This window comes from Bos mutus, chromosome 19 (assembly GCF_027580195.1).
Source record: "Bos mutus isolate GX-2022 chromosome 19, NWIPB_WYAK_1.1, whole genome shotgun sequence".
Taxonomy (NCBI): Eukaryota; Metazoa; Chordata; class Mammalia; order Artiodactyla; family Bovidae; genus Bos; species Bos mutus.
The window spans coordinates 32,685,296-32,973,653 of NC_091635.1; the positions used below are offsets into that span (position 1 = coordinate 32,685,296).

Below are 288,358 nucleotides of genomic sequence, written 5' to 3' on the forward strand. Positions count from 1 at the left end.
ACATATTGCTGAAGCCTGGCTTGGAGAATTTTGAGCATTACTTTACGAGCGTGTGAGATGAGTGCAATTGTGCGGTAGTTTGAGCATTCTTTGGCATTGCCTTTCTTTGGGATTGGAATGAAAACTGACCTTTCCCATCCCTTAGCCACTGCTGAGTTTTCCAAATTTGCTGCCATATTGAGTGCAGCACTTTCACAGCATCATCTTTCAGGATTTGGAATAGCTCAACTGGAATTCCATCACCTCCATTAGCTTTGTTTGTAGTGATGCTTTCTAAGGTCCACTTGACTTCACATTCCAGGATGTCTGGCTCTAGGTCAGTGATCACACCATCATGATTATTTGGGTTGTGAAGATCTTTTTTGTACAGTTCTTCTGTGTATTCTTGCCATCTCTTCTTAATATCTTCTGCTTCTGTTAGGTCCATACCATTTCTGTCCTTTATTGAACCCATCTTTGTATGAAATGTTCCCTTGGTATCTCTGATTTTCTTGAAGAGATCTCTAGTCTTTCTCATTCTGTTGTTTTCCTCTATTTCTTTGTATTGATCGCTGAAGAAGGCTTTCTTATCTCTTCTTGCTATTCTTTGGAACTCTGCATTCAGATGTTTATATCTTTCCTTTTCTCCTTTGCTTTTCGCTTCTCTTCTTTTCACAGCTATTTGTAAGGCCTCCCCAGACAGCCATTTTGCTTTTCTGCATTTCTTTTCCATGGGGGGATGGTCTTGATCCCTGTCTCCTGTACAATGTCACAAACCTCCGTCCATAGTTCATCAGGCACTCTATCTATCAGATCTAGGCCCTTAAATCTACTTCTCACTTCCACTGTATAATCATAAGGGATTTGATTTAGGTCATACCTGAATGGTCTAGTGGTTTTCCCTACTTTCTTCAATTTAAGTCTGAATTTGGCAATAAGGAGTTCATGGTCTAAGCCACAGTCAGCTCCTGGTCTTGTTTTGGCTGACTGTATAGAGCTTCTCCATCTTTGGCTGCAAAGAATATAATCAATCTGATTTAGGTGTTGACCATCTGGTGATGTCCATGTATAGAGTCTTCTCTTGTGTTGTTGGAAGAGGGTGTTTGTTATGACCAGTGCATTTTCTTGGCAAAACTCTATTAGTCTTTGCCCTGCTTCATTCCATATTCCAAGGCCAAATTTGCCTGTTAGTCCAGGTGTTTCTTGACTTCCTACTTTTGCATTCCAGTCGCCTATAATGAAAAGGACATCTTTTTTGGGTGTTAGTTCTAAAAGGTCTTGTAGGTCTTCATAGAACTGTTCAACTTCAGCTTCTTCAGCGTTACTGATTGGGGCATAGACTTGGATTACTGTGATATTGAATGGTTTGCCTTGGAAATGAACAGAGATCATTCTGTCGTTTTTGAGATTGCATCCAAGTACTGCATTTTGGACTCTTTTGTTCTTTGACTGTGTGGATCACAATAAACTGTGGAAAACTATGAAAGAGATGGGAATACCAGACCACCTGATCTGCCTCTTGAGAAATTTGTATGCAGGTCAGGAAGCAACAGTTAGAACTGGACATGGAACAATAGACTGGTTCCAAATAGGAAAAGGCGTACGTCAAGGCTGTATATTGTTACCCTGCTTATTTAACTTATATGCAGAGTACATCATGAGAAACGTCAGACTGGAAGAAACACAAGCTGGAATCAAGATTGCCGGGAGAAATATCAATAACCTCAGATATGCAGATGACACCACCCTTATGGCAGAAAGTGAAGAGGAACTCAAAAGCCTCTTGATGAAAGTGAAAGAGGAGAGTGAAAAAGTTGGCTTAAAGCTCAACATTCAGAAAACGAAGATCATGGCATCCGGTCCCATCACTTCATGGGAAATAGATGGGGAAACAGTGGAAACAGTGTCAGACTTTATTTTTCTGGGCTCCAAAATCACTGCAGATGGTGACTGCAGCCATGAAATTAAAAGACTGATTTGCCTAGGAGCTGTAGCACGGTTTGTCCAAGACCCGAGAGCTGTGACACGCTGAGGGCTTTAATGTCCGTTGCTCCAAATCTTTGTTGTGACAAGACAGAGAACCGAGGAACATACACTCGTGTGACATCTATGCTGCCGTGACTCGGATTTAACCTGGCTGAAACAACCTCTGCATGGAAGAGGCCAAGCACAGCAGGAGCCCAACTGAGAGAAGCTCCCGCGCTAGAAGCGGAAGGCGAAGAAACCCAGTGCATGGGAAGGCCCATCGTACTGGAAACCGGGACAGCGATAAACGAACTCAGCAGAAAGCTCACACAGCCCAGTCTCAGATTCCCGAAGACCTCTGGTTAAGGTAAGAGGTCCTCGCTTCTAAACCGTGCTACAGCTCTTAGGCAAATCAGTGTTACAGCTCTATTTTATTTAGAAGATAGAAGATAGCAGGAGAATGAGAGAGAGAGAGAGAGAGAAAAGAGTGCATGCACGTGGGAGAGAGAGTCCGTGAGAAAGCGCTTTGGCTCATCCTTTTATATGTTTTTTTCCTCCACCTGGGCCTGCCCTATGCAAATTGGGCTTAGCCAGGAGTGCTGTTTGTTCTGCCTGAAGTCTTCACTCTGGTCCTCGGACCTTCCTTGTCTTTTAGCCACCGCCATTTTGGACTCCTTTTCCCTATTCTACCTACCTAACAGTTTATACATGAGAATGAAGCAAATAAGTAAACATCTAGGCGGAGATGAAACCTGTGTGATCTGGATTTTGATCCAGGGCAATGGCAACACTGTTAAAGTGGCTTCTGACCTAGAGGCCTTCCAGCATTTAGGAAAAGTGTATGGAGCTCAGGTCAGGAAGCCCAGCGACCCTTTGTGGGTGGCTCCTCCCCTGCCCCCTTGCAAATTACTAATGACACTTCTACTGATGTGTGCTCTTCTTTTTCCTAGTGTTTGAGAGGTCTGAGGAGGAAATGCCTATCTCTGCTGAGGGTGGAGCAGAAGGAAGGGGGGAATCAGACATGGTTATATGGAAGAAGTGACATCTGAGCCATTCTGTAAGATAAGTGGAATTTTCCAGGTGGAAAAAGGAAGTAAGATCAGTCAGACAGAAAGGCGAGGAGTGTTTGGGAACGTTACATATCTTTTTGAGCTAGGATGGGAGGTGAGGCTGGAGACCTGAGGCAGGGTGTTTCCAGGTATCTTGTAGTCTCAGGAGAGGCCTTAGGGAAGCCCAAGGACAGTCTGGAAGGCTTTGGAGGAGCCCAACAGCTGGAGAGACTCCAAATCCTGCCTGATGCCTCGGGGCTTTTTCTTTTCTTTTCTTCGTTTTTAAAAATTTTGGGGCTGCTCTGGGTCACAGCTCTTTGTTGCTGAGTATGGCTATCATAGTATGGGCTATCCCAAGTTGCAGTTTTTGCAAGAGGGGGCTACTCTCTAGTTGCATTGTGTGGGCTTCTCATTGAGGTGGCTTCTCCTGTTGCAGAACCAACGCTCTAAGGCTCCAGGGCTCAGTCATTGCCGGGTACTGGCTTAGCTGCATGTGGGAACTTGGTTCCTGGACCAGAGAACCAGAGAACGAACCCAGGTCCCTTGCAATGGCAAGTGAAAGTGAAAGTCACTCAGTCGTGTCTGACACTCATTCGTGTCCATGAAATGGGGACTATACAGTCCATGGAATTCTCCAGGCAAGAATACTGGAGTGGGTAGCGTTTCCCTTCTCCAGGGGATCTTCCCAATCCAGGGTTTGAACTCAGGTCTCCCACTTTGCAGGCAGATTCTATATCAGTTGAACCACCAGGGAAGCCCCTGCATTGGCAAGTGGATTCCTAACCACTGGACCACCAGAGTTCTCAGGCCTTGTTTTTAATTATCCTTAGAGCTTCCTATTGAGGCAGCCTGCACCAGCCCCTATCTGTGGTGGCCTACTGCTCACAGTCCTAGCATTGTCCCCTTTGAGCTTCCTGAAGTTTCTAGTTTGTGGAGGACCCAGAGACCCATAAGTAGGAATCCAGGGAGGCAGGAGGCCTTTGAAGAGAATAAGATAAAGCTCCAAAGCCTGTGAGTTTGAGTGCAGTGCAGGCTGTCTTGAAATGTTTATCAGATACTGTGCTTACTCCGTGGAAGCACCTATTTGCAGAGAAAGGTCTTTTATGGGCATTAAGTGCTTACACAAGCTTGAGATGTGGTCTTGTCTTCAAGAGGTTTACTGTTTACTGGAAAACCAAACTAACCCAAGATAAATATTAGTGAATAATAAAGGACTAAACCGGTGCCTGGCACAGAGTAGGTGTTCAGCAGGTTTGTCAATTAAATGAATGAACGTATCAATGACCAAAAGTCAAGGTACAGAGGGCAGGTGCCCGAGGAACTCTAGAGAAAGAAAAGCCGTTTGGGTGTCTCCGAAGAGAGAGACCACAGGCTCCTGGCTTTTCTAAGCATACCAAGTGCCCGATGCGGACCGTGGGGCCAGGATGTCTCCGGAGGATGCGCCCTCGACCTCCCTGGGGTCCCAATCTTGCCTTGCGTACCCGCAAGGCGATCCTCGCGTGCTGAGCCGCAGCGGCAGAGAGGAGCGGCGGTTTCCCACTTCCCGCCCTGCGGTGGAGGGTCCGCAGAAAGGCCGGAGGGGAGGGAGCGCCAGTTCACGGCCCGCCCCGTTGCGTCCCACCCACCGCGTCCCCTCCCCTCCGGCCCCGGGAAAAGCGGCCGCGGGCGCCGCCGCTCGCTGTGGGGTGGGAGGACGCTGCTGAGACAGAGCGCGGCGGCGGGCAGACGAGATGCGAGCGCGGCGGCTCTGGGCAGCGGTGCTGGTGGTGGGGGCGCTGGCGGGCGTCGGCGTCGGAGGTGAGTGGGGCTCCCGCGCGGTGGGGACCCAGGTCTCGGGTGAGCCGCGCCGCGCGTCCTGCCGCGGCCGAGTGTACAGAGCAGACGTTGAGCGGGGAAGTCGGTCGGGTGGGTCCTGCGCCCCTGCGCTCAGAGTGCGCGGGGCCAGGCTGGAGCCGTCGGAGCTGGGAGCTGGGGACCTTCCGGGCTCCACTGCGGCCAGGGCGAGCCACTATCTAGGGGCTTGTCCACCGGGACACCCAACTAACTCTTAAGCCGAGTTAGGCGGCTGTCCCGGGCGATCTCCACGTGAGCGGCGCGGTGGGCGCATCTCTGAGCCCGGAGTTCAGTCCCGGCTGCGCGCCTCGCAGGTGGTCCCGGCCGTGCGAAGGCAGAGTGGCTTCCGGAGCCCGGGCGAGCTTCCCGGTGCTGTTCCCTTGCGTTTGCAGAGGGATGCGGTTGTCCCTTCTCAAATGAGAGCGTGTGCGCGCAGACTTACCGGTTACTCGTCATTTCTCTTTCTCTTTGTGTACACTTTATCCCAAGTTTTTGTGTGTTTAGTTTTTACTTGGAGGCTCCCCGCGGGAGCGATTAGGAGGAGGACGAGAGCTCTACCTCCTACCGTGTCCTAGGGTGGGGGCAGTAGCCTCCGCTTCCGGGACAAACCCAGCATCCGAACAGTCTCCACTGTGGGCCAACAGCCTCGCCAGGGGTCCCCGGAGCTGGCTTGGCTCCCTGGCTTTGTCTCTTTTGCTGCCGCACACGCACTATCAGCTGCCAGGGCAGTTGGCATTCGACCTCATTGGTGCTGGGAGGGGCACAGCCCAGGTTGCTGCCCGTGGTCTTTCTGGTACCCGGGTGACCCTCCCAGGGAGAACTCTGTCTCTTGGTCCACTGCGGCGTTTCTCTGCAGAGGACGCACAAGTGTGCATATACCTACTTTCAGTGCAAAGAATAGTACCTCCCAGCCGTAGGGTTACCAGCTAATTTTTCAGCAGAAACTCTGCAGACCAGAAGGAAGTGGCACAATATGTTTCAAGTGATGAGAGGGGAAAATCTGCAAACAAGAATATTCTACCAGCAAGGCTGTCATTCAGATTCAATGGAAAATCAAAAGCTTTACAGACAAGCAAAAGCTAAAAGAATTCAGTACTACCAAGCCAGCTTTGGGCTTCTCTGATAGCTCAGTTGGTAAAGAATCCATCTGCAATGCAGGAGACCCTGGTTCGATTCCTGGGTCAGGAATGGACAGGCTACCCACTCCCAATTTTCTTGGGCTTCCCTTGTGGCTCAGCTGGTAAAGAATCTGCCTGCAATGTGGGAGACCTGGTTTCCATCCCTGGGTTGGGAAGGTCCCCTGGAGAAGGGAGAGGCTACCCACTCCAGTATTCTGGCCTGGAGAATTCCATGGACTGTATAGTCCATGAGGTCGCAAAGAATCGGACAGGACTGAGTGACTTTCAATTTCACATTTTCATGGTAAGACAATTTAGATCCTACAGAAGGTTAAGATTTATTGCTAAATGCGTCAGGAAATACTGGATGACTTCCTTTAAGACTCCTGTATGTATAACAGATTGTCCAGGATAGGGCAACAGTATCTTAAAAAAAACAACACTTTATTGAGGTAGGATCCACATTTTAAAAGCTGTATATATTTAATGTATATGACTTGAATTTTGAGATAAGTATAGACTCATGAGATCATCACCACAATTTATGATCCACAACTTGATGAAGGAGTTACAGATAATACATAGGGGTCTGTTTAAGTTATTGCTGCAGAAGCTTCCCATGTAGTAGATGCTCAAACAAGTCAACTGATATCTTTAGCCTGCAGTGAGTGGCCTGATGACTATGGCCCAGAATTATGAATCTCCAGCATTCCACCCTGGGAGAGGTTAGAGCCTTGGTTCAGATGCTGTCTGAATGGAGACGTCTGGAGGCAACTTGGCGTTCTCCTGCAGCAATGCCTGCTTCCGTGAACTTAAAACATTTTTTACCTTCTTTTCACGTCTACAGTTTTCTGAATTTCTGAATGATTTCTGAATCTAATCATTATGTATTTTTACAGTTTCAGAAGTAAGATAATATGAGATAGAGTCTAGCATGGTGCTTGGCTCAGCTGGTGAAGATGAAGAGTGCATTTGTTATTTTGCTGTCTCTCTCTCCACCCCTCGCTTTTAGTATACTTTTTGTTGATCTGGTTTACACAGTTGTAATGATCTGTATAGGATTCTACTGCGCTGACATACCTAAGTTTACATTAATTATTCTCTTGGGGATCTGTTCACAGGTTCATAACTGATTGGAGTGATTCCAGAGTGGTGATGGGCTATGCTGAGCTAGCTAACCCCAGAGAACCATTGAGAGGCAGGGTAGAGTCATATTTAAGAGTATGGGCTCGGGACTTCCCTGGTGGTCCAGTGGCTGACTTTGGGTTCCCATCGCAAAGGGCACAGGTTTGATCCCTGGTTGGGGAACTAGATCCCACATGCTGCAGTTAAGAATTCACTTGCCGCCACTAAAGATCCTGCATGCCTCAAGTAAGACCCAGTGCAGCCAAATAAATAAATTAAATTTTCGGTTATATTTCACACCCTCCTTACTCGAGTGTTTATGACTGGGTTGCAGGGATCATCAGATCCCTGGGAGGCAGATACAGGATGAAAGTAGGAGAGCTCTGTTGGAACACAGTGTCGAAGGGACACAGACTAGATGGGGATGTCACAGAAAGGCTGTCCCAGGGTGGGAGAGTCTGGTAAGGGGAGAAGAGACGTGGTTTGGTGGTAGATTTGAGTTTTGAAATTCATGTGCAAAGATGATCTTTTTAACTTCACTCAAGAAATATTGGGTTTTGTGGCTTCCCCAAATATGGGCCTTTATTCTAACCTAAGACCTACTGAATAACAGGTTTGTTTTCTAATTTGATTAGCTCTGAGCTGAGGTGCTGATTTCTCCTCCTGAATTTATAATCTAAAACTCTCCAGCTGAAAGGAACTCTCAGAGCCTGGAGAGACATAGTAGGGGGATTTTTGGCTGGGGAAAGGGACAGCTGTGGTTTGAATGTGTGCGTGCTAAGTCACTTCAGTCATGTCTGACTCTTTGCAACTCTATGGACTGTAGCCCATCAGGCTCCTCTGGTCTGTGGAATTCTCCAGGTAAGAATACTGGAGTGGGTTGCCTTGCCCTCCCCCAGGGGATCTTCTTGACCCATGGATCAAACCTGCATCTCTTGAGCCTCCTACATTGGCAGGTGAGTTCTTTACCATTAGTACCACTTGGGGGGTCCAGCTATGGTTTAAAGCCAATCAAATGTGGGTTTAATTCTTTTTTTTTTTTTTTAACATTTTATTTGTATTGGCGTATGAGGCCTGGTGTGCTGCGATTCATGGGGTCGAAAAGAGTCGGACACGACTGAGCGAATGATCTGATCTGATAGCTGCTTAACAATGTTGTGATAGTTTCAAATGGACAGCAAAGGGACTCAAATGTATACATGTATCCATTCTCCCCCAAACTCCCCTCTCATCCAGGCTGCCACTAGATGTGGGTGTAATTCTTAATTTTTCCTCATTATCTGTTTTACCTTGGACAAGTGACTTAATCTCTTACGTCCTCTGTTTCCTCCTCTATAGAGTGGAGGAATTAGTACTTCTACAATTGTACCGATTAAATGAAATAAAGGCACAAAATAAGTTTTCAATAAATGTTAACCACTCCTGTCATTATTTTTCTTGTCCATGGTAACTACAGTGTTTTGGAGGTTAGACTGTTAGTGCTTCATCCATGCATACAATTCAAGTTCCTAGAATGAGACCCACGCTTCTGTGATAGGGGTGTGCATAAGTGCTAAGTCACTTTGATCGTGTCCGACTCTTTGTGACCCTATGGACTATAGGCTGCCAAGCTCCTCTGTCCATGGGATTCTCCAGGCAAAAATACTGAAATGCATTGCTATGCCCTCCTCCAGGGACTCTTCCTTATTTCAACCCATTCTGCATTGGTATATCTTAGCTGCTCTGACCCAGCAAGAGCTCACAGAAGAGCCCAAGGGGGAGTGAGGGGTCTCACCCCATACATTTGCTTTATCCACAAGAAAACTTTAAGTCCTGTCCCTGGGAAAAGAGGAAAGTAAAATACATTCACAGGATTTGAGAAGAAGGATCCGCCTACTTTGTTCAGTCCTCTATGTGCAGTGGTACATAGGTACAAAATACGTACCTATGGAAAGGCGTCTTGAGATATGCCTCACCTTACGATATCCAATATTTGAATATCTGCATTCATTCATAGACGATCCTCAAATACTCCCTCTGGGCATTCTGGAGGATATTAGAATACAGTCGAGACCATGAGTTCTTTGGGCACTTGGACCCCAACACTCTTGTGCCATTTAGACCTCTCCTCTGAAGGTCCTGGAAACTCAGGGGATCATCTGTGAAGTGTCTGCCTTTGTCCTTGTCTTCTGGGGGAATATGCATGGGAGGGCAACTTTCTCCTTTCCACCTTGTGAAATTGGTGGAAATTTCACAGTTTGTGAAATTGTGAAACTCACTCCAAAATTGTGAGTGTGAGTGGCAGAGGTCTCCTGGGGACAGCATAAATGAGACAAGGAGGCAGGGTGAGGAGGGGGAGTTAGGATATGACTCTGGACTTTCCTAGTAGAAATTCCTCCTCTGCAACTCCCCACCCAGCTCAAGATCTCTGGTTATCATTCCCTCCCAGACCCAAGACTCCTTCTGTCCTTTTTGGCAGAAATAGCCAGAAAGCATGCCTGCAGGAACCACAACTCATGAATCAGCAGATAGACAATTAACTGAGGGAATGACTGAGCAGCTTCGGGGATCGACTGCTTAGTTTGACCCATCCCCCTCTGCTGCCCACAGAGCTGGCCTGCTGCTTCACTCCTGACCCCTGGCCCTTTCTGAGTGGAGTGGTTATCGTGGCTGATGAAGCTCAGGTCACGAGTGGAAAAGCAAGTGGAAGCAGAGGAATGAGGCTGCCTGTCCTTCTTGGGAGTAAACTGCTGGTGTTTTTCAAATGGGAGACTCTGCAGCAAAGAATTGATAAAATCTGCCTTTCTCTCCATGCACAGTATCACCAGGAACACTTTTTTTTTTTTAAGTTAAGTTTATTGAAGTATAATTTATGTACAGTGAAGTGCGTTCTTTGTAGGTGTTCAGTTCTGTGCGTTTTGACAAACACACAGTCAAGTGGGCTTTCCGAGCGGCTCAGTGGTAAAGAACCTGTCTGTCAATGCCGGAGACTCAGGAGACCCTGGTTCGATCCCTGGGTCCAGAAGATCCCCTGAAGTAGGAAATGGCAACCCATTCCAGTATTCTTGGCTGGGAAGTCCCAGGGCAGAGGAGCCTGGCAGGTTACACTGCACGTGTTGCAAAGAGTCTGACACAACTGAGTGACTGATGAGCGCACCAGAGTGGTAGGGGAGTGTGGTGTCTCCTTCTAGGACTCCTACAGGTTGAGAACAGACCACACTCTCCCCTAGGAGTTTCCTGAGGACTGTGGGAATGGGCTGGACCGAGTTTCTTCTGGAGTTTCCCTTGAGCTTTGGGATTCCAAGAGGTTACCAGGTTTTGACACTGAAGGTGCTCGTTTGTATAGAGCCTGGCATGCTCTGGAGAACCTACATTTAAATGAATGCAAATATAGAGACTGAGGCAGAACAGAGGATATGTAAAAATAGCTTTATATATATATATAGTTTTTTTTTTTTTTTTTAAGCTTATAAAAGTAATTCAACTTTTGTGGGGGGAAAAAAAAGTCAGTGGAATTCCCTGTCCATCCAGTGGTTAGGACTCAGGGCTTTCATGGCGGTGGTCCAGGTTTAATCCCTTGTCAGAGAACTAAGATCCTGCAAACCTCGCTCCATGACCAAAAAATAAATTACAAAAAAGTCAAGCAGTGCAAATATAGAATAATGTAAAAGTACAAGTGCCTTGTAGTCTTGTCCTTAAAGATAACCACTTAAAAATTTTTTTTGAATTATAGTTTTTATTTTTTAAATTATGAAATTATGATAACATATTTACAGGAGACTTGGAAAATAGAACAAGGTTACATATAGTTCCACTGTATAATGCACTTATTTTTAAGTAGATAAATTAAGATTTTTAGTTGGAGTTTCATATCAAACTCTCAAAAATTAATAGAATGAATAAACAGAAGTAGACCTGAAAAGCACTATGAAGCAATTCAACATAATTAAGATTTATACAGACAGAAAAAAAAAAAAATTCTGTAAAGCAATTATCCTTCAATTAAAAAATAAATAAATTTTAAAAATTAAAAAAAGATTTATAAAATTTTCACACAACAGTGGGGTACAAATTCTAGTCAAGTTCCCATAGACCAGAAACCAGGAGACACTGAAACATATCCAGAGACATAAGATCAGGTACAAACATTTCAGGTCTAAAAGTATTGAAATCATGCAGAGTCTGTTCTTTTATTATTGTGGAATTATGTTAGAGATCAATATCGAGATATTTGAAGATAGCCAACATATTTTCAAGTGCAGTGTGACATTTACCAAGAGAGATCCTTGACTTAGCTATTGAAAGCTTCAATAAAGTTAGAAGACTAAAGAGACACAGAGGGTGATTGCAGAGAAGAAAGCATTTAAATGAGAAATTAATATCAAAGATACTTTAAAAATCCCATGTATTTGGAAATTAAATGTCCACTTTTAAATGATGGGTGTAAGATAACCACTGTTGGCAGTTACTCCAGAATTCTTTCCTATGTATATGGAAATTTTATTTCCATAAATAAATTTTTAAGGAAATATTTTCCCATGTATATTTCCACTGTATATAATTATTTATCTTTATTGTTGTTTCTCAAGCAGAATCATTCACAGTTGCATCATTGTCACTTAATAATATACCATGGGCATCTTTTTATATCAGTTTATGGCTTTCTATTACTGTTTATTCCAAGAGCTGTCAGTCTAGCCCAAAGGCATATTATTATATGGATATATCTGAATTTTCTTAACCAAGTCCCTGTAGGTAGTCATTGGGATCACCCCCAATTATCTTTTACTACAGATAAAGCTGCAGGGGACATCCTTGTTCATTATTATGCACCTTTGTTCAAATGTCTCTAAGGCTGAATTTCTTAAACTAAAATTCCTGAGTCAAAGGACACGAATATTTTAAATTCAAATTTTTATAGCTTTTCCAAATTGTCCTCAAAATGGTGGGACCGATTTGCCTTCCTACCAAGACAGGCTCGCAGCAAGGGCTGGTGCCACCAGATATAGCAGATATGACCACAAGATATGAGCTGGAGGAAGGAAAGTAATGAAACTGAACAGTCAAATGCCAAGTGAAGTGAAGTGAAAGTCATTCAGTCGTGTCCTACTCTTTGTGTCCCCATGGACTATACAGTTCATGGAATTTTCCAGGCTAGAATACTGGAGTGGGTAGCCTTTCCCTTCTCCGGGGATCTTCCCGACCCAGGGATCGAACCCACATCTCCTGCATTGCAGGCAGATTCTTTACCAGCTGAGCCACCAGAGAAGCTAAGGAGGTCACCAAAAGGGCACTGCTTGGCTGGGCCTCAAACAGAGCTTGGTACAGGCTTGCCTCTTCTATATTGAGTGAGTCAGATAGGAGGTGGGTCTTGTGCTGATAAAATTTTCCAGAACTTGAAATGCAGCATTTGAATGAAATGTTAGTTAGTTAGGACATTAGGAAGAAATAGACATGTGTATAAAATTAGAGGGATCTTGGGCCCTGGGATGCTAGGCTTCCTAGAGGATTAGCCTACTGATATTTTCTGCCTGGAAGATATACGTTCAGGGCTGGCTGCACTGTGAAAATCACTAATTTAGTCCTGTTTGTTTTATGGAGAAGCAGAAAGGGAGGTCCTGAGAGGCAAAGTGACTTGCTCAAGATCATACAGCTAGCTTTGTGGCATTGGAGGAGTCTAGCCCTGAGGGCTCCTGTCTCCCAGCCAGTGATTCTTCACTGTATCCTGTAGAGACCAAGGGCCCTCTCTCATCTGCCCCTGAGGTGGGTGGGGAATGTGTGGGGATGGGCATTCCTAGTGCAGGAAGTGATTGGCATGAAGGTAAGGAGGAAGGAAACCAACATTTACTGAGGAGCCACTAATTTTTTTTTTCTATTTTTAAAATTGGAGTATATTTGCTTTACATTGTTGAGTTAGTTTCTGCTATATGACAAAGTGAATCAGCTATATGTATACATATATTCCTTTCCTCTTGAGCCTCCCTCCCAACCCATCCCGTCCCTTTAGGTCATCACAGAGTGCTGAGCTGAGCTCCTTGTGCCATACAGTGGCTTCCCACTGGCTATCCAATTTACACATGGTAGTGTGGGTCGGGGAGATCCCCTGGAGATGGAAATGCCAACCCGCTCAAGTACTCTTGCCTGGAGAATCCCATGTACAGAGGAGCCTGGTGGGCTACAGTCCATGGGATCGCAAAAGAGCTGGACACGACTTAACAACTGAACAACAACAGCTAAGTGTGTATATATCAATGCTACTCTCAATTCATCCTCCCGCTTCCCTGCTGTGTCCACAAGTCTTTTCTCTATGTCTGTGCCTGAGCATCCACTATAGATGGTTCATGTTATCTCATTGAATTGTAACGACTCTGTGGGGGGAAAGGAAGCAGTTGTTGAGGGTCACAGTGCTTGGCTGATGTGGTTGGGTTAGACCTGTTAAACACAAGGGAGCAATGATAAATTCTTGAACAGGAATGTGACAGAGACTCAGAGTCACAGGACCTGAGAGCACCAGAGAGATGAGGGGATGTGCTTGAGGTCACACAGCCGGTGGAGTGGTTAAAGGTCTCCTGCCTGTTGTCTGCATGCTTCTCTCACCACATCCACTGTTACACAATAATAACCTTCATTATTTTTGAAATTGGGGCTTAGTTGCTTTACAGTGTTGTGTTTCTGCTGTACAGCAAAGTGAATCAGCTGTACATATACATGTATCTTCTCTTTGTCCCACACACACACAAAATGTTCATTGTTTTCTCCTCCTGCCCTCAGGGTGTTAGTGTTCCAGGGGTCAGGTGTTAATTTTGGATGGCAATTACATGGAAGACAGGACTCTGTCCTTTTTCTGCGGTGTTCAGCGCATGGCTACCTAATTACACCAGTTGGAGATGATAAGCAGACATGATCTGGCTTCACTTATAAGGACGGGGACTACTGGCTGAAGAAGGGTCAGTGAAGGGCATGGCCAGTGGTCAACATGTTTGAACTTTGTCCAAAGGGATCCACTTGCTCATGGCAAAATCTTTCCTGTTTTTGGGTCTTGCCCCTCATACCATTGGGTCAGCAAATCCTCAGAGTACATCTAGGGTCTAACCACACCATGAACACCACTACCATCCAAATCCAATCCCCTGCCCTCTAATGCCTGGATTACTATTTTAAAATTTTATTTATTTATTTAATTTTGGTTGTGCTGGGCCTTTGCTGCTGCAAGCAGGCTTTCTCTAGTTGCAGCCCGCGGGGGCTACTCTTTGTCGAGATGCATGGCCTTCTCACGGTGGTGGCTTCTCTTGTAGCGGAGCAAAGGCTCTAGGCACATGGGCTCAGTAGTTGTGGCAGTGGGCTTAGTCGTCCTGGGGTACGTGGGGTCTTCCTGCATCAGGGATTGAACCTGTGTCCCCAGCATTGGCAGGTGGGTTCTTAACCACTGGAGCACGAGGTAAGTCCTGATGCCTGAATTATTGTCATGCTTCCTAACTGGTCTCTTTCTGGTCTTGCTCCCCTACTGTCTCCCCTCTTTTCAGTGGCCAGGATGATCTTTTCCTGCTCATCTCGGCTCACAGTCCGCCAGCGGCTTCCCACCACATGGAGGATGATGGCCACACTCCGTAGCGTGGCTACAGCTTCCCAGTATTATGGTTCCTGACTGCATTTCCAGGCACCTCTCCACCTAGCTCCTCTTCCCTCTCTCTCCCTACTGTTTCTTAAAGAGGCTGAGGTCCATCTAGCTGTTGCAGGTTTTTTCTGGAGTACTTGTCCTCTAGATCTTCCTATGATTCACTCCTTCGTGATTTTGAAATATCACTCAGAGAGGCCTTTCTTGACTTTTGGAAAAGAATTATTTATCTATTTAGCTGCATCCGGTCTGAGTTGCAGCACTCAGAATCCTCGTTGCATCATGCGGGACTTTTCCTTGTAGTGCTCTGGCTTAGTTTGTCCTGTAGCATGTAGGATCTTAGTTTCCAGATCAAGGATTGAACCTGAGTCTCCTGCATTGCCAGGTGGATTCTTAACCACTGGACCATCAGGGAAGTCCCTTGACCACTTGACATCCTCCCCTCACTGATGCTTCATCCTGCTCTATTTTCTTTTTTAAGAATAAATTTATGTACTTTCAATTGAAGGATAATTGCTTTACAATATTGTGCCTGCCTTTGCCACACATCATCATGAGTCAGCCCTAGTCTATTTTCTTAATGCATTTGAGTACTTTTCGCTTGTGTGTGTTTTGGTTTTCTGTTGAGCATGTTTGATTTTCTAAGCTCCACGAGAGTAGGGCGGTTGTTTAGTTCATCAGCGTGTCTCCGGTGCTTAGCATTGTGCTGGACACAGGTACTCAATGAGTTTTTGTCAGGTAAATGAGTGGGTGAATAAATGGCAACGTCATTGATACATCTTAGTAGAAAAGTATATAAGTCAAGTGACCACTTTTCTGTTATCCATAGGTGGATTAACCATTGCAAAATGTTCAGTCTAGGCTGGCTTTTCTCAATCATGCAAAGTATTTCAGGTCAGTGTTCCTCAAAATCATGTCATATACGCTACAGAAATGCAAACCTATTTTACGTTAGCTTCTTCGGGCTGCTGTAACTGGGTGACTTAAAACAACAGAAGTTTATTCTCTAGAGGCTAGAAATCCGAAATCAGGGTGTCAACAGGGCCATGCTCCCTCTGAGACACTGGGATGGACTCTTTCCTGGTATCTTCCTAGCTTTTGGTGGTAGCTGGCAATGCTTGGTGTTCCTTGTCTTCCAGCTATATCACTCCAACCTCTGCCTCTGTCTTCACAGGCTGGTATTCTCTCTATGTTTTCACCTGATGTTTTCTTATTATAAGGACATCAGTCATATTGGATTAGTGTCCACCTTCATGAGCTCATTTTGATTACATATGCAAAGACCCTATTTCTAAATAAGGTCATAGGCATAGGTCCTGGGAATTAGGACTTCAATATGTCTTTTGTGAGGATGCAATTCAACCTATAACACATTTTAATATTGGTTAAGACAAATTGTACACAAATATCTTCAGATGTTAAGTACCATATTTAATTGTCTCTGATACACTTTAAAAAAAAAATGGGAAAATCTCTGAAATCAGGATGCTTTCTGTATGGTTGGGCTTCCCAAGTGGCTCAGTGGTAAAGAATCTGTCTGCCAGTGCAGGAGATGCTGGTTTGATGCCTGGGTCAGAAAGATCCCCTAGAGTAGGAAATGGCAACCCACTCTAGTACTCTTGCCTGGGAAATCCCAAGGACAAAGAAGCCTGGTGGGCTACAGTCCATGGGATAGCAAAGAGTTGGACTTGACTGATCCACTAAGCATGCACACACGCACCTGTACGGCAATCTGGACTCCCTACTGCTTTGGGTGATGCTTACTGGAGCTTTCTGTTCAGAGCACTGTGTTACCTTGAACTCTACCTTCCTGTCTTCTTCCCCTTCCTTGGCTCACTGAGCTGCTGTTACATGTAACAAAAGAACCAAAATAAAGTAAACTTTCTTAACAACGTGCTCCAGAGAAACAACTTATTGCATGCACTGTGCAGTTAGGATATGTTTTGTTCTTGGATGACTCACTCAGCCAGGTGACTGCAATGGAAGGTCAGGCACCTCCTGAGTCACCCAGTGTCCCTGTGAACCTGTTTAGGAAATCACCAGTCAAAGGTCACTGGCAGGGCCGGAACGCTTCCCTGGCAGACAGTAGGAGAGACATCTGTAGTGTTAGCAGTGTGGATCATCCTTTCTTCCCACTGAACACTCCTCCCTTTGAGCCCTCTCAGAGGGCTCACGAGGGTGGCCTGTTCCTGAATGCTGACATCCTGTCTCATTGGACAACATATCCCTGAAATAGCTCTCATTGACGCATTAATAACTTCCACTGGTTCCAACTCCCTTCCTTGTTCCTCTTTTTTTCCCTCTATTTTTCCCACTCTTTGTCTCTCTTCTGGTTCTGTGAATTGATCTGATGTGTCAAACCACAGCCTTCTACTTCTACTTTCCAGGCAACATTCTTGGCTAATCTCATCTATCTTTTCTAATTGGCGTTCTTTTCTTGACCATCCCTTCTAGACTGGATTTTTGATCACCTGCCTTCTACTGCTTGGGACTCAGGATAAAAACATCAACAACAAAAACAATAGCGTCAGATAGATAACCAACGAGAACCTGCTGCATAGCACAGGGAACTCTGCTCAGTGTTATGTGGCAGCCTGGATGGGAGGAGAGTTTGGGGGAGAATGGATACATGCGTATGTATGACGGAATTCCTTTGCTATCCACCTGAAACTATCACAACATTATTAATCGGCTATACACCAACACAAAATAAACAAAGAAATGGCAACCATAGCAGCAACAGCCTCTATAGGGTGCTTCTGTTTTTGCCAGCTGCTGTGCTCAGAGTGTGACAGGGGTTGTTTCACTTATAACTACCCTGGGAGGAATGGGACCAACCTGACCTTGTTGCCTTGCTCTAGCTAAGCTGTCTGAAGAAATGGGTGGTGGGAGTTGTTAATTCATTTCAGGGACAAAGTTCTAATGAAGGTCCCTCATTCTTCAGCAAGGGCTGAACCTGGCCCTCTGAGACTGAGTAAGAAAAGAGGCCTTATGAATGACTGGAAACAGGCCTAAACTCCTTCCACATGTTTGCAGGGGAGGGGTGGCCTCAAAGCAGCAGCTCACTGAATCAGCACAGTCAGGCGCAGGACTTCTGATGAGTCAGTTGCTTTCAGCCACTGCGTTCCAGGGAACCTGCCCTTGGTGGCAGGTCTTGGTGGGGGGCATTCTGGGGAGAAGGGGGAATCATTGCTCTCATGAAATCAACCTGTGATTCATTACACAGAGGATGGGTAAGGGGAACTGGGTAACCATGACTCCCCAGGCATAACTTCCTAAGGAACTACCCCTGGCAGCTCATCTCATTCTCTGGGGTCAGGGACCGCCCGTTCACTGGGAGGGGCCTGCTGTTGTTTATTTCACATCTGGTAAGGCGTTCTTTTGTGGCAACAAGTCAAGGATTCATGGGAAATGCTAATTTGGGAATGAATGGAGGGCTAAATGGATAGACCGGGAAAAGTTTTCAAAAAATAATTTGACGGCATGCACAACTCCCTTGGTTGGTCCTCTTCTCTCTTCTATCTTGTCCCTCATCTCCCTACTGGAAATCCGTGGTACTTATGTCCAGAATTACTCCCCTGGATGCTGGTTCTCATGAAAACTTCAAAAAGGGATGCCTAAAATAATGCAGGCTATGTTTTTCTCAGAACTCTTCCAATAAGGCAGTAAGGAGTTCACATCTGGCTGAGAAGAGAGCTAAGAGAAGGCCAGGCAGCCTTGGCAGGGAGAGGTCTCCTGGATGCATTGTGGGTTCTGAACACTCTGTCATTCTGACTCTGGCAGCTCTGGGAAGACTGGCTGCTTTTCTCCCATTAGAGGCAGTACATGGCTGAGGGCTGTCCCAACTCAGAGATGGCCTTGATGCCTTAGGGCCAGACCTGGAACTACTGCTGTAATTTCCACCTTGCAGCCTTTGTATCACACACTTAGGCTGTAGTCAGTCAGAGGCTGGAGTCATAGAGGTTACTCATGAGCTTACAGTGGCATGTGACTTGCAGAATTTTCGAGTTGAGAAAGGCCTTTGAAGTTAGACAGACCCAGGGCTCTGAGGAAACGTGGGGCTTCCAGGAGGCGCTTCAAAGATTCCACATATAATCTAGTGTTTTTCAGAGAACAATGAAAATTTCAATTGTCCAAGGCACTGTATCAACCCATTTGTGTGTTTTGTATCAGAATTCTAGGCATAATTTGGAGAAATGAGCTCAGTTGCTTAAAAAACAAAACAAAACTGACCTAGTCCAGTACTTGGCAATTTGCTCTGTTTGTATGTGTGTGCGCTCAGTCATGTCCGACTCTTTGTGACCCCATGGACTGTAGCCCGCCAGGCTCTGTCCACGTGATTCTCCAAGCAAGGATACTGGAGTGGGTTGCCATTTCCTACTCCACGAGATCTACCTGGCCCAGGGATGAAACCCACTTTTCCTGCGTCTCCTGCATTGGCAGGTGGATTCTTTTACCAGTGAGACACCTACGAAGCCCCATTAAATGACTCATCCAAGACTATATTATTAGTGGGTGACTCAGAACCACAATGTACTGATTGTATGTGTACTGCTTCTGTTAGGTCACTCTGTCCCGAGCTGGATACTGTTGCAGTGTAATTTTTAGAGTTAAAAGTATGATTCGCGTGCAACTATAAAATGAAGTGAAAGTGAAAGCTGCTCAGTTGTATCTGATTCTTTGTGACCCCATGGACTGTAGCCCACCAGGTTCCTCTCTCCATGGAATTCTCCAAACAAGAATACCGGAGTGGGTTACCCCTTCTCCAGGGGATCTTCCTGACCAGGGATAGAATCCAGGTCTCCCACATTGCAGGCAGATTTTTTTACTATCTGAGCCACAGGGAAGTCCAATAAAATGAACACCTGTCAAAGATTTCTTTCAACTTAATGAGAGAACCAGTAAGATGTTGACTAGTTTAAAAGAGAATTCAAGAAAGGGAGTTACAGTCAGTCAGTCAATGGAATGCTGAAATCAGTTGCCCAATAGATTCAAGATTGGTTAATGTTCAACAAAGCAATAAACCTTAACCTCTGGTGGTTATCTTTGCTACTAGACAGAAGTCATTTGCATTGCTGTTGGATAAGAATCATATACATCATTCTCTTCAAGAATTATATCCATTGTTGTTTATTTTCTACAGGCCAACCTCTACTCTTATAGGACTATAAGATATCCTAATCAATAGAGGTCAAACAAAGATACACACCCCTGAAATTATATAACCCCTTAGCATGGTGAGGCTACTGGTCAACCCCTTGCATTACCTTGAAAAGTCACCCAGTACTCCCTTTGCCTAGTTCCACATTTTGGATAATTTCTTTTAACAATATCGTGTATATGTGTGTACGTGTATACGTGCACATTTTCTGTCCCCCCTGCCCCCCAGATGTTGAAAGGGAGTTCAGTCATAGTATTATAAAGTGACCTGAGATACCCAGCTCTGTAAGAAGTTCAAGGGACACTGGGGAAACATCCCAATGATGAGGATAATTTCCCCTCAAATATATTTGCTGGTCTTACCAACTAAGGACAAGGGACCAATTCAGAAAATTGGATAAAGGAATTGTCAGGATAATTGAGTCATATCAGGAAGGGGTCTGGGCTTCCCAGATGGCGCTAGTGGTAAAGAACCCACTTGCCAATGCAGGAGACATAAGAGATTTGGGTTTGATCCCTGGGTCAGGAATCAGGAGGGCATGGCAACCCACTCCAGTATTCTTGCCTGGAGAATCCCATGGACATAGGAGCCTGGAGGGCTACAGTCCATGGGGTCACACAGAGTCAGACATGACTGAAGCGATTTAGCACGCATGCACAGGAAGGAAGTCTCCCTCATTCTATTCTTTGCACAATTGTTCCTTGGGATCTGCAGGGGATTTATTCCAGGCTCCCTTGACCACCAAAATCTGAGGATGCTTAAATCCCTTATAAAAATAGTTTAGTGTTGGCGTATAACACACATACTCTTGTATTCTATAAATCATCCTACGTTCCTTACAATGTGAATGCTATGTAAATAATTGTAAATCCAATGTAGATAAATAGTTGCTGCCACATGGCAAATTCAAGTTTTGCTTGTTGGCACTTTCTGGAATTTTTTTTTTCTGTATATATTTTGACCCTTGGTTGTTTAAATCTGTGGATGTGGAACCCATGGATGTGGGGGGTTGACTGTACTGGAAAAGGCCTTCCTGGGAGCCCTGGAGGAAGAGAAGGTTTACCTGACTGAGGCCAGGAAGGCTAAGCTGTGGGGAACACGGAGGATGGTGAATGTCTGTGGTTTACTTCCTGGCTGGACTTCTTATGGAATGCTTTTCATCCCTCTGGTTGTCTCTGTTCCTCCCTCAACTTTTTCTGCAGCCTTTGACAGTTTGAAGACTGTTCACAGTCTTCAATTGAACTGAGGTAATTTGAAACCAGTTCTCAGAATTCTGATATAATCAGACTTGAGGGGTCTTTACCCTTCCATGTTATTGGAATTCAGTAGCGATTTATTGCAGAGAAGGCAATGGCACCCCACTCCAGTACTCTTGCCTGGAAAATCCCATGGATGGAGAAGCCTGGTGAGCTGCAGTCCATGGGGTCGCTGAGAGTCAGACATGACTGAGCGACTTCACTTTCACTTTTCACTTTCATGCATTGGAGAAGGAAATGGCAACCCACTCCAGTATTCTTGCCTGGAGAATCCCAGGGCCGGGGGAGCCTGGTGGGCTGCCGTCTCTGGGGTCGCACAGAGTTGGACATGACTGAAGCGACTTAGTTGCAGTAGCAGCAGCGGCAGCGATTTATTGAGCATCTACGGCTTTCTAGACACTGCAAATGTAGTGACAAAAAGTCAAGGTCTCTATGATTAAAATCAGAGATTTCTTCAAAAAAGGAATGTTAGGTTCTCTTCTGGTGTTCCAGAAAGTTTCGACCCAGCTCTTCTACTTTCTATGTCAATAGTCCTGAGCAAGGAGATTTAACCTTAACAGTGTCATTTTGAATGACATTTTTTAGTGTACCCAATGCTTCTCCTTTACTTCAGTGAATTCCTTGTGCAAATCCTGTGAGATAGATGTTAGCAGCTTCGTGGAGGTTCACCAGGTTGACTGAGGTCATGACATGTCTAGTTAGCAAAGCATTCAGAATTCAAATACAGGCTTTCTAATTCCAAAATTCCATGTTCTTCCAGCTTATATCAGTCAACTTTTTCTAGTATTTCTTTAGTTCTCCCTAAAGCATTCTATGCTTGCCTCCCAAGATATATGTATTGGGAAGCTTGAGAAGATTTCAGAAGATTTGCTTTCCCCTCATGGTCCAGTTGGACACTGCCGTGGCTGTCACCCCCTACCCCCATATTTAGGCTGTGTGTTAATATTAGTTCATCCAGGCTCTGAATTCCCTGTGTAGTGGCTATGAATAAATCATTAAAGTAATTACCATGGCTCTGGACCTCAGATTTTTATTTGTACAATGTAGGTGTTAAATCAGTTGTTAAAGCCTTTATTAAATCTAATTTTGTGTGTGTGTGTGTGTGTTAATATTTATTTATTTGGCTGCATCCAGTCTTAACTGTGGCACCATGAGATCTTTTGTTGTGGTGTGCTGGCTTCCCTCTAGTTGCGGTATGCAGGCTCTAGAGGGCTTGGGCTCAGTAGTTGTGGTGTGTGGGCTTAGTTGCCCTGTGGCATATGAGATCTTAGTTCCCTTACCAGGGATCAAACCCATTACCCTCTGCATTGGAAGGTAGATTCTTAACCACTGAACCACCAGGGAAGTCCCAATGAAAGCCTTTCCATCAGTTATGATCTGACACTTGCTCTATCACTTGCCATCACTGTAGCGTCATCAGTTAAGAGCAGTGATGAGTTTCTTTTGACTTTCCTCATTCTCCTTCTTTTTCCCCAAACTATGTTGGGTAAGTGTCTATGGGCTGGTGAAGGTGTATTTGTGTGCATCTGAGAGCTGTAAACTTGGGCATTTGGGAAAGGTGGGCAAGGCTAAGGCAGGCCAGTTACTGTGTCAAGCGAAATTGGATGCTAAAACCTCTGTCTTTCTGTTGCAGGGCCCAACATCTGTGCCACACGAGGTGTGAGCTCCTGCCAGCAATGTCTGGCTGTGAGTCCCACATGTGCCTGGTGCTCAGATGAGGTAAGGAGCAGATATCTGACTTTATTTCTTTCTCAGACTTAGCTGCCTTTGTGTAGAAACAGACCCTTGGGGCTATCTCCTCCTTCCTAAGTATAAGAGCCCTTGTCCCTTCTGAGCAACACTAGGGAGAAGCCTTCCCATGGATGGATGTTGAAGGGAGCTGTCATGCGCTATCGCTGGGAATGCCGTTCAGAGTGTCTTGCATGGCCCTGGCCTTAGGCAAGTAGGCTGGACCTCTTGGCCTCCCCTGTGGCCGTTTTACCACTTTGCTTGTTTTTGTTGGGGTGTAACACCCCTGGGAGGCCGGGCCTCAGGTCACAAAAAGGGAGGCACAAGGGGGTTATAGGTACAGAGTGGATGCTGGCTTATGAACATTCCAGAATTTTTAAAAGGCAAATGACAGATGGATCTTGCGCTTGCATGTGGGGTTGTTTAGTCAGGGCCTTTTCTCTCCCTTTCTTGTCTGACAATTGGGCCCCGTGGCTTTACTGTCTCCTCTCTCTTTCTCTCCTTCCTTCCTTCTCTTGGGAAGGTGTTCATGAGGGAAGGAGCTGAGCCAATTTGGTGAGGCCGGGAGGGTGACAGGAAAGGGTTAGCTGTGTCTAGGCAGTGGATTTGTTGTGTCTGGGGCCCTGGGGAATGAGTGTGTCTGAGGGGATGGCTGTGTTTGTGGCTAGGATGGGAATTTGGAGCTGGCAAGGCTGGGCGTGTGTGTGGCTGGAGAGGGTCCAGTGATTACAGAGTGTGAGGCTGAGTCATGGGCCTCCTCCCCGGCAGGTGGTTACCTGAACTCCTGGCCTGGGTGGGTGTCAGCCGCCTGAGGTGCCCTCTGTCAGGACAGCCTGTCCCCGCGCTCTGTGGCTCTGTGAAGTGCTCTGAACCGAGCCCTGGTTCTCTTTGTCTGGCTCCTCTCCCCCATCTGCTGAGTTTCCTAAAAAGGCAACCTCCCTGGCAGGCTGGTGAGGGGAGGGGGAGCGGGAGCTGCGAGGCCGTGTTTATCAACGAGAGGGAGGCCGGGATGGCCGAGGCCAGCCCAACGCAATGCCTTGGCCTCTGTGCAGTTCAGCACGAGAACGGCTTCCAGAGGCAGCTGCCCAACATCTGGGCCACACTGACTTCATTTAGCAAATGAAACGTTCCCTGAGGCCAGGAGTTGGGGGTGGGACGTTGAGTGAGTCCTTCCCCTCCACCCCTGAGGGTTCTCCACCCCTCTGGGCTGAACTGGCTCCTCAAGTGTGATGTGGCCTCTCCCTTCTCATTTGCCATATCCTCCTTCCCTTGATCATCATCATATTATTAAGCTTCTTTTACAAGGAAATTGGAATTATGCGGCTAAGTCCTCGAAGAAGGGAGAGCCGGATGGGAAGGGTGCTGAATTGGAGGGTGTTTAGCTGGCTGGAGCAGAAGGGTAGTCAGGGGAGAAGCCCTAGGATCCTCAAAGGATGCTCCTCCCTCTGCCTTCCCCCCTTTGCAACCCAAAGCAAGACAAAAGGGAGAAACTGTGGTTCAGAGGAATCTGGGGGAAAAGAAAACCATTCTTGGAATGTCTGTCACCTCTCTTGATTGGCATAGGGACAAACCAGGTAATAGATACGGTGAGCTCCCACGAGACAAAGCCCTTAGGTTATGTGACCAGATTTTAGAGAAAAATGTAGAATATTTAATGATGGCCATGGTGAATTTTGTCCAATCTGAGGTGGGAGGAGGAAAGAAAGAGGGGAAGAAAGGTAGAGGATAGGATCAAAGCTTAATGCAAAGCCTAGGGATGGGGGTGTGGAATTAAAGAGAAGAGGTGTCTGTGTGTGTGAGTGCATGCGTGCCCAGTCATGTCTGATTCTTTGTGATCCTATGGACTGTAGCCTGCCAGGCTTCTCTGTCCATGGGATTTTCCAGGCAAGGATACTGGAGTGGGTTGCCATTTCTTATTCCAGGTGATCTTCCCGACCCAGGGATCGAACCTGTGTCTCTTGTGTCTCCTGCATTGGCAGGTGGATTCTTTTCCACTGTTCCTCTTGGGGTGTATTTCTGGGACCAAAGAAATCTGATGAGAGGAGGTAGATGGTCCAAAAAGATATTTTCTGGGAGGATGGAATTTAAACAGGAAAGCGTTTGTTTGTTTGTTTTGAGTGACAAAGTCAGATTTATCGCTCCGGATTGAATCAATGGAGACAGGGCCTAGGGAGTGGAAGGCGGAGACAGGAAGTTGGTGAAGCACCCTTTTGTCCTTCATCAGCATCCTGGGAAAGCTGGGGGTGGGGTGTGGTGTGGAGGCCAAGGGCTTAGTGAATGACTACAACTATCTCTCGAGGAGGGAGGCAGGGAGGCGGGATAGCAGAGGAGGCCAGCATGGGGCAACGTTTGTCAACCAGGGAGAATGGAATCCCGGCCTGTAACTTGAACATGACTGCCATCTTTATTTTTTTCCCTGAGGGCTTCCCCTGCACTGACCAAGTGTAACTGCTGAAAGTGTCTTGGCTGTTGATTTTAAAAACCAAAATGAACCATCTGGGCCATTTTGCCTGTGATTTGTTGAATAATCGACCCTGGAAAACCTTCGGCTTCTGCTTCTCCTACCTTGGCTGTTACAGGCAGGGTTGGCAGTGCCTGCAAAAACAACTGGTTGGGCTGAGCTTTCCCTGGTCCTGCCGGACAGCAGCTCTGGGTGTGGATAGCAAGAACTTGGCTGGGTCTTAGGAAAACATAGCCAACGTGGATGAGTGCAGACTTTTCGGTCCATCTGCATAGGGTGTGTTCTTGGGGGGGCTGGATGCTGATATGGGTCGGGGTGGTGTGCTGTCTCTGGACTGTGAATCTAGCAGAGAAGTTGGCCTCACACTGAGATTCAGCTTGTGGTCTTGGCCTCGGTGGCATCACGTAGGGAATTAGAACCTTCCAAACTTGCCTGCTGGTAAGAATCACCTTGGGTGCTTGTTAAATATAAGGATGTCCAGGGTGGACCCTGAACCTGTTGCATTAGAATGGGTTGTTATTGAATATCAATAACAATAAACTAAAATGCTTTCCTTTTCCGCTCCTTCTTTCTGTTCTCCCCACAGCTCTCTCTGTATGTTCAATTTCTTGTCCTCATCAGATGTCAATCAAGAGAACAATTCATTATTGTTAGTTATTGTTAATTTATTTGGAGGCATTTGTTAGCTCTCTCAGAGAAGGCAATGGCACCCCACTCCAGTACTCTTGCCTGGAAAATCTCATGGACGGAGGAGCCTGGTAGGCTGCAGTCCATGAGGTTGCTAAGAGTTGGACATGACTGAGCGACTTCACTTTGACTTTTCACTTTCATGGATTGGAGAAGGAAATGGCAACCCACTCAGTATTCTTGCCTGGAGAATCCCAGGGACGGGGGAGCCTGGTGGGCTGCCGTCTATGGGGCTGCACAGAGTCGGAGATGACTGAAGCGACTTAGCAGCAGCAGCAGCAGTTAGCTCTCTGGGAGAGGGGAAAGTCACATGATATATTGTTCCTTGCCCTCCAAGAAAAAAGTATGCAGTAATAGTAGTAGTGGGGATTTTCCTGGTGGTCTAGTGGCTAAGATAACACGCTCCCAATGCAGGGGGCCCGGGTTTGATCCTTGGTCAGGAAACTAGATCCCACATGCTGCAACTGTAGATCTCACATGACGCAAAGAAGTTTGGAGATCCCATTTGCTGCAACTCTGACCCCACACAGCCAAATCAATAAATATTAAAAAAAATAGTGGTTAAAATGGCAACAGTAGAAAAGAGTTACCTATTTGAATTTATTGTTTCTGTGTGTTAGTTGTACCCAACTCTGTGGACTGATGCTGAAGCTGAAGCTCCAACATTTTGGCCACCTGATGGGAAGAACTGATTTATTGGAAAAGACCCTGATGCTGGGAAAAATTGAAGTCAGGGAGAGAAGGGGACAACAGAGGATGACATGGTTGGATGGTATCACCGACTCGATGGACATGAGTTTGAGCAAGCTCCGGGAGTTGGTGATGGACAGGGAAGCCAGATGTGCTGCAGTCCATGGGGTCACAAAGAATCGGACATGACTGAGTGACTGAACTGAACTGAACTGTGCAAACCTATGGACTGTAGCCTGCTAGGCTCTTCAGTCCAAGGGATTCTCCAGGCAAGAATACTGAAGTCGGTTGCCGTGCCCTCCTCTAGGGTATCTTCCTGACCCATGGATTGAACCCAAGTCTCTTCCGTCTCCTGCATTGGCAGGCCGGTTCTTTACCACTAGCACCACCTGGAAAGCCCTTGTTTATATCCGATCAAAAGGACTTGAGTATATAGTACTTACATTGAGATTTTTACATCTTGAAAGTGTTTCCTGTTCACAGTTTTATTTTATCCCCTGACCAGCCCTGTGAAATAAGTAGAATAATGACAGCTATTCGCACTGTGCTTCCCCAGTTTCTAAAATGGGATTAATGGAGAATGGGACTAACAGCATGTGTCATTCTCCCAGGAGAGGGTGGGAATTCAGCTCATACAGAACGTGGGCTGGAGCCTCCCACCTCTGTGCTCCAACCCTTTCCCTGGGTCTGGGTTATTTTTGCCCTTTTTGTGTAACATCTGGTTTCACTAGGCACTGGAACTTGACCACTTCTCTCTGCCTCCTTCCAGCTTTCTCTCTGAGTCACCTGCACACATTCCTTCTACCTGCTCAGCCTGGGTTTTTAGGACAGGGAATGGAGCCCAACTGTGTTGAGGTCACTGCCTTGGTATGCTTCTGGCACAGCAAGCTCTCAGGGAGAGGGTGGCCAAGGAGCAGCCCTGTTAGGTTCCTGACCTCTGCTGTCAGCGACCACGGAGGGAGGGGAGGAGACAGTTTTTGTTTCTTAGTGTTTAGATTTCTAAGGAAATTCATAACAAACCAAAAGCACTGTCAGCAAGGCTTAGTACTTCAAACTTTCCTCTACTAAACACTGCCTTGTTAGAAAATGGGGGTCAGGAAAGCCCCTCCAAAACATTCTCTCCCTTTACCATGCAGCTTGAAGATACCCGATAGCCTTGCTCTTCTCGTCGTTTCCTGGGCTCTCCCTTCCCCCTCTCTCTTTCAGCATCTGTCTTACTCCTGGAAAGGATCAGCAACAGGGCATCTTGGTCCATCCAGTCATTGCCTTTTTTGGAAGGTTTTCTGCCTGGGGCTTTGTGGGCAGCTGGAATCAGAGGTACAGTAGGGAGTTTTGTGAGCAAGAAAGAGACTGCTTCCTGAGAGAGAAGGGTTGGGAGAGACAGGCAGGAGCAGGAAGAATTAGAACACAAAAACACTAAATGCTCATGAGTTCTCCTCTCTGCCATTCTGTCCCCGGCTGAGCTAGGGGAGTAGGGCAGGACTTTCATCTCTCTGAGACTTGGAGGAGCTGTGATGTCCTGTTAGGATCTTAACCAGGAAGGTTAAGTCTCGTGCGCTGTTTCCCATTGCTGATGCCGTTGCTCTTACCTGTGAAACTGAGTAAGAAGGAAGCTCTTTCCGTGTTTTGCCTGGGCTAGGTTGGTGCATGTGCCCTTTGTCTTAGTCTGTTCAGGCTGCTGTAACAAAAATGCCATAGCCACAGTGGCTTAACAATGAACATTTATTTCTGACTATTTTGGAGGCTAGAAAGTCTAAGATTGAGGTATCAGCAAATTCAGCATCTCCTCACTATGTCCTCAAATGGCAAAAGGGGACAGGGAACTCTTTTTTTTTTTCCTTCAATTTTTGGCCTTACCTCTCAGCATGTGAGATCTTAGTTTCCTGAACAGGGATCAAACCTGCATCCCCCTGCTTTGGAAGGTGGAGTCTTAACCACTGGACTGCCTGGGAAGTCCTCCAGGGAGCACTCTGGGGCCTCTTTTATAAGGGCACAATACCTTTCATGAGGGCTCGCCCTCATGATCTATCATCTCCCAAGCCCCCACCTCCTAATACCATCATGTTGGTGGTAAGAGTTTAGTGTATGAATTCTGGGGGGATGCAGAAATTCAGTCTATAGGACTGTTGGTGTTGTTCATGGTCCCATCCATGCGGGGAAGCCCTTCTGCCTATTAGAGGAAGGCTGGGCGGGAGAGTTCAGTTCAGTTCAGTTGCTCAGTCATGTCTGACTCTTTGTGACCCCATGAACTGCAGCACACCAGGCCTCCCTGTCCATCACCAACTCCCAGAGTTTACCCAAACTCATGTCCATTGAGTTGATGATGTGATCCGACCATCTCATCCTCTGTCGTCCCCTTCTCCTCCTGCCCCCAATCCCTCCCAGCATCAGGGTCTTTTCAAATGAGTCAGCTCTCCGCATCAGGTGGCCAAAGTCTTGGAGTTTCAGCTTCAACATCAGTCCTTCCAATGAACACCCAGGACTGATTTCCTTTAGGATGGACTGGTTGGATCTCCTTGCAGTCCAAGGGACTATCAAGAGTCTTCTCCAACATCACAGTTCAGAAGCATCAATTCTTCAGCGCTCAGCTTTCTTTATAGTCCAATTCTCACATCCACACATGGAAAAACCAAAGCCTTGACCAGATGGACCTTTGTGGACAAAGTAATGTCTCTGTTTTTTAATATGTTGTCTAGGTTGGTCATAACTTTCCTTCCAAGGACTAAGCATCTTTTAATCTCATGGCTATAGTCACCATCTGCAGTGATTTTGGAGCCCCCCCAAAATAAAGTCAGCCACTGTTTCCACTGTTTCCCCATCTATTTGCCATGAAGTGATGGGACCAGATGCCATGATCTTAGTTTTCTGAATGTTGAGCTTTAAGCCAACTTTTTCACTCTCCTCTTTCACTTTCATCAAGAGGCATTTTAATTCTTCTTCACTTTCTGCCATAAGGGTGGTGTCATCTGCATATCTGAGGTTATTGATATTTCTCCCTGAAATCTTGATTCCAGCTTGTACTTCCTCCAACCCAGCATTTCTCATGATGACTCTGCATATAAGTTAAATAAGCAGGGTGACAATATACAGCCTTGACGTACTCCTTTTCCTATTTGGAACCAGTCTGTTGTTCCATGTCCAGTTCTGACTGTTGCTTCCTGACCTGCATATAGATTTCTCAAGAGGCAGGTCAGGGGGTCTGGTATTCCCATCTCTTTCAGAATTTTCCAGTTTGTTGTGATCCACGCAGTCAAAGGCTTTGGCATAATCAATAAAGCAGAAATAGATGTTTTTCTGGAACTCTCTTGCTTTTTTGATGATCCAGCAGATGTTGGCAATTTGATCTCTGGTTCCTCTGCCTTTTCTAAAACCAGCTTGAACATCTGGAAGTTCAAGGTTCACGTGTTACTGAAGCCTGGCTTGGAGAATTTTGAGCATTATTTTACTATCATGTGAGATGAGTGCAATTGTGCAGTAGTTGGAGCATTCTTTGGCATTGCCTTTCTTTGGGATTGGAATGAAAACTGACCTTTTCCTGTCCCTTGGACACTGCTGAGTTTTCCAAATTTGCTGGCATATTGAGTGCAGCACTTTCACAGCATCATCTTTCAAGATTTGAAATAGCTCCACTGGAATTCCATCACCTCCACTAGCTTTGTTTGTAGTGATGCTTCCTAAGGCCCACTTGACTTCACATTCCAGGATGTCTGGCTCTAGGTGAGTGATCACACCATCGTGAATATCTGTGTTGTGAAGATCTTTTTTGTACAGTTATTCTGTGTATTCTTGCCACATCTTCTTAATATCTTCTGCTTCTGTTAGGTCCCTACCATTTCTGCCCTTTATTGAGCTCATGTTGGCATGAAGTGTTCCCTTGGTATCTCTAATTATCTGGAAGAGATCTCTAGTCTTTCCCATTCTGTTGTTTTCCTCTATTTCTTTGCATTGATCGCTGCGGAAGGCTTTCTTATCTCTCCTTGCTATTCTTTGGAACTCTTCATTCACATGGGTATATCTTTCCTTTTCACCTTTGCTTTTCACTTCTCTTCTTTTCACAGCTATTTGTAAGGCCTCCTCAGGCAGGAGAGGGGGAAGGACTTCAAGCATCAGGAGAGGTTTTAGGCTACAGATTCAGGATTTTCTGAATATGGATGGCTCCTTGTGGTTCAGTCTCTCTCCTGGAAACATGGCTTCCAGTCCCCTGAAGGGCCGGGAAGACAGGATGTTACCTATCCATCCCATACCTCCCGTATCCCCATCTAGCATTCTGTTCCCTAATCGCAGCATTCTCAAGTGTGGCTCTTCCCAGAACACTCTCTTCCACAGTCCTGATTCTCTGCCTTGATTCCCACTCTGCATGGGATGTAATACAACTTACCATTTTATCAGGTTAATCACACTCAGGCCATCTAATCAGCATCTCACCTCTGCCCCTTCTGAGCTCTGCAACTCTGGGAAAATTACCTATTTTCTCCAAACCTTTGATTTCTTACTTGTTAAGATTGGGTTCCTCAGTTGTAAAACCTCCAAGCCTCAGGTTTGTAATTTGTAAAAAAGCAATAGTTCCAGCATTTAGAACTGTAATCAGAAGGACTGCAATATTCCACGTTCAGCGCTTCTTCCAGTGCCTGACACGCAGTGTGTATGTGTGTGCTAGTCATTTAATCATGTCCGACTCTTTGCGACCCCATGGACTGTAGCCTGGCTGTCCATGGGATTCTCCAGGCAAGAATCCTGGAGTGGGTCGCCATTTCCTTCTCCAGGGGATCTTCCTGTCCCAGGGATTAAACCCAGGTCTCCCGCATTGCTGGCAGATTCTTTACTGTCTGTGCCACTAGGAAAGTTACAGGTCAAAGAGTTTGTGTTGTGTGGTTGTCACTTTCAAATGCACAGTGAAGACCGTTGAAAAGCAAGGCCACTGTTTCTTCTGCAGAGACCACGGTCTGGCTCAGAGGACGTCCCTCCACTCATGAGTGTGCACCCAGCCCCGGACAGCCTCGGGACAAGGGCCTCAGCCCTAGAGGTGGAGGCTGAGGGTGAGCTTGGTGGTGTCTTGGTTCCGTGTGAAAGAAATCAGGTTTCACTCATTTTAAGAGGTTAATGACATGCAGTATGTACTCCGTAAATGTTAACACGAGTTGTTCTGGAATGTCGGTAGGGTTATTCAGCTGCCTTCTGAAAGTGGCTGTGAGACGGGGTGGCTGGGGGTGTGGGGGATTGTTGGACTGAAGGCCTAGATGTTGTGAAATAGGTCTCAGGAGAGGTCTTCTAGCTTTCCAGGCAGTCCCCCCACAAGGCTGGCAAGAAGCCCTCGTGGGCTTGTGTCCACACAGTGCTGGCTAGGTTTGCTGAATGTCAGAGGAGGAAGAGACTGAAAGCATCATGTCATCTAAGCCCTCTGACAAGGGTGAATGGGAGAGGAAACTGAGGCTCAGTGGAGTGAAATGACTTATCTGAGGTCACATGGCTGGTTAGTGGCAGACCTAGGATCAAACCCATTTACTGATTTCTAGTGTCTGTTCTGACACAGCGTGTCCCCCTGTTCAGTGCTTGGGTGGAAACATACACAAAAGCTCCAGAGGGTGGTGGGGCACATTCCAGGGTGTTTGGAAGGGTGCTCAGCCTGCCCTTTGGCCAGCATGAGGGAGGAAGCTGAAAGTGATAGAACAGGCTCTGGTTAGTGGCCTGACATCATGGGATTTTCCCAAGCTTGTGAAGTGTGCTGCTGCTGCTGCTAAGTCGCTTCAGTCGTGTCCGACTCTGTGCGACCCCATAGACGGCAGCCCAGCAGGCTCCCCCGTCCCTGGGATTCTCCAGGCAAGAACACTGGAGTGGGTTGCCATTCCCTTCTCCAATGCATGAAAGTGAAAAGTGAAAGTGAAGTCGCTCAGTTGTGTCCGACTCGTCGAGACCCCATGGACTGCGGCCTACCAGGCTTTTCCGTCCATGGGATTTTCCAGGCACGAGTACTGGAGTGGGGTGCCATTGCCTTCTCCCTTGTGAAGTTTATTCATAGTTAACTTATCCAGGAACTGTTTATAGAACGTCTTACAATAATAGCTAACACTTATCGCGCACTTACCCTATGGCAGGCGCCGTACCCTGTGTTTTACAGGTACTGCCTTATATTGTCCTGTAGAACACCCTTGTGAATACGACGAAGCAAGGCCTGGAGAGTTTAGGTTACTTGCCCTGGTAACTAGCTAGTAAGAGGCAATGCTGAGCTGTGGTCTCAGCCCATCTGTGCTCTTAGCTCCTACGCTCTGTTCTGTCCCTGTATCCTCCCCTATCACCTGGGTGGCCAGCCTCAGATTGGATGCTGGAAATAGAGGGGAAAGGAGATACACATAATCCCTGCTCTCGTGGGTCTCACACCCCAGCAGTGTCTTAACACAGCGGCTTCCAAACTGTTTGGACCCTGACTCACAGAAAGTACATCGTCTTCCTTCCTTTCTTTTTTATTGGAGTATAATTGCTTTACAATGTTGTGCTAGTTTTTGCTGCACAACGAAGTGAATCAGTTATATATATACATATATCCCTTCTCTCTTGGCCTACCCTCCCACCCACCCCTCACTGCAGAGTGCTGAGTTGAGCTTCCTGTGCTTTATGGGTTCCTACTAGCTGTCTGTTTTACACATGGTAGTGTATATGTCAATCCTACTCTCCCAATTTGTCCCACCCTCTGCTCCCCAACTGTGTCAGCGTGTCTGTTCTCTATGTTTGCATCTCTATTCCTGCCCTGGAAATTGGTTCATCTGGACCATCTTTCTAGATTCTACATATATGCATTGATATATGATATTTGTTTTTCTCTTACTTCACTCTGTGTGACAGGCTCTAGGTCCATCCATATCCCTACAAATGACCCAATTTTGTTTCTTTTTATGTCTGAGTAATATTCCACAGTATATGTATACCATATTTATTATACAATTTATACCCCACTTCCCAATATATAAACCTTTCACAAAATAATATTTACTTTTGCTACTTATATACTTTGATACTTTCTATTCTGTTATGTTGTTATTGTTTAGTTGCTGAGTTGTTTCTGACTCTTTTGGGACACAGTGGACTGTAGCCCACCAGGCTCCTCTATCCATGGGATTCCCCAGCAAGAATGCTGGAGTGGGTCACTGTTTCATTCTCCAGGGGATCTTCCTGACCCAGTGATCAAACTCCTGTATTGCAGGCAGATTCTTTACCACTGAGCCACCTGGGAAGCCATTCTATTATGTTGTATTTTACTTAATTAATGGGTGGTTGAAACCTACTATGTTGATTTTTCCAACCCACAGGTAGGTTACATTTTACAGTTTGAAAAACTGCCCAGTAGGCATCTTATTGTACTGCCCGTCTTCTTATCTGCCAATCCAAGAACAGACACTCACCTAACCTTTCTGATGCCTCAATTTCCCCATTCTGTACAACAGGCCTAGGTACTGTCTTAGGAAGGACCACACACGTTCATTGATGTTGGTTTAGCTCCAAAGTGCTGGGTAAGCTCTAGGCGGTCGGGAGGCGGCAGAGGCTGCAGGAAGCAGACAGCCACCATTGGTCTGATCACTGACCTGCCCCTGGACCTCTGTCTTACAGGCGCTGCCTCCAGGCTCGCCCCGCTGTAACCTGAAGGAGAACCTGCTGAAGGATAACTGCCACCCAGAGTCCATCGAGTTCCCTATCAGCGAGGCCAGAATCCTGGAGGCCAGGCCCCTCAGTGACAAGGGCACTGGAGACAGCTCCCAGATTACCCAAGTCAGTCCCCAGAGGATTGCCCTCCGCCTACGGCCAGGTAGGGAGCCTGTGGACGTGGCTCATGAGGAAATTGTGGTGGGAAGAGAAGGATGTCGGGGGAGGTGTGAGCAGGAGAATGGAAGAAAATGGAAGGCTTGGGGACCTGGAGTCCGAAGATTGGAGTTTGAATCTTGACTCTTCCATAGATTAGCTATTTGACCTTGGGAAAGTTAGTTAACCCTGCTAACATTGTGATGTTTAGTTGCTAGGTTGTGTCCCACTCTTTGTGACCCCACGTAGCCCACCAGGCTCCTGTGTCCATGGGATTTTCCAGGCAAGAGTACTGGAGTGGATTGCCATAAAAATGCCTGTTTCTTGTTTTCCTCAATGTCTGTTTTATCCAGTACATAGCTTTCTCTTGGGGCTCAAATGATATATAAGATGAGGAAGCAGTTTATAAGCCCCCTTTCCATGTGAGATTGAGGCAAGGCCATGGATAGGGGCAGAGAAAATAGGGGCAGGAGACCTTCAGAGGGGTAAGGATTAGGCTAAGAGACAGGCTGTTCGAAGCACTGATATTGACTTTCCAATTAAATCAAGAATTTAAGAAAGAGCGTTTCATGTGCAAGGCATGTGTTCGGTACTGTGCGATTCAGAGAAGAGTGGAACATAGTTCCTCCCTTTACAGAGTCTGGAGTGTAGTAACTGCCAACACTTCTGTGATCCTGGGTGGTAAACCCTTGGCACCCAGGGATTAGACAGATGGGGATTTAGAGACAGTGAAGACTTTTAGGATGGAAAAGAAGAGGTTAAAAATAGGAGAGTTAAAAGATTGAAAGAGTAATAGGATCGCAAGGGGAGAGGAAGAGGAACCAGGGCTTTCAAGTTTGGTTTGCTCGAGAAGTTACTTCAGGGAATTCCCTGGTGGTCCAGTGGTTAGGACTTGTTACTTCTATTGTGGTGGCCTGGGTTTAGTCCCTGGTCAGGGAACTAAGATCCCATAAGCCACATGGCACAGCAAAAAAAAAAAAAAAAAATTTGCTTCATCCTAAATATGTCCAAAGGCTTCCCTGATAGCTCAGCTAGTAAGGAATCCACCTGCAATGCAGGAGACTCCGGTTCCATTCCTGGGTCAGGAAGATCCCCTGGAGAAGGGATAGGCTACCCACTCCAGTATTCATGGGCTTCCCTGGTGGCTTAGATGGTAAAGAATCTGCCTGTGGGAGACCTGGGTTTGATTTCTGGGTTGGGAAGATCCCCTGGAGGAGGACACGGCAACCCACTCCAGTATTCTTGCCTGGAGAATCCCATGGGCAGAGGATCCTGGCAGGCTACAGTCCACGGGGTGGCAAAGAGTCGGACACCACTGAGTGGCTAAGCACAGCACAGCCCAGAAAATATGTCCAAATCTGCTTAAGTCTTAGAGGAAGAAGAGGAGAAGACTTAATGTCCTTCTGCCTTACAGATGATTCGAAGATTTTCTCCGTCCAAGTTCGGCAGGTGGAAGATTACCCTGTGGACATCTACTACTTAATGGACTTGTCTTACTCCATGAAGGATGATCTGCGGAACATCCAGAACCTGGGTACCAAGCTGGCCTCCCAGATGCGTAAGCTCACCAGTAACCTGCGGATTGGCTTCGGGGCCTTTGTGGACAAGCCCGTGTCACCATACATGTATATTTCTCCACCAGAGGCTATCAGAAACCCTTGCTATGAGTAAGTCTCTCCTGTAGAAGCCAGGATAGCATCTCTTCCCATTGCCCCAGATATGCCCAAGTCCTGCTTCTTATTTCTACCTCCAGGTTGGCTTTGTTGGCTGCCTTCTGGCCAAATTGTTTCTCCTCTTTACCAAGGTCTCCCTGTCTGGCAAGCGGGCCAACCCACTTACTGTGTTAATAGATAATAATAAACCAAAATTGTTAATAATAAACAAAGCTATTTGGAGACCTAGAAAGGAAATTCATTAGCTTCCTGGTCTAGGTCACAAATAAATAGTAGACCAGAGAGAATAAAAGAGAAATGAGACCAAATGTAGAGAGAGAACTTTATGGATAAGTAAATAGAGGAATTATGATTTCAGAATGATCGATTCCATTGTTATTGTCCTCCTTATCTAGAAGATGGGCCCTACAGAGTTAAAATGCAAGGAATTAAGTCCTAGAGGAATATAAAAGAGTGGAAGTGATATTTATTGAACCATCTAGCATAAATAGATGTGTCCCTACTTTGAGACTTTGGCTTACAACTAAATGGTTTATTTATTTAATTGGTGGTGAGACTATGCAAGTTCATGGACTATAATTTAAAATAATGGTTATCAAGTCTGTCAGGGTACGGCTTTACTTTTTAGATTTGAGAGTTATGTGGGTTGTAAGTTTACCCAGTAAGGATCCCAGGAAAAAAAAAAACTGTGTCCTGTTTGACACAGATCTATCAATTTATTGATAGCTCAGAGACATAAAGTTATTGATAAACTTTTGCTTATTGTTATGTTAATGTTACTTTAGAGAAGTGTTGAGTATAAGATGTTAGCAATAGCAACCAAAGCCTCACTCTGATCTGAGAACCTTCCCCATGTTAACTCACTTAAACCTTACAAGTAAAAGATGCTTGCTCCTTGGAAGAAAAGCTATGACAAACCTAGACAGTGTATAAAAAAGCAGAGACATTACTTTGCCATCAAAGGTCCGTATAGTCAAAAAAATCTGTATAATCAAAGCTATGATTTTCCAGTACTCATGTATGGATGTGAGAGTTGGTCCATAAAGAAGGCTGAGTGCTTAAGAATTGATGCTTTCAAACTGTGGTGTTGGAGAAGACTTTTGAGTCCTTTGGACTGCAAGGAGATCAAACCTGTCAATCCTAAAGGAAATCAGTCCTGAATATTCATTGGAAGGACTGATGCTGAAGCTCCAATACTTTGGTACCTGATGCGAAGAGCTGACTTATTGGAAAAGACCATGATGCTGGGAAAGATTGAAGGCAGGAGAAGGGGACAGCAGGGGATTTGATGGTTGGATGGCATCACTGACTCAATGGGTATGAGTTTGAGCAAGCTCTGGGAGTTGGTGGTAGACAGGGAAGCCTGGTGTGCTGCAGTCCATGGGGTTGCAAAGAGCTGGACACAACTGAGCAACTGAACAACAAGGCTTCACATCAACTCTTACTAGCTCTCATGTCCCCATTTTTTTTATAGGTTAGGTATAGAGAAGCTTGCCTAGGGTTCCATGACTAGTAAGTCAAGGAACTGGGATTTGAATCAAGACAGTCTGGTTCCACAGTTCACTCTCTTATCCTTTGAGCTAGCTGGAGGTTAATTCAATGTGATGCCTAGGTAATTTGAAGGGTTTAGTGTCTAAACTCTCTGGATAATTCTAGCTTCATAGAACTGGACTGGATATACCACTTTCCACATCTCTCTCCTTCTTTTCCCTCCAACTCCCCAGGCAGTCTTTTCTTCACCCCTATCCCTGGCTACACCACATGGCATGTGGGATCCCTTAGTTCCCTGACCAGGGATCGAACCTGCATTCCCTGTATTGGAAGCACTGGACTGCCAGGGAAGTCCCCCTCTCTGCAATCTTTTCTGTCAGATGTATGTTTAAATCATCTCCTTCCCTCCCTAGTATGAAGGCTACCTGTTTGCCCATGTTTGGCTACAAACATGTGCTGACACTAACTGACCAGGTGACCCGCTTCAATGAGGAGGTGAAGAAGCAGAGTGTGTCACGGAACCGAGATGCCCCAGAGGGTGGTTTTGATGCCATCATTCAGGCTACCGTCTGTGATGTGAGTTTGGAGGGTGTGGAGTGCCAGGTGTGGTTGATGCAGATCAAAATGGGGAGGAAGTAGTTCAACGGTGGGGATTTCTGGGTGAAATACAAGATAGGAACTAAGCAGAGCTTTGTACAGTATGAGCAACATGTTGCTGCTGATAAACAACCTCCGCTTGTATTTGCTCCCTGGCCAGAGCTGATATTTTTCTTATGGGACCCAGATGCTTACTGGGGAGAGCATCTCCCCACCTTCTCTGGAAGTATATCCAAGTCCAGGCTGGGTTCACTTAACCTCAGCAAAGTGGGCAGATGTTCAGGCAAGATTTCTTCTAGCCCAGCCCAGCTCTGCAGATGCAGGTGGGTTTCTGGATGGGCCATGTGATTCTCATCGAAGAAGTTCTATTTGGAGATGAAGTAGGTGTCTTTCAGCTGCTTAAACTAGTGAGCTCTGAGACTGTTTTTCTAAGAGAACAGAAACTGCTGAGTTGGAAAGCTCCAGCTTGTATTCCGAGGACTGGGACTGAGGCCATCCTCCAGCCCATGTCTAGCCCTTCAGATTGGGAACTCCTTGGGTCTTTGTTTTGTACCAGTGACGTAGCTAAAGTTGCTGTCGTTCACCTTTTTTTTTTTTTTTTTTTAAACAGGAGAAGATTGGCTGGAGGAATGATGCCTCCCACTTGCTGGTGTTTACCACTGATGCCAAGACCCATATAGCGCTGGATGGAAGGCTGGCAGGCATCGTCCAGCCCAATGATGGGCAGTGTCATGTGGGCAGTGACAACCATTATTCTGCCTCCACCACCATGGTGAGATTCTTTTTTCCACTTACGGTTCCTATTCACTATGGCCAGGACTGCCCTAACTCAGGCAGAGTCTTTGTGTGAATATGAAAATGACAGGCCTTCCTCTGGGCAGGATACAGGGCTCTTTGCAGCCTGTCTTCATCCAGGGTACAACCCGCACAACCATTAGAGATGGTCCTGGCTGGGGTCAGTGTTACTGCTCCCCTCACTGCCTCCAGCACCAGCTGCAGCATCATGGCATCCAGAATGCCCCAGAGGACTCTTACATGTTCAGCTGGAAAGCAGGGCCATCCTGTCATTGTGTACAAATTAGCCCCTTCTTGGAGCATCATGCTCTCTGTGGTTATTGGAAGAAGACAGAGGAAGAAGAGACCAAGACTGGCCAACCATGGCGAGCCGGTCCTGTGAGGAAAGGATAAAGGGCTCAGAGTCATTTAGCTGGAATACAAGGGCTAAAGGATAGTTTAGCTGATACATGAGAAGACTTTTTAAAGTTAAAAACTAAAAAAATTGTATTATTATTTTTTAATATGGAAAACCCTTAAGGATATTTTATTTATTTGGCTGCATTGGGTCTTAGTTGCAGCACTTAGATCTTCGATTTTCATTGCGGCATATGAACTCTTAGTTGCAGCATGTGGGATCTTAGTTCCCTGAGCGGGGATTGAACTCGGGGCCCCTACATGGAGAGCCTGGAGTCTTAGCCACTGAACCACCAGGGAAGTCCCCAAAAGACTTTTTTTTTTAATTATTTTTTTTTGAGGTAACGTTGGTTTATAACATTATATGTTTCACGGTGTACATCAGTATCTTTCTACTGCATACACTACACCATGCTCACCACCCCAAATTTAGTTTCCATCTGTCACCATACAATTGATCCTCTACGCATTTCATCCTCCTCCACCCCTTCCCCTCTGGTAACCACTACTCTGTATGAAGAGACTTCTTAGAAGTTGTTTTCTATGTCCACAGAAGGTAAAACAAAGGAAAGGAGTTTACATGGAAACAGGAGAAATTGCAGTAAACCATAAAGGAAATGTACAGACCTGCAGAATACTGATACTCTGAGTATATAGGGGGAGATGTGAACTCTTCATTTCTTAAAGACAACATAGCAACTACTCCATCTAGGTGGCTTAAATGTACACCTGTGTGAAGGCAGGAACCTGAGTTTCACAATCTCATGAGCTCCCTGAAAGGTCTAGGATTCCAGAGATATGTTGTCAGCACTGCCTTTTTGGCTTGAGATTTTGGTATCAGCCATATGCAGCTTGAGCACTACCAAGCAAGGGGTGAGTCTATAATGACTGACACCTAGTCTATGCAGGGCCTTGGGGTTTCCCCAGTGTCTCAGCAGTAAAGAACCCACCTGCAATGCAGGAGACGCAGGAGATGTGGGTTCGATCCCTGGATTGGGAAGATCCCTTGGAGGAGAGTATGGCAACCCACTCCAGTATTCTTGCCTGGAGAATTCCATGGATGGAGGAGCCTGGTGGGCTACAGTCCATGGGGTAGCAAAGAATTAGACACAACTGAAGCGACTGAACACATACACACTAGGCATGCCCTTACTGGGGTTGGAGAATGTTAACATGACTATATAATGTCCTGCTCTTAAAGAGTTTTTGGTTTAGTCAAGAAGATATGGTACCAATAACAGAAGGTGCATGATTAATGCTAACTAGGTGAAACATTTGATAAAGGCTTTAGGTATTCAAAAGAAGAAAGCTCATCGTGAATTGGGGTGGTCAAGGAAGGCCTCCTGGAAAAGGTGAGACCTGAGCTGGATCCTAAGGAAGGAGGATTAACAAAAAGAAGTCCACTTCAGGTGGGAGAAAGACAGGGTTCCAGATCAGTGGTGAGTGAAAGGGGAAGAGAGGCTGCATGATGACTGGAAAGGAAGGTTGAGATCACATGGCAGAGTACTGTGAGCACCAAGCCAAGGCATTTGTTAGGAGCCACAAAATAGGAGTAAGCTTCAAAATGACGAGGCCTGGCAGTACCTGGTCCAGGAAGCTGCTCCTTGGTGTGGATGCTTCAAATCTGAGTAGGAAGAAAGAGGTGTTTAGTTTTGATACTGCAAGCCTGTATCTCTTCATCTATCCCGAGTTCACGCCTGAGTTTGTGTTTGCTTCTTATTGTCATGGGGTGAAAAAGTTAAAGCCCCACCACTGTCTGGGCCATGGCCAAAATCAACCAAGTCCTAAGGTTTAGAATCCAGGGATGTATGTGAACAGATTCTTACTTAACTAATCTCCACATTGTCCCTTTTTACAGGATTATCCTTCCTTGGGGCTGATGACTGAGAAGCTATCCCAGAAAAACATCAATTTGATCTTTGCAGTGACTGAAAGTGTAGTCAATCTCTACCAGGTGACCATACCTCCGGGGCTTCCTGGAGTGGGAGTGGGGTCTGTGATGGGTGGACCTATCTCAGGGAACCAACCCAGACTGCCTTTGGCCATGGTCCCCAATCAGCAAAGACCTGGGAGCCAATGATTACTTTTGGTGAACCTCTCTCCTCCAACCTTGAACCTAGCAGGATGGGTGTATTGACGTTTGCAGTGGTGGAGGGGAGTAATTTAGTGGGAAGAGGGGTGTGAGAGGTTCTCTGTAATTTTTCTCAGGGCTGAAAAACTGCTAGATATATTCCTGGCAGTGATAAGTAAAATATCCCATTCCTCCCTCAATTTTCATTTCAAGACCCTCCATCTATTTGGGGAGGGCTTTTGGAGACCACCACCTTTATCAGTCATCCGTAGACATCTTTGTCTTCTTTTCTAGAACTATAGTGAGCTCATCCCAGGGACCACAGTGGGGGTTCTGTCTACTGATTCCAGCAATGTTCTCCAGCTCATTGTGGATGCTTATGGGGTAAGCGCCTTACACTGGGAATGGACCTGCTAAGCGTCCACTGCACTTGGCGTTACCCAGGAGGCCTCAGATTTGGGAGTCCTGGCAGCTAGTCCACTATGCAGCCTTGACTGCCTTCTTATTCTTCCAGAGGCTAGGTGATAGGCAGCACTGGGAGGAATGCAGCCTTCTGCAACAGAAATGGCTCAGGAGGGGATGGAGGGAGCCATAGGAACAACAGGGGAACCGCTTAGAGAAGGTGAAATGGAAAGAGACAATGGGGATGATGTTAAGGAGCAGGACCCTGAAACTGGGAGTGGGTACAGACTGAGGGAGAGCTGGGCTCCAACAACAGAGGAAAGAGGGAGCTGAATTATGGTGAATGTGAGGCTGATGAAAAATTAGGTAGAAAGTGGTACTACCCAAGGCGACCAGTATCAGCACTCCTTTCTTGCAAGTCTGTGAGGTCTGCAGGAGGGCACAGCTGGTTTAGATTTTACCCAGACTCACCTAGACACAAGTGGAGAAAGAGCGAGAGCAGGTCTTGGGCTGGAAGGTTAGTAGGATACAGGCTCCTAGGGATGCTGTGGCAGCTGGCAGGCGGACCTCAGCATTTAGTGGGACAGGTGAGTCCAGGACCACCTGGTGGTTTTTGCTTGGGATGTAATTGGCCCCTACTTGTGTCCTCTCAGCCCGTTTTCTTGCCTTCTTTTGCCCTTTCTTGCTCAGAAAATCCGCTCTAAAGTAGAGCTGGAAGTGCGTGACCTCCCCGAAGAGCTGTCCTTATCCTTCAACGCCACATGTCTCAACAACGAAGTCATCCCAGGCCTGAAGTCTTGCGTTGGACTCAAGATTGGAGACACGGTGAGGTGGGCTGGACAGGGGCTGACGCTGCAGCTCTCACCTTGGCCTGTGCTCCGGAACCTCTGTGGGCACCCACCCCTTCCTTCCCTGTACTTTCTTCCTGAACGTCCTTACAAGTCAGATGGAACGGAGCTGCCAGCCTTTGCCTCCAAGACTTCTGTTACCTAAACTTTCTCCGTTAAGTAACTTCCCCATCAGGATTTTTTAAAAACTTGCATTTAGGTGACTGTTTATGCACAGCCGATTGCAGATAATATTTCTTGCCTTCAGCCCCTTACCGGTCTCCATCCTCCTCTAAAGTAATGCCTTTCTTTGCTTCACAACGTAACTGGAAATGTCATCTGTAAATATTTATTGAGCCCTGACTTCGTGCCAGGCATTGTCCTAGCTGCTGAAGATTTGGCAGCAAACAGAACAGGTGAAAATACCCAGCATGGAATTTCAGAATGCAAACGTTCATTCTGCCTCCTCAGTTCCTCTGCGGCTTTCCTTCCCTAGTTGTTCTCCTCGGCTTCTGCCTTGGGGGAGAGGGATGGTGAAAGGGGTGGGAAGAAAAGAGGGGCTTATCTATAGTTATGTCGTCCATGTCTGTATCATTTAATGTCTATACCCATCCCTCTTTCTGTCTATACTCTAGGCACGGGTGCACACACCCTAGTAAGAAACGTTGGCCTGAAACATGTTTGATTGCACAAGTGATGAAATGTCATATGGAAATTGAACAGGGACCTCCCTGGTGGTCTAGTGGTTATCACTCTGTGCTTCCTCTGCAGGGCTCACGGTTTCGATCCCTGGTTGGGGAATTAAGATCTTGCATGCTGCAAGGCGGGACCAAAATAAATAAATAAATAAAAATAAACTATAAAGAAATTGAACAGTAGGCCTTGAGCCTGCGGTTGTCGCTACATGACACTGTATGGGTTAGAGTTACCATTGTTGTTGTTTAGTCGCTGTCATGTCTGATTCTTTTGTGACCCCATTGACTGACTGTAGCCCCACCAGACTCCTCTGTCCATGGGATTTTCCAGGCAAGAATACTGAAGTGGGTTGTCATTTCCTTCTCCAGGGGATCTTCTCCACCCAGGGACTGAACCCATGTCTCTTGCATCTCCTATATTGGCAGGCAGATTCTTTACCACTGAGCCACCCGGGAAGCCCCAGGGTTACCATACAATGCCACAAAATAGTGCTTTGTGTACCTTGATATTATGTAATCAGCTAGCTTAGTTGGCCAAGGCAGAGTGTTTATAAGATCATAGGTTCTGCTCTACTTGAACTGGTTTATTTATTTTTTTTATAAAAAACTATCTCGTGATTATAAGTCATGTCTATGCCCAGCCAGCAGGTCACATTGGCACAATGTGCCTGGCACATTGTCCCCAGGCTCTTGCTTTGGCTTTGCAGACCCTGGTAGTGGCAAAGCTGAGGAACTTTGGCGTGCGGGGGACAGGACACCCAGTTTGAGCATTCCTGGGCAGGGCAGGGAACAGCTTCTTTCCCTCCAGGGCTGGAGTGTCAACAGGGTCCCCTGTGTCTGAACACGATCTTACTTTCCATCCAGGTAAGCTTCAGCATTGAGGCCAAAGTGCGTGGCTGTCCCCAGAAGAAGGAGAAGTCCTTCACCATCAAGCCTGTGGGCTTCAAAGACAGCCTCACCGTGCAGGTTACTTTCGACTGTGACTGTGCCTGCCAGGCCGAGGCTGAGCCTTTTAGCCACCGCTGCAACAATGGCAATGGGACCTTTGAGTGTGGGGTATGCCGCTGTGGGCCCGGCTGGCTGGGGTCCCAGTGTGAGTGCTCAGAAGAGGACTACCGCCCCTCGCAGCAGGACGAGTGCAGCCCCCGGGAGGGCCAGCCCATCTGTAGCCAGCGGGGCGAGTGTCTCTGTGGCCAGTGCGTCTGCCACAGCAGTGACTTTGGCAAGATCACGGGCAAGTACTGTGAATGTGATGACTTCTCCTGTGTCCGCTACAAGGGGGAGATGTGCTCAGGTGAGTGAAATTGCACATGCCTTCCATCCTGGTACCCACACACACTCACGCATCTGCAGCCTCTGGAAATGGATGCAGGCTAGGGCTTGAGGTGGGCACAGGGTGGCTCAGGGGCAGAGGGAGCCGATGGTGTTCCACTCCAAGGGCAGAAAACAGAAGCGAGGTTCTCTTTAATTCCCCTCAGCTCCCTCTGTCCTCTCTCGAGGGACACAAGGAAGGAAATAAGTGTCTGCTTTCAGGGGGCTTCTCTCTTAAAAGAGGGTGGGAAAGAGTGGGGAAAATTGAAAGTGAAGATAGTTTTTTTCTTTTCTCTCATTTGCCCTTCAGCTCACATTTTAAGTCACTGGTTTCCAATCTTTTTGAGGATATGAATCAACCCCTTTTTTTAATTAAAAAAGTTTTTTTTTTTTTTTTTGCCACACCATGAGGTATCTTAGTTTAGTTCTTCGACTAGGGGTTGCAACTTGACCCCCTCCCCCACATTGGAAGAGTGGAGTCTTAACCACTGGACCACCAGGGAAGTCCTCCAACCCTTTTTTACTTAAAAAAAAAACAACCCACTGACTAATGCTAATTAAAATTTTAGTATACATAGGTTTGGAAACTACACAATGTCAGAATATGTAGTGAAGTTAGTAATGATTATTTTACATGAATTTATATTTTTATCACACAACATGTGGAAAACAAGTAGTGTCTTTGCAAGATATTGGAGCACATTTAATGAGCCAGTACACTTAGGAGAGTGACTGAAAAATAGTAAGCTCTTAGTAAGTGTTGGTACTATTTTATTATCACTGTTGGTATATTATTACTTTTTGTACTCTTCATCTCTACAGTCCAAAATGGTGGCTATTTAAATTTAAATGAATCAAGTTTAATTAAAGCTTAGGTACAAAGTTTAAATCAAATGAAATTAAAAAAGTTAGTTTCTGTGTTCCTCAGGCCTCTGTGGCTAGTTGCCCCCATATTGCACAGCACAGATGTTTTTGGGGGTTGCTGCCACAGACAGTCCCAGACTGCAGGCTGGGGATTATGAGTTTGAATCCTCCTACCTGCAGGATACTGAGTTGTTGTCTACCTCATTACAAAATTCAGTAAAATCTTGAGGCCCATGATAATCTCAAGCTGCTTTCTCCTTACCCCAAAGCCCACTCCTGGGGTACTTCCCCAGCTAGAAGTCCAACTAAGTTAACCTAATCCTTATCTCCAGACACACTGACAACACTCCCAGAGGCAGTTAGGCAGTCTGAGTTGTTCTTGAGCACTAGGGATACATTTTTGCTGGGCTGTAGTCACTGTGGCTTAATCCCCATTGTGAGAGATAGACTGAAGATATCTACAGTTTGGTTGGGACCAGTTTGCAGTTGTATTGTGTGGCCAATCGAACAGAGATTATCATTGGCTTCTGGGGTGATCAAACCTATGACCCAGATTGGCTTCACTTGCCCTGGGGTTCTAACCAGCAGAGCTAATCTACCCAGGTGTTCACTTTAACATTGGCCTTTAGGAAAGCTTGATGAGAAAGGTAAACGTGTGTCATTCTAAAGCATACCCAAGTAATATAAAAATGGCCTCTATCTATTACCTATAACATTGTTTACTCAAGTCAACAAAATTTGAGAGACTGGAGAAAAATGATATCAGAGAAAGGGAATACTGTTCCTAGAATGTTAAAATCTTCAATTTGCGGTAATATTTTATAGCATTTGAGACTGATCAAATTAAATATCTTCTTATAACAAAAAATTGATATGAGAGAGATTAGGGGAAAGAGAGATCAGATATGCACAGACACACAGACACACCCAGCAATTTGAATTCAGGAGTGAGGCAGGAGTTTCGGTTCCTTCTCACATCCGGGATCTAATGCCTGATGATCTGAGGTGGAGCTGATGGGTTAATAATAGAAATAAAGGGCAGAATAAATGGAATGCTCTTGAATCATCCCCAAACCATCCCCCCCAACCCCATTCCATGGAAAAATTGTCTTCTGTGAAACACATCCCTGGTGCCAAAACAGTTGGGGACTGTTGCCTTCTAATATTTAATAGTATTTATGTCGTATTCAGGGCTTCCCTGGTGGCTCAGACAGTAAAGAATCCACCTGCAAGGTGGGAGACCTGGGTTCAGTCTCTGGGTTGGGAAGATCCCCTGGAAGAGGGCATGGCAACCCACTCCAGTATTCTTGCCTGGAGAATCCCATGGACAGAGGAGCCTGGTGGGCTACAGTCCACCGGGTTGCAAAGAGTTGGACACTACTGAGCGACTAAGCACACACACGTCATATTCAAGGCACCAAAGGGAATGGTTAAGTTTGACGTGGGAGACACATGAGGAGAAGGTTGGGACTGAGGGAAAAAAAGTTCCCCCCAGGAGAGGCTTACACATAGACCACGACGGCACCAGGGTAGGAGGAAGGCCCGCTGCTACTCTATGGGCTGATTGTTCCTGGTCTGATGTGGGGCATGTGGGAGGGATCCCAGCCAGAGTGTGTTTCCTTTGGCTGCCCGCCCCACTGAAGCCGCAGAACAAAGGCCCCGGGTCAGCAGCCCTTATTCCTGCCTCCCAGCCGCGCAGGAACAGCTCGTCCCCATTGAGCTCCAGCCCCTCACACGAGGGAAGCCCAGGCAGCCGCTGCAGCTCTGAGGCCTCCCTCTCCCTTCCTGCCACCGTGTTGGGTGCCCGCCGACCTCAGGTCTGGACCCTCTGGTGCCGTTATCACATCCTCCAGGGACACATGCTCGCTGAACACCTGCTCTATGCCAGGCCCTCAGTCCATATGGGTACAAAGGGGTCATATGTGGTTCCTGACCTGGCGGGGCTTATAGCCCAGCTCATCCTTGTCCCTCCCTGCCTAGAGCTGCTGGCCTGGTCTGTTCTTCGCTCAAGCAGGGGCTCGGGAGCGCAATGACTTGTCCATGGTCCCAGCCCCTGGCTGTCCCTGTCCCCTCCTCCCCACTGGAGGCATGGTCTTTGTGGTTGCATGGTATCAGCACCCCTCAAATGTCAGGGCGTGCATCCTTGTCCTCAAGGGATTCTTCCCTTGTCACATCAAGGTTTTTTTTCAGAAGCTTTCCTCAAGAAGAATACATTATTGATATATAATCCTAAAGAATGTAGAGGGAAAAAAACTTTGTCCTTTCCTCCTCCTTGAGAATTCCAGATCCCTGTCTCCTTGGGGACCCCCGGACTTCTTATCAACCTGCCTAGGAATTGGCCCTCTCACATGAATGCTGATCAGGCGCCCATGTGAGCCAGGTTCTGTGCTGTGTGCCATAGTGTTGTGGGATAGAGAGGCAAGAATAAGGGACTTCCTTGGTGGTTCAGTTGTTAAGATTCCAAACTCCCAATGCAGGGCGGCCCGGGTTCTATCCCTGGTCAGGGAACTAGATCTCGCATGCCGCAACTAAGAGTCTTCATGCCGCAGCTATGACCTGGCACAGCCAAAAAAAGAAAAAGAGAGAGAGAAGCATGAATAAGACAGTTTTGTCATAAACTTACCCAAGGAGAATTCACAGCACAAGGCAGAACCTGCCAGATCCCAGAAGTGAAGTGTCCTCAGTGAGTGTTATAGAGAGACTCACTGTGGACAGGGGAGCCCTGGGGGGGCTTCATGGAGGAGGTGGGAAGTCAGAGAAAGGGCTGGCCCATAGAGGAGGGCAGCGGAATGATGTGTCAGCCCAGAAGGTCAAACTGTATGGGGGAGTGGCTGCCTGACCTCTGACCTGAGACCCCTGCTCCTCCCTTTCCTTCCCCTCCCCCACACCTCCCGGGCCACCTTCTTCTCTCCCTCCCTCCTCTTTCTCACGTTTTTTCTTCGTTTCCCACCCTCCTCCCCTGACTTTCCCGTGAACCCCTTTTGCTGGAGGGACGCCAGTCCTGTGACATTACCGCACTTTGGTTTCCTTTTAAAGCTTGACCCTGCCGGGGCCTTGGAGCCAGCCTGCTGGCGCTGGCCTGCCACTATCCACTTCCAGCCTCACTCCCCGGCTGGCCTGCGGGCCGTCTTCTCAAAGATCACTTTGTTTAGCCTCACAAAGGAAACACTATGAGACAAGGGTTTCTGAGGAGACTGAAGCCTCTGAGTGCTGCCAGGCCTCTGTGGGGTCCGCTTTTCCTTATCCAGGAGGCACGGTCAAAAGCTGGGTGTAGTGGACACTGTGGGGGTCCCACTCTGCTGGCTGGCCCACCCATCCCCCTGCCGCTGGTAGGGCTGCTGGGAATACCTCACAATTGTGCCTTCTCTGGAGAATTATTTTCAGCTGACAAGAGCTGGATGGCCCTCAGACCTTGGCTAATGACTGGTGGACAAGGGGTTACACAGGCCAGTCCCTTTGCCTCAAGGTTGCTGTGGTGCCGGTCGTGCCCATCAGCCTGCTGTGGGATCAAGCTGAGGGGAGTTGTCAGGCTGAGACCCCATTCCTGCCAGCTCTGTTTTGATGTGGACCATTTTTAAAGTCTTTATTGACTTTGTTACAATATTGCTTTTTGGCTTTTTGGCCAGGAGCATGTGGGATCTTAGCTCCCCAAACAGGGATTGAACCCACTCTCCTGCTTTGGAAGGCGATATCTTAACCACTGGACCGCCAGGGAAGTCCGCCTGTGAGCATTTGACTCCTGCCCTGTCCTGGCTTCTCTCCTTCCCTTCTGCGTCCCCAAGAAGTCGCTGGCACAAGAATTCTCACCACAAGTCATGCTTATAGGGAACCCAACCTCAAAATGCAGTCTGTCTTCTTTCTTCATCCTTCTACCAGCCCAGTATTTCTACTCTCTGGATCAGGGGTCCCTGATCTTCGGGATATAAGGCCTGATGATCTCAGGTGAAGCAGATGTAATAATATTAGAAATAAAGTGCAGAATAAATGTACCAGGCTTGGATCATCACGAAACCATCCTTCTACCCCAGCCTGTGGAAAAATTGTCTTCCACGAAAACATGATGTCTTCTACTTTTGACCATGGTGCCAAAAAGACTGGGGACAGCTACTCTAGATGTATTAGGTTGGCTGAAAGTTCATTTGGGTTTTTACCATAAGATGATATGGAAAAACCCCAACGAGCTGTTTGGCCAACCGAATATTTGGCAGCTGGGGTAATTGAGGTTATGTTTCCCATCCTTCTTGGGAAACAGACACACACAGTGAAGGTGTGTCTGAGCCTTGAATGCCAGTGTGGTTCCTAGAGGATTATTGCTGGTATCGCTCATCCTTTAGTGGGTGATACCAGCCAGAGGGACCTATAGTGGCCAAGAGATATTAATCAGACCCACTGGGTCACTGGGTAGCAGGGGCTGTGCCAGCTCATTGCTACTTGAGCCTGGCTGTGTACCATCCTCTGCTCCACCATCTTGGGGCCCGTCTGCTCACACAATGGCTTGGTTTTCAGATCAATTCATGTTACTTCCCCTTTGCTCCCTGCCTTTCCTCTGATTAACAATCAGATTTTTATTATTCATCCACTTCTTCCTGATTCAGAGTCCTGGAGAATGAGTCACCTTTCTGAAGGATTTAGGAGCCAAGTTTTAAAGCCTTGGTAAATGAATATTAGGGGAATATAGTGTTGAGAGTTAATGCCTGCATTTAAGCAGTCTAACTCCTACCCTCACCTCATCTTTGTCTCCTGTTCCTATACTCAGGTAGGGAAGCAAATAAGTCTTTCCTAATAAGGCTGGTGGCTCTTTGCAAACTATGATAATACAACGAAGGGCTTGTGTTGGTGAAGGTTTATGTGTATTTTCTAGGAATTTTTAGAGGAGGTAAGATCTATGATAGTAGAGATCTTGCCTGTCTTTTTCACCGTTGAGTCCCCAGTGCTCAAGATGTGGTATGAGCTCAGTAAATATTTGTTGAATGAATAGATAAATAAGAAATTGCATTAGTTGTACACCTACTGTGTATCAGATTTTATACTAATCACTATTGATGGAAAAATGAATGTAATATGTGCTCCCCATCAGGGAGCTCACAATCCAGAAAGAAACAGATAAGCAAGCAAATGGGTGAACATCAGGGTTGAAATAAAGGTATCTATAAGTACTGGGAGAGTACATGGGCTGACAGTTGATTTGGCTTGGAGAGGTCGGAAAAAAGTTACAGAGGGGAAGGAACATTTGAGTTGGGCTTTAAAGGATGAGTAGGAGTTTGGTAGTGGTCTCAGGATGAAAGGGCATCTAAGCAGAGGGAACAGCAGGCAGAGAAGCGTGAGGCTATGAGAACAGTGTAGAAGATGGTGAATGGCTCAGTGTGGAGGCAAGAGTGTGGTGATGTGAAGAGGGTGATGAGGGGTAAAGCCCCGAATACCGTCCTGGAGTGGGGGCCTCACTGACTGGTCTACCCCCTGGGCTGTGTGTTTTCAGGCCATGGCCAGTGCAGCTGTGGGGACTGCCTGTGTGACTCCGACTGGACCGGCTACTACTGCAACTGTACCACACGCACGGACACCTGCATGTCCAGCAACGGCTTGCTGTGCAGCGGACGGGGCAAGTGCGAGTGCGGCAGCTGTGTCTGCATCCAGCCGGGCTCCTATGGGGACACCTGTGAGAAGTGTCCCACCTGCCCTGACGCCTGCACCTTTAAGAAGTGAGTGGGCAGAGACGTGAGCTGGAGAGAGTTGGGTGTCTGGGATGGGGGAGAGGGTCCCCCACACTGAGCAGGTTCTGTCTCTTACTCACCAGAGCTTTAGAGAGAGAGGAGTCTGTTCCAGCAAAGGACCAGCTTTCATCTTTCCATTGCAAACTTGAGGGAAAGCTGGAGATAGAGCCAGGGTGAAGGGGACAGAGTGGTACCAGCTGGACTGCAGTTGGAGAAACCTCTTTTAGGCGGGATCCTGAATCCCTGAGTCGGGAGGAAGGCTAAACCAGATAACTCCTGGGGAATGTTCCAGTGCTGAGGTTCTGATTTTGTGAAGGATGTGGGGCTGGAATTATGAAGGCTACTGTGTGAAACAGGAGACATTCACCACTACAAACATCATTCATCTGGGGGCAGAGGAAGCCCCATCAACCGAAGTCCATGGCCCCACTGTTTCTCTTACTACTTTAGCCTGGCTGGACTCATGGGTGTGCAACCCGCACATTTGTACAGCACCCTGTGCTTAGAAGGGCCTCACATTTTGTTTAATGCTTTGCTACCACTGTTTTGAAATTCTTCCTAATTTAAAGAAAAGTTATTTATTTATTTGTGGCCGCACTGTGTCTTCGTTGCTGCGCAAGGGCTTTCTCTACTTGTGGTGAGCAGGGGCTACTCCTTAGTTGCGGCATGTGGGCTTTTCATTGCCGTGTCTTCTCTTGTTGCAGAGCTCAGGCTCTAGGGTGCACGGGCTTCAGCAGTTGCAGCAGGCGGGCTCAGTAGTTGTGGCGCAAGGACTTAGCTGCCTTGTGTTATGTGGGATCTTCCTGGACCGAGGATCGAGCCTGTGTCCCCTGCATTGTCAGCAGACTCCCAACCACTGGACCACCAGGGAAGCCCCCTACTAATTTTTGAATAAGGAACTGACATTTTTGTTTTGCGCCAGGCCCCCAAATTATGAGACCGGTTCTGACTTTAGGGCCCTCAGAAGTGGCATAGGGTTTGCCCTCCTGTCACAGGAGGGACATAAAGAAGTTTAATAAAGTTCCTGGAGGCCTCTGCCTACCTAGCCTTACCTATCAGTTAGGAGGGCAGTCCCATCCCTGAACTCCAGATGTGACTTTCTGGGTCCCCCAGGGTTGTCTTAACAAATGTTTTTATTTCTGTGTCTGTTTTCTGGGGGTGGGGCAGCTTTCTGGGCGTATGGCAGCAGAGCCAGACTGTAGCACACTTAGGGTTCTTCCTTCCCTGCCTTCACCCCTGTGTCCCCTCTCTTTTAGGGAGTGTGTGGAATGTAAGAAGTTTAACCGGGGAGCCCTCAACGAGGAAAATACCTGCAACCGTTATTGTCGTGATGAGATTGAGCCTGTGAAGGAACTTAGTAAGTTCAGCAAGCCATAGAGTTATGCACACCCATGTTCTGGGTTTTTCCAGTTTAACCCATAGAAACTATCCAACTCTCATCTGTAAAACGGAAGAGTAATTCCTACCTCAAAGGTATACTGTGCAGGCCTGATGCACAGTAGGTCCTTCCTAAAAGCTAGCTTCCCTGAGAGTCTTTCTGCATGTCTGCTAATGTGTTCAGCAGTCCCCTCCCCTTTTACTTCCTAGAGCCCATGGGCTCAGCAAAATCCTGCAAAGAACTTTTAAAATATGTGAAAATCTGGCAACCCTAGCTTTACTACCCCAAGGAAAGAAAGATGATGTATCCCATTTTACAGGTGAAGAAACTGAGGCACAGAGTGAAGAAGTAGTTGCCCATGATAATCTTAGTTTAGTAGGCCAGTCAGCATTTACTAAGGGGTTTCCAGGTGGCTCAGTGGTGAAGAATCTGCCTGCCAATGCAGAAGATGCAAGAGACATGGATTCGAGTCCTGGGTTGGGAAGATCCTCTGGAATAAAGAGGAAATGGCAACTCACTCCAGGATTCTTGCCTGGAAAATTCCATGGACAGAGGAGTCTGGTGGGCTTTAGTCCATGGGGCTACAAAGAGTGGGACACGACTAAACGACTGAACAGACAAGTTTACCTCAATGTTAAGCAAGGTCCAGCGTACAGGTCTGCAGATACAGAGGGAAACCTTCACCTTTATGGATTTGGAGCCAAAATTATTAGCCTGAAGCCCTTTTGGCTCTTGGGAGCCCTTCCTGGCATAAGACAGAAACACAGTGAGGAACAAACTTGCCTGCAGTTATTCTGGTTTCTGCTTCATCTTGATTTAAAAGGAGTTGCTCTTTGCTGCTGTTGCATATCTGATGTAGTTATCTAGGTCAATTAGACATTGGGTGATGCTGAGAGATAGCGATCTCACATGAAGGAAGGAAACACATGTTCAGTGGGAGCCACAGGAAGACACAGCTAGCCAGCCAGCTTCAGGGTGGGGGTGCTTTGGGAAAGAGTCAGATCTCTAGATCCTTTGGCTAATGTCTGAAGTGGGTCTGGAGTAATAGTGATTTGGGAATTGAATTTGAAGAGGCAGTTTTTCCTCTGGAGGAGACCAGGCTTGCTATGATTAGCTTAGATGGAAGAGGCTGCTGATAGGAGAGATTTTTATCTAGACTAGATGAGTATCACAAGTTAGTCGATAAATACTCCCATCCTCCACCATGATAATCATAAAAATAAATGCTTTTTTGTATGGAATTGTATAACTTATACAAATGACAAAAGTATCTTTTTGTGCACATTATCTTATTCTTCTCCCAATAACCTAATAAAGTAGAACGTAGTACTATTGTTAACTTCATTTTTGAGGATAAGAAAATTGAATCTCAAGAAAGTTCTCACTTTCACAAAGCAAGTTGGTGGTGAGTTAAGGTTGGAACTAAATCCTGAAATCCTTACTCTTTGCATTGTCCTGTAATACCACTGGTTTACTGAAGGCTCTGTAGGATGTGCTCTGAGACTCATGTCCTAGTCCTGCTCCATCACTTATTTGCTGTGTGACCTTGGTACACTCGCTTCATCTCATCATGTGTCAGATTTATCCATTTGCTAAAGCTGGTGGAGGGCATAGCAAAGCTGGTGGAGGGCATAGCGCAGTTGGTGGAGGGTAACCCATAATATCACAGTCAGAATAACAGGTTTTAGAATTGGAAGGGATGAAGCCAACAAGACATGATGAGAGTCAGAGAAAGAGAGATGGCTCTGGGGAGGAGCACCAGATAGAAAGCAGAAATAGAAGAAATCCACTCTAGTACTCTTGCCTGGAAAATCCCATGGACGGTGGAGCCTGGTAGGCTGCAGTCCATGGGGTCGCTAAGAGTCGGACACGACTGAGAGACTTCCCTTTCACTTTTCACTTTCACGCATTGGAGAAGGAAATGGCAACCCACTCCAGTGTTCTCGCCTGGAGAATCCCAGGGATGGCGGAGCCTGGTGGGCTGCCGTCTATGGGGTCGTACAGAGTTGGACACGACTGAAGCGACTTAGCAGCAGCAGCAGCAGCAAGGATTGAGTAAACAAACTATTGGGAATCATTGAGCAAACAGAGAAAGGAAAGAGAGGAAAGGGAACACCACTGTGTGTTAGGTGGTTTATGCGGTTTGATTCTCAACCATCCTTGTGAGTGAAGGTATCTTTTCTGCTATAGAAGAAGAAAGAGATTCGATGCAGTCAGGTAACTTACCCAAGATCACACAGCTGGGAGGTGATAGAGCCAGGCTTTGAATCAGACTGTAATACTGTGATGTCATATTCCTTCCAGAGGAAGGAATAAGAACCAAAAAGTACTTTGTGAGGGACAAAGTACTAATACAGCAGTGAGAGTCATCTAGAAGCAATTGCCAGGCACGACAGCCATCTCTGAGCATATTGCCTAATGTCAGACATAGGGTTTCCTGTCACATGCTTTCCCAGAAGTCTCAAGACTGGATTTGGGGGTGGCTCCATCTTTCAGGAATTGACCTATTTTTCATTCTCCCATCTTTCCTCCTCTCCCAGAGGACACTGGCAAGGATGCTGTGAATTGTACCTACAAGAATGAGGATGACTGTGTTGTCAGATTCCAGTACTATGAAGACTCCAGTGGAAAGTCCATTTTGTATGTGGTGGAAGAGCCAGGTGAGTGAACCCTGAGGGTCCCGACCCTTCCCCAAGGGAGAGTGATACCAATATTAGACAGTTAGTTCCATCCATCACTCCTCTTAAAAAGAACATCCAGGTGAAACCTGATCTTACAAGGGATAGATCAGGGCTTGTCATCTGAGTGTGGGGTATATAAATAAAGACATTAGCAAGAAAATGACCTGCTAATTGAGGAGACAGAAGAATAAGAAGGTGGGTAAGGAGAGGAAGAGGGTAGGTGTGGAGCTCATCAAGGAACAGATGATAGCCTGGTGTTTTTTGAGGTGACGTTGTAAGGAAGAAGTAAGGAATTTAAATTCTAGCACTTTTCAGCACAGGGCATCTGCTCTACTAAGAGTTAAATGGTTTCCAGGAACAACCTGCTTGCTGCTTCAGAGGAAGGCCTGAGGTTTGAGGTCTTCACCTTACCAGCTTTGCCATGTGATGTGGTGAAGGATTTGAGGCTGCCTCCAACACTGAAAAGTTAATGCTTGCTCTCCGGACCCTCTGGAGGCAGGAGGGCCCATTGTATCATACACACACCCACCACAGGTTTGTCACCATCCAGCGCAGTAGATTTGCTTGTTTCCCCTTATTTTCTATATCTCCTTTCTTTCCCTTAAACAACAGATGAAGGTACGAATCATTAGACTTTTTTTTTTTTTTCCCACCACACCACTCAGCATGTGTGATCTTAATTCCCTGACCAGGGATCGAACTTGCACCCCCTGCATTGGAAGGCGGAGTCTTAACCACTGGACTGCTGGAGAAGTCCCAATCATTAGACAATATTTTTGAGTATTTATTATACATCAGGCATGGGCTAGGTGCTGGGGATGTAATAGTAAATAAAGCAGGTGTGGTATTCACAGGCCATGGATAAGAGAGGCATGTAAAACAGTCATGACACTGCAGGGGATAAGGGCTATGGTATGGTGGGCATGGGGGATGGGAGGGGTGGGCCAGAACTTTCTGGAATGAAGGAACAATCTCTGAAGGCAGAGGCTAAATCAGTTGGTCACTTGACATTCTTTACAGCTGTAGGAGTTTCTTCAAATCATTCTTTAGACCAGGGGCCAGTGAACTGTTTCTATAAAGGGCCAGATGTTAAATATTTTAGGGTTTGTGAACCAGATGGTCTCTGCGGTGACTACTCAACTCTGACACAGCAGCAAGAAGGCAGCCGTAGACTGTATGCAAATGAAGGCATCTGAGTGTGTTTACCAAAACAGGTGGCCAGCCGCATTTGGCTCACTGGGCTGTTTGCTGGTCCCTGCTTGAGGGCAGTGGTTCTTGAACTTTTGTATGTTCCCTTGTTAAAAAATCCAGAGTTCTGAACCCTGTCTTACTTCTACAAGCCAATGCCTCTCTGCTCCTTGTTAGTGCTCCTGGTAATTGCAATATATTCCCCGATGTTTTAGACATACCACTTCCCAGATGAGCCATTTCAGACCTCCAGCATCCATTCTGATGATTAGATTTGGTACACATCTTTGATTTTCTGAGCAGTTGTGCTTCCCCACCACCCCTGCTTTTTTTAAAGTTTTTTTTTGGTGTGGACCATTTTGAAAGTCTTGATTGAATTTGCTACAATATTACTTCTGTTTTATGTTTTGTTTTTTTAGCTACAAGGCATGTGGGATCTTGGCTCCCCGACCAGGCATCGAACTTGTATCCCCCTGCATTGGGTCGCTGTGCTTCCCTTTAGACCAGCTAAGTTGTTATATTGCTTCTTTAGGGAATTCCCTGGTGGTCCAGTGGTTAAAACTCTGTGCTTCCACTTCCAGGGGCCCAGGTTCAGTCCCTGGTTGGGAAATTAAGATCCCACAAACCACAAAGAAAAAAATTGCTTCTTTAATCTCCTATCTTCTTCAGGTGACTATGAACACAGGAATTATGTCTGTCTTATCTATTGTTATAATATCTCTATACCTGGCTCAGTTATTTACAGAGAAGATACTTCATACGCAGTTTTTGAATGAATGCATAGGATGGATTATGCCCAGGAGACAGGCAGACTCAAATACATCTTAATATCTGTTGGGAGAATTTTGGCTGCTTAAAGACAGGAGCGGTTCAAAGTGGGAAAAGGGCTGCATCTATGTCACTGGGGGTGCTGTCCTCCCCATGGGTAGAGGAGAGCATGGGGTCCCCATTTGTGATATTGTTTATCAGTCTCTCCAGGCTCTCATCCTTTTTAAGGGAGAAGACAAAGGGTATCACCTTAGTTTTATTTTGTGACTCAAGGGAACACTGATATGGGGAAGTGGAGAGGAAAGAATCTGGGTATGTACTGGGTTGGCCAAAAAATTCATTCAGGATTTCCCATAGGATGGTATGGAAAAATCCAAATGAACTTTTTGGCCAACCCACTACCTCTGGGGAAGCAGACGTAGGTTAGTTTCAGCATGTCTTTCTCGTACTTTCTCATCCACCTGTGTTAACGGGTTAAATGGATTTTTCCACACCCACCCTATCTGTACTTGTGTCCCTTCTCATCTCAAAAATGTAGTGTGCTCTTGCTTTGGGGTTTAACATTACCTCATCTCTTTGTTTGGAGAAGGCAATGGCACCCCACTCCAGTACTCTTGCCTGGAAAATCCCATGGACGGAGGAGCCTGGTAGGCTGCAGTCCATGGGGTCTCGAAGAGTCGGACACGACTGAGCGACTTCACTTTTACTTTTCACTTTTATGCATTGGAGAAGGAAATGGCAACCCACTCCAGTGTTCTTGCCTGGAGAATCCCAGGGACAGGGGAGCCTGGTGGGCTGCCGTCTATGGGGTTGCAGAGAGTCGGACACGACTGAAGCGACTTAGCAGCAGCAGCAGCATCTCTTTGTTATAACAATCTGGCTGGTGCTCCTCCTGTAGCACTCACAAAAATCATTTGACCTGGTATTCTGAGACTGAAAACTATTGCCTGGAGTCCTGGGAAACAAAGATGATGATAACTGGGATGGTGACACATTACTGGTTAACAGAGTGGAGGGTAACTTTTTAGGCTTACTGCCAGTATAGCCCTTCTTTCACATTCAGAGACAGGTCTCGAGACCTACATTTCTTGGCTTGTTGCCTTGAATTTCAAGTTCTGCCTCTCCTCTCACCCTGGGCTCCAATCATTTTCAGGGGCTCTGGTTTTGAGTAAGAGGTAGCATCTGGGGCCTGCAGTCTAGGAGGAGATTATTCTCATTTGCTTCCCTAACTCTTGCCCTTGCAGATGTTCTCTTTGAAGGGCTGAGCCACTATGGGGCCCTGAAGAGGGAACCACTAAAGAGTTGACATTAGCCAAGTGGTCAGGGAATGATCTCCTTTGAGCTGGGCCCTCATTGCTTCCAGATAGGGTTGTCTGATAAAATATAGTATGTCTGCCACTGGACATTTAGGTTGTTCCCATGTCCTGTCTATTGAAAATAGTGCTTCAGTGAGCACTGGGGGACATGTGTCCATTTGAATTACAGTTTTCTCAGGGAGAAGATATGGTACATATGTACAATGGAATATTACTCAGCCACAGAAAGGAATGAAATTGGGTCATTTGTAGGGATATGGATGGACCTAGAGTCTGTCATATAGAGTGAAGAAAGTCAGAAAGAGAAAAACAAATATTGTATATGAACACATGTATGTAGAATCTAGAAAAGTGGTCCAGATGAACCTATTTCCAGGACAGGAATAGAGACTCAGAGACTGGACATGTGGACATGAGGGGGAAGGGGAGGGTGAGACGAATTGGGAGACTAGGATTGACATATTAATATATACATGACTAGGCGTAAAATGGATAGCTAGTAGGAAGCTGCTGTGTAGCACAGGGAGCTCAGCTTGGTGCTCTGAGATGACCTGAGGGTTGAGATGTGGGTTGTGTGGAAGGGAGAGCCAAGAGGGAAGGGATATATGTATACATATAGTTGGTTTCACTTTGTTGTACAGCAGAAACTAACACAACTTTGTAATTATACTTCAATAAAAAAGTACAATATGTCCTATGCAAGATGTGGTACATACTTAAAAAGTTATTTTTTATCGGAAATTCTAATTTAACTGGACTTCCTGTACTTTTGTCAATTCTGCTAACCCTCCCCAGTCGTCCCTGACTTTAGGTCATCATCCATCATGGGTCATCATCACTGTGGCTGGGGAGGCACTTCAGAGACCACCTGGTCTTGTATCTATTTCCAGGAAACCTGCCGTCCACCCCTTTTAGGACAGATAGTTAACAGGTTTAATTTTTCCCCTGAAGATCTGGCTTTCTACCTGTCCTGACCATATTGACATGTAAAGTTGAAGCGATTCCACTTTGAGGTTTGAGGGTCAGCCCTACCTCAGTCTTCCAGAGAATTCATAACTGCTTTTCCCAGAAGAACTGGGACCCTTCATCCCTGGGAACTCAGACATTGGGATCTCATAGCCTCTTTCCAGACATTCCTTTAATTATAGACAGGTTGTAATTTGGTGGGATAGGAAATAGCCAGCTTGGGTTGTGGTGGTGGTTGTTTTTGGGTCATGTGTGGTGAGCATAGTGTGTATGTTTAGAGAAGAAGGTGGGAGACAGTGTGGAAAGTAGGTGTGACATCTCTTTAGACCCATCAATACTCAGATATGCAAACACCTAATTATATAACACCCGAGAAGTTACTGGAGTGAGGTCACTCATCAGACGTCTGTGGTTTATGGGAACGGAGCTGTTCAGAGCATACTCAACTTGGCCCTCAGAGGGCTGATGTCGCACCTCTGATTATGTTGGTTGTTGACTGGGGTTGAACAGGAAGTTGGTTCTCAACAGGGTGAGGATTTTAGATGACTAAATATTTTGGGAAGAAACCCAAAATATTGTCTTGGTTGGCAGACCTCCTAGTTTCAAAGTATGTTAAAAAGGTCATCAGGTTCCCAGCCCATGGGGGTTGTAATATCCGAACTAGGGTAACTAACTCAGATACCCAGCTCAAACTCAAGGAGGAGCTGGGTAAATAAATTAGGGAAAACAGCCTCGGATAACAGGGATACCAGTAATAACAGTAGCTGATATTTATTGAGCTCTGACTTTGTGCTAGGCACTGTTCTGAGTTCCTTAAATATATTTAATTATTCCTTTTTTAAGATTAAACAAATTTTTGTTTTATTTATGTATTTTGGCTACACTGGACGGGTCTTCACTGCTGTGCACGGGCTTTCTCCAGCTGCGGCGAGTGGGGGCTGCTCTCCAGTTGCAGTGTTTGGGCTTCTCACTGTGGTGGCTTCTTGCTGAGCACAGGCTCTGGGCGTGCAGGCCCAGTAGTTGTGGTGCGTGCACTTTTTAGTTGCCCACGCGTGTGGAATCTTCTTGGACTTGAGATCAAACTCGTGTTGCCTGCATTGGCAAGTGTATTCTTATCCACTGTACCACCAGAGAAGTCCTTAATTATTCCTTAACTATTACTCATAATACATTTTTGAAATCAGGGCTATTACTGTTGGAGATGGAGAAATGGAAAACAGACAGCCAGAAAGGTGAAATCATTTATCAAAGGTCACATAGCCAGGATTTACTCCCAGGCAGTCTGGCTCCAGAGTCCACAGGGGCACAGACTCAGTGACAAGTCACACTTCGCCTCTGTTTAGTGCAGAAAAGAAAGAGTGGTGAGGAGTCTGGCAAGCTAAAACAAGTGTGTTCTGACTGAAAGGGGCAGCTATTCCTCAGCCCTAGCTGTTTGAAACCCTATAAAAGACTAAGTTCAGTGTTTCTGGATCTTTTGACTTTTTTTTTTTTCCTGAAGAGAAGAATCATCTGAAATTTTAGGGGGAGAGTCTCCTCGATTAATGTTGCCAGCAATATCAAACGTTTTCTTTATTTGGCTGCGCCAGGTCTTCACTGCAACCTGTGGGATCTTTAGTTGTGGCTTGCAAACTCCTAGTTGCAGCATATGGGATCTAGTTCCCTGGTTGGGAATCGAACCTGGGCTTCAGCATTGGGAGCCTGGAGCCTTAACCACCACTGAACCACCAGGAAACTCCCCAATCAAATTTTTAATGAACATTTGTGTGAACTCTCACCAAGTAGGCTAGACTCTGCTTGTGAATGACCAGCTAATGACCTTTGATTTAAACCACTCAGGACAGATGACTGCTGCTCTAAGGATTTTAACCCCCTCCTTTTAAAAATTAATAGGCTTATTTTGTAAGTTCTGTTTCCTTTGGAGAATGCTCCAGTACTATATTCTTTTGTTGAGAAGATCTTATTTGTAACCAATTCAAATGATTCCTGCTCCATTCCCAACCACCCTGCTCTGTGCTCTCTCCTGATAGAGTGTCCCAAGGGCCCTGACATCCTGGTGGTCTTGCTATCCGTGATGGGGGCCATTCTGCTCATCGGCCTTGCGACTCTGCTCATCTGGAAGCTCCTCATCACCATCCATGACCGGAAGGAGTTTGCTAAATTTGAAGAAGAGAGAGCCAGAGCCAAATGGGACACTGTAAGAGGCCGGGCTGGGCATTTTCTTAAGTTGTTGGTTCAAGAGTCTGAAGTGGAAGTAGTAGATGCTTATTTAGGGAAGGCCAGGTTCAGCCGGCATCATAGTTTCCCAATTAGCCTTTTTCTGGAAGTTGGGAGATGGACTAACTCTCCTATTGTCATTATGCTCCCTGGAAACCATCTGATTCTTTCTCTATGACATCAGTGAGTACCAGCTGAGCACAGATAGGGCTCAGCTCTGCCCTGGAAGCAGGGAAAAGAAAACTTACTCTTGGAGTAAGATAAGACAGACTTGAGAACCCTACATTGAGGACATATAGGAGTCTACTATATACTGATGAAGTCAAAAGCATTAAACATAAACAGAAACAAATGATAACAACCAACATTTGCTGAAGATTTACCATGTACCAGGAACTGTCCTAAATGCTTTTTGTGTGTTAACTTATTTCCTTCCTGTAACAGCCCTATGTGATAGATAACATTATTATTCCCATTTTATAGATAAAGAAACTGAATACAGAGAAATTTAGCAGCTTCCTTGATTATGGGAGGGAACTAGGTTATGATAGAAATTACTTTTTGTATCAGCCTCTTAAAAGAATGCTCCCTGCAGTTTACCCTGATTGAATTTAACCAAACAAGCTTTTAATTGAGAAATTTCTATATACTTAAGCTTACTCTCCTTTGGCTCATGGTCCACATTTTAACTTTTTCCTGGATTTCCAAGTGAATGACTTCACTGAATATCCGAGGTTAGATTGAAAGTTTGTTCCCATCTGATGGTGACCTCAGGCCTTTGAACTCAAGGATTCCAAGAAGTTGAGATGTTTCTGTTCAGACAGTGTAGAAATCCTGACTCTCTGAGGCACATGAGAATGTGTTGTGTTTCTTGAGGCTACCTACCACTAAGGACTATCAGACCTAGTGGGATTTGTCGCTTTTAGAAAATAGTTTGGGAAACCTAGTGAGGGTCTCTTTCCTGATAATGTGACAGTTTGTGGGCAAGGCTTTAGGGATAAGATGAGAACAGATTAAGAATCATTTGAGCAAAAGTGGTCCTCTGTATTCTGACCATCACCTGCTACACCTATTTCTCTGCCTGCGCCCCCTATCACAGTAACAACAAAGAAAATAAGGCAGGCAAAAGGGAGAAAGAGAGTTCAGAAGAGGAGGAGGAAACAGATATTGGCTAAAAGCTAATCTTGAAGGGCTTTGGGATCCCCAAGAGTGATGGGCTGAATTAACCCCTCAGGAATGGTGGAAGGATGGCATGCCATTTTCTCTCTCCTCTTATTTCCTACCCATTCCCTCTGTAAGAGCAAATGTATGAGTATTACAAGCATCACACTGTTCATCGATAGTATGTCAGAGAAGAGTGTTGTGGGTAAACTTCTCAGATAACAAGTAAACCCCCAGGATAGGCAAGAATTGAGGAATTTGCTGTAAGACACTTTTCTGTTCTCTCTGCAGGCCAACAACCCACTGTATAAAGAGGCTACATCCACCTTCACCAACATCACCTACAGGGGCACTTAACGAGCAGTCATCCCAGGATCGCTCTCGGACTGTCCCAGGATTGTGGACGTCTCTGCTCTTATGTTTACAGGGGGCAATACCTGTGGGGCGGGATTGAGGGCTTGGAGTGGGGTGGGTTGGAAGATTGTGGGTCTGTGTGTGTGTGTGATACGTGTGGGGGAGTGTATAATTTAAAACCTGTGTCCCAGATGAGCGAAGCTCCTCAGTCTTTGTCCTCAGAAGGCCTCCTTCCTTCAGGGAGTTTTCCTGCTTAACCTGAGGGTGACCTACATCGCTGAGCAGGTGTTCTTTATTACCTCAGTGGGAAGCCAACTTTCCTTCTCAGGACAGTCTCTTGAAGAGGAGGGCAGGGCCGAGGACTCTCGTTCCAGAGACAGGGACCTTGGTTTACCCTGTATTTCTGGTTCTCAGGCCTGACTCTGAGCAGCTCTGGTGGGAGCTGCTGGGTCTTGAGGCCTTGTTGTGTCACTCGAGCCTCCGTCTCCTGTCCCTTCCCTCAGGCTGAGGGAGACGTTAGGGGAAAGCTGGACCATCAGGCCTGCCTGTCTTTGCTGTCACCTCAACCCAGCAGAGTTCTCTACTAAGGGGAGTCCTTGCTGTCTAGTCTTTGATCTATTGGGAGAAAGGCTGGTGGTGGGGGGCAGGGACATGCATAACCTGGGGTTAAAGTGCCCAGGCTCCCCCATTCATGATCATAACCCTTCTGATTTGCCTTATTGGCAGCTCTACCCTAGAGGTTCCTTTAGAAGTTGTGTGTCACCCTTAGCCAGCATCACTTCTTTGGCTCCCATCCCATCTTTTCACTGCTTATAGACATTTGCTATGTACTAGGAGGGGCTTCCCAGGTGGCCCAGTGGGTAAGGGATCCACCTGCAATGCAGGAGATGCAGAAGGCATGGGTTCAATCCCTGGGTCAGGAAGATCCCTTGGAGGTGGGTATGGCAATCCACTCCAGGATTCTTGCCTCAAGAATCCCATGGACAGAGAAGTCTGGCATCCTACAGTTCATGGGGTCATGGAGTCAGACACAACTGAAGTGACCAAGCATGTACGCTCGCACACATACTGGGAATTTCCCTCATGACCAAAGGCTTTTCCTTCCAGGGAGAGTGCTATGGTTAGAGTCAGAGGTCTGGCCCCACCCTTCAGGCCTTCTGTCCCATGTTCAAGGCACCTCCACACACCCAATTTTGTGCTTCTGTGTGCTATACCCACCCATGGGGCTGACTGCATGTATCTACCTCTTGGGTGTCTTGTGAAGGAATCATTCCCATGGGACTGAGTCTGCTGGGCACACGTGCCAGAGTGGAAGGATGGGCCAGGTGTATCGGCACATGTGCGCCATCCTCCTCTGGGCTGGGCAACCTCATTTGAACTCAGTCTTTAATTTGAGAGGCCACAAGTGGAGTTTTGTTTTTCTCATTGAGACACCTGAAATCAGGACGAGGCTTGCTGAATCTAAAGGAGCAAAAATATAAACACACTTGCATTATATTTGTAATTTTATTTGATGATGAGGAAGAAAATGATGAAAAGCCATATCAACTTGAGCTGGGTGCAGACACTCCCACTTGGCATCATTCATAAGAAGTCGCTACCCCGTTGCTGGGTCTGAAAGGGCTCTCTCATTCTGGGAGCCTGCAGGGTTAGACACATGGATATGCTGGACCTCTCCCAAGGAGGAGGAGGAAAATGGGCTGTGCTTTTTTTTTTCCCCTAGCAAAAGAAGTTGGAGAAGGCAATGGCACCCCACTCCAGTACTTTTGCCTGGAAAATCCCAAGGACGGAGGAGCCTGGTAGGCTGCAGTCCATGGGGTCGCTAAGAGTCGGACACGACTGAGTGACTTCACTTTCACTTTTCACTTTCACGCATTGGAGAAGGAAATGGCAACCCACTCCAGTGTTCTTGCCTTAAGAATCCCAGGGACGGGGGAGCCTGGTGGGCTGCTGTCTATGGGGTCGCACAGAGTCGGACACGACTGAAGTGACTTAGCAGCAGCAGCAGCAAAAGCAGTTGCTCCATCGGTGTTTACATTTGTTCCACATTAACCACCACCACCATTCCCTGAGAAAAAGGGAAGGGCCTATAAAAACAGGGGTCTGATGATCAGAAAATCTAGGTCCTGACCTCAGTGTTGCAGCTAAGGAGCTTTAACCTTAATTAAGGCAAGTCTTCTCCCTGGGGCTCAGTTTTCTAGTTTGAAAAATGATGGATTTGGCCTAGCCAATCTAGGAGGTCTCTGTCAGTATCCACATTCCATAATGCTGGGACTTACTGTGGCATCAAATAGGCAGTCAAGATTCTGTGGGATGTTGATACTGTTTGTTTTTTCATTTGGGAGATCTGGCTCTGGCAAGAGCAGGTGGCATCCCATATCACCTTTCTCAACGAAAAAAGCCTCATTCTACCTTCTCTGAGAACACCCTTTTCCAACTTTTGTTAGCAGTTACATCTCCTGATACAGCACTTAAAACTCCACTTAGTTATTATTTCTTTTTTCACTTTGCACATGGTTTAATCCATGTATTGGGGAAGAGGAATCCATAAGAAACTAGCTGAAATGTGTGTTCTGTATCCATTCCTAAGAATGGGGCAGATATCTGAGCCCCGTGTCACTCATGGATTACTCCTTCCCGTAGGAAATGGTAATGTTGTAGAGGGATAAATGGGAAGAGACGATTATAAATCCAGGAAGTTTAGAATCTAATTCTAACTGTTGGCTCCTGAGAAATGACTCCATTGACGTGGCAGTCATTTTCTTTAAATAAGATGGTTTATATGAAGAAACGGTACCAAAGGAGGAGAAAACTGTATTCTAAGGAGGAAAAAATTAGTAGGAATCTTTCTGAGCTTCTGGAATAAGGCTTACAGGCTTTGAAGATCAGTACATTTGTATGTGGGGAGAAACCATAGCTGTGTTCATGAGCTAGCAAACAGCAGTCAGTTTTGACGTCAGGGGGAAATAGGGTGACACAGAATCGGACACGACTGAAGCGACTTAGCAGCAAGAGCAGCAGGGTGAACCCCTAAATAGTATTTTAGTATCAGAAAACACAGCCCAAAGAAGTTATTTGTTCTGAGCTCTTTTGGAGATATTTTACGTTCAATCTCAGGGTCTGTGGACAAAAATGGGAAACTTTGAACATTGCTGACAAGTTGTCACCTAAGGAGTCAAGTTCTTTACCTCTCAGATATTCCTAGACCATCCATGATTTCAAGATATTTCTCTTTGTTAAGTATTCCTGGTTGACCTAAATGCCTTCCTGACTTTCTAACCACCTCCTCTGTCTGAGTTGTGCAACAGTGAATTAAATGTGCTTTCCAAAAAGAATTGGCCTAAGGCTCCTCAGCGCTTCCTGTGCTGTTATTTCTGTTTCCTTTGGGTGAATAAAGTGACATTGCCTCACAAATGATTATTTTAGAGCAAACATGTTTCCAAATGTAACAGAATGACGATGACTCCAGGAACTGAAGTTAGTTTCCGAATCTAGAGCTTTTGTTTAGATGTGAATCACATTTTCAAAATGAGTAGGTTTTTACTGGTCTAAGAGAGTTTTTTGGTTTTGGGGTTTTTTTGGGGGGATTTTTTTTTTTAATTGGGGATTTCTTAGAACCTTGTATAACTTCAACAGAAGGGACTGTCAATTTAGGTTTTGTTTGCTGGAGGCATAAATTAGTAAAGTAAAGGCTTAATGGCAAATTATTTACAGGACCATGTAAATGCCCAGCTTTAAGACAATGGATCTCAAAGTGTCAGCCCTAGGACCAGAGGAGGTAATCCCTGTGGTGATTCTGTTGCATGGTCAAGTTTGAGAACTACTGTTTTAAGGAATCACATACTTACCTTTTCTGGCTTAGAAAGAAATTTACAATAAGTCAGCTCTGCTGCTAAAAGATTAAGAACATACCTTGGCTGATAGATTAAGAAAACCAAGTATGTACTCACAGAAAACGAAAGTCTACTTTCAGTCCATTTTCCAAGTTAAATAGTCACAGGCTTGTTCACTCACAGCCACAAATTCCCATGAAAAACTAAAAGAAGTAATAGATCAGAATCTCAGAGGGAAAAACAGCTAACAGAATACTTGGCAGGCATCAAAGAAAACCTTTCGTGTACCAAGCTGAAACAAGAAGATACTCTTACATATACCTATGGCTGATCATGTTGATGTATGGCATAAACAAACACAGTATTGTAAAGTAATTATCCCTCAATTAAAAATAAGTAAAAATAGAATACTCTTACAGCATTTGTTTATAGGCGACAGGATCAAAATCTTAAATATTAATATTATCATACTCTAGGATGTCAGAATAAGACTTTAGAACTTGTAACTTTATTTTTCGCTATTTAAAATTTACTGAGCACTGAGAGTGTGGCATTGAAATACTTTACAGAACACTTATAATCCTTGCCTTTGAGTTTTACATTCCTTACTTGAAAAAAAAAGCACAATGCAGTACATGACATCATTAAAAGATTATGTGAACTCAGACTGAGTCCTTTTATGGTGAAATTTTGTAAGATTCACTGTGTTTTATTTATGTCATGCTAACTGATGACTAAGTATCTGGGTGAAAATGGAGGACTTGATGTGAAAATGAACTGGGTAGCAATATGTCAAATCATATCTATAAGCCTTGACCTCTATAGCCTGAATTATTTGATAATAGCCATCTAATGACCACTGGGACCAATCACAAGCAGATTGTCTTGGAATTACGATACCCTCATTTTTCACAATGATGTAAGGAAACAATAATATATGTTTGCAGTAAGCCATTTAATACTTGAAACTAATTTCTCTTTGGTTTTGTAATGTATATCTGGATATATGTTTCCCTAATTTGTTTTAGTTTGACTAATGCGCACAAGGAGGCAGTTTTAAATGTTTTCATTGGGGTTGACCATATTGTTAAATAAAATTTTAAAAATCCACTACTGTGGGTATCCAAGAATGGATTGTATGTGAAAGGAAAATTATAGATCAGGAACATGATGGTGTTCCTTGCAGTTCCTAATGTCATAGTGATGTCTCCAGCCTCTTACATAGAGAAAATATTTTTTGTTAGCTCTATATTTTCTGACAATACATTAAGGAATGAAGAATATAAATATTGGGTTGACCAATATGTTCATTCAGCTTTTCCCATAACATCTTATGGAAAAGTCCAAACAAAATTTTTAGCCAACCCAATGTCTAGAGAGCAACATTTAGGAGATTTAAGAGCCCTTAGGCAAAACCACCATTGTAAATTATTCTCTAGGAGTATCCCTGAAAAGAACTTTGAAAGGAAAAAGTTTTACAATTCACTGTGTTTTACCCAATATATCAGTTGGATTTTCTTGTGACTCACTCCATTGGCATGATTCTTTAGAGAGGTCAGAGTGATGCCTGTATAAAAATCATTTGTTGGCTGATGGAAATACTTTGTTAAGTAATAGGAAAAATGTTGACGGATATATGCTAGACTTTACTTTTCCTGACCCTTGTAATCATCCATTGTGACAGAGATTGCTACTTGTGCCCGTTATCTGTTATCACCATTCTCACATTGTATTAGGATTCTTAATTTTTAGTCAGACACATGGTTGCTCACAAAAAATACAGCTGGGTGTGCAATGGTCATCTCTTTGGCAGTGAGATGTTAATGAAGGGGGTACACACAACTTTCAGCAAGTGCTGTTTAAGGGAGGGAGCGTGCCTTTCTTCTCTTCCTTCTTCCTGCAGGCTGATACGTAGAGATGATAGCAAGACTCTAACCAGACATCATGGATCAAGATGTGACCTAGGGATTATATTAGTTATCTGTTGTTGCATAACAAATGACCACACGATTTTAGCAGTGTAAAACAACAAACATTACGTTAAAGTTCTGTGTTCAGGAATTTAAGAATGGCTTAGCTGGGTGGTTCTTGCTCAGAGTCTCTCTTGAGGTTGTAGTCAAGCTGTTGGCCAGAGCTACAGTCAACTGAAGACTCAAAGGGGCTGCAGGATCCATTTCCAAGATGGCTTATTCACACGGCTGTTGGCAAGAGGCATCGGTTCCATACTGGCTATTAACAATAGGACATTTCCATAGGACTGCTTGAGGGTTCACAAGACATGCCATCTGGCTTCTTCGCAAGTGAGTAATCCAAGAGAAAGCATGGAGAAAGCTGCAGTGTCTTTTATTACCCTCTCTTTGTAAATGTCACATAATCACTTCTGCCGTACTCTTCATTATAAATAGCTTACTAAATCTAGCCCACGTCCAAGTGGAGGGAAGTAGATGCCACTTCTTTATTTACTTATTTGGCTGCATTGGGTCTTAGTTGCAGTATGTGGCATCCTTGCTGTGTGATGTGGGATCTTCTGTTGTACGTGAACTCCAGGTGGTGCTGGTGGTAAAGAACCTGCCCGCTAGTGCTGGAGACATCCCTGGGTTGGGAAGGCTTGATCCCTGGGTTGGGAAGATCCCTGGAAGAGGGCATGGCAGCCCACTGCAGTATTCTTGCCTGGAGAATCCCCATGGACAGAGGAGCCTGGTGGGCTACAGTCCATAGGGTCACAAAGAGTCAGACATGACTGAAGTGACTTAGCACATGCAACTCTGTAGTTGCAGGGGCAAGCTTAGTTGCTTTGTGGCATGTGAATTTAGCTTCCCGAAGTCCCTAGATGCCACTTCTTGAACAGAAGAGTACTGTGGTAGACAAAACCATTGCCTATGACCACTCCCACCCCCCAGCCAAAAATATCCTTATCTTAATCTCCAGAACCAGTGAATATGCTACTTTTCATGTGATAAATTTTTAAGGTTCTGGCAGGTGGGTGCAGAGACCTACTTGTCTTGTATGTAAGTTCCCTTGCTTATTAAACTTTCCATCTACCAAGGTGGAATGGTCTGCCTCTTTCTTTGGTCTCTCCCTACTCTTCATGTAAGACAGCTGGTTTCAGATTTCACCTGGGACACTCTCAAGGTTGCAAACTAACAAGCATCAGCTCAAGTCCAGAGTCTTAGCCTTTAAATACCTCTAGGGGCAGATAGGCTTCTTGGGTGAATTCCTTATATACTTGAGTACAATACTTCTCAGTCTGAAGTCCTGTGAACTAAAGAAAAAAGCTATATGCTTCCTTCATACAACAACCAATGTAAAATGGTGGGACAGGTGGGATAACTGCTACAGTCACTCCTGTTCCAACAGGCAGAAAGAGGAGATGCACAGATGTTCATAGCAATTCTGAAATTCATTCAGGTACAGGTCTGCAGACCCACCTTCAAGGCCTCAGAACAATTCTCCATGGCTCGATGTTTTACCCTCTAGGCTGTCAGTTGTTATCGTTCAGTTGCTCAGTCATGTCCGACTCTCTGCAACCCCATGAACTGCAGCTCACAGGCTTCCCTGTCCTTCACTATCTCCTGGCATTTGCTCAAACTCATGTTCATTGAGTCGATGGTACCATCCAACCATCTCATCCTCTGTTTCCCCCTTCTCCTTCTGCCCTCAATCTTTCCCAGCATCATGGTCTTTTTCAATGAGTTGACTCCTTGAATCAGGTGGTCAAAGCACTGGAGCTTTAGTTTCAGCATCAGCCCTTCCAATGAATATTCAGGGTTGATTTCCTTTTGGATTAACTGGTTTGATCTCCTTGCTGTCCAAGGGACTCTCAAGAGTCTTCTCCAGCACCATAGTTCAAAAGCATCGATTCTTGGGTACTCAGCCTTCTTTATGGTGCAACTCTCACATCCATACATTACTGGAAAAACCATAGCTTTGACTATATATATGAACCTTTGTCAGCAAAGTAATCTCTGCTTTTTAATATGCTGTCTAGGTTGGTCATAGCTTTTCTTCCAAGGAGCAAGTGTCTTTTAATTTTTGGCTGCAGTCACCATCCACAGTGATTTTTGTCTTGCTTAGTCAACTATTATTCAGGGATTTTCTGTTACTGGCAAAGGAATCTAATCCTAATATATACTTGGTGCTATTTGAAGTCTATGAAACTGACTAATACAGTATCTAACTAGCTCATCAATAGATTCAATGCTAAAAAACCTACAAGTGTTCAAGATTTTTAAAATAGTCACAGTCTGTTGATCAGCATACAGATTGAAGCCATTGCAATTCTTACAAATCAGAAATTGAATCTTTATGAATAAGTGGAAAATGGGATGAGTCATTAACACAGATGACTGTAAACAATGTGGGTGGTGGGGAAGTAGGGAATGCAGAGTTTACAAAAATAAAAAAACATGGTCTCAGCACTCAGATTACATAGAGACTATTTAGAGAGATAAACTGTATATACTTTAAAAGTACTAAAGAATAATATTCCATTGTATGTGTATATATATATATATATATATATCACATCATTATCCATTCCTCTGCTGATGGACATTTAGGTTGCTTCCATGTCCTGGCTATTGTAACTAGCGCTACAATGGACACTGGGGTGCGTGCGTCTTTTGAAATTATAGTGTTCTCTGGGTGTATGCCCAAGAGTGGGACTGCTGGGACTTATGGCAGTTTGAACCATAAAATGGAACAAAATTATGCCATTTGCAGAGATGTGGATGGACCTAGCGATTGTCAGAGCAAAGTAAGTCAGAAAAACAAATATATATTAATGCATACATGTGGAAATGAGAAAAATGGTACAGATGAACCTATCTACAAGGCAGAAATAGAGACACAGACGCAGAGGGAAAAAACATATGGACACCAAGGGGGAAAAGGGAGGGTGGGATGAATTGGGAGGTTGGAATTGACATATATACACCACTATTTATAAAACAGATAACCAATGAGAAGATACTTTACAGCACAGGCAACTCTACTCAATGCTCTTGTGGTGACCTAAATGGGACGAAAATCCAAAAAAGTGGGGATACATGTATAGGTACTGTTGACTCATTTTGTTGTACAGCAGAAAATAACACAACACTGTAAAGAAACTATACTCCAGTAAATTTTTAAAAAAAAAAGTACTAAAGAACGCCTATAGAGCAGAGTTTAAGACATAAATGAGCATAGCAGTATCACTGAAGAAATTAATTATGGTAACATACTGACTACTACATACATTTTTGAATTATCATGATCCTGGGAAAACTGAGGCTTAGACAGCATGGGTAATTTGCCCCACTGCATACAGTAAATAAGTAAGACTTGAATTTGAACAGATGTGTCTCTAAAGCCCTTGATGTTCACCACATGTAAGTAATGGAAAGCTCAGGTTGGATCAATGTGAACAATTTTACCTACATGTTTGTAAAGAAAGATACTTTAAATCGTGGGTTTTTTGGGTTTTTAAAAACACTCTTTGCTTGAAGGCATTTACAACTAGAGTTTAACAAAACTTAAAAATGATTAATTTCATCCAATTGGATTTACACAACGTTTTAGGGACTACCTGAGGAAAGCCAGGAACAGAGGACTAACGCTGCTTGCGTCAATTCTTTCACCAATTATCATCTGCAGCCTGCATAAAAAGTTGATTTTCGTAGAAAAACAAAGTATCTCTTCCAAAAGCAGGGTTAGTCCTTTGAAGGGCAGGCTGGAACAAACTTCAGTAAGGTTGTGGGACAATGGCTTCGAGCCACTGTCCACTAATAAGTACTAGAAGCAAAGTTGGATGGAACATTTTAGCAGAAAGGGAGGGCCGGAGGTATTCAAAGGATGGATAGAAGATAACATTGAAATGGGACCAGATGGGGTGGGACAGCATACCAGAAAATGAACGGAACTGCCAGAAGAACAGAGAGCGTGCAGGATGGAGGGAGAAATCCAGGCTCTTGGTGTGCAGAGATGAGCCCCGCCACTCTTGTCCAGGCCGCCGAGCCCTGTCCGGGTGAGGTCACAGGCCCTTATGAAGGTCACAGGCCCTTGTGAGGTGGGGCAGATGGGTGTGGCCGTAGCGCTGTCCTGTCCGCGCTAAGGCGGCGGCGATCAGCCGCTCCCTGGAGCCCCGGAGCCCCTGAGCCCCTGCAAAGTGGCGGCGGCAGTGGCAGCCAAGGTAGCCTGGGTCCCGCGATTGCTCAGCGCGGGCGGCTCAGTGGGCGGAGCATCGAGCGCTGTCAGGTGACCCAGGGGCGGGGCCTCGCTGCAAGGGGCCTCGGGAAGGGAGGCGGAGCTAGAGCGTCGTGCTGAGCTAGGGCTGCGGGGTGGAGGGGTCTGTGTGCGGATGGGCAGACAGCTGAGGGGACGAGGGACAGATTGGGGAGCCATAGTGGGTGATGGTGGGACCTTCAGGTGACAGAGGTGGGAGAGAAGACCTGCTGAGGCGATGGGAAGGAAGGGCCTCTGAGGCTGAGGGAGAGAAGAGTATCACGTGGTGTGAGGGACAAAGTAGAACAGTTCCAGAGTTGGGCGAAAGTTCCAGAAAGGGCAGTGAGGGACGAGCCGGACAGTCAAGGTGCAGAGTGAGAGATGACTGGGCCGGAGCCGGCGGCCCCTCAGCAATGGTGGTGGTTCTGGAAGGGTGGCAGTCACTGTGCTGGGGGACTTTAATGCTTCTTCTCAGACGGTTGGGCCTCCGTTGGAGCACTTGTTTCCGTCTTGCGGGATGATTTTCTTGTCTACTTGTTTGCTTACTTTATCCCTGCTGCTAAGTTGCTTCAGTCGTGTCCGACTCTGTGCGATCCCATAGACGGCAGCTTAGAGAAGTAAACTAGAGCAGGGCCTGTTAGAATCCTCTACAGCGCTGCGTTCTGCGTGAAGTGGATTTTCACTTAATGTTTGTTATAAACAAAGGCAGCTAGTGGGGGAGGTGTTGATACAAGTTTCATGTTAGTAGCAGTAGATGCAGTGACGTGGTTGTAAGATTGTAGTTAATGGACGTCTGCCGTCAACAAAACGGAGAGTGAGCAAGTGAGTGAGGCGTCTCGTGAGGGGTGGTGTGAAAGGAAAGAGTGGAAGGTGCTATAGGAGGGGTTGACACCCTTAGAAGCAGCCAGTTACTCTGTGAAGATGGTGATAATTCACCAAGGGAGAAGGTGCAACGGTGGAAGCGCAATGTCAACCTAAAGGCACGAAACAAAATTAAGCCTTGTTTTGGACTTTCGGAGTCAGAATCTCTTTGTTTTCTGCCTCAGCTCTGCTTCTTGGTTTACTGAGAAGCAATGGAATTTTGTAAAACTATCCTGGACTTTGGTTTCCCGGGTGGCTCAGTGGCAAAGAACCTGCCTGGTGATGCAAGAAATGCGGGTTTGATATCTGGGTGGGCAAGAGCCCCTGGCTCACAAATGAGTTGGACACCACGTAGTGGCTAAATAATAACACAATATTCATGAACTTGCGAGTCAGAGATCTGAAGTTTGCTAGTATGTATTTTCTTCTGTACTTTGTGTGGGCAAATCAGTCTCTCTCTGTGTTAGTTTCATCATGTGTAATGAATAATTAAGGGGTTAGACTGGAAAGGTTTGTTCATTCTAGCAGTGTTATGGATTCTGTGATTTCGTGTAACATTACCTGCCCCCAAGCCCTTAATCATATGTGTTCCCCCCCAATTCCATTAAAATATTTATTTAATTGACAATATTTTACAGAAATAAGAGCAGTTTTTCTTTAATACAGATAGGTATATTTATCTATTCATATATTTATATTTCTCTTTTTACTAAATTGAAGCATATCAAATTGTTTTCCCTAAAACTGTAGTGCAAAAAGGAATGGTAGGAAAGAAATAAATACTGAAATATGTTCATCATTAAGTTATAACCAAGGGCCTTCTGAATCTCAGCAAGGTATATGGTTTGGAGAAAGAACATGCGATTTGGAGCCAGGAGACCTGGCCTGCACTGTCTACTTGCTTTGTGTCATAGGCATATTTCTCAATAACTCTGAATCTCAGTTCTCCACCTTGAAAACAGGAATGGTATTAATTAGTGTTTTGATTTTCTTAGGACGCATACCCAGCAGTGGAATTGCTGGATTGTGTTATATTTTTATGTGGGGAACTTCATATTGTTTTCCATAGTGGCTGTACCAATTTACAATCCCAGGAACAGTGTACTTGGCTACCCTTTTCTCCACATGCTCACCAACATTTGTTATTTGTAAACTTTGGTGATAGTCATTCTGACAGGTATGAGGTGTCTGGGCTATACTCACTTCTTCCACTCTCCTAAATGACTATTTTATAATAATGCCACTCTCTGCAGACCTCCAGCTCACCATCTCATCTTCATTCTCTGTTGATTACTTTGCTTCCTGTTTCACTAAGAAGACCAAAACAATCAGATGATTTCCACAAGCTCCCATTACCAGATCTACTCACCTATTCTACATGCAGTTATGCTCAATTACTCTAAGTTGTCTTGTATTATTATGAATAGTTCTTAGCTAAGGCCAAATCCTCCCTTATGTCCTAAATCCTGTTTCTTTTCTTCTACTTGAAGATATTGTTCCAGTAATTCCCCCCTCCTATATGATCAGTTTTTGCTTCTCTTCTAGGTTAGTTCTATCAGCATATGGACATACCGTTGTTTTTCCCCATCTTAAAAGCTCATAGCTGTGCTTACCCCTCAGCTGCTACCTCATTTCTCTTTCCCTTTATAGAATAACTCCTAGAGTTTTCTCTTGTTTCTGTCCCCCATTCTCTCTTCAACTCACTCCAAGGATATTATTTCCTTATCATAACACCCAGATGGCTCTTCTTAGGGTAGTTGGTGTCCTCTATGTTACAGGATCTAGTGAATCATTCAGTACTCATCTTACTTGACTTAGTGGCAACATTTGTCACAGCTGAGTACTCATTCTTCTTTTGGACTACTTTTTTTCACTTGGCTTTCAGGAACCCAAGACCCACTGGATTTTCTTGTAGAATCCAGAGTGATCCTTTCAGAAAGGACTTTAGGTCATGTTATTTCTCTGGTCAAAATTCTCCTATGGCTTCCTATCTTCTCAGAGTACAGGCCAAAGTTCCTGCTATAATCCAGGAGCCCTTCATGATCTGCCTCCCTTCCTTCACCACTCTGATCCCCTCTCTCCCCCCTTTCTTTCCCCTTTGCAGTATTTCAGCCTCATGGGTCTTCCTCTCATTTCAGAACATTCAAACTCCTTCTGGCTTTGGAGCCTTTGTACTTACTTTTTTCTCTGACTGAAACGCACTTCCCTAAGTTATGCATTGGCTCCCCACTTTAACTCCTTCAGGTGTGTACTCTTTAAGTCTCCTGCTCAGTAAGGTCTTCCTTGGCTATCACATCTGCTCTTGGCATCTCTTCCCCAAAACTGCATTTAATATTCCTCTCACTGTTTTACATTTTCCCCCTTAGTACTTGTCACAGATATTATGCTATATATTTTATTGTTTCTCTCCCTGGTTAGAATGTAAGCTCCGTGAGGGCAGTTTTTGTTTTTCTGTTTTGTTCACTGCTGTATCCCCAGAGCCTGGAAGAAAGCCGTGCACATAGAAAGTGTGCAATGTATGTGTGCTGAATTTATGGACGGAGGGATGGAATGGATTGGAGAAAAGGGATACAACTTTTTAAATTTTTCTTGGTTTGCCCTTGCAAGTTCACATATCTGTCATAAGATTCAAAGAGTTGAGAAACAATTGTGTTGTCACAGTTATGGGGAAGAGACTTCCTGTGCTAACTTTTCTCTTAGCTTGGAGAGAGTTATGTGGTATCCAGTTTATACAGCAGATTGAGACCTGCTAACGTTTTGATAATGTGATCAATATGAAACAGTTCTTCCTTTCAAAGTTTATTTGTCATGCTTACTCTGCTTAATTAAGTACTTTGATGACCTAAGAGTTCTTGGTATGTAAGCTCAGAAGGGACTGAATTCCTTCCTTGCTCCCTCTCTCCCTTCCTACCTCCCTCCTTCTCTCCCTCCCTTCTTTCACCTTTCTTTCCTCCTTCCTCCCCTCCCTCTCTTCTTCTCTGCTTCTCTCCTTCCCTCCCTTCTTTCCTACCACCCTTTTTTCTTTCCTTCTTTTGCAATGCCTTTATAGCACTGTTCTTGGTTCTGTGAGAAATAATTCAAAGAATGATGAGATACCAGCCCATTCCTTAGAAATTTAGACTTTAATTGGTGTAAGAGTAATACATATGATAATTAAATAAAAATACAAGGCAAATGATTAATGCAACTTGAATAATGAAGACAATAAGAATACTGAAGACAGTAAGTGCTATGCTAAGAAGTTTAAAGGTGAAGATTGAACTGGTTAGAGAAGTTTTAGAAGAGGTTACGTAGAGTGGTTTGCTGGGGAGACCTATAAAACCTCTAATGTCTTCTGAGATGCATATCTTTAATGTGATTTCATTTTATTTTTAACACGTTTTGAACTCCAGGAATTTTGGACATACCACATTCAATAGTAATTATAATTACATATTATAGAAATATTTTAAAATACTGTCTGCTGCTGCTGCTAAGTCACTTCAGTCGTGTCCGACTCTGTGCGACCCCATAGATGGCAACCCACTAGGCTCCTCTGTCCCTGGGATTCTTCAGGCAAGAACACTGGAGTGGGTTGCCATTTCCTTCTCCAACGCATGAAAGTGAAAAGTAAAAGGGAAGTCACTCAGTCATGCCTGACCCTCAGCAACCCCGTGGACTGCAGCCTACCAGGCTCCTCTGTCCATGGGATTTTCTAGGCAAGAGTACTGGAGTGGGTTGCCATTGCCTTCTCCGAAAATACTGTCTAATACTGAATATTAATACTTCAGTTAAACTTTACAATATGAAAAAGACACTAATAATTGCAACTAACAATGTAATGTATCTAGCAATGTAATAAACCATGACTCAGATATGAGTACTGGGTTGGTGGCTCAGACAGTATAGAACCTGCCTGCAATGCAAGAGACCTGGGCTCGAACCCTGGGTCGGAAAGATCCCCTGGATAAGCGAATGGCTACCCACTCAAGTATTCTTGTCCGCAGAATTCCATGGACAGAGGAGCCTGGCGGGTTACAGTTCATGGGGTCACAAAGAGTCGGGCATGACTGAGCTACTAACACACTTGGATCAGATATGATTAAAATATATTGTGAAAAATTTGGAAAATTTCTAAAGTTGGTTATCACATTTACATAGTGTGGAACTGGATAAAACATTTTTTGTTTGCAATAGTATTGTTTTGAGAGTCAGGGTTGTGTGATGCTGAAGACCTCAGGCTGTTAGGCTGTCTGAATTCAAAATCTGATACTACTATTTGTTGGCTGTGGAATCTTGGACAATTTGATCTAAGTTTTTATTTTCCTCATCTGTAAAATAGAGATAATGGTAATTTTTTGAAAGGTAATCATGAGGAATAAGTGAAATAATGCAGGTTGAAGTGTTTATCATAATGTTTAATAGACAGTAAATATTAAATAATGTTAGCAATTACTACCTATGTTAATTCTACTTAACTGGGTTTATTTGAATAAATAAATATTATTGAACTTTCTGCTTTTCATGCCATTCAAATTTGGATTTCTCTACTTGATGAAAGTGAAAGAGGAGACTGAAAAATTTGGCTTAAAGCTCAACATTCAGAAAATTAAGATCATGGAATCTGGTCCCATCACTTAATGGGAAATAGATGGGGAAACAGTGGAAACAGTGTCAGACTTTATTTTGGGGGCTCCAAAATCACTGTAGATGGTGATTGCAGCCATGAAATTAAAAGACACTTACTCCTTGGAAGAAAAGTCATGCCCAACCTAGATAGCATATTCAAAAGCAGAGACATTACTGTCAACAAAGGTCCGTCTAGTCAAGGCTATGGTTTTTCCTGTGGTCATGTATGGATGTGAGAGTTGGACTGTGAAGACAGCTGAGCGCCGAAGAATTGATGCTTTTGAACTGTGGTGTTGGAGAAGACTCTTGAGAGTCCCTTGGACTGCAAGGAGATCCAACCGGTCCATTCTAAAGGAGATCAGTCCTGGGTGTTCATTGGAAGGACTGATGCTAAAGCTGAAACTCCAATACTTTGGCCACCTGATGCGAAGAGTTGACTCATTAGAAAAGACCCTGAGGCTGGGAGGGATGGAGGGCAGGAGGAGAATGGGACGACAGAGGATGAGATGGCTGGATGGCATCACCGACTCGATGGACATGAGTTTGAGTGAACTCTGGGAGTTGGTGATGGACAGGGAGGCCTGGCGTGCTGCAGTTCATGGGGTCGCAAAGAGTCGGACACGACTGAGCGACTGAACTGAACTGAGCTCCTCCTTATACCACAAAGTTAAGGAATTGGATGATCTCCTGTGATTTATGATATATTAACTGCTTTTTCTAGCTTTTGTATATGTATCTGAGTTAGGAAATGTCTATTAGGTTTTGTGCTATAAGTGAGTATTACATTGGAATAATAGCTTCAGGTAGTTTAATTACTTACATCTCCTAAACAAGGATATGATTTTTTATTTTTCTTTTTTTGGCAGGAAATCATTTTGTGCTGTTGTTCATTCATACTTGTTCATCAAGTTCTTTGAATCTTCAAGGGCAGAATTTACCTCTAAACAGAAAGATGGAAACTAAAGGTCATTTATTTTGCCAGGTATTTTCCAAAACGGTTTGTAAAGATTCCTTCCTTTTCTTCCTTAAAAATTTGTTTAAATTACTTCGCATCTATAATCAGTAAGCAGATTCATAGCAACATAGTCATATGATCTTGCTTAAAAACTGAGGTGACTTTTGAACTGTTTTAGTGGAAATATATTGAACTCTTATCGCAGCAACCCATGTAGTATCAAGAGATCTGAAATGTATGATAAAACTAATTTGGTGGGGGGGAAGGGACAGACACAATTTTTCTGGAGACCAAAGGATTTAAACCTATGTGAGAGATTGTAAACAATGTAATTAATAACATGGCAGTCTAACCAAAAGCTAAAAGATAATTTAAAACATGGGGCTTTGCTGGTGGCTCAGTGGTAAAGAGTCTGCCTGCCAAAGCAGGAGATGCAGATTTGACCCCCCAGTGGGGGAGATCCCCTGGAGCAGGAAATTGCAACCCACTCCAGTATTCCTGCCTGGAAGATTCCACAGACAGAGGAGCCTGGTGGGCTACAGTCCACGGAGTCGCAAAAGAGTGAAATGTGACTTAGGCACTAAACAACAACAACAATTTAAAAGATACCAAGTGTCTCTAGTCTTCTTATCTGTGATTCAGGGGATATTCTAATCTATTGGCCAGTATCATGTCAATAAAAAACCAAATCTGGACTTATTATTGAGAGACTTTGTTCAAAGGGATTATTATAAGGGAGGAAAGAGACTACGAAATAGAAGGAGGGGGGACTAACTGAAATAGGGACCACAAGATCTGCAAGCATCCCACGGACTAGGCAAAAATTTTCCTTTTTAAGTTTTATTTTATTATTTAAAAATTTTATTGTGTATTGGAGTATAGTTGATTGATGTTCTATTCGTTTCAGGTGTACAACAAAGTGATTAAAAGAATGTTCTTTTATTGAGAGTGTGAACAAGGCTAGGTGCTAGAGGTAAAGAATCCACCTGCCAATGCAGGAGAATCAGGTTTGATCCCTCGTTTGGGAAGGGGATCCCTGGAGAAGGAAATTGCAGCCTTCTCCAGTATTCTTGCCTGGAAAATTACATGGACAGAGGAACCTGGCAGGCTACAGTCCATGGAGTCACAAACAGTTTGACACTACTGAGTGAGCACAAAGAAGGCTAGGAAGAATTGGTTATGGGGAAATGGGATGATAGAGTAGCATGATCAGATAAAGAGATCAGAGAAAGAGGCCAGCCTGTTCTCTAGAGGGGCTGCCTGCTCACTGGCTCAGGGTGGTGGTGGTGGTGTTCATTCTCTCAGTTGTATCCAACTCTTTGCAACCCCATGGACTGCAGCATGCCAGGCTTCCCTGTCCTTCACCATCTCCCAGAGTTTGTTCAGACTCATGTCCATTGAGTCGGTGATGCCATCCAACCATCTCATCCTCCGTCGAGATGCTTCAGGGTGAGGGTAGGCCAAAATTCAGGGGCTTGGAGGAAGGAGAGAAGCTTAACCAAACTTTGCTTAGTAAGTGTTTTGTCCTGATAAATTTTTGGGGATAAGACAGTTCAGCTAATCATTTATGAGGCAAAGAAAGGAAAATTTGAAGATGTTTGGCCTTGTCATAGGTAAATGAGGGGTAAATGAGGGGTATGTGGTAAGTCTTATCTAAATCATTTGAGGAAGGGTGGTTCTTTGCAGCCAGCTCTTATCCAGAACACAAAGGAGTGAGGGAATTCTTTTAAACTTCACTGTTTCTTCAGAAGCACAAGGCTCAGGTGAAATGTAACATTGTCAATTGAGAGTCTTAATCTTTTAAATTTATTGTCTTAGTGCATGTACCTATACAGTAATCCAAAATATAATTTCAGAACTTCTTGCTAATTACTGAAGGGTGGATATGTCTAGACTTTCAGGCTCAGATGGTAAAGAATCTGCCTGTAATGTGGGAGACATTACATTCAATCTTTGAGTAGGGAAGATCCCCTGGAGAAGGAAATGGCAACCCACTCCAGTATTCTTGCCTGGAGAATTCCATGGACAGAGGAGCCTGGTGGGCTACAGGACACTCCGTGTGGTTGAAAAGAGTCAGACACAACTGAGCGACTAACATTTCACTTTGGCTAATTACTGATACATGTAATATATACATTGTTGATGGTTCCCTTATAAACTGATTTTGAAGATAAATTTTTAAATATTAAAAATTAACAATATCAAAATATCATACCAGTTTATTTCTTTAAGCTATATAGTTTGTATTTTACAAGTGGTTCACCTTTAACAGTAAAGTTTTAGAGATTCTTTTCTTCCTCTGTTAAAGTTTCTACTCACTATCTCTTTCTGTACATCTGAACTTTGATAACAGATTTTTGTTCCCCTCCATCTTAAAATTTTTTTTAAATTAATTTCTGGCTATGCTGGGTCCTCATTGCTGCATGAGGGCTTCCCCTAGCTGTGGCGAGCAGGGGCTACTCTCCAGTTGTGGTGTGCAGGTTTCTCGTTACGGTGCTTCTGTTGTGGAGCATGCGCTCTAGGCGCTCAGGCTCAGTGGTTGTAGCACATGGGCTCTAGAGTGTGGAGGCTTCAGTAGTTGTGGCACACAGGTTTAGTTGCCCTGTGGCATATGGTATCTTCCCAGACCAGGGATTGAAACCATGTCCCCTATACAGGCAGGCAGAACCCATATCCCCACACTGAACCACCAGGGAAGTGCTAGAATTGATTCTTGGTGTTGTACATTCTATGGGATTGGACAAATGTGTGATGACATGTAGCCACTATTAAAATGTTATATAGGATATTAGTAGTTTCACTGCCTTAAAATCCTCTGTGCTTTGCCTATTTATCTCTTCTCCCCCAACCTACTCCCACTAGCAACCACTGATCTTTTCATTGTCCCCAAAGTTTTGCCTTTTCCAGAATGTCATATAGTTGGAATCATACAGTATGTAGCTTTTACAGATTGGCTGCTTTCACTTAGAAGTATACATTTAAGATTCCGCCATGTCTTTTCATGGCTTGCTAGCTCATTTCTTTTTAGCACTGAATAGTATTCCATGATCTGAATGTACCACAGTTTATCTATCCTTTGATGTACTGAAGAACATCTTAGTTCCTTTTACAAGTTTTGGCCATTATGCACAAAGCTATAAATGTCTATGTTCAGGTTTTTGTGTGGATATACGTTTTCAACTCCTCAGGGTAAATATGGAAAAGTACAATTGCTGAATTCTATGGTAAGAGTATGTTTAGTTTTGTAAGACACTGTCAAATTGTCTTTCAAAATAGCTATGCCATTTTACATTCCCACCAGCAATGAATGGGAGTTCCTCTTGCTTCACATTCTTGTCATCACTTGGTATTGTCTATGTTTTTGATTTTGGCCATTCTAATAGGTGTGCAGTGGTATCTTGATGTTTCAATTTGTGATTCCCTAATGACATGATGTTGAACATCTTTTCATTTGCTTGTTTGCCATCTGTATATCTTCTTTGGTGAGGTGTCTGTTAAGATCTTTTGCCTATTTTTTAATTGAGTTGTTCTTTTTGTTGTTGAGCTTTTAGAGTTCTTTGTATAGTTTTCAATATACAAAATAAACATATTTTGAATACAGTCGCTTATCAGATATGTCTTTTGCAAATATTTTCTCCCAGCCTATGGCTTGTCCTTTCATCCTCTTGACAGTGTCTTTTGCAAAGCAGAAGTTTTAATTAATGAAGTTAAGTTTAATGGTGCCATAAGAACTAGATTCAGTGATTGTTAGATATATTCATGAATGCTGCACATTTGTAGCTGCATACTGCACTAAGGAAAGTTGGAGTCATTTAGAATATATACCTAATCCAAATTAATGCATTAAGTAACTCTTTTCAACAAAATTCTTTTTGGTAGCACCATTTTGGAGAGAGTATTGATCTAGAGTGAATGATTTGACTCAGAATGTCATATTTAATTTATGTATGCAAAGAGAACATGGCTGACAGTGCCTTTTGATTGCTCTCCAGGGGGAAGAAAATACTGATTCATCAGATGATGACTGTAATTCTGTTGCAGCTGACTTATTATCAAGAGATATTGACAGCAAAAAGTACATCAAGTTTTCTAAAACAACAGAGAAGAGAATTTCACCTGAAATTAGGGGTTTGAGCCCAGAACACACAAAAAAGTAAGTTGAACTGTGAACTTACTTAATTGAATTATACTTTTGCCAGTTTAAGAGAACCAAAAATGTAACTCATGTGTTCTTGTAATGTACTAAGTATAGAGGATCATGCATATTGCTGACCATTTTTTTAGGAGCATGGTTTTAATTCCTAATTAACTTCTCATATTTTTCTCACTTCTCTCACAGCCATGTGGAGGCCTATAAGCTATCATAGTTTTCCAGTAATGAGACCATTATCCATATATCTGTTTTTTTTTTTTTTTACAAAATTGTAATTTATTTAAATATATGGTGTGGTGATTTAATGTATGTATACATTGTGAAATGACTACCCCCATTGAATTAGTTAACACATTCATCACCTCACATATTTACATCATCATCATCATAATTATTATTTTGGTGAGAACAGAAGTTCTGATCTCAGCAAATTTTAGTTATATAGTACAGGATTACTAACTAGTCACCTTGTGACTTTTTTAAAAAAATAATGTATAAGTGACATAGCATTTGTCTTTCTGTTTGACTTATTTCACTTTGCATAATGCCATCAAGGTCCATCCATGTAATTTCCTTCTTTCTCATGGATAAATGGTATTCCATTGTTTATATTTACCACATCTTCTTTATTTGGAGAAGGAAATGGCAATCCACTCCAGTACTCTTGCCTGGAGAATTTCAAGGACAGAGGAGCCTGGAGGGCTACAGTCCATGGGATCTCAAAGAGTCGTACATGACTGTGCACTAACTTTCACTTTCACTTTTCTTTAACTATTAATCTGTTGACAGACACTTATATAATTTTCATATCTTAGCTATTGTGGATAATACTGCAGTGAACATGGGAATGCATATATCTCTTTGAGATCTTGTTTTCATTTCTTTTGGATATATACCCAGAAATACAATTGTTAGATCATTTTATAGTTCTGTGTTTAATTTTTTAAAAATTTTATTTATTATTTATTTCTGTCTGTACTGGATCTTTGTTGGTGCATGGGCTTTTCTCTAGTTGCAGTGTGTGGGTTTCTATTTAGAATGGCTTTTCTTGTTGTGGAACATGCATTCTAGAGTATGTAGGCTTCAGTAGTTGCAGCACGTGGGCTCAGTGGTTGTGGTTCCCTGGCTCTAGAGCACAGGCTTAATAGTTGTGGCACACGAACTTAATTGCTCTGTGGCATGTGGGATCTTCCTGACCCAGGAATCAAACCCCTGTCTCAATCATTGGCAGGCAGATTCTTTACTGCTGAGCCACCAGGGAAGCTCTGTGTTTAAATTTTTTTAAGGAACCTCTCCTTATTGTTTTCTATAGTGACTGTACCAACTAATATTTCCACCAACAGTGTACAAGGTTCTCATTTATCCACATCCTTGCCAACTCTAGTTATCTCCTGTAATGACCATTCTAACAGGTATGAGGTGATACCTCACAGTGATTTTGATGTTAATGTCCCTGATGATGAGTGATGTTGAGCACCTTTTCATGTATTTGTTGGTCATAGGTATGTCTTCTTTGGAGAAATATCTATTCACGTCTTTGCCCATTTTTAATTGGGTCATTTCTTCATTTGCTTTTGGGTTATATGAGTTGCTTATGTATTTTGAACATTAACTCATCAGATATATGGTTTGCAAATATTTTCTCTCATTCCCTAGGTTACCTTTTCATTTTGCTAATATTTTCCTTTGCTGAGGAGAAACTTTTTAGTTTGATATAGTCCCACTTGTTTATTTTGCTTCTGTTGCTTTTGTTTTTGGTATCAATTAAAAAATCATTGCTAAGACTGATGTCAAAGACATTTATTTTCTTCTAGGAGTTACACAGTTTCTTTACCAAGATTGTTTTAGCTTTTTGAAGTCTTCTGTAGTTCCATACAGATTTTAGGATTGTTTATTTCTGTGAAAAGTGGCATTGGAATTTGGATGAGAATTGCTTCGAATTCATAGTTCACTTTAGATAGTAATGACATTTTAACAATACTAGGCAACCCACTCCAGTACTCTTGCCTGGAAAATCCCATGGACGGAGGAGCCTGATAGGCTGCAGTCCATGGGGTCAGTAAGAATTGGACACGACTGAGCGACTTCACTTTCACTTTTCACTCTCATGCATTGGAGAAGGAAATGGCAACCCACTCCAGTGTTCTTGCCTGGAGAATCCCAGGGACAACAGAGCCTGGTGGGCTGCCGTCCGTGGGGTCTCACAGAGTCGGGCACAACTGAAGTGACTTAGCAGCAGCAGCAGTACTTCCAAACCATGAACACAGAATATCTTGCTATTATTTGTAATCTTCTTCAACGTCTTTCATCAGTGTTTATAGTTTTCAGTGTACAGATCTTTCACCTCCTTGGTTAAATTTATTCCTAAATGTTTTATTCCTTTTGATTATGTAAATAGGGTTGTTTTCTCAATTTCTCTTTCTGATACTTCATTGTTAGTGGATAGAAGTGCAATTGATTTTGTATATTAATTTTATATTTTACAACTTTTTGAATTTGTGTGTTGGTTATAGAAGTTTTATTTTTGGTGTAGTCTTTAAGGTTTTTCTGTGTATAAAATCATGCTGTCTGAAAACACAATTTAACTTCCTTTTCTGATTTGAATATCTTTATTTTTCTAGCCTAATTCCTCTGGCTAGGACTTCCAGTTAAATAAAAGTGGTGAGACAGGGCACCCTTGTCTTGTTTCTGATCTTAGAGCAAAAGCTTTCAACTTTTCACTTGCAGTATCACAGTGTGATGTTAGCTCTGGGCTTGTCATATATGGCTTGATTATGTTGAGGTACATTCCTTCTAAACCTATTTTGTTGAAGTTTTTATCATAAATGAATATTGAGTTTTGTCAAATTTCTGGATTGAGATGATCATGTAATTATTATCCTTCATTTTATTAATGTGATTGTGTTAGGAAAAGCCTAAGTTCTCCTGTTTATCTCTTTTACTTTCAGGCTACCACACTTCTGACACCAGATGTGTGGATTTTCCCCCACACCAAGAAATTCTGTGATACCAGCTGGGTATCCTACATTTTAACTCAATTCTGATGCTATCTACCTGTAGATAGTGCCAGATCCCACAGGTTAAGGGTTCAGAGCCATGAGACTGCCCCACCCCCATTTCATCTTATAGTCTGAAGTGGTAGGTCCTCAGGTTACTTCTGTCTGACTTGGCTATAAATCAGAGGTCCCTATGACCCCTCTTCAGGTTTGATTAATTTCTAGAACAGCTCAGAAAGCTCAGGGAAACACTTAACTTACATTTACCAGTTTATTAAAAAAACGCAATAGAAGATACAGATGAATAGCCAGATAGAGAGATACATTGGGAGAGGTCTGGGAGGGTCTCATGAAGGAGCTCTGTCCTCATGGAGTTGGAGTGTATCGTCTTCCCAGTATGTGGATATGTTCAAGAACCTATAAAGCTCTCCAGAGAGGGTAGAGGACTGTAAATGGAGTTAATAATTGATCATGCCTACATGGGGGGAGGCCTCTAAAAAACTCCCAATAGTATGGAGTTCAGAGATCTTTCAGGTTGATGAACACATCCACATACCAGGAAGGGTAATGCACCCTAACTCCATGGGAACTTAATTTCCTGCACCTATGATCCTTCATGACCTTATCTTATATATCTCTTCATCTGGCTATTCATCTGTATCATTGTTCATGTCCTTTAATAAACTGGTAAGCATACGTAACTATTCTGAGTTCTTGAGTTCCTCAAGCAAAATAATGAAACCTAAGGAATGGCTTGTGAGAACCTCTGATTTATAGCCAGTTGGTCAGGAGCACAGATGAAAAACGGGCCTGCAGTTGATATCTGAGGTAGGGTGGGGCAGTCTTGTGGAACTGAGCCCTTACCCTGTGGAATCCGAAAGTATTTCCAGGTACTTAGTGTCAGGATTGAGTTAACTTATAGGACACTATCTGGTGTCACAGAGAATTGCTTGGTGGGGGCAAACCCCACACACATTTGGGGTCAGATGTGAGTGTAATGGTAGTGTGAGAATAAAGGAGAAACAGAAGATTGATTTTTCCCTACATAGTTGTGTATCACATTTATTGATTTTCCTATCTTGAACCATCCTTGTGTCCTGGGAATAAATCCCATTGATCATGGTGTCTCATCTTTTTAATGTACAGTTGAATGTGGTTTACAGATACTTTGTTGAGAGTTTTTGCATCTGTGTTCATTAGGAATATTAGCCTGATATTCTTTTCTTGTAGTGTCCTTGTCTGGCTTTGATATTGGTAATGCATGCTCCATTGCTTCAGTTGTGTCCTACTCTTTGCGACCCTATGAACTGTAGCCTGACAGGCTCCTCTGTCCATGGGATTTTCCAAGAAAGAATACTGGAGTGGGTTGTCATGCCTTTCTCCAGGGAATCTTTCCTGACTTAGGGATCGAATCCATGTCTCCAGCTTCTCCTGCATTGCAGACGGATTCTTTACTGCTGAGCCACTGGGGAAGCCCATTGGTAATGCTGTCTTCATAAAATGAGTTTGAAAGTATTCCCTCCTCTTCAGTTTTTGGAAAGAGTTTGAGAAGAATTGGCATTAATTCTTTAAATCTTTAGTAGAATGCACGAGGAATGCTAACTGATTCTGGACTTTGTTGAAACGTTTTTGATTACTGATTTAATATCTTTACTAATAATTGGTCTGTTCAGATTTTGTACTTCTTCATAATTCAATCTTGGTAGGCTGTATTATTTTAGGAATTTATCTATTCTTCTAGATTATCTAATTTATTGATATATAATTGTTCATAGTAGTTTCTTATGATCTTTACTATTTCTCTGTTATCAGTAGTAATACCTCCTTTTAAATTTCTTATTTCACTTATTTGAGTTTATCTCTCAGCACCCCCAACCCCATTTTGTTTTTTATGTCACAGTTTACATCTTTTTATATTATATATCTATGAGCAAATTGTTGTGGTTATAGTTATTATTAATACTTTTGTCTTTTAACATTTATATTAAAATTGTATGTGATTTACCTCCACCATTACAATAGAGGTACACCATTATACACTGCGGATTTCCCAGGTGGCTCAGTGGTAAAGAATCCACTTGCCAGTGTAGGAGATGCAGGAGACCTGGGTTCAGTCCCTGGGTTGGGAAGATTCCCTGGAGGAGGAAATGGCAACCCACCCCAGTATTCTTGCCTGGAGCATCCCATGGACAGAAAAGTCTGGTGGTCTACAGTCCATAGGGTTGCAAAGAGTCAGACGTGAATGAGTGACTGAAAGAAGTCAGAAAGTGAAGTCACTCAGTCGAGTCCAACTCTTTGTGACCCCATGGACTGTAGCCCACCAGGCTCCTCCACCCATGGGATTTTCCAGGCAAGAGTACTGGAGTGGGTTGCCATTTCCTCTCCAGGGGATCTTCCCGACCCAGGGATCGAACCCAGGTCTCCTGCACTGTAGGCAGACACATTACCGTGTGAGCCACCAGGGAAGATGAGTGACTGAGTATATTACAATATTAGAGCATTCTGAATTTGACTATATATATATATTTACCTTTACCAGTAAAATTTATGTTTTCATATGTTTTCATGGTACTAATTAGCATACTTTCTTATTAGCTTGTAGAACTCCCTTCAACATTTCTTATAAGGTCAGTCTAGTGGTGATGAACTCCTTCAGCTTCTGTTTGCCTATAAAATTCCTTATTTCTCCTTCAGTTCTGAATACAGCTTTATGGGGTAGAGTATTCTTGTTTTTTTTTTTTTTTCTTTCAGCACTTTGAATATATCATCTCTCTCCCTCCTGGCCTGCAAGATTCTTGCTGACAAATTTGCTGATAATTACGTGGGAGTTCCCACTATTCCACTGAGTTAGAGGGAAAAGATGAGACAGTCATTTCTAGGGCACCACAATAAGGGGCTTCCCAGGTGCTGCTAGTGGTACAGAATTTACCTGCCAATACAGGAGACCTAAGAGATGCGGGTTCAGTCTCTGGGTTAGCATGGTCCCCTGGAGGAGGGCATGGCAACCCACTCCAGTATTCTTGCCTGGAGAATCCCCTGGACAGAAAAGCCTGGTGGGTTACAGTCCATAGGGTCGCAAAGAGTCAGATGTGACTGAGGCAATCTAGCATGCGTGCGCAGCACACCGCAATAAAGCTTGTTACCTAGGAAGAAATGGAACATAGGAGTGTTTCTTTCCTTTCTTTCATTAGTATTGTTTAAAATGGTTAATACCTGGGGAGACACAATGCACCTAAGGAGTGCAATATGAAACAAATGTTTTTAGTTATTTGTTATTTATATCAAATCATTCCTAGTCCCTAAAATATTTGAGTTATCTTGTAATTAAAAGAACACAGTTATACTTTAAAAATGATAAAACATAAAAGGTGATGTAATGAGGTAGGAGTCATAATTATTCTAGAAATATGAAAATCAGTTTCAGTAAGGATATATGGAAGGGGACAGGGGATATAAAGCAGCAGTATGCTGTAGGTTGTGATTAATTCATGTGTCATGAAATCAATTTAAGAGGTAGCTACTAGTAATTTTCTAAAAAGAAATTACAATAGAATTGAAGACATTATAGTGCTTTTCATATAATAAGCATAAATATTCTTTTGTGAAATTGTTTCATTTCTCTCTCTCTTTGTATATAGGTGCTATGTTAAGTCACTTCAGTCATGTCCGACTCTGTGTGACCCCATAGACGGCAGCCCACCAGACTCCCCCGTCCCGGGGATTCTCCAGGCAAGAACACTGGAGTGGGTTGCCATTTCCTTCTCCAATGCATGAAAGTGAAAAGTGAAAGTAAAGTCTCTCAGTCGTGTCCAACTCTTAGTGACCCCATGGACTGCAGCCTATCAGGCTCCTCCGTCCATGGAATTTTCCAAGCAAGAGTACTGGAGTGGGGTGCCATTGCCTTCTCCATTGTATATGGGTGTTACATCTCAATAGAAAATGTATTTTATACTCTGGGACATAGTAAGAGTAAAGTCATTGCTTTGTGAGGGGAGGACTGTTGAGGGGACTGACCACAGGGCATCTTCAGTGGGGATAAGAGCAAGGTAAGAGGGCTCTCAGGGTAGAAGTTTAAGGATTGGATTTAAAGGGGTATAATGTCAAAAGAGGGCTTCCCTGGTGGCTCAGATGGTAAAGCGTCTGTCTGCAATGCTGGAGACCAGGGTTCGATCCCTGGGTCGGGAAGATCCCCTGGAGAAGGGGATGTCAAAAGGGGGCTTCCCACCTGGTGCAGTGTAAAGAATCTGCCTGCCAATGCAGGAGATTCAGGAGACATCAGTTTGATCCCTGGGTCTGGAAGATCCTTTGGAGGAGGAAATGGCAACCCACTGAAGTATTCTTGCCTGGAAAATTGCTTGGACAGAGGAGCCTGATGGGCTGTAGTCCATGGGATCACAAAGAGTCGGACACAATTGGGCAACTGAGCTTGCTCTCAACATCAAAAGATCAAGGTACCTACTAAGAAAAGGGAGTAGGCTGCATGAGAAAAATTTCCCTTATTTCACAGTTTTGCTTAGTGCTAAGTTTATCTAAAGATGTTGTAGACTCAATCCAGTCATTTTTCTATGCATCACCTAAGCAGCCCTTGCATAGCAGATTACTCTAAAAAGAAGGAATCCTTTCTGCTAAAGAGTTTTTAGTTTTACATACAAGGAAGAATAAGGTGTTACTTCTAAAGTACTAGATTACAGCTCAGTTGGTATGAGTTCTGGATAGAAACAAACCAATGAGGTAATGCCATAGTGATTCTCAATTTATTCTCTGTGTTAGAATCTAGTATCTTTTAATAAAAAACCTAGTATCTTTAAAAAATTCCAAATATCAGCTCAGTCTCCAAAATAATTACATCACAATTTTGGGGGATTGGACGCAGGCATCAGAATTTTTTGAAGCTCTCAAGTGATTCCATTGTGCAGACAAGTTTGGGATCTAGTTTATCTCAGAATCATTCTTAGTCTACAAGATCCCAGAGCACAAAATAATTTTAGGATTGTCTTTGAAATGTAGATCTTCTTTGCATTACTTAAAGCAAAGTATGAAATTTCCAAAAGCTCTTCTTTTTCAAATTCATTTCAGGGTTATTTTATTGATCTCACTATTATATAGTTTATGGAGTATATATTTGTGTTACAAAAGTTCTTGACAGTTCAATAAGAAGAGGAGGGAAAGAGGCATAAACAGAGAAAACCAAGAAATAAGAAAGCAGAGTAATTGCTAAAAAGTAGTTAGAATCTAGCTTGGACTTTAAAGTACCATTTCTTATTGAAAGGAACCATTTCTTTGAAGAAATGTGTGATAGCAGGTCTGGGAAGGGAAGTGTACAGATGAGCTTGCAGCATCTTGTCTTCCAGAAATGAGGAAACTAACAAAGACTGCTAGCAGAGATGGATCAAGAGCCCACTTGAAAAGGCTCTCACCCCTTCCCAACCCACATTAGAAAATTAAAGCATCAATAAGGATAAAATTGCAGGGAATGAAAGTGAATTTAATATATTTAAATTAGTGTGTTCACAATGATATAAAAATCATTTTGTCATTGTTGAAGGTTCAGTTCAGTTCAGTTCAGTCATTCAGTCGTGTCTGACTCTTTTCGACCCCATGGACTGCACCATGCCAGGCCTCCCTGTCCATCACCAACTCCCGGAGTTTACCCAAACTCATGTCCATTGAGTCGATGATGCCATCCAACCATCTCATCCACTGTTGTCCCCTTCTCCTCCTGCCTTCAGTCTTTCCCAGCATCAGGGTCTTTTCAAATGAGTCAGTTTTTCTCATCAGGTGGCCAGGGTATTGGAGTTTCATCTTCAGCATCAGTCCTTCCAGTGAACACTCAGGACTGATCTTATTTAGGTTGGATCTCCTTGCAGTCCAAGGGACTCTCAAGAGTCTTCTCCAACACCATAGTTCAAAAGCATCAGTTCTTCGGCCCTCAGCTTTCTTTATAGTTCAACTCTCACATCCATACATGACTACTGGAAAAACTATAGCCTTAACTAGACGGACCTTTGTTGACAAAGTAATGTCTCTGGTTTTTAATCTTGAAGGTTACAGGTGAGCAAAGTCACTGTTATGGAAAGTGATAAATAAGGGAAAAGCAATGAATGATCTTGCCTTTCTGAACTGTACTAAAGGGTAAGCAAATAGTATGTGAGAGAAAGTTTGTGTTTATGGAAATATTTTAGCTAATGAGTGAAGAAGGAATGATATTAGATTTAGAATGTAACCATTTGCAGTCCCTGATGATTTACTGCAGATAGTTATTAATAAGTAGCTGCTAATATCACAAATAGAGAGTCACTTGGACATTATATGCTTCCTGATGGGAAAATACCATCACTTATATAACCCCTTCCAACTACCCTCTAAAAAAGTAGAATGTTAATCACATCAGGTCTTTAAACTCCTACAATCTTGGCAATAAAATCAGCAAAATCTAGACTATGAAAAATCTATAAGACAAAAGGCAATAATGATGATAATGATAATAAAAGACATGGGGGAAGAACCAATAGGTGGAAAAAGATCTAAAAGACAAATAAGCCAACTGTGATGTGGGGACCTTATTGAATCCCAATGTAAAGTGTTAAAAAATTTTGACACTTATGAGAAAATTGGAGATTTGAATACAGATTCAGGTGTATTTGATGCTATTAAGACATTATTGGGGATTTTTGGTTTCATAACTGTGTTTTAAATATGTTTTTAAAAGAAAAAACACCTGGAAGAAATGCATATAAAAATCCTATGGATGAAACAATATGATACTGGAATTTGTTTTAAAGTAATAAGAAATGAGAGCAGGGGATAAGACTATAGATGAAATAAGATTGTTCATTATTGAAGCTGGGTAATGGGTCATTACTGAAACCTGGGAAGATCATCACATTATTCTGTCTACTTTTGTCTGTGTTTGAAAATTTCCATAAGTAAATGACAAAAGAAGAAGAATCAAGAAAAAAATCAATTCAGGAATTACTCCAATTTTCTGTGCAATTTAGGTATGAAACATCAATATTCCTACTCGGAGAAGAAAAATCGTCTAATTTTTTAGGAGAAAAAAAAGGCAGGAGGAAGAAGAGTTTACAAGTACAATTGCATACTAAAAGAACTGAGGTAAATAAAGATTTGCAAATATTTTTGTTTTGCTTTCAAGTATTTTCTTTAGCCCTCAAATATTGCATTACATTTTAGTCCAAGTATTGAAATGTCATAATCTTAAATATTTCTTATTCTTCCAGCTCCTTTACCCTATTCCTCCTGCACCTTCCCCTCTTTCTTCTCTTCCTCCCTTAAAAATATCAATAGAACATGAAGCCTTTTGAGAAGAATATTAATTTTTCCCCTTCTTTATCCATCAGACCAGTATTTTTAATTATTATGCTCTCTGTTAACGTTTCTGCTGTTGTAGCAATGACTCTGGCATTCCTTGGCATTTGGCAGCATACATTCAATCTTGGCCTTCATGTTGCTCTTCATATGGCCTTCTCCCCTGTGTCTATAGTTCAAACTTTTCTCTTATAAGTACATCATTGTATATTTCATCTTGAGGTCTTTAACTTGAGATTACACTGTAAGACAATTTCTGCAGATAAGGTCACATTCACATTTTCCAGGGATTAGGATATAGACATCTCTTGGTGGGGTTATGTGACTTACTACATTCACTGTATGATATATTTAAGGATATATTCCTTTGTTTCGATATTTGTTTGCTTCCTGAGGCTGAGAAAATTTGGAAAACTCAGCAGTGGCCACAGGAATTTGGTGATGGAGAGGGAGGCCTGGCATGCTGTGGTCCATGGGGTCTCGAAGAGTCGGACACAACTGAACGACTGAACTGAATGAACTGAGGATGAGAACATATGTCTTCAACTCTGGAAAATTTGAATCCATTATCTTTAGACTATTTTTCCCCCTCCAATCTCCTTATTTGTTCTTCTGTAACTTCTATTAGATATATGTTAGACCTTATCATTTTGTTTTCTGTGTTTTTTAACATTGCTTCATATTTTTGATCTTTTTCTATTTTGTTCTGAGTAATTTCTCCCATCTACTTTGTTTACTTTTCTTTGTAATCTGCAATTTAACCTATCTATTGAAATTTTAATGTCTATACATTTTACTTTTTGAAGTTTTATTTAGTTCTTAAAATTTGCCTTATATTATTTGCTTATGTCCCATAATTATTTCAGGATTGATATTTGGTAAATCTGGATATGAGGTCATTGGGGGATTGAAATCTTCTGTTTGTTGTTTTGTTTGATTCTCACTCATTAACTCATATTCCTGTCAGTCTTGTATGGTTTGAGAGTCCTCTCTGGATCCTGCATGGTCTTTAAAAGTCAGTGCTCTAGTGAATTCCTTGGAGGTCCAGTGGTTAGTAATTGGGCTTACACTGCAGTAGGCCTGAGATTCCAATTCTGATTGGGGAATTAAGATCCTGTAACCTGACCAGCACAGCCAAAAAAAAAAAGTCAAGGCTCTAGGTTCCTTCCATAGAGCCATGTGAAATTGAAGACACCTAGAATTCAGTTCTTATTTTCTAAAGTGACATTTTTCTATCTACCTAAGCTGTTTACCATTTTTGATCTAGTTTATACATGCAGTGTTATTTTTATCAATGTTTATGGTAGTTTTCTTAACCATAAGAATAATTTAAAGCAAACTTACCTGTATTATTTAAATAACTGTGTTGATTCTTCACATTACTTTACTTATATAGTCAAAACTTGTATATGTAGCCTAGAGATTGATAGTCTTGTCTTCACTATACCATAGATTTGCCATCTTTTGTAAAATACATTACGATAAATTGACACAGTATTAATTATGAGATGATGTTGCATACTTAAGAAAAATGTGGCTTTGCCAAAGAATATGATGTATTTTATTAATTAAAGTTTATTTAAATAGTTTACTTAAAATTTTAGATTTTAAGATTAAATAGTTTATTTAAAATTTTAGTATTATAAGCTGTAATTTAATTACAAGAGGTAATTTTATATTAGAAGTATAGTTAAGTGAGGAGCTTAGGTATGATTAATTATCTTTTAAGGGGTTTATTGTTCAAGAATGCCAGTTTACCAATGTGATCTGAGACACAGATATTCTTGCATTTGGCTCTAGGTTGCTCCTTTGTCTGTGAAGGAGAAGACGACTAGAAAAGAAAGCTCTTTATGCAAGTTGCCAAGTCAGTGCAGCATTCACAAGACTTTGTCACCTCTTGATAGATCTTCCTCAGTTATTCGGTATTTAAATCATTGTATTCTTTTTAAATGTTGGATTCAGATTTGGGATTTTTCTACAACATTCATTTCTCCCTTCTACAGAAAGTATGCCAAATGGTTTGTGCTAACCAAGACTGCTCTTAGGAAGGATGGTGTGGCACTAAGAGCCCTGCATGTGGAATTAAAAGACTTAGAGTTGAGTCCTGATCAACTTCACATGCTGGTTTAAACTCTTATAGAATTCACTTTGTATTTCTGGGCCTCAGTTTCTACATCTGTGTAAGAATCTTGTACTAGATAGACTCTTAACATTTTTTACAACACCAACATCCTGTGATTTCCATGTTATGGAATCAGATGAATCATCTTTTTAAGATGTTTTTATCAACAGGTTATGGGATCTGAGATTCTTTGACTGTTTAAAGATATTCTTATATATCTTATAATGTTGTTGTTGTTAAATCATGTCTGACTCTTTTGTGGCCCCATGGACTGTAGCCCACCAATCTCCTCTGTCCTTGGAATTTCCTAGGGAAGAATACTGGATTGGTTTGCCATTTCCTTCTCCAGGAGATCTTCCCCACCCAGGGATTGAACTTGCATCTCCTGTGTCACCTGCATTACAGGCAGATTCTTTACCTGCTGAGCCACCCGGGAAATCTTATAATAACTTTCTATAAATTTTGCTGTAAGTTGAATTCAGTTCAGTTCAGTCGCTCAGTCGTGTCCGACTCTTTGCGACCCCGTGAATCGCAGCACGCCAGGCCTCCCTGTCCATCACCAACTCCCGGAGTTCACTCAGACTTACATCCATCAAGTCAGTGATGCCATCCAGCCATCTCATTCTCTGTTGTCCCCTTCTCCTCCTGCCCCCAATCCCTCCCAGCATCAGAGTCTTTTCCAATGAGTCAGCTCTTCACATGAGGTGGCCAAAGTACTGGAGTTTGGGAATAGGAAAAAGTGGACCACAGCCAAGAGATATTATATATTGACTAGGGTAAATCTGCTCCATAGAGATATACCTAAAAGAAATAAGTGAGAATTCTAGGGTGAAGAATATGTAATAACTGATAATCTCTCGGACAGTTTTTAAAGAAAGGTTTCTATGGAGTGTAAGAGACTGGAGAATTTCAGGCTAAATTTTAATGGCAAAATATTACATATCGCAAAGTGACATAAATGTTTTGTGGGGTTTTTGTTTTATTGCTTTTTGATATGGCTGTTTCTTTGACAGGAAAGATGAAAAACCTTCTAACCTTTACCAGACACTATATGATGAAGTACCTGAAGGACGCTTTTACTCAGAAGAATTAAGTGGTAATAATAGGTTTCAGAATTTTTTGAATAAATTTCCTGATTATATGTTCTGTGTTCTCAAAGAGACAATCTAGGTTTTTTCTTTCCAATTTTGATGGCTTTCTAAAGGGATGGGTTTTTTTGCTTGATAGTTTTTTTTTTTTTTTTTTTCAGTATTTTGAGTATATCATCACATTCTCTCCTGGTCTGAAAAGTTTCTGTTGAAAAATTTGCCAATGGCCTTATGGGATTCTCTTGTCTCTTTTCTCTCCTTGCTTTCAAAGTTCTTTCTTTGTTCTTGACTTTTGACAATTTAATTATAAAATGTCTTTGTGTAACCTTATTTGGGTTCAAACTTTTTTGGGATCCTTTAGGCCTCTTGGATTTGATGTCCATTTATCTTCCTAAGTTTGGGATGTTTTCAGCCATTGTTGTTTTAAATATATTTTCTGTTTCTTTCTTTTTGTCTTCTCTTCCTGGAATTCCTGTAATGCAGATATTGTTTCTTCTGATTGTGTCCTATAAGTCCTATAGTATCTCTTTGCTCTTTTTTCCTTTTTTTGCCTGGGTAATTTTAAATGTTCTTTCTTTTAGATTCTTTCTTCTATGTGGTTCAGTTTGTTTTTAAAGCTATTTAATTTTCCCATTCAATTGGCTGTATTTTTCAGTTCTAGGATTTCTTTTTCTTTTCTTTTTTTTTTTTAATATTTTCTGTTTCTTTGTTGAGCTTCTTGTTTTTTGGCTGACACTTAATAGATTTCCATTTCTTTAGGGCCAGTTATTGAAACTTTATTAGTTTTCTTTGGTAGTGTCACGTTTATGTAATTTTTCATTATCTTTGATTCCTTATGTGGCATCTACATTTGAGTAAGTGACCTCCTTTTCCAGATATTACTGGTTTGCTTTAGCAGAGACAGTTTTTCACCAGTCAGCTTAGTTTCTGTTTAGTTTCTGCCAGATGTGTTAACTGGCAATGTCCTTGGGAAGGTGGGTCTTGCTATCAGAGTCTATTTTGGGGCTAGGCCACTGCTCATGTTCTAAGATTGGGGAGGGGATGCACTGGTTGAGAACAGCTGGCTAGAACTTCTGGTTCGTCCCCTAAATGAAGCTATAGGAAAGGTTCTGTGTTGCCTGGGTTCTCTGGTCATTCAGGACTGGGTACTATACTCAGTAGTAGGCAGGGCTATGAATTAACTTCTGAGTTTTGCAGGGCGGTAGAACTAGTCCTAAAGGAATGCACTGCTTATTGTTTGGAAATCCGAATCAGGCTATACTCAGTACTATACTATACTCAGTAGTAGGTACTATACTATACTATACTCAGTAGTAGGCAGGGCTATGAATTAACTTCTGAGTTTTGCAGGGCAATAGAACTGGTCCTAAAGGAATGCACTGCTTATTGTTTGGAAATCCGAATCAGGCTAGACAGCACTGAGTTTCCTAGTTAGATGCCCCAGTTTTGCTCCGTAGACAGGGAAAACCCTGGGCTGGGCTATCTGTTCAACTGTTACTGTAAAGAGGGCTATAGGATGGGTTATACAGCTCCCCGTGTGCTCTGGTTAAGTCCCCTGGTTAGGCAGGTTAAAGGCTGTGTTCAGCAGTGTGTTGTGACTATGAATTAGGTTCCTTGCTGAGCAAGGTACCATACAGACCCTAAGACCTGCAAGGTTTGTTTGGGTATCAAGTTGGGCAGATATATGCACCAAGTTCCCTGGTCTACTGATCTACCATCCTGTCTGCAGACAGGTAGGGCCAGCAGTGGGGTTCTCCACTCAAGTGCCATTGTAATTGGAGTTGCAAAATGGTGTATACAGATTCTCAGGAGTTATGGTTAGGTTTCTTGGTCAAATTGGACTGGAGGCTTTATTCAGTTTTCGATGGGGCTATAAATTATTTTCCTCCCTGGTTGGGACTGAAGGATAGGTCCCCAGGGCTGGCAAAGCTCTTCATTTGGGAATCAAATCAGACAGATCTCTGCACCAAACTCCCTGGACAGACAAGGCCACCATCTTAGCTTTGCAGATGCAGAGTTGCTGGTTGGGTTTTCTGATCAAATGCCAATGTAATAGAGACTTCAGGGTGGGCTACTGAGATTCCCAGGAGCTCTGTTTAGGATTCTTAGTTAATAGGATTGGAGTTTATATTCAATAGAACAGGCTCCAAGGCTGATAAGACTCTTGTTTGGGGAGTTAATCAGGTAGATCTGTGTACCCTGGCCAGATGCAGTTGCTGGCTTGTTTCTGCAAGCAGACAGACCCACTAGCCAGGCTATCTGCTCAAGTACTGCTGGACCAAGTCATTTCCCAGGTGTTCAGGCCAGGCTTCCTGGTCAGGCGGGGCCAGAAGCTCCATTCAGCAGTGCAGTGGGCTGTGAATTACTTCCTCTATCTGGGTAAGCAGGAGAACCAGCTCCAAGGCTGGAAAGGCTTTTTGTTTGTGGTCTTGACTCAAGCAGACCTGTGCCCCAAGTTCCCTGGCTAAAGTAGGGCACTGACTTTTTCTGTGGATGATCAGTTCTGCTTGCTGGACTCTACATTCGAGGATTGCTGGGTTGCATAGCTTCCTGGGTGTTTTGGCCAGGCTTTCTGGTCAGGCAGAACCAAGAGCTACAACTTAGCATTGAATGGAGATGTGAATTAGCTCCCTTGTCTAGATGGAGTATTAGAACTGACCCCAAGTAGCTTTCCAGGTATTCTGGTCAGTCTTTCTTGAGAGGCAGGGCCACCTATCTTTAATGTCTTTAAAGACATCTTTGGTGTCCAAGTGGTTGATTAATGTAATACTAATACAATACTTTTTAAAACTAATTATTTTACTTCAATTTCTCTCACCAACCCTGATGTCCACAATTTGATCATTGTTATAATGTTGAAACCTCAGACTTTAATGTCTTGTTCTCTGTTCACAGTCTCTTATACTTGCAGTTGTTTTTATTTTACAATTTTATTTCATAGACTACCTCATTTGGTGCCCCTGTGAATATATGATTTCCAACCTGAGCTGCCTTTAGCACCAGTTGGTATTCCCTTTTGTTTTGATCAGATCCCTCTCCTGTTTCTTCCTGTACTTATTTCACATCTTCATTGCTCTCTTCAAATCCTATCACCTAGTCTTTCAATTCTTAAGAGATGACATTGCTTTTTCATAGAGAGTTAATAAAGACTGTTTGGCAGAATCTTCCTGAACTCCTTGACTATAAACAAAATCCATAGCCTTCTGTATTGTCTCATTGAGAAAGAGTCGCTTTCACAAGACCAATCCTTTCACTTCTCTTTTTTTCAATTTTATTTTCTTCTGCTTCCTTAGAGATGATGCTCTGTCAGCTTTATACTCTTTCAGAGAAGCTTATTGAAAGAGCTGTTTTCATTAATTACTGTTTACTTCCTGTTATTGTTCAGTCGCCCAGTTGTGTCTGACTCTTTGCAACCCCATGGACTGCAGCACGCCAGGCCTCCCTGTCCTTCACCATCTCCCGAAGTTTGCCCAAGTTCATGTCCATGGCATTGGTTATTACTTCATCCAGGCTGAAGTAATGGAACTGGATGCCATAATGTTAGTTTTTTTAATATTTAGTTTTAAACCAACTCTTTCTCTCTCCTCCTTCACCCTCATCAAGAGGCTCTTTAGTTCCTCTTCGTTTTCTGCCATTGAGTGGTATTGTCTGCATATCTGAAGTTGTTGATGTTTCTCCTGCCTATCTTGATTACAGCTTGTAACTCATCCAGCCCGGCATTTCTCATGATGTACTTAGTGAAAGTGAAGTCGCTCAGTTGTGTCCGACTCTTAGTGACCCCATGGACTATAGCCCACCAGGCCCTCCATCCATGGGATTTTCCAGGCAAGAGTACTGAGAGTGGGGTGCCATTGCCTTCTCTGTTAACAGCAGCTAGGCATATTATATTTACTTGGAGCTGGTATACTTGGTGACAGCCTTAGTCCCCTCGGACACGGCGTGCTTGGCCAGCTCCCCAGGTAGCATCAAGCGCATGGCGGTCTGGATCTCCCTGGATGTGATAGTCGAGTGCTTGTTGTAATACACCAGGCACGATGCCTCGCCAGCGATGTGCTCGAAAATGTCGTTGACGAAGGAGTCCGTGATTCCCATGGCCTTGGACGAGATGCCGATGTCTGGATGGACTTGCTTCAGCACCTTGTACACATACACGGAGTAGCTCTCCTTGCGGCTGCTCTTGCGCTTCTTGCCGTCCTTCTTCTGGGCCTTGGTCACAGCTTTTTTAGAGCCCTTTTTAGGGGCAGGAGCAGACTTAGCCGGTTCAGGCGTGTCTATAATGACAACACCCAACAACACAAAGATCTTGAAATGCCTATGATGTATTTAGCTTATAGTTAAATAAACAGCAGACAGCCCTGTCATAGTCCTTTCTCAGTTTGGAACCAGTTTGTTGTTCCATGTCCATTTCTGACTGTTGCTTCTTGACCTGCATACAGATTTATCAGGAGACAGATAAGATGGTCTGGTATTCCCATCTCTTTAAGAGCTTTCCACAGTTTGTTATGATCCACATAATCAAAGGCTTTAGCACCGTCAGTGACCAGAGGTAGATATTTTTCTGAAATTCCCTTGCTTTCTCTATGATGCAGCGAATGTTGGCAATTTGCTGTCTGGTTCGTCTGCCTTTTCTAAACTCAGCTTGGACATCTGAAAGTTCTTGGTTCACGTAATGCTGAAGCCTAGCATGCAAGATTTTAAGCATGATGTTACTAACCCAGGAGATGAGTGCAAATGTCCAAAGGTTTGAACATTCTTTAGTACTGCTTTAGTATTTACTTCCTGCTGCTGCTGCTGCTAAGTTGCTTCAGTCGTGTCCGACTCTGTGCGACCCCGTAGACGGCAGCCCACCAGGCTCTGCCGTCCCCGGGATTCTCCAGGCGAGAAGACTGGAGTGAGTTGCCATTTCCTTCTCCGATGCATGAAAGTGAAAAGTGAAAGTGAAGTCTCTCAGTCGTGTCCAACTCTTAGTGACCCCATGGACTGCAGCCTACCAGGCTCCTCCGCCTGTGAGATTTTCTAGGCAAGAGTACTGGAGTGGGTTGCCATTACTTCACTGAAATCTGGTTTCCACCTCAAATACTTTAGTGAAACTTCTATTAGTAAAGTCATTAGTGTCTTTTTAAAAGTCTTTTTCTGGTATTTATGACTGTTATCTGTTGCCTCTTTTTCTGAAAACAAGGTGAATTCAACCCAATTTAGTTCAGTAGACATTTTTTGAGAATCTGTTCTGAAGTAGATTCTGGGACTTGAAGAATGAAAAATCTTGCCCTCTATTAGCTGTTTAACTGAAGGATACTGACATGCAAGTAGTCAGAATAGCAAGAGCTTTGACTGATACACACACAAGTTATAAGGCAGCAGAGAAAGGTTTAACATGCCCAGGAAAAGTTGTGGAAGCCTTTGCTTATGTGAGCCTTGCATGAGTTTTCTGGTAGTTTCTGAGAATTCTTTAGAAACTCATAGGTTTAGAGGTCACTGGCTCCAGACATACCTAATTAAGAAATAAGACTGATGTTAAAGCAAAGAGTTGAAACACAAAGATTTGCTCCTCTGTTTTCTTTAGTGACTGTCCCCCACCTGCCCCTTAGCCCCGACCCCGAAGAGGATGGGGAGAATAAATGATTATTCCCTTGAATTAATTAACTGTTTTGTTATGTGTATTCAGCACTTCAGAAAGCCTGTAAAATTTTTAGTAAAATTCGAGGTGGTAAGATTTATGTGAATGATCTGCCAATGATCCATCGCGTCTTGAAGATCTCTATAAGTGACACAGAAATGCGAAAGGCACTGAAGACTATTGATATTGATGGTAAGTTTTTGGGTTTTCATTATTAGTTTAGGGGTGTACAGTCATGGACATAAGTTATATGTTGTTTTTGGTTCAGTCACTCAGTCATGTCCAACTCTTTGCAACCCCATGGACTGCAGCACACCAGGCTTCCCTGTCTTTCACCATATCCCCAAGTTTGCTCAAACTCATGTCCATTGAGTCAGTGGTGCCATCCAACCATCTTGTCCTCTGTCATCCCCTTCTCCTTCTGCCTTCAATCTTTCCCAGCCTTAGGGTCTTTTCTAATGAGCCAGCTCTTCATATCAGGTGGCCAAAGTATTGGAGCTTCAGCATCAGTCCTTCAAGGAATATTCAGGACTGATTTCCTTTAGGATTGACTAGTTTGATCTCTTTGTAGTCCAAGGGACTCTCAAGAGTCTTCTCCAGCACCGCAATTCAAAGGCATAAATTCTTCAGCATTCAGCCTTCTTCTCAACTCTCACATCCATGCATGACTATTGGAAAAACCATAGCTTTGACTATATAGGCCTTTGTCAGCAATGTAATGTCTCTGCTTTTTAATACACTGTCTAGGTTTGCCATGGTCAGATTAATTACAAATGATAGAAAAGCTAAACTTTAAAATGTTATTAAAAACATCTGTGCACATTTACAATAATGATATTAAAAAATTGGGCCTCAGATACACATGACTGGATTGATTGATTGCTAGGTTGGGTTATGACATGCTGTCATCAACATTTGATCTTTTTAGACTTTTAATTTTTGCTAATTGCCTTAGTATGAAATGGCATGGGATAGGGAAAGTTTCTTAAGGCAAAAAATGTTTGAGATTAATATATTTGATATATTTAATTATATTAAAATTTGTTCCCTGGGTTGGGAAGATCCCCTGGAGTAGGACATGGCAACTCACTCCAATATTCTTGCTTGGAGAATCCCATGGACAGAGCAGCCTGGTAGGCTACAGTCCATTGGGTTGCAAAGAGTTGGATATGACTGAAGCAACTTAGCATGCATATTTAAAAGGATACCTGAAAGTGAAAAGACAGGTTACAAACTTGGGGATATTTGCAATTCACACAATTGACAAATGATTAGTTTACAAAATGTGTAAAGAATTCATACAAATCGATAACAAATAATGAAATAGAAAAGAGGGCAAAACACATGGACAAGTATTTCACATAAAATATAACACATATAGTCAATAATTATATATGAATAGGTTCAACATCACTCTTGTTTAAGGACATAAAAATAAAACCCTAATAAATTACACTTTAAGTAGCTAGAGAAATTGGATATGACTGGACTATTGAACAACAACAGAAACCTAGAAAAAAAATATATTTTTGCACTCAATATTTGATACTTGAATCAAAGAAGTAGATAATAGAGAAGGCCTTACATTTACAGATCATTCAAAGCTTGTTATTAAGGGAGCCACGGGTCATAATAGCCATCATCAAAAAGTGCATAAACAATAAATGCTGGATAAGATGTGGAAATATGGAACCCTCCTACACCATTGTTGGGAATGTAAATTGGTATAACCACTATGGAGAACAGTATGGAGGTTCCTTAAAAACTAAAGATAGAACTACCACATGACTGCTCTTGTGTATAGACTATGGTATTCTAATGTCAGTTAATTATAGTTACATTTTTAGTTTGTATTTTTATCTTATATGCTTAGTGAATCTGCTGATAAATTTGCTAATGGAGTTTTTTTCTTTCTTTTTCTGAATCATTTCTTATAGTTAATGGAATGCTGGATTTTTCAGATTTCCTTAAGGCTGTGAATGATGTCTGTTACTTGGTCTCTCAGGATCCAGGTAAAAATATTTTCTTCAGAATTATAGAAGAAAATTATTTTTGATAGTAACTGATTTTAGGGTGGGGTGGTTATACGAATTTATGTTTTTTCAGAATTTCTTAACTCCTTTTTGCCCTAGTAGTCCAGGTTGAGAAAAATTAGGCATGGGCTATTCTATAAAAGGCACTAAAAAACCTGGATCTCTGCCACGGTATCCTAATTTTCTGTCCCCAGTCTCTACTTTTTCCTGTACACAACTACGAGACCAATTTTCTTAAAACACAGTTTTTGTCATGTCATTATCTCAAAAATTTAGCTGCTTTTCTTAGGCCAAACTCTTATGCTTCTGGTCCTCACTTCTTCATAATTTTCCTTGCTGCTCTTCCTTTCTCCATAAATTTTTCCCAGACAAGAACCCCATGCTCCAGTTCAGTTCAGTCACTTAGTCGTGTCCGACTCTTTGCGACCCCGTGGACTTCAGGCTTCCCTGTCCATCACCAACTCCCAGGGCTTACTCAAACTCATGTCCATGGAGTCGGTCATGCCATCCCACAGTCTCATCCTCTGTCGTCCCCCTCTCCTCCTGCCTTCAATGTTTCCCAGCATCAGGGTCTTTTCTTATGAACCAGCTCTTCACATCAGGTGGCCAAAGTATTGGAATTTCAGCTTCAGCATCAGTTCTTCCAATGAATATTCATGGCTGATTTCCTTTAGGATGGACTGGTTGGATCTCCTTGCAGTCCAAGGGACTCTCAAGAGTCTTCTCCAACACCACAGTTCAAAAGCATCAATTCTTCTGTGCTCAGCTTTCTTTATAGTCCAACTCTCACATCCACACATGACTATTGGAAAAACCATAGCTTTGACTAGACGGACCTTTGTTGGCAAAGTAATGTCTCTGCTTTTGAATATGCTATCTAGGTTGGTCATAGCTTTTCTTCCAAGGAGCAAGCATCTTTTAATTTCATGGCTGTAGTCACCATCTTCAGTGATTCTGGAGCTCAAGAAAATAGTCTCTCACTGTTTCCATTGTTTCTCCATCTATTTGCCATGACGTGATGGGACCAGATGCCATGATCTTAGTTTTCTGAATGTTGAGCTTTAAGCCAACTTTTTCACTCTCCTTTTTCACTTTCGTCAAGAGGCTCTTTAGTTCTTCGCTTTCTGCCATAAGGGTGGTGTCATCTGCATATCTGAGGTTATTGATATTTCCTGGCAATCTTGATTCCAGCTTGTGCTTCATCCAGCCTTGTATTTATCATGAGTGTGTACTCTGCATATAAGTTAAATAAGCAGGGTGACAATATACAGCCTTGACATACTCCTTTCCCGATTTAGAACCAGTCTGTTGTTCCATGTCCAGTTCTAACTGTTGCTTCTTGACCTGCATACAGATTTCTCAGGAGGCAGGTCAGGTGGTCTGGTATTCCAGTCTCTTTTCAGAATCTTCCACAGTTTATTGTGATCCCCACAGTCAAAGGCTTTGGCATAGTCAATGAAGCAGAAGTAGATGTTTTTCTGCAATTCTCTTGCTTTTTTGATGATCCAACAGATGTTGGCAATTTGATCTCTGGTTCCTCTGCCTTTTCTAAATCCAGCTTGAACATCTGGAAGTTCATGGTTCACATACTGTTGAAGCCTGGCTTGGAGGATTTTGAGCATTACTTTACTAGCATGTGAGATGAGTGCAATTGTGTGATAGTTTGAACATTTGACATTACCTTTCTTTGGGATTGGAATGAAAACTGACCTTTTCCAGTCCTGTGGCCACTGCTGAGTTTTCCAAATGTGCTGACATATTGTGTGCAACACTTTAACAGTATCATCTTTTAGGATTTGAAATAGCTTAGCTTAGCTGGAATTTCATCACCTCCACTAGCTTTGTTCATAGTGGTGCTTCCTAAGGCCCACTTGACTTCACATTCCAGGATGTCTGGCTCTAGGTGAGTGATCACACCATCATGATTATCTGGGTCGTGAAGATCTTTTTTGTACAGTTCTTCTGTGCATTCTTGCCACCTCTTCTTAATATCTTCTGCTTCTGTTAGGTCGATACCATTTCTGTCCTTTATTGAGCCCATCTTTGCATGAAATGTTCCCTTGGTATCTCTAATGTTCTTGAAGAGATCTCTAGTCTTTCCTATTCTATTGTTTTCCTCTATTTCTTTGCATTGATCATTGTGGAAGGCTTTTTATCTCTCCTCGCTATTCTTTGGAACTCTGCATTCAAATGGGTATATCTTTCCTTTTCTCCTTTGCCTTTAGCTTCTATTCTTTTCTCAGTTATTTGTAAGGCCTCCTCAGACAACCATTTGCCTTTTTCCCCCAGGCTCCAGTTAATCATAAATCTCCATACCTGCCAATTGCATTCTTACTTCATGCCTTAGTTCATTTTTTTCCCCTTCTGTTGAAGACTCATATCTGTTTTCTTGTCTACCCTTGACAGTTCTTTTCCCATTGCCTGGAATCTGCATGAATTTCTACCTCAAGTTTTCAGATACTGAATTGTCTCCTAATAGCTTTTAGCTTGCACTGCATATAAATTGTAAAGAAAATAGTTGAAAGGACTATTCATGTTAATGATAGAAATAGTGCTTCCAAAGGCCTGCAATCTCTAGTGTTCATGATCTAATTTTAGCAGTCCTTTTGTTTTTCCCTTAGGCAAGATCAAGTTTCTGTGCTTATAGAAGATAACATATATTGGGATTATATATATTTATTGTCAGCCAAACTGTATTCTCTTAGAATCAAGGATAAATGAACGTGATGGTCAATATTCCCGAGTAAGCAAACAAGAGACAAGAAAAACTCTTCAAAGTTTACTGATTCATTAATGTAATAAATGTTATTAAATGCCTACCATATGAAGCCGTGATTAATATAGACATGGTGCTTGGTTTGCTTTTTCTTTTTTAATTCCTTACTTCCTACTTGGCATTTTGATTAACTCCTGTGGCGATTGGGATTCTCCTTTGTCTCCTTGGTTTTTGCCTTACAGGTAACTTTTCCTGACCATAGATTTATATGTTTGTTTGGACTTCTAGGTACTGCCTACTTGCTGTACCGCAGCAAAGAATAGCTTACTTGCTCTCTTACATTCCTTGGTTTTCAATTCCTGGTTTCCTATTTTGACCTTATTTCTGTTTATTGCCACATGTTCTGAGACTAATCAGGAAGTCCCAGGCTTCTTTTTTTCCTTTTAAATCAACATACATAATTCTTGAATGTTATTTTTATAAAATATCCAAGAAATATTTAAGTGTATAAAGATGTGAAAGACACTCTTTAATTCCTCCTATAATTTAATGTTGACCTTAGAATCCATTTTGTATTCAATTATGAATATATATATGTGTGTTTTGTAAGATGAGATAAGTTACCAATTTTTAGGCAGAGGGTTGATTGAACCCAGGTCTCCCACATTACAGGTGGATTCTTTACCAGTTGAGCCACAGTGGAAGCCCTTTGATCTCACAGAAGCTGGTAAAAAGACGAAGCATACATTTAGGAATCGAGACCCTCTAAAAAAGGGAAAAATAGAAATAATCTACTTTAAGAGAAAAGAGTCATGCTATATACATTGTTTTCTAGTATGATTTTTAAAAAATAAGTAATATATCTTGAAAAGTTTTCCATGTCAGTAGATACAGGTCAGCCTTTTATTTTTTTTTTTATTAAAACTTAAAAAATTTTTATTTATTTTAGCCTTTCATTTTCAAATAGCTACATGGTATCTGAAAATGTAGATATACTAATAATTTAACCTATAATGTTGAATATTTAATTGGTTTTAATTACCTTACTATTGTAAACAATTCCACAATGATTGTAACTTTTCTTATATTTTTATATTATATATTTATTTGATATTATATTTACATATACATGTGTGCATGTGTCTTTATCATACCTTTATAAGGAAAAATGAGTTATAAATTATTAGGTAGAGGAGAGCCAGTGTGTACATTGGGACATGCCTTCAATACCTAGCCAGATAGTTTCTCAACTCTGCCTTAGCCTTCACTTCCTTCCTGTGTATCTCCTCAAGATAAGCCAGTAGTAAGAGTTTGTTGTTGTTCAGTTGCTCAGTCATTTCTGACTCTTTGCTATTCCATGGACTATATAGCACACCAGGCTTCCCTGTCCTTCACTATCTCCCAGAGTTTGCTCAAGCTCATGTTCATTGAGTCAATGTTGCCATTCAACCATCTCATCCTCTGTCATCCCCTTCTCCTCCTGCCCTCAGTCTTTCCCAGTGTTAGAGTCTTTTCCAGTAGGTCAGCTCTTTGCATCAGATGGCCTAAGTACTGGAGCTTCAGCTTCAACATCAGTCCTTCCAGTGAACATGCTAAGTGCTAAGTCACTTCAGTCATGTCTGACTCTTTGTGACCCCGTGGACTGTAGCCCACCAGGCGTCTCTGTCCATGGGATTCTCCAGGCAAGAACACTGGAGTGGGTTGCCATGCCCTTCTCCACTTCCAGTGAATATTAAGGATTTATTTCCCTTAGGATTGACTGGTTTGATCTTGCTGCTCAAGGGACTTTCAAGAGCCTTTTTCAGCACCAGAGTTCAAAAGCATCAATTCTTCAGTGCTCAGCCTTCTTTCTGGTCCAACTCTCACATCCATGCATGACTACTAGAAAAACCATAGCTTTAACTAGGTAGACCTTTGTTGGCAAAGTGATGTCTCTGCTTTTTAATATTATGTCTAGGTTTGTCATAGCTTTTCTTCCAAGGAACAAGAGTCTTTTAATTTCATGGCTGCAGTCACTATCTGCAGTGATTTTGGAGCCCAAGAAAATAAAGTCTGTCACTGTTTCCATTGTTTCCCCATCTATTTCCCATGAAATGATGGGACTGGATGCCATGATCTTCATTTTTTGAATGCTGAGTTTTAAGTCAGCTTTTTCACTCTCCTCTTACACCTTCATCAAGAGGCTCTTTAGTTCCTCTTCAGTTCTACTGTTAAGGTGGTATCATCTGCATATCTGAGGCTATTGATATTTCTCCTGGCAATGTTGATTCCAGCTTGTGCTTCATCCAGCCCAGCATTTTGCATGATTTACTCTGCATATAAGTTAAGTAAGCAAGGTGATAATATACAGCCTTGATGTACTCCTTTCCCAATTTTGAACCAGTCTGTTTTTCCATGTCTAGTTTGAACTATTGCTTCATGACCTGCATACATTTTTCTCAGGAGAGTTTAGGATGTTCTCAAGTCTTTCCTGAGTATCTGTACAGCTCGACCCTTGTGTGTAGCCATCTAGATTTCTAGAAGTATGTTGGAGATTTTCAAAGCCACCTATGGAAATATCATTTCCCAGATTTTCCTCATAAGTTTGTTTGTTAGCCTATTGTTTGCTCTGTTTCCATTACTACTGGCAGTTGTGATGGTAAACAGTTATCTCTGTTTTTGGTGAATTCTCCCAGGGAAAAATCTGTTTGGACTGGGAAAGCTTTGAGTCAGTTTATATAAGAACAGATTTGAAAGTAGGGTCTTCCAGAGAACCACCAGACAGGTCTAATAATAGCAGTTCTTAGGGAATGGCACTTTGAAGAAGTTCCAACCTCTTTTTTCTCCACTGGATTTTTGGTTGCTGGTTTTCATTGCAGTTTTCAACTCTTGGTTTTCAAGGCTCCTGGTAGCCCCTGGGAAGGGAAGGTGGGAATACAGCAAGTTAAAATGCCACAAAGCTCAGTGTTCTTAAGGAGAGTCAGACATTTTTTTTGAAAAAACATTCCCTGGGTTGTTGTAAACCTTTGGTTGATTTCCAGAGGGTTGAAAAAGTTGACTTTGACATTTTTGCCAGTGTTCTCGTTGTTTTATAGCATAGAGGATTCTCAGAGGTCCTTCCTGTGCTATTTTTTTTTTTTATTGAAGGATAATTACTTTACAGAATTTTTTTGTTTTCTGTCAAACCTCAACATGAATCAGCCATAGGTATACATATATCCCCACCCTTTTGAAACTTCCTCCTATCTCCCTCCCCATCCCACCCCTCTAGGTTGATACAGAGCCCCTGTTTGAGTTTCCTGAGCCATACAGCAAATTCCTGTTGGCTATCTATTTTACATATGCTAATATAAGTTTCCATGTTACTCTTTCCATACATTTCACCCTCTCCTCCCCTCTCCCCATGTCCATAAGTCTATTCTCTATTTCTGTTTCTCCATTGTTGCCCTGTAAATAAATTCTTCAGTACCATTTTCCTAGATTCCGTATATATACATTAGAATATGGTATTTATCTTTCTCTTTCTGACTCACTTCACCCTGTATAATAGGTTCTAGATTCATCCACCTCATTAGAACGGACTCAAATGCATTCCTTTTTATGGCTGAGTAATATTTCATTGTGTATATGTATCCCAACTTTTTTATCCATTTCATCTGTCAGTGGATATCTAGGTTGCTTCCATGTTCTAGCTATTGTAAATAGTGCTGCAATGAACAATGGGATACATGTGTCTTTCAGTTTTGGTTTCCTCAGGGTGTATGACTAGGAGTGGGATTTCTGGGTCGTATGGTGGTTTTATTCCTAGTTTTTTAAGGAATCTCCATACTGTCTTTCATAGTGGCTGTATCGATTTACATTCCCACCAACAGTGCAAGAGTGATCCCTTTCCTCCACACCCTCTTCAACATTTATTGTTTGTAGACTTTTTGATGAGGGCCATTCTGACCTGTGTGAGGTGATATCTCATCGTAGTTTTGATTTGCATTTCTCTAATAATGAACAATGTTGAGCATCTTTTTATGTGTTTGTTAGCCATCTGTATGTCTTCTTTGGAGAAATGTCTATTTAGGTCTTTTCTCCACTTTTTGATTGGGTTGTTTGTTTTTCTGATATTGAATTGTATGAGCTGCTTGTATATTTTAGAAATTAATCCTTTGTCAGTTGTTTCATTTGCTATTATTTTCTTCCATTCTGAGGGTTGTGTTTTCACCTTGCTTATAGTTTCCTTTGCTGTGCAAACGCTTTTAAGTTTAATCAGGTCCTGCTTGTTTACTTTTGCTTTTATTTCCATTACTCTAGGAGGTGGGTCATAGAGGATCTTGCTTTGACTTATGTCATCAAGTGTTCTGCCTTTGTTTTCCTCTAAGAGCTTTATAGTTTCTGGTCTTCCATTTAGGTATTTAATCCATTTTGAATTTATCTTTATGTTTGGTGTTAGGAAGTGTTTTAATTTCATTCTTTTACATGTAATCTGTCCAGTTTTTCCAGCACCATTTATTGAAGAAGCTATCTTTGCCCCATTGTATATTCTTGCCTCCTTTGTCAAAAATAAGGTACCCATAGGTGCATGGGTTTATATCTGGACTTTCTATGTTGTTCCATTGGTCTATATTTCTGTTTTTGTGCCAGTACCATACTGTCTTGATGACTGTAGCTTTGTAGCATAATCTGAAGTCAGGAAGGTTGATCCCTCCAGCTCCATTCTTCTTTCTCAAGACTGCTTTGGCTATTTGGGGTCTTTTGTGTCTCCATATGAATTGTCAAATTTTTTGTTCTAGTTTTATGAAAAATGCCATTGGTAATTTGATAGGGATTGCATTAAATCTGTAGATTGGGTTTGGTGTATAGTCATTTTTACAATATTGACTCTTCCTACCCAGGAACATGGAATATCTCTCCATCTGTTTATGTCATCTTTGATTTCTTTCATTAGTGTCTTACAATTTTCTGTGTGCAGTTCTTTTGTCTCCTTAGGTAGGTTTATTCCTAGATATTAATTATTTTTGTTGCAATGGTGAATAGGATTGATTCCTTAATTTCTCTTTCTGGTTTTTCATTGTTAGTATATAGAAATGCCAGTGATTTCTGTGTATTGATTTTATATCCTGCAACTTTGCTAAATTCGCTGATTAGCTCTAGTAATTTTCCGATACGATCTTTAGGGTTTTCTATGTACAGTATCATGTTATCTGCAAACAGTGAGAGCTTTACTTTTTCTTTTCCAGTCTGGATTCCTTTTATTTCTTTTTCTTCTCTGATTGCTGTAGCTAGGAATTCCAGAACTATGTTGAATAATAGTGGCAGAAGTGGACGCCCCTGTCTTGTTCCTGATCTTAGGGGGAATGCTTTCAGTTTTTCACCATTGAGAATAATGTTTGCTGTAGGCTTATCATATATGGCCTTTACTATGTTGAGGTTGGTTCCTTCCATGCCCATTTTATGAAAAGTTTTAATCATAAATAGGTGCTGAATTTTGTCAAAGGCTTTTTCTGCATCTGTTGAGATTATCATACATAGTTTTTATCTTTCAATTTGTTAATATGGTGTGTCACATAGATTGATTTGCATATATTGAAGAATCTTTGCATCCCTGGAATAAACCCAACTTGATCATGGTGTATGAGTTTTCTGATGTGTTACTGAATTCTGTTTGCTAGAATTTTGTTGAGGATTTTTGCATCTATGTTCATCAGTGTTATTGGCCTGTAGTTTTCTTTTTGTGTGTTGTCTTTGTCTGGTTTTGGTATCAGGGTGATGGTAACCTCGTAGAATGAGTTTGGAAGTGTTCCTTCCTCTGCAATTTTTTGAAAGAATTTTAGAAGGATAGGCATTAGCTCTTCTCCAAATGTTTGAAAGAATTCTTCTGTGAAGCCATTTGGTCCTGGGCTTTTGTGTTTTGGGAGATTTTTGATCCCAGCTTCAATTTCAGTGCTTGTAATTGGGTTGTTCATAATTTCTATTTCTTCCTGGTTCAGTCTTGGAAGATTGAACTTTTCTAAGAACCTGTCCATTTTTTCTAGGTTATCTATTTTATTGCCATATGGTTGTTCATAATAGTCTCTTATAATCCTTTGTTTTCTGCATTGTCTGTTGTAACTTCTCCTTTTTCATTTCTAATTTTGTTGATTTGATTCTTATTTCTTTCTTGATGAGTCTGACTAAAGGTTTGTCAATTTTGTTTATCTTCTCGAAGAACCAGCTTTTAGTTTTATTAATCTGTACTATTGTTTCTTTCATTTCTTTTTCATTTATTTCTGCTTGGATCTTTATGATTTCTTTTCTTCTACTAATTATGTTTTGTTGTTGTTCTTCTTCTTTTTCCAGTTGTTTTAGGTATAAAGTTAGGTTGTCTATTTGATGTTTTTCTTGTTTCTTGAAGTAGGATTGTGTTGCTATAAACTTCCCTCTTAGAACTGCATTTGCTGCATCCCATAGGTTTTGAATTGTGTTTTCATTGTCGTTTGTTTCTAGAAATTTTTTGATTTCCCTTTTGATTTCTTCAGTAAACTGTTTGTTATTTAGAAACGTGTTGTTTAATCTCCATGTGTTTGTGTTTCTTATACTTTTTTTTTCTTGTAATTAATATCCAGTCTCATAGCATTGTGGTCAGAGAAGATGCTTGATACAATTTCAATTTTCTTAAATTTACTGAGGTTTGATTTGTGACCCAAGATGTGGTCTATCCTAGAGAATGTTCCATGTGCTCTTGAGAAGTAAGTGTATTCTTCTGCATTTGGATGAAATGTCTTGAAGATGTCAATGAGATCCATCTCATCTAATGTATCATTTAAGACTTGTGTTTCCTTATTAATTTTCTGTTTTGATGATCTGTCCATTGGTGTGAGTGGGGTGTTTAAGTCTCCTACTATTATTGTGTTACTGTCAGTTTCTCCTTTTATGTCTGTTAGTGTTTGTCTTATGTATTGAGGTGCCTCTATGTTGGGTGCATAGATATTTTCAATTGTTATGTCTTCCTCCTGGATTGATCCCTTGATCATTATGTAGTGTCCTTCCTTATCTCTTGTAATCTTCTTTATTTTAAGGTGTATTTTTTTCTGATATAAGGATTGCTATTCCAGCTTTCTTTTGCTTCTCATTTGCATGGAATATATTTTTCCATCCTCTTACTTTCAGTCTATATGTATCTTTAGGTCTGAAGTGGGTTTCTTGTAGACAGCATAGATATTGGTCTTGTTTTCGTATACATTCAGCCAGTCTGTGTCTTTTGGTTGGAGCATTTAATCCATTTACATTTAAAGTAATTATTGATATATATGTTCCTATTGCCATTTTCTTAATTGTTTGGAGTTGATTTTATAGATCTTTTCTTTTCCCCTGTTGTATTTCTTGACTATATAAGTCCCTTTAACATTTGTTGTAAAGCCAGTTTGGTGGTACTGAATTCTCTTAGCTTTTGCTTGTCTGAAAAGCTTTTTATTTCTCTATTAATTTTGAATGAGATTCTTGCTGGGTACAGTAATCTTGATTGTAGATTTTTCCCTTTTAGTACTTTAATATATCCTGCCATTCCCTTCTGGCCTGCAGAGTTTCTGCTGAAAGATCAGCTGTTAAGTGTATGGGGTTTCCCTTTTATGTTACTTGTTGCTACTCCCTTGCTGCTTTTAATATTCTTTCTTTGTGTTTATTTTTTGGTAGTTTGATTAGTATGTGTCTTGGTGTGTTTTTCCTTGGGTTTATTCTGTATGGGACTCTTTGTGCCTCTTGGACTTCATTGACTATTTTCTTTTCCACGTTGGGGAAGTTTTCAACTGTAATCTCATCAAAAATTTTCTCATACCTTTTTTTTTCTCTTCTTCTTCTGGGACCCCTATAATTTGTATGTTGGTGCATTTGATATGGTCCCAGAAGTCTCTGAGACTGTCCTTGGCTCTTTTCATTCTTTTTACTTTATTCTGTTCTTCAGAAGTTATTTCCACCATTTCATCTTCCAGCTCACTGATTCATTTTGCTTCAGATATTCTGCTATTGATTCCTTCCAGAGTATTTTTAATTTCAGTAATTGTGTTGTTTGTCTCTATATGTTTATTGTTTAATTCTAGATCTTTGTTAATTGATTCTTGCAATTTCTCCATTTTGTTTTCAAGGTTTTTGAACATCTTTACTATCATTATTCTGAATTCTTTTTCAGGTAGTGTGCCTATTTCCTCCTCATTTATTTGGACTTCAGTGCTTCTAGTTTGTTCTTTTATTTGTGCCATATTTCTCTGCCTTTTCATTATTATTATTATTACTTTAGGTTATTGTGTTTGAGGTCTCCTTTCCCAGGCTTCAAGGGAAGTTGAATTTTTTCCTTGAAGAAGGTTGAATTCTTCCTTTTGGTTTCTGCACTCCTAAGACTGGTCCTGTGGTTTCTGTGAGCTTCTATAGGGTGAGATTTGTGCTGAGTTTTTGTTTGTTTGTTTGTTTTTCCTCTAATGGGCAAGGCTAAGTAAGGTGGTAATCCTGTCTGCTGATGATTGGGTTTGTATTTTTGTTTTGTTTGTTGTTTAGATGAGGCGTCCTGCACAGGGTGCTACTGGTGGTTGGGTGATGCCAGGTCTTGTATTCCAGTGGTTTCCTTTGTGTGAGTTCTCACTATTTGATACTCCCTAGGGTTAGTTCTCAGTAGTCTAGGTCTTGGAGTCAGTGCTCTTACTCCAAAGGCCCAGGGCTTGATCTGTGGTCAGGAATGAAGATTCCACAAATGCATGAGGTGAGATTAAAGCAAATATCCAAAAACAAGAAACCAAAGATGAACCCCAGACAAATATCAGTTACAAAATCAGGCAAATAATAACTAAAATAATGGAATATACACATATACATATACACCCATGAGCAAAGTGAAAACAGTCCAACAAAAATAAAGTACAGTAGACTGATCTGGTGAACAAAGGAAATAAAAAATTATATTTACCAGTTAAGAACAAAAATAAAGTACAAATTGGAAAACAAAACTAAAACAAGGTGCCAAGTGGAGAATAAAGCAATGAAAACAAAATGAACAAATATATTGGGAGAAAAGGAAAGAAAGAAAAGAAAGAAATAATAGATATACAAAGTTAAATAGAGGTAGATGAAGAAGATTTACACACATTAAAGATTAACTGCAAGGGGAAAAAACAATAGGGAAGGCAAACAAAGGAGTAAATGTAGAAAATATAATAGGTTTTTAAAAATTAAAAATATAAAAAAAAAAAAAAACAGAAGAAAAGAGGAAAACTCCACAGAACTGCAAAAGCCCAATGTAGAAGCAGAAGTTTATAACAACAATAGAATGTGTGACTGAATATACACATATACATATACACCCATAAGCAAAATCAAAACAGTCCAACAAAAATAAAGTACAATAGATTGACCTGGCAAACAAAGGAAAACAAAAATTATGTCTACCAGAACAAAACTAATTAAAGCACAAACTGGAAAACAAAACTAAAGCAAGGTGCCAATTAGGGAATAAAGCAATGAAAATAAAACTAACAAATATGTTGAGAGGGAAGGAGAGAAAGAAAGAAAGAATAGATATGCAAAGTTAAATAGAAGTAGATGAAGAAGATATATATACGTTAAAGAGTAACTGCAAAGGGATAAAACAATAGGAAAAGTAAACAAAGGAATATATGTAGAAAAAATAAAAATAGGTTTAAAAATTTAAAAATAAAGAGAAAACAAAAAAAAAAAGGAGGAAAACTCCACAGAACTGCAAAAGCCCAATGTAGAGGCAGAGGTTTATGACAACAATAGAAAATGAGACCGAGAAAAAAAAGCTCAAAAGCTTAATTGGATTTCTTAGTGCCAATAAAACCAATAACTACAACAGAGGAAGGAAAAAAGGAAAAAAAAAACAAACCACAACAAAATCCGCAAGTATCTACAGAAAAAGTAAAAAAAATAAGAATAATAAATGTTTTTCTTGAGCCACTGCTGTCGAGAGTCCTTTCCCTGGCTGGGAATCACAGTCTACCTTACCTCCCTAGGATGCCCTCCAACACTACTGATCTCTGGACCAGCAGTGGGGGCCCCTCAGATTCTAATCTGGTCCTACTCCTGTGTGTTCTTGCCTCCAGTGTCCACAGCTATCAGAACCAGTGCATTTTTTTTTAATGGGAGCTCTCAATGGCCTTTTATATATTCCATTGACACAGAGTCTGCTTAGTTGATCTTGTAGATTTAATCTGCAGCTTGTACAGATGGTGGGAAAGTTTGGGGTCTTATTCCTTAGCCACACTGCCTCTGGGTTTCAATTGTGGTTTTATTTCCACCTTTACATGTGGGTCATCCACTGGGGTTTAGCTCCTGAGGCTACCCTGGAGGGCTTGGGTTTTCCCCTGTGAGGGCCAGGTGTGGAAGTGGTGCAACTGCTTGGGTCACAGGAATTCTGGCAGCACTAGGTACTCAGGGGGGTTGGTGGCTAGGGCAGCAGGAAATATAGTGCTCTAGAAGGGTATGGCAACCAGTATTGGCCAATATGCTGCAGTATTCTTGCCTGGAGAACCCCCTCTCTGATAGAGAAGCCTGGCAGGCCACAGTCTACAGGGTCGCAAAGAGTCAGACATGACCAAAGTGACCCTGTGTGCATAGACGCAAGACTTTTTTTTTGCCCATGGTAGCTCTGCCCCAGTGAGACTTGAGTGTGAAGGTGGCGCAGCTGCTTGGCTTGTGGGGACCCTGGCAGCACCAAGTGTGCAGGGACACAGACTGCCTCCGCCACAGGAGTTACGGCCCTATCAGAGTCTTTTTTTTTCCAAAGCCTCTTGTAGCTGGCAATCAGAAGGCCTTTTTGGCTAGTCTTTCTCTGTAGCTACCCCCATTCAGACACTTAGAGGGCTCCTTTGCCTGGAGTCCTTCTCTGTTGTTTGGCGTGTCAGGCAAATAGAGGGGTACTCCTGGCTGGGGTCCTACTCTGTAGATAGGTGTGTCAGGCACTTAAAGGGGCACCCTGGGTGGGGTCCTACTCTGTAGTTCAGTGCATTAGGCATTTGATGGGCCAGCCTCTCTGTTGTTCAGGGGCCAATGCTGGCCTGTGTGGGGAGAGAGGCTATGGTGATGGCTCCACCCACTACACGTGATTCAGGTGTATTGCGTTGCTTCCATGGTTGCCTCGCTTTCCTTCACTGGCATTTCCCACCACCATCTCCCTCACATCCCCTCAATCTATCTCTCAGAAGTCAATAGCAGCCCTCGCCCTGGGATTGCTCCACAATCCCTAAACTCCAGCTCCCAGCTGCTGCGCCTTCCAGGAGACCAGCGTTCCTGCCTGGGGTGTGTATGGCTGTGGCAAGGACCATCTGATTCTCATTCTGTTTAGGCTGTCACTGATCAGCTGTTTCACTCTCAGCCTTAAATGTTTCTTCTCTGACTCAGACGGTTGCCCCACTGTAGGGATCAGACCCCTGCTTCAGTTCACCGACCTGCTGAGGGCAGGTCCAGTCCTGCTAACACTCCTGTTTTTCCCCCTAGATCCTTCATCCTATCGAGTTTTGCATGGTTCTATATATTCTTTTCCACTGGTCAGGTACTCCTGTCGGTTCTCAGTTGGAGTTCTGCATGCACTTCTATGTCTGAAGGTGTATTCCTGATGTATCCTTGGAGAGAGGTGTACTCCACGGTCCACCTACTCCTCTGCCATCTAGTTCTCTTTCCTCTGCTGTTTTTGCTCACTTGACTAATAACTACTTGTTGAATGAATAGTGTCAGTTCTTCCTCTTCTACTGTGCTTATCTAAAGACTTGTAGATCATTATGTTTACTATATGCTGAATTCCAGGGAAATCTAGTCTGACTACAAAGTGGTTTGCCCTCTGGAATTATTTGAATTGTGTTTCCTTATCAAGGTAAATTAAGGGATATAGTGGTCTAAGTTACACTTAAATATGTTAAATGTAGCATTTGGATACAAATAACTGTTTAGGATCAATACAAGGAAATAGAGGAAAACAACAGAATGGGAAAGACTAGAGATCTCTTCAAGAAAATTAGAGATACCAAGGGAATATTTCATGCAATATGGGCTTGATAAAGGACAGAAATGGTAGGGACCTAACAGAAGCAGAAGATATTAAGAAGAGGTGGCAAGAATACACAGAAGAACTGTACAAAAAAGATCTTCACAACCCAGATAATCACGATGGTGTGATCACTCACCTAGAGCCAGACATCCTGGAATGTGAGGTCAAGTGGGCCTTGGGAAGCATCACTACGAACAAAGCTAGAGGAGGTGATGGAATTCCAGTTGAGCTATTTCAAATCCTGGAAGATGATGCTGTGAAAGTGCTTCACTCAATATGCCAGCAAATTTGGAAAACTCAGCAGTGGCCACAGGACTGGAAAAGGTCAGTTTTCATTCCAATCCCAAAGAAAGGCAATGCCAAAGAATGCTCAAACTGCCACACAATTGCACTCATCTCACACACTAGTAAAGTAATGCTCAAAATTCTCCAAGCCAGGCTTCAGCAGTACATGAACCATGAACTTCCAGATGTTCAAGCTGGTTTTAGAAAAGGCAGAGGAACCAGAGGTCAAATCGCCAATATCTGCTGGATCATGGAAAAAGCAAGAGAGTTCCAGAAAACCATCTACTTCTGCTTTATTGACTATGCCAAAGCCTTTGACTGTGTGGATCACAATAAACTGGAAGATTCTGAAAAGAGATGGGAATACTAGACCACCTGACCTGCCTCTTGAGATACCTGTATGCAGGTCAGGAAGCAACAGTTAGAACTGGACATGGAACAACAGACTGGTTCCAAATAGGAAAAGGAGTACGTCAAGGCTGTATATTGTTACCTTGCTTATTTAACTTATATGCAGAGTACATCATGAGAAACGCTGGACTGGAAGAAACACAAGCTGGAATCAAGTATGCCGGGAGAAATATCAATAACCTCAGATATGCAGATGACACCACCCTTATGGCAGAAAGTGAAGAGGAACTCAAAAGCCTCTTGCTGAAAGAGGAGAGTGAAAAAGTTGGCTTAAAGCTCAACATTCAGAAAACGAAGATCATGGCATCTGGTCCCATCACTTCGTGGGAAATAGATGGGGAAACAATGGAAACAGTGTCAGACTTTATTTTTTTGGGCTCCAAAATCACTACAGATAGTGATTGCAGCTATGAAATTAAAAGACGCTTACTCCTTGGAAAGAAAGTTATGACCAACCTAGATAGCATATTGCAAAGCAGGGACATTCCTTTGCCAACAAAGGTCCGTCTAGTCAAGGCTATGGTTTTTCCAGTAGTCATGTATGGGTGTGAGAGTTGGACTGTGAAGAAAGCTGAGTGCCGAAGAATTGATGCTTTTGAACTGTGGTGTTGGAGAAGACTCTTGAGAGTCCCTTGGACTGCAAGGAGATCCAACTAGTCCATCCTAAAGGAGATCAGTCCTGGGTGTTCATTGGAAGGACTGATGCTGAAGCTGAAACTCCAATACTTTGGCCACCTCATGCGAAGAGTTAACTCATTGGAAAAGACCCTGATGCTAGGAGAGATTGGGGGCAGGAGGAGAAGGGGATGACAGAAGATGAGATGGCTGGATGGCATCAGCGACTCGATGCACATGAGTTTGAGTGAACTCCAGGAGTTGGTGATGGACAGGGAGGCCTGGCGTGCTGCGATTCATGGGATCGCAAAGAGTCGGACGCGACTGAGCGACTGAACTGAACTTAACTGTTTAGGTTTTAAGGAAGCCTTCTTTTGGGGCGAAATTCTCTTCATTATTATGTTTACTTTCTTTTAACCATGTTCTTCCCAGTTCACTTTTGATATCAAGGATAGTTAAGAGATTTCTATGGATAAATAGACATTTTAATGGTGGTTAAACCATTGTCAAATTCTGTGTAGTATATAAAAAATCTGAAGAAAAATTCTGTTTTTACACCATTCTTACCTCTTTTACAATATCTTTCCTAAATTACACTTTAAAGTAATTAATAACTGCCCCCAGTTTTGGATCAAGGTGTTTTGCTATTGTAGATTATACCACTGGTAAGAAATTGTTATAGCTAAAAGTTTTAACTAAGAGGTGCGTATAATATGATGATTAAGAGCAAACATTTTGGATTAGAATTCTGGCTTTTCCATATACTTAAAGTACAATCAAAAGGGACTTTCTGAGCTTTAGTTTCCTTATCTGTAATGTAGGGATAATGAAAAATTTTATTTTATAGGCCGATTGTGATAATGGAATTATATAGCCCATAATTTTCAGCACAGTTCCTGGCACATAGACAGCATTCAATAAAAACCAGTTATTATTGATAATATTATTTTAGCAGTATAATAGTATAATAGCAAACATTATATTTTAGGCTAAGAATATGGCTAGAATTGGGCAAATGCGTACTTGCAGGTAAATTTTTAGAAATCCTTAAATTTATTTTTCCCAGATCAAATCTGCTCTTCCAGGGAAAGATGTTGATTGTCATTGTACAGTAATTTCTTTGTTTATTGTACTTTTGCAGCATTTCAGAATGCCTTGAAGATTTTTCACAGGATAAAAGGTGGTCGAGTTCCAGTTTCTGAAGTGGATAAAGTGTTGGATAGCATGGATATCTTGGTAGTCCCTGAAACTTTGCAGGAAGTGATAAAATATGCTGATATCAACAGTGAGTTATTTGAATTGATGTATACGTATTTCTTTCTTGGCTACCAATTTTTCTGATTCATCCTTTACTTCTCCTTTTCCTACTTGATTCTTGCCCTTTGCCATGACACTGCTTACTGGTGTCTATGATAAAAGGTAGTCTAGAAAAATTAAGTGAGAAGTTTCTAATTGTTGTATTTTGGTATGTTTGGCAAAAATATAAGAGAAAAATGGAATTTTTTTCTTTTCAATGTTATCTCTCTTTTCCAATAGTCATTTCTTGTCTTTGTGGAGAGGTAGTTTCTGTGGTATCAAGAGCATTGACTCCACAAGTTAGGAGAGCTAAATTTCTTAAATTTTCAACTTTGTTTTGTAGCTTTGATTACAAAATCTTCCTGTGCTGTACAATTACATTCTCTTTAAACACGATCCTTAGCATATATTTTATATTAGGTGTTTACATGTGACCAAGAGATGTCCTATAATAATGGATTGATTAGTAATTGATTAATTGATTTATCCATTCATTTAATGAGTCAGATAGTCATTTAATATCTACTGTGCCTGAAACTGGTAGGTGATAGATACACAGATGAATAAAACATATTTATTGTTCTGAAGGAGCTCACATTCTGATGTAGAAAAGGCAAATAAACTGAAAATTATGATAATATATGTAGCAAATACTATTATAGAGTGTATGTATGCATATTGGAAGCACTAGAGAAAGATTATTAGAGGAGGTGATGTCTGAGCTAAATGTTGAAGGATTTGTAGGAGTTAGTTGCAGATGGTGGTAGAGGGTGAAACTTTTTAGACTGAGGGAGCAGTTTGTGTAAATGTGGCAGGAAAATCATCAGACATGGCACCCTTTCTGGTGGGATTCTAATGGATTTTGTCGTTTGGTAGTGGTGGCTTTATAGTGGGCCTTTAGTTGGTGAAGTGTAGTCTGGAGGTAGAAGCAGGCTGCATGCAGTTTCAGTAGGTAGTCGTTTATGGTGGGCTCTTGGGTAGTAGACACGAGTGGAGAGTTATATGTATTGGAACGTGAAGATGTATATAAATAGGAATTTTAAAGACTAATCTCAACTTGTATTATTAAATAGCCTTCAGGGCATGCTTTAACCAGGAGCAACAGAAATCATATATGAAACGACTGCAGTGCCTTGCTTTTTGGCTTATGGAATTCTAGTTTGGGCTTCTAGATCACCCTCTTTATTTGGAACCATGGATTAGACAATACTACTTTCATAGGATTATTGTAGGATATAGATATAAAAATTTGTCACTGTTTGGCACCTAGAACAGGCTCAAGAAATGTGAAGCAGAAACCTAAGAATCATCCTTGACAGCTATGTTCTCTGTGTTTTCCTGGTGAAATTATTACGAAGTACTATTATTTTAAAATCCTACATATCTCTTAAATCTTTCTGTTTTCCAGCATTACTACATTTTTCCTTAGGACAATTGGAAGTCTACCCATATTCTAACAAGTTACCCATATCTGGGCTTCCCTGAGAGCTCAGTTGGTAAAGAAGCTGCCTGCAATGCAGGAGACCCTGGTTCAATTCCTGGGTCTAGAAGATGCCCTGGAGAAGGGACAGGCTACCCACTCCAGTATTCTTGGCCTTCCCTTGTGGCTCAGCTGGTAAAGAATCTGCCTGCAACGTGAGAGACCTGGGAGACCTCGATCCCTGGGTTCGGATGCTCTCCTGGAGAAGGGAAAGGCTACCTACTCCAGTATTCTGGCCTGGAGAATTCCATGGAGTCACAAAGAGTTGGACATGACTGAGTGACTTTCACTTTTCACTTTCACCCATATCTAGTCTTAATCTCCCTTTACACTGTAGCCAGAAAGATCTTTTCAAAAGAAACATCTGTTTATGTTACCTTCTTTGTATAAAATCTAATAATACCTCTTTAATGTACAAGACTTTGCAAAGCCTGGCCTTTACCTGGATCTTAGCTTTATCTCAGACCACATTCTCCCTTACTGTCTGTGCCTTTTTAGAGTTTCAACCTTATACTGCTCTCCTCCTGCCACAGCCATTACACATATTCTGGTATTTTCCTGGAATATTCCTCTCCTCCTAGTTATTCCTGCTTATATGTGAAAAGTGAAAGTGAAAGTCGCTCAGTCATGTCTGACTCTTTGTGACCCCATGGACTATACAATCCATGAAATTCTCCAGCCGAGAATACTGGAGTGGGTAGCCTTTCCCTTCTCCAGGGAATCAACCCAATCCAGGGATTGAACCCAGGTCTCCCGCACTGCAGGCAGATTCTTTACCAGCTGAGCCACAAGGGAAGGCCAAGAATACTGGTATTGGGTAACCTATCCCTTCTCCAGCGGATCTTCCCGACCCAGGAATCAAACTGTGGTCTCCTGCATTGCAGGCGGATTCTTTACCAACTGAGCTATCAGGGAATTATTTATTTATTTTTAAAAAATTTTATTTATTTTTAATTGAAGGATAATTGCTTTATAATATTGTGTTGGTTCCTGCCATACATCAACATGAATCAGCCATAAGTGTACATATGTCTACTCCCTGTGAACATCCCTCCCACCTCCCACCCCACCCCACCTCTCTAGGTTGTCACAGAGCACAGGTTTGAGCTCCCTGAGTCATACAGCAAATTCCCACTGGCTATCTGTTTTACATATGGTAATGTTTCCATGCTACTCTGTCCATTTGTCCCACCCTTTCTTTCACCCCACGTCCACAAGTCTGTTCTCTGTGTCTGCATCTCCACCGCTACCCTGCGTATACGTTCATCAGTACCATCTTTCTAGATTCCATTTATGTGTGTTAGTATATGATATTTGTTTTTCTCTTTCTGACTTACTTCATTTTATATAATGGGCTCTAGATTTGTCCATGTCATGTGAGCCAACACAAGTACATTCCTTTTAATAGCTGAGTAATATTCCATTGTGTGTATGTACCACAACTTCTTTATCTGTTCATCTGTCGATGGATATCTAGGTTGTTTCCATGTTTTAGCTACTATTGTAAATGATGCTGCAATGAACATTGGGGTACATATATCTTTTTAAATTATGGTTTCCTCAGGGTCCTTCTTAATACTTTAAATCTAAACTACACTCTGTTTTTTAGAGATGTTTCCCTGACCTCTCTGAGTAGGTCATATTCTCATATTGTAGACTTTCACAGGATTGATCTCAGTTGCAATTTATATTTTAAACTGTTTGATTAAGGTTTGTGTATTAATTAAGACTAGTTAAGCACCAGGAGAGCAGATATCGTGTCTACTTTTGCTCAATATTGTATCCTCAGTATGTAACACAGTGAATATGGCAGATATTAACTGCTGAAACAATGTTGAAAGAATTAATAATTCTCACTCCATATTCCATCTCCCCCAGTCAGGAAGAACAAGATTTCTTCATTTTGTCATACTAATGAAGTCTTATGTTTCAGTGTATACTGAATTACTAATTCATAATTCCAGATATTGTTCAAAGCCCATAATAGCTGGTCCTTTATTCCTATTTGCACATATTTATGTGGTGTTATAATTTTAGAATAGGATAGCAGCTGTATTGTGTTCAAAAGGAAATACAGTATCTAAACTAAGGAATTCTTTGTATTACAGGTAATCAAATGGTGGATATTGGGGATATCATATTTACTTTGGATGAACTACAGCAAGAGTATGAGAATATTTGTAAGTGATCTCTTGTTGCTATAGCAAGTTTTGTTTATAAATTATCTTTAAGTACTAATGTATAGATTTTATTATATGAGTTTTGAAAGACTTCTTTAAACTCTTTACTCTCTTAAATCAGGGAGATAAAAATTTAATATCAGTCAGTTCAGTTTAGTTCAGTCACTCAGTTGTGTCTGACTCTTTGTGACCCCATGAATCGCAGCACGCCAGGCCTCCCTGTCCATCACCAACTCCCGGAATTCACTCAGACTCATGTCCATTGAGTCAGTGATGCCGTCCAGCCATCTCATCCTCTGTCGTCCCCTTCTCCTCCTGCCCCCAATCCCTCCCAGCATCAGAGTCTTTTCCGATGAGTCAGCTCTTTGCATGAGGCGGCCAAAGTACTGGAGTTTCAGCTTCAGCATCATTCCTTCCAAAGAAATCCCAGGGCTGATCTCCTTCAGAATGGGCTCGTTGGATCTCCTTGCAGTCCAAGGGACTCTCAAGAGTCTTCTCCAACACCACAGTTCAAAAGCATCAATTCTTTGGCGCTCAGCCTTCTTCACAGTCCAACTCTCACATCCATACATGACTACTGGAAAAACCATAGCCTTGACTAGACGGACCTTTGTTGGCAAAGTAATGTCTCTGCTTTTCAATATGCTATCTAGGTTGGTCATAACTTTCCTTCCAAAGAGTAAGCGTCTTTTAATTTCATGGCTGCAGTCACCATCTGCATACCCTGAATATACCTAATAATCAATATTATAATTATATTCCCTGATGGCTCAGATGATAAAGAATCTGCTTACAAGGCAGGAGACCCAGAGTCAATCCCTGGGTCAGGAAGATCCCCTGGAGAAGAAATTGGCTACCCATTCTATTCTTGCTTGAAGAATTCCGTGGACACACTACTGTGTGACTTAACATTTTCACATAATTATATAATATTGCAATCTCATAATTTTTCTGTTTTTATCTTTTGTAACATAGTCAACTTTAAAACAAAGTTCAGTTCAGTTCAGTCACTCAGTCGTGTCCAACTCTTTGCGACCCCATGAATCACAGCACGCCAGGCCTCCCTGTCCATCACCGACTCCCGGAGTTCACTCAGACTCACGTCCATTGAGTCAGTGATGCCATCCAGCCATCTCATCTTCTGTCGTCCCCTTCTCCTCCTGCCCCCAATCCCTCCCAGCATCAGAGTCTTTTCCAAAGAGTCAACTCTTTACACAAGGTGGCCAAAGTACTGGAGTTTCAGCTTCAGCATCAGTCCTTCCAATGAACACCCAGGACTGATCTCCTTTAGGATGGACTGGTTGGATCTCCTTGCAGTCCAAGGGACTCTCAAGAGTCTTCTCCAGTACCACAGTTCAAAAGCATCAATTCTTCAGCGCTCAGCCTTCTTCACAGTCCAACTCTCACATCCATACATGACCACAGGAAAAACCATAGCTTTGACTAGACAGACCTTTGTTGGCAAAGTAATGTCTCTGCTTTTGAATATGCTATCTAGGTTGGTCATAACTTTTCTTCCAAGGAGTAAGCGTCTTTTAATTTCAAGGCTGCAGTCAAAGTAGTAATACTAAAAAAAAGGGAATATTTAATTTGCAATTTGTGGTCATTCTGACATCCTGACATTGACTGTTTAAAAAACCATAGTATGTTTTTCTCTATCACTCATTGTTTAGTTTTTCTTCATTAAGTGCATTGTTTTTGATGTTTTCCTGTTCAGTTCAGTTCAGTCACTCGCTTGTGTCCGACTCTTTGCTACCCCATGAACTGCAGTACGGCAGGCCTCCCTGTCCATCACCAACTCCTGGAGTCTACCCAAACCCATGTCCATTGTGTTGGTGATGCCATCCAACCATCTCATCCTCTGTCGTCCCCTTCTCCTCCTGCCCTCAATCTTTCCCAGCATCAGGATCTTTTCAGATGAGTCAGCTCTCCACAGCAGGTGGCCAAAGTCTTGGAGTTTCAGCTTCAACATCAGTCCCTCCAATGAACACCCAGGACTGATCTCTTAGGATGGACTGGTTGGATCTCCTTGCAGTCCAAGGGACTCTCAAGAGTCTTCTCCAACGCCACAGTTCAAAAGCATCAAATACATTATTATTCTTTACTCTTTGTCTCATTTGTCCAAATGTCATTTGATCAAGATTATCTATGTACATAATTTTAAGGATTATATAGCTCTATAAAGCTTGCTAGAAAAAAAAAGCAGCCTCTTGCCTAATCCTCCTCTCAGTTTCTCCAGAGGCAAAAATTTCAAATGTTTTAGCTGATTACTTGATATTTATCTTCATGACTGAAAATAGCATGTTTATATTGCTACTTGTTAATTTATAAAATTTTAGGTAGACAAAGTAAACTTCCTACTACTGATGCTGAAAGCTTGGCTTCTCTGCACCCATGCTGGATTGAATCTCAGAAACAGAGTATTGAGTGAAGCAGAAAAGAAAGCTTTATTGATTTGTCAGGCAAAAGGGGAACACAGTGGACTCCTGTCCTGAAAAACTATGTGTCCCAACCCAGGGGAGTTTGGTCAGGGCTTTTATAATAATGGTCCAGGAGTAGGGTCTCTGACAAAATTAGGGTGTGTATAGATGCTTTCAAATTGTGGTGCTGGAGAAGACTCTTGAGAGTCCCTTGGACAGCAAGGAGATCAAACCAGTCAATCGTAAGGAAATCAGTCCTGAATATTCATTGGACGGACTGATGGTGAAGCTGAAGTTCTAGTACTTTGGCCACCTGATGCAAAGAGCCGACTCATTGGAAAACACCCTGATGCTGGCAAAGATTGAGGGCAGGAGGAGAGGGGGATGACAGAAGATGAGATGGTTGGATGGCATCACTGACTCAATGGACATGAGTTTGAGCAAACTCTCAAACTCTCCAAGTCCAGGGAGGCCTGGACTTAGCGACTGAGCAACAAACACCAGCGGGCTTGCACTCCAGTAACCTTGTCTCAGGTGGTTGGTCTCCTATCTTGATTAGTTTCTATGATCCCTTTAGTCTTGCCTCTGATAGTTACTTGGCTGCTTCTCCCTTGATTGTTGTTGTTCAGTCGCTCAGTCATGTCCAACTCTTTGCAACCCCATGAACTGCAGCATACCAGGCTTCCATGTCCTTCACCATCTCCCAGAGTTTGCTCAAACTCATGTCCATCAAGTCCATGATGCCATCCAACAATCTCATCCTCTGTTGTCCCCTTCTCCTCCTGCCTTCAATCTTTCCCAGCATCAGGGTCTTCTCCAATGAGTCAGTGCTTTTGCATCAGGTGACCAAGTACTGGAGCTTCAGCTTTAGCATCAGTTCTTCCAATGAATATTCAAGGTTGATTTTCTTTAGGATTGACTGGTTGGATCTCCTTGCTGTCCAAGAGACTCTCAAGAGTCTTTTCCAGCATCACAGTTTGAAGGCATCAATTCTTTGGCACTTAGCCTTTTTTATCCCTGGCTCTCACATCTGTACATGATTACTGGAAAAACCATAGCTTAGACTATACAGACCTTTGTCAGCAAAGTAATGTCTCTGCTTTTTAATACACTGTCTAGGTTTCAGGGTAGGTCATGGAGGCTGGAATTTTGCCTGTGAGAAACCGGGGACACAAGGACTTCCATGCCTGGGGGGCCCACAGAGCCTCATTTGGTTTTACTATTGAAAATAAGAATTTAGTTCTGTTTCATTTTCCCTGTCTGCACCACATCCACCTACTCTTCCTGAACCTATTAAGAAGAGGTGGGAAGAATACACAGAAGAACTCTGCGAAAAAGATCTTCATAACCCAGATAACCACGAATGGGCAATTATTCATCTAGATCCAGACAGCCTGGAGTGCAAAGTCAAGTGGGCCTTAGGAAGCATCACTATGAACAAAGCTAGTGGAGGTGATGGCATTCCAGTTGAGCTGAGCTATTTCAAATCCTAATAGATGATGCTGTTAAAGTGCTGCATTCAATATGTCAGCACATTTGGAAAACTCAGCAGTGGCCACAGGGCTGGAAAAGACCAGTTTTCATTCCAATCCCAAAGAAAGGCAATGCCAAAGAATGTTCTAACTACCTCACAATTGCACTCATCTCACACACTAGCAAAGTAATGCTGAAAATTCTCCAAGCAAGGCTTCAATAGTACGTGAACTGAGAACTTCCAGATGTTCAAGCTGGATTTAGAAAAGGCAGAAGAACAAGAGATCAAATTGCCAACATCTGTTGGGTCATAGAAAAAGCAAGAGAATTCCAGAAAAAAACATCTACTTCTGCTTCATTGACTACTCTAAAGTCTTTGACTGTGTGGACCACAACAAATTGTGGAAAATTCTTAAAGAGACGGGATTACCAGATCATCTTACCTGCCTCCTGAGAAATCTGTATACAGGTAAAGAAGCAACAGTTAGAACTGGACATGGAACAATAGACTGGTTCCAAATTGGGAAAGGAGTGTGTCAAGGCTGTATATTGTCACCCTGCTTATTTAACTTATATGCAGAATATATCATGCAAAGTGCTGGGTTGGATGAACCACAATCTGGAATCAGGACTGCCGGGAGAAATATCAGTAACCTCAGATGTGCAGATGACACCAGGGTTATGGCAGAAAGTGAAGAGGAACTAAACAGCCTCTTGATGAAAGTGAAAGATGACACTGAAAAATTGACTTAAAACTCAACATTCAAAAAATGAAGATCATGGCATTTTGTCCCACCACTTCATGGCAAATAAATGGGAAAACAGTGACAGACTTTATTTTCTTGGGCTCCAAAATCACTGTAGATGGTGACTGCAGCCATGAAATTAAAAGATGCTTGTTCCTTGGAAGAAAAGCTATGACCAACCTGCTGCTGCTGCTAAGTCGCTTCAGTCGTGTCCGACTCTGTGCGACCCCATAGACGGCACCCCACCAGGCTCCCCCGTCCCTGGGATTCTCCAAGCAAGAACACTGGAGTGGGTTGCCATTTCCTTCTCCAATGCAGGAAAGTGAAAAGTAGAAGTGAAGTCGCTCAGTCGTATCTGACTCTTCGCTACCCAATGGACTGCAGCCTACCAGGCTCCTCCATCCATGGGATTTTCCAGGCAAGAGTACTGGAGTGGGGTGCCATTGCCTTCTCCGATGACCAACCTAGACAGCATATTAAAAAGCAGAGACATTACTTTGCTGACAATGGTCCATCTAGTTAAAGCTATGGTTTTTCCAGTAGTCATGTATGTATGTGAGAGTTGGACCATGAAGAAAGCTGAGCGCCAAAGAATTGATGCTTTTGAACTGTGGTGTTGGAGAAGACTCTTGAGAGTCCCTTGGACTGCAAGGAGATCCAACCAGTCCATCCTAAAGGAAATCAGTCCTGAATATTCATTGGAAGAACTGATGCTGAAACTGAAGCTCCAGTACTTGATCACCTGATGCAAAGAACTGACTCATTGGAAAAGACCCTGATGCTGGGAAAAATTGAAGGTGGGAGGGGAAGGGGACAACAGAGGATGAGATTGTTGGATGGCATCACAGACTTGATGGTCATGAGTCTGAGCAAGCTCCAGGAGTTGGTGATAGACAGGGAAGCCTGGCATGCTTCAGTCCATGGGATTGCAAAGAGTCGGACAAGACTGAGTGACTGAACTGAACTGAAAGTTTTATGTGTAGTTATATTCCTGAATCTTTCTTCATTAACATTCTGGAAGAAGAATTTTCACTTCTTTCCCTGTATCAGATTCTGTACTCATGTTTGATTGGCAGTTTAATATAGAATTCTAGGTTGGAAATACATTTCCTTAGAATTTTTCTGTTTTCCAGTTTTCAGTGTTGCTGTCAAATCCACAATTCTTTTGATTCCTGACTTTTTGTATGTAACTGATTTTTTTCTTTGAAATTTTATAGAATAATTTCTTTACCTTTAGTGTTCTGAAATTTCATGATTATGTGCCTTGAAATGGATTGTTTTGGCAACAATTGTGTTGGGTACAGTATAATGTGATTCTGAGAAATTTAAGCAATTTGTTGATGATTTCCTTTCCTCTCTGAATCATTTATTACTCGGATACTTGACATCCTGGATGGATTCTCCTCTTTTTTTTTTTTTTTTTAAAAAAACCTTTTTCTCTGTCATTTTTTGGTGAGATGTACTTAACTTTATCTTCCAACGCATGTGTTTAGGCTTTCATTTGTACTTTCAAGATTTCCAAGAATTTTTTTTCCCTTCTGAAAGTATGTTCTTTTAACATCTTCTTGTTACATGGATATTCCTATTGTTCCATGAACATAATATCTTCTGTTGTGCTAAGGATGATGTTTAAAAATTTTTCTTTTTCATTCATAGTGTTTTCTCCAAGTTATTTTTCTCTTATTTGGCCTTCATTTTAGAGGCATTCTCCAAATGTCTGGTGATCTTTGGTTGTCTGCTTATGATTGAGAATAATGAACTCAAAAGCTGTTTGGAAACTCTGAGACTGGGAGTGGAACTAGTTGACCATGGACTGAACACTCTAGAGTAGTGGTTCTTAACCAGAAGTGATTTTGGTTATCACTCTCCCACAGGAACATTTGGCAACATGTGGAGATGCTTTTTGGTCATTAAAACATGTATTACTGGCATTAAGTGATTAGAGGCCAAGGATGCTTTTGTTGACTTTAAAAAAAAAAAGCACAACCTAAAAGTTGAGAATTGTGTTTTCTTTGGGGCATTAATGAGGACTTAAGCCTGGGATACAGCCTTTCAAAAAGCTCTGAGGGACTATTCCAAAGAGATAAGGGAGGAGCCAGGATATACAGGAGTTTTTGCAAAACTCCTAAAGAATTCATGTAATCAAATATCAAAACATTACTGCTTATTAAAGAAAATCCAGACATCTAAAGTTAATGAGTCTATTGCTTTTCTATGTATGGGAAGATGCAAGAGTCTGGGCTTAATGAAATTATTCCTTTGACATGCACTTTAACTATGTAGAGCCAATATTCTGTTTTTCTCCATCCTGAACCCACTCAGATGCACCATGGGGGTGGCTGCAGTGGCTGATGGCTTGATGGCCTCAACATCTTTTGTTTACTGATATGGTGGGTGATATTCTTTGTGTGCACTTTTACTCTTTTTTTTTTTTGGCTGTGTGGCATCCTAGTTCCCTGATCAGCAATCGAACCCATGCTCTCTGCTTTGGAAGTTCAGAGTCTTCCAAAGTCTTCAAAGTCCACTGGACCTTCAGGGAAGTCCCTACACACACTTCTAGATATCCCCTTCTCCTCCTCTTAATAAGGAATTGAAGTGAAGTGAAGTTGCTCAGTCGTGTCCGACTCTTTGCAACCCCATCAACTGTAGCCTACCAGGCTTCTCTGTCCATGGGATTTCCCAGGCAAAAGTGAGGAATTGTGTGTCCCCAAATGCCAATACTGCTGAGGTCAGGGCATCATGCCATAGGCAATCTGGCTGGAATTTTGCCTCGAAGATCCTTGATATCACCATCTTGAGGGTGTTTTTCCTTTCAAGATGGTCAGTGTTTTCGGAGAATCAGCTTCTAGTTTCCTTCTTGGAGGCTGTAAGTTATCTTGCCAGAGTTTCAGGTGTTTAATGAGACAAAAGAACTGGAATTCTCTTTATTCAGTGGTAATTGTCATGTAACCCTCCCTTTTCATTATCCAGATAATACCCTTACTCTCTTCTATGTTTTGTATTCCCTGACCCAGAGACCTTGTGTTTAACCCTCTCTGGTGAATTGTTAGTCTTCTGCTGGAAGGGGAGATCAGTACATGGCCATGAGAAAATATATGGGTGTGTGAAGGTTATCTAGGTATCTGATTACTGCTTAAACAGACTTTTAAACAATCCTTTATTTTCAGTTTTACTCTTTCCTTCACTTTCAGAAGTAACTAGATGCCACTAATGTAGGAGGTTTTGTGTTATGAATTGGGTTGTTGGCTTTTTCCTTCTGGTTTAGAATTCAGCCTTTTCCCATCTACTAAATTCATGCAGTTGTTTCTTTTCCTGTTCTTCTTCTTATGGATTTATGATATTTTAAGAATAATTTTAATGGAATTTTTGAAAGCTGTTCAATTTGCCATCATTACCTAAAAGTTTCAAAGTTTATTTTGAATTCTAGTTTTGTCTCTGGTTTTACATATATTTTTCTTTTCCTGCATAGATATTACTGATAATCACATACCCACTCCCATGCATGATTCTCATCATTTATAATTTTTTCTGAATCTTTGCTGATTTTCTATTGGTTCTACTACTGTGAAAGGAGAATAGTATTGAAATATATAATTGTGGATTTGTCTGTTTCTCCTTTCATTTTTGTTGGGCTTTGATTCATGCATCTTGAAGCTCTGTTAGTTTCATTCACATTTAGGATAGTTATATCTTCTTGGCAAACTGGCTCTTTTATCATTATGTAATGTGTATGCAATCAATGGTAATTTTCTTTGCTCTGCAATTTACTTTTTCAAATATTAATAAAACTACTTCAGCTTTCTTTTAATTAGTGTTTACATGTATAGATTTTCTATCCTTTTCTTTTTACCTTCTTATATCATCATATCTGGGCTTCCCAGGTGGTTCAGTGGTAAAGAATCCACCTACCAAGCAGGAGATGTGAGTTTGATCCTTGGATCGGGAACATCCCCTGGAGAAAAAAATGGCAACCCACTCCAATATCTTTGCTGGAAATCCCATGGACAGAGGAGCCTGGCAGTCTTTAGTCCATGGGGTTGCAAAAGAGTCAGACATGACTTAGTGACTAGCAACAACAACTGTCCTCATATTTCAGGTATTTTGTAAACCACGTAGGGTTGGGTGAACGTGAATGTGAAAGTTGCTCAGTCGTGTCTGACTCTTTGCAACCCCATGGACTATACAATCCATGGAATTCTCCAGGCCAGAATACTGGAGTGGGTAGTCTTTCACTTCTCCAGGGAATCTTCCCAACCCAGGGATTGAACCCAGGTCTCCCGAATTGCAAGCGGATTCTTTACCATCTGAGCCACAAGGGATTTCAAGAATATTGGAATGGGTAGCCTATCCCTTCTCCGGCAGATCTTCCTGATGCAGGAATTGAGCTGGGGTATTCTGCATTGTAGGTGGATTCTTTACCAACTGAGCTATCAGAGAAACCCTGTAGAATTGGGTGATGCTTTTATATTCATTCTTTTAATTCCTGTTTTTTAATTGGAGTGTCTAGGTCATTTTTGGAGAAGGCAATGGCACCCCACTCCAGTACTCTTGCCTGGAGAATCCCAGGGATGAGGGAGCTTGGTGGGCTGCCGTCTATGTGGTCGCACAGAGTCGGACACGACTGAAGTGACTTAGCAGTAGCAGGTCATTTTTACTTAATGTGATTAATTATATCAGATTATATATTAATTATATATATTAAATATATATATTAATTATATCAGATATAGGTAACCATGTTATTTCTTTTCTATTTTTTCCTCTCTTTTCCAACCTTTTCTACCTTCTTTTTTGGAAGTTTTTAAAAAATTCTTTAAAAAAATTTACCTATATATTTTTTTACCATATGTCTGCATTTTTCAGCAATTATTCTAAGGATTATAACATACATATTTAACCTTCAATTTAGTCAGTCAGTTCAGTCCCTCAGTCATGTCCGACTCTTTGCAACCCCATGGACTGCAGCACGCCAGGCTTCCCTGTCCACCGACTCCTGGAGCTTACTCAAACTCATGTCCATCGAGTCGGTGATGCCATCCAACCATCTCATCCTCTGTTGTCCCCTTCTCCTCCTGCCTTCAGTCTTTCCCAGCATTAGGCTCTTTTCCAATGAGTCAGTTCTTTGCATCAGGTGGCCAAATTATTGGAGTTTCAGCTTTAGCATCAGTCCTTCCGATGAATATTCAGGACTGATTTCCTTTAGGATTGACTAGTTGGATCTCCTTACAGTCCAAGGGACCCTCAAGAGTCTTCTCCAACACCACAGTTCAAAAGCATCAATTCTTCTGTGCTCAGCTTTCTTTATAGTCCAACTCTCACATCCATACTTAACTACTGGGAAAACCATAGCTTTGACTAGATGGACCTTTGTTGGCAAAGTAATGTCTCTGCTTTTTAACTTGCTAAGTTGGTCATTGCTTTTCTTCCAAGAAACAAGCGTCTTTTAATTTCATGGCTGCAATCACCAGCTGCAGTGATTTTGGAGCCCAAGAAAATAAAGTCTGTCACTGTTTCCATTATTTCCCCATCTATTTGCCATGAAGTGATGGGACTGGATGCCATGATCTTAGTTTTCTGAATGTTGAGTTTTAAGCCAACTTTTTCACTTTCCTCTTTCACTTTCATCAAGAGGCTCTTTAGTTCTTTGCTTTCGCAATAAGGGTGGTGTCTGTGCATATCTGAGATTATTGATATTTCTCCCGGCAGTCCTGATTCCAGCTTGTGCTTCATCCAGCCTGGCATTTCACATGATGTACTCTGCATATAAGTTAAATAAGCAGGGTATCTTTATTTAACCTTAAAGTATATGGAAATAAATATTTTACCACTTTCAAGTAAAATATAGAAATTTTACCAATGTGTAGGTCTTTTTACCTTCTGATTTTATGTTCTGATTTTCTTATGTATTACAACTACATTCTTGGAAAGCATACCAGATAATATAATGTTTCGCTTTCAATGATTAAACATATTTTAAACTACCAAGAGGAGAGGAATAGTCATATTTAACCAAATTTTTGCCATTATATATTTTTCTTCTTTCATATTGACGCTTACATGTCTTTTGAATATCATGCTTTTAATAATTTCAAAGGATTAAGCTTCTGTATGAAAAACTTCTTTTAATCATTTTTTTAAAAGAGCAGATCTACTAAAAATGAATTAGCTTTATTTTTCTTCATCTGAGAATATCTTTATTTTCTCTACTTTCTGAAGGATATTTTTATTGGATATAGGATTCTGAGTTGACAGTTATTTTCTTTTAACATTTTAAAATGTTGTTCTTTTTACTTTTGACTTCCACAGTTTCTGAAAAGAAACCTGATGTTATCCAAATAATAAAATACACTGTTTTTCTCTGACTGCTTTCAAGATACTTTCTTTTTTCTTTAGTTTTTAGCCATTTGATTATGATGCTTTGGGAGTGTGTTTTTTTGAGTTTATCCTTTTGGGGTTCACTGAACTTCTTGGATCTATCTTGTCAAACTTGCAATCTTCTGTCATTGTAACTTCAAGTATTTGTTCTGCACCACATTTTCTCCCCTGCCTTCTTGAGACTGCAAAGACACAAATGTTAGCCCTCTTTGATGTTGTCACACAGATCCTTGACACTTTGTTAATCTTGTTTTCATTCTTATTTACCTCTACTGTTTAAATTGAATAATTTCAACTAATGTGCCTTCAGTTTCATAAACTATCCCTCTGACATCTCCATTATGTTGTTGAACCTATCTGATTAATTTTTTTTACTTTAATTATTATATTTTTAAGTTTTAAATTTCCAAATTTGGTTCTTCTTTATATCTTTTGTTTTCTGAGACTTTCTATCTTTCTGAGTGTTGGTTTTTTTTCACTGTAATTTGGAGCATTTTTTGAATAGATCCTTAGAAGTTTATTTATTTATTTGGCTGTGTTGGGTCTTAGTTGCAGCATGCAGGAGCTTCATTGCATCATGCAGGATCTTTCATTGTGGTGCATGGGCTCTCTAATTATGATGCTTAGGCTCAGTAGTTGTGGTACCTGGGCTTAGTTGCTCTGGTGTATGTGGGATCTTAGTTCTCAGGGATTGAACCTGTGTCCCCTGAATTGCAAGGCAGATTCTTAACCCCTGGACCACACCTGGGAGCTCCTTGCTTGAAAGTTTTTATAAGGCAATTTCAATGTCTTTTTCAACTTGGTCTTGACATCAGTTGCTTGTCTTTTCCCATGCAAACTGAGATTTTCTTTGTTCTTCACATGTGAAGTGGTTTTGAATTATATCTTGGACATTTTGAAGATTAAGTTGTGAGACTGTGGGTCTAAAATTCTTTGAAAATTCTATGGAAAATGTTGAAATCTAGTTTTGGCAGGAATTTGACTCAATTTGGTTTAGGCCACAAATTTCAATTAATTTTCTGTGTTTTTCAGTTTCAATATCAGTTTGTTTTTCATAGCCTTTGCAGTGCTATTCAAATCTGTGTGTCATCCAGAGCCAAAGTGGAACTTGGGTAGTGGTCTATCCTGAAGTTTAGTTCTCAGAGTCATGGTGTATTGTTTAGGGCCAAATTCATGCATGTGCAGATCAGGGGTGAGTGCAGGAGTTTATAAGCAGCTTTATGAGATCCTTTTCCTGAGCTACTCCCTCTCCACAATCTATTTAGTACTTTTTAATCTCTGAGAGCTCTCATTTTTGTTTCTCTAGCTGAAAACAGTGATTTACTTAACAACACTCTGCTACACAGTTCTATATCAATGCCCATGTCTAAGGCCAAGTGGCCAAAGGACACAGAGAGAATAAAAGCAACTTGCTAATATATTCCTCTACTTTTTTGAATATATAAAATATGCTAATAATTACTGTGTTAATGTATTTGTATGATAGTTTTATGAGCTCTTCCATTTCTGAACCAGTTTCTATCAATTGATTTTTCTGCTCATTGTGGCTTATATTTTCCTATTATTTTGGTTGCCTAGTAGTTTTTGATGGGATACGATACATTGTGAAGTTTATGTTATTTGCTGACTTTTGTAGCATTCCTTTAAATACTGTTGGATTTTGTCCTGATGCAGTTGAGTTACTTGGAATCAGTTAGGTCCTTTGGAAGCTTGTTTTCTAAAGTTTTTTAAGGGTGATCTCAGAGCAGCTTTTAATGCTAATTTAGCTCCACTACTAAGGTAGCATTCTTCAGATGATTCTACTAGATGTCCCATATATTATAAGATCTTTCTGCTTTGGTTGGTGAGATCATAAATTATTCTTAGGAATTGTTCTACCTATAATTTTCTGGTAATTCTTTCCTTGTTATTAGGTCATGCTCTCTCAGGTATGTACAGATCAGTACTCAGCCAAAGTGTCAAGCAGACCCCTTCACTGATCTCCAGAGCTCAGCAGTTCTGTTTTCTCTTTGCTCTCATATTCTAGCCTCTTTGGCCTTCCTAATCTCTTCTCTCTACTCATTCAGACCAGTGGGCTCTATTTAGGTTTTACTTTCCTGTGCTGTGGAAACTGTCCAGACAGTAAGCTAGTGCAGTGGTAGGGCTCAGCTCATTTGTTACCCTTCTTTAAAGGATTACTGTCCTATGCTACCTCTTGTCTGATGTCTGAAAATTGTTCTTTTTCACATATCTTGTCCAGTTTTTCAGTTGCTTAAAGTTGGAGGGTAAAGTTAGTTCCTATTATGATGTCTTGGCCAATAGCAGAAATGTCAAAGATTTTGTTTTTTTACCCTATTCCTTTTTGAGAGGTAGCACTTAGAGGTCAATGTCTTTATCTTCAAGGATTTCTAGACTTTTATACATAAAACTAATAAAATGTTATATGTCAATTACAAAAAAAAAAATAATAATAATAAAATAATTTTAAGTTTCTAAATTTTTAAAGGAGAAGACAATGGCACTCCACTCCAGTACTGTTGCCTGGGAAATCCCATGGATGGAGGAGCCTGGTAGGCTACAGTCCATGGGATCGCTAAGAGTCGGACACGACTGAATGACTTCACTTTTACTTTTCACTTAAAATCCAAACACTTTCCTTCAGTTGTTCATTGTAATACACCCTAAGCTAAGAAACTTTTTTTTTTCCTCTAAATGAAATGTCTTCATAATCAATGTTGTATTGCTACTCTATTAGAAGTCTCTTGTTTTCTTTGGTTTTATAGGAACTTGATGCTCTCATGGAATTATTTTGAGGGTCAAGTGTTATAACATTTGATATATTTTTAAATGTGTTATTCAAATGCAAGGTACTATTCTGAGCCATGGGATGGATTTTGTAAATGAAGCCCCAACTTGGATATTAATATTTTTATAAAAACTTTATTTTATGTATGAAGTTACTAACCTCCTGCAAATGCTGCAAATTTTTAAGAGGGTTATTATTTTACTGTCTTACTTTAGGAGAGTATCATTTTATTTATAAAGTGTTCTAACTTTTTAAATATTTAAAAATTTCCCTTTACAACTTCTTCATATTTCTGCACCCTCGTAACTAAGGGATTTGTATCTATATTGGTTTATTAGTCTATTATCTTTCTGAATTGGGAAAGAGTAAGGAATGAGAACCATGTACTTCAGTAGGCTTTTGCTTTAGATTCAGTGTTGCTATGAATAGTGTTGGATGGAAGTATTTAACTATATTAAACCAGTAGATTATATTTAACCTAGTCAATAGTTAACCTTTTGGTCATCAGCTGTATTAGTTATTAACTTCATCTGATGTATTTGAGCAAATGATAATGTCTTGAAAAGTTTTCATGAGGACGTAAGTATTGTTTTTAAAAGGCTTTACAAATTGTACAGGTAAATGAATTAATGGATGTTTCTTTTGCTTAGCAATTATGGAAGGAACAGCCTTGGATGAAGCTACTTCAAGAAAGTTATCAAATGTGTCAGGATGCTATCCACAATATAGGAAGAAAAGCATTTTATCTTCTGGACTGTCTGAATCATCATTATTCCAAAAGTCAAATACAAAGAGCCTCCAAAATCATAAAATTATGAGTGAGAATGATGACTATGAATTTAAAAGACCAAAAAATATTTTGCAAATAAGAAAATTCCAGGATGAGATTGATAGCAGTGATATAGAATTCCAGGAACCATATTCAAAGGATGGCATGAACTTTAAGAAAAGTTCAGAGAAAGTTGAAATTCATGACTCAAAGTCTAAACCACAAGACTTGAAGCATGTTTCAGGCCTCAAAAAGTCCCTGGATAAAAGTGATATTTTTAGTATCCCAAAACTTCAGAAGCCAGCTGTGAGAAGGAGCTCTAGTCTTCTAAAACAAGTTTCATCTAAGGAAAAAACTGCAATTAATGCTCTGGGTCAGTATCATATATGTAAGACAACATCTGGGCCCTTTAGTTATTATAGATATGAGCTGAAGTAAGCAATTATTAGATAGTTGTAGGCATTTCAATTGTCAATACTCTGGATAACCATCACTTTTGGAATTCAGGCCAGGGATACAATACTGTGGTTTTGATAGCAGTTCCTTTCCAGATGCTCCCTTTTTAGGGGGAGCATGAGTTTGAGTGAACTCCGGGAGTTGGTGATGGACAGGGAGGCCTGGCGTGCTGCAATTCATGGGGTCGCAAAGAGTCGGACACAACTGAGCGACTGAACTGAACTGAACTGAACTTGGGCTGAGAAGTTTATTCAGTGATTAATTGGAATCACTCAAGTTCAGAGGATGAGATGGTTGGATGGCATCACTGACTCAATGGACATGAGTTTGAGTAAATTCCAGGAGATGGTGAAGGATAGGGAAGCCTGGTGTGCTGCAGTCTGTGGGGTTGCAGAGAGCCAGACATGACTTAGCAACTGAACAAGTTCCCGAGAAAGTAGAGGGCCAATTTTCCTTTGGAAATGCTTTTTTTTTGGTCATTTATTTAACCAATTATATATGAAGTCTATGTGAAATTTTTGCTCAGAGTTCCATAATTTAAATTTAGGATATCCATAGTACTTCAGGTATTCTTTTTTTTTTTTTTAATTTTAATTGGAAGGTAATTACAATATTGTGATTTTTTTGCCATACATTCACATGAATCAGCCATGGGTGTACAGTGTGTTCCCATCCTGAATCCCCCTCCCACCTCCCTCCCCATCCCATCCCTCAGGGTCATCCCAGTGCACTAGCCCTGAGCACCCTGTCTCATGAATCGAACCTGGACTGGAGATCTGTTTCACACATGATAATATACATGTTTCAATGCTATTCTCTCAAATCATCCCACCCTCGCCTTCTCCCAGAGTCCAAAAGTCTGTTCTTTACATCTGTGTCTCTTTTGCTGTCTTGCATATATGGTCATCATTACCATCTTTCTAAATTCCATATATATGCATTAATGTACTGTATTGGTGTTTTTCTTTCTGACTTACTTCACTCTGTATAATAGGCTCCAGTTTCATCCACCTCATTAGAACTGATTCAAATGCATTCTTTTTAATAGCTGAGTAATATTCCATTGTGTATATGTACCACAACTTTCTTATCCATTTGTCTGCTGATGGGCATCAATTTGCTTCCATGTCCTGGCTATTGTAAACAGTGCTGTGATGAACATTGGGGTATACGTGTCTCTTTCAGTTCTGGTTTCCTCCGTGTGTATGCCCAGCAGTGGGATTGCTGGGTTGTATGGCAGTTCTATTTCCAGATTTTTAAGGAATCTCCGCACTGTTCAGGTATTATTTCTTATGGATGTGGGAATATTAAGAGAAAATAATTAATAGTATACATCTCAGATCCCTAAGTCTTTATGATATTCCTCAAAGATGAGCAGTGACTTCCCAGCCAGAGTATGTTTTTCTCTTATGTACTACTTATATCATGGAAGTATTGTGTATGTGCATGCATGCTTAGTCACTTCAGTCATGTCCAACTCTTTGCAACACTATGGACCATAACCCACCAGGCTTCTCTGTCCATGGGCTTCTCCAAGGAAGAATGCTGGAGTGGGTTGCCATGTCCTTCTCCAGGGACATATTGTGTAAGGAACCCACTTAAACACTCCTTTCTATAGACCTCAGCTGGAGTTAATTTATATTTGTTTTATTTCAAGAAATTTACCAGCCTTTAAAAATTATATTTAGTACTGACTGTAGTTGTTAAGATGAACGCTTTGTGAATCATTAGTGATTCTTATTCCCTGGTGGCTCAGATGTTAACAAATCTGCCTGCAGTGCAGGAGACCTGGGTTCAATCCCTGGGTCAAAAAGATCCCCTGGAGAAGGGAATGGCAACCCACTCCAGTATTCTTGCTTGGAGAATCCATGGACAGAGGAGTCTGGTGGGCTACCATCCACAGGGTCGCAAAGAGTTGAACATGATGGAGCGACTAACACACACACATGCATGCTTCTAATAACTCAGTTGAAAAAGGAGTGTTATCTATTAAGGAGGCATAAAGATGTTTATTCCGATTCCTTTACTGATGCACTGCTTTTATGCCATGCCTTATTTCTGTCTCTGAGTTTTCTTGTATTTCATTAAGAATTAAAGCTCTGATTAAGGGAATAATGGAGTAGCAGGCATTTAGCCAGTGGGTAGAACAGGATTGTGGTAGAAAGTGGTTATCTACCTTGCTGGTATCACTAAAATCAAATGATTTCACCTACCACTGTCATACTTAGCATTCTCTATTTGGAAAAGGATAAAATAGTTTATCTCATACAACTTCTCCAAATAAACTGATGATGATTGAGCATCTGTGAAATGTGACTGCCACTTGATTTACATTTAAAAAACATTTAACATTTTTCATTATTAAATAATTTTAAATTCATAAGAATTACACAGAAATGAAAACATTTCTACATACTCTTCATCTAACGTTCTGACCTATTAATATCTTATATAACCACAGTATAACAAAAAACTGGAAAATTAACACTGATTCAACAATATTTACTAATATAGGACCTTATTAAAAATTTGACTGTTTTTCTATGAATGTCCTGTTTCTGATCCAGAATCTCATTCAGGACCACATGTTACACTTAGTTGTCATGTGTCCTAGTCTCCTTCAATCTGGGATGGTTTTTCAATATTTCATGACCTTGATACTTTGGAAGAGCATTGACTAGTTGTTTTGTGTAGTGTCCCTCTACACAAAAGGGTTTTTGTATTTGGGTTTTCTTGTATTTCTTCATGAATAAATTCAGGGTATACATTTTTGCCAGGATACAACAGAGGTGATATTTTTCCCATTTCAGTACATTATATTAGGAAGCTCATTACGGTCATGTGTGTCTGCTAGAATTTTATAATTTTGAAGGTTGTGAACTGAAAAATGGTAGGTAAAGTGATAGGATGGGAGAGAACTCTCAATTTTTGTCTGAAATCTTGAAATTTAAACATGACACATTGATGTTTTGATCTCTTGGACTCCTTCATTATATTTTAATCAGAAACAAGCTGCAGGGAATTCCTTGGCAGTCCAGTGGTTGGGACTCTGTGCTTTCACAGCTAAATGTCTGGGTTCAGTCCCTGTTTGGGGAATTAAGATCTACAAGCTGTGTGATATGCCCCCCCACCAAACAAAGAATCAAACCTCATTGGCTGGGCCACTGGAACAGATTGATCCTCCAAACAAATAGTTTATAAATGTTCATAGAATTTCAAGACAGTTTTGTGTTTGAGCTGTAAGAGAAACATTAGGTATAATGTAAGATACAACATAAATATGAAGAGTTTTAAGGTGGTATTAAGTAAAACTTGATTTCTGATTATAAGAAAAAGACTTTAGCTGCCAGTTATTGCTAAGACACATAAATTATGTTGCTGAATAGTCTTCCACATTTTGTATATTTAGGAAATGTCTGTGAAACTATCAAAAAACTCCAAGAAAATTACATAGATGCAGAAGAACTTCAGTCCATTTTGCCTTCAATAGGAATTACTTTATCAGATAAAGAATTCAAGAAGATTGTGACTGAAACTGCTAGAAATGGTGAGAGACTGATAATATCAAACTTTTTGAAAAAAAATTAGATAGTTTTACATGATATTATTAAATGTTGGAGTAAGATCTCTCAACTGGGAATGGAATGGGTCATTCTAAAGAAGATTCAGAAAGAACAAACAAAAATTGGAAGTAGTTATATATAAAATAGGTAACTAATAAGGACCAACTGTATAGCACAGAGAACTTCACTCAGTACTCTGTAATGACCTATATGGGAAAATAATCTAAAAAAAGTGGATATATGTATTACTAATTCACCTTGCTGTAGAGCAAAAACTATTAATAACACAAGGTTGTAAATCAACTATACACCAGTATATACATATATTTTAAAATTGAGAGTAGTAAAAAATGATTTCTGGGAAATTTGATGTAATAGATTGATTTGGAGGGTCTAGGTAGGTCTTTTGTATTTCAGAATTCTTTCTGTAAGGTTCTTCATCACTAGTCCTAGCTGTGTCTTCTAGTGTGGGACAGATCCTGGGGAAAGCTTATCTAGTTATAGAAGAGAGGTTCAAGTAGCAAGACTGCGATACCCCAAAGGTTCAAAAATCTCTCAGTAAATAGCCTAGGGAGTCCAAGGAGAAATAATTGGAGATTCTAAAATGTAGAGGGAGTACTGTAGCTAGGAATTTAGGGCTAGTGATACTTAATCAAGGCAAGCAGTTATTAAATAGCATCTAGGAATAAAATAGCATATCTCACTCACCAGCCTAAGTTTAGGGCAGAGTTTGAGTTTCTAAGAAAGGTTTTTGTGTTAGAGAAGTTGCTTTATCATTAAGTAAGAATTTTCCACAGCAAAAGTTCAGTTGAAAAGAGGGCATAGGCAACATTTTGGGAAAAGACAGAAATAACATTAGAAGTGAATTAGACCCTGAGCAAAACTGTTAGGTAAGGCAAATAAGAAAGAAGGTTTGATTTTTTAAAAAAAATCTAAGGAGTAGAGATCAGAGTAAATGGTTACCAGGGGTAAGTGTTGGGGGTGGAACAAAATGGGTAAAAGGGATCAATTGTATGATAACAGATGGAAACTACATTTTTGGTAGTGAGCACAGTGTAGCGTATATTGAGGTAGAAATATACATGTAATGCTGTAGATGAATATTACCTTAATACAAAATAAATTTTAAAAAATCTAAAGGGTAGAAGCCACTAAATTTTTTCAGCCTTTTTTCTGATTATCAGGATTAGTATGAACACTGTGGAAGGTTTGTACCTAAAATAGGTGTTGTTTGGACTAGCTGGATACTGGGGGTAGGGATTGGGGATATGTGGGTCTGTTAGGGCTGGTTAGCATTGTCAAGGTATCAGTGGATAGCATATTGGTTGACTGGGTTTTCATAATTATGTGAAATAGACTCATTAGCTTTCTCATGGTCCATCTCTTTGGGCACCTTTCCTTTTTCCTGTATCTATCAAGAACTGAGTACGTAACCCTGTCCTTTGCACTTTATAATAAACATTGAAAAAGCAGGGACTGTGTCTTACTTACTTTGGTGTCCTTGGTGCCTAGCATAGTTCTTGGCACTAATATACTCTCAGTGATTGTTGAAATGAAATGAACAGACCTAATTTAGAAAGACTCATCTAGGGAGACAGGCTATGTAGAAGAAATAAGCTGATGATTAAGTGAAGGTAAGTATTTTTTTTCATAGTTGTATTAAAATGTGAATTTGCCTTTTACACAAAAGTATGGCAACCCACTCCAGTGTTCTCGCCTGGAGAATCCTAGGGACGGGAGAGCCTGGTGGGCTGCTGTCTATGGGGTGGCACAGAGTTGGACACGACTGAAGTGACTTAGCAGCAGCAGCAGCAGCATAATAGAATGTATCATCTCAACTTTTTATTTTACAGAAAACGGAATGGTGAAATTAGATGACTTTGTGAGTGCTGTCTCTAAAGAGCAAAATCTTCCTGAATATGATGGTAGGTAGGAAGTTTATTTTAAAGTCATTTGAGGAAAGAGCAGTTAGGTTGAGGAGAATTAGGTTCAATGAACTGAATTTGCTTTTTTATGTACTAATAATTACAAAACCTTTAACAAGCCATTGGCAGTTTTTTAAAAACTTTACGTATCATGGTACTAAGAATTAACTTGCTTACTTCACAGAATTGTTATGTGGATTTTATGAACTGGAGAGTGCTATACCCATGTACAGTAATGATAATGATAATGAGGTCAAATAGGTAATTAGCTCCATTATTAGCTATTGATGAATGATTTACTTTTTTAAGGAGGAACTTGTTTGAATCAAATACTTTGGTTTATCTTTGTTTTAGAACATTAAAAAAGAAACAGTTCTATTGAGGTAAAATTTACATACATAGAATCTCCCATGCACTGATTTACAAATTTATAGTCACACCACAATCTAGTTTTTTATTATTTGCAATATTTTAATGTTTTATATAAATAATTAATTTTTTCTGTGAGATTAAAAAGCAATGAAAGTTATGAAGGCATGCTGTTTTATTTCCTTCTGTTTATTCATATGCTTAAAAAGAAGTTAACTTTCTGTCTCTCCTTAAAGACTTCTCAGATAAGAAAAAATTAATCCAAAGGAAGAAACTTCCTTTTATACCTAGATGAAGAATCTCATGTTAAAAGCTATATTATCATTTGTCATTTCTGGTTAATGTAAGTGCTTAAATCTCTGGATTCCTTCAAGATGCTAGTAGTAAATCGGTTTCTTGAATGCTTCACCATGCAATCATTCATTCACAAATTCAATCATTCTTTCATTGCTATTTTGTGAAGTAGTGTCTGTCTTGGTCATAGCTGACTCTTTGCTCTGGGTCTTTGTTGTGGTGCACAGGCTTTTTTTAGTTGTGACGAGTGGGCTTTTGTTGTGGCGCATAGGCTTTTTCTAGTTGCAGTGCACGTGGGTTTAGTTGCTCCACAGCATATGGGATCTTAGTTCCCTGACCAGGGATTGAACCTGTATCTCCTGCACTGGAAGGCAGATTCTTAGCCACTGGACCACCAGGCAAGTCTCACCATCTTACCAATTTTTAAATGTACATTTCAGTAATTTTAGTTTTAAGTGCATTCACATTGTTGTGCAACCAATCTCCAGAGCTTTTTATCTTACAAAATTGAAACTCTTATCAGTTCAGTTCAGTTCAGTTGCTGAGTCGTGTCCGACTCTTTGCAACCCCATGGACTGCAGCATGCCAGGCTTCCCTGTCCATCACTGTCTCCTGGCATTTGCCTCCCTGTCCATCACCAATTCCCAGAGTTTACTCACTCATGTCCATCGAGTCAGTGATGTCATCCAACCATCTCATCCTCTGTTGTCCCCTTCTCCTCCTGCCTTCAATCTTTCCCAACATCAGGGTCTTTTCAAATCAATCAGTTCTTTGCATCAGGTGGCAAAGTGTATTGGAGTTTCAGCTTCAGCATCAGTCCTTCCAATGAATATTCAGAACTGATTTCCTTTAGGATGGACTGGTTGGATCACCTTGCAGTCCAAGGGACTCTCAAGAGTCTTCTCCAGCACCACAGTTCAAAAGCATCAATTCTTTGGTGCTCAGCTTTCTTTATAGTCCAACTCTTACATCCATACATGACTACTGGAAAAACCAGAGCTTTTACCAGATGGACCTTTGTTGGCAAAGTAATATCTCTGCTTTTTAATACGTTGTCTAGGTTGGTCATAACTTTTCTTCCAAGAATCAAGTGTCTTTTAATTTCATGGCTGCAGTCACCATCTGCAGTGATTTTGGAGCCCCGCCACCCAAATAAAGTCTGTCACTGTTTCCATTGTTTCTCCATCTATTTGCCATGAAGTGATGGGACCAGATGCCATGATCTTAGTTTTCTGAATGTTGAGTTTTAAGCCAACTTTTTCACTCTCCTCTTTCACTTTCATCAAGAGGCTCTTTAGTTCTTCTTCGCTTTCTGCCGTAAGGGTGGTAACATCTGCACATCTGGGGTTATTGATATTTCTCCCAGCAATCTTGATTCCAGCTTGTGCTTAATCTGTATACCAGTTATATCTATATACCAGTTAAATAAAAATTACCCATCCTTGACCCTCCATCTCTGGAAATCATCATTCTACAATACTTTCTGTGAATTTGTTCACTTGAGATACCCTAGTAGAATCATACAGCATTTGTCTTTCTGTGACTGGCTTATTTTGTTTATCATAATGCCCTCAAGATCTGTGTTGTAGCATGTATCAGAATTTCCTTCCTTTTTCATGTTGAATAATATTCCCCTGTGGACCTAACAGAAGCAGAAGATTTTTTTTTTAATTTAATTTTATTTTTAAACTTTATAATATTGTATTAGTTTTGCCAAATATCGAAATGAATCCGCCACAGGTATACCTGTGTTCCTCATCCTGAACCCTCCTCCCTCCTCCCTCCCCATACCCTCCTTCTGGGTCATCCCAGTGCACCAGCCCCAAGCATTCAGTATCGTGCATCAAACCTGGACTGGCGACTCATCTCATACATGATATTATACATGTTTCAATGCCATTCTCCCAAATCTCCCCACCCTCTCCCTCCCCCACAGAGTCCGTAAGACTGATCTATATATCAGTGTCTCTTTTGCTATCTCGTACACAGGGTTATTGTTACCATCTTTCTAAATTCCATATATATGCGTTAGTATACTGTATTGGTGTTTTTCTTTCTGGCTTACTTCACTCTGTATAATAGGCTCCAGTTTCATCCACCTCATTAGAAGTGATTCAAATGTATTCTTTTTAATGGCTGAGTAATACTCCATTGTGTATATGTACCACAGCTTTCTTATCCATTCATCTGCTGATGGGCATCTAGGTTGCTTCCATGTCCTGGCTATTATAAACAGTGCTGCGATGAACATTGGGGTACACGTGTCTCTTTCCCTTCTGGTTTCCTCAGTGTGTATGCCCAGCAGTGGGATTGCTGGATCATAAGGCAGTTCTATTTCCAGTTTTTTAAGGAATCTCCACACTGTTCTCCATAGTGGCTGTACTGGTTTGCATTCCCACCAACAGTGTAAGAGGGTTCCCTTTTCTCCACACCCTCTCCAGCATATATTGCTTGTAGACTTTTGGATTGCAGCCATTCTGACTGGCGTGAAATGGTACCTCATAGTGGTTTTGATTTGCATTTCTCTGATAATGAGTGATATTGAGCATCTTTTCATGTGTTTGTTAGCCATCTGTATGTCTTCTTGGGAGAAATGTCTATTTAGTTCTTTGGCCCATTTTTTGATTGGGTCGTTTATTTTTCTGGAGTTGAGCTGTAAGAGTTGCTTGTATATTTTTGAGATTAGTTGTTTGTCAGTTGCTTCATTTGCTATTATTTTCTCCCATTCTGAAGGCTGCCTTTTCACCTTGCTAATAGTTTCCTTTGTTGTGCAGAAGCTTTTAAGTTTAATTAGGTCCCATTTGTTTATTTTTGCTTTTATTTCCAGTATTCTGGGAGGTGGGTCATAGAGGATCCTGCTGTGATGTATGTCGGAGAGTGTTTTGCCTATGTTCTCCTCTAGGAGTTTTATAGTTTCTGATCTTACACTGAGATGTTTAATCCATTTTGAGTTTATTTTTGTGTATGGTGTTAGAAAGTGTTCTAGTTTCATTCTTTTACAAGTGGTTGACCAGATTTCCCAGCACCACTTGTTAAAGAGATTGTCTTTTCTCCATTGTATATTCTTGCCTCCTTTGTCAAAGAAAAGGTGTCCATATGTGCGTGGATTTATCTCTGGGCTTTCTATTTTGTTCCATTGATCAATATTTCTGTCTTTGTGCCAGTACCATACTGTCTTGATAACTGTGGCTTTGTAATAGAGCCTGAAGTCAGGTAGGTTGATTCCTCCAGTTCCATTCTTCTTTCTCAAGATAGCTTTGGCTATTCAAGGTTTTTTGTATTTCCATACAAATTGTGACAGAAGCAGAAGATATTAAGAAGAGATGGCAAGAATACACAGAAGAACTGTACAAAAAAGATCTTCACAACCCAGATAATCACGATGGTGTGATCACTGACCTAGAGCCAGACATCCTGGAATGTGAAGTCAAGTGGGCCTTAGAAAGCATCACTACGAACAAAGCTAGTGGAGGTCATGGAATTCCAGTTGAGCTATTCCAAATCCTGGAAGATGATGCTGTGAAAGTGCTGCACTCAACATGCCAGCAAATTTGGAAAACTCAGCAGTGGCCACAGAACCGGAAAAGGTCAGTTTTCATTCCAATCCCAAAGAAAGGCAATGCCAAAGAATGCTCCAACTACCGCACAATTGCACTCATCTCACACGCTAGTAAAGTAATGCTCAAAATTCTCCAAACCAGGCTTCAGCAGTACGTGAACGGTGAACTTCCTGATGTTCAAGCTGGTTTTAGAAAAGGCAGAGGAACCAGAGATCAAATTGCCAACATCTGCTGGATCATAGAAAAAGCAAGAGAGTTCCAGGAAAACATCTATTTCTGCTTTATTGACTATGTCAAAGCCTTTGACTGTGTGGATCACAATAAACTGTGGAAAATTCTGAAAGAGATAGGAATACCAGACCACCTGATCTGCCTCTTGAGAAATGTGTATGCAGGTCAGGAAGCAACAGTTAGAACTGGACATGGAACAACAGACTGGTTCCAAATAGGAAAAGGAGTACGTCAAGGCTGTATATTGTCACCCTGTTTATTTAACTTACATGCAGAGTACATCATGAGAAACACTGGACTGGAAGAAACACAAGCTGGAATCAAGATTGCCGGGAGAAATATCAATAACCTCAGATATGCAGATGACACCACCCTTATGGCAGAAAGTGAAGAGGAACTCAAAAGCTTCTTGATGAAAGTGAAAGAGGAGAGTGAAAAAGTTGGCTTAAAGCTCAACATTCAGAAAACGAAGATCATGGCATCCGGTCCCACCACTTTATGGGAAATAGATGGGGAAACAGTGGAAACAGTGTCAGACTTTATTTTTCTGGGCTCCAAAATCACTACAGATGGTGACTGCAGCCATGAAATTAAAATACGCTTACTCCTTGGAAAGAAAGTTATGACCAACCTAGATAGCATATTCAAAAGCAGAGACATTACTTTGCCAACAAAGGTCCGTCTAGTCAAGGCTATGGTTTTTCCTGTGGTCATGTATGGATGTGAGAGTTGGACTGTGAAGAAGGCTGTGTGCCGAAGAATTGATGCTTTTGAACTGTGGTGTTGGAGAAGACTCTTGAAAGTCCCTTGGACTGCAAGGAGATCCAACCAGTCCATTCTAAAGGAGATCAGCCCTGGGATTTCTTTGGAAAGAATGATGCTAAAGCTGAAACTCCAGTACTTTGGCCACCTCATGCGAAGAGTTGACTCACTGGAAAAGACTCTCATGCTGGGAGGGATTGGGGGCAGGAGGAGAAGGGGACGACAGAGGATGAGATGGCCGGATGGCATCACTGACTCGATGGACGTGAGTCTCAGTGAACTCTGGGAGTAGGTGAGGGACAGGGAGGCCTGGCGTGCTGCGGTTCATGGGGTCGCAAAGAGTCGGACACAACTGAGCAACTGATCTGATTTGATCTGATACACCACATTTTGCTTATTCATTTGTCAGTGCACACATGTGTTTCTTCCACCACTTGGCTGTTGTGAATAGTACTACTATACAGATGGGAATGCAGATATCTCTTTAGGCTGCTACTTTGATTATTTTAGCTATATATCCAGAAGTAGACACAATCCAGTTTGTAACATTTCTATCAGTCCTGAAAATTCTCTCATGCCCATTTTAATTCATCTTCACCCAATCCCTAGACAACCACTAATTTGCTTTCAGGCTTTATGATTGGGCCTTTTTTTTTTTGACAGTTAATACAAATTAAATCATACAACATGTCTTTCATACTTGGCTTCCTTCATTTTGCATAATGTTTTTAAGGTTAATTCATGTTGCAGTAAGTATCAATAGTTCATTCCTTTTTATGGACAAATTCATATTACAGTTTATAGATATACTCTGTTTTGTTGATGGGTGGCAAGTTCATAGACATTTGACTTTTTCAATTTGTGACTTTTATCAGTAGTAATGAAATTAATATTTGCATACATGTCTTTCTATGGACATACGCTTTTATTTCTCATGGGTAAATCCCTAGGAGAAAGATTGTTAGTCTGTATAGTAAATTTATGTTTAGGTTTTTAACAAATTGCCAAACTGTTTTCCAAAGTAGCTATAACATTTTCTTTCTCAACAGCAATGTATAAAGATTCTAGTTTCTTCACACCTTTGTAAACGCTTGGTTTTTTAAAATTTTAACTGTTATAATAAGTGTCTAGTGATATCTTATTTTGCTTTTAATTTTCATTTCCCTAATGGCTAATAATGTTGAGTATTTTTGTATATGTTTGCTAGCCATTCAGGTGTCTTTGGTGAAATATATATTCAAATATTTTGCCCATTTTTAGAATTCCATTTTGATTTATCTATATTATTTTAGAATGTATCTCTTTTTGGTGGTTGTTTCAGGTATTTTATATATATATATATATATATATATATATATATATATATAAATAAAAACTTATCACAGTCTACTGCTGTCATTATTTTACCAGTTCAAATGAAGTATAGAAATATTGTCTATCCTTATGTCCCTTTATCCTCCCATATGTATGATATAATTGTCTTAAATATATCCTTTACATATATTTAAAAGCATATTGGACAGTTTTATAATTTTTGCCTCAACCATCAAATGTGATTTAAAAATTAAGAGAAGGAAAGCCTACTATATTTACCCATATTTTGGCTTACCACTTTTTATTTTTCCTTCCTGATACTCCAAAGTTCTTTGTTTTATCCTTTTCTTTCTGTTTAAACATCTTCCATTTAACCATTCATTGGTTTACTGTCAATAGATTCTCTTCATTTTCTTTCATCTGAGAACATCTTGATTTTCCTTTCATTCCTGAAGGATATTTTTTTTTCTAAGTATGAATTTGGGGTTGAAAGTTCTTTTCTTTCAGCACTTGAAAAATATGGTGCCACTTCTTTCTGGTGTCCATGGTTTCTGAGGGAAATCTTCATCAGTTTTTTCTCCCCCCTATAGGTAAGGTGTCATTTTTCTTTAACTACTTTAAAATTTTTTTCTCTGTGTTTAATTATGATGTGTCTTGACATGGATTTCTTTGGCTTTATCCTGTTTGAGTTTCACTTATTTTCTTGGATCTGTAGGTTCATATCTGTTGCTAAAAATTTGGAAATTGTTTAGCTGTTATTTCTTTGAGTACCTTTTTAGCCATGCTGTCTCTCTTTTCTTCTGAGACTCTGATTTTACAATGTTAGATCATTTTTTTATACAGCTACAGGTCCCTGAGACTCTCTTCTTTTTTATTTCAACCTATTTTCTTTGTGTTGTTCATTGAGTGATTTTTCTGTCTTTCAGTTCATTGATTCTTTCTTCTCTTTTCTCCAAATATTTCATACTGTGATTTTATAACTTATTAATATTCATATTATTAAAGATTCTGAAAATACTTTTCTTTTTCTTCTTTGTGAGTTATTTCTTTACACTCGTTTTAAAAGTGTCTATGAGAAACATTTGAAGATGAAATACTTTTTATAATTATTTGTGTTATACAAGGTGATTAGACATATTTGGATTATGCAGAAATATAAAGAAAAATATAAACAAAACCATAATCTAATTATCCAAAGAAAGTACAATTTACAAAAATTATAAAATTTTTTATTATCATCCTATACTAGTCATGATTAAACCAGGTTTAGTCATAATTAAACTACTTATGATTAAACTTAGTCGTGATTAGACCTCTTAAGAGAAATATTGCCTCTTTCACAGCCCCTGCCAAGGAGACATGTTTAACTTGTTATGTTTATTTTTTGTCTTCTCACCACACTTCAAAGCTAATTGGATCATATTTGACCTACTTTCAGTTGTTCAGTCACTCAGTCATGTCTGACTCTTTGCGAAACCATGGACTGCAGCACTCCAGCATGCTAGGGTTCCCTGTCCTTCACTAATCTCCCAGAGTTTGCTCAAACTCATGTCCATAAATTGATGATGCCATCCAACCATCTCATGCCTGTCACTCCCTTTTCCTCCTGCCTTCAATCTTTCCCAGCATCAGTGTCTTTTCCAGTAAGTCTGCTCTTTGCATTAGGTGGGCAAAGTATTGGAACTTTAGCATCAGTCCTTCCAATGAATATTCAGGCTTGATTTCCTTTAGGATTGAGTGGTGTGATCCCCTTGCTGTCCAAGGGATTCTCAAGGGTCTTCTTCAGAACCACAATTTGAAAGTATCAATTCTTTTCATATATAACATTTGTGAAATTTTTAGTATTTCGTTGATGTGTTAAAACCAAAATTCATCTTACTATTGGTGTTTTCTTTTTGACGTATATTTAATACTTATTTGCATACTGCTTTATTTTCAGTGTTGACTGATGTCGTTAAAGCTATTGATAAAATTAAAGATGAAAATATTGATTATGGGGATCTGAACACTTGTCTTCAAAATTTAGGAGTTTACCTTTCTAAGCCAGGATTTCAGAAGATCACAGAGTTGACTGAAGTTGGTGGTAAGTGACGTATTTTCAGGAAAACTGGGTTGATATATCTGAAAAGAGGATCAGTTTGCTATTCTTTTCCTCAGAGTGATGACTTTACAGTTTTTATTGGAAAAAAAGTCCATTAAAGTTAAGCCAATACAGAAAAGTACAAAAATACTAAAAAGTACAAGACTCTCAAAATCTCAGTGTCCAGAAATAAGCAGTCTTAAAAAGCCTCTTGATGAAAGTGAAGGAGGAGAGTGAAAAAGTTGGCTTAAAGCTCAACATTCAGAAAACTAAGATCGTGGCATGTGGTCCTATCACTTCATGGCAAATAGATGGGGAAACAGTGGAAACAGTGTCAGACTTTATTTTTTTGGGCTCCAAAATCACTGCAGATGGTGACTGCAGCCATGAAATTAAAAGACACTTACTCCTTGGAAGGGAAGTTATGACCAACCTAGATAACATATTAAAAAGCAGAGACATTACTTTGCCAGCAAAGGTCCGTCTAGTCAGGGCTATGGTTTTTCCAGTGGTCATGTATGGATGTGAGAGTTGGACTGTGAAGAAGGCTGAGCACCAAAGAATTGATGCTTTTGAACTGTGGTGTTGGAGAAGACTCTTGAGAGTCCCTTGGACTGCAAGGAGATCCAACCAGTCCATTCTGAAGGAGATCAGTCCTGGGTGTTCATTGGGAAGGACTGATGCTGAAGTTGAAACTCCAGTGTTTTGGCCACCTCATGCAAAGGGTTGACTCATTGGAAAAGACCCTGATGCTGGGAGGGATTGGGGGCAGGAGGAGAAGGGGACGACAGAGGATGAGATGGCTGGATGGCATCACCGACTTGATGGACATGAGTTTGGGTAAACTCCAGGAGTTGGTGATGGACAGGGAGCCCTAGCATGCTGCGATTCATGGGGTCGCAGAGTCGGACATGACTGAGCAACTGAATTGAACTGAACTAACTGAATAGTTTTTCAGACATTTTTTCCCCCTAGGCAAAAATGTAAACAGAAGGTAGGGTTTGTGATTTTACTCTCTGATTGACACAAGTCAGGACTAAAGGCATGAAGGGGGGCAAAGAATGACTGTTTATTATGTCAAAGCCCACAGTGCATAATAAAGGTACCAATTCTTTTAGGTGCCCCTAGAACATAGCAGCAACTTTCCTAAAAAGAAAGGTTGAGAGTGAGGTAGAGGCGTGTATATGGTTATAGATAAAATAATAATGACCATGAGTTGATAATATTTGCATCTAGGGAGTGTACATGGTGCTCATTGCCATTTACTTTCTATTTTGAATGTATTTACAATTTTTCATAATAAAAAGTAAAAAGAAATAGAAACAAATCTACTGTAAGTTATATAAGACCTATGTGGATAAAATGATAAAACTTTTAAAAGACATTACAAATACCTAAATAAATGGTAATATACCCCATATCATGGATTCAGAGACCCAAGACTGTCAAATCTGATTAATGTTTATCCAAAACAATACTAATAAAACCCTAACTTTTTTGATGAGCTAATTCTAATATTTGTATGTGTGAGTAAAGGCCAAGAAGAAGAAAAACATATGTAGTTGTGTGTGTGTGTGTGTGTGTGTGTGTATGGTGTTGACTGAGACGTGCTTTCTGGATTATCCAGGCTCATTATAAAGCTATAGTAATTTAAACAGTGTGAGAATGGCACAGGGATAGAGAAATTGATCAATAAGACAATAGAAGGAACTTCCAAATCTATCTACACACATATATGGCAATATATATAATGAGGTGGTAGATCATAAGAGGAAAAAGAAACACCATTTAATAAATGGTGCTGGAATAATTAACTCTTCAAACGGAAAAAAAGGAATTGAATCCCTATCTATATGCTATATTCAGTAATACTTTCCAGATGTGAACAGTATAAGTTTTAGGAAAAAAAGAGGAAAAATTTTCTGACTTAATGTTAGGAGGGACGTTTCAAAAAAAAATACAAAATCATTAAGCAGAAAAGATTGATAAATTTTGCTACATTAGAATGAAGAACTTCTCTTATTAAAAGATAATACAAATAGGACAAGCAACAAACGGAGTAAAGATTATTTGCAACACATAGCAGCAGATGATTATTTTAGAGTATTTGTAGGGAGCCCCTATAAAATAACCATCTAATAGAAAAAATGTCTAAATTTCAAGAACAGTCATTTCCAGGTGAACAAACACAAATTTCTAATAATCATATAAAAAGATTTGCAACATCAGGGGCACCCCACTCCAGTACTCTTGCCTGGAAAATCCCACGGACGGAGGAGCCTGATGTGCTGCAGTCCATGGGGTCCACAGAGTTGGACACGACTGAGAGACTTCACTTTCACTTCTCACTTTCATGCATTGGAGAAGAAAATGACAACCCACTCCAGTGTTCTTGCCTGGAGAATCCCAGGGACGGGGGAGCCTGGTGGGCTGCCGTCGATGGGATCGCACAGAGTTGGACACGACTGAAGTGACTTAGCAGCAGCAGCAGCAGCAGTAGGAATCAGGAAAATGCAAAATTTAGGTCACAGTGAGATGACTTTTTATATCCACCTACTTGGCAAAAATTAATATTTCTGTTAATATAAGTGTTGCTAAATATGGTGAAAGTGGTTTAAAAAACTTTGAAAAACATTATGTAGTGTTTTGGTAAGGTTTTCATATGGCTTAGAAAAATTCACTTTCAGCAATAAATCTAAGAAAATAATTTGCACTGATGTACAAGCAGACATGTTCAAGGCAACATTGATTTTAATGTGTGCCCGGTCACTCAGTCGTGTCTGACTTTTTGTGACACTATGGACTGTATTCCTCCAGGCTCCTCTGTCCATGGAATTCTCTAGGCAAGAATGCTGAATGGGTAGCCATTCCCTTTTGGGGATCTTCCCGACCCAGGGATCAAACCTGGGTCTCTCATATTGCAGGCAGATTCTTTACCATCTGAACCACCAGGGAAGCTTTTCATAATGAAAATATGTCTCCAATATATTATACAGAGTGAAGTAAGCCAGAAAGAAAAACAATACAGTATACTAACGCATATATATGGAATTTAGAAAGATGGTAACGACAACCCTGTATGCGAGACCGCAAAAAAGACACAGATGTATAGAACAGTCTTTTGGACTGTGTGGGAGAAGGGGGGGTGGTGATTTGGTAGAATGGCATTAAAACATGTATAATATCATAAAAAAAGAGGAAATACAAAAAAATATTCTTTTTTGTATGTATGTATATGTGCTCAGTTGCTCAGTTGTGTTCAACTCTTTGTGACCCTAGGGACTGTAGCTTGTCAGGCTCCTCTGTCCATGGGGATTCTCCAGTCTAGAATACTGGAGTGAGTTGCCATGCACTCCTCCAGGGGATCTTCCCAACCCAGGGATCGAACCCAGGTCTCCCACATTGCAGGTGGATGCTTTACCATCTGAGCTACCAGGGTATCAAATATAATAAAATAAAAGAGCAGAATTTATTGCTTTAGAAAATTTATATGTTCCTGTCAGGGAATGTAAATCTTAATGAACTCTGAATTCCCCCAGAATTTTTCAAGGTCTCACTACTTTTGTCTCAAAAGATTTGGCTAAGAATATAAAGTGATTTGGTGCTCTTTGAAGTAAACTACTCAAGGATATTTAGTCTTGAAAATAGAAAGTATACTGTGGTGTATTTTTTATAGTCTATTAGATTTTTTTTTCTCAATGGGGTAAGCAAAGGACAAGGATTATCAAAAACTCACCATATTTATGTAAAACCTTTATATCTGGCCTTGGAAAATTCTTAGAAATGTTTTATTCTTTATCATTGGGATATTATGAAGAATTTTAAGGTATAAAGTGACTATTAAAATGTTTAATTGTTTCAGTAGCATGCTTGAGTAAAGATATTTGTATGAATGTTAGCCTGATGTAGAAGCAGCCAAGAGTCAAGAGAGCTCTTCTCGAATTCCTGATTTTGTATTATCTGTTGTGAAATCATATCATATATGCATGTTTTTTTAACATGTATAAATAGTATATTAATTATTTGCCTATATATTTACTGAGTTGTTGCAAGGGCAAGTCAAGATAATATGTTTATATAAGTTTAAAGTTAAAAACATTGTACACTTGTGACTAGAAGGATTTTTGATAAGTTTTCTTGGTGTTTTCAGGGCTTAGTTTTTGCCTGTAAATTGAATTGCTTTCCCCGCTTATACCCATATATCTTTAGTGGTTAGTATTAGCTGATGGATATAATTATGTTATCTCCCTGAATATATACCTTATTTTACATAATTTAGTATTTATCACAATAAATCTTCAAGTTAATACTGAAGAAAATGTGTTCTTTTCCCTTAAGAAACAAAAAAAGTGAATTTTAAACAATTTGTTGATACTATGATGAGCAACACGGAACGCTTCTCTGAACAATTAGGTAAGGATTTGTACTTTTTGTGGACTAAATAGTTTGACAGATTTTAGAAAAGTGTAATACACTAAAAGAACTAGGCATCCTGAAGATCATCAGACAAATAAATAGTTGGCTTACTGCTATGTTTGACCTTAATCATCTCCATTACTGATTCCTAAATCTAAAAGACCTTCCATATGCAAATGAATGGAAAGCTATCATAATCTTACTACTCAACCTCACACTTCATTATATACAGCTAGAATCATATGTATGAAATCCATATTTTGGGAAGATTTTAAATGTTTTATTACTTTGGGAAAGTGATGCCATCTAGTGATCATAGCTGAGTACTATAATACAAAATTTCTGGTTTCAGCGTTCATATTTTTTTCATCTTCCAATTTATTTGATAACATTTCTTGAGCCATTACTATGTATCAGATTATATGTTAAGCTGTGAGAGTGCTAAAGATACTGTTTGAAAATGAAAAAGACAGTCTTGTCACTAAGAAGCTCACTGTAAAAAAATGTAAGGTCATATCAGTTCAGTTCAGTAGCTCAGTTGTGTCCGACTCTTTGCGAGCCCATGAACCATAGCATGCCAGGCCTCCCCGGAGTCCACACAAACCCATGTCCATTGAGTCGGTTATGCCATCCAACCATCTCATCCTCTGTCGTCCCCTTCTCCTCCTGCCCTCAATCTTTCCCAGCATCAGGGTCTTTTCCAATGAGTCAACCCTTCCCATCAGGTGGCCAAAGTCTTAGAGTTTCAGCTTCAACATCAGTCCTTCCAATGAACACCCAGGACTGCTCTCCTTTAGGATGGACTTGGATCTCCTTGCAGTCCAAGGGACTCTCAAGAGTCTTCTCCAGCACCACAGTTCGAAAGCATCAATTCTTCTGCGCTCCGCTTTCTTCACAGTCTAACTCTCACATCCATACATGCCCACTGGAAAAGCCATAGCCTTGACTAGATGGACCTTTGTTGGCAAAGTAATGTCTCTGCTTTTTAATATGCTGTCTAGGTTGGTCATAACTTCCCTTCCAAGGAGTAAGCGTCTTTTAATTTCATGGCTGCAATCACCATCTGCAGTGATTTTGGAGTCCCCCAAAATAAAGTTAGCCACCGTTGCCACTGTTTCCTCATCTTTTTGCCATGAAGTGACGGGACCATGTGACATGATCTTAGTTTTCTGAATGTTGAGCTTTAAGCCAACTTTTCACTCTCCTCTTTCACTTTCAGCAAGAGGCTCTTTAGTTCTTCTTCGCTTTCTGCCGTAAGGGTGGTGTCATCTGCATATCTGACATATTAATATTTCTCCCAGCAATCTTGAATCCAGCTTGTGCTTCCTCCAGCCCAGCGTTTCTAATGATGTACTCTGCATATAAGTTCAATAAGCAGGGTGGCAATATACATCCTCAATGTACTCCTTTTCCTATTTGGAACCAGTCTGTTGTTCCATGTCCAGTTCTAACTGTTGCTTCCTGACCTGCATACAGATTTCTCAAGAGGCAGGTCAGGTGGTGTGGTATTTTCATCTCTTTCAGAATTTTCCACAGTTTATTGTGATCCACACAGTCAAAGGCTTTGGTATAGTCAATAAAGCAGAAGTAGATGTTTGTCTAGAACTGTCTTGCTTTTTCCATGATCCAGCGGATGTTGGCCATTTGATCTCTGGTTCCTCTGCCTTTTCTAAAACCATCTTGAACATCTGGAAGCTCACAGTTCACATACTGCTGAAGTCTGGCTTGGAAAATTTTGAGCATTACTTTACTAGTGTGTGAGATGAGTGCAATTGTGCAGTAGTTTGAGCATTCTTTGGCATTGCCTTTCTTTGGGATTGGAATGAAAACTGACCTTTTCCAGTCCTGTGGCCACTGCTGAGTTTTCCAAATTTGCTGGCATATTGAGTGCAGCACTTTCACAGCATCATCTTTCAGGATTTGAAATAGCTCAACTGGAATTCCATCACCTCTACTAGCTTTGTTCGTAGTGATGCTTCCTAAGGCCCACTTGACTTCACATTCCAGGATGTCTGGCTCTAGGTGAGTGATCATACCATAGTGATTATCTGGGTCATGAAGATCTCTTTTGTACAGTTCTTCTGTGTATTCTTGCCATGTCTTCTTAATATTTTCTGCTTCTGTTAGGTCCATACCATTTCTGTCCTTTATTGAGCCCATCTTTGCATGAAATGTTCCCTTGGTATCTCTAATTTTCTTGAAGAGGTCTCTAGTCTTTCCCATTCTGTTGTTTTCCTCTATTTCTTTACATTGATCGCTGAGGAAGGCTTTCTTATTTCTCCTTGCTATTCTTTGGAACTCTGCATTCAAATGGGCATATCTTTCCTTTTCCCCTTTGCTTTTCGCTTCCCTTCTTTTCACAGATATTTGTAAGGCCTCCTCAGACAGCCATTTTGCTTTTTTTTGCATTTCTTTTTCTTGGGCATGGTCTTGATTCCTCTCTCCTGTACAATGTCATGAACCTCCGTCCGTAGTTCATCAGGCACTCTATCAGATCTAGTTCCTTAAATCTATTTCTCACTTCTACTGTGTAGTCATAAGGGATTTGATTTAGGTCATACCTGAATGGTCTAGTGGTTTTCTCCACTTTCTTCAATTTCAGTCTGAATTTGGTAATAAGGAATTCATGATCTGAGCCACAGTCAGCTCCTGGTCTTGTTTTTGCTGACTGTATAGAGCTTCTCCATCTTGAGGTCATATATGTATATTTTAAATTGAATGAAATTAGTACCTTAAAAATTGGTGCTAAAAGTAGGATTGTGTTATTTTGTGGCATATATTAGGAAATAGTGCGCTTTAAGTAACAGCCATTTTTACCTTATGTATCAATTTAATTTGTTTCTTATACAAGGAAACCCAATTGATTAGTTGGATGAAAGGATTATTTGCTTCTTAGTCACTTTTCCTAGGAATTTCATTTTTAGATTATTTCCTTTCTAATTCTTTTTCTTCAAGTAATTTTAAAATTAAAGTCAATGCTAAGAGAGAATAATTTTAGTAAAACCTTTTCAAGCACATTCAGTGATTGGATGTATATTTTTACATTGTGTACTCATTCAGATTTTATGTAAGCCACTTGATTATTCTATGTGGTTGCTGTAGAATTTATTTTAGTTTTTATTCTTTTATCTTGATTTTTATTTGTTTATTTTTTGTATTTTACAAGATGATGGCTATAACTACCTGTGCTATACAATGTATCTTTGTTGCTGTCTAGTTTATGCATAGAAGTTTGTATCTCTTAATCCCATACAGCCATTTTGTCCCTTCCCTCTTTTCTTTCCTCTCCTCACTGGTAACCACTAATCTGTTTTCTATATATGTGAGTCTGGTTCTGTTAACTGTATACATTCATTTATTTTCTTAGATTCCACATAAACATGATATCATACAGTATTTTTCTTTATCTGACTTATTTCACTAAGCATAGTATTCTCTGCTGCTGCTGCTGCTAAGTCACTTCAGTTGTGTCCGACTCTGTGTGACCCCATAGATGGCAGCCCCAGACTCCCCCGTCCCTGGGATTCTCCAGGCAAGAACACTGGAGTGGGTAGGTGCATCCAAATTGCTGCAGTGACAGGATTTGGTTCTTTTTATGGCTGAGTATATTCCATTTTGTCAGCACTCTCCACTATGACCCATCTGTCTTGGGTGGCCCTACACAGCATGGCTCATAGTTTCACTGAGTTAAACAAGGTGGTGGTCCATGTGATCAGATTGCTGCACAATTGCACTCATCTCACACTCTAGCAAAGTAATGCTCAAAATTCTCCAAGCCAGGCTTCAACAGTACATGAACTGTGAACTTCCAGATGTTCAAGCTGGATTTAGAAAAGGCAGAGGAACCAGAGATCAAATTGCCAACATCCACTGGATCATGGAAAAAGCAAGAGAGTTCCAGAAAAACATCTATTTCTGCTTTATTGACTATGCCAAAGCCTTTGTGTGGATCACAACAAATATGGAAAATTCTTAAAGAGATAGGAATACAAGACCTCCTGACCATCCTCCTGAGACATCTGTGTGCAGGTCAAGAAGCAACAGTCAGAACTGGATGTGAAACAACAGACTGGTTTCAAATCAGGAAAGGAGTACGTCAAGGCTGTATATTGTTACCCTGCTTATTTAACTTATGTGCAGAGTACATCATGAGAAACGCTGGACTGGAAGAAGCACAAGCTGGAATCAAGTATGCCGGGAGAAATATCAATAACCTCAGATATGCAGATGACACCACCCTTATGGCAGAAAGTGAAGAGGAACTCAAAAGCCTCTTGATCAAAGTGAAAGAGGAGAGTGAAAAAGTTGCTTTTCCCATGATCCAGCGGATGTTGGCAATTTGATCTCTGGTTCCTCTGCCTTTTCTAAAGCCAGCTTGAACATCAGGAAGTTCACAGTTCACATATTGCTGAAGCCTGGCTTGGAGAATTTTGAGCATTACTTTACTAGCATGTGAGATGAGTGCAATTGTGCAGTAGTTTGAGCATTCTTTGGCATTGCCTTTCTTTGGGATTGGAATGAAAACTGACCTTTTCCAGTCCTGTGGCCACTGCTGAGTTTTCCAAATTTGCTGGCATATTGAGTGCAGCACTTTCACAGCATCATCTTTTAGGATTTGAAATAGCTCAAGTGGAATTCCATCACCTCCACTAGCTTTGTTCGTAGTGATGCTTTCTAAGGCCCACTTGACCTCACATTCCAGGATGTCTGGCTCTAGGTGAGTGATCACAGCATTGTGATTGTCTGGGTCATGAAGAAATTTTTTTTACAGGATAACCAGGGATCAAACCCAAGTCTTCTATGTCTCCTGCATTGGCAAGTGAATTTTTTTTACCATTAAACCACCTGGGGAGCCCTGCCACTCCATACTAGCTTTTTACAAAATGTTAAATCTTGTCTTGCTAAATGCAGTGGTCAATTTTCTGTCTTTATCTTATTTATCTCTAGCAGGTTTTAACATGTTTTTCTTGAAAATTTATCTCCCCCTGTCTTCTGTGACATTATAGTCTAATTTCCTTCTCATCTAATTGGCTTTTCCTTTTTCAAAAATTGATATATAATTGACATATTGTGTAAGTTTAAGGTGTGCAATGTGTTGATTTGGTATACTTTTTGCGGTAGGATTACCACCATAGTGTTAACTAACACCTCCATCACGTCACATTATTATTTCTTTTTTGTGGTGAGAGCATTTAAGATTTAGTCTCTTCACAATTTTCAAGTATACAATACAGTATTGTTAACTATAATCACTATGCTGCTCATTAGAATCCCAGGGCATACTGATCTTCTAATTGCAAGCTAGCATCCTTTGACCAACATCTCCCTAGTTCCCGACTCCTCAAGCCCTGGTAGCCAACATCCTGTTTTCTGTGTCTATGCTGCTGCTGCTGCTGCTAAGTCGCTTCAGTCGTGTCCGACTCTGTGCAACCCCATAGACAGCAGCCCACAGGCTCCCCCTATCCCTGGGATTCTCCAGGCAAGAACACTGGAGTGGGTTGCCATTTCCTTCTCTAATGCATGAAAGTGAAAAGTGAAAGTTAAGTCGCTCAGTTGTTCCCGACTCTTAGCGACCCCATGGATTGCAGCCTACCAGGCTCCTCTGTCCATGGATTTTCCAGGCAAGAGTACTGGAGTGGGGTGCCATTGCCTTCTCCATCTGTGTCTATGAGTTCTGCTTTTTTAGATTTCACATATAAGTGAGATCTTCTAGTATTTGTCTTTCCCTGTCTGACTTACCTCACTTAATACCCTCAAGGTTGCAAATGGCAGAATTCTCTAGTCACTGAATAATATTCCATTATATATGTCCCTTCCTCTTTTGTTTTGTTTGCTGGCTGCTTCTTTTCTGGCTGACTTCTAAATGTTAGTGTGATCTCAGATTCCATTCTGAGTCTCATTCTCTAAGGCTTTCTCTGAGTGATCCTACTGCTTTAAATAATACCTGTATCCTTTTGACTCCCTATTTATCTCAAACTTAATGTGTATGGAAAAGAATTCTTGTTTTCCAACAAGCTTATTCTTTCCCTAGTCTTTACTAACTCAGCTACTGACCCTACTCTCCACCCAGCTGCTCAGGTCTCAAACCTAGAAGTTCTTCGTGGTCCCAGTCCCCCTAGACTGTCATTCAGTTCATCATTAAATGCTTTCTCAGCTTTATGCTCAAAATATATCCTATGTTGGTTCACTTCTCATCATCTCCATCGTTTTCACCCTTGTTGACGCCACTGTCATTTTTTCTGTGAACTGCTACCACTGACATTTTTCAAAAGCTTCCTAACTGCCTGGTCTTCAGAAAGTTCATGGTCTACATAGCAATAGAATAATCTTTTATACTTTTATAATAAGATAATTTCATTTCCCTGTTAAAACTTTACAAAGGTTTTCTGTTGGAGTTTTAATAAAACAAAATTTCCTTCCATAGTCTGCAGTGGTATAGTGAAGAGGAAATAGTTATCCAGAAAAGGATTTTGTGGGGAGATACAGAGAAAAAGATATTTAATTCATGGTTTTATCAGTTGGACATGTTTGTGAATTCAGGCTATTGTATGGCAAAACCAATACAATATTGTAAAGTTAAAAAATAAAATAAAAAAATCTATAGTTCAATGAAAGTTATTCTTTATAATGATTATTTAGGGTGCTTAGTTATTTTTAAGTTTCTTTATATATGGAACTATAAGTTCTTGAAATATTTTAGAATCTTCAAAGATACACTTAATTTTATATTATTATATTTTAATATTTGGAAGTTGGCAATTAATTTATCTCTATTTGTTATTCTTAACCATAAAAATCTCAATTCATAACTATTCCAGATAATAGTTTGCTGTATTAATTTCTTGAACAAGAATGTTGTAAAACATATGTTTTATGTACCCTTTAGTATTGCCTGATACTATTGAAAACTTCCACAATCTCAGCAAAGAAAAGATGAGTGCTCCTGACCTGTGGAATACTCTGTCTAATTTGAACAATAATTTAAACAAAGATGAATTCATGACTGCACTGAAATTGGCAACAGCTGATGGTGAGTATTTCAAATACTAAAATTAAAAGATATATGGTTTTATCTTCTGCCAATCTTTATTTATCCTTATATCCTTTATTTGGTTGATATGCCAGGATATACATTTAGGAAATGTAAAGAAAGCTCATATTGTTTGACTGTCCTATAGAAAATAATTAGTATCTAATATATTACTGCTCTACATTGATCAAATATGCATTGACTGTAACCGGATGAGGCCAAACTGAATCCAAGTTTGGCTACTTGTTGCTTGAAAGGCCAATACTCAGGAGAAAAGTATTGGTGGAAATGGAGAAAGTTGCTTTATTCAGGCCAGCAACCTGGAAAGATGGTAGACCAATGTCCTAAGACCATTTCCAAGTTGCCAGTTAGGAGTCAAAGGTTTTAATGCCAGTGTGAGGGAGGGACCTACATGGTGCATGAACAGCTTGTGCACAATTCTTGGATTGGTTGGTATTGATGGATTAGTTTAACTTTATCAGCATAACTTTTCAGGCATCATCAACCCTCTGACTTTAACCCATCTGGGGTCTACATGCTTATGGTCAGCAGTTTTCATCTGATGAAGTCTACTTCCTGTAGAAATAACTTGAGAATGTGTGTTAGACCCTGATCTATTAATAAATCTTTCTGGGAACTGGGAATTCAGTGACTCTGCTGTGTAACTGGTTTGTAGTTTAAATTTGTTACCAGTTGCCTGGCCCAACAGCTAGCTGTGCTTTGTTTTTGTATTTTCACATTTCATAATCACTTACTCTTGAGCCAGCCTTTTGGGACTCTTGGGAGGCCTAAGAGAGTAAAGCTTTTCTATACGTAAAAGGCAGGTGGAAGATATGTAGGTGGTGGTCTGTCCTGGGAAGGCAGAAGGCCTGATAGGGTCCTGCTTGGTTACTTGACTACTTTTAAGTTCCATAATATGTTAATAGAAAATGGAATATCCCAGTGAACACAGGGAGTTAGGAAAATGGTTTATATCCCAGTTTTATTAATACTTCTTGGGATAGTCGTGTTGTTTGGTTGAAATAGGCTTTTATTTAATTTGTTAGGAAAACACATTTGCTGGTGGCTACCACCTGTGCCTCGTTAGGAAGTAAGAAAAGATTCACACAAAACAAAAAAAAGTTCACAAAAATACTATAAAAAAAGACAATAGAATAAAATTTTAAAAATAAATACTCCATTATATACTGCTGATATTTTGCATTTAGGAAAGAAAGAGTCCATAGCTACATGTGATCATTTCTACTCTCTCATATTCTTAGTACCCTGAAGTTACAAATGTATTTTTATACTCTTTTGTGTGGAATGTTTATGCAGGACTAGCCTAGTAACATAAGCATGCTGTCTGGGGTCTTTATCAAAAATTGTCATCCTCTGTGAGTGTTATTATCCCCCTTTTCTCCTTTAATTGAGGCTGGTAATTTTAGACTTTAAGCGTGTGGATTGTTTTATTTATTGGGATATATGAGGTAAGAAGGGTTGATTTAAACAGAAGGGTAATTTTCTGGTAGTAGGGATTTCCTTCCCCCCACCCCCCTTTTCCTCTGTGGCAAAGTTTCAGGTTCTTTTGATACAGTGAATGGAAGTTGTGGGCAACATGTGCCAGAGAAAATATCATATAGCATTTATTTTAATCAGACCAATAAAACATTTTATGCATTATGAAAATAACTCAGCTGTCTATAAAACCACTTACTGTGGTAATAAAGCTGGTCAAATGGTATCCTGCTGCTGCTGCTGCTGCTGCTGCTAAGTCACTTCAGTCGTGTCCGACTCTCTGTGACCCCATAGAGAGCAGCTCACCAGGCTCCCCCGTCCTGGGATTCTCCAGGCAAGAACACTGGAATGGGTTGCCATTTCCTTCTCCAATGCATGAAAGTGAAAAGTGAAAGTGAAGTCCTATTCATTATTATATACTTGTGAAGCAAAAATGTAGTATGTAAAATGTGGATTATTTTACCATCTAAATCTGAATATACACAAGATATTGAAAACTATATGTGGACTTCATCTGTCATACTATTTCTTCTTTTAACTTTAATCCTTTTATACAAAGTGATTTGGTTCTTATTTTAGTGTACATGGGTGCTCAGTCGCTTCAGTTGTGTCTGACTCTTTTGACCCTGTGGACTGTAGCCTGAGAGGCTTCTCTCCCATGGGATTCTCTAGGCAAAAGTACTGGAGGAGATTGCTGTGCACTTCTCCAGGGGATCTTCTCAGCCCAGGGATTGAACCTGCATCTATAAGCTTATGTCTCCTGCATTGGCAGACGTTCTTTACCACTAGTGCCATCTAGGAAGCCCCATTTTATTGCTGTGGTTTGCAAAGTTTTGAAATTCTTTATTTTTGGTTTTTGTTTATATTTGGTGCTGTTAAATCAGTGGAATTCTTTGGTTCCAAATGAAATCTTGTAGAGTACCCCAATGTATAAAAAATAAAAGTTGAGTTCTTATGATCAAAGTAGGTAACATGACCAAGTGAACTGATAAAGCATCTCAACACATCTTTAGAAATATGAGAAAGAACTCAAGAATTATTGTCCTGAAATAATCATTTGACCAGGTTATGTTAAAAAAAAAAAAAAAAACAAACAGATTTAGGTTCCCTCTAAGTGAATTACTTCCTGGCTGTTGATGGTATTCCATATTGACTCCTCAGTATTTTAAAGTATATTTAAAATGAAAAAATTAATTTTATGATGATTAGAAAAATGCATTGAAAAGTGTGTGTATCATTTGGAAAATTCAGAAATGCTTCCCAAATATCAACTTACATACCTTTTGAGTCCCACCCTGTTTCTGATGAAAGACCTAAATGAAGAGAGTTGAGGTTGAGCCAAAATGTCAGGATGATGTGGAAATACTTAAGGGGGATGTGAGAGGCTGAATCCATAGACTAGGAATTATATGGAGGAAATCATTATAGTTGTAGCCAGGCATAAAGACTTCAGATACTCTCTTCTCTTCTGGTTTCTCCAGCTTTACTTGTTTTAGGTTTTTAAACTTAAACTGAGATGTATTTGTTCTATTTCTCCTGACTCTGACCTCTGATGGAATTGAAATTAGCTAAATAACTTTTTTCTTTTGGGTTTGACAACCTGATTCAGAACTTGTCTTTGTGATATTGCTATTTTTGTTTATACTTGTTAAAGTTAAGTCTGAATATTTATTTCAGGCTCTAACTTTGAAACCTGGTATTTGTTGTGGTTAACCTTGTGTTGGTGGTTTAGCAAAGAATGAGTGCCAAATTCTAAAATCTCTGTCTACCCACATGTCTTTTCATAGAACATATTTAAATATACCCAAGGAATCTTTTCTAAAACCTGTGGTTGCTTTTCTGTTTCAGCATATGTAAGACCTCAAGGACCAAATGGAATTATAGGTCACAGAGATTTGTGTCCGTTGGTAAACAGGCCCAACCCTAGATGCAGATTTTGTTAAAGCACCTGCTAGTGTTATTGGCACCTGGTGACCTCAGATGCTCCTTGTTTGTTTGCTTTTTTCTTTTCTTTCTTTTATAATTCTAAATAGCTGAATTTAGTTGTATTTGAATATATGAGCTGGATTCAGAGGAATCTCCACTTAGGTGACTGAGCTGCAATGCCTACTGCTTACTTTAAGCTGGTCTTTGAAAGTGAAAAGTGAAGTAGCTCAGTCGTGCCAGACTCTTTGTGACCCCGTGGACTGTAGCCTACCAGGCTCCTCGCTCCATGGGATTCTCTAGGCAAGAATACTGGAGTGGGTTGCCATTTCCTTCCCCAGGGGATCTTCCTGACTCAGGGATCGAACCCGGGTCTCCCACATTGCAGGCAGACGCTTTAACCTCTGAGCCACCAGGGGAGCCCCTTAAAGCTGGTCTTGAGAAGGTCTTTTTGTAACCAGTCTTAGAAAATTTGATTATCTTGCTTTGCTGGTTGATATGAGGCTGGTAGGAGATTATCCAGAGTAACAGAATATAAAATAATCATGGGAAATGGGATACAGAAACTCTGTATCCTTTTCTACCTTTCTCCCCACATCAGAGAGATACCTGACATATTTAAGGCAGAGCTCTTATAGTTAGGGAGATGTAGGGCCCTACTAAGGGGCTTCCCTAGTGGCTCAGAGATTAAGAATCTGCCTACAATGTGGGAGCCACAGGAGACGTGGGTTTGATCCCTAAGTCAGGAAGAACCCGTGGAGAAGGGCATGGCAACCCACTCCAGTATTCTTGCCTAGAGAATCCCATGGATGGGCTACAGTTCATAGGGACACAAAGAGTTGCACACGACTGAAGCGACTTAGTATGGCTCAACAGGGCAAAGTGAAAGTGAAGTCGCTCAGTCCTGTCTGACTCTTTGTGACCCCATGGACTGTAGCCTACCATGCTTTTCTGTCCATGGGGTTTTCCAGGCAAGAGTACTGGAGTGGGTTGCCATTTCCTTCCCCAGGGGATCTTCCCGACCCAGGGATCGAACCCGGGTCTCCTGCATTGTAGGCAGATGCTTTACCATCTGCACCACCAGGAAGTCAACAGGGCAGGGTCCTACTAAAAGACAGAAGCTGGAAAAATGCAATAAAGATACATGCTCTTACTAGAGAGTATGGTTCCTAAAAATCCAAGTGTTAATTTGAAAGCCAAGGAAAGATAAAAGATAAGACACTGTTGGTTGTAGCTATATGTGTATATATATTTCCAGTTTTATTGTATCAGGTCAGATCAGTCACTCAGTCGTGTCCAACTCTTTGTGACCCCATGAATCACAGCACGCCAGGCCTCCCTGTCCATCACCAACTCCCGGAGTTCACCCAGACTCACATCCATCGAGTCAGTGATGCCATCCAGCCATCTCATCCTCTGTCGTCCCCTTCTCCTCCTGCCCCCAATCCCTCCCAGCATCAGTCTTTTCCAATGAGTCAACACTTCGCATGAAGTGGCCAAAGTACTGGAGTTTCAGCTTTAGCATCATTCCTTCCAAAGAAATCCCAGGGCTGATCTCCTTCAGAATGGACTGGCTGGATCTCCTTGCAGACCAAGGGACTCTCAAGAGTCTTCTCCAACACCACAGTTCAAAAGCATCAATTCTTCGGCACACAGCCTTCTTCACAGTCCAACTCTCACATCCATACATGACCACAGGAAAAACCATAGCCTTGACTAGACGAACCTTTGTTGGCAAAGTAATGTCTCTGCTTTTCAGTATGCTATCTAGGTTGGTCATAACTTTCTTTCCAAGGAGTAAGCGTCTTTTAATTTCATGGCTTCAGTCACCATCTGCAGTGATTTTTGAGCCCAGAAAAATAAAGTCTGACACTGTTTCCACTGTTTCCCCATCTATTTCCCATGAAGTGATGGGACTGGATGCCATGATCTTCGTTTTCTGAATGTTGAGCTTTAAGCCAACTTTTTCACTCTCCACTTTCACTTTCATCAAGAGGCTTTTGAGTTCCTCTTCACTTTCTGCCATAAGGGTGGTGTCATCTGCATATCTGAGGTTATTGATATTTCTCCCGGCAATCTTGATTCCAGCTTGTGTTTCTTCCAGTCCAGCATTTCTCATGATGTACTCTGCATAGAAGTTAAATAAGCAGGGTGACAATATACAGCCTTGATATACTTCTTTTCCTATTTGGAACCAGTCTGTTGTTCCATGTCCAGTTCTAACTGTTGCTTCCTGACCTGCATACACATTTCTCAAGAGGCAGGTCAGGTGGTCTGGTGTTTCCATCTCTTTCAGAATTTTCCACAGTTTATTGTGATCCACACAGTCAAAGGCTTTGGCATAGTCAATAAAGCAGAAATAGATGTTTTTCTGGAACTGTCTTGCTTTTTCCATGATCCAGTGGATGTTGGCAATTTGATCTCTGGTGCCTCTGCCTTTTCTAAAACCAGCTTGAACATCAGGAAGTTCACCGTTCACATATTGCTGAAGCCTGGCTTGGAGAATTTTGAGCATTACTTTACTAGCGTGTGAGATGAGTGCAATTGTGCAGTAGTTTGAGCATTCTTTGGCATTGCCTTTCTTTGTGATTGGAATGAAAACTGACCTTTTTCGGTCCTGTGGCCACTGCTGAGTTTTCCAAATTTGCTGGCATATTGAGTGCAGCACTTTCACAGCATCATCTTCCAGGATTTGGAATAGCTCAACTGGAATTCTGTCACCTCCACTAGCTTTGTTCGTAGTGATGCTTTCTAAGGCCCACTTGACTTCACATTCCAGGATGTCTGGCTCTAGGTGAGTGATCACACCGTCGTGATTATCTGGGTCGTGAAGCTCTTTTTTATACAGTTTTTCTGTGTATTCTTGCCACCTCTTCTTAATATTTTCTGCTTCTGTTAGGTCCATACCATTTCTGTCCTTTATTGAGCCCATCTTTGCATGAAATGCTCCTTTGGTATCTCTGATTTTCTTGAAGAGATCTCTAGTCTTTCCCATTCTGTTGTTTTCCTCTATTTCTTTGCATTGATCGCTGAAGAAGGCTTTCTTATCTCTTCTTGCTATTCTTTGGAACTCTGCATTCAGATGTTTATATCTTTCCTTTTCTCCTTTGCTTTTGGCTTCTTTTCTTTTCACAGCTATTTGTAAGGCCTCCTCAGACAGCCATTTTGCTTTTTTGCATTTCTTTTCCATAGGGATGGTCTTGATCATAATTGTATATAAAATGTATACTATTATGATTGAAAGATATAGTGGAAGGATTAATAAGATCAAGATAATTAACACATTTACACCCATTACCTCATATATTTAATTTTGTGTGTGTGTGAATGATGAGAATGCTTAACATCTAATCTCAGCAACTTTCAAGTGTAAACTGCCATATTTTCAACTATAATCACCATGTTGTACATTAGATTTTATTCTGAATTTATTATTCTTTTTCTTTTATTGAACCTCTTTTTCTTATAACTGAAAGTTTGTGCCCTTTGACCTATGCTTCTCCATTTCCCCTTCCCCCAGCCCCTATCTACTTTATGTTTCTATTAAACTGTTTTCTTTTTTTAGATTCCACATATAAGTAATACCGTACAGTACTTGTCTTTCTCTGTTTGGCTTATTTCACATAATGAAATGCATAATGCCCTGCAGGCTTATCTATATTGTCACAAATGGCAGAATTTCCTTTTTTTTTTATGGCTAATTAATAGTCCATCATGTATATATAATAAAAAAAGGTGGGGGATGATTGGATCATGTGGTAGTTCTATATTTAATTTTTTTGAGGAACCACTGTACTTTAAAAACAATGACTGTACCCATTTACATTCCAATCAACAGTATATAAGAGTTCCTTTTCCTCTATATCCTCACGAGTATCTGTTATTTATTTTTAGTAATAGCTACCCTAACAGATGTGAGATGATATCTTGTTGTGGTTTTGATTTGTATTTTCTTGATGATTAGTGATATTAAACACCTTTTCATATACTTTTTGGCCTTTGTAGCTATATATGTAAGCTCTAGGCAAGGTCTTATCTGCTGTCGATACACTTTCTGCTTATACTGTATTCTAGTCTATGATCATAAACTATAATAATTCTAAATCCTTGAATTAATTTTCCCTGTTTCAGATTCAGAAAACAAAGTGCTTGTCACTTTGACTTTGTAATCTAATACTTATGTATTTTTGTGTAAGAAATAGGTGTAAACATCAATCAGAAATTCTAGCTATAGAACCATCTGACTTTGGAAAAAGTTTTACATCTGCTACAGTATTTTTATCTTCAAACATTTGAAAGGCTAAAATTAAATTGAGATTTGTCTCTTAGTTTTATTTCTAGTGATATGGATTGCATAGTTTCTCTTGACTATTGGAAATGAAAATCTCAGCCTGATTTCTGCAGCCATAAGGTTTATTCATTCCATAAAATTAATCTTTTGGTCACTCAACAATATACAAAGGAAATATAACTCTTATGAGTACATCAAGTAATTTACATTTTCAAAGATTTCTTTATTGAATCCAACTTTTGCTTCAGTGAGGCTGATTTATTTAAAATGTTTTTCTTACAGAAAGTGACAAAGTACAAATTGAAGAATTTGCAAAAGTGGTAAAGGAAATGCATGATACCTCCAAGTTAGAAGGTAAGTATTGGATTACTTGTGACTATTAAATTTATTTTTATTGAAGGGATGCTTTTGGTTTTGCTTTTTACCTTTTCTGGTTGTGCTAATTTCTGATTAACATATTGACATTGATCTATTTATAGGTAGGCAGAGCTTGGTTTTGATTAAAAGTTGACAGGTTTCTTAATGAAAGAAAAAGGTTTTTTGTAGAAAGGGACCTGCTTAAACCTATTTTTAACTCTTTTTGTTTTTAGGACTTTATATGTAGAGTCAGCTACTGGCCTTAAAATTTTTCCAGATATGAAAATTCTATATATCATTTTAAGCCTCAGACTTAGGACTCCATCCTGTGTATAGGCTTCTATATTATATAATTTCTCATAAATCTTTTGCTTCTTTAATAGACACTTATCATGTTCCTTTTGCTTATTTAAGAGACACTTATCATGTTTTTGTTAAATATCAGAGAGATCATGTGCAGTTCAGTGGCACAGGTTTTCTATTATTTGACTTCCATTTTGGCTTAAAAGTTAAAGATGTAGGACTGAAACCAATGAAGATAGTGCTTGTGGGGTTTGTGCACTTTCTTGTTTGGAAAATATGTTTAAAACAGTATTACTGGTGATTTATTTGAATAACCATTCAAATGACTATTTGATCAGTGAGCACTCTTGAAAAGAATGACAACTCAGACAAATGTTAGGGAAACCAATGCAGAGTCATTTCTGTGTGCAAAGAAGTACACAATATACTTTATAGATTTTCAATACATAGGCTTTCTTGGCATATGAAATACCCACCACTAGAGCTCTCTGAAGGAGATCAGCCCTAGGATTTTTCTGGAGGGAATGATGCTGAAGCTGAAACTCCAGTACTTTGGCCACCTCATGCGAAGAGTTGACTCATTGGAAAAGACTCTGATGCTGGGAGGGATTGGGGGCAGGAGGAGAAGGGGACGGCAGAGGATGAGATGGCTGGATGGCATCACTGACTCGATGGATGTGAGTCTGAGTGAACTCCGGGAGTTGGTGATGGACAGGGAGGCCTGGCGTGCTGCGATTCATGGGGTTGCAAAGAGTCAGACATGACTGAGCGACTTGAACTGTACTGAACTGAACTGAGAGCTCTCTTTTAGGTTAAGAAATGTATTTAATATTTTCTGGTTTACATATAAGTATTTTACCTGGGTCATAACATAATTAGCATCAACATAGTATAGTAGTTAATTAGATTAGCTAAGGAATAGGAAATAGTGCATAGTAGTAGAAAAGAGCATGGGCTATGGAGTATGATAAGAGATGGGGGTGTGGTTCTTTGACTTATTAGCTGCCTACTCACTCTAGGCCATTCTGATTTCTTCATCTTTAAAACAAGGATGCTAAAAACATCGTGTTTCTCATACAGTTGCCAGGATCAACTGCAAAAATACATATAAAGCATAGTTATTAGGTACATATTATCTGCTTAGCAAATGATAGTTAACTTTGAAATCAGAGAGCAGAGCTCAGATGGTAAGAAAAAAAATGTTGAAATTAAGCCATTGAGAAAGGAGAACAGGTTAGGTACCTGAATCTTGGGCATGGTCACAGGGACTAGGGAGATGGCATTGGCATGTGCCAGTCAGTGCAATATAAGACCAATAACTACAGGGAAGAGTAAACAAGGGCTACCCAAGAAGGAAGGAGTTAACATAGCAGGCCCTCCATTATAACTGATCAGGCTAGTTCACTGTGTCTCCACTGTCCACTGGAGAACTTGGAGGGGCCTGGAGAGGAGGCATAATGTGCAAAGTTCTGTACTTCCCTTCAACAAAGGCACATATAGTCTTAAAGGATTATGGTCAGTGTCTGATCTGGTAGTTTAGGATATTAGGGATGAGACAGGCAATGCTGGGTAATGATGAGGATTAAGAATAGCCATTGGTGTGGATGACTTTGGAAAGAAAGTGAAGGCTTGTTGGCAGTTAAGAAGTCAAGGTGCTCTGAGGTTAGGATCATCCTTATTATCATTGGATAATAATAGGATATAGAGTTGAGGGAAGATTATGATCAATGTGCCAAAATCCTTAGAGACTATGAAGGAGTGATCAGGAAGTAATAGAAAATGATGTCAGAAGGGTGGCATAGTTGAATATCAGGCTTGAACCTTAAAGGGGAGCGATACATTTTGATTGAAGTTGGACTAAAATAGGTTCAAAATAGGCTCAACAGGCAGCAGAAAACCAGGAGAATGGTGCTTTGTTTCTTGGTCCTATGGTATATAGAACATGGGAAGATGAATAGACTGTACTCAAGATGATTATGCAAGGAAACAGTATTTTAAAGGAAACCAAATTTTAGTTAAGACAAAGAAGAGCTGATACAGGTTTTTAGGTGTTGGCAAAACTCAAATTGCCATCTGCAGTTGTCTCCTAATAATGTTAGGGGAACAGGAAGTGAGGGAGGATCTAAGACACTAAGAATCTGTGATTACCATTTGTAGCTAGTTCTTGTTGGTTTTAATAATTATAATAAAAATGACAATTATTTTATTGCTAGTAATAATGACACTTAATAAACCCTTAGTATATGGTTGGATGGCATCACCGACTCAATGGACATGACTTTGAGCAAGCTCTGGGAGTTGGTGATGGACAGGGAAGCCTGGCATGCTATAGTCCATGGGGTCACAGAGAGTCAGACATGACTGAGCAACTGAACTGACTGAACTGATACGTCTAACATTGTTTTAAATGTTTTTCTTTATATTTTCATATTTAATCTCCATATCAACCTTGTGAGGTAGATACTATTATAATTTCATTTTATATATAAGATAACTGAGATTTATAGAGGGGTTAAGTAGTAAAAATTAGCTCAAGGTCACAGAGTTCCAGGTCACAAATTCCAGGGTCAGGATTTGAATGCAGATCTATCTGACTTAACACTGCCTCCTTTGAAAAGGCTGGATGTGAAGCAAAATTCAGATGCTAGAATACAATTGAGTCTTGGTAGAATTGAAGAGAAAAGATGAATGAGCCCTTGTGATACTGTGTTTCATATTTTACAGTTTTCATGATTTTAAAATTTATTTCACCTCAATAAATAAAGTTAATTTTGCTTGCTACTATTAGAACTCCATATGTCTGACTCTTTGTGATGCCATGGACTGTAGCCCACCAGGCTCCTCTTTCCAGGCAAGAATACTGGAGTGGGTAGCCATTCCCTTCTCCAGGGGATCTTCCCGGCCCAGGGATTGAATCCAGGTCACATACATTGCAGGCAGATTCTTTACCACTGAGCCACCAGGGAAGCCCAGTAAAATAACTCTTCTGTGTAACTGTAGTGAAAAATTCAGGTATATGAATCATCTTGGTTATGCCAATTTTACATTAGCACCAGAGAAATGTGATAAAGAACTCTTTGTATATTATACTGGTGGACATAGCATTTCCTGAGGTCTGTATTCTTCACTGAGATTTCTTATTCCTCAATTCAGGATGTGATAATAAACCATGGGTTGCCACTGACAAAAGCCTTTAGTGATGGCTACTGCTTTTAAATTCAGAGGCTAGATCAGTTACTAAATAACTTCTTTCTATTTCTAGAATCACAGGAGACTGTCTTAGCTGTTAATTTGCCCGAAGATGACATGATACCTGGGAAGAACTTGGAAGGTTTTCTAGGAGATATTGGAATTAAGTCACCTAAAGAAGAAGTAGAGAAAATTCTTCAGTCAGATTTTGTTTCTGGTAAGCATTTAAATACTTCTATCAGGTAGTCCATCCTAAAGAAGATCAGTCCTGGGTGTTCATTGGAAGGACTGATGCTGAAGCTGAAACTCCAGTACTCTGGCCACCTCATGCGAAGAATTGACTCAATGGAAAAGACCCTGATGCTGGGAGGGATTAGGGGCAGGAGGAGAAGGGGTCGACAGAGGATGAGATGGCTGGATGGCATCAGCGACTCAGTGGACATGAGTTTGGGTAAACTCCGGGAGTTGGTGATGGACAGGGAGGCCTGGCGTGCTGTGATTCATGGGGTTGCAAAGAGTCGGACACGACTGAGTGACTGAACTGAATATTTTATTTTCTGTAGGGCTAGTCTTTATAAGTATTCTTTTTTTTTTTTTTGTATTAGGGTGATGGTGGCCTCATAGAATGAGTTTGGAAGTTTACCTTCCTCTGCAATTTTTTGGACGAGTTTGAGCAGGATAGGCGTTAGCTGTTCTCTAAATTTTTTGGTAGAATTCAGCTGTGAAGCCGTCTGGACCTGGGCTTTTGTTTGCTGGAAGATTCTTGATTACAGTTTCAATTTCCGTGCTTGTGATGGGTCTGTTAAGATTTTCTATTTCTTCCTGGTCCAGTTTTGGGAGGTTGTACTTTTCTAAGAATTTGTCCATTTCTTCCAAGTTGTCCATTTTATTGGCATATAATTGTTGATAGTAGTCTCTTATGATCCTTTGTATTTCTGTGTTGTCTGTTGTGATCTCTCCATTTTCATTTCTAATTTTATTGATTTGATTTTTCTCCCTTTGTTTCTTGATGAGTCTGGCTAATGGTTTGTCAATTTTATTTATCCTTTCAAAGAACCAGCTTTTGGTTTTGTTGATTTTTGCTATGGTCTCTTTTGTTTCTTTTGCATTTATTTCTGCTCTAATTTTTAAGATTTCTTTCCTTCTACTAACCCTGGGATTCTTCATTTCTTCCTTTTCTAGTTGCTTTAGGTGTAGAGTTAGGGATATTTGACTTTTTTCTTGTTTCTTGAGGTGTGCCTGTATTGCTATGAACTTTCCCCTTAGGACTGCTTTTACCGTGTCCCACAGGTTTTGGGTTGTTGTGTTTTCATTTTCATTCGTTTCTATGCAAATTTTGATTTCTTTTTTGATTTCTTCTGTGATTTGTTGGTTATTCAGCAGCGTGTTGTTCAGCCTCCATATGTTGGAATTTTTAATAGTTTTTCTCCTGTAATTGAGATCTAATCTTACTGCATTGTGGTCAGAAAAGATGCTTGGAATGATTTCTATTTTTTTGAATTTACCAAGACTTATAAGTATTCTTTATAAAGAAAGTGCAAGGTCTTTGTTGAAGTAAATTCAGTTCCTTTGTTGAGCAAATATCTGTAGGTATTTGCTTGTTATTTTAAATATTGTCTTTGAAAAGGAGTCTTTCCTCATTTGCAGTTATGAGAATAATTTTAACAAGCAGGTTGAAATTTTATGGAGAGTGGGCTTGTTGTAATCCTCTCTCCTCAGATATATCTTAATTTAGTGACTGAAGAGTAGTTTGAATTCAGAACTTGTGAGTAGAAATCCTAGCTTTGTTGCTTTGGGCAGAGTGAAGTTACTGGACTTTAAAAGTTTCTTGGTGTTTTTAGTTTTTTTGCACAGAGCTCATGTATCTACAATCTTATCACAAGGCATTTTGGATGAAAATGAATTCAGAGTATCTGGTAAATAAAACTTTCAAGAATAAATTAAAGCTTTAAAATTTTCAATATAAAAGTGGTATGCTGATTTTGATACTATATACACTTAAATTAGTTTATTTATTTTTGGCTGAACTGGGTCTTGGTTGCTGTGCCTAGGCTTCTTCTAGTTGCATCGAGCAGGGGCTACTTTCTAGGAGCAGTGTACAGGCTTCTCATTGCAGTCGCTTCTCTTGTTGTAGAGCATGGGCTAAAGGCTCTCAGGCTTCAGTAGTTGTGGTGTGGGGGCTCAGCAGCTGCAGCTGGTGGGCTCTAGACCACAGACTCAGTAGTTGTGGTGCATGGGCTTAGTTGTCCCACATCTTGTGGATTCTTCCTAGATCAGGGATCCCCCAAGTATCTTGGCAAGTGGATTCTTAACCACTGGACAACCAGAGAAATCTGATGCTGTATTTTTAATATTATTTTGTCCACAAATTCTTTCTTGTGACCTCTCTTTCTTTTCCTTCCAGAAGACAACATGGTGAATGTTAAAGACTATATGAAGACTCTGAGTGACACCCAGAAATTTTCCAATTTTATTGGTAAGATCTTTATGGTAAACTGTTAAAAAGCAACTCAGGACTCATTCAGAGGTCATCTAGTCAAACACTATATTGGGTGCTTAATCTTCTCTGTGGTATCTGTGACAAATGTTTGTTTCATCTATATTTGAGCACTTCCAATTATGGTAAATTTTACTATTTTCTTTTTCATTTAAGAATTGTGCATTTCTGATGGAAAAGACTGGGAAAAAATAAGGTCTTGATCTTTTTCATAGTCAAAATAAGAAAATTGTATTATATGCTAAAGGCAATATTTTCATGTATACCTGTGGTGGATTCATTGCGATATATGGCAAAACCAATACAATATTGTAAAGTTAAAAAATAAAATAAAATTAAAAAAATAAATAAAATGGATAACCAACAAGGACCTACTGTATAGCACAGGGAACTCTGCTCAATGTTATGTGGCAGCCTGGATGGGAGGGGAGTTTGGCAGAGAATGCATGCATGTATTGTACAACTGCGTCCTTTCGTTGTCCACCTGAAATTGTCATAATATTGTTAACTGGCTATGCTGTTTAGTCACTAAGTCATGTCTGATTCTTTGTAACTCCATGGACTGTAGCCCACCAGGCTCCTCTGTCCATGGGATTTTCCAGGCAAGAATACTGGAGTGGGTTGCCATTTCCTTCTCCATAATTGGCTATACCCTCAAAACAAAATAAAAAGTTAAAAAAAAATGTTAATGACCAGAAATTTAAGAAATACAAAGTGTAGCCTCTGTAATGTCACTGTCTGGAAAACTCCTGTTAATATTTGGTAAATATCCTTTTAGGCTTTTTCCTTTAGATCAATGAATATTTGTGTATTCCAAATTATTATTTTAAAATTAGATTACTTTGCTCCAGTATTCTTGGGCTACTCTGGTGGCTCAGATGGTAAAGAATCTGCCTGCAATGTGGGAGACCTGGGTTCAATCTCGTGCCCATAATATTCCATGTGCATGTGTGCTAAGTCACTTCAGTTGTGTCTAACTCTTTGTGATCCCATGAACTGTAGCCCACCAGGCTCCCCTGTCCATGGGGATTCTCCAGGGAAGAATACTGGAGTGGGTTGCCATGCCCTCTCCAGGAGATCTTCCCTACCCAGGGATTGAACCCAGGTCTCCTGCATTGGTAGGTGGGCTCTTCACTACTTGCATCCCGTGGGAGGCCCATAATATTCCATAATTGGCTTTAAAAACTTAACAGTGTGTCTTAGATACTGTTCTGTGTTTTATTATATTCTATAAGCTACCTCATTCTTTTTTTCTTCTGGTTTTATGGAGATGTAATTGATATACAGCACTATATAAGTTTAAGGTGTATTGCATAGTGATTTAATTTATATACATCAAGTAATTATCACTGTAAGTTTAGTGAACATCTCTCTCTCATATAGACACAAAATTAAAGAAATAGAAATAATACTTTTTTTTTGTGATGAGAACCCTTAGGCTTTACTCTCAATAACTTTCATATATAACATACAGCATTAATTATATTTATCATGATGCACATCCCATCCCTAGTGCTTATTAATCTTGTACCTGGAAGTTTTTACCTTTTAACCACCCTCCGTCCTCCATCTCTGGTAACCTCAAATCTGATATCTTTTTCTATGAGTTTGCTTTTAAGTATAATTGACCCGCAACACAATGTTAATTCCTATTACGTGACATGGTGATTTGATATTTCTAAACATTTCAAACTGTCACCACAATGATTCTAATTACCCTACGTCACCACACAAAGACACTACATAGTTACTATGTTCCACTCACTGTACATTTCATACCCATGACTCATTTCTTTGATAACTGTAAGTTTGCACCTCTTAATTCCCCTCACCTATTTTCTTCTCTTCCCAAAACTTTCCCCTCTGGCAAATACTTATTTGTTCCCTGTATCTAAAAATCTGTTTATATTTTTGTTATTTTTGTTTACTTCTCTTGTTTTTTTTTTTTTTTTAGACTTCACATATAATTAAAATCATATAGTTTTGTATTTCTCTGTATGACTTAGTTCATTTGGCATAATACCATCTAGGTCCATCCATATTGCAGCAAATTACAAGGGTTTATTCTTTTTTATGGCTGAATAGTATTGCATTGTACATGTACAGCACATCTGCTTTGTCTATTCATATACTGATGGGCACTTAGGTTGCTTCCGTATCTTGGATATTATAAATGCACCAGTAAACAAAGGGATGACTATCTCTTTTCTAATTAATGTTTTTGTTTTCTTTGGATATATGCCCAGGAGTGGAATTGCTGAGTCATAATGGTAGCACTGTTTTCAGTTTTTTGAGAAACCACCATACTGTTTTCCATAGTGGTTGCACCAAATTACATACCGACAGTACAGATTTCCCTTTTCTTCACATCTTGCCAAAACTTGTTATTTGTTGTCTTTTTAAAAAATAATACTTGTTTTTTTTTATTATTTATTTATTGTTTGGCTGTGCTGGGTCTTCGTTGCTGAGAGGGCTTTTCTCCAGTTGCAGCAAGCAGGGGCTACTGTTTGTTTTAGTGCATTGGCTTCTCATTGTGGTGGCTTCTCTTGTTGCAGAGCACAGGCTGTAGGGCATACAGGCTTCAGCAGTTTCCACACGTGGGCTCAGTGGTTGTGGTTCCTGAGCTCTGGAGCACAGGCTCAATAGTTGTGGTGCCTGCCTTAGTTGCTCCACAGCATATGGGATCTTCCTGGACCAGGGATTGAGCCTGTGTCTCCTGCATCGGATGGATTCTTTACCACTGTGCCACCAGGGGAGCCCCTATTTGTTGTCTTTTTGATAACAGCCATTCTGACGGGTGTGAGGTGATATCTCATTGTGGGTTTGATTTGCATTTCCCTGATGATTAGTGATGTTGAGCATCTTTTCATGTACCTGTTGGTCATCTGTATGTCTTCTGTGGAAAAATATGTATTGATATCCTCTGCTTGTAATTTAATGTGTTTGCTTATTTTTTTTGGCATTGAGTTATACCAGTTCTTTGTATATTTTGGATACTCTTATTGGATACATTAATATTACTTGCAAATATCACCTGACATTCAGTAGGTAGTTTCTTCATTTTGTTGATAGCTTCCTTCACTATGCAAAAAGATTTTAGTTTAGTTTGAGTTAGTCCCATTTGCTTATTTTTGCTTTTGTTTCCCTTGCCTAAGGAGACATGTCCAAAAAAATATTACAAAGACTTACGTCAAAGAACATCCTGCCTATGTTTTTTCTAGAAGTTTCGTGGGTTTGGGTCTTACATTTAAGTATTCATTTTGAATTTATTTTTTTGCATCATGTGAGAGGGGAGTGCAGTTTAATTTCTTGCATGTAGCTTCCCAGTTTTCACAACACCATTTAGTGAAGAAGGTGTCTTTTCCCTATTGTGTGTTCTCCCACCTTTGTCATAGATTTATTGCCCACATAAGTGTGGGTTCATTTTTGGGCTCTCTATTATGTTGCATTGAACTGTGTGTCTGTTTTGTACCAGTACCATACTATTTTGATTACTATTACTTTGTAGTATAGTTTAAAATCAGAAATTATGATGTCTCCAGTTTTATTCTTCTTTCTCAGGATTTTTTGGCTATTTGAAGGGTCTTTTGTATTTCTACACAAATTTTAGAGTTATTTGTTTTAGTTCTTTGAAAAATACCATTGGTATTTTGATAAGAATTACACTGAATCTCTTTTTATGGTTTTGTTATCAGGGCAATGGTGGCTGTATAGAATGAGTTTGGTAGAGTTCCTTCCTCTGCAATATTTTGAAATAGTGATAGGTATTAACTCTTCTCTAACTATTCAGTAGAATTCACCTGTGAAGCCATCTAATTTTGGACTTTGTTGGGAGTTTTTAAAATTACAGATTCAATTTTTTACTGGTAGCAGGTATGTTCATATTTTCCATTTCTTCCTCATTCAGTCTTAGAAGATTATAGATTTCTAGAAATGTACACAGGTCTTCTAGGTTGCCCATTTATTGGCATATAATTGTCCATACAGTAAAATCATGATCCTTTATATTGCTGCAGCTTCAGTTGTAACTTCTCCTTCTTCATTTCTGATTTTATTGATTTGGGCCTTCTCCCCCATTTTTTTTCCTTGATGAGTTTAGAAATGGAAAGATTGGTATTTATTGGCATTTATTTTAGAATATTATGGATCCGTGAATAGCTAAGACCATTTTGAAAATAGAATAATATGGGTTGCTTTGCATATTAATATACTATTGAATGTGTGTAATGAAGTGTTACAAGTAGTCCAATGCATCACAGTAAAGGTATCCACAGAGACTCCTATTTAGAGAAACTTGACACATGATAGAGATGACATCAAGATGGTGAGGGACAGAGCAGCCTGGCGTGCTGCAGTACGTGGGACTGCAAAGAGTCACACATGACTGGGTGACTGAACAACAACATGGGAAAACTGGCTCATTGTATGGAAGAAAATGAAGGTGGATTACGACTTCATACAATATACAAAAATAATCTTCAAATGAATTAATCTAAAAGGTAACACATTAAAGCTGATGGAGAAAATATTCTGCCTGTGGCTGTGAATAATTTATTATAAACAATATTCCCAAAAGTATAGCCACTGAGTAAAAAAGATTTGATTATATCATGATTAAGCATTTGTGATAATAAAATGAAGGACTCTAAATAATTACCAGATATGTAATAGGTTGGAAAAGAAATGCAAAAAAGAAAAATGGCTGTCTGGGGAGGCCTTACAAATAGCTGTGAAAAGAAGAGAAGCGAAAAGCAAAGGAGAAAAGGATAGATATACGCATCTGAATGCAGAGTTCCAAAGAATAGAAAGAAGAGATAAGAAAGCCTTCTTCAGTGATCAATGCAAAGAAATAGAGGAAAACAACAGAATGGGAAAGACTAGAGATCTCTCCAAGAAAATTAGAGATACCAAGGGAACATTTCATGCAAAGATGGGCTCGATAAAGGACAGAAATGGCATGGACCTAACAGAGGCAGAAGATATTGAGAAGAGATGGCAAGAATACACAGAAGAACTGTACAAAAGAGATCTTCACGGCCCAGATAATCACGATGGTGTGATCACTGACCTAGAGCCAGACATCCTGGAATGTGTAGTCAAGTGGGCCTTAGAAAGCATCACTATGAACAAAGCTAGTGGAGGTGATGGAATTCCACTTGAGCTATTTCAAATCCTGGAAGATGATGCTGTGAAAGTGCTGCACTCAATATGCCAGCAAATTTGGAAAACTCAGCAGTGGCCACAGGACTGAAAAAGGTCAGTTTTCATTCCAATCACAAAGAAAGGCAATGCCAAAGAATGCTCAAACTACCGCACAATTGCACTCATCTCACACGCTAGTAAAGTAATGCTCAAAATTCTCCAAGCCAGGCTTCAGCAATATGTGAACTGTGAACTTCCTGATGTTCAAGCTGGTTTTAGAAAAGGCAGAGGAACCAGAGATCAAATTGCCAACATCCACTGAATCATGGAAAAAGCAAGAGAGTTCCAGAAAAACATCTATTTCTGCTTTATTGACTATGCCAAAGCCTTTGACTGTGTGGATCACAATAAACTGTGGAAAATTCTGAAAGAGACGGGAATACCAGACCACCTGATCTGCCTCTTGAGAAACCTATATGTAGGTCAGGAAGCAACAATTAGAACTGGACATGGAACAACAGACTGGTTCCAAATAGGAAAAGGAGTACATCAAGACTGTATATTGTCACCCTGCTTATTTAACGTATACGCAGAGTACATCATGAGAAATGCTGGACTGGAAGAAACACAAGCTGGAATCAAGATTGCCGGGAGAAATATCAATAACCTCAGATATGCAGATGATACCACCTTTATGGCAGAAAGTGAAGAGGAACTCAAAAGCCTCTTGATGAAAGTGAAAGAGGAGAGTGAAAAAGTTGGCTTAAAGCTCAACATTCAGAAAACGAAGATCATGGCATCCTATCTCATCACTTCATGGGAAATAGGTGGGGAAACAGTGGAAACAGTGTCAGACTTTATTTTTCTGGGCTCCAAAATCACTGCAGATGGTGACTGAAGCCATGAAATTAAAAGACGCTTACTCCTTGGAAAGAAAGTTATGACCAACCTAGATAGTATATTGAAAAGCAGAGACATTACTTTGCCAACAAAGGTCTGTCTAGTCAAGGCTATGGTTTTTCCTGTGGTCATGTATGGATGTGAGAGTTGGACTGTGAAGAAGGCTGAGCGCCGAAGAATTGATGCTTTTGAACTGTGGTGTTGGAGAAGACTCTTGAGAGTCCCTTGGACTGCAAGGAGATCCAGCCAGGCCATTCTGAAGGAGATCAGCCCTGGGATTTCTTTGGAAGGACTGATGCTAAAGCTGAAACTCCAGTACTTTGGCCACCTCATGTGAAGAGTTGACTCATTGGAAAAGACTCTGATGCTGGGAGGGATTGGGGGCAGTAGGAGAAGGGGACGACAGAGGATGAGATGGCTGGATGGCATCACTGACTCGATGGACGTGAGTCTGGGTGAACTCTGGGGTTGGTGATGGACAGGGAGGCCTGGTGTGCTGTGATTCTGGTGGTCACAAAGAGTTGGACACGACTGAGTGACTGAACTGAACTGAACTGAATAGATTGGAAGAAGATAACTACAACTTTTAGGACTGACTAAAGATTAATATCTTGAACATGTAAGAAATTCTGCAACTCAGTATTAGTTAGAAAAATATTCATTGGATTAAGAAGTCAGTACACATAAGAAGAAACCCCAGTGGCTAAATATGTATATGAAGAGAGGTGGGAATACTCAAGAATTGCTGTTGGGTAGGTAAAATAGTGTATAGAGAGTCATTCTGCATAGAAAGCTGGCAGTACTTGTCAAATTAAGTATGGATATTTCTTAGGACTTGATAATTCTGTCTTAGGTAAATAGCCCAGAGAGTCTCTTGTAGAGAGATGTACAAGAATGCTCATTGTAACATTGTTTATGGGAGAAAATATGAAAGTAACTTAGTGTCCATCGCTAGGGGTTTGGTTAAGTAAAATATAGCCTATCAGTTTGGTTCAGTCGCTCAGTTGTGTCCGACTCTTTGCGACCCCATGAGGCACGCCAGGCCTCCCTGTCCATCACCAACTCCTGGAGTTCACTCAGACTCACGTCCGTCGAGTCAGTGATGCCATCCAGCCATCTCATCCTCTGTCGTCCCCTTCTCCTCCTGCCCTCAATCCCTCCCAGCATCAGAGTCTTTTCCATTGAGTCAACTCTTCACATGAGGTGGCCAAAGTACTGGAGTTTCAGCTTCAACATCATTCCCTCCAAAGAAATCCCAGGGCTGATCTCCTTCAGAATGGACTGGTTGGATCTCCTTGCAGTCCAAGGGACTCTCAAGAGTCTTCTCCAACACCACAGTTCAAAAGCATCAATTCTTCGGCACTCAGCTTTCTTCACAGTCCAACTCTCACATCCATACATGACCACTGGAAAAATCATAGCCTTGACTAGACAGACGTTTGTTGGCAAAGTAATGTCTCTGCTTTTCAGTATGCTATCTAGGTTGGTCATAACTTTTCTTCCAGGGAGTAAGCCTATACAAACAGCAAATCATAAACAATAAATTAGATTTATATTCATATCATAAAAATATAGAAGAAATGCAATAAATTTGTAGCATAAAATACTTCATATAAGTTAGACTTATTCTAATCCCTGTAGGACAACACCATATATATAAACACATACACTTTCAGCTGAACACATAAATCTTCAGTGAAAGATGAGAGATAGATTGAAAGAGATTGAGATTAAAGTAACAATATTAAACTTTATTTGAGAAACAGACATAGTACTTTATATACTAAACACACTCTTCAAATGCCTATGGAATGTTCATGAAAATAGATGATATTTAAGCCACAAAGAAATATTTCGATGAATTCTAAATATCAGAAGTCATTCAGACCACATAGACTCACCATTCAGTTCAGTTCAGTCGCTCAGTCATGTCCGACTCTTTGTGACCCCGTGAACCGCAGCACGCCAGGCCTCCCTGTCCATCCTACTCCCGGAGTCTACCCAAACCCATGTCCATTGAGTCGGTGATGCCATCGAACTATCTAATCCTCTGTCGTCCCCTTCTCCTTCTGCCATCAATCTTTCCCAGCATCAGGGTCTTTTCAAATGAGTCAGCTCTTTGCATCAGGTGGCCAAAGTATTGGAGTTTCAGCTTCAGCATCAGTCCTTCCAATGAACACCCAGGACTGATCTCCTTTAGATGGACAGGTTGGACCTCCTTGCAGTCCAGGGGACTCTCAAGAGTCTTCTCCAACACCACAGTTCAAAAGCATCAATTCTTCAGCACTCAGCTTTCTTTATAGTCCAGCTCTCACATCAATACATGACCACAGGAAAAACCATAGCCTTGACTAGATGGACCTTTGTTGGCAAAGTAATGTCTCTGCTTTTTAATATGCTGTCTAGGTTGGTCATAACTTTCCTTCCAAGGAGTAAGCGTCCTTTAATTTCATGGCTGCAGTCACCATCAGCAGTGATTTTGGAGGTCAGAAAAATAAAGTCAGCCATTGTTTCCACTGTTTCCCCATCTATTTGCCATGAAGTGATGGGACCAGATGCCATGATCTTCGTTTTCTGAATGTTGAGCTTTAAGCCAACTTTTTCACTCTCCTCTTTCACTTTCATCAAGAGGATCTTTAGTTCTTCTTCACTTTCTGCCATACGGGTGGTGTCATCTGCATATCTGAGGTTATTGATATTTCTCCTGGTAATGTTGATTCCAGCTTGTGCTTCCTCCAGCCCAGCGTTTCTCATGATGTACTCTGCACATAAGTTAAATAAGCAGGGTGACAATATACAGCCTTGACGTACTCCTTTTCCTATTTGGAACCAGTCTGTTGTTCCATGTCCAGTTCTAACTGTTGCTTCCTGACCTGCATATAGATTTCTCAAGAGGCAGATCAGGTGGTCTGGTATTCCCATCTGTTTCAGAATTTTCCACAGTTTATTGTAATCCACACAGTCAAAGGCTTTGGCATAGTCAATAAAGCAGAAATAGATGTTTTTCTGGAACTGTCTTGCTTATTTGATGATCCAGCAGATGTTGACAATTTGATCTCTGGTTCCTCTGCCTTTTCTAAAACCAGCTTGAACATCTGGAAGCTCACGGTTCATGTATTGCTGAAGCCTGGCTTGGAGAATTTTGAGCATTACTTTACTAGCGTGTGAGATGAGTGCAATTGTGCAGTAGTTTGATCATTCTTTGGCATTGCCCTTCTTTGGGATTGGAATGAAAACTGACCTTTTTCAGTCCTGTGGCCACTGCTGAGTTTTCCAAATTTGCTGGCATATTGAGTGCAGCACTTTCACAGCATCATCTTCCAGGATTTGAAGTAGCTCAACTGGAATTCCATCACCTCCACTAGCTTTGTTCGTAGTGATGCTTCCCAAGGCCCACTTGACTTCACATTCCAGGATGTCTGGCTCTAGGTCAGTGATCACACCATCATGATTATCTGGGTCATGATGATCTTTTTTTGTATGGTTCTTCTGTGTATTCTCGCCACCTCTTCTTAATATCTTCTGCTTCTGTTAGATCCATACCATCTCTGTCCTTTATTTAGCCCATCTTTGCATGAAATGTTCCCTTGGTATCTCTAATTTTCTTGAAGAGATCTCTAGTCTTTCCCATTCTGTTGTTTCCCTCTATTTCTTTGCATTGATAGCTGAGGAAGGCTTCCTTATCTCTCCTTGCTATTCTTTGGAACTCTGCATTCAAATGGGTATATCTTTCCTTTTCCCCTTTGCTTTTCACTTCCCTTCTCTTCACAGGTATTTGTAAGGTCTCCTCAGACAGCCATTTTGCTTTTTTGCATTTCTTTTTCTTGGGGATGGTCTTGATTCCTGTCTCCTGTACAATGTCACATACCTCTATCCATAGTTCATCAGGCACTGTGTCTATTACCATTAGGTAGTAACAAGCATTATTTATGAAAGAATATGGAAAATTTTTGCTTTAAAGTCTGAAAACAGATGTTGTAAGTAATTCTTTGGTTAAAAAATAAATGCACGTGTGTTCAGTCATCCAACTCTTTGCAACCCCATGGACGTAAACTGCCAGACTCCTCTGTCCATGGGATTATCCCAGGGAGAACCTGGAGTGGCTGCCATTTTCTCCTCCAGAGGATCTTCCTGCTCAAACCCATGTCCTGCATTGGCAGGTAGGTTCTTTACTATTGAGCCACCTGGGAAGCTCAAAGGTGGCTTTGGGCTAAATAAATTAAAGTAGAAATTTAAAAATTTTAGAAATGAATGACCGTGAAAACGAAATATATCAAAATACAAAATCTGATAAAAACAATCTTGCAGGAAATTTTATAGCATTAATTGCTTTTCATAAAGAACAAGAAAATTAAAATTAATTTATCTTAAATGTTCAACCCATGCAGCTAACCAGCAGCATAAACAAAACAGGAAAACAATCACCATCTCCCTACTATAGTAGTCAGACATTAATGAAACTGAAAATATAAGTTGGCAATATAGAACACACTCATACACAGATTATTCACATAACCAAAACAGTGAATAATACTTTAATAAAATATCAATTTATTAGCATCTTACCAGGATCACTGTTATTCTTTCCAAACACCGGATAAGGAGAAAAAGGGGTTCCCTCCCCAATTGTAGCATTACTTTCCTTGGGTTCACTTTGCTGTTTTGTTGGCTTTATTGTTTACCTTCATGGGTTGAACTAAAAAGGTGAAGTAGTGCAGTGTTTCTTGTTTTCTAATATAAACAATTAGACCTATACATTTTGTGGAGCTTTCGGTTTGGAGGATATTGCAGACAGAAAAACCTCAAGACGGATTTCTAGAAAGTGAATACGTTTTACCCAAATCAAGTTGTTTATGTGCTTATTTGAATGGACTAACCAATTAAATATCTTCACATTTTGTCATCTTTTTCTTTCTCTCTAGGAACAGAAGATCCTTGGAACATTGTTAATAGTGTCTCTGATGGGAAAGTTGCAGTTAAAGACTTTTTACCTACCTTGGAGAAACCTTTGAGTAAAGAACAACTTAGAAACTCTGCAACAGATGGTGAGTACCTCAGTTACCTCTCAGGTTTCCTCTTTAGAGTATACCTGTTCACACTGACTAAATTTTTTAAAAAGGAATGAGAATACTGTAAGTTTAGGGAGGTTGTTATGAAACTATATTGATATATTGGTCACTGTGAATTGGAACTTTTTTGGAAAGTGTATGGATATTCTTCTGTATTTGGAGAAGACTAACAGAAACAAGTGATCTTGTCCATGTTTTAAAAGCAGATGCTCATTTATTGGGGTGAATGGTCATAATAATACATAAGGTAGAGCCCTACTTTTCTACTTCCCCAACCTTGAATTCCAGAGATAGGATATTTCTTATAGAAAGAGCTTCACAAACAAGTGTGAATTTGGTGTGGGTTTTTCATAAATACCATTTACCAGTCTAAGGAAATTGCCTTATATTCCTTTTTTGCTAAAAAGATTGAATTTATATTTGTTTACTTGGTTTATCATGAATTTTCCAAACAATTTTTATGTATCTCTTAAGGTAGGTCATGTGAGTTTTCTCTTTTAGTCTGTTAGTGTGGTGAGTTACAAGAGTTGAATTTTATAATATTAAATGAAACTTGGATTTTTGGATTAATCCCATCGTGGTCATGATATATTATTCTTTTAATTTTTCAAATAAAATAAAAATAGAAAATTTTATTTCTGTAAACTTTGTTTACAATTTATTAATCTCTATTTATGAGTGAGACTAATGATAGCTTTGTTTTCTTGTACTGGCATTGTCAGGCTTCAATGTCTTAATTATCCTTGTAATTTGGAAAGTATTCTTTCTTTTTCTAAATCCTAAAATAGCTTATATAACATTGGAATTGCATATTCCTTTCATGTCTAGTGGTATTCACAAAAAAGAAGCCATAGTTCTTTTTGGGTAGGTTTTTGATTACTAATTAATCTTTAATGTTATATGATTATTAGTTTTTCTTTTATTGTTGAAGTCAATTTTGGTAAATTTTTACCTAGGAGTTTGTCTTTTTATATAAAAACTTATTGCTATAATGGTATAAAGTTTTTAACAATAAATTCTTAGTATTTTTGTAGTTATTTATAACATCTACAGTAATACTTCCATTTCATTCTTCATTTTGGTTATTTTTATATTTTCCTTTTTAAAATCATTTATGCTAGTGGTTTCCCAAAAGAATTGAAAAAAACATTTTTTCTCTTCTTTGTCATTTTTGTTCAGTAAAGCATCTCTGTAGGGAGTTGTTGCTCAGTTGAGAAGTCATATCGGACTCTTTGCAACCCTGTGAACTACAGCACACACAGATGGTAAAGAATCTGCCTGTAATGCAGAAGACATCGGTTCCACTTCCTAAGTCATTTCACAGAGCCAAGATTACCCTGATACCCAAACCAGATAAGATCAGTTCAGTTCAGTCACTCAGTCGTGTCCGACTCTTTGCGACCCCATGGACTGCAGCACGCCAGGCATCCCTGTCCATCACTAACTCCCAGAACTTGCTCAAACTGATATCCATTGAGTTGGTTATGCCATCCAACAATCTCATCCTCTGTTGTCACCTTCTCCTCTTGCCGTCAGTCTTTCCCAGCATCAGAGTCTTTTCCAGTAAGTCAGTCCTTCACGTCAGCAGATGAAAGTATTGGAGCTTCAGTTTCAGCATCAGTCCTTCCAGTGAATATTCAGGACTGATTTCCTTTAGGATGGACTGGTTGGATCTTCTTGCAGTCCAAGGGACTCTCAAGAGTCTTCTCCAACACTACAGTTCAAAAGCATCAATTCTTTGGCACTCAAGCTTTCTTTATGGTTCAACTTTCGTATCCATGCATGACTACTGGAAAAACCGTAGCTTTGACTAGACAGACCATTGTTAGCACAGTAATGTCTTTGCTTTTTAATATGCTGTCTAGGTTTGTCATAGCTTTTCTTCCAAGGAACAAGCGTCTTTTAATTTCATGGCAGAAGTCACCATCTGCAGTTATTTTGCAGCCCCAAAAATAAAGTCTGTCACTGTTTCCATTGTTTCCCCATCTATTTGCCATGAAGTGATAAGACCAGATGCCATGATCTTAGTTTTTTGACTGTTGAATTTTAAGCCAGCTTTTTCACTCTCCTCTTTCAGTTTCATCAAGAGCTCTTCAGTTCCTCGTCACTTTCTGCCGTAAGGGTGGTGTCATCTGCATATCTGAGGTTATTGATATTTCTCCTGGCAACTTGCTTCCAGCTTGTGATTCATCCAGCCCAGCATTTCGCATAATGTACTTAGCATATAAGTTAAATAAGCAGGGTGACAATATACAGCCTTGATGTACTTCTTTCACAATTTGGGACCAGTCCATTGTTTCTTGTTCGGTTCTAACTGTTGCTTCTCGACCTGCATACAGATTTCTTAGGAGGCAGGTCAGGTGGTCTGGTATTCCCATCTCTTTAACAATTTCCCACAGTTTGTCGTGCACCACACAGAGGCTTTGGTGTAGTCAGTAAAGCAGAAGTAGATGTTTTTCTGGAACTCTCTTGCTTTTCCTATCATCCAACAGATGTTGGCAATTTGATCTCTGGTTCCTCTGCCTTTTCTAAAACCAGCTTGAACATCAGGAAGTTCATGGTTCACATATTGCTGAAGCCTGGCTTGGAGAATTTTGAGCATTACTTTGTCTAGTGTGTGAGATAAGTACAATTGTGCAGTACTTCGAACATTCTTTCATGTTGCCTTTCTTTGGGATTGGAATGAAAACTGACCTTTTCCAGTCCTGTGGCCACTACTGAGTTTTCCAAATTTGCTGACACATTGAGTGCAGCACTTCCACAGCCTCATCTTTCAGGATGTGAAATAGCTCAGCTGGAATTCCATCCCCTCCACTAGCTTTGTTCCTAGTGATGCTTCCTAAGGCCCACCTGACTATGCACTATGTCTAGGTGAGGGATCATATCTTCGTGGTTATCTGGGTCGTGAAGATCTTTTTTTGTATTGTTCTTCTATATATTCTTGTCACCTTTTCTTAATATCTTCTGCTTCTGTTAGGTTCATACCATTTCTGTCCTTTTTTGTCCCTGTCTTTGCATGAAATGTTCCCTTGGTATCTCTGATTTTCTTAAAGAGATCTCTAGTCTTCCCCATTCTATTGTTTTCCTCTATGTCTTTGCATTGATCACTGAGGAAGGCTTTCTTATCTCTCCTTGCTATTCTTTGGAACTCTGCATTCAGATGGGTATATCTTTCCTTTTCTCCTTTGCCTTTAGCATCTCTTCTTTTCTCAGTTATTTGTAAGGCCTCCTTAGACAACCATTTTCCCTTTTTGCACTGAAGAAGGGAATGGCAAACCACTTCAGTATTCTTGCCTTGAGAACCCCATGAACTGTATGAAAAGGCAAAAAAACAGACAAAGATACCACAAAATAGAAAATTATAGTCCAATATCTGTGAGAAATTTAAATGCAAAAATCCTCAACCCAATATTAGCAAAATGAATACAACAATATATTAAAAGGATCATTCACCATGACCAAGTGAAATTTATTCCAGGGATTCAAGGATGGTTAAATGTCTGCAAGTCAATCAACATGATACACTGCCTTGTGTGCTGTGCTAAGTCACTTCAGTCATGTCCGACTCTGTGATGCCATGGACTGTAGCCCGCCAGGCTCTTCTGTCCATGGGATTCTCCAGGCAAAGATATTGGAGTGGGTGCCATGCTCTCCTCCAGGGGATGTTCCCAGCCCAGGGATCAAACCTGCATATCATGTCTCCTGCATTGGTAGGGTTGTTTTTTTTGTTTTGTTTTGTTTTACCGCTAGCACCACCTGGGAAAACCTGATAACACTACCTTAATGAAGGATAAAAAATATGTGGGTATCTCAATAGATACAGAAAAAGCATTTGTAAAGTCAGTGATGATTTATGATAATAACTCTTAGTAAAGTGGGCATAGAAGGAACATGCCTCAACATAATGTTCCCTTAGTAGCTCTAATTTTCTTAAAGAGATCTCTAGTCTTTCCCATTCTATTGTTTTCCTCTATTTCTTTGCATTGATAATGAAGGCTATATATGAGAAACCCACAGCTTTTATCATACTCAATGGTGAAAAACTAAAAACTATTCCTTTAAAATCAGGAATAAGATAATGATGCCACTCTTATTCAACACAGTATTGGAAATCTTAGCTACAGCAATTCAGTTCAGTTCAGTTCAGTTCAGTTGCTCAGTCATGTCTGACACTTTGCGGCCCCATAGACTGTAGCATGCCAGGCTTGCCTGTCCATCACCAACTCCGGGAGTTTACTCAAACTCATGTCCATTGAGTCAGTGATGCCATCCAACCATCTCATCCTCTGTCATCCCCTTCTCCTCCCACCTTCAATCTTTCTCAGCATCAGGGTCTTTTGAGATGAATCAGTTCTTCACATCAGGTGGCCAAAGTATTGGATTTTCAGCTTCAGCATCAGTCCTTCCAATGAATATTCAGGACTGATTTCCTTTAGGATGGACTGGTTGGATCTCCTTGCAGTCCAAGTGACTCTCAAGAGTCTTCTCCAACACCACAGTTCAAAAGCATCAATTCTTTGGAGCTCAGCTTTCTTTGTAGTCCAACTCTTACATCCATACATGACTACTGGAAAAGCCATAGCTTTTACCAGATGGATCTTTGTTGGCAAAGTGATTCTCTGCTTCTTAATATGCCGTGTAGGTTGGTCATAACTTTTCTTACAAGGAACAAGTGTCTTTTAATTTCATGGCTGCAGTCACCATCTGCAGTGATTTTGGAGCCCAAGAAAATAAAGTCTCTCACTGTTTCGATAGTTTCTCCATCTATTTGCCATGAAATGATGGGACCAGATGCCATGATCTTAGTTTTCTGAATGTTGAGTTTTAAGCCAACTTTTTCACTCTCCTTTTTCACTTTCATCAAGAGGCTCTTTAGTTCTTCGCTTTCTGCCATAAGAGTGGTATCATTTGCATTTTGATATTTTTCCCAGCAATGTTGATTCCAGCTTGTGCTTCATCCAGCCCAGCTCTTCTCATGATGTACTCTGCATATAATTTAAATAATCAGGATGACAATATACAGCCTTGACATACTCCTTTCTTTATTTGGAACCAGTCTGTTTTTCCATGTCCGTTTCTAACTGTTGCTTCTTGACCTGCATACAGATTCCTCAGGAGGCAGGTCAGGTGGTCTGGTATTCCCATTTCTTTAAGAATTTTCCACAGTTTGTTGTGACCCACACAGTCAAAGGGTTTTGCATACTCAAGAAAGCTATAGCAATTAGGCAAGAAATAAATAAAAGGCATCCATATTGGAAAGAAAGAAGTAAAACAGTCACTATTTGAGGATGATATGATTTTATATGTAGAAAACCCTAAATACTCTACCAAAAAACTATTAGAAATAATAAACACATTGGCAGGGTACAAAACCAATATGAAAAAAGTCTAAAATTTTCAAACCCAGGAGTCCAGCTCTACACATCTAGTAACATTGGTCACAAACAGAGAAGAACAAAGGAGTAAGAACATACATTGGAGAATGGATAGTTTCCTCTTCAATAAATGCTGTTGGAAAAACTGGACAGCCACACACATACAAATAAAACTAGACAACTATCTCACACAACAGACAAACATGATTTTAAGTACTGAAGCTATAAAAACTCCTAGAAACAAACATAGGCAGTTCATTCTTTGAAATGTCTTAGCAATATTTTTTTGGATATTTGTTCCTAGGAAAGAAAAACAAAAGCAAAAATGAACTAATAGGACAACATCAGACTAAAAAGATTCTTCACAGCAAAGGAAACCATCAACAAAACAAAAAGACAACCTACCAAATGGGAGTAGATATTTGCCCATGCTACATGTAATAAAGAGTTAATATCCAAAATACATAAGTAACTTACACAACTCAACAACAATAACAAAAACTGATTTAAAAAATGGGAGAGAAGTCGAATAGACATTTTCCCAAAGAAGACAGACAAATAGCCAAGAGGCACATGAAAAAAATGTTCAGCATCACTAATTTTTAGGAAAATGTAAATCTAAACCTCCCACCTGTTAGAATACCCATTATAAAAAAGACAAGAAATAAAAGGAGTTGGTGAGAAAGTGGTGAAATATTGGTGGTGCAGCCACTGTGGAAAAAAAGTATGAAGATTCCTCAAAAAAATTAATAATGGAACTACTATACGATTCAGCTGTACCACTTACGGGTATTTATTCAAAGTGTATAAAAACTAATTCACAAAGGTATATGCACCCCCTAAGTTCATCACAACATTATTTAAATTAGCCAAGATATGAAAACAACTCAAATGCACATCAATGGATGAATGGATAAAGAACGTGTGATACACACACACACACACACACACACACACACACAGGAATACTACTCAGCCATAAAAAAGAAAAAATAATGCCATTTTGCAGCAACATGGGTGGACCTTGAGATTATCATACTAAGTGAAGTCAGTCAGAAAGAGAAAGACTAATATCACATGATATCACTTATATTTGGAAGCTAAAAAATAATACAAAATAAACTTATTTACAGAAGTTGAATACATTCACAGACATAGAAAACAAGCATGGTTACTGAAGAGGAGGTGGGCGATAAATTAGGAGTTTTAGATTAAAATACGCCCACTGCTATATATAAAATAGATCACCAACAAGGATCTACTGTATAGTATAGGGAACTAAACTCAATATCTTATAATAACCTATAAGGGAAAAGAATGTATAAAAGCAATGTATTTATATATATTGAATAATAGTGGGTTTTTACAAAAATTTTGCAGAAACCAAACTTTTGCCCAACTAGTGATGCTGGGCTTTCCTGTTAGCCCAGCTGGTAAAGAATCTTACTGCAATGCAGGAGACCCCACTTTGATTCCTGGGTCAAGAAGATCCCCTGGAGAAGGGATAGGTTACCCACTCTAGTATTCTTGGGCTTTCCTGGTGGCTCAGATGGTAAAGAATCCACCTGCAATGTGGGAGACCTGGCTTCAGTCCCTGGGTTGGGATAATCCTCTGGAGGAGGGCATGGCAACCCACTCCAGTATTCTTGCCTGGAGAATCCCCATGGACAGAGGAGCCTGGCAGGCTACAGTCCATGGGGTCATAGAGTCGGACACAACTGAGTGACTGAGCACAGCACAGTGATGTTAAATTTTGCTTATTGATTAATTGGCTTCTAAAAGCAAAGCCCATTGATATGTTTTAAAAACTTTTTAACTCAGAATTCCTTCTGTAATACACCTAAGCTATGTGCAAGCTAGGATGTTAACTTTTTATGCAAACTTCATTATCTGTTCTCTGTTCTTCATGTGTTTACAGATTTATATAAAGAGATTACAACTCTTGAAAAGATCAGAAATGATAAGATGCCTATAAAGGAACTGAGCTCCCAACTCTTGAGTGCTGGAGTTCCATTAAGCAACAAGGCATTCCAGGAGATTCTGAATGAAACATCTACTGATGGTGAGTTTTTTGAAAGAACAGTCTGTACTGTTCTGAGCTTTATGAAACCTTAGTTTTACCACGTACATGGAATATCTGTTGTGTATGTGTATATTTCTAAGAACAAACTAGTTCTTAGAAATATAATGAGAACATAGGCATATTGAAAACTAATTAAAATTAACTTTTTCTGGAAATATTTTAAAGATATATCTGTTTATTTGGCATCAAATCTGTAAAATGTATATATCAATATTTAATTGTTTAAGCTGAATAAGTTAATATAATTAGATTTTTCCCCTTCCTTTGAGAGAACAGATTATGGGTAAAAGTATACAGCATATTAAAAAGCAGAGACATTACTTTGCCAACAAAGGTCCGTCTAGTCAAGGCTATGGTTTTTCCAGTAGTCATGTATGGATGTGAGAGTTGGACTATAAAGAAAGCTGAGCACCAAAGAATTGATGCTTTTGAACTGTGTTTTTGGAGAAACTCTTGAGAATCCCTTGGACTGCAAGGAGATCCAACCAGTCCATCCTAAAGGAGATCAGTCCTGGGTGTTCATTGGAAGGACTGATGTTGAAGCTGAAACTCCAGTACTTTGGCCACCGGAAGCAAAGAGCTGACTCATTGGAAAAGACCCTGATGCTGGGAAAGACTGAGGGCTGGAGGAGAAGGGACGACAGAGGATGAGATGGTTGTATGGCATCACCGACTCGATGGACATGGGTTTGGGTGGACTCCGGGAGTTGGTGATGGACAGGGAAGCCTGGCGTGCTGTGGTTCATGGGGTTGCAAAGAGTCAGACACGACTGAGCGACTGAACTGACTTATTTTAAATTAATTGGTTTTTATCCAACTACTTTTCAGAAATTATAAAATTTGCTCACCCACCTCTCTGTTATGGTTATTTAATAATTATTAGCATTTACAACTTGCCATTTCATAACCCTTATACTTTACTTTTTAGAAACTGGTGAAGTAAATCTCAAACAAATTTTGGAAACTTTTAACACAAGTAAGCCAGTTTCTGAATTTAAAGGTGAGTCAATAACTCTTTCCTTTTAGATATGTGTCATAGTTCGCATTGTATTTTGTCATTATTATTATTTTTAAGTGCTGTCGTGGGTTATAAATGGCATACAAATGAACTGTATATTTTTATGATTAAAGTGCACAATTTGATAAGTTTTGACATACACATATGCTTATGAAACTGTCATCACAATCAGTAATGAGCACATTTAACCCCTAAATTTCCCCATGTCACTTTGTAATCTCTCCTGCCTTTCCAGATCCTTCTTCTTCCCATCCCCAGGCAAGCACTGATGTACTTTCTGTCAGTAGAGATTTGTTAGCATACCCAAAGTTTTATACAAATGGAGTACTCATTTTTAAAAAAAAATTATTTATTTATCTATTTTGGCTGCTCTGGGTCTTTGTTGCTGCTTGCAGCCCTTCTCTAGTTGCCGTAAGTAGGGGCTACTCTTTGCTGTGTTTCAAGGGCTTCTCATTGTGGTGGCTTCTCTTGTTGCTGAGTATGAGCTCTGGGGCACACGGACTTCAGTAGTTGCAGCGTGTGGCTCAGTAATTGCAGTTCCTGGGCTCCAGAGCACAGGTTCAGTAGTTGTGGTTCATGGGCTTACTTGTTCCATAGCATGTAGGATCTTTCTGGGCCAGAGTGTCTCCTGTGTTGGCAGGCATATTCTTTACCACTTAGCTATCAGGGAAGACCAGTGGTTGTACTCTTTTTTTTTTTTTTCTGGATTCTTCCACTAAGAATAATTATTTTGAGATTAATTCATGTTGTACCATGTATCAATAGTTCTTGTTTATGACTGAATTGTACTCCATTTTATAGATATACCATGATTTATTTACTTACCTACTGAAACACATTAGGTTGTTTCCAATTTTTGCCTGTTACAAATAAAGTTTCTATTTGTATAAAGCATAGACATATGCTTTAATTCTCTTGGGTAATTGCCAGTTATTGATTGGATACTAGGTATGTATTTAACTTTTTAAGAAACTGCCAATTTCAAAAGTGTTTACACCATTTTACATTCCCACCAGCAATGTAAGGGACTTCCACTTCTTCCAGATTTTTGCCAATTCTGAATATAGTCTGTCTTTTAAATTTTAATCATTCTAATAAGTGTATAGCTGTATCCATTGTGGTTTTAGTTTGAATTTCCTTAATGACTAATGCTGGTGAGCGTCTTCTCTTGTGCTTACTTTTTAGCTGTGTGTCTTCTTTGGTAAAGTATCTGTTCAGAGCTTTTCTCCACTTTTTAAGTTGGATTTTTAAAAAATGTCTGTGAATATTCTGGGTACAAGTCAAGTATACAATGTATACCTAGCAAATGAGTCTTTTGCCTATCTCTGTATATTCATTTTCTTAAGTGTCTTTAGAAGAGCATTAATTTTGATGAAGTCTAACCAAGTTTTTTTCTTTTATGCATTGTGCTTTTGGTTTTATATATATGAAATCTTTGCCTTACTAGAGGTTAAAAAGGCGTTTTGGTATGTTTTAGTCTAAAATTTTATGGATTTTCATTTTGCGTATTTGGCATATGATCTATTTTTAGTTAAATTTTGTATATGAAGTAAAGTTTGAATCAAAGATCTTTTATTTTTTGAATATGGATATCCATTTGTTCCAGTACCATTGTTGAAAAGACTATACTTTTTCCACTGATTTGTCTTTGTACTTTTATAGAAAATCACACACACACACATACACACACACACACATATATATATACACACACACAGTTGACCATCAAGCAACACAGATTTGAATGGGTTGGGTCCACTTATATGTGGATTATTTTGAATAAATGTGTACTATAGTAGTATACAATCCAAAGTTGATTGAATTTGCGGACGTAGAACTATGAATATGGGAGACCAACCATAAAGTTATATGTGGATTTTTGACTGTACAGAGGTCAGTGCCTCAAACCTCACATTGTTCAAAAGTCAACTGTATATAAATGTGTGTGTGTATATGTATATGTATATATATATATATATATATATATATATATATATATATATATATATATATATATGGCTTCCCTGGTGGCTCAGATGGCAAAGGATCTGCCTGCAATGCAGGAGGTCTGAGTTTGATCCCTAGGTCGGGAAGATCCCCTGGAGAAGGGAATGCTTTACCCACTCCAGTATTATTGCCTGGAGAATTCCATGGACAGAGGAGCCTGGCGGTTACAGTCCATGGGGTTGCAAAGAATCAGATATAACTGAGCAACTAACACGCACACACACACCACACATATAAACATGTGTGTGTGTATATATATGTGTATATATATATCAGATCAGATCAGTCGCTCAGTCATGTCCGACTCTTTTCAACCCCATGAATCGCAGCATGCCAGGCCTCCCTGTCCATCACCAACTCCCGGAGTTCACTCAGACTCACGTCCATCAAGTCAGTGATGCCATCCAGCCATCTCATCCTCTGTCGTTCCCTTCTCCTCCTGCCCAATCCCTCCCAGCATCAGAGTCTTTTCCAATGAGTCAACTCTTCGCATGAGGTGGCCAAAGTACTGGAGTTTCAGCTTTAGCATCATTCCTTCCAAAGAAATCCCAGGGCTGATTTCCTTCAGAATGGACTGGTTGGATCTCCTTGCACTCCAAGGGACTCTCAAGAGTCTTCTCCAACACCACAGTTCAAAAGCTTCAATTCTTTGGCTCTCAGCCTTCTTCACAGTCCAACTCTCACATCCATACATGACCACAGGAAAAACCATAGCCTTGACTAGACGAACCTTTGTTGGCAAAGTAATGTCTCTGCTTTTGAATATGCTATCTAGGTTGGTCATAACTTTCCTTCCAAGGAGTAAGCGTCTTTTAATTTCATACACACATATATATATATTCCCAGATTCTCTGTTCTGTTTTATTGGTCTTTTTTCTATCTTTACACTAATAACAACATTGCCTAATTACTATAACTTTCTAATAAACATTGAACTCCATTAGGTTGTATCAGTTCTCCAACTTTTCAAAAGTTGTTTTGGCAACTGTAGGTCTTTTCATATCACCATATGAATTTTAGAACCAGTTTGTAAATTTCTACAAAAAAGCCTACTGGAATTTATTGGAGAAATTAAGGAGCTCATGAATTACGATTTGTTGGAAATTTTTCTTATCTAATAAATTAATCCTGTAACTTTTTTATGTATTTGTATTTTGCCTCCTTGAAAAATTTTTTTCTATAGTCTCTTAGGAAACTAGGGATTCTGGTCCAAATAGTGACTTTGAGTGTATGATGATTTGTATAACTTGGTGATAAAGCAGTTAGGGACATGGGTCTAATCCTGAGGATCCTGTTTAGAGGAGAAAACTCCTAGAGGTTTAGCTAAGACCCAGAGAAGGCAATGGCACCCCACTCCAGTACTCCTGCCTGGAAAATCCCATGGATGGAGGAGCCTGGTAGGCTGCAGTCCATGGGGTCGCTAAGAGTCGGACACGACTGGGCGACTTCACTTTCACTTTCATGCCTTGGAGAAGGCAGTGGCAAGCCACTCCAGTGTTCTTGCTTGGAGAATCCCAGGGACGGGGGTGCCTGGTGGGCTGCCGTCTATGGGGTCGCACAGAGTCAGACATGACTGAAGTGACTTAGCAGCAGAGGAATGCAGAGTGCTTCAGCTTGAAAGAACCTCTAGCATTTTTATTTTCCTCAGAGAAAAACCCTTTTATCTATTTCCTATAATCTTGAAACTTTTCAGTCTGTATTTCATCTACATTTGTGGCATTTGACCCTTGTATATAGATATCTTTTAGGTTAAAAAGTAAAGGCCATTTCTGCTTTTAGGCAAAATATATTTCTAAAAACAGTACTCTCACAGTTTTGGAGTACTTTTAAAAGAGTAAAAGTTATGAGGACTAAGCAAAAAAAAGGCAGGAAATATTTTTAAATAGAAGAAAATTCAGGAATAATAGCTTTATATTCTGAAATTTGAATAGTTTCTTAGAGATAAGCTCTGAAATCTCTCTCACTGACCAAAAAAAAAAAAAAAAAAAAAAAATTGAACATTTCCTTACAAGATGCAATAATGGCTATATTTAGATTTTTAAAAATTGTTTATTTTATTCAGCTAAATAAGAAAAACTCAGTCAACTTTTTTTGTATTGAATCAAAAATAACTGGTTTCTCAGGGAAATTCTTGAAACAAAAGATTGTTTTTGTCTTATTAATTTTAGAATCACAGAGATAAAGTTAATTGAGATACATGTTTGGACAATAGTCTAGAATTTTAGGTACATTATTGTTCAGAAGTTTCCAAAGGATATTAAGTGACTTACAGAATCCCCATTTGCTTTCAGATATACACACTGCGCTCCATACTGTCAGCTCAATGAACTGGAACAGAATTCAAGCTAAGGACTTAAAAGATGCTTTAGATGAACTCAGTGTTTCTGTAAAGCCTGAAGAACATCAGATGTTAGAGAAAACCCTTGACGTTGATGGTATATATAACAAGTATAAGTTGGTTTTCTGGATAAAGTGATATAATTAAAAAAAAAAAAACAGTCTAACACAGCAACTCTACTGAGGTCATGAATTTATCTTGATAAAAAAGTCTTTGAATAAAATTAGTAAGGTTTTTTAAAGCCTATATAGCCCCATCAAATATTCTGTGTTGACTCCATCAGGGTATATTTATTTGTTTGTGTGATTTTAGTACCTACAGCACTATAGAAATCAGGAAAGGTAAAGTAATTGAGAAGGTTGTGCTGATGTGAAACTGCTTTTGGCCAGGAAAATATTAGAAGAGGACTTTACCCCCTCTGCATGAGATATTTATGGCATAAGGTTGATTGATGTGAATCCTAAGAGCTTTCAGAGAAAATTATATATAATTTTCAATTTTTGAAAATTTTTATGTTTTTAAATTAACTTAAAATCAATTTCTAAAAATATTTTCTTTTTTACATTATTCAATGAGTTTTTGACTTGCTTCATCAGTCAGTATGACTGGGGCTAATGCATGGCACAGCTTCTGGGGCACATTGTCATCTGTGTAAACAGGATTCCTTGGCATTATACAGTGCGTGTCCTGAATGACTAAGTGTGGCAGACTTGATCTTGAGTGCCTATTATATGTAAGGTGTCATGTAATATGTAATCAAACAAATATAAAATATTTATATTTAGGAATCTTTTGGTCTAGCTAGTAAGGCAAGATATAAATAACAAAAGAGTATATTACAATACAGAATATAAAAGTTCAGTGAATGTATAATGTTAATGTGGCAGAATTTGAATAATTGCCAGGGAAATTGATGTGATATTGTGATTTATAATAAGAAATATAAATTTAATCTCTGCCCTCATTTCTGGCACAGAGCTCCTAAAACTCTTATAAATTCCTAAGTGATAAGAGCACTAGGAGCATCTTTTGTTCTAATGAGGCAGCTCTGGTGGGGCTCCTGGGTGTGGGCTGAATGGGGGCTGGTTAACCTAAAGACCAAGCCAAGATTAGAAGCTTAGAATTTTCAGTCCATCCCACTCCTGCTCCCAAGATGGAAGAGGGACTGGAAACTGAGTATATAATTGATTATGCTTTTTTGAGGAAGGCTTACTTGAGATCCTCCCAGATATCACCTCATATATCTCTTCATCTGGCTGTTCATCTGTATACTTTATCATATCTTTTAATAAACTGGCACACAGAGCTAACTGTTGCCCTGAGTTTTGTGAAGTGCTTTAGCAAATAACTGAGCCCAAGTGGGAGGAGGTCATAAGAACACCCAGTTTATAGCCAAGTTGGATAGAAGTTGTGGGTAGCCTGAAGTCCTCCCACTTACAATTGGCATCTGAAGTGGGGGTGGGGTGTCTCGTGGGACTGAACTCTTAACCTATGGGATGTTATTTCTGGTAGATAGTGTCAGAATTGAGTTAAATTATAGGCCTTCCAGCTGGTGTTGTACAGAATTGCTTGGTATGGGAACTCTTCTGTCATCAGACTGGTGTTAAAAGTATTGTGAGTGTGGTGGTAGTGTGAAAGTAAAGGAGAAACATGTAAAGAAAGACTGAATTTTTCTCATACAGGTGGTACTGTGTTGTGTGAGTTCAGAGGAAAGCTATTTCATTTATTCATTGAAAGTTTATTGAGCACCTATTGCTTGCTGGATACTATACATAAAGATTAAAAAAGCTTACAGTATATTGAGATGACAACGAGAACACCAATTGAATACTATGATACTGTACCAGTTAAATACCATATAGGTAAACATTGACTGAGTCTTATGGAAAGCACACACAATATGTACACACGCAATAGGGTAGTCAGAAAATTCTTCCCAGAGGAGATGACATTGGAGTTGAGTTTTTAAACATGAGTAGGAAGTAGTCAAGAACTGGGAGTTCAGGGAAGGGGACTGGAAGGAGTTAGAAGGAAATGCTGAGAAATCAAAGGAACTCTAAGAAGCCCAGTAGAACTTACAGCAGTGGATCTTTGACTGATTTATATCAGTATTACTTAGGAAATTTGTTAAACCCAGATTCTTTGATTTCATTCTAGATCTCTTGCTTCAGAGATATATGCATCAGATCCAAGGCACACATGTGTGTATGTCTGTTTTTCAACGAACTTTACAGTTCTTGTTGAAATCATGAAATCAAAGTTTGACCATTGACTTGGTGGTGCATAGTTGTTGGGAGTAAGGTCAAGAGCAGATAAAGAAGGGTTTTACTTTTGTTTTTTTTCTGAGCAGAAGAGTTAGAACTTTACCCTGAAGGCTCTAGTGAAAGTTGCTCAGTCGTGTCCGAGTCTTTGCAACCCCATGGACTGTACAGTCCGTGGAATTACCCAGGCCAGAATACTGGATGGATAGCCTTTTCCTTCTCCAGGGGATCTTCCCAACCCAGGGATTGAACCCAGGTGTCCCACATTGCAGTTGGATTTTTTACCAGCTGAGCCACAAGGGAGTCATTGAAAATTCAGCATTGAAAACTGACATGATTAATTTTGCACTTTGTAACACACATTTTGATAGTGGTGTTGAGAAAGGACTAAAGATTGTGACAACACAGATGGACCAAGACGGTGTTATACTAAGTGAAATAAGTCAGAGGAGGACAAATACCGTATGATTTATTTTATATGCAAAATCTAATAAAACAAAGGAACAAATGTAACAAAACCTAAACAGAGTCACAGATACAGAGGGTAAACAGATAGTTGCCAAAGGGGAATGGAGTAGGGGGATGAGAGAAACAGGTGAGGAAGATTAAGAGGTGAAACAGTAATAATGTAATATCTTTGTATGATGATGGATGATAGCCATACTTACCATGGTGACCATTTTGTAATGTAAAGAAATACTGAATCATGTTGTAGGTATCATGTTGTAGGAACTAACACAGTGTTGTATGTCAGTTATACATCTAAAACCCCACAAATTTATAGAAAAAGAGATCAGATTTGTGTTTACCAGAGGGGGTTTGGGGGAGGGGGAATTGGATGAAAGTGGTCAAAAGGTACAAACTTCTGGTTATAAGACAAGTAAGTACTAAGGATGTAATGTACAGCATGATAGATACAATTAACACTGCTGTGTGTTATATATGAAAGTTGTTAAGACAGTAAATCCTAAGATTCCTCATCACAAGGAAAAACATTTTTTCTTTAATTTTGTATCTATATGAGATGATGGATGTTCACTAAACTTATGGTAATCATTTCACAATATATGCAAATCAAACCATTATGCTGTACATCTTAAACTTATATAGTGCTGTATGTCAATTATATCTCAAAAAAAAGGAATTAAAAAAGGACTAAAGGAGAGTAAGTTTGAAAGTAGGGAGATATTTTAAAACTCATAGTTATCCTGGTTAGAAATCATGAGTGTTGAACTAAGGCATTGGCTCAAGGGATGGAAAGAAGGGAACAAATATGATACCTAGGAGGCAAAATATCATTGTTGTTTAAGTTACGGAAGACAGAAAGAGAGGAGTTAGGATGAATAACAGATTTCTGGCTTGGGAGACTTATTTCATGATGATACTTTCTAATAAGATAGGGAATGTAGGACGAAGATCAGGTTTTAGTACAAAAATGAAGATAAAATTGTGTCTGAGATGCTCGTGGACATAGAATTGAAGATATGCAGTAGATAATCTAGGCTAGAAATAGAAGTTTGAGAGTCATCAACATGTTGCTTGTAGTTAAATTCAGAAAAAGTTTATAGAGTATAATAAAAAGAGAACCAAGGATAGAGGACTGGGACATGCTAACATTTAAGTAATAGTGAAGAAAGAGTGGTTTATAAAGGACATTAAGAAGAAGTAAGCAGAATAGTAGGAGGGAGCCCACGAGAAAGCTGTAACCACAAAACAAAGAGAAAAAAAGTTCAAGGAGGAAAGTGTTATATGAAACAAAAGAATTAAATGTGTTCATCACTTTGGCAGTAAATAATCAACTGGTGAACTTGGTAAAAGCAGTTTCAGGAGAAGAGAAAGCCAGATAGCAGCAGTTTGAGGTGTGAATGAGGATATGATAAAATATGAATAAAAACATTTCTTTTCAGGAATTAGGTTGTCAAGGAAAGGAAAGAAAGGAGCTGTAGCTGGAGGGCAATATAGGCTCAAGGGAAGGCTTTCTTGAAAAGGACTTATGATCTGGTTTTGACATGAATGAGATCTGGTTAAGGACAGAATGGATACAGTTTTGGACAAAAGTTTACAGAGGTAGAAACTCATAAGCTACTTTAAGGTAACCAGTGTAACTCATTGTGAAAGTCCTTTATGTTTCTTGAATTGATCAATTTATCTTTGTACTGTTTTTGTCTTTACAGAAAAGGGGCATGTTTCCCTGAAGTCTGCCCTATTAGCATTGAAGAGCAGTAAGCGTTTTCAAGATTTTAAGGGTGAGAATAATTAGGGAGTTTTATACACATTTCAGACATAGATAATACTTACCATAATTGTTGAAAAGTGATGAGCCACTTACATAAAATCATAAGTAACACACTACAAAATTAAATGAGTGGTATACATTTAGTATTTTAGGAGTTCAGATGAAGTTCAAATGTTCACTAGTTTAACTTTTAACATTACTTATAAGCTTATAATTGAAGCAAATAGTATGCCTTCTAACAAGGATGCCAAAAATATGTGACCTTAAAAATTCTTTAGTTAATTAGTTTTTTGGTTAGGTAACATGTTCAACAGATAATACATTAAAAAATATATAAAGATCCAGAGGAGATCAAGATGGTGGAGTAGGAGGATGCTGAGCTCATCTCCCACAAACATATCAAAAATACATCTGCATAGGGAGTAAATCTCACTTAAAGGAAACTGGAGACTGGCAGCAAGACTCTTATACAACCGAGACTGTAGAAAGATCCCCATGAAGTTGGGTAGGAAGGGAAATGAAGTGATCAGGTCAGGACCTGTGCCCCTAGCAAGGGACACGCGGCGGAAAGGGATTATAAAGGCTCAGAGATACTTGCTGTGGAGTGAGCATTTCAAACCACATATTGGGCACCCCAGCCCTGTGATCTGACATTAGGAAGATGAGTCCCCTCAGCTGGTTTGAAAACCAGCGTGACTAACAGGCTGTTTGTTGTTCAGTTGCTAAATCATTTCTGACTCTTTGTGACCCTATAAACTGCAGCGTGCCAGGCTTCCCTGTCCTTCACTATCTCCCAGAGTTTGCTCAAACTCATGTCCATTGAGTCAGTGATGCTGTCTAACCATCTCATCTTCTGCCGCGCCTTTCTTGTCTTGCCCTCAGGCTTTCCCAGCATGAAGGTCTTTTTCAATGAATCAGCTCTTCGCAACAGGTGGCCAAGGTATTGGAGTTTCAGCATCAGTCCTTCCAATGAATATTCAGGGTTGATTTCCTTTAAGATTCACTGGTTTGATCTCCTTGCAGTCCAAGCGACTCTGAAGAGTCTTCTCCAGCACCACTATTGTGAAAGTATCATTCTTCGGCGTTCAGCCTTCCTTATGGTGCAGTTCTCACATCCATACATGACTACTGGAAAAACCATAACTTTGACTATATGGACCTTTGTTGGCAAAGTGGTGAAGGGCTGTAAGAAACTTAGACCCTGCTTGTGAAAAGCATACACATGTTTGCTTATTCCTCGAACAAGGCAAAGGAAGCAGATTGAAACTGCCTGGGACTCTGGCTAGTTTCCTGTGACCACTCCAGTGCAAACCCTGGCCCATGCTGAGCACCTTCTCTGGCCCCTCTGACTCTGGTGCAGTTCTGCTCTAGGGAGAGGGTTGCCATTGCTGAGGAGAGTATACACTTGTGATAGAAGGAGCCAGCACAGCATCTGAATGGGGTGAGGGCAGCTATTATTGGTATTCACAGAGGCAGCAGATTGGGAGGGGTCTGGAGCTCTGACTGAGCATATGAGAAGCTCTGGTTCACACCTGGCTCTGGCTCTAGCCCCTCCATTCCCAGTGGCACCTCACACCAAGGTGATAGCTGCTAGCACATGTTTGGGGAAGATATGACCCTTGCTCACATTTTGTAACTCTTCCACCAAAGCCACATGTGAACTGCATAGGGGCACTTTCATACAAGGACACCCCTTCAAGCCTGAAATAGGTAACTGTTTCACCTAAATTCATAAAGACAGAGAATGTTAAGCAAAATGAGAAGACAGAAAAATTTGTTTCAAACAAAAGAATAAGAACCCCTCACCTCAAAAAACAAGGTGCTGGGTGCTCAGATGCTTAGTCATGTCCCACTCTTTGTGACCGCATGTACTGTAGCCTGCCAGGTTCCTCTCTCCATGGGATTTCCCAGGCAAGAATATTGGAGTGGGGTGCCATTTCCTCCTCCAGGGGATTTTCCAACTCAGAGATCGAACCCTCATCTCTTATATCTCCTGCATTGTCAGACAGATTCTTTACCACCAGCACCACTTGGGAAGCCCCCCCACTCCAAAACAAAACAACAGACAAAAAATTTATCAGATAAAGTATTCAAGCATTTGTATTAAGAATGCTATCTGAACTGGGAAAAGAATAAAGAACACAGTGGGAATTTTAACAGGGAATTGGAAATTAAAGAACTAGTCAGGGCTGAAGAATATAATACTAGAAATGAAAAACATACTAGAAGGAATTGACAGCAGACTAGGTGATAGAGAATGCAAAAATGACCTGGAAGATAAAATAATGGAAACCACCAATTCAGAACAGCAAAAAGAAAACAAAAATTCGACAGTTTAAGGGTCCTTTAGGACAACATCAAGTGTACTAATATTCATATTTTAGGGGTTCTAGAAGAAGAGGGAGAAAGGGATGGAAGATATGTTTGATGAAACTATGACTGAAAAATTCTTGGACCTGAAGAAGGAAGTAGGGAGAACCTTTGCAATTGTGATTATCCTCTGTTGTTCCTTCTTATTAAAAAAAAAATTATTTTGACTACTCATAAGCTGCTTAAAAAAACATTTGGTTATTTAATTGACTGTGCTAGGACTTAGTTCAGCTTGCTGGGTCTTTTTTTCTAGTTGCAACAGGCAAACTGTTAGTTGGGGCATGTAGGATCTAGTTCCCTAATCAGAGATAGAACCCACACCCCCTGCATTGGGAGCATAGAGTTTTAGCCATTGGACCACCAGGGAAGTCCTGGTTCCTTTTTCATATCTTTAGTTGTGGCAAATCTTTTCTGCTAGTCTTCAGATCATTTTCATAGATGGTTGCTCTATAGTGAAAGTGAAAGTGAAGTCGCTCAGTCGTGCCCGACTCTTTGCGACCCCATGGACAGTAGCCTGCACCAAGCTCCTCTGTCCATGGGATTTTCCAGGCAAGAGTACTGGAGTGGGTTGCCATTTCCTTCTCAAGGGAATCTTCCCGACCCAGGGATTGAACCCAGGTTTCCCACATTGTAGACAGACGCTTTACCGTCTGAGCCACCAGGGAAGTAATAGTTCTAATTTTGGTGTGTCTGTGGGAGGAGGTAATCTCAGAGTCATCCTACTCTGCCATGTTGACTATATAAACCCCCTCAAAAATAAACCAATTCTACTAGCATATTAATTAGCTATCACCATATTAAGATCATGGCATCTGGTCCCATCACTTCATGGCAAATAGATGGGGAAACAGTGGAAACAATGGCTGACTTTATTTTTTGCGGCTCCAAAATCGCTGCAGATGGTGACTGCAGCCCTGAAATTAAAAGCCGCTTATTCCTTGGAAGGAAAGTTATGACCAACCTAGACAGCATATTCAAAAGCAGAGACATTACTTTACCAACAAAGGTCCACCTTGTCACTTTTCCACTAGTCATGTATGGATGTGAGAGTTGGACTATAAAGAAAGCTGAGCACCGAAGAATTGGTGCTTTTGAACTGTGGTGTTGGAAAAGACTCTTGAGAGTCCCTTGGACTGCAAGGAGATCCAACCAGTCCATCCTAAAGGAGATCAGTCCTGGGTGTTCATTGGAAGGACTGATGTTGAAGCTGAAATTCCAATACTTTGGCCACCTGATGTGAAGAGCTGACTCATTGGAAAAGACCCTGATGCTGGGAAAGATTGAGGGCAGGAGGATAAGGGGACGACAGAGGATGAGATGGTTGGAAGACATCACTGACTCAGTGGACATGAATTTGGGTAAACTCTGGGAGTTGGTGATGGGCAGGGAGACCTGGCGTGCTGTGGTTCATGGGATCTCAAAGAGTCAGACATGACTGAGTGACTGAACTGAACTGAATTACCATATATACCATACCTATGTTCTCTACCCTAAGTAAAAGAGAGTCAGTATAAGTTTTAATAAAAAATAGGAAAGAGGCAGACTGAGGTGGCAGTAACTGGGAAGCAGCAAAGAGAACATGGCATATAAGGCAAGGATGTGGAAAGAATGGGAAGCAGAAATGGACATACAGAGCTTAATTCTTATGATGAGTTTGCCTTGTAATTGATCTTCTATTTTATGTGTTTGAAATGAGAATTGCCTCAAGAGAGTATTTAAAATGAATGCTATATTATCTTTAAGAAAAAATGCTAGGTATTTAAACTAATTTCTTGAAATATGGTTAAAGTTAATTATTAGAGTTTGTATTTAAACTGAAAATATTTTCTTTTTATAGAGGTTAATAAACTTGCAAATGCATTAGACAAAGTCACCAATGAAAAAGTTGATATTGATGATATACAACCTATACTGAGTGGCCTGGGGGTTTATTTTCCAGAGGAAGAATTACAACAGATGCTTTCATCAGTTTCTGTTGATAGTAAGTATTTTCTTTTCTAAGACATTTATTATATATAAAACTTGTGTCTATTTTCACTCATAAATCCACAGAGCTGAGTGGTAAGGAATCAAATATGAGTTCAACAACATTAAAATTTGCCTCTAGGCTTGGGTAAGATTTTGTTCTGGATTATCTTCATATTGAGTTATCCTAGAAAAGTATAATCTTCCTCTCTTCTTCACCTCCCCTCCCCCCTTTTTTTGCCTCCTGAGATTGGAATCATGGCTTATTGGTTAGGAACTGTGAAGTTGTCTTGTGCCCATGAAACAAAGCCCTAAACTTTAGTATGATGATACATTCTACCAGTATGGTTTCCTTACAGTCCTAAACAGGCTATATTGCTGCTTTGGAGTTCTGCCAGTGGAATGTTTAGCTTACATGTACAGCCTTGTAGTGTTCTTTTTCTTCTTAAGTTCCAAGTATATTACTGATAGAAAGCCAAATATTGTGTAGTTCCTGTATTAATATATCTTTGCTCATAAGTATATGTAGTTTTCTTTAAACATTATAGCTCATTTGGTTTATGATACTTATCATTTAGTGGATAAACATATTCTGTGAAGACATAGGTAGTTATCATTGGATTTGTAATGCTGAAAAATTACAGGAATCTATATAGTATCAGAGAGGAAATGTGAAAACAGTGATCTCAATTGGTTAATGTATGTGTAAAATCCATAAAATGTTCATTGGCTCTATAGAAAAAAAGATCACAAGAGTCATCATAATCATGTTCCTTTTTATAATTAGTCTAAGATATGTTTATTAGAATCAGTGTCAGAAAAATATAGGACTAACTTTGGTTTTGAAGATTTAGTAGGCATGCATATCTTCTTACTTCATACTTTTGTATCTCTGGACCAAAGACCATTCATTCCTTTATGTTTCATTTTCAGATGAAGGAAAAGTGGACTTAAAAGATTTCCTGATTAGGTTGTCACAAACTCCATATTTTACAAAAGGTTCAAGTGAGTGAGAACTTTTTAACAATAATTTTGAGTGGAACTGTTTAGTTTTGATTATATGCATTTATGCAGTTTTATAATGCTGCAAAGCATGTCATATGTATAACAAATGTACTTTGAATGAAGAACCAGTAGGGGATTCTAGTCCTAACCTTTTCTTGACTTATATTTCCTGGAGTTATAGTATATTTTTTCATCACTCGAAAGGGGTAAATATACAAAATCTATCTGGATGATTCATCCTAGTAGTTGAGTTTGTGATCCAAGATGGCTGCCATCAGTTGGCAATGTCTTGGCCATTTTACTGAAATTCTGGGAAGAAGGTCAATATTCCTTTTTCTATACTATTAAATACTTATTTAATTGAGATTTTATCATGGGAATATTAACTATTGAAACATATAGGGACTTGTTGAAACATATAGGCTTCCTCCATGGTATTTTTTGCATTACTCCACTTCCTAAGACATGAGATATTGGGTGTAATCTGGTTTTAATGTATTCACTTAACTGCCATCTCCAGCTGATAGAGGTGTCTGTGGGAGCTTCTGCATCTCCTTGAAATTTAGGCTAAATAACCCTCAATTAGTAAATTCACAACTATTTTGGATTCCTTGAGTCTCCTTGCAGCAACCCACTTTTTTGAGGTTAATTGAAATGGTTTAATTTCCCTTAGATGCTTTCTAAGGTTGAAACTGAACTAAATTCAAAAGACTTAATTTAAATACCTACAAAATGAAGTTGTTTTCCAGAACCTAAGTGTTTAGGATATGATCAAAATGGTATGTTTTTTCAATTGACAAAAGGTTTTGTCCTTAATCTTTGTTTTTCTGAATGGGATCTTTAAAACTTTCCCACATATATGGTTTATAAGAAATTCTCTTATAGGGTTAATGTTTGTGACAGTATTTATCATAATACAACATTAACATTTTTTTTCTTACTTGAATGAATAATTTATACATAATACTTTCAAAAATAAATATTAACATTTTTTGGTATTGATATAGCAGTGCCAATCTTTCCATTGTTGGGAGCATATTTTTGGTGTATGTGTTGGCATATATATGCCAACACATGAATGAAAAAAACTGAGGCCAGTCACATTAAGTTATGACCAGTTTTGCAATTTTTAACAAGAGGATTACTTTTATGATTATTTACCATAGCTTTTTTTTGGGTTTCTCTGGTGGCTCAAATAGTAATGAATCTGCCCACAATGCAGGAGACCTGGGTTCCATCCCTGGGTTGGGAAGATCCCCTAGAGGAGGAAATGGCTACCCACTCCAGTATTCTTGCCTGAAAATTCCCATGGACAGAGGAGCCTGACGGGCTACAGTCTATGGGGTCACAAAGAATTGGACATGACTGAGCGACTTTCAGTACCTAGCTTTAGTGGAATTATATCATTATTTATGATGTAAATAAGTATATGTTCTGAGTTTTATGTGTGTGTGATCATCCTTAAGTCTCAAATTTAAACATTTGCAAGAGTCTTGGCTTAGCATGCTAGCTAAACATTCTGCCTGAGAAATCAGATACCCTGTACTTCAGACTTGGCTTCACTTTTAATAACAATGTATGCTTAGACACCCTTCACGCATCACAGCCTTGTTGTGGCGGAGTGACTTGCATAACTCAGTGAAGTTATGAACCATAATATGCCGGGCCACCCAAGACAGATGGATCATAGTGAAGAGTTCTGACAAAACAGTGGCCCACTGAAGGAAGAAATGGCAACCCACTCCAATATTTTTGACTGGAGAACCTCATGAACAGTATGAAAAAGCAAAAAGATATGACACTAGAAGAGAGTCCCTCAGGTCAGAAGGTGTCCAGTATGCTACTGGGGAAAAGTAGAAGGCAATTACTAATAGCTCAGAAAGAATAAAGCACCTGGGCCAAAGCCGAAACGGAACTCAGTTGTGGATATATCTGGTGGTGAAAGTAAAGTCCGATGCTGTAAAGAATAGTATTGCATAGGAATTTGTAACGTTAGGTCCATGAATCAAGGTAAATTGGACGTGGTCAAGCAGGAGATGGCAAGAATATACATCAACATCTTAGGAATCAATGAACTAAAATGGACTGGAATGGGTGAATTTATTTCAGATGACCAGTACATCTACTGCTGTGGGCAAGAATCCCATAGAAGAAATGGAGTAGCCCTCATAGTCAACAGAAGAGTCCAAAATCCAATACTTGGGTGCATGCAGCCTCAAAAATGAAAGAATGATCTCAGTTCATTTCCAAGGCAAACCATTGAACATCACAGTAATCCAAGTCTGTGCCCCAACCTCTCATGCCAAAGAAGCTGAAATTGACTGGTTCTATGAAGATCTACAAGACCTTCTAGAACTAACACCAAAAAAGATGTCCTTTTCATCATAGGGGACTGGAATGCAAACATAGGAAGTCAAGAGATATCTGGAGTAACAGGCAAGTTTGGCCTTGGAGTACAAAATGAAGCAGGACAAAGGCTAACAGAGTTTTGTCAAGAGAACACACTGGTCATGGCAAACACCCTCTTTCACCAACACGAGAGACTGCTCTACACATGGACATCACTTGATAGTCAATACTGAAATCAGACTGATTATGTTCTTTGCAGCCAAAGATGGAGAAGCTCTGTATAGTCAGCAAAAACCAGACTGGGAGGTGACTGTGGCTCAAGTCATGAGCTCCTTATTGCAAAATTCAAGCTTAAATTGAATAAAGGAGGGAAAACCACTGCCCATTCAGGTATGACCTAGATCAAATCCCTTATAATTATACAGTGGAAGTGACAAATAGATTCAAGGGATTAGAGTTGGTAGACAGAGTACCTGAAGAACTATGGATGGAGGATTGTAACATTGTACAGAAGGCAGTGATCAAAACCATCCCAAAGAAAAAGAAATGCAAGAAGGCAAAGTGGTTGTCTGAAAAGCCTTTACAAATAGCTGAGAAAAAAGGGAAAAATAAGCCCAAATGAATGCAGAGTTCCAGAGAAGAGCAAGGAGAGACAAGACCTTCCTAAATGAACAATGCAAATAAATAGAGGAAAACAATATAATCAGAAAGACTAGAGATCTCTTCAAGAAAATTGAAGATATTAAGGGAACATTTCATGCAAGGATAGGGACAACAAACAACAGAAACAGTAAGGATCTAACAGAAGCAGAAGAGGTTAAGAAGAGGTAGCAAGAATACACAGAAGAACTATACAAGAAAGGTCTTAATAACCTGGATAAACATATGGTGTGGTCACTCACCTAGAGCCAGACAACTTGCAGTGTGGAGTCAAATGGGCCTTAGGAAGCATTACTACAAACAAAGCTAGTGGAGATAATGGAATTCCAGCTAAGCTATTTAAAATCCTAAGATGATGCTGTTAAGGTGCTTCACTCAATATGTCAGCAAATTTGGAAAACTCAGTAGTGGCCACAGGTCTGGAAAAGGTCAATTTTCATTTCAATCTCAAAGAAGACCAATTCCAGAAAATGTTCAGACTCATACAATTGTGTTCATTTCACATGCTTGCAAAGTTATGCTTAAAATCCTTCAAGTTAGGCTTTATCAGTATGTGAATTGAGCACTACTAATGTACAAGCTGGGTTTTGAAGAGGCAGAGGAACCAGAGAGCAAATTTCCAACATTTGTTAGATCATGGAGAAAATAAGGGAGTTCCAGAAAAACATCAAACTCTGCTTCATTGACTATGCTAAAACCTTTGACTGTGTGGATCACAATGAACTGTGGGAAATTCCTAAAGAGATGGGAATACCAGACCACCTTACCTGTCTCTTGAGAAACCTGTATGCAGGTAAAGAAGCAACAGTTAGAACCGAACATAGAAAAATGAACTGGTTCAAACTGGGAAAGGAGTACATCAAGGCTGTATATTGTCACTCTGCTTATTTAACTTATATGCAGAGTACATCATGCGAAATGCTGGACTGGATGAATCACAAGCTGGAATCAAGATTGCCAGGAGAACTATCAACAACCTCAGATATGCACATGATACCACTCTAATGGCAGAAAGTGAAGAGGAACTAAAGAGCCTCTTGATGAGGGTGAAAGGAGAGAGTGAAAAAGCTGGCTTAGAACTCAACATTTGAAAAACTAAGATCGTGGCATCCAGTCCCATCACTTCATGGCAAATAGAAGGGAAAAAGTAGAAACAGTGACAGATTTTATTTTCTTGGGCTCCAAAATCCCTGAAGATGGTGACCGCAGCCATGCAATTAAAAGATGCTTGCTCCTTGGAAGAAAAGCTACGACAACCTCAGTTCAGTTCAGTTCAGTTGCTTAGTCGTGTCCGACTCTGTGTCCCCATGGACTGCAGCACACCAGGCTCCCTGTCCATCACCAATTCCTGGGGTTTACTCAAGCTCATGTCCATTGAGTTGATGATGCTATCCAACCATCTCATCCTCTGTCATCTCCTTCTCCTCCTGCCTTCAATCTTTCCCAGCATCAGGGTCTTTTCAAATGAATCAATTCTTTGTTATCAGGTGACCAAAGTATTGGTGTTTCAGCTGATTTCCTTTAGGATGGACTGGTTGGATCTCCATGCAGTCCAAGGGACTCTAACGAGTCTTTTCCAACACCACAGTTCAAAAGCATCAATTCTTTGGCACTCAGCTTTCTTTATAGTTCAACTCTCATGTCCATACATGACCACTGGAAAAACCATAGCCTTGACTAGACAGACCTTTGTTGGCAAAGTAATGTCTCTGCTTTGTAGTATGCTGTCTAGGTTGGTCACAGCTTTTCTTCCAAGGAGCAAATGTCTTTTAATTTCATGGCTGCAGTCACCATCTGCAGTAATTTTGGAGCCCCCAAAATAAAGTCTGTCACTGTTTCCATTGTTTCCCCATCTATTTGCCATGAAGTTATGAGACCAGATGCCAAGATTTTAGTTTTTTGACTGTTGAGTTTTGAGCGAGCTTTTTCACTCTCTGCTTTCACTTTCATCAAGAGGCTCTTTAGTTCTTCTTTGCTTTCTGCCATAAGGGTGCATATTGATATTTCTCCCAGAAATCTTGATTCCAGCTTGTGCTTCATCCAGCCCAGCATTTCTCATGATGTACTCTGCATATAAGTTTCATAAGCAGGGTGACAATATACAGCCTTGACATACTCCTTTCTCTATTTGGAACCAGTCTGTTGCTCTATGTCTGGTTCTAACTGTCACTTCTTGACTTGCATACAGATTTCTCAGAAGGCAGGTAAGGTGGCTTGGTATTCCCATATCTTGAAGTATTTTCCACAGTTTTCTGTGACCCACACAGTCCAAGGCTTTGGCATAGTCAATAAAGCAGATGTAGATGTTTTTCTGGAACTCTCTTGCCTTTTTTATGATCCAATGGATGTTGGCAAAGCCTTCCTCAGTGATCAATGCAAAGAAATAGAGGAATTACAAAACTAGACAGCATATTAAAAAGCAGAGAGACCACTTTGCTGACAAAGCTCTGTATAGTCAAAGCTATGGTTTTTCCAGTAATCATGTATGGATGTGAGAGTTAGACCTTAAAGAAGGCCGAGTGCTGAAGAAGTGATGGTGATGCTTTCGAATTGTGGTGCTGGAGAAGACTCTTGAGAGTACTTTGGACTGCAAGGAGCTCAAACCAGTCAATCCTAAGGAAATCAACCCTGAATATTCATTGGAAGGACTGATGCTGAAGCTGAAGCTCCAATATTTTGGCCACCTGATATGAAGACCCACCTCATTTGAAAAGACCCTGATGCTGGGAGAGACTGAAGGCAAGAGGAGAGGCGGGAGGCAGAGGATGTGATGGTTAGAAAGCTTTACCAATTCAATGGACATGAATTTGAGCAAACTTGGGGAGATAGTGGAGGACAGAGGAGGCTGTCGTACTGCTGTCTGTGGGGTCAAAAAAAGGTGGACCCAGCTTAGCCACTCAAAACAAATGCTTTAGCCTGAATACCTTCTCTAATGCTAGGTATATTTATCTGTTAAGTAAGGAAAATACTAGTACAAATTTTCCAAAGGTTTTTTGGGATTAAATGTGATGGCATATATAAAGGACTGAGCATTATGTCTAGTAAGCTGAGATTTGTAAGTGCTGATAAGTGGCAGTAGTAATGAAGATAATAGCAATAGCAGTAGTAGTAGTAGCAGCAGCAGCAGCTGGTGGAGTAGTAATCATTAGTCAGTACCTACTAGTGATATTTGAGTGTTTTTAAAAACATCAAACATTGTATTTTTTTAAATATAGAACTAGAAGGTCCCATGAAAGCTCTGGCCTCCATTAGGAAAAATATGGCCAATCCTGATGACCTAGGTTCCATGATGAAAAATATAGGGGTTCCATTACCCCAAGATGTGATTCAAAGCGCACTGAAGAATGTGACTATCATGGGTAAGTTTATGTAATATGTTTCTAGGATCTTTTATCTAGGATGTTCTGTTTGAATTTTTTCAAATCATTTTGATATTTGCAAAACTAATACAATTATGTTTTAAAAATAAAATAAAATTGGAAGAATAAAAAAATAAAAAAAAAAAAAAAAAGAATTGTTAAAGGGTTTATCTGCTTCATGGATTATCCAAGGCTTTTATACCTACCACCCAGTTAGTTTCTAATTATTTTCAACAGATCATACCAAGGAAGGATCTATAGAGGATGAGTGTGTGTGTGTGTGTGCCTGAATGATATGCATTAATCTGTCTTTCTGATTTAATATATATTCAATATGATTGAATATAGGTATGTATTTAACTATATTTCAAGGTCAAATCCATAAATTATTTTTCAGTATAGCGGTTGTACTATAGTTGCCTACCTCTTATCTCTGGTCATTTATCTTTCCCATGTTCCCTGACATGTATGTTTCTTTCAGATGATGGGATGGTGAATTTAGAAGAGTTTATGGGCAATTTGGTCAATTCAGGATTTTCATCTCCACCTGAAAGTGAGTAAGAATTTTCATTTGAATTGAGGTAGATAATGTGTGTATCATGGATCTCTTGGGAGAACCCCAGATAGGCTTTTGAGATGGTCCTCAGCTGCTTTAAAACTGGCAGAATATTCCAGTGTCATTGTTCCACACATGTCATATGTGTAGCACAACTGAAAAACACCATGAGTTTTAGAAAGAACTAGTTACTTCTGCTGCCTGAGGGCTTCCCTGATGGTTCAGTGGTAAAGAAGCTGCCTGCAATGCAGGAGTTGCCAGAGATACAGGTTCGATCCCTGGGTTGGGAAGATAGCAACCCATTCCAGTACTCTTGCCTGAAAAATCTCATGGACAGAGGAGCCTAGTGGACTATAGTCCAAAACAGTCACAAAGAGTCAGACACAACTAAGAGTCTGAGCACAGCACAGTTACCTCTGCTGTCTAGTCTGAGCACTAGAATCTTGACTGCAATTGTCTTGCACTAAGGGCCTATTTTTTTAATATAAATTTATTTATTTTAATTGGAGGCTAATTACTTTAAAACATTGTATTGGTTTTGCCATACATCAACATGAATCCACCTCAGGTGTACACGTGTTCCCCATCCTGAACCCGCCTCTCACCTCCCTCCCTGTACCATCCCTCTGGGTCATCCCAGTGCACCAGCCCCAAGCATCCTGTATCATGCATCGAACCTGGACTGGCGATTCATTTCTTATATAATATTATACACGTTTCAATGCCATTCTCCCAAATCATCCCACCCTCTCCCTCTCCCACAGAGTCCAAAAGACTGGACTCTTTTGCTGTCTCGCATACAGGATTATCATTACCATCTTCCTAAATTCCATATATATGTGTTAGTGTACTGTATTGGTGTTTTTCTTTCTGGTTTACTTCACTCTGTATAATAGGCTCCAGTTTCATCCACCTCATTAGAAGTGATTCAAATGTATTCTTTTTAATGGCTGAGTAATACTCCATTGTGTATATGTACCACAGCTTTCTTATCCATTCATCTGCTGATGGACATCTAGGTTGCTTCCATGTCCTGGCTATTATAAACAGTGCTGCGATGAACATTGGGGTACACGTGTCTCTTTCCCTTCTGGTTTCCTCGGTGTGTATGCCCAGCAGTGGGATTGCTGGATCATAAGGCAGTTTTATTTCCAATTTTTTAAGGAATCTCCACACTGTTCTCCATAGTGGCTGTACTAGTTTTCATTTCTACCAACAGTGTAAGAGGGTTTCCTTTTCTCCACACCCTCTCCAGCATTTATTGCTTGTAGACTTTTGGGTCGCAGCCATTCTGCCTGGGGTGAAATGGTACCTCATTGTGGTTTTGATTTGCATTTCTCTGATAATGAGTGATGTTGAGCATCTTTTCATGTGTTTGTTAGCCATCTGTATGTCTTCTTGGGAGAAATGTCTATTTAGTTCTTTGGCCCATTTTTTGATTGGGTCGTTTATTTTCCTGGAATTGAGCTGTAGGAGTTGCTTGTATATTTTTGATATTAGTTGTTTGTCAGTTGCTTCATTTGCTATTATTTTCTCCCATTCTGAAGGCTGTCTTTCCACCTTGCTTTTAGTTTCCTTTGTTGTGCAGAAGCTTTTAATTTTAATTAGGTCCCATTTGTTTATTTTTGCTTTTATTTCCAGTATTCTGGGAGGTGGGTCATAGAGGGTACTGCTGTGATTTATGTCGGAGAGTGTTTTGCCTATGTTCTCCTCTAGGAGTTTTATAGTTTCTGGTCTTACGTTGAGATGTTTAATCCATTTTGAGTTTATTTTTGTGTATGGTGTTAGAAAGTGTTCTAGTTTCATTCTTTTACAAGTGGTTGACCAGTTTTCCCAGCACCACTTGTTAAAGAGATTGTCTTTTCTCCATTGTATATTCTTGCCTCCTTTGTCAAAGAAAAGGTGTCCATATGTGTGTGGATTTATCTCTGGGCTTTCTATTTTGTTCCATTGATCTATGTTTCTGTCTTTGTGCCAGTACCATACTGTCTTGATAACTGTGGCTTTGTAGTAGAGCCTGAAGTCAGGCAGGTTGATTCCTACAGTTCCATTCTTCTTTCTCAAGATTGCTTTGGCTACTGCAGGTTTTTTGTATTTCCATCCAAATTGTGAAATTATTTGTTCTAGCTCTGTGAAGAATACCGTTGGTAGCTTGATAGGGATTGCATTGAATCTATAGATTGCTTTAGTATACTCATTTTCACTATATTGATTCTTTTGATCTATGAACATGGTATATTTCTCCATCTATTAGTGTCCTCTTTTGATTTCTTTCACCAGTGTTTTATAGTTTTCTATATATAGGTCTTTAGTTTCTTTAGGTAGACATATTCCTAAGTATTTTATTCTTTTTGTTGCAATGGTGAATGGGATTGTTTCCTTAATTTATCTTTCTATTTTCTCATTATTAGTGTATAGGAATGCAAGTGATTTCTGTGTGTTGATTTTATATCCTGCAACTTTACTATATTCATTGATTACCTCTAGTAATTTTCTGGTGGAGTCTTTAGGGTTTTCTATGTAGAGGATCATGTCATCTACAAACAGTGAGAGTTTTACTTCTTCTTTTCCAATTTGGATTCCTTTTATTTCTTTTTCTGCTCTGATTGCTGTGGCCAAAACTTCCAAAACTATGTTGAATAGTAGTGGTGAAAATGGGCACCCTTGTCTTGTTCCTGACTTTAGGGGAAATGTTTTCAATTTTTCACCATTGAGGATAATGTTTGCTGTGGGTTTGTCATATATAGCTCTTATTATGTTGAGGTATGTTCCTTATATTCCTCCTTTCTGGAGAGTTTTTATCATAAATGGATGTTGAATTTTGTCAAAGGCTTTCTCTGCATCTATTGAGATAATCATATGGCTTTTATTTTTTAATTTGTTAATGTGGTATATTACATTGATTGATTTGCGGATATTGAAGAATCCTTGCATCCCTGGGATAAAGCCCACTTAGTCATGGTGAACTAGTGTCTATATATATATATATATATATATATATATATATATATATATATATGTATGTATGTATGTAAAAAGCTTCCCAGGTGGCTCTAGTGGTAAAGAACCTGCCTGCCAATGCAGGAGATGTAAGAAACACGGGTTTGATCCCTGGCTTGGGAAGATCCCCTGTAGGAGGCCATGGCAACCTGCTCCAGTATTCTTGCCTAGAGAATCCCATGGACAGAGGAGCCTGGCAGGCTACAGTCCATAGGGTCACACAGAGTTGGACATGACTGAAGCAACTTAGCGTGCATGTATGTACAAGAAGTCAATGAGTTGCTGCTCTAATAAAATGGTGGCTCATAATAGCTAAGAATTGTAGTCTTTGATGAGGAAGAAATAGGTATTTCTTGTGATTTATTTTTAATTTGCTCATTTATTTATACAACAAACATTTAGTAAGGACCTTGTATGTGCCAGATAAAGACAAATTAGGTCTGTTCATGCCAGTAAGGAATTTATAGTTTCTTTGGGGACAGGAGACAAATATGAAGAAAAAATGCAAATTAAAGTTCTAAAAGGTCTACATTATTGAGAATAAATAGACAACATTTGCTATGAAGGAGGAAATGACAACCAATCCTGGTACTCTTGCTAAGAAAATCCAATGGACAGAGGAGCCTGGCTGGCTATAGTCCATAGGGTTGTAAAAGAGGCAAATGTGAATCAATGACTGAGCACACACACAGATAATATTTGGGAAAGGATGAAAAGATGGAAGGAGGAAGGGAATAATGGTTGCTTTCAGACAACTGAATCTGTTGTGGTAGTTTAGGAAAAAAAGAGCTGATGTAAAGGAGGCAAGGCTGTGTTACAGAGGACCTGGACTTTATCCTACAGGTAATACTGCAGGGGGAGCCACTGCATTTTTTCTTATTTGAGAGTAGTATCATGTTTTGTTTTCTACTCCCAAAAGTTACTGGGCTAAAGACTATAGAAAATAACTCAAAAGCTATCTTAAATTCTAAAACGTATTTTTTCACATATTGGTCACTTTTAGGTACCATAAAAATAGCTATATTGTATTCCAGTTGGCTTCCCTCATAGCTCAGTCATTATAGAATTTGCCTGCAATGAAGGAGACAGCGTTTGATTCCCGGATGGGGAAGATCCCCTGGGTATTCCATTTGAGAAAGCAAATAATTTTTGAAAGATTTTTATAACTTCAAATATTATTCCTTTTTATGACTTCCCGTATCAATTATTGCTTCTGTTTAAAACTTTGTATCTATCTTACAGCTGATGAAAAGATAAATCAGCTCAAATTGATGGATACTGTGAATACTCTTAAAGGTGAGTGAGTAATAAGAAGACAAAGAACTCAAATCTTGAACCTTTGCGATAATATTTTAGTGAAGTGTATTTAGGTTTTGTTTATGCATATTCACAATAAAAAATCTTGGAGAATACGAGGGAAGCATAGAGAGGGACAAAAAAATAAAAATCACCCTCAGTTTACAATCAAAGACAAAGATAACCATCTTTTGGTATCAGTTCTGGCAACCCACTCTAGTATTCTTGCCTGGAGAATCCCATGGACTGTAGCCTGCCAGCCTCCTCTGTCCATGGTGTTGCAAGAGTCAGACACGACTTAGCAACTAAACCACCTAAACCACAGTTCAGTTCAGTTGCTCAGTTGTGTCTGATTCTTTGCAATCCCATGGACTGCAGCATGCCAGGCCTCCCTGTCCATTACCAACTCCTGAAGCTTGCTCAAACACATGCCCATCAAGTCAGTGATGCCATCCAACCATCTTATCCTCTGTCGTCCCCTTCTCCTCCTGCCTTTAATCTTTCCCAGCATCAGGATCTTTCTAATGAGTCAGGTCTTTGCAACAGGTGGCCAAAGTATTGGAGCTTCAGCATCAGCATCAATCCTTCCAATGAATATTCAGGACTGATTTCCTTTAGGATTAACTGGTTTTATCTTGCTGTCCAAGGGACTCTCGAGAGTCTTCTCCAGCACAACAGTTCAAAAGCATCAATTCTTTGGCACTGAACCTTCTTTTTAGTCCAACTCTCACATCCATACATGACTACTGGAAAAAATAACTTGCATTGAATTTTTTGGCTTTGACATTTATTCATATTATTTCATGAATAGTAAAATGTGAATCATATTTTATTGATTGATAGATAATTTACATCTATTAATACTGAATTTTATGGACAGAGAGTCTTTATTATTGTAACAGTGAACAGTTTAAATATTTCTTTATATATATATATATATATGTATGTATTTTCTAAATAATGTAATTTACTCTGGTTTTCTTAAAGTGGTCATGTTCTTGACCTGCATGGAAACAATGATGTTATAAATCTGCAATAAATAAATCAAATTACTTCAGTGAATAAATAACTAGTTAAAAATCTAGAAGAGTGGGATGAAGTAGAAAGAAACAAATCCTGCTCCTACTATAGGTGGTAACTAGTGGCAAAAATAATTGAATTATTGGGAAGATTTCAAATCTTCTCTGCTTTTTTAGAGATAAATACAAATCCTTATTGCACAAATGGAAAAACTTTGGTGTATATGAGAATGACTTCTCTCATTGCCAAAGATAATAGCATAGTACTATTGTTCCTATCAAGCATAGGTTTAATTTAAAAATTGTAGTTTGTGTTATTTACATTTATGATATAAAAAATTGTGTCTCTCTGTGGAAATAAGATGTATTTAACAATTTGAACTATGTAACCACACAGACCTGTGTTCAAATACTGGCTCTGCAAGCTACTAGCTGTGCAATTCTAGGCAGGTAACACTTCTCTCAGCCTCAGTCACACCATTTGTGAAACTGAAATATACCTAACATGTTATTTTGAGGATAGACTGAAATGGTGCAAATATAGCATATAAAAATAATTATTATCTACTTGGTGAAATTTAGTGGGCAGTTACCAACTTTGCATTTTTAAAATTTGGTTTAAGCTTATCATCACAGGTGTAACTGGTTGTTATATAAGGATTAATGATATCAGATTTTATTTTGATTTTGTTATTTATATTAATTTTGGAACAAACTTTATTCCACATGTTTTTTACAATGAGACTGAGAAGCACAAAGTACAGAAATAGTGTCCTTATCCCAGACATGATATATGTATGAAATATACATTTATGTAAAATATGTATTAAATTTGTTGTTGTTCATTTGCTCAGTTGTGTCTGACTCTTTGTGACCCCATGGACTACAGCAATCCAGGCTTCCCTGTCCTTCACTATCTCCTGGAGTTTGCTCAAATTCATGTCTGTTGAGTCACTGATGCCATCCAACCATCTCATCCTCTGTTGCCCTCTTCTCCTCCTGCTCTCAATCTTTCCCAGCATCAGGGTCTTTTCCAATGAGTTGACTCTTCACAATAGGTGGTCAAAGCATTGGAGCTTCAGATTCAGCATCAGTCTGTTCAGTTAATATTCAGGGTCAATTTCCTTTAGGATTGACTAGTTTGGTCTCCTTGCTGTCCAAAGGACTCTCAAGAGTCTTCTCCAGCACCACAATTTGAAAGCATCAATTCTTCAGCACTCAACCTTCTTTATGGTCCAACTTTCACATCCATACATGACTATGGAAAAACCATAGCTTTGACTATATGGACCTTTGTTGGCAAAGTGATGTCTCTTCTCTGCTTTTTAATATGCTGTCTAGTATCATCATAGCTTTTCTTCCAAGGAGCAAGTGACTTTTAATTTCATGGCTGCAGTCATCATCCACAGTGATTTTGGAGCCCAATAAAGTCTGTCACTGTTTCCTTTTGTTCCCCAGCTATTTGCCATGAAGTGATAGGACTGGATGTCACGATCTTAGTTTTTGAAAGTTGAGTTTTAAGTCAGTTTTTTCAATCTGCTCTTTCACCTTCATCATTATGTAAAATAATCCAATATTTATATATACTTATATGATATATAAATTATATATAATGCACAAACATACATATATATATGTAGTGTGTATATGCATGTTTACAGATGTATGTGAGAGTTTGTGTACATATGTGTGTGTGTGTGTATTGTGTATGTTTAATTTATCTCATCTTTCTTAAGAAGGGAAAGTTAATACTCCAAAGTTAAGCAATGTTCTGGAGAAGATGGAAGTGGAGCTCACAAATAAGGAATTTCAGAATCCATCAGAACACTTACCAGTTGATAGTAAGCATTTCTGTCTTTACTGATATTTTCAGAGAAAGTTAAATATTTGTATGAGGATTCATTAACTACCTTTATTTTGCCATATTGGGGTTTAAATCTTAATTGTACTTAAACATTGTCTTCTCTTGTAAGTCTTACTTGTCACCAGCAGGCGTAAGGAATATCTGAGAATGATTCAGCTGTCAGTGACATGCTTGTGACTTAGCTTAGGAAAAGAAAACAGACAAAGGTAAATAAGAACATAGATGAGTAGAAGTAGAAGAAAAGAGGAGGTCTGAAAGTAAAATAGCAAGAAATGGAGGAGGGGAGAAAAAGGTTAGGCAATTGGAATTTCAGTAGTTCCTGGGCTGCAAATGTGAAGTGAATTGAAGCCACGCAGTCATGTCCAACTCTTTGTGAACCCATGGACTATAGACTGCCAGGCTCCTCTGTCCATGGAATTCTCCAGGCAAGAATACTGGAGTGGGTTGCCATTCCCTTCTCTAGGCCAACCCAGGGATTGAACCTTCAGGCAGATTTTTTACCATCTGAGCAGACAGGGTCTGGAAAATGGGGTTAGGCTTAAGGGCCCATGGGTGTGATATGACTTATTCCATCACTGCAATGTCCTGATTCTGAGTCAAACCTTTATTTTATATTTTTGGAGTATAATATCAGAGTTGATATGTAAAGTACTTTATTGTGAAAGGTGTTTCTTTTTTATAGCTAGTGAGAAGATAGATCTAAATACACTTCTGGATGAAATTAAGGTTCTTACAGATGAGTGCAAAATTCTGACTAGAATAAAAAATCTTAATTCTTATTAATGAGCTGTTCACAATATAGAATCTGCAGTTCTTTGGTTATCTGAATTTTAATAATAGCAGCCATTGCATTCTTTGTACAAGATTTAACTAAGCTGAAGTTTTATGGATGATGCGTTTTGAAGTTGCCACTTTTTGAAAAAAAAAAGTATATTGTCTCCATAGAATTTGATCAATAGAAACTAACCCAAAATTCAATGAAGAAGGAAAGTTTGCATTTATTAGTCAAAGTCAGTGTTTATATTTCTGGCCCCAAGGAGAAGTTCTTGTAGAAAATATAGGAGAATAATTTTGTGACCTTAGGAGAGACAGATTTCTTAGATGACAGAGTTATAAGCATGAAATTAAAAATTAATGGATATCATCAAAATTAGAAACTTCTCTTTGTGAAAGACACAGTTAAGAAAGTGAAAAGGGAAGATATAGACTGAAAGAAAATATTTGTAAAACATGGATGACAAAGGACTAATATCAACAATATCAAGAACTCTTACAACTCAGTAATAAAAAGACAAATCAATAAAATTTGGTTTATCTGTTCAATTTGAACAGATATTTCACACAAGAAAATATTTAAATGGCTAATGATCACAGGAAGGAATACTGAGGATTATTAGTCATCAGAGAAATGCAATTTAAGTCATTATTAGGCACCACACTAAAGATCCATTAGAATAGGAAAAAATTAAAAGATGGACAGTACCAAGCATTGACAAGATTTGGAGCATACAATTTCTAGACGGTATACTAACCACAGTGGAGATCGTATGTCAGTTTCTCATAAAGTTGAACATAAATTTACCATAAGACCCAGCAACTTCACTCCTAGTTATTTTTCCAGGAGAAATTAATACATATGTATTAAATGTTTGTGCATGAATATTCAAAGCAACTTTATTCAGTCCATCAACCCATGTAGGGATAAACAAGTGGGGTATATTCATAACAATGAAATGCTGGTCAACAAATGAACAATTTACTGATTCAAAACATGCTGGATGAGCCTCCAAAACATTATCTAAATGAAAGAAGACACTCACAAAATAATACCTAGTGTATGATGCTATTTTATGAAATTCTGGAAAAGTAAATCTAATAACAGAAAGCAACCTGGTGACTGCTTGGGTTTATGTTTTAGAGTGATTGACTTCAAAAAGGATTTATATTTTAGAGGGAGGATAGAAAGAATGAGTGGACTTGAAGTTAGTAAGCCATCATATTACTAATGTAAATTAAAAATGTCCTGTTTATCTCTGTAGCCCTGCTGCTTGGCAGAGTGTCTTCACTGTTGAGTTGTTGAATGAATAAATGAATAAAGAATTGTTGTCTTAAAACAATAAATAAATGAAAAGTGTTCTAATTATTCCACTTTGATTTCATTTGGAAAGTCTATTGTGCAAAATTCTAAAACAAATTTTAACCTTCAAAAGTTTTTTATTCAATGTTGGAACCTTCCACAGTGTTCATAAATTATAAATATTTATCTTTTATTATAGCTGAGAGAAAAATAAATAAGATGAGCCCAACAGATACCATGGAGGCTCTTAAAGGTAAGATGAAAAGGCAGCAAAACAGATCCTTTTGCTTTGATTCTTATACGGTTTCCTAGTAATTAGGTTGCCACCCTCTATATATTAATTATTTTTATTAGTTACTTAGATTTATCAGTTAATATACCATGATAAACTATTTTGTATCTTGCTTTGTTGTTCAGTCACTGAATGGTGTCTGACTCTTTATGACCCCATGGATTACAGCACTCCAGGCCTCACTGTGCTTCACCATAGAATTCCAGTTTTGATAAGTGAGGAGAAAATCAAGCTCTGGATCTAAGCAGCAAAGAGTGAAGTAGAGAACTCAGGATTATCAGCAATGGAGACTTTCTTTCTAGATAGTCTGGACAACAAAAGTGAAGTTGCTCAGTCGTGTCCGACTCTTTGCGACCCCATGGACTGTAGCTTATCAGGCTCCTCCATCCGGGATTTTCCAGGCAAGAGTACTAGAGTGAGTTGTCATTTCCTTCTCCAGAGGATTTTCCCGACCCAAGGATCGAACTCGGGTCTCCCGCATTGTAGGCAGACGCTTTACCGTCTGAGCCACCAGGGAAGTTCATAGGAGAAAGGAAATATGAAAAAGAAAAATACATTAGTACAGTTTAAAATCTTTTACCTGTGCAATATATTTCAACATGACAGAATGTTGCTTCAAGGGTGAAAAGACTTTGACCTAGCTTTCATATTTTTATGGAGATGGATATTCCTAATCTATAAGGAAAATCAGAAAAGTGCTTCTTTATGAAACTTAAACCATCTCATGAGTTCCATTTCTCTGTGAGTATAATTTTGCCTTATCTTTAGCTAATAGCAAAGGTGCATCATAGTGAAATCTTAGCTGGTTTTGAAATCTTTCAAAGGTAAGATGGATGATACATTAACTCTCAAATTGTCTCCTAGTATCTTATTTCCTAATCATTTGATAAGGATTTCTGCTACTCTCCAATGTATGGATCCAATATAATTTAAATTATTTTATCTTGGCAGATGTTTTCTATTTTTGGTTTACTTACCTTGGCCATATTGATATGAATTTTAATAAACTTTCCTAAAGAAGAGATAGAATTTATTGCTTGAGGTTAGTTATGAAATGCAGAACAAAAGAATAGTCATTTAGTGATTTTGGTGAGCATAGGCAGTGAATCCAGTTAGAGTTAAAAAGGGAAACCAACCCTACTTTTGTCACAGAGGTAGTTATTAAAATGTGTCAAGCACCTCTGTATGGCTGACAGAGTTCTAAGTATTTTCATATATGTTACTTTATACTCACAGAAGCTCTATGGGACAGATAGGATCACCTTCACCTCATATACCAGAAAACTGGGACTCCCAAGAAGTTGTGTTATTTACCTACATTCTAGTGGGTAATAAATAGTAGAGAACAATATTCAAACCCATGTGTTCTTACTTCAACCATAGTAATTTTCTCATTTCACTAGAACTGCCTATTTCTTTCATAAGAATAATACACTGAAAACTGTATAATATTAAGAATAATGCACTGTTCCTTTTAGAAATTTATGGTGTGTATGTTTATTCCTCCAAAAAGGTTTAAAGGAAGTGAGCTTAATTCTAACCATATTGAATGTCTGTATAAATTTATATAGGTTCCAGGGGTCTTGAATATTCCTCTCCTCCCCCCCAAAATCGATAATACATAGGCAAAATAACTGAAACATTTTAGAATTAGTAAGAATTTTCATATTTCTCTCTCTTTCCTTAAGGAGAGATGGTAAATATCAGAGACCTGGACAGCATACTAGGAAACATGCACATTGAACTCACCAAAGAAGAACTTGGAGAGCTGAGAAGAAACCTTCCCATTAATGGTAACTCATTTTAGATACAAAGCATCCCTCAGGAAAGCTTGATCTTGAGGTTTATGTATGAGTATTTCTGAGACCAGATTCATTTTATGATGATAAAAAAAACCTTGCAAAAGTTGTCTAGATTAATTCCAAGATCATCTTTCATACCTGTGAATATGTTCAGGGAGCAAAATTAAAAGGTGGAAAAGGAAATGGAAGACTGAAATTGTTCATCCTTTCCACATTTCCCATTCACTTCTGTATTTTGACTTAACTCCTTAATTCTGACTGTAGCTCCTTAATATTACTGAAACTTCTCTAAAGACATAAGTTGCTTACTATTTGTCAGTTACATTAGACTTTATCCAGTCTGCTTTTATTGGAGCTTTCTAATGTCTTTAATATTGATGATAATTCTGACCTTGAAATTATGTTCTTTTGGCTTCTGTATTATTCCCCCCAACCTGAATCTTCCCATTCCTCTTTGATTTTCATTTTATATACTCTCTGGATAATCTCATCATTATCCATGGTTTTACCTGTCCCCAACTTGCTTTATGACTTTCACATCTCATTTCTACGCAGACTCTTTCCTGGGCTTCAAAATGGTATGTCCAAATGCCTGTTAAACATTTCCCCCTTGGATACTGCACAGGAGGCTTTTTTCCCCTCAACTTAGTTAAAATTGAATTCACTATTTTCTGTTCAGTCTTCTAGTCCTGTGTTCTCTCTCATTTGAGTTATCAGTGTCACTGTCTAGTCACCTAAGCTAGATATATGGTATTCATTTTTTTATTCTCCAATGTTTCTAATCTGTCACTTAATCTCGCATTTTACATCTATCTGTTCAGTTCAGTTCAGTCACTCAGTTGTGTCTGACTCTTTCTGACCCCATGAATCGCAGAACGCCAGGCCTCCCTTTCCATCACCAACTCCCAGAGTTCACTCAAACTCATGTCCATCGAGTCAGTGATGCCATCCAACCATCTCATCCTCTGTCGTCCCCTTCTCCTCCTGCCCCCAATCCCTCCCAGCATCAGAGTCTTTTCCAATGAGTCAACTCTTGGCATGAGGTGGCCAAAGTATTGGAGTTTCAGCTTTAGCATCAGTCCCTCCAATGAACACTCAGGACTGATTTCCTTTAGGATGGACTGGTTGGACCTCCTTATAGTCCAAGGGACTCTCAAGAGTCTTGTCCAACACCACAGTTCAAAAGCATCAATTTTACGGCACTCAGCTTTCTTCACAGTCCAACTCTCACATCCATACATGACCACTGGAAAAACCATAGACAAGTAATGTCTCTGTTTTTGAATATGCTGTCTAGGTTGGTCATAACTTTCCTTCCAAGGAGTAAGTGTCTTTTAATTTCATGCCTGCAATCACCATCTGCAGTGATTTTGGAGCCCAAAAAAACAAAGTCTGACACTGTTTCCACTGTTTCACCATCTACTTCCCATGAAGTGATGGGATCAGATGCCATGATCTTAGTTTTCTGAATGTTGAGCTTTAAGCCAACTTTTTCACTCTCCTCTTTCACTTTCAGCAAGAGGCTTTTTAGTTCCTCTTCACTTTCTGCCATAAGGGTGATGTCATCTGCATATCTGAGGTTATTGATATTTCTCCCGGCAATCTTGATTCCAGCTTGTGCTTCTTCCAGCCCAGCGTTTCTCATGATGTACTCTGCGTATAAGTTAAATAAGCAAGGTGACAATATACAGCCTTGATGTACTGCTTTTCCTATTTGGAACCAATCTGTTGCTCCATGTCCAGTTCTAACTGTTGCTTCCTGACCTGCATATTGGTTTCTCAAGAGGCAGGTCAGGTGGTCTGGTGTTTCCATCTCTTTCAGAATTTTCCATAGTTCATTGCGATCCACACAGTCAAAGGCTTTGGCATAGTCAATAAAGCAGAAATAGATGCTTTTCTGGAACTCTCTTGCTTTTTCGATGATCCAGTGGATGTTGGAATTTGATCTCTAGTTCCTCTGCCTTTTCTAAAACCAGCTTGAACACCTGGAAGTTCACGGTTCACGTATTGCTGAAGCCTGGCTTGGGGAATTTTGAGCATTACTTTACTAGCATGTGAGATGAGTGCAATTGTACGGTAGTTTGAGCATTCTTTGGCATTGCCTTTTTTTGGGACTGGAATGAAAACTGACCTTTTCCAGTCCTGTGGCCACTGCTGAGTTTTCCAAATTTGCTGGCATATTGAGTGTAGCACTTTCACAGCATCATTCAGGATTTGAAATAGCTCCACTGGAATTCCATCACCTCCACTAGCTTTGTTCATAGTGATGCTTTCTAAGGCCACTTGACTTCACATTCCAGGATGTCTGGCTCTAGGTGAGTGATCACACCATAGTGATTATCTGGGTCGTGAAGCTCTTTTTTGTACAGTTCTGTGTATTCTTACACCTCTTCTTAATATCTTCTGCTTCTGTTAGGTCCATACCATAAACCTAAATTTCAAAAATACCATACATAGATGAATAGATGGATGGTTATGTGACAAACCAAGTATAGTAAAATGTTAATAGCAGAATCTAGGTGGTGAACATTCATTGCACAATTTTTTTAACTGTGCTGTATGTTTAGAAATTTTCGTAACAAAATGCTGAAAAAATTCCATATTTAATTTCTTCAACATGTCTCTGTTCTCGCTACCATGGCCATATTTTAGGTCCTTTTTTTTTCTGATTTCGCATACTACAGTGGCTTCCAGAATGTAGCCTTCACAGTGATCCATATAAAATGCAAATATAATGATATTATGCCTCAATTTAAAATCATTTATTGGTTTTCAGTAATGTACTAGGAAATGTCTCACGTGCCTTCATATGGTAAACAAGTAAGTAACTTCATGATTTGGGCCCTGCTTATCTGTCTAGTCTGGAAAATCCCATGGACTGCGGAGCCTGGTAGGCTACTGTCCATGGGGTCGCAGAGTCAGACACGACTGAGCAATTTCACTTCACTTTAACTTATCTAGTCTAGTATTTTACCCTCAAACGTTGAACATTTATTCCAGACAGACATATATCATGTTTTTCATCACAATTTTGCTTTGTTAATGTATTCCCCAGTATTCAGAGGGCCTCTTTTTCCCCTTTTTCTGACTAACTCCTCCTCCTTGCATATTAGAGTTGAGAGCCACCTTTCCAAAAAGCTTTTCCTTAATTGCCCAGGATGTATTAAATACCTCATCTCTGTTTTCATAATCACTGTACATATATTTTTTCATTGTTCTTGCTATACTGTATTGTAATAATATGTTTATATTTATTTGCTATCTGGTAACTTTAATGTGAGCTTTAGGAAAAGAAGTACTATTTACCTTCAGAAAAGGGCTTACCATTCATCTTTCTATAGCCAGTACTTAGCAGAGTACCTGACATATAAATTGGCATTCCATAAAAGTTGATTGAGAGATGGACAAATAATTCAGTAAATGACTGGATAAATAACTGAGTAAAATGACTAAATGATTCCTAAAGAAAACAAATAACTGCTTTTGGTTAGGTCATGAATATTTACCTCTAGTATATTGTTACCATTTGTCAGCAGCAATTCTGAGTGACAAGAGAGATGAGTTAGGAATAGACTGGAGATAAAAATACGAACTTTTTTTGACCAGCAGTCCATGCTTACAATTCATAGCATTACCAGAGTTTAGAATCTTCAGGGAATAAACTTGCATGGCTGGTATTTCCTGTCATGCTTATAAGGTTATTTGCCTAGTGAAAGCATATTTTACTCTGGGCCAAACTTTATAGTCCAAGGGTCAAGGGCCAGCTTACTAAGATAGAATCAATCTCTGAAAACTAAGATGTATGCATTAAAATGAACCCAGTGGATAATGCGAATTTTGGAGTAACAAAATTTAGCTAGCTTCTGGAATATTATTTGCAAATCTTTTTTTATGAATTTGCTTTCTATATCAGTTATGCCTTACTTATTTAATAGCTCAAGGGAAGACTGATCTGAAAACGCTGATGGATACAGTACAAGTTATTACAGGTTAGTGAGATGTTACTATAAATTTAAGATACTAATTCTTGACAGGAAACTATATTTTTTCTATGACAAATATTTTGCTGAAGTATGACGTGTGTAATTACTGTTTTATAAAATCATATTTATCTAGCTTAAGAATTATTGCAAAATGAACTTATCCGTGTCACCCTGAATCAAGAAATAAATAGATCAATAATCCAGAAGATCTCCTATAGCCACTTCCTTCATACTTTCTACTTTGATACTTTCTAGAGGTTATTAAATCCTTTATTCTAGGATCACAGGTTAGTTTCATCTGTATTTGAACTTTAGATGGAACTATATGATTTATATTCCACTATATTTATTTCTGTATCTATTTCACTGCCTTCTTTCATTCAGCATTATATTAAATGTTTTTCTCTGACATTTATCCATATTGTTGCATGTGGCAGTGGTTTGTACTTTTCATTGCTGTAGTTATAAAATGCACTAAATTACAAGCAAGTAGAGATATTTAGAGAAAAAACTTACTTTGGTAGGTGAAATGACTTCTAATTAATTCATTGTACCTGAATACAGTTCTGTGTAATATTCCATTGCATGAGTATACCAAAAAGATCTATTTAATATACTCTTAAAGGACATTTCCAGTCTAGAGCAGTTGCAAATAATTTATTACTGCTATTAATATTCTTGTATATACCTCTTGCTGAACACATGTGCACAATTCTGTGGCCAGATACCTAAATGAAATTGCTTTGTCATAAGATAGGATTGTGTATACTTTATTAGATATTATCCATTGATTTTCTTAAGTAGTTGTACCATTTTACATTCCAACCAGCAGTGTATGAGAGTTCCAATTGCTTTACATTCCTGCTAATATTTGATACAGTCTGTCCTTTCCATGTAACTATTCTGGTGAGTACATGGCAGTGTCCCACCGTGGTTATTACTTGCATTTCCTTGAGGATTAATGATATTGAGCACCTTTTTCATGTTTATTGGTTAATGCCTTATTCCCATGTTTATTTCGATAACTCCTTTTGTAAAGTTTCTGTTCATATCTGTTGTCTATTTGTCTGCTTGGATGCCTCTCTTTTAGTTATTAAATTTTTTATGTCCTGCATTTTAACTATAGTTTTTAATGTATTCTGGATACAAATCCACTATAGATTATATAAATTGTAAATATATAAATACATCACTGTATGTATTACATTTTCACTTATATCTTTTGATGAACAGAAGTTTCTATTTTATGTGTAGTTGAATCAATTAATCAATCTTTTGTAGTTAGAGAGTTTAGGGGCGTATTTAAGAAATCCTTGTATGCACCAGGGTCAAACACTTTTCCTATTTTATCTTCTGGGAGCTTTATTACTTTTCTTTCACATTTTGTCCTATAATCCTCTTAGAATTGATTTTTCTGTGCGATGGGATAAGGGTCATTATTTGCTTTTTTCTAAATATATACTCAGCACCATTCATTGACAAGATGATCCTTTTCCCCACTGCAATATAAGGCAAACTTTTTCATAAATTAAAGACCACAAAAGTGTTGCTGATTCTGGATTTTTTCTTTGGTCTATTTCTCCTTGTACCAGTACACTATACACTTGATATAGCTTTAATATGTCTTAGTGTCCGAAGTGTAAGTCCTCCAAATTTGCTTTACTTTATAAAGATTGTCTTGGTTATTCTTGGTCACTTGCATGTCTGTATAAATTTTAGAATCAGCTTTTAATTGCCCCTGCAAATCCTGCTAGTGTTTTATTTGAATCTAGATCAATTTACACAGAATTAACATCTATGCAATGTTAAGTTTTCTGACTTATGAAAATCAGTGGTGTGCTGGTGAAATGACTCTCTGGAAAAAACAACACCTGATTTGTAGCATATTTTACTTTCCATAGTGTAAGTGGACTATAACCCACCAGGCTTCTCTGTCCATGCGGATTCTCCTGGCAGGAATACTGGAATGGGCTGCCATGCCCTCCTCCAGAGGATCTTCCTAACCCAGGGACTGAACCCAGGTCTTCCGCCTTGGAGGTGGATTCTTTACCATCTGAGCTACCAGGGAAGCCGACTAAGCACATAGTATAAATACTTTCACCCTGGCCAATTTCAAGCTACTATTTAAACACTAACTCACACAGCATTGTAAAGCAGTTTTCCTCTAATTAAAAAATAAATTAAAAATAAATAATACAGCAGTGTAGAAAATCAAAAAAAGAAAACTAACTCACAAAATTCCTAAATTTTTAACAATTGGCCCTTATGAGCCACTTCAAGCTAGTAGTACATCACTGAAAATAGTTCAAGGTAATAGCACATCACTAAAAATGTTATCGGAGAAGGCAATGGCACCCACTCCAGTACTCTTGCCTGGAAAAATCCCATGGACAGAGGAGCCTGGTAGGCTGTAGTCTATGGGGTCGCTAAGAGTCGGAAACGACTGAGCGACTTCACTTTCACTTTTCACTTTCATGCATTGGAGAAGGAAATGGCAACCCACTCCAGTGTTCTTGCCTGGTGAATCCCAGGGATGGGGGAGCCTGGTGGGCTGCCGTCTATGGGGTTGCACAGAGTCGGACACGACTGAAGTGACTTAGCAGAAAATGTTATATTTATTTAGGTCAACTTAATTTCTCTCCTTTGTTAGAGTTATTCCTAGGTGTTTTATAGTTTTTTTATGTAATTGAAAGTGATATATATTTTTCTTATTTAATATCCTAGTCGTTGACATATAGAAATGGAGGTGATTTTATCTGTATTTGTGTCTGTGTGTTAGTCGGGGTCCGACTCTTTGCAACCCCATGGATTGTAGCCCGTCAGGCTCCTTTGTCCATGGGATTCTCCAGGCAAGACTACTGGAGTGGATTGTCATCTCCTTCTCCAATTTGTGCCTGTATATGTGTGTGTATCAGAGAAGGAAATGGCAACCCACTCCAGTGTTCTTGCCTGGAGAATCCCAGGGACGGGGCAGCCTGGTGTGCTGCCGTCTATGGGGTCGCACAGAGTCGAACATTACTGAAGAGACTTAGCATACCATAGCATGTGTGTGTATGTGTATATATTTTGTTTAGGGTTTTTGCGAAGTGGAGTTAGAAATTCTCTGGAAAAGTTTGTATTTAATTGCATCATTCACAGATGAAACACTCTAGGACTGGAGATTTTTATGTGGGTAACATTTTAAATTGCCAGTTTAGTTATCTTAGTAGATATAAGGCTATCAAGATTTTATATTCCTCTTGCATCATTACTAAGTTGTGTTTTTCTAGGACTTTGTCCCTTCTAAATATTCAAATCAGTTATATATTGGTCATAATGTACTCATTATCTTTTTAACATCTGTAGAATCTGTAGTGATTTCCCCTTTGTCTTTAGAAATATTCACTATTTATATTTTCTCTTCTTTCCTTTGTTAATATTAGTACAGGTATTTATCACTTTTGTAAGTCTTTCCAAAACCCAGGTTTTGGTTGTATTGCTCTTATTTAGAGTTTGTTTTCCATTTCAGTAATTCCTTCTCTTTCTTATTTATTTTTTTCTACTTTTGAGGGGTTTAACTTGTTGTTCTAACTCTTTGAGGTAGAATCTTAGATTATTAATCTTTTCATCTTTTCTACTATATACATTAAGTTTATAAATTTCCTTCTCAGCACACCTTTACTTTATCCCACAAATTTTATATGTACTATTATTATTGTTATTTAATTCAAAGTATATTCTAAATTCCAGTGTGATTGTTGACATATGATTTATTTAGAAAAATGTTCTTTAATTTCCAAACATGGGAGTTTTCTAATATCTTTTGCCCTTGATTTTTAGCTTAATTCCATACTGTATACTGCACAGTTATTTGTACCCATCATCTTTATTATTCTAATAATTTAAAAATTGTATAAGCCTTATTGATTGTATGAACTATTACTTTATAACCACCATTATGGGAATGTCTCTTTTGCTAGAGTTAAAGAAATACTGTTCATTCTCTGTATCTGCAATTGACTACTTATTGTTTAGCAGGTGTCATTATGCCTTATTTCACTTTCACAATTTGAAATTATAATGTTTAAAAAAATCTCATCTTTCTCTACTTCTTTTGTTTTGAAGGAGGAGAAGTTGACCTCAGTGACTTGGATAATGTCATGCAAAATATGGGAATAGAGCCCACACCTAAAGAACACTTGGAGCTAGTGAATTTACTTCCAGTTTATGGTGAGGATTTCAAATATCAGCATAGATTTCAGGAGAGTTAATATTACCTTCAAGAGAGTTAGTATAGTCATCAAAAAAGTTATTCAGTTTTTCAAGCAATAGTTGGCTTTTGAGGAGATAATGATATCCTTAAAAAGCCATTTTATCCAATACCCCAGGTTTATTATAGATAAATTATAAATTAGAGATAATTAAACATATCCAAATTTTAGAGATAATATATTGACTATTTAAGAATTTATAAATTGTCATTTAAAATATATCAATAGCCCAATCAATTCTAAGTCTTGACATCAGGACTGAGGAATGTTGATAGTTATCTTTCATTCCACTGAGATGCCGATAGAAAATAGGAGAAGGAGGAGGAGAGATATAAAACTATACTAGTAGAGGGAAAAAAAGAGAGTTAGAAAAAATATAAAATAAGGAAATGTTTTTGCTTTAGCATCAGTTCAGTTCAATTGCTCAGTCGTGTCCGACTCTTTGCGACCCATGAACTGCAGAACGTCAGGCCTCCATTACCAACTCCCAGAGTTTACCCAAACTCATGTCCATTGAGTCGGTGATGCCATCCAGCCATCTCATCCTCTGTTGTCCCCTTTTCCTGCCCTCAATCTTTCCCAGCATCAGAGTCTTTTCCGATGAATCAGCTCTTTACATCAGGTGGCCAAAGTATTGGAGTTTCAGCTTCAACATCAGTCCTTCAAATGAACACCCAGGACTGATCTCCTTTAGGATGGACTGGTTGGATCTCCTTGCAGTCCAAGGGACTCTCAAGAGTCTTCTCCAACACCACAGTTCAAAAGCATCAATTCTTCACTGCTCAGCTTTCTTTATAGTCCAACTTTCACATACGTAGATGACTACTGGAAAAACCATAGCCTTGACTAGATGGACCTTTGTCGACAAAGTAATGTCTCTGCTTTTTAATATGCTGTCTAGGTTGGTCATAACTTTCCTTCCAAGGAGTAAGCATCTTTTAATTTCATGGCTGCAATCACCATCTGCAGTGATTCTGGAGCCCAGAAAAATAGTCAGCCGCTGTTTCCACTGTTTCCCCATCTACTTCCCATGAAGTGATGGGACCAGATGCCATGATCTTAGTTTTCTGAATGTTGAGCTTTAAGCCCACTTTTTCACTATCCTCTTTCACTTTTATCAAGAGGCTCTTTAGTTCTTCTTCACTTTCTGCCATAAGGGTGGTGTCATCTGCATATCTGAGGTTATTGATGTTTCTCCCGGCAATCTTAATTTCAGCTTGTGCTTCTTCCAGCCCAGCTTTTCTCATGATGTGCTCTGCATATAAGTTAAATAAGCAGGGTGACAATATACAGCCTTGACGTACTCCTTTTCCTATTTGGAACCAGTCTGTTGTTCCATGTCCAGTTCTAACTGTTGCTTCCTGAACTGCATATAGGTTTCTCAGGAGGCAGGTCAGGTGGTCTGGTATTCCCATCTCTTTCAGAATTTTCCACAGTTTATTGCGATCCGCACAGTCAAAGGCTTTGGCATAGTCAATAAAGCAGAAATAATGTTTTTCTGGAACTCTCTTGCTTTTTCGATGATCCAGCAGACGTTGGCAATTTGATTTCTGGTTCCTCTGCCTTTTCTAAAACCAGCTTGAACACCTGGAAGTTCACGGTTCACGTATTGCTGAAGCCTGGCTTGGAGAATTTTGAGCATTACTTCATTAGCATGTGAGATGAGTGCAATTGTGCAGTAGTTTGAACATTCTTTGGCATTGCCTTTCTTTGGGATTGAAATGAAAACTGACCTTTTCCAGTCCTGTGGCCACTACTGAGTTTTCCAAATTTTTGCTTTAGCATAGTAGGTATTAATAATTTTCTCAGGTACTAAAGAATTGATAGATTTACCATATTAAGAATTTTTCTTACATTTTGTTTTATCATTTCTAGAAGATAAATTTTAGGAGCAAATTATTTTTTGCTCAATTATTATTAATAATAATAAATTAATAATTATTATTTATTATTAGGTAAATTTTAGGAGCAAATTATTTTATGGTCTATATTACTGTACTTGGATATTTAGTATTGCTTTAGTATATCTAGTTCTTTTTCCTATGACCTATATTATGTTATTTTCTTACAGCTACATCTGATGGAAAAATATATAAGAATAGGTTGTTGAACTGTGTGAAAGCTACAAAAGGTGAGTGAGATACAAATTGAAAATTCAGATTGAGACTGTTATGTGTCACTCTTGTCTTTTTCTTGTCATTAAATATTGCTTGCTGTCATTCATATATATGTATATATATATATATTTCCATAACTGCTTTTAATACATATATATGTGTTTTGTGCCAGTCTGAGCCTATCAATAACCAGTGCTGTGGTTGGATTGGCCCTTGTGATTGTTGTTACAATTGCCAGATACCCTTGAATATAAATCATCAGGAAACTTTGGAGAAATAAAGGGTTATTACTTATATGACCAGGAAATTACTCAGTACATCTGGGGTCACATAGTGAGGTTGTAAGGAGAGAGAGTGCATGCATGAGCCTGGAGTTCCACTTTTATTAAGGTTGAGGGTGGGAGCCTAGGGTTTTGTGTTCTCACTCTTTACTGGTGAATTTAGAACATAAGAGTGGAAGTTTAAAGAGAATAAGTGGTTCAAATGATTGGAATCTAAATCAACCAAGATCTCTAAAACAAAGGCGCTTCAGTGCTGTGAGGTGTGTGACAGTCAATGTATTCATTCGAGATAACCATCTTTGAAGCGAGTGCACTTGAATTACAAAAAGAAAAAAAAAAACACTATCAGGATTTACACTACTGTTCATATTGATTAAATAATCTCCTGTTTTATTTTAAAGAGATGTTCTAACAATTTAGGTTTGCCTCAATTTTGGCTGTGGATATATTAAAATTTAAGGCTATTATATATTGAGGTGTGCTTCCCTGGTAGCTTAGTTGGTAAAGAATCCACCTGCAATACAGGAGACCCTGGTTCAATTCCTGGGTTGTGAAGATCCTCTGGAGAAGGTATGGGTTACCCACTCCAATAGTCTTGGGCTTCCCTGGTGGCTCAGATGGTAAAAGAATCCACTTGAAATGCAAGAGACCTGGGTTCAATCCCTGTGTTGGGAAAATTCCCTGGAAGAGAGCATGGCAACCCACTCCATTATTCTTGCCTGGAGAATCCCAATGGACAGAGGAGCCTGGAGGGCTACAGTCCATGGGGTAGCAAAGAGTCAGACATGACTGAGCGACTAAGCATAGCATGTAGTGAAATACAGTGACCAAACTGAACATAAAAACTGTTATGTTTGTTTTTTTTCCTGCTAAAATTAACCTGAGTGTTTTCTCAATATGCTTTCACAAAAAGCAGATTGTGTTATATAAATTAATAGATTTGTTTTAGTTCATTAATGATCTTCTTTAAACACTTAAATATCCTTAACCTCTATTTTATGATGAAATTAATAACCGTAGTACATAGGCATTAATATTTATTATATTCTGAGTTTTATATCAATTTCCTCACATCTTTATCTTTTTAAGGATTGCAAGTTGATGTTCAGGATCTTGATGCTATTCTTGGAAACATGGCAGTCAAACTCACAGCTGACGAACCTACTGACCTAACTCCATATATACCAGTTGATGGTAAGTGCCTTAGATATCATTGTGCCCTAGTAAGAATTTGGGGTTTGGGGCTGATATTTTTGATAGTACTTATTTGGCTTAAATAAGAATGATTTTTTCCCTCTTAACATATTAAAATTTCCCAAAGAAAGGTAATGCCAAAGAATGCTCAAACTACCGCACAATTGAACTCATCTCACATGCTAATAAAGTAATGCTCAAAATTCTCAAAGCCAGGCTTCAACAGTATGTGAACCATGAACTTCCAGATGTTCAAGCTGGATTTAGAAAAGGCAGAGAAACCAGAAATCAAATTGCCAACATCTGTTGGATCATAGAAAAAGCAAGAGAGTTCCAGAAAAACATTATTTCTGCTTTATTGACTATGCCAAAGCCTTTGACCGTGTGGATCACAATAAACTATGGAAAATTCTGAAAGAGATGGGAATACCAGACCACCTGACCTGCCTCTTGAGAAACCTATATGCAGGTCAGGAAGCAACAGTTAGAACTGGACATGGAACAACAGACTGGTTCCAAATAGGAAAAGGAGTACGTCAAGGCTGTACATTGTCACCCTGCTGATTTAACTTATATGCAGAGTACATCATGAGAAACGCTGGGCTGGAAGAAGCACAAGCTGGAATCAAGATTGCTGGAAGAAATATCAATAACCTCAGATATGCAGATGACACCACCCTTATGGCAGAAAGTGAAGAAGAACTAAAGAGCCTCTTGATCAAAGTGAAAGAGGAGTGAAAAAGTTGGCTTAAAGCTCAATATTCAGAAAACTAAGATCATGGCATCTGGTCCCATCACTTCATGGGAAATAGATGGGGAAACAGTGGAAACAGTGACAGACTTTATTTTTGGGGGCTCCAAAATCACTGCAGATGGTGATTGCAGCCATTAAATTAAAAGATGCTTGCTCTTTGGAAGAAAAGCTATGACCAACCTAGACAGCATACTGAAAAGCAGACATTACTTTGCCAACAAAGGTCCATCTAGTCAAAGCTATGGTTTTTCCAGTAGTCATGTATGGATGTGAGATTTAGACTATAAAGAAAACTGAGTGCTGAAGAATTGATGCTTTTGAACTGTGGTGTTGGAGAAGACTCTTGAGAGTCCCTTGGACTGCAAGGAGATCCAACAAGTCCTGAATATTCATTCAGGAAATCAGTCCTGGCTATTCATTGGAAGGACTCATGCTGAAGCTGAAACTCTAATACCTGATGCAAAGAACTGACTCATTTGAAAAGGCCCTGATGCTGGGAAAGATTGAAGGCGGGAGCAGAAGTGGGTGACAGAAGATGAGATGGTTGGATGGCATCACCGATTCAATGGACATGAGTTTGAGTAAACTCTGGGAGTTGGTAATGGACGGGGAGGCCTGGTGTGCTGCAGTCCATGGGGTTGCAAGGAGTCAGACATGACTGAGTGACTGAAATGACTGATTGACTGACTGATATTAAAATTTGTACTTTTGTTTTTACCATTTATTCATTCAATAAATATTACTAAGCATCACATATTGGATGTTCTGCTAAGTGCTAGAGATACAATAGCAAGTAAAAACAACCATAGTCCTTGACCTAAGCAGCTTAATATCTACTATATCACAATTCTTCATGTACTAGTAGACGCTGAATTAGAAGTAGAGAATTCAGACAATACTGCAAAGCTACAGTAATCAAAGCAGTGTGGTACTGGCACAGAAACAAACATGTGAATCAATGGAACAAAATAGAGAGCCCAGAAATCCATACACCTACAGTCAAATAATCTTTGACAAAGGACACAAGAATATATAATGGGAGAAAGATAGTCTTTTCAGTAAAATGTGTTTGGAAAGTTGGACAACTGCTTGTAAACCAATGAAGTCAGCACACACCCTCTCACCATACACAATAATTAACTCAAAATGACTTAAAGACTTAAATATAAGACATGACACCATAAAATACCAGAAGAGAACATAGGCAAAACATTCTCTGACATGAATGTACCCATATTTTCCTATATCAGTCTCCCAAGGCAATAGAAATAAAAATGAAAATAAACAAATGGGATCTAATCAAACTTACAAGCTCTTGCACAGCAAAGGAAACAATAAACAAAAAGACAACCTACAGAATGGGAGAAAATATTTGCAAATGATGTGATTGACAATGGCTTAATTTCCAAAATATAACAATAGCTCATACAACTCAATAGCAAAGAAATAGGCAACCCAATAAAAAAAATGGGCAGAAGACCTAAAGAGACATTTCTCAAAAGAAGACATGCACATGGTCAACAGGCATGTGAAAAGATGCTCAACATTGCTAATTATTAGAGAATTGTGAATCAAAACCTCAATGAGGTACCACCTCACACCAGTCAGAATGGCTATCATTAAAAGTCTACAAATAACAAATGCTGGAGAGGTTGTAGAGAGAAGGGAACCCTCCTACACTGTTGGTAGGAATGTAAGTTTGTGTCACCACTGTGGAAAATAGTATGCAGGTTCCTCAGCAAACTAGAAATAAAATTACCATATGATCTATCAATCCCACTCCTGGGCATATTTCCAGACAAAGCTTTAATTCAAAAAGATATGGGCATCCCTGTGTTCGTAGCAGCACTATTTACAATAGCCAAGGTATGGCTGTATAGCTTGGGGAATATATTCAACATCCTGTAATAAGCCACAGTGAAAAAGAATATGAAATATATATATACACATATATATATTATTACTGACTGACTTTGCTTTACAGCAGTAATGAACACAACATTGATATTCAACTATACTTCAATAAAAAATAAATTTAAACAAAGAGGAAGGGGTTCCATGGTGGCTTAGTGGTAAAGAATTTGCCTGCCAATATGTGAGACACAGATTCTATCCCTGGTCTGAGAAGATCCCACATGTCATGTGGCAACTAAGCCCATGTGGCACAATTTCTGAACCTGTGCTCTAGAGCCGGAAAGCTGCAGCTACTGAAGTTCTGTGCCCTAGAGCTGGTGCACCGCAGTGAAGAGTAGCTCCTGCTCACCACAGCTAAAGAAATCCCACGATAACAATGAAGACCCAGCACAGATAAAATAATTAATGAATTTAAAGGAAAGAGGAAGATGCTACTAACAAGCTGAGAACTGAATTCTTTCCACTAAATTATAATTAAATGCTCTTTCCACATTATGATTTTATGGGCTTTTAAAATCTATTACTCCCATACTCCTTAAAAAAAGTATAAATGCCTAGAGTTAGATACTGAAATACTAGAACTTTTAGCAATAAAACTTCACTGTACTTTGTTGTTTCCAAAGTCATTATCTGGACTCCTTGCCAATAATTAGCATATCTTCTCTTATATGATGGGAAAGCTGAATTCTAGTTCAACACAGCAAATGGTGAAGAAAAGTTTTGGTAAAATTAGAGTTGAACTCATAATAAATCTAGTACTTGCTAATAAAACTTATTTTATATCAGCAATCTATATCATCCTAATTTACTGCAATGTTATTCTCATAATTGCTTGTTTTGTTGCCTTGATTATCATGCAGAGATTATACTAGAATTAACAAGAAAGTCTTTATCTGAACTGCCAATGGCCTATTTGTTAGGTCAGGTACCTGTTTATCCTGCAGTTGATTGTAATGCTGCGAAGACAGTCTTTTTTAAAAATATAAATTTATTTATTTTAATTGGAGGTTAATTACTTTACAATATTGTATTGGTTTTGCCATACATCAACATGAATCCGCCACAGGTATACATGTGTTCCCCATTCTGAACCCACCTCCCTCCTCCCTCCCCGTACCATCCCTCTGGGTCATCTCAGTGCTCCAGCCCCAAGCATCCAGTATCATGCATCGAACCTGGACTGGCGATTCGTTTCATATATGATATTATACATTATATCAAATCATGGCATCATTCACAATAATACCATAAGTCTCCATTTCTTTTGCTTTGAAGGAGAGGTTGTCAATGACATGAAAAAAGTTCCTGGAAATATGGGAGTAGAACTCAAAGAAAAGAAACATGAGTTGGTGAACAATGTGCCAATTAATGGTAAGAATTTCTGTAACTATTCTGCTTCCTATCTAGGTGGAAAACAAAAACTGTCCAAAAAACCTTTAGAAGGCAATATTGTTTTATCTTAAGAAGAAATACCAACTCTGTCATCTCATTTTTAGTTTGGGAATCAGTAGACTCTAGTTATAAATCCCGTGACCATTGATGAAAAATACTGGTTCTTATTTTTTTAATCCATTGTAAGTCCTAAAGTTTAAAATGAGAATTAAGGGGGAAAAGTAAGGCATTGAAAAGTATTGGAATGAAAATAAATGAGACATTACAAAAAATAAATGGGGAAGGGGCTTCTGCATGCTGGAGTCCAGGCAATAGGGGCCTTCTTAACAGTTTACTCCATTTCATATTTTATAAAAAATTATTGAGAGTAAATTTGTACTTTGTAGGGAAATGTAAGTTCTGACTTTGTGAAATGGTGGCTTCTATACTGCTTAATGAGTCTTTTTATCACTTTTGTGAGATTTTGATTAGTATATTTCTTAAAGCCCATGGAAAGATCAATCAGAATAGGATGATTGATGGTATGAAGGCCTTTAAAGATAAGCAAAAAAAAAAAAGAATAGGATATTGAATCTTGATAGCTGCACCCTTCTAATATTTTGATGGCATGCTTATGCTTCTTTTAATCCATCTGTACTTTTGCAGATAATCTGCATTACATGTTAGAACACATCATAATTTGTTGAAAGTTTATGGAAAAGAAGAAAATAAGTACTGTCTAGTCTGAAGAGTGATTAAGAAACAAAAAAGTAGTAATTGCTAAGAAATTTACTCAGAAAAAGAAAAATTTCTCTGGGTGTCAGCAAAAAAAAATCATGCTTATTGGGTAGAAGCATGAAATTTGTTTTCCCCATTGCTGTGTTTCACTAAGCAGTTCATCAACTTCTTTTAAAACTTTCTATGTGGAGTGGCCAAGGGAAGAGATTTTATTCTATTACTGAACATCTTTTAAACACTTGAACATAATTTATTTAGCCATGGTCTTTGTACTAAAACTTATAACCATATTATGCAGGAATTAATAGTTTTTGGTTACATTTAAGAATCACTAAACTTTGGGTTTATTCCTCTCAGTTTCTTAAAGGGAAGGGGATGATTATATCAACAAGTTATATACTTTTCTGTAAAACATCAGGTTGAATCTCATAGGCAAAAAACTTTAAAATCAGAAATAGAATCTGAAAATTAATAACTGAGCATTTAATATAGCAGTTAACCACTCAAGAGGTCTTGGGCTTATGAAATGCTGAAGTGAATCTTTAAAGCTACTAATCTGGCACCAAGAAGACATTTTAAAACCTCACAGAATCTATTTCTAAATAGAAATAAATTCTGTCTTTAAGACTTATACTGAGTTTCTTATATCAGCAACTTCTTTGACTGTGAATCATAAACAATGCTGAAGTTTCTGAAGACCACAAAAGACCAGAGACGAGTCAGGGAAAAGAGAACAAATTGGGACAAGGAGAGTGGAAATAGATGAAAACATTTTAATTGAAAAATCAAATCTAGGTCTACATAGCAAACATTGAAGTGAAGGATTAGCAGTTACTCAGCAGAAATGATCTGGGAGTTAAAGCAAAGGAGAATGGCCCCTTGTTATTGTTGGGAAAGATGAGATCTGTGGTCTACAGCAATAGCTGCTAAACTGCTTTGGGCACATTTTGTTGTTTCAGGTTGTCCCCAGGAAAAGGCAATAGGAAATAGATTCTAGATTTAGCTATCCTATTGAGTTTTTCTGAACATTGGAAATTAGTCTTGATAGCCCTATTAAAAGTGTTAAATGATAGTACAGAGACATGAATTATATTTTCTCCCCTTTTTTATATCAGTAACACAAGCTAATTAGTAATACACAGACATGAATGTATTTTTAATATCTTGGAAACGTTGGTTTTTTGTCATTTTCCACTCCTACTGCTTTCCTAAGGAGGGAAGGTTAACGTGAGTACTTTGGACAGCATTCTGGGGGAAATGAGGATTAAACTCATAGAAAAGGAAAAGGAAAAACTGACAGAAAACCTGCTAGCTAATGGTGAGTATTTTACAAATAACTGTGCCTTTGACAGGAATTTATGTTTGTAAATATGAGTATGAGAATTTCTAAAATTAGTGACATTTAGTACCCAAAAGGTATTTTGTAGATCTTGAGACGAATTAATTTATTATGTAAAGGTAAGTCCTATTTCTTCTTTTCTATAAATCCCAGGGAGCAGAAAACAGTTGTCTTCAGTTTATTGTTCTGTTCAACACTCTCTCACAAAAAAACTTAATTTTCCCTATAATTCCTGAAAATGTTCATATTTATATCTTTGGATCAATTTTCTCACCCAAATTTTGAATTGGTATATTTTAATTTCTATAGGACATGTCTATGCTGTCCCTCAGACATCATGGATTTTTGTCAGTTCATAATTATCAGTGTGGTACTTTATGAAAGCAGCCACATGGGGCTTTTAGAAATATATTGGGGGCATGTTTGGTTGTCACAGGTGATTTTAAGATTGGGTACTATTAGTATTAAATTCCCTGAGCACTTCCCAGGTAGCACAGAGGTAAAGAATCCGTCTGCCAATGCAGGAGATGCAAGAGACGTGGGTTTGATCCCTGGGTCAGGAAGATCCCCTGGAGATGGGCATGGCTATCCACTCCAGTATTTTTGCCTGGAGAATCCCGTGGACAGAGGAGTTTGGCAGGCTGCAGTCCATAGGGTCCCAAAGAGTTGGACACGACTGAGCACGCATGCATGAGTGCCAGGGATACTAAGTGCTCTACAATTAATGGGACTTTTCAACATACTGAAGAATTGTTCCACAGATAATACCAATAGCATATCCAGTAATTGAGAAACTCTGGACCCTAACTTGACTCGTATTTCCATACTTTTTCACTATTATAGTACCATCATTATTATCTTAGTAATATAAGCTGAAATCCTGAGAGTTAACCTTCACTCAACTCTAACTCATTGTATTACAAATGAATACCATTCATCTATAAAATGTGAGCTTCTTTTGCTAGAGACCATACCTGGATCTTGATTTTGCATCTTTATCCCTCCCTCATCTTAGTACCTTTCACATATTATAATAAATATTTAATGAAAGAATTAGAATAAATAAAAGAAGTTTCTATTCAATGTGAGAGAAAAACAAAAAGAGTGCTAGTGGCTGGTACTTACAGTAGCCTACTGACAGACGCCTCAACCATTTGCTTACTGTTACACTCTTCATACCAATTATTAATACCACAGTGTGGCCATCGTTATCCCACACAGACTTAACTGTCTTCTATTCTTGTAAGAAATATTTGATCTACTTGCATTTAGGAGCTCATGTTCTCAGGGAAGCTTATAATCCATTGCAGTCTATTCAGTTCTCAATGACATAAATGGAAAAACAATTTTATATACAAAATATAACGTTTTTTACTTTCTTTCAGTTTATTTTCTGTCATCTCCTCATTCTACCCTCATGTCCTTCTAATGTGAGCCAGTGGGTGTCCCTTTTGAGATTATAATTTACTTTATTGTGACTAACTATAATTATATTATAGTTAGTAGAGTTATCAAAGGACTTTGTGAATACCCAGATCACCCCAAAAAGGAATCTCATGCCCTTTAGCTGTCACCCTACAAGCCCTATGTAATTACTAATCTATATTCTGTCTCTGTAGATTTGCCTTACCATTTCAAATAAATGGTATAATCTGTGGGTTTTGTGACTAGCTTATTTCACTTAGTATGTACAGGTTTATCTGTATTGTAGTATGTATCAGTTAATTCATTCTTACTTTTTGCCTTTTTTTTAATATTTTTATTGTGATAAAATACACATAAAATTTACTATCTTAATCATTTTAAAGTATACAGTTCAGTGATATTAAGTCAATTGATATTATTGTACAACCATTCAGTTCAGTTCAGTTCAGTTCAGTTCAGTCGCTCAGTCATGTCCAACTCTTTGCGACCCCATGGACTGCAGCATGCCAGGCCTCCTTGTCCATCACCAACTCCTGGAGTTTACCCAAACTCATGTCCATTGAGTCAGTGATGCCATCCAACCATCTCATCCTCTGTCATCTCCTTCTCCTCCTGCCTTCAATCTTTCCCAGCACCAGTTCAGTTCAGTTCAGTCGCTCAGTCGTGTCCAACTGTGACCCCATGAATCGCAGCACGCCAGGCCTCCCTGTCTATCACCAACTCCCGGAGTTCACTCAAACTCATGTCCGTCAAGTCAGTGATGCCATCCAGCCATCTCATCCTCTGTCATCCTCTTCTCCTCCTGCCCCCAATCCCTCCCAGCATCAGGGTCTTTTCAAATGAGTCAGCTCTTCACATCAGGTGGCCAAAGTACTGGAGCTTCAGCTTTATTATTTTTTTTTTTTTATTTTTTTTTCTAATTTTATTTTATTTTTTTTATTTTTTCCTTTTTTTTTTATTCTTCCAATTTTATTTTATTTTTAAACTTTACATAATTGTATTAGTTTTGCCAAATATCAAAATGAATCTGCCACAGGTATACATGTGTTCCCCATCCCGAACCCTCCTCCCTCCTCCCTCCCCATACCATCCCTCTGGGCCGTCCCAGTGCACCAGTCCCAAGCATCCAGCATCGTGCATCGAACCTGGACTGGCAACTCGTTTCCTACATGATATTTTACATGTTTCAATGCCATTCTCCCAAATCTTCCCACCTCTCCCTCTCCCACAGAGTCCATAAGACTGTTCTATACATCAGTGTCTCTTTTTGCTGTCTCAGTATACAGAGTTATTGTTACCATCTTTCTAAATTCCATATATATGCGTTAGTATACTGTATTTATGTTTTTCCTTCTGGCTTACTTCACTCTGTATAATAGGCTCCAGTTTCATCCACCTCATTAGAACTGATTCAAATGTATTCTTTTTAATGGCTGAGTAATACTCCATTGTGTATATGTACCACAGCTTTCTTATCCATTTCATCTGCTGATGGACATCTAGGTTGCTTCCATGTCTTGGCTATTATAAACAGTGCTGCGATGAACATTGGGGTACACGTGTCTCTTTCCCTTCTGGTTTCCTCAGTGTGTATGCCCAGCAGTGGGATTGCTGGATCATAAGGCAGTTCTATTTCCAGTTTTTTAAGGAATCTCCACACTGTTCTCCATAGTGGCTGTACTAGTTTGCATTCCCACCAACAGTGTAAGAGGGTTCCCTTTTCTCCACACCCTCTCCAGCATTTATTATTTGTAGACTTTTGGATCGCAGCCATTCTGACTGGTGTGAAATGGTACCTCAGTGGTTTTGATTTGCATTTCTCTGATAATGAGTGATGTTGAGCATCTTTTCATGTGTTTGTTAGCCATCTGTATGTCTTCTTGGGAGAAATGTCTATTTAGTTCTTTGGCCCATTTTTTGATTGGGTCGTTTATTTTTCTGGAGTTGAGCTGTAGGAGTTGCTTGTATATTTTTGAGATTAGTTCAGCTTTAGCATCAGTCCTTCCAATGAACACCCAGGACTGATCTCCTTTATTTATTTATTTTTTTAAATTTTATTTTATTTTTAAACTTTACATAATTGTATTAGAATGGATAGGTTGGATCTCCTTGCAGTCCAAGGGACTCTCAAGAGTCTTCTCCAACACCACAGTTCAAAAGCATCAATTCTTTGGCATTCAGCTTTCTTTACAGCCTAACTCTCACATCCATACATGACCACTGGAAAAACCATAGCCTTGACTAGATGGACCTTTGTTGGCAAAGTAATGTCTCTGCTTTTGAATATGCTCTCTAGGTTGGTCATAACTTCCCTTCCAAGGAGTAAGCGTCTTTTAATTTCAACCATTACCATCATACATCTCCAGAATTCTTTTCATTTTGCAAATTGAAACTTTATATTCATTAAACAAAAGCTCCCCACTGCCCCTTATCCCAGCCCCTAGCAGCCACCATTCTGTTTCTGTCCCTATGACTTTCTATCCCCCTGATTTCATATAAGTGGAATGACTGATTTATTTCATGTGGCATAATGTCCTCAAGGTTCACCTATGTTATAGCATATGTTGGAATTTCCTGCCTTTTAAGCCTCAGTAATATTACACTGTAGGTGCATCCCACATTCTGCTTATCCGTTCATCCATCAGTGAACACTGGGTTGCTTCCACATTCTAGTTGTTTATAATGCTGCTATGAACATGAGTATGCTGCTTCATTCCTTTCTGTTGGCAAATAATATTCCATTGTATGGATATATATTTTCTTTATCTGCTTATCAGTTGATAGGCATTTGAGTTCTTTCCACCTTTGGGCCATAATAAACATTTCCAAACATATACAAAAGTAGTAATAGAATAATATAATTATTCTTTCTTACATGTTCCTGTCACCAACAAGTATGAAGATTTTGTTACACTTGTTTCTTTTTGTTTTTATTTTTCCGACTGAAATAGTTCAAAACAAGTTCCAATATCATTTTGTTCTTACATACTTAAATATGCATGTCTTAAAAATACAGACCATTTTTTACATTACTTCAATGCCATTATATAATTTAAAATTTTCTTATCTCTAATATTTTTACAGTTGTTAATAGTTTATTTAAGTCAAACACCAAAGTTTACACCCTGTATCTGTTAAGACACTTGAATCTCATGGAATATAAAGCTGATCCTCCTTCTTCCTCCTCCTCTTTTAATAAACCTCTAATTTATTGAAGAAACTGTATCTGTTTCCAGTTATCTTGTAGAATATCCCATTTACTAAATTTGTTTTCTCATCTGTCTTGTTCCTCTAACCCTTGTATTCCCTATAACTAGAAGTCAGCTCTAAGGGTTTAATTATTTTCAATTTTAACATTTTTTTGGACAAGAATACTTCATATGTGATAGTACACACTTTACATTGATTTCTATCAGGAAATAGAGATCTATTTTATCTTTTTGAAAATAGCTATACAATTGGCACAAAGAATTGGACCCAACTTAGTGACTAAACAACAACAAAAAACAGTTGTCACAAATTGCTTCTTTTTTTTAAATTTTATTTTATTTTTAAACTTTACATAATTGTATTAGTTTTGCCAAATATCAAAATGAATCCGTCACAGGTATACATGTGTTCCCCATCCTGAACCCTCCTCCCTCCTCCCTCCCCATACCATCCCTCTGGGTCGTCCCAGTGCTTCTTTAAAGTTCTATCTTCATTCCCTATAATGTGAAATACCATCTTAACTATATACTTAGTTTTTATATGCACTTGCCTGTTTTGGGAATTCATATTTTGTCCTCTTGGTCTGATTATTCATGCACTAATACTAAATTGCTTTGAATATGACAGCTTTATCATGTTTTAATATTGGTTGGTCTAACCCTAGGCCCTCATTCCCCTCCCCTAGACACATAAGTATATGGCTTCCCCCAGGTCTGGCTGTTCTTTATGTGAATGTCTTTCTGTGTGACTTTTATTTATTTATTTTTTTTAAATTTTATTTTATTTTTAAACTTTACATAATTGTATTAGTTTTGCCAAATATCAAAATGAATCCGCCACAGGCATACATAGGATGTTTGTCTGTTTTTTTTAAATCTTCCATTTTTTGTGTAATATATTCCCAAGTGAGGAGATTATTGATTTCTTAGGGTTTGGAAATCACTTATGTGGTCAGAGTACTTATTGCGTGTACTTGCTTATTATCGTGCCTAGTCAAAAACCCCAACATGAAGAAATACAAAGGTATATGGTGCACCATTATTTCTTATTTTCTTTGGTACAGAAATACCAACTATCCTTTCAAATTTAGATTGAACATCAAAATCTTCCACATTCAATATGGACTGGCATTATTCTGAGTCAAGATTAGATCATGTGATGATGATGCTGTGCCCAATTTGTTGTAGTTTGGGCCTCCATGGATATAAATGATGCCATACATGCCTCAGTGGGTGTGCACAGTAAGAGTGCCCCGTGAACACTGTGAGCGATTCATAAAGAAGCTCCAGGAAAAAGAGGAAGTGCCTCTTCCTGGCACTGTGCTTACCTGCCTAGCTTCCTGTTTTTCATGAGACTTTGGACTAGTAATTCCTTACTCTCTTTCAGCTCTTCGTTGCTTTCAAAATGATGCTTGTTATATTTTATTCAAGATTTTAGTTGTTTTAAGCAGTAAGATGGGTCTGAATAACATAGTCATCCAAATGAATGGAAACAACTTGCTGGTCAGTTTTTGTTAGGAGTTAAGGTATCTAATCTGGGAGTTCAGAAAAGAAAAATAAACTTTACTCATTTTCATTTATTTTACCATTTGCTGTAAATAATTAAGAACCTGCTTAACCATTTTGAATATATCAATTCTAATTCAAATACCCTTATTGACCCCCTTCGTATATATATGAACAGACCTTATTAAATCTTGGCCTTCTTGATAAGGTGGATGAAGAAGTTGTTGTTCAGTTGCTAAATCATCCAACTCTTGTAACCCCATGAACTGTAGCACACCAGGCTTCCCTGTCCTTCACCATCTCCTGGAGTTTGCTCAAACTCATGTCCATTGAGTCAGTGATGCCAGCCAACCACCTCGTCTTCTGTTATCACCTTCTCTTCCTGCCTTCAATCTTTCCCAGCATCAGGTCTTTTCTAATGAGTTGACTCTTTGCATCAGGTAGCCAAAGTATTGGAGCTTCAGCTTCAGCATCAGTCCTTCCAATGACTATTCAGGGTTGATATACTTTAGGATTGACTGGTTTGATCTCCTTGCTGTCGAAGGGACTCTCAAGAGTCTTCTCCAGCATCACAATTCAAAAGCGTCAATTCTTCAACACTTAGCCTTCTTTATGGTCCAGCTCTCACATTTGTACATGACTAGTGGAAAAACCATAGCTTTGACTATACAGACAAAGCTGTAATCATAATGCACAGTAAGTAACATCAATGGTCACACTGTAGAACCAATAAGTTTTTTATACATGCTTTTCTTTTTCACAAGATAAGATTATTGATGTCAATAAAGTGGGTACTCTTTTGCAAAACATGGGGATGAACTTTACAGAAAAAGAAATTAGTAATCTGACACACAATCTACCAGGTGATGGTAAGTATTTAAGACATATTTGAATTGTTCAGGGTGTCTGGAGAATATGGGCTTCTATAAAAGTAATCTCTGAAAACTCTTACTTGACAGTGAGACAGAAGATGGTAAAGATGACTCAAGACAGAAAGTAAACATGTTGATGTTGGACAAAAAGCAACAAAATTTTGTAAAGCAATTATACTTCAATTAAAAAATAAACTTAAAAAATTATTATTATTATTATTATTTTTACTTTACAACATTGTATTGGTTTTTCCATACATCAACATGCATCCACCACGGCTAAGAAAGTAAACATGTTTTGTCCCTTGATATTTTCAGCAATTCTGATTCAGTTCATGGCCAGTGCCACTATTAGACTTGGATAGAACTAGAGAAAGACAGCACTGTGGGGGGAAGGGAATGGTATACATTCCCTTTAACACAATAATTTTTTTTAATAGAAAAGACAGCTTAGCCAAATGTGGGAAATTGATTCATGTCAATGTATGGCAAAACCACTACAATACTGTAAAGTAATTAGCCTCCAATTAAAATAAATAAATTTATATAAAAAATAAAAAGAAGTTAGACCATGCCAAAAAAATAAAAATAGTTTAAAAAAAAAAGAGTTCTACCACCACCATTATTTCCAGGGACTTTAGGACAGCAGAATAAAGGAGAAGTGATAAGTGTGGGACTTATTTCCTATACCACATGAGAAGGGCAGAGTCTTCCAGATACCTCAAGGGAAAGGACCATGAAGAATTCAAGCTGTCATGCAAGGAATGCAAGAATGCTCAGCCACTCATGCTTTTGCTTACATCCTTATATTCCTGAACCAGATTCTGTGGTCCAAGGACTATGTTCCCAGACTTCTAATCTCCCTCAATGGGCTGGAGACAAACTCTAAAGAGCAGTAAATTTCACATTAGGGCTAAATTAATTCATAAACTAAATAAACAAAAGTTAAAGATATAAACCTGAGATCACTCCAGTGAGGCTAAGTGTTTGAAACATTTCCTGACTATTTTACAACCTTAATTGAATTAATACTTGCTTATCTTATTAAGATGCATTTAATTGCATCATTGTGTAGGACAGAACTGTTCCCTAAAATATTTTTTTGTTTCATTCTATAATTTTTATCACTTTCAATCTACCAGAAAGAATATGCAGGTGATCTTCATTGTCTTATTTTCTTTGCGTGGGACAATGTATCCATTAGGAAAAGTGGGACTAGATGTGGAGCTATCAATTATCATAATAGAAAAATACTTTTTTAGCTTAAGAGACCTATCTGAGATTATAATGGTACTTTTAAAAATATTGCTGTAATAAAATTAACCAGAATTATGAAAGAAAAAATATATAGCCATTATTTGGGACTATCATCTAGTCTTGCCATTGATTGCTGTTCCTTGTTTTGAAATAATAATTCAAGATCAATGAAGACAATGAAAAGGGCTTCCCTGGTGGTTCAGACAGTAAAGAATCTGCCTGCAATGTGGGAGACCTGGCTTCATTCTCTGGGTTGGGAAGATCCCTTGGAGTAGGAAATGGCAACCCACTCCAGTATTCTTGCCTGGAAAATTCCATGGACATAAGAGCCTGGTGAACTGCAGTCCATAGCGTCGCGAGAGTTGGACATAACCGAGCAACTAAACCACCAATGAAAAGGGGGATTCCCAGGTGATGCTATGACCAACCTAGATAGCATATTAAAAGGCGGACATTACTTTGCCAACAAAGGTACGTCTAGTCAAAGCTATGATTTTTCCAGTAGTCATGTATGGATGTGAGAGTTAGACTATAAAGTAAGCTGAGCACTGAAGAATTGATGCTTTTAACTGTGGTGTTGGAGATGACTCTTGAGAGTCCCTTGGACTGCAAGGAGATCAAACCAGTCAGTCCTAAAGAAAATAAGTCCTGAATATTCATTGGAAGGACTGATGCTGAAGCTGAAGCTCCAATATTTTGGCCCCCTGATGCGAAGAACTGACTCATTGGAAAAGACCCTGATGCTGGGAAAGATTGAAGGCAGGAGAAGGGGACAATAGAGGATGAGATGATTGGATGGAATCACCGACTCGATGGACGTGAGTTTGAGCAAGCTCTGGGAGTTGGTGATGGACAGGGAAACCTGGCAGGGTGCAGTCTATGAGTCGGACACGACTGAGTGATTGAACTGACTAACTGACAGCCTTCTTTATGTAAATATTTATTTACAACATTGTTAATATGTACTAAATGCCACTGAATTGTTCACTTCAAAATGGTTAATTTTATGTTATGTGAATTTCACCTCAAAAAAATTGCAGTGAGAGTCTACTTATACTTCTAAAGTTACCTCATAATTTTTACTTTATTATAATATATTAATTAATTAGCTAGTTAATTAATTAGATCCCTGGCATCAAAGCTCATTCCTATTCCTTATGATGTATAATTAAATCGTAGAGTCTATCCTTTCATGGGCTATTTATAGTACAGTCTTCTACCCAAGTTAAAGTTTAAAAGAAAATATTTTAATTATGATTTTTTTCTATTGATTACTTGATGCTTTTAGATAATAATCACATAAGTACATTTCTTGTTTTCAAAACCATATATAATAATGGTAAAGCATACATAGTCAGATGACAATTCCCGTGCAAAATATTTTTGATATTTTAAACTCATTTTTTTCATGTATTACTCCTATATGTTTTCCTAAGGAGGAAAGTTTAAGGCCAATAACCTAGACACCATCCTTGAACACCCAGGAATCGAGCTCACAGAAGAGGAACATGAAGATGTGAAAGAACACCTGCCACTTAGTGGTGAGTATTGTAAATGCTACTGTACCATAGGGGAGAGTTTACGCACCTGTATGAGATTTTCTATAATAGTTTTACACGGTATTAAAACAGCATTTGATCTCTGGTTCCTCTGCCTTTTCTAAACCCAGCTTATACATCTGTGCATTGCTAGATGAAAGCAATGCACAGGGCAAAGTATGTGCAATGGGGCACAGAGCTTCTGTGCCCTCTCTGCCCTCCGGGTACTTCGACGTGTTTACCAACTTGGAAGCTCTCCAAACTACCTCAGCTAGATTTTTATGGAGGCTTCATTATGTAGGCATTATGGATGAGGTCCTTGGCCATAGGTGATTAACTCAACCTCCAGTGCCCCTTTTCTTCCCAGAGTTTCAAGAACAGGACTGAAAGTTCCAATCACGTGATCTGTTCTTCCAGCAACTAGCCCCGTATATTGTGGTTATCATCCAGGGGCTTTCCAAAAGCACCTCATTAGCATACCATAAACTCAGGTGTGGTTGGAAGGGGCTTTTTAGGAATAATGGAAGACATTCTTTTCACCTTTAGTGATCTGAAGCTATTTTAGGAACTGAGGATGAAAGACCAAATATTATAACAAAGGATGGTCCCATCACTTTTATCACTGAGGAAATTACAAGGGTTTTAGGAGCTGGTTGGTACAGAGGTGAAGACAAAACATAAACTTCTTATATCATGAGTCATAATGTCACATCTTTTAGTTCAGGAAATAAGAACAACATGTTCCTATTGGCAGAAGTATGTGACTTATTTTCTCTAATTCTGTAAATGGTCTAGAAGTTATGCCATAATCTTTAAAAGCTAATTATATAGACTATTCCCCAAAAAAGGCTCAAGGGAAAAAAAATTCTAATTCCACCTTCATTACTGACACTTTTTGTACAACTAAATGTACTTCATTGTGTGTCAATATCTATAACATACAGTAATTCATTGCTTTTTGTCACATTCCAAGTTTATTAAATTTTGCTTATTTTCCTCTCTTTTTCCCAAGGAGGGGTCGTTGATGTCAGTAAACTGGACACTGTTTTGCAAAACATGGGAATGAAGCTTATAGGAACAGAAAGTAAAGACTTACTAGAGAATCTGCCTGTTGATGGTGAGTGCTTACATTTTTTGCACTGTTGAAAATAACCTGAGATGTGAGTATCTATAAAATCACTTCTGGAAAAAATCTTACGTGCCATTAACAAGACATTTATAAAAGCTTAGAAATGAACTAAAAAGAGAAAATAAGAAAATATTTTTTCTCATCATTTTATTAACATAAGCCAACAACTCCTTTAATTTTGGTTCTAAAGGAATCATGAAAATGAAGACAGAACTGTTATTAGAACTATAAAAAGTGAGGCAAGATAAAAGCAATTGAGGGAAAAGTTGCATGAAAAACAGTATGGAAATAGGTTAATGCAAAAATATAGAAAAGAGTAGGTCAGAGGTGAGAGAGTATTGACATGTGGGACATGTTCCATAACTGTATGGTAATGCTCACTCCCTTTCTCAGTCATGGACCATCAGACATTCTGGTCATTATGTATGAAATGCTTCCTTACTTCCCTATTTCCATAAAATCCACATTCCTACACCAGACTCCATGAGCCAACGACTGTATTCTTAGGTTTACCCCCTTTATGATCTAGAAATAAACTCTTAAATACAGTTATAACTGAATTAGGGCTGAAGTGCCTTGGATCAATGAAAATATTACACTAAGTGAAAGAAGTCAATCATAAGACATCGCATATTGTATGATTCATCTATCTGAGATGTCTATTATTGGCAAACTTATAGAGACAGAGAATAGACAATATTTCCTGGTACTGGGGATGGTAGAGAGGGATGGACTAGGCTTAATGGATATTAGGTTTAGGGTTACAAAAATGTTTTAGTGTTAGATTGTAGTGATAATTGCTCAGGTCTCTGCAGCTATACATTTTTAAATTGACCATAATATGTGAAAAATATTTACACCTGTTCAATAAATCTGGTTAAAAATTAATAATGGCCTACTTGAGATTTTAAATAGAGGAGAAAAAAATTCCTCTCAGCCTAGATTTAGTATCACTGTGGACAATTCATACTTCCTTCTGACCACTGTCTTTTATTCATAGGTGGTCAGTAAAAACTGTTAAATTATTGGGAACATTTTAAAATTATGTTATTATCTCTGATTTATTATTGAGTTTCTCAATAACATGAGCTTAAAGCTCAACATTCATGATTTATTATTGAGTTTCTCAATAACATGAGCTTAAAGCTCAACATTCAGGAAACTAAGATCGTGGCATCTGGTCCCATCACTACATGGTAAATAGATGGGGAAACAGTGGCTGACTTTATTTTTCTGGGCTCCAAAATCACTGCAGATGGTGATTGCAGACATGAAATTAAAAGACGCTTGCTCCTTGGAAGGAAAGTTATGACCAACCTAGACAGTATATTAAAAAGCAGAGACATTATTTTGCCAACAAAGGTCTGTCTTGTCAAGGCTATGGTTTTTCCAGTAGTCATGTATGGATGTAAGAGTTGGACTATACAAAAAGCTGAGTGCTGAAGAATTGATGCTTTTGAACTGTGGTGTTGGAGAAGACTCTTGAGAGTCCCTTGGACTGTAAGGAGATCCAGCCAGTCCATCCCAAAGGAGATCAGTTCTGGGTGTTCGTTGGAAGGACTGAAACTGAAGCTAAAACTCCAATACTTTGGCCACCTTATGAGAAGAGTTGACTCGTTAGAAAAGACCCTGATGCTGGGAAAGATTGAATGCAGGAGGAGAAGTGGACGACAGAGGATGGTTGGATGGCATCACCAATGCAATGGACATGAGTTTGAGTAGGCTCCAGGAGTTGGCGATGAACAGGGAAGCCTGGCGTGCTGCAGTCCGTTCGGTTGCAAAGAGTTGGGCACACCTGAGCGACTGAACTGAACTGATATGGATATATTTCATTCTGCCCTTGCATGTTCTCAAATTGTTACCTTCTGAGCCACCAGGGAAGACCCTGATTCTTCATAGGCATGAATATTTCATTATTTGAAATCATTAGCTAGGCCATATAACTCTCAAATGTCTATATTCTCATCTTTTCAAAGGAAAAAAGGTTGATGTCAATGACCTTCCAAATCTTCTTAGGAACATGGGAATTGAGCTGGCTGATAAGGAATGCTCAGAGCTGAAGAAAATCCTATCAATTGATGGTGAGTCACATGGTTGCCACTCAGGCCTTTCATGGCCTAATTGTGTGGCCTTTTTAAGAAGTTATAAAACTTCCCTATGAAATTTCCTCTAGAAATTTCTGAACTTTAGAAAAAAAAATTCTAAGCTGTGTAGAAACCATATAACTGTCAATTAAATTTACTTTTTAAGTCATTAAACCTTGTGGCTATGAGTAAAGCAATTAACATTGTGTGTGTGTGTGCTTAGTCATGTTCGACTCTGTGACCCCATGACTGTAACCCACCAGGCTCCTCTGTCCATGGGATTTTCCAGGCAAAAATACTGGAGCCAGTTGCCATGTCCTACTGCAGAGGTTCTTCCCAACCCAGAGATCAAACCCACATCTCTTGCATCTCCTGCACTGGCAGGCAGATTCTTTACCACCTGCACAACCTTTACCACTGGAAGCCCTGACTTAATATTACTTATACTTAATTATAAAACCTAATTATAAGCAAGGAAAGAAAGGAAAATGAGAAGAGTGAAAGACTAGTAGATGGAAGAGGAAGAAGTCAGAGAAAAAAAATGGTGGTCTAGTGGTTAAAAATCCATCTTACAATGCAGTGGACACAAATTTGATTCCTGGTCAGGAAACTAAGATTCTCACGTGCCACAGAACAACTGAATCAGCGTGCCACAACTAGGAAGTCCATGCACTTCAACAAGGATCCCACATGTTGGCAACTAAGATCTGAAGCAACCAAATAAATCAGTACATATTTAAAAAATGGGAAACAACAATATAGCAGAGTGGTTGAGAGCAAAATACCCTGTGTCTGAATGCCTAGATTCAGATCCTAGCTCCACTACTTATCTTCTATGTTATCTTAGACAAGTTTCTTCTAAACCTCAGTGTGTCAATTTCCTCATTTATAAGAAGAGGATAAAAATGATAAAGCACTTTGAAATGTGCTTCGTATAAGGTAAAATTTCAATAAAAGTTATCTATTGTGCTGTTATTGTAGTTGTGATTATGATGGTGGTGGTGATACTGGTGGTGGTGGTAGCAGTGATGGCTATAATGGTGGCAATGATGATGCCTCGGCATAGCCCAAACTCACAATTGCTTTGAGTAACAAAGATCATAGGGACATGTCACCTTTTTAAAAGTTGTTATTTCTACCTTCATTTTTAAAATTTCTAGTTAAAATAACATTTTAAGGAAAATTATGAAAAATATATTTATAGAATTATGAAATACAAAATACTCTTTTATGAATGACCATACAATTTTCATTCTGACATGAATTTGCCTTTTCTTATAGCTATTGGACAGGTGTTTCAAAATAGGGTTTTGGATGAAGTAAAGTCTCTCAAAGGTAAGAATATACCTATTAAATTCTTGAGTCTATAACATTATACTGTGAATATTATTGATTCATTACTTATACATCCCTAAATATCTTTATTTTATCAGATAATATTCTTTATTATATTTTTGCATCTAGCAGGTGAAAAAAAAAACATTTCAAATTTACTTATATATAGCAAGTTAGTTATTTTAGAAATTTGCCACAAATAACCTGAGAGTTTATTTGATAAAAATAACCTGTTACTTCAGAAATCTATGAGATTAGTTGCTTCAGCTCTAGTTTAAAAATCGTTAAGAAATTTTATGGTATGTTCTCTTACCCCCTCAAGCCCAACTTTAAAAAGAGAAATTTTATTTATAACTCTGCTACTTACTTTTTCAGTCATGAATATGATTTATTTTTATTACTGCTTTTCCATTACATTTCTGAGGTAATAATGGCTATTGGAAAAATAATTCATGGATAGAGTTATATTTTTAATGTTTTGAAGTCATTTAATTTGCCTCATTGTAATTTACTCTCTTTTTCTAAGGCGGGATGATTAATGTCAATGATCTGAACAATGTTCTTGGAAACATGGGAATTAAGCTCACAGAAAAAGAACATGAAGATCTGATAGCTAATCTTCCAGTTGATGGTGAGCATGAAATATATAATATACTCTAACATCTCTGAGCCCCAAAGGGTTATGTCCAAGTATCTGCTAAATATTTCTATTTAGATGTCCCAGGCTAAAAAGAAATTCATTATATTTTGATTGAATAGATTCTTACCTCCACGTTCTCTACATCTCCCATAAAACTGGGTCATTCTTCACTCTAACTTTCCCTTAATCCCTGTCCCAGTTAAATTCTATTTACCATCCTAAATATTTCTTTACTCTGCTTTCTTTACTCCTGACTATCTGTTACCTCTGCCCCTATAAACTGGTATTTATAGCCCCAACTTTCTACCTCATCAACATTTGGCATTGTCAGGTGTATTAGTTTTTAACATGGTTGATAAGAAATTGTATTGTGTTGTTTTAAACTGCATTTGTAGATTGCCAGTGAGGTTATCATCTCATACTTTTACTGATCATTCAACCTTCCTTTTCTGTAAATTGCCTTTTCATATATTTTGCCTAAATCTATTGGGTAATTTGCATTTTGCTAATTAACTTGTAGTTGTTCTTTATGTACTCTGTGCATGTGTGCTAAGTCGCTTCAGTCGTACCTGACTGTCTGCAACCCTATGGACTATAGCCTGCCAGGCTCCTCTGTCCATGGGATTCTCCAGGCCAGAATACTGGAGTGAGTTGTCATGCCTTCCTTCCGGGGATCAAACCCACGTCTCTTACATCTCCTGCATTGGCAAGTGGGTTCTTTACCACTATCGCCACCTGGGAAGCCCACATACTATATGCTAATATGTATGCTAGCAGGATATAGCATCTCACTCTGTATGCTAATCATTTTTACGTTTTATATACAAGAAATCAAAAGCATCAATTCTTTGGCACTCAGAATTGATACTTTTGAACTGTGGTGTTGGAGAAGACTCTCGAGAGTCCCTTGGACAGCAAAGAGATCCAACCAGTCCCTCCTAAAGGAAATCAGTCCTGAATATTCATTGGAAGGACTGATGTTGAAGCTGAAACTCCAATACTTTGGCCACCTGATGCAAAGTACTGACTCGTTGGAAAAGACCCTGATGCTGGGAAAGATTGAAGGCAGGAGGAGAAGGATCGACAGAGGATGAGATGGTTGGATGGCATCACCAACTCAATGGACATGAGTCTGAGCAAACTCCAGGAGTTGGTGATGGACGGGGAGGCCTGGCGTGCTGCAGTCCATTTGGTCACAAAGAATTGGACATGACTGAGCGACTGAACTGACACAAGAAATATCTGTCTCTTACTTAGCATTTTGCTTAGATTATCACCTTTCATTGAACAGAAGTTCTTAATTTTAATAGAATTAAATTTGTCACTATCTTCCTTTATAATTTGTTTTCTATTTAGAAAATTCTTCCTTATCATCAGATCTTTCCTATTGTTTTTATCCTATTTCTTTTTAATTGATAAGAAATTTATTTTGTTTTTGTGTGTGTGTGTGTGAGTTAAGAGATCTAATATTTTTCTGTATTAATGGCCAGTATTTCATTAGCCCTTTTCCTACTGATTTGTAATATTTACTATCATATATGTTAGAGTCAGTTTCTAAGTTTCTATACTGTTTCATTGTCCTGTTTTTCCCTCTATCAATATACTATACTACCTTAATAATAAGACTTTACATTAGTAAATCTTGAAATTGAGTATTGTAAGTACCCTTCTTGAGATGTGTTTTATATATATATATAAATACATATATATAAAAGCCTTTGACTTTTATAAAAGCCTTTGACTGTGTGGATCACAATAAACTGTGGAAAATTATGAAAGAGATGGGAATACCAGACCACCTGATCTGCCTCTTGAGAAATTTGTATGCAGGTCAGGAAGCAACAGTTAGAACTGGACATGGAACAACAGACTGGTTCCAAATAGGAAAAGGAGTATGTCAAGGCTGTATATTGTCACCCTGCTTATTTAACTTCTATGCAGAGTACATCATGAGAAACGCTGGACTGAAAGAAACACAAGCTGGAATCAAGATTGCTGGGAGAAATATCAATAACCTCAGATATGCAGATGACACCACCCTTATGGCAGAAAGTGAAGAGGAACTCAAAAGCCTCTTGATGAAAGTGAAAGAAGAGAGTGAAAAACTTGGCTTAAAGCTCAACATTCAGAAAATGAAGATCATGGCATCCGGCCCCATCACTTCATGGGAAATAGACGGGGAAACAGTGGAAACAGTGTCAGACTTTATTTTGGGGGGCTCCAAAATCACTGCAGATGGTGACTGCAGCCATGAAATTAAAAGACGCCTACTCCTTAGGAAAGTTATGACCAACCTAGATAGCATATTGAAAAGCAGAGACATTACTTTGCCAACAAAGGTTCGTCTAGTCAAGGCTATGTTTTTTCCTGTGGTCATGTATGGATGTGAGAGTTGGACTGTGAAGAAGGCTGAGCGTCAAAGAATTGATGCTTTTGAACTGTGGTGTTGGAGAAGACTCCTGAGAGTCCCTTGGATTGCAAGGAGATCCAATCAGTCCATTCTGAAGGAGATCAGCCCTGGGATTTCTTTGGAGGGAATGATGCTAAAGCTGAAAGGCCAGTACTTTGGCCACCTCATGCGAAGAGTTGACTCATTGGAAAAGACTCTGATGCTGGGAGGGATTGAGGGCAGGAGGAGAAAGGGACGACAGAGGATGAGATGGCTGGATGGCATCACTGACTCGATGGACGTGAATCTGAGTGAATTCTGGGAGTTGGTAATGGACAGGGAGGCCTGGCGTGCTGTGATTCATGGGGTCACAAAGAGTTGGACACGACTGAGTGACTGAACTAAACTGAACTGAAATGCATATATATACATATAAATGTGTTATATATATATATATATATATATATATAAAAGATGTGTTTTATATATATATACACGCAGTATTACTCAGCCATGATAGACAAGGAAATAATGCCATTTGCAGCAGCATGGCAAGATTAGAGATTATCATGCTAAGTGAAGTATGTCAGATGGAGAAAGACAAATATCATATGATATCACTTATATATAGAATCTTTTGAAATGATACAAATGAACTTATTTACAAAACAGAAACAGAATCACAGACTTAGAAAACAAAGTTGGTTACCAGAGAGGAAAGCAGCAGGATAAATTAGGAGGTTGGAGTTAACCTACACACACTACTATATATAAAATAGTCAAAAGGACCTACTGTATAGCACAGGAAGCTCTTCTCAATACTCTGTAATATCCTATATGGGAAAAGGATCTGAAAAAGAATAAATATATGTATAAGTAAATCACTTTGCTGTGCACTTGAAACTAACACAACATTGTGAATCAACGATACTCTAATATAAAATAAAATTTTTAAAAGTACCCTTTCTTGTTCCTTAAAATTATGTCAGTTATTTTGTAATTCTTAATCTTCCATGAACTTTATAAACTGTTTCTAAAATCTATGATTAATAGCATTTGGATTTTAATTGAATATGTATTAAAATTAGTATTGTGGTATTTGCAGACTCTTGTTGATTTTCCGATGTTAATCTAGTTTCCCACAACCTTACAAAGATAGTTAAAATCAATTATTTCTTTTTCTTGTTACATTTAATTTGTTAGGAATTGCAGCCCAATTTGAATACTAGAGGTAAAACAGGCTTTCTTGTCTTTCTGTGGTTTTAATGGACAAACTTCTAAAGTTTCACCATTGAATAACGGTGTCTACTTTTACATTTGTTTGTTTTATTGAGGTGAAATTCACATATTCATATAACATAAAATTTGCTGCTATGAAATAGATAATTCAGTGGTATTTAGTACATTCACAATATTATACAATCACCATTTCCAGAATATTTTTGTCTTCTTTTTAAGAATCTCCATTATTTTAAGCCATTACTTTACACTAATCCCACCTTTGGTATTAGGGTAAAATTGGCCTCATAGAATGAATTAGAAATTATTTCCTCCTCTTCTATTTTTTGGAAGAGTTTAGAAAAATTGGTATTAATTCTTCTTTAAATGTTAGTAGAATTCACCAATGAAACCAACTGGTCCCAGGCTTTTTTTTTTGGTTGAGAAGTTTTTGATTGCTGATTCAATCTCTTTACTTGTAAAAAGGCTGTTAAAGGTCTATTTCTATTTCTTCTGGAGTCAATTTTGGTAATTTATGTTTCTAGGAATATATCCTTTTCATCTAGGCTATCTAATTTGTTGGCATGTACTTATTCATAGTATTTTCACATAATCCTTTTTATTTCTCTGAGGTCTGTAGTATGTCCCCACTTTCATTATTTATTTTAGTATATTGCATCTTTTTCCTTAATCAATTTAGCTAAAGATTTGTCAGTTTTATTGATCTTTTCAAAGAGTCAACTTTTCATTTTCTTGATTCTCCTGATTTTCCTGACTTCTATTTCATCTCTCTCTACACCCTAATTTATTATTCCCTTCTTTCTACTGGCTTTGAATCTAGTTTGACATAATCCACTTCCAGGGCTTATGAAGTGCCCAGCCTTGCCTGAGGTATATGGCCACACAGAGGAAGGTTACCAAATTAGAGTTCTGATAGCAGAAAGAATAGTAAGTAGTTATGGCTGATTGTTAGGCAACCAGCAATGTCTGCCACATACCCGCAAAGCCTACTACATGGCCTAATTCATATTAACAATTCTTAACATGTTTAATAAATGAATTAATCAGTAGACAAAAAATAATGAGAAAGAAAATTTCCTGTGGTGGGAAATGGTAGAAAGCTTTAACACTTGTCTCAAATGTATGCTAAGTTGCTTCAGTAGTGTCCAACTCTGTGCGACCCTATGGACTGTAGCCTGCCAGGCTCCTCTGTCCATGGGATTCTCCAGGCGAGAGTACTGGAATGGGTTGCCATTTCCTTCTCCACGGGATCTTCCTGACCCAAAAATCGAACTCACATCTCTATGTGTCCTGGATTGGCAGGCAGGTTCTTTACCACTAGTGCCACCTGGGAAGCGTGTCTCAAATGTATAGAAATCAAGTATTTACAGCAAGTCATGGTGATTGAAAATATTGGAGAAAAAGAAATTTAGCAAAGAATGAAAGATGAAAAGTATAGACCCTTTTCCATTTGTGGTGACCACTGATGGAGCTTTATGGCTGGCATAAATCATATCTTGATCTCCTTATGCAGGAGTGTATAGCTTCATATAAACTAGAGAATCCTTATAATCTAGGAAACAGTTGGTTCTTAATTTTATTGGGTGAATTATTGAAATCTAGTAAATTATAAATTAATATATTTTTATAAAATACAATAAAATAAAAATAGTTGGTTTTGACTAGGAGCTATAAACAAGTATTTTATACCTTTTCCTGAATCTCAATCATTTGTATTAATTGCACCTTTTCTAATAGCTAATGGAAAGATTGTTCTCAATAAGCTAATGGATGGAGTAAAAACTGTTATAGGTGAGTGACAAATACTCTAAATCTAAGAAAATAAATTATTGTACTAAATTATATTTAATGATTTTTTATCATAGCATTGTCATAACTGTTTCATCATCATTGTTGATTTAGACATTTTTCCTTTTTATTAATGAGTGGTATTTATCAAATTTTCCAGAGTTGGTTGGACTGTAGATAATCTATATTTTAATAACAGTGCTTCAGTACAGTCTTTTGATAAGAAGTATCTTATTCTATGAACCATTTGTCAACAACATATTTCATATGAGTTTATAATTATCACATATTAGTCTAGATGACCAAAGTATAGGTGTAGATGAAGCACTGTAGATGAAGCGAAGCTTCAACTTATATAGGTAATCATGTAAAGACCAACACAAATTTCATTCAATAACTAAAGATCAAACATCTAAAATATTCTAATTTATTGTGGTACTTTATATCCCTACATTCTACTGTATACTATATTATCCTGTCCACATGATTAGGAGATAATACCTTTCACATATGTTGGTGATGAAGCTTTGCTCTTGATTCAATAATTGAAGTCAGTGCTACATAGGGAAATATTTATTTTTATATTTTAAATCTTTAAGTAATTTTTAAAATTCTTACATTTTATAATCATTATTTGTAGGGGAGGACATTGATATCTCTGACACAGAAGGTGTTCTGGAAAACATGAGGATACAATTTTCAGATAAGGAACGCTTGGAGTTATTGAAAAAGTTATCAGCTGATGGTAAGCATTTCAAATATCACTGTAACAGTGGTTCCCAAGAGGGGACAGTTTTGTCAAAGAAACATTTGACAGTGTCTGGAAACGTTTTAGGTTGTCACAACTTGGTGGGGGAGGGGGAAATGTCACTGGCATCTGGTGGATAGAAGACATCTAGTGCATAGGACAGGCCCGTACAGCAAAGAATTATCCTAAATGTTAGCAGTGCTTCTGTGAAGAAACTTTGCAGTAAAACCTTTAAGAAAACTTAGATTTGTGTGTTTAAGAATGTCTATTCCATTTGAGACTTGAAGAAAAAGTTTGTCAAAAATTAAGAAATCTTAATTGTATAATTTAGTTCTTCATTTGAAAATCAAGAAACATACCATTATCATGAATAAGTGCTGAGAAATACCTGCCATTACTCTTAATTCTACTGGAATACTTAAGACAAAAAATTGAAGAAAAAGGAAGTGTGGATGTTCAGTCATTCTGTTGTGTCCAACTCTTCATGACTCCATGAACTGTAGCCAGCCTGGCTTCCCTGTCCTTCACTATCTCCTGGAGTTTTCTCAAGCTCTTGTCCATTGAGTCGATGATGCCTTCCAACCATCTCATCCTCTGTCACATCCTTCCCCTCTTGTCCTCAATCTTTCCAGCATCAGGATCTTTTCCAATGAGTTGGCTCTTCGCATCAGGTGGCCAAAGTATTGGAACTTCAGCATCAGCCCTTCCGATGAATAGTCAGGGTTGATTTCATTTAGGATTGACTGGTTTGATCTCATTGCTGTTCAAGGGATTCTCAAGAGTCTTCCCCTGCATCACAATTCAAAAGCATCAATTCTGCAGTGTTCAACATTGTCTGTGTCCAACTCTCACACCTGTACATGACTACTGGAGACACCAAAGATTTGACTCTTTAGACTTTTGTCAGCAAAATGATGTCTCTGCTTTTTAATATGCTATTGAGGTTTGTCATAGCTTTTCTTCCCAAGGAGCATGTGTCTTTTAATTTCATGGCTGCAGTCACTGTCCTCAGTGATTTTGGAGCCCAAGAAAATAAAATCTTCCTCTGTTTCAATTTTTTTCCCATCTATTTGCCATGAAGTGATGGGACTGGATGCCATGATCTTAGTTTTCTGAATGTTGAGTTTTAAGCCAGCTTTTTCACTTTCCTCTTTCACTTTCATCAAGAGGCTCTTTAGTTCCTCTTCACTTTCTGCCCTAAGGGTGATGTCATCTGCATATGTGAGGTTATTGATATTTCTCCCTGCAATCTTGATTCTAGCTTGAGCTTCATCCAGTCCAGCATTTTGCATGATGTACTCTGCATAGAAGTTAAATAAGCAGGGTGACAATATACAGCCTTGAGGTACTCCTTTCCCAATTTGGAGCCAGTCAGTTGTTCCATGTCTGGTTATAACTGTTGCTTCTTGACCTGCATACAGGTTTCTCAGGAGGCAGATAAAGTGGTATGGTATTCCCATCTGTTTAAGAATTTCCCACAGTTCGTTGAGATCCACACAGTCAAAGGCCTTAGTGTAGTCAATGAATCAGAAGTAGATGTTTTTCTGGAATTCTCTTGCTTTTTCTATGATCCAACAGATGTTGGCAATTTATCTCTGGTTCCTCTGCCTTTTCTAAATCCAGCTTGAGCATCTGGAAGTTCTTGGTTCATGTACTAGTGAAACCTGGCATGGAGAATTTTGAGCATTACTTTGTTACATGTGAGATGAGTGCAATTGTACAACAGTTTGAACATTCTTTGGCATTACCTTTCTTTGGAACTGGAATGAAGACTGACCTTTTCCAGGTCTGTGGCCACTGCTGAGTTTTCCAAATTTGCTGGCATATTGAGAGCAGCACTTTAACAGCATCATCTTTTAGGATTTGAAATAGCTCAACTGGAATTCTGTCACCTCCACTAGCTTTGTCCATAGTGATGCTTCCTAAGGCCCACTTGACTTCACACTCCAGGATATCTGGCTTTAGTTGAATGACCACACAATCATGTTTATCTGGATTATTAAGACCTTTCTTGTATAGTTCTTCTGTGTATTCTTGCCACCTCTTCTTAATCTCTTCTGCTTTTGTTAGGTCCTTACTATTTGGTCCTTTATCATCCCCATCATTGCATGAAATGTTCTCTTGATATCTCCAGTTTTCTTGAAGAGATCTCTAGTCTTTCCCATTCTATTGTTTTCCTCTATTTCTTTGCATTAATCACTGAGGAAGGCTTTCTTATCTCTCCTTGTTATTCTTTGGAACTCTGCATTCAGATTAATATATCTTTCCCTTTCTTCTTTGCCTTTCACTTCTCTTCTTTTCTCAGCTATTTGTAAGGCCTCCTCAGACAACCATTTTGCCTTCTTTCATTTCTTTTTCTTTGGGGATAATTTTGGGCACTGTCTCCTGTACATACAAACCTCTGTCCGTAGTTCTTCAGGCACTCTGTCTATTAGATCTAATCCTTTGAATCTAGTTGTCACTTCCACTGTATAATCATAAGGGATTTGATTTAAGTCATACCTGAGTGGCCTAGTGGTTTTCCTTACTTTCTTCAATTTAAGTCTGTATATTGCAGTAAGGAGTTCATGATCTGAGCCACAGCCAGCTCCCAGTCTTGTTTTTGCTGACTGTATAGAGCTTCTCCATCTTTGGCGACAAAAAATATAATCAATCTGATTTCAGTATTGACCATCTGGTGACATCCATGTGCAGAGTCGTCTCTTGTATTGTTGGAAGAGGGTGTTTACTATGACCAGTGTGTTCTCTTGACAAAAATTGGTTGGCCTTTGTCCTGTTTCATTTTGTACTCCAAGGCCAAACTTGCCTGTTACTCCAGGTATCTCTTGACTTCCTATTTTTTGCATTCCAGTCCCCTATGGAATGTCATCTTTTTTTGGAGTTAATTCTAGAAGGTCTTATATATCTTCATGGAACCATTGAATTTCAGCTTCTTTGGCATTAGAGGTTGGGGCATAGACTTAGATTACTGTGATGTTGAATAGTTGGCCTTGGAAACAAACCAAGATCATTTTGTTGTTTTTGAGATTGCACCCAAGTACTGCGTTTCAAACTGTTTTGTTGACTATGAAGGCTACTCCATTTCTTCTAAAGGATTCTTGCCCACAGTAGTAGATATAATGTTCATCTGAATTAAATTCACCCACTCCGGTCCATTTTAGTTCACTGATTCCTAAAATGTCAGTGGTCACTCTTGCCATCTCTTGTTTGACCAATCCAATATACCTTGATTAAGGGACCTGACATTCCAGGTTTCTATGGAATATTGTTCTTGACAGCATCAGGCTTTACTTTCATTGGACATCGTTTCTGGGCATCATTTCTGCTTTGGCTCAGCCTCTTCATTCTTTCTGGAGCAATTTTTCTGCTCTTCCTCTGGAGCATATTGGACAACTACCAGCCTGGGGGGGCTCATCTTTCAGTATCATATCTTTTGGCCTTTTCATACTGCTCATGGGTTTCTCAAGGCAAGAATGCTGAAGCAGTTTGCCATTCCCTTCTCCAGAAATCCAAATGAGAAAAGTAAAAGGAGGGATTAAAAGACTGCATGTTTTGGCATGGTAGAATAATAATAATAATACTGGCTTTACAATTTAAAGAGAATATGATCACTTTTGTTTGGGGAGGGGAGGGCTGTACCACATGGCATGTGGGACTTTGATCAGGGATTAAACCCATGTTCCCTACTTTGGAAGCATAGAATCTTAACCACTGGACCACCAGGAAAATCCCCAAATGATCAGACTTTCAAAGTTTTTTTAGTTTGTAATGTTTTTATAATTTGATATATATGGAAAAATTTTAAGGCCATAATTCTAAAATGATTTTAAAACCATCTTGTTGACTGATTTCTCTTTTTCCTGAATTATGTGTTTTTTTACAGCTGATGGGAAAATCTATCAGAATAGATTACTGGAAGGTATAAAGACTCTTAGAGATAGGAGAGTCATAATGAAAAAAGCAGATGAGTGCTCTGTAATTTACCATTTTTTTGTTGTAGTATAAAACACATAAGATAAAATTTCTATTTCAGTAACATTAAGTATACAACCTTTTGTAACCATTACCACCATCCATATACAGAAACTTCTCATCACCCCAAACAGAAATGCTATCAAAAAGTCCATTAAGAAATAATTTCCCATTCCCCTCTCCTCCGCCCTGAGTAACCACTACTCTACTTTCTATCTCTACGAATTTGCCTATTTTATGTACCTTAGGTAAGTAGATATTCATTTAATTTTGTTATTTTTTTCAAGAAAAATCCATATTTCTTTGGAATTTCCCAAACTTTGGCAGGGCTTGGAAAAATTAAAATCTGAATCTGTACCATAAAAAATAAAAGATTTCTTTTATTCATAAAATTTGATCAACAGGAAAGCCAACCAGTCTGAAATTTTAATCAGCAATAACAACCACCGCCCCTTAGTTGAACAGAAGAATTGACTGGATTGTCTAGTTTTGTCAGATTTTAAAATTACTATATTTTGCTCTCATCCCTGTCTCTTTTTAAGGAGGGAAAATTGATGTCTGTAAATTGGACACAGTTCTGGAAAACATGGGGATGAATCTCACAGAAAAGGAACTTAAAGATCTGACACAGAGCCTGCAAACTGATGGTGAGCAACAAATGGTGAACATTCAGAGTTCAAATAGCAGAGTGGTTAAAGGCACAGATGCTAGAACCAGACTGACTGGGTTTGAATTCTAACTCTTAAGGTTTAAAATTATGGCATCTTAATGTTTTTCTGTCTCAGTTTCTTCATATATGAAAGAAGTACATTAATAGCACATCCTTAATAGAATTTTGTAAGGATTAAATTAAACCAGTGCCTGGTATTATACATAATGTGTCCAATAAAGTCACTTATTACTATGATAAATATTATGGTTATCATCATTTCTATTATTATCAAGCACCTCTGAAAGCTTATGAGATTATAGACCTCTTCAAAATGCTTACTTGACATCAAGCTGCTTAGAAAAACTTTGAAAACCCAATATGGAAGTAAGAACAAACATTTTCTCTTGACTTTTACATTAATTTATGTTAATGTTTTCTTTTGCATGATGAAGTCTACACATTGCTGAGAATGTCAACAGGATTACTGAAGGACCATTAGGGAGACAGGAAAAAAGAGAAAAAGTGGGGAGAGGTTGCAGAGGGCAAGGCTTGTGACAATAGGATATAACAAAATTAAAAGAGTAAATCTGAAAAAAAAACAAGGGAGAAACAAAGCCTACTGAGCATAATGATTAAAATTTCACCCCAAATTGCATCAAATTGCAGAGATATCATCCCCCAGCTATTTAAAATAGAAGCACAAAGACGGTGTCACTTTTTTTGTCCCCTTAGAGAGTCTCATCACAGAGCAAAGTTGTCTATAATTTGGGCCACCCAGTGAACATGCTCTTCCTCCTTTAGAAGGCTATAAAGGTTCCTATATGATGTTGCCAGACTCCATTATCCAGGAGCTGATGTTGAACTTCAGTTCCCTCTTGGAAACCTGGAAACAAGCTCTGATTTTTTAAGAAATGTTAAGTAAGGTTGAAGTGTAACTAATCACAGAGCAATTCCCTCCTAGAAGGACAAGATCTAGAATATGTGAACTTTAGAAGATTCCGGTAAGGCCAAGAAATATCTCACCACTGGACAAATCCATTTTTCCCATCTTAATCAGATGCCATTTAGTAGGAATTTTGTCATTTCTTACTTTACATTTTTCAGAGATAAGTTCTTGGTTTTTTAAATTAATTAATTAATTTTAATTGGAGGCTAATTGCCTTACAGTGTTGTAGTGGTTTTTGCCATGCATTGACATGAATAAACCATGGGTGTACATGTGTCCTCCATCCTGAACCTCCCTCCCAACTCCCTCCCCATCCCATCCCTCAGGGTTGTCCCAGTGCACCGGCTATGAAAGCCCTGTTTCATGCATCGAACTTGGACTGGTGATTTATTTCACATATGGTAATATACATGTTTCAATGCTATTCTTTCAAATCATCTCACCCTCGCCTTTTCCCACAGAGTCCAAAAGTCTGTTCTTTACATCTGTGTCTCTTTTGCTGTCTCAGATATAGGATCATCTTTACCATCTTTCTAAATTCCATATATATGTGTTAATATACTGGTTTGGTGTTTTTATTTCTGACTTACTTCACTCTGTATAATAGGCTCCAGTTTCATCCACCTCATTAGAACTGATTCAAATGCATTCTTTTTAATAGCTGAGTAATATTCCATTGTGTATATGTACAACTTTCTTATCCATTTGTCTGCTGATGGGCATCTAGGTTGCTTTCATGCCCTAGCTATTGTAAACAGTGCTGCGATGAACATTGGGGTACATGTGTCTCTTTCAATTCTGATTTCCTTGGTGTGTATGCCCAGCAGTGGGATTGCTGGGTGATATGGCAGTTCTATTTGAGTTTTTTAAGGAATCTCCACACTGTTCTCCATAGTGGCTGTACTAGTCTGCATTTCCACCAACAGTGTGAGAGGGTTCCCTTTTCTCCCCACCCTCTTCAGCATTTATTGTTTGTAGACATTTTGATAGCAGCCATTCTGATTGTCGTGAGATGGCACCTCATTATGGTTTTGATTTGCATTTTTCTGATAATGAGTGATGTTGAGCATCTTTTCATGTGTTTGTTAGCCATCTGTATGTCTTCTTTGGAGAAATGTCTGTTTAGTTCTTTGGCCCATTTTTTGATTGGGTCATTTATTTTTCTGGAATTGAGTTGCATGAGCTGCTTGTATATTTTTGAGATTATTTCTTTGTCAGTTGCTTCATTTGCTATTATTTTCTCCCATTCTGAAGGCTGTCTTTTCACCTTGCTTATAGTTTCCTTCGTTGTGCAAAAGTTCTTAAGTTTAATTAGGTCCCATTTGCTTATTTTTTGCTTTTATTTCCATTACTCTGGGAAGTGGGTCATAGAGAATCCTGCTGTGATTTATGCCAGAGAGTGTTTTGACTATGTTTTCCTCTAGGAGTTTTATGGTTTCTGGTCTTACATTTAGATCTTTAATCCATTTTAAGTTTATTTTTGTGTATGGAACTTATATGCAGAGTACATCATGAGAAATGCTGGGCTGGAGGAAGCACAAGCTGGAATCAAGATTGCCGGGAGAAATATCAATAACCTCAGATATGCAGATGACAGCACCCTTATGGCAGAAAGTGAAGAAGAACTAAAGAGCCTCTTGATGAAAGTGAAAGAGGAGAGTGAAAAAGTTGGCTTAAAGCTCAACATTCAGAAAACAAAGATCATGGCATCTGGTCCCATCACTTCATGGCAAATAGATGGGAAAACAGTGAAAACAGTGGCTGACTTTATTTTTCTGGGCTCTAAAATCACTGCAGACGGTGATTGCAGCCATGAAATTGAAAGACATTTATTCCTTGGAAGGAAAGTCATGACCAACCTAGACAGCATATTAAAAAGCAGAGACATTACTTTGTCCACAAAGGTCCATCTAGTCAAGGCTATGGTTTTTCCAGTGGTCATGTATGGATGTGAGGGTTGGACTATAAAGAAAGCTGAGCACTGAAGAATTGATGCTTTTGAACTGTGGTGCTGGAGAAGACTCTTGAGAATCCCTTGGACTGCAAGGAGATCCAACCAGTCCATCCTAAAGGAGATCAGTCCTAGGTGTTCATTGGAAGGACTGATGCTGAAGCTGAAACGCCAGTACTTTGGCCACCTGATGCAAAGAGCTGACTCATTTGAAAAGACCCTGATGCTGGGAAATATTGAGGGCAGAAGGGGAAGGGGACAACAGAAGATGAGATGGTTAGATGGCATCACCGACTCAATGGACATGGGTTTGGGTAGACTCCGGGAGTTGGTGAGGGACAGGGAGGCCTGGCGTGCTGCAGTTCATGGTGTTGCAGAGAGTCAGACATGACTGAGTGACTGACCTGAACTGAACTGAACTGATGGTGTTAGAAAGTGTTCTAGTTTCATTCTTTTACAAGTGGTTGACCAGTTTTCCCGGCACCACTTGTTAAAGAGATTGTCTTTTCTCCATTGTATATTCTTGCCTCCTTTGAAAAGACAAGGTGTCCATAGGTGCGTGGATTTATATCTGGGCTTTCTATTTTGTTCCATTAATCTATATTTCTGTCTTTGTGCCAGTACTGTACTGTCTTGATGACTGTAGCTTTGTAGTATAGTCTGAAGTCAGGCAGGTTGATTCCTTCAGTTCCATTTTTCTTTCTCAAGATTGCTTTGGCTATTTCAGGTTTTTTGTATTTCCATACAAATTGTGAAATTATTTGTTCTAGTTCTCTGAAAAATACCATTGGTAGCTTGATAGGAATTGCATTGAATCTATAGATTGCTTTGGGTAGTATATTCATTTTCTCTATATTGATTCTTCTGATCCATGAACATGGTATATTTCTCCATCTATTTGTGTCATCTTTGATTCCTTTCCTCATTGTTTTATAGTTTTCTATATATAGGTCTCTTGCTTCTTTAGGTCGGAGAAGGCATGGCACCCCACTCCAGTACTCTTGCCTGGAAAATCCCATGGATGGAGGAGCCTGGTGGGTTGCGGTCCATGGGGTCGCTAAGAGTCAGACACGACTGAGTGACTTCACTTTGACTTTTCACTTTCATGCATTGGAGAAGGAAATGGCAACCCACTCCAGTGTTCTTGCCTAGAGAATCCTAGGGATGGGGGAGCCTGGTGGGCTGCCGTCTATGGGGTCGCGCAGAGTCGGACACGACTGAGGTGACTTAGCAGCTTCTTTAGGTAGATTTATTCCTAAGCATTTTATTATTTTCGTTGCAATGGTGAATGGAATTGTTTCCTTAATTTCTCTTTCTGTTTTCTCATTGTTAGTGTATAGGAATGCAAGGGATTTCTGTGTGTTAATTTTATATCCTGCAACTTTACTATATTCATTGATTAGCTCTAGTAATTTTATGGTGCTGTCTTTAGGGTTTTCTATGTAGAGGATCATATCATCTGCAAACAGTGAGAGTTTTACTTCTTCTTTTCCAATCTGGATTCCTTTTATTTCTTTTTCTTCTCTGATTGCTGTGGCTAAAACTTCCAAAACTATGTTGAATAGTAGTGGTGAGAGTGGGCACCCTTGTCTTGTTCCTGATTTTAGGGGAAATGCTTTCAATTTTTCACCACTGAGGATAATGTTTTCTGTGGTTTTATCGTATATGGCTTTTATTATGTTGAGGTATGTTCCTTCTATGCCTGCTTTCTGGAGGTTTTTTATCATATATGGATGTAGAATTTTGTCAAAGACTTTCTCTGCATCTATTAAGATAATCATATGGTTTTTATCTTTCAATTTGTTAATATGTTGTATCACATTGCTTGATTTGTGAATACTGAAGAATCCTTGCATCCCTGGGATAAAGCCCATGATATATGATCTTTATAATATGTTGTTGGATTCTGTTTGGTAGAATTTTGTTAAGGATTTTTGCATCTATGTTCATCAGTGATATTGACCTGTAGTTTTCTTTTTTTGTGGCATCTTTGTCTGGTTTTGGTATTAGGGTGATGGTGGCCTTATAGAATGAGTTTGGAAGTTTACCTTCCTCTGCAATTTTCTGGAAGAGTTGGAGTAGGATAGGTGTTAGCTCTTCTCTAATTTTTTTGGTAGAATTCACCTGTGAAGGCATCTGGTCCTGGGCTTTTGTTTGTGGAAGATTTTTGATTACAGTTTCTATTTCCATGCTTGTGATGGGTCTATTAAGATTATCTATTTCTTCCTGGTTCAGTTTTGGAAGGTTATACTTCCAAAGAAGTATAAGAATTTATCCATTTCTTCCAAGTTGTCCATTTTATTGGTATATAGTTGCTGATAGTAGTCTCTTATGATCCTTTGTATTTCTGTGTTGTCTGTTGTGATTTCTCCATTTTCATTTCTAATTTTATTGATTTGATTCTTCTCCCTTTGTTTCTTGATGAGTCTGGCTAATCATTTGTCTATTTTATTTATCTCCTCAAAGAACCAGCTTTTAGCTTTTGTTGATTTTTGCTGTAGTCTCCTTTGTTTCTTTTTCATTTATTTCTGCCCTAATTTTTAAGATTTCTTTCCTTCTACTAACCCTGGGATTCTTCATTTCTTCTTTTTCTAGTTGCTTTAGGTGTAAAGTTAGGTAATTTATTTGATTTTTCTTTTGCTTCTTGAGGTAAGCTTGTATTCCTATGAACCTTCCCCTTAGCACTGTTTTACTGAATCCCATAGGTTTTGGGTTGTCATGTTTTCATTTTCATTCATTTCTATGCATATTTTTATTTCTTTTTTGATTTCTTCTGTGATTTGTTGGTTATTCAGAAGTGTGTTGTTTAGCGTCCATATATTTGTATGCTTTTAATACCTTTTTCTTTAGCTCAGAATGCCCATCTGAAATTATAATGGATTTTTTATTATGTTTAATAGTTGTATTTTCTCAATAGTGTAATATATAATTCAAATTTTAATTTTTGCTGTTAGTCAACAGGTAAATATTTGGAAAATAAAAGCACAAGAATGTTTCACTGTTTTCCTCTTTCTCAATACTTAATATAATTGAGGTTCTGATTTAGTGAACTTATTTTGTCTCTCTAATGTTTCTATTTGAATGTCCTTTTAAAAACTGATGAAATAGATCATTGAATATCTATTATATACAAAGGTTGTAATTAACAATTGTGTAGGTATTAAGTCAGTTATAACTTGCACATGTAATTCAAGTCAATGAATTTTTTGTCTTAATTATAATAGTGAATAAATAATGAGTATGTGTCAACTTTATATGAGTAGAAAATTTCCAAACATAGAACAGTAAAATATGGTATACATCACCTTTTTAATTTTGACCCAGTAACCTAACTAAATAATGGAGAATTTTCTAATATCTAAATGCTTAAAAGCAGCTAAAGTAAATGGGGCTTCTTTTGCATATAATTCTTTTATGCTGAAAGTTTTAATATCTTAAAAAAAGTCAGTGTCACATTGTTAATATAGTTATATATGTGAAATGTAAAACATTTTTCTTATTTTATACCAATGAAAGGGAGAAATAAAATTCTATAGCAAGTGATAAGTACTAAATTTTTTTGTTCACTTTCTCATCTTTTGTGTTATGTGTGTGTGTATATATATATAGATATAGATAGATAGATGTAACATGTGTGTTTTCTTGCAGTTGATGGGAAAGTTGATATGAAAAAGGTAATGGATGAAGTGAAAGCCTTCACAGGTTAGTGGTAAATTACTAATAAACTGAACATCCTAGAGTTTGACAATTTTTATTTTTCTATCATGTTTTCCTGCTATCTTGCCACTAGATCCAATGGAAAGTTTTATCTTGTTGCATAAATTTAAGTTAGGAAAAAAGGAAGCAAAAATAAAGCAATACAAAATATACCTACAGGACTAAATCTATATAAGAAATCCTACACTGTAGAGATTTCCTTCCTAAGAAAACATTTAGGAATGAAATTCTAGGCAGGCACAATAAATGGCACTGTGAATTCTTGAATAATTGTAAATGAGTCAACAATTGCTTTATTAACAAAGTCATGTAACACTTTCTTATAAGATTATTTTTAATCTTACCTAATAAGCTATCTAGGTGGATTAACTGAACAGTAATAGAAATAAATTTATTTTTTCTCATAATTTAAAAAGAACCTTTGTCTGTTAGTATTGAAGAAACAATTAAGAGTTCTGATTTCCCCCAAGACTATATAGATGGGGACTTCATTGTGCTTTTTGCTATTCAACCTCAAATTTGGAATCATCATTAATAAGTATAATTATTTCTAACTTTTTAAAGGTGAAAATATCAATAACGTGGAAAATGTGCTGAGTGATACGGGAATTGAACTTCCAGAAACAGAATATGCAAAGCTGATGAAAGCACTGCCAGTTAGTGGTAAGCCTAAAAACTGCTGCTGAAACCTTCCTTTGAACAACTAGACCTTGTAAGCCTGGGAGGGAAGTTATAAAGCTTTAGAATTTAATGCCTAAGGATTTAAAATTTAAACTCCGGGTTATTTCTAAAAGTCCACCACCCAGATTGAGGGCTATTGTACAAAATAAATGGCTTGTCCACATCAAAAATGTGAAAATCATGATGGAAAAAGAATGAGGAATTGTCCCCGATTAAGGAATAAAGAAACATGAGAAATTGATTCTTAGTTGCTATATATTGACATTAATGGAACAACTAGTAAAATTTGAGTAAACTCTGTAGATTAGTTAGGTGTGCTGTATCAATCTTAATCTTCTAATTGTGCTGTCACTATGTAAGAGAATTATATATATGTATATGTGTGTATATATATATACATATTTTTTTTTTTTTAAGATAATGCACACTAAAGTACTTAGTGGTTAAGGGCATTGTACCTGCAAATTCACTTGCAAACATTCAGAAAAAAATAATATGCACCTACAGAAAGGATGATAAAGTAAATATAGTTAAATGTTAACATTTGAAAAATCTGGGTAAAGACTATATGAGAATTCTTTGTACTATTTTTGTTACTTTCTGACTCTGACAGTGTCATGTAGATTTTGGTTTAATAATCACTGAAATTTCCTGTGAAAATTGCCATGATAAGATAAGCAATGATTTTATTCATTCACTTGTCTTATTTTTTAGATTCCACAATAAGTAAAAATATACAGTATTTATCATTCTGTGTGACTTACTTCATGAAGTGTAATACTCTCCAGCTTCAAAACAAAGAGCATGGCAAATGTCCTCATAAAACTTTTTAAAATTTCCCCTGTATTGATAATTATTTCCCTAGTCTCATTCAGTATCAATCTTAATCTTCTAATTAATGCACACTGTGTTTAGTGTGCATTATCTTAAATATATATATATATGTATACACATATATATACATATACATGCATATAATTCTCTTACATAGTCACAGCACAATTAGAAGATTAAGTTTGATACTGGTCAGTCTCAGTCTGATTTGCTGTATTTATGCTTTATCTTTTTGTCAGTTATACTTCCTAGCAATTAATCTGTGTTATTGTTTCCTACCCCACAAACAACCCAATTCTTAGACTTATTTGTTGTTTACTATTTGTTTAATGTATTAATTTCTGCTATAATTTTTGTCAGTTCCTTTTTCTGTCTTTGGAACATTTTCATTCTCTATTATTCTTGAAGTTGAATGGTTGACTGTTTTCATTTTTGTTGCTTTAGCCTTATTTCATGGGATCAGATATATAGTTCCTGTTATCATCATTGTTAATTAGCTTACAGTTTCATTTTTCCTCTTGACCCAGATGTTGCTGCCAAAATAATTTTAATATTTTTAGATGGTTGGATTTTTTGACTTCTAGTATTTTAACTTTATTTAAACATAATATTAAAACTTTAGAAAAGTTTTAAGAAGAGTACAAAAAACTCCCTCCTACCCTTTACCCAGGTTCACAATTCGTTTACAATTTGCCCATTAGCTTTATCATTTATTCATACTTTCTCTCTCTATCCATACTCCTCTCTCTCCAATAAATACACACAAGTACATACATTCTTTTTTCCTGAATCAACTGCAGAAATATTAACACTCAACATCCAGAAATAATAAACTGACAAGATTTAACACTTCTGCATGAGATAAAAAGCAAATACCAACCTTGGAAATTATTTGCAACAAGTATAACAAAGAGATAATTAAGAACTTTTTAAAGATCTTTTTTTAAATAAAAAGACCACCTAATATGAAAATGGACTTTTGACAATGGATATCAACATGCATGTATAAATTGGCATGAAACACTTTTTTAAAGAACTTGATCATGTATATTCAGCATGGTAGAATTCTACAAAAAAAATGGCTTTGTGGGACAAAGTGTGAATAGTTTTGTATTTTTAAAGATTTTAGTATTTCTTAATGTTATTACTACTTCAAGGTAAAACAGATAAAAGTATTCTAGGACAAATTATTATTATTCTTAAATATAAGAAATAAATTCTATTTTTGTGAATTCCATTATCAGTTTCCCTGTATCATAATCCAACCCCCCTTTTTTAACAGGTGATGGAAAGGTGCATAAAAATAGAACACTAAAGGGTGTGACATCTTTCAGAAGTAAGAATTGTAATGTATTGATTCTCTTGTCTGATATCTTCTTTCTTTTCATAAGATTTTGAATCCTTTATCCTTTTTATATTTTTATTCATTATTTTTGCTTCTTTCAGTGTATTTTCATTTTACACAGAAATGATGTGTATACTATTATCTTCATAGGAAATACCATACATGGAATTTTTCTAGTATTGCTCCCAGGTAAATAATTGGTATGTAATTTTGCAAAGAAAAATTGAAGTGGAGGATTAACATCACCACTGAATTTAGAAAAGTTGTTCAGCAGCAGTGACAGCCAATTTTGGAGTCTGATCCAAAAAAATAAATAAAACTACTTTGTATAGTAAATCAGGACTACTGGGAGTAATGGATGAGGATTCTCCAGGTCCAGTTACCATTCGGCCCAATAACCTTCTTGAGAACGTCTTCTCTATGTAGACTTGTCACCAGTATAGGTTTTAAGGAAATGTGTTCCATGTTCTTGTACCTATTGACTTTCTCTGTACTCTTGGAAAAGTCAAATGGAAGCTATAGTCTTCTTATCAGAAATGGCAATAACAATACAAATATGCAAATTTTATTTTTTGTTGTCTCTTTTATTATAATACTTATACATACTCATGAAAGACATTTAAAGACAAATGTGTTTTTCATGTTTTAGATCATTCAGTGGCTTTCATGCTACTTTTCTGTCTTTCTTAAGGGGGAAAAGTTGACATCAGCAACTTGAGACCACTTCTGGAAAAAATGAATATCAAACTCACTGAAAAAGAATTTGAACAGCTAAATGAAAATCTACCTGTTGATGGTATGAATAGTAAATAGCACTGTCAGTCTCCAAAGGGAGTTTTCTCTATGTCTTACAGCTGAGAATTTCTAAAACTTGATTTAGTTGGTAATAACATAAAAGTTTAAAATCTTAAGGTACCCTAAACTTAGAAGAAAAAAAAAAAAAAAGCTACAAATGCCAACTATTGTTACTGTCATTCACCATTGTTTTAAGGATTCCAGCTACTTCAGTGAGGAAATGGGATGAAACAATACTGAGAAAGAGACAATATTACCTTTAGTTTCAGATGATATGATTGTGTCTCTAAGAAACACAGAACACAAACTAAAAGAAATCTATTATAATTACTGAGTCTTATACATGCGAAGTCGCTTCAGGCGTGTCCAACTCTTTGCAACTCCATGGACTGTGGCCTGCTGGGCTCCTCTGTCCTTGGGATTCTCCAGACAAAGATACTGAAGTGGGTTGCCATTTCCTCATCCAGGGGATCTTCCCGACCCAGGGATCGAACCCATGTCTCTTATGTCTCCTGCTTTGGCAGGCGGCTTCTTTACCACTAGCACCATCTGGGAAGCCCTATTTGCGTCTTAGATAAGCCATTTTGGTTCAGGTAACTAAATACAAGATAAATATGCAAACCTCAGTGGCTTTCCCAAAGCTTACAATGACCAAATAGGAAAAGTACTTGATTTATAACTTCAACAAAACCCATGAACTATCTAAGAATGCATTTTACAAGAAATAGGATCTGTATAGAGTAAAATCTTATTAAGGAACATAAAAAGTTAATTCGTGTTCTTGAATGGTAAACTAACACTCAGGTTCAGATTGTTAAATCAGACTGACATAAATCAGAGATCTTACCTAGTGTCAAGCTTCACTACATGATGTCTAGGATAAAAGCATTATTAAAAAAAAAAATAGAGGTCTGAAATGTCAAGGGCAACTCCATAGTTTCTTTCTTCCCATGTTGGACATGCTATTCTGCTTCAGAATAAATGAAGTCTCTATAAATCACCTCACACAGTAGGAGCATTTAAATTATGAAGCATCTCCAGAAAGTTGTATAGTCTTTGTGACATTATTCAGGGAACCGTGCCTTACAGCTCATGGGTGCTATTTGCTACAGATTAATTCTTAGCCAGAGATATACTGCTAAGGGCATTTCAAGCATAAAGACTCTTCCTTATCATTAGCCAGAGAACCAACTGACAAAGATATTAAACTGGATCACCTTCCTTCTTTTCTTTTCACTGAGGATATACCCTCAATGATGGAAGATAATGGATTATAAACCACTGCTCTGAGATGGAAAAATGTCTCAAGATTTACTGAAATAAAGATGTCAATTATTCTAAAATTATATATACACATTTATATTTTTTGTGTGTATATATTTCTATATTATATACCTATAGTTTTATATAAAATCCCAATGGGGTTTTTTATCAAAGTATAGTTGATTCACAATATTATGTTAGTTTAAGATATACATCATAGTGATTCAACATTTTGATAGATTATACTCCATTTAAATTTATCATAAAATATTGGCTATAATCCCTGTGATGTACATTATATCTTTATAGCTTTGTTATTTTACACCTAATAGTTTGTGTCTCTTAATCCCCTTCCTCTCTCTTGTCCTGC

At 39.5% G+C, this 288,358-nt stretch overlaps 2 protein-coding genes across 2 annotated transcripts; both read left to right on the plus strand.

The window, feature by feature from the left end:
• The first annotated feature begins 4,633 nt into the window (after nucleotides 1-4,633).
• On the plus strand, nucleotides 4,634-67,791 carry ITGB3 (integrin subunit beta 3). The gene is made up of 15 exons (XM_070390021.1): nucleotides 4,634-4,790; nucleotides 22,714-22,799; nucleotides 34,246-34,441; nucleotides 35,849-36,101; nucleotides 38,012-38,174; nucleotides 38,806-38,967; nucleotides 41,245-41,340; nucleotides 41,752-41,841; nucleotides 42,550-42,684; nucleotides 44,246-44,675; nucleotides 51,033-51,255; nucleotides 52,524-52,624; nucleotides 55,186-55,305; nucleotides 61,592-61,758; nucleotides 63,231-67,791. The coding sequence occupies exons 1-15, from the start codon at nucleotides 4,724-4,726 to the stop codon at nucleotides 63,294-63,296; spliced, it is 2,355 nt and encodes a 784-aa protein (XP_070246122.1). The 5' UTR covers nucleotides 4,634-4,723; the 3' UTR covers nucleotides 63,297-67,791.
• Nucleotides 67,792-79,600: 11,809 nt separating this feature from the next.
• EFCAB13 (EF-hand calcium binding domain 13) lies at nucleotides 79,601-199,290 on the plus strand. The gene is made up of 19 exons (XM_070357331.1): nucleotides 79,601-79,781; nucleotides 83,747-83,907; nucleotides 93,902-94,016; nucleotides 96,030-96,151; nucleotides 97,365-97,447; nucleotides 103,105-103,248; nucleotides 122,250-122,393; nucleotides 125,993-126,064; nucleotides 140,514-141,005; nucleotides 144,498-144,635; nucleotides 146,505-146,576; nucleotides 155,046-155,189; nucleotides 159,525-159,599; nucleotides 166,489-166,632; nucleotides 174,626-174,697; nucleotides 178,266-178,409; nucleotides 180,597-180,668; nucleotides 191,654-191,776; nucleotides 199,094-199,290. Exons 1-19 carry the CDS (start codon nucleotides 79,752-79,754, stop codon nucleotides 199,288-199,290), a joined length of 2,544 nt encoding a protein of 847 aa, XP_070213432.1. The 5' UTR covers nucleotides 79,601-79,751.
• Nucleotides 199,291-288,358: the final 89,068 nt, after the last annotated feature.

Coding starts and splice junctions, on each gene's coding strand:
- ITGB3 (XM_070390021.1), top strand. CDS start 4,724: ATGCGAGCGCGGCGGCTCTGGGCAGCGGTGCTGGTGGTGGGGGCGCTG. Junction 44,676..51,032: donor CAAGGGGGAGATGTGCTCAG/GTGAGTGAAATT, acceptor GTGTGTTTTCAG/GCCATGGCCAGTGCAGCTGT. Junction 51,256..52,523: donor GACGCCTGCACCTTTAAGAA/GTGAGTGGGCAG, acceptor CCTCTCTTTTAG/GGAGTGTGTGGAATGTAAGA.
- EFCAB13 (XM_070357331.1), top strand. CDS start 79,752: ATGGAAACTAAAGGTCATTTATTTTGCCAG. Junction 97,448..103,104: donor TTACTCAGAAGAATTAAGTG/GTAATAATAGGT, acceptor ATGTGTATTCAG/CACTTCAGAAAGCCTGTAAA. Junction 166,633..174,625: donor GAAATTGGCAACAGCTGATG/GTGAGTATTTCA, acceptor TTTTTCTTACAG/AAAGTGACAAAGTACAAATT.